This window comes from Amia ocellicauda, chromosome 22, assembly GCF_036373705.1.
Source record: "Amia ocellicauda isolate fAmiCal2 chromosome 22, fAmiCal2.hap1, whole genome shotgun sequence".
Lineage (NCBI taxonomy): Eukaryota > Metazoa > Chordata > Actinopteri > Amiiformes > Amiidae > Amia > Amia ocellicauda.
Genome location: NC_089871.1, coordinates 7,848,691 through 8,101,355, shown reverse-complemented (window position 1 = coordinate 8,101,355; position 252,665 = coordinate 7,848,691). Strand labels below are relative to the sequence as shown.

The following is a 252,665-nucleotide window of genomic DNA, read 5'->3' as shown; positions in this document are numbered from 1 at the left end:
CGCACGACATCAGGGTGAAGCACCTGTCGGCACTGGAACTGGTCCGACTGGTTTTGGGTGCTGTTACAGGTGAGTCTGTTGAGTCTGTTCGCTGCTGCAGAATCTAAGCAAGTGTGTACAAATACCCCTGTGCCTTCCATGGGAAAAATGGCACACCACATCTGCCTGAGGAGGAGTCCTGGGTTTTATCTTGCTCAATGATGTGAACATTTTTTTCTTTTCTATTTTGGTTCAGCCTCCTCCCCTATTTTCTTTTTGTTGTGGTTATTTTGTTTCTTGTTTCACTGCTTTGCTGTACTGACAGGCCTGATTAGCATATATTCAATTACGGAAGTGAAGTTCAGAGTACAGGAACTTTGAGAAACATTTGGACTTTAATTTGGATTGATGCAAGCAGCTTGGAAAGCAAACACACAAACAAAAACATGGTAAAATCACACAAGACACAGGACAATCTTTTCATATTTATAATACATTGCTGGTAATAGTGAGATATTCTCTTCTTATACAGCAAAATAAAATAAAATAAAATAAGACATGTTTGTTTGCAACTTGGGCACATGTACTCTGCCAGAGACACAATTAAAAGGCTAGTTTTTTACAGCTGAGCAAAAAGTGTCCGATCCACCATGTTTACCAGGGAGGAGTTTCAAATTTGGGTGAAGGACTGTTTCATGAATAAACATTCTATGCAGACATAAATCTTTCCAGAGGTTAATATTTAACAGTGATTGCTTAACCCTGATAGCCATTGATCCACTGACTGTAAACAAGCACATCAGGTCAAGCTTTGTCAACATGTTACTTTATAGGCAGAGTCTAAGCATTTGAATATGCCATTTCTACTAACTTGCTGGCCAGGGTAGAGTTTGTGATAAAAAAAAATATGTGTGATTTCTTCTTAATATAATCCTTTTCTTTATTTTCCTTTCTCACACCATCAGAGTAATTGTCTGCTATTTTTGGAGCTGTCTGTGTGTCCTGTGGGCGGGGGAGGCACAGTGACAAGTTAGTTTTCAAACAGGCAGAATTCAAGCTAGCCAATTAAATGGTCTGTTTATCTTCAAACCGGCTCAACCACAGTGAGAGGGATGCTTTACTGCTTGTAGGAATTGTTTGAGTTCTGGTTTAAAAGAGAAAAAAAAGACCTAATCGGTGATCTCTTACAGACTGTAAAACTAAAACAATGCCCTGTAAATCCAGGTGACCACTACAGGGAAACCCATTGTTTGACTTCCTCTTCATTGGCATTTAGTGTTTGTTCCTTTTGCAGGAACAAATAGGAACCGAAGAAGAATAAAAATGTAAAAAAGGTAAAAAAGTAAGCTACACATGACTGTCTTCTTCCCAAAATAATTGTCAAAGAGAGAACTTGTCATAACCTGATCCTTTAAAACCAGATCTTTCACAGAGAAACAGAATGAAACTACATGGCATCTAACACTAGAATTAAATTAAAATTAAATTAGTCATTTTAAAATAATTGATCTCAAAAGCATATAAACGAAAGCACAGCCGCAGTCAGGGGAACTGCGATAAAGGTAAATTAGCTTGGTATCAGACCTTTGAACCATTGAGTTTGGGTTCCGTCTACTGAACCAGAAAGTGTTGTGAAGCCCTGAGGAGGAGGAAAAATAAACTTCACGTCTGTGTAATAGTGGGCTTCGGCGTGAAGGACACGTTTCAGACGGGGACGGGCCCTTCACACCTTCAACGGCCCCCTGTTTCAGCTCTCCAGGTGACACGTCTACACAAAGGTTAATAAAGCAGCTGCTGAAAAAGTGTAACATCAGAGAAGTCGTTTAGTTGTGGACTACACATATGTCAGACAATGAGATGTAACCAGGTTGCTGTTAGGCCTGGCTATGCCTCGTTCACACCCCCACACACCCTAAAGTCTCACTCTGTGTCACTGGCCCTGCGTGACCTCAACACAGTGAGTCAGTTTCTCCCAGGACCCCCAGCAGGCTCAGAATTTGAACGGCCTGAGTTTTGCTTGCCTTCCATCCCTCTCCTCGTGCTAAAGCCAAGGCCCGGTACCTGAGAGTGGGGGTATCCGTCCTGCTCCAGCCATGGCTTCAAAAGGCAAAACTCTTCTCACATTAACTGAAAGCAATTAACATGGCAATCATTAGCCAGCTGGAAATGCGTGGTACTTCTGGGTTTTGTTTAATTTGTTTAAAACGAGCCTCTTTAGTTCACTGTTGCTATTTCTGTCACTGGTCTGTATTGTAAGGTAAACATATTCAACTAGGGTGAAAACTGTCTATCATTTAGACTGAAAAAGCAACAGGAGGCATCCTGTACTGGCTTTCAACACACAGGTTTGGTCTTAAAGTGCCCCTTCGGTGGGCATACGCAGCCCATGAGCAATCTCTCCTCCGTTCCTTTGTTTTCACCGTAAGGAATGCAAGACAAGAATGCTTTATGTAAACGATTCGGTTTCAGGAACAGAAGGGTCACCAGGTACATTTCTGAGATGCCTGCATGATTGGTGTCTTTCTTTTTGTTTTGTTTTGTGTTTCGGTTTACCATATTACTCATGTGAAGAAGGGGAGACTCTGACAACATCACACTCAAATGATGGTTGTGTCACACTTTAACAGGAAGTGAAATGAATATGGTTTAGTCATTATTTGTATTATGAGTATTTTAAATCAGCATTTTACATTGAGACATTATTGTGAGAGTGTTTATATGTTCAATTGCTTTTTCACATGTTGCTACATTTGAACAAAATGTGTTACACTAACAGCCTAAGTGCTGAATAGACGTTTTTCTGCTAGGCTTCCATTAGCAGGTTAAAGAGTCCTTGATAATAACTGAGTGTTTATTAATCATGCAGAATATGAATCATATAGTATATTAACCATATCGACCTCTTGAACATGGAGTTGTTTATAAAACTCACAGATAACTGTCTTGTTCGCATGTGAAAAAATAGTTTCAGGTGGAATATCCCCTTCCCCCATCTCCCATGTCTCTTGCCTCCTTAGTCAGACAGCTGTTGTACCTGACAATCCAGGTTCTGTCTATCGGACAACTGTCACCATAAACTTCCTGCGGACAACCACTGTGTCCTGTGTGTCTTCAAAAAGACAGTTATCTGTCGATTTCAGATCCGTATTAAACAGAGAAATAACAATTATTGTTATCATATTATTATCATAGGTGGAAGTGAGCATTGACATTCCTTGCACATTATTTGTAGGGGGTGGGGGACAACAACAAGGAAGGGCATGACAGAAAGGTGATTCATTCTAATAAAATAACTTCGCTAAAGTCTTGAACACTGGCTCGTGTTTTATCAGTTCAGTTAAAACACCAGATAGCAGACACGTTCACTGTCATATCCGCAAAACCACCTGTCAGTCTGCATCATGTTTTACAAGGAAAGCAGCTTTTGGAAGTTGTTCATCTCTACTGGGTCAATGGGTCGAATGGCCTCCTCTCGTTTGTAAACTTTCTTTCTTACTTTAAGGAGTAGAAAAGGTCAATTCTCTCCAGGTGTTAGTGTGCCACCTAGAGGTGATTATGCATTGCAAAGAAAGTCAGGGACAGTACAACCCCCCAGCGCTGGGTGTGTGACTGTGCTGTTTTCCAGCGATGGATCCAGCAGTATCTGTGCAAAGTGAAACTAATACTAGAATACACCTGCGGGCATCTCTGTTGTGCCAGCAACAAAAATAAACAGTGAGCGCACGGGGGCAGAGAGCACCTTTATTAGCTTGTGCATGTAAGAGAGTATTACATGTCATTTTTATAGTTTTTTTAGTATCATAAAAAACAGATATATCAGCTCATATGTAAACACAGGCGGAGACAGGAGATTACATCACTGCAACCTGAAACCAGGTAGTCTCATTGTCTTCCCGAGAGCCAGCTAACAGAAACTGAATTTGCATGAGTTTACTGGATGAAAGTAAGGGAGGGAAATCACCTGGGAATCCAAGTATCAGAGGCCAGAACTGGGGGCTGGAGAGCGTGTTTGATGTGTCAGAATTAAAGTATTTAAAGCCTTTGCTTGTTTGTTTGTTTTTTCTAGTACTGTACAGTCAATAAATACAGTCATTAAAAAACACAAAAGTCTATATTAATGCATGACTTCTTTACATTTAATACACAAAATTAATAAAAAATCTTTACACTTAAATAAGACTGAGGACTCCACACAAACATACACACACAAACACACACACACTCATGCACGCACATGCACACGCACACACAGACACACACTCATGCTCACACACTCTTTCACACATGCACACACAAACACAAACACACACATGTGCATACAGACACACACACCACACACTCACTCACGCACGCACACACACACACACACACACTCTCTCTCTCTCTCTCTCTCACACACACACACACACACACACACACACACACACACAGAGTGAGTGCCCAGTCACACCCTCTAATCAAAAGACAGTCAGCTGCTCCAGTTTTGACTTTTTAGCCTGAAGGCATATATAGTACTTATTTATGAGCAAACATTTCAATATTTATCTATATTTAACATTCTGCTTTCTGTGGGAGAAACTATACCAGGAGCAGGACTAACTGTCTGGAGGCGGACGGAGAGGAAGCTGTGTTTTAATTAAAATCCACAGAGATGATTCAGAGCTGATAGCAATGGAGGAAGAAAATGGCCCGGGAGTAGAGTTTCAGCCTGGCCCCTCGGTGCTTAACAGCGAATCACACGAGTCCATCAATGTTTCCCTCCACCTGGGGACTTTGATTGTAATAGTAGGGAGATCTCCGCCAAGGGAAGGTACATCAAATTAAAAATATCAGGGTCTGAAGGGATACTAAGATTACCACACAAGTTTATACCATCAACTGGCATAAACAAAATACACACATTCAATACAATCAACATAGTATTTACTATTTAAAGCTTTGAAAGACATCATTCATTCCATTGGCTGCAAACAGGTTGTTGTAATTGGGCTTCATATTATGGAATTATTAAAAACTCTTAGATTAATGAATACCTTCTGGTAGTGAATTACACGCCCCCTTGCCTGCCTTCCTACAAACCACATCTCCCCGAGTACACACTCGAGTATACTGAACCAGGCCCAGCGCTTGCTCCCCCGTTCACGGAAAGCATGCTATCTTATCAGGCCAATTCATAACTCTATGTGTAAATTATGTTAGTGCATATAGTCCATTCATTAGCATGCTTCACTGATATGAGGAGCTGCTGAGGGCAAAACAAACAGCTTGGATTGCAGTTATAAATCCCCTTTATCGCTGGAAATAGACCTGTTCAATTAAAACCTAATAATCGATCAGGCGTTTGGTGGTTGCCGATGATTATTGGTGCACAGGGGCAGAGAGATCTAATTTTAATCCGAACTTCTCTGGTTTTAAACTAGACGGGTGGGTATTGCGGGATTAATAAAAAAATAAAAACTGATAGCGATAAGATATGTTTAACACCACAGCGATTTTAAACAAACACTCAGTTATACATTGCTGTTTGTACTGTGGCACCAGCATTTTAACATTAATCATGACTGCAGAATTAGAGATCATATACAAATGATAAGAGAGTTCCAGACTTTAATTAACTGCTTTTCCAAGTTATTTATATTTTAAAAACATGTACAATTGTGTGCTTTGTTTTATTACGTGCTCACAAAGGTATGCTGTCTAAACGTTAATTTAAAGGAGGGTGAAAAAGAATGACTTTCAAACGATTGTCTCAATCAGTGTATCTTAAATTAATTAGGGCTTTACAGAATGTTATTCATTGTAACTAAACATGCATCGTTTCCAGGAAAGTTGAAGTTCTCTGTACCTTTTCGAGCACATAAGAGAAAGTAATTTTGATTTAGAAGATCGTTTAAATATGCAAAGGTTAAATGTCACCGATAAAACATTATTTTAAAACTTTTACCAGGCAACCTTCAGCAACAAAGAGCTCAATTGTTTGAAAGCCCAGTTGAAACCTCTTTAGAGAAATCCTATTGAAAGAGTGACTCTGCACTTTTCACCAAGGTTAATGGACCCGATACTGCGAGGAAGAGGTAGTGTCTTTTTTCATGAACAATAAACTTAATTAATTACTTAGTAACCTTTCAGTGATGAGATAATGATTCTCAAGGACTGTGGGGCCACATAATAACTACAGATATAAAGAAAGAAATTCAAATTCTGTGAGTCTCTTAGGTTGTACTTAATTTACAAAAAGAAAGTGTCAACTGAACTGTATCCATAGACTCTTCCATGACTAATTAACAAGCCTTCAAATACAACATGAAATTGACACATTATATTTGTGTTTTTGGCATTAGAAAAATGTCTCCCACTGCAAATTAAATTCTGACAGTAATTTTTAATTCCCTTAACATCTATATAATAGGTTATATCTTTAACTGACTTAAGAAATGTTAAGGTAAGGGAAATTATATGAATGCCGTCACTGACATTTATTGTTTTGTTTGCTTCTTTTATTATTAGTTTTTAAAAAAGCAAACGTTTCAGAGACGCCTCTCCTTAGAAAAACAGAAATGAATGCCCTCAATGGTAGAACCCAAGTCTTTAAACTGGTATATTCCTGTCAGGATTATCTTATTTCTGTGCAAACTCGATGCCATCTTAGCCTGACTCCACCTTCCACCTTCTTAGCAGTATAAAGAAGGTAGAATCAGTTTCTCTGTCCCACTCTCTCCCCTCCATCACATATTCAGCGCACGGAGAGTAAGTGAGATCCGATATCTCCTTCATCTAACCGGGAGCTCCTGAGCCAGAGAGAACACCTGATTTCTCCAAGCTATAGAGAGAGAGATTTAAGAGCAAAACACACACACACACACACACACACACACACACACACAATGTACTCAGCCGGCCTAGAGATCCTTGGTGTGACGCTGTCAGTGCTCGGGTGGCTTGGTGTCATGGTCGCCTGTTTCCTGCCGATGTGGAGAGTTACGGCTTTCGTCGGGCAGAACATCGTGATCGCCCAGGTGATCTGGGAGGGTCTGTGGATGAACTGCGTGGTGCAGAGCACGGGCCAGATGCTGTGCAAGATCTACGACTCCATGCTGGGGCTGCCCCAGGACCTGCAGGCGGCCCGTGCCCTCACCATCGTCGCCATCCTGCTGTGCGTCCTGGGTATTGTGATCTCTGTGGCCGGGGCCAAGTGCACCAACTGCACGGAGGACGAGGCCAGCAAGCCCAGGATCATCGTGAGCTCAGGGGTGACCTTCATCGTGGCGGGGCTGCTGCAGCTCACCGCCGTCTCCTGGACTGCCAACGTCATCATCGTGGACTTCTACGACCCGCTGCTGGAGGAGACGCAGAAGAGGGAGTTCGGGAACTCCCTGTACTTCGGCTGGGTTGCCTCCTGTCTCTTGGTCCTCGGGGGAGCCCTGCTCTGCTGCTCCTGTCCACCCAAGCAGCACAGATACGGCCCATCCAGAGTGGCTTACTCGGTGGCAAAGCTCACCTCGGCCACCAGCCACGACATGAAAGACTACGTGTGAGGGTTTTTCCGGCCACAGCAACATTCAGAGACCAAGCTGGTACTTTAGAGGTCTCTCAGGTGGCTACCAGGAACACTTCTGTGCCGAAAAGGCTTTTCTCCAAAAGCAAGTTCACCGTCTCATGTGACTGTGACTGTCGGGACTGTGATCTATGATCCGAATTCTTCCGAAGACCACAAGTCACGCCAGCTTCAGCTTGTATGAATACAACACCTATCACATGTCTCTCTTAAAGCATTATATGTGTGCACAAATATGTTCAATACGTCTTCAATTAGCTGGAAAAGTTTATGTTCTTATCAATCATATCTGCACATCCAGTATTAATGTACGAACAATCAATATCCATAGAGCTCCATGGAGATTGAAGATGAGGATGAGGGGATCAATGTCCAGTGAGGTGTGTCAGGAGAACAGGTATTATTTTGCTGATCAATGTCATTTGGTTCATCCATATAAGGAATACATTATAATATCTGCAGACTGTGACCGATGTACCATGAAAGATTTTTCTTCTTATTTTAGGGAGGAGCAGCAATTAAACAAATTAGGAAATTTCTCTGCATTTTTGATCAGTTGATAATAACCGTTTTGAATGATTTAATTATATCTAAGATTTCTATGAGGATGATAAAAACTAAAACATTACCTGCAGACAATATGTAACTGAAGGCAAGCTATTGAAAGAACATCAGTATTGATGCAGGAAATAAATGTAAACCTTTTTAAAGCTTGAGGCATTTTAAAGCTAAATTAACTATAATAACTATAATATCCAAATATATCATTTAGCAACAAGATTTATATTATTTCTTAATATTTTATATGTTAAATCCACTCTGTATTAGAACTGCTTTATAGATCTTATACACATTATGTCATTACGAAATACAGCACCATATACAGGTATCCGTGTAAATCCAACTCCAGTTAATCGTTTATGAAACATGTTCATGTGTTTCTCTTTCAATCCCTTCATCTCATGCTGTTGAGCTTATCTCATATTTTGTTTCAGCTGCTTTATTGTTGCTGTTTGTTTGTTTAGTTTTTTTATTGCCTTCCGGGTGTTTCCGTCAAATACCCCACAGAGGACAAGAAAGTTCAACATCATGATTCAGGATGCAATGATCATGATTTTTTTTAATGCATTTCAGAAGACAGGGTTTTATCATTTAATTGTTAAAGCAAACATATTTTAATGTGAATCTAGAATTAATAAATCACACATCTCATTTTGTATAATCTCCCTGGATTGTTACAACTATAAATCTTTGATTGTGTATAATGTATCCACACACTGCAACAAAAATAATATGTTTCCAGTATCTTTTGAATTAAAAACAACTGGAGTTTCTACAGTTTCCTACCAGTTTCAGAGAGAATATATCAGTGTTTTACAGTGTATTTTACATAACATTTATACACAAGCCCTCTAAGGCAGAAATGCCAATAAGCTTGTCATCAATAAGAGACACAAACTGTCTCTTGAAAGAGACTAAACCTTGTGCACTCAGTTCAGATTTTAACTTGTGAAGTTTTGCCCAATTGACTGAAACAAACAAATAAAAAGAAAAAAACAAATCTGTAGTTATTCATTGACCACCAGGGTCAGCCTTGTTTGAATGACTCAGTTTCAATATGTTTACAACTATTTATAGATATAATTGCACACTAATGACTAGAAACGATGAAAAAACACTGAAGGTTAAGCCTTTCCTTCTCAGTCAATGAAGTCTGATGCACTTCTACCTGTTCATAATTATGAAGGGGAAAAAAGAACGGGACAAAAACTACAGATTTCATAGTTGAAGAAATTAAAAACTCTTTTGAGAAAGACATTTAGCAAGCAAACACTAAGAGATAACAGCGGTGTGCGCAAAACCCAAGAAATCCCATCACAGCCCGGGTTGTTTGTGCAGGTGTGTTGTGTCATACGTAAACACATGATATGCAGTTCAGGGCCCTATCAGTAGAAATCGACTCAGCCTTGAAAATTCTTCGGTGTGAGAGGTGCAGGAGGGTTTCGGTTTCCTGCCCCAGTGAAGAGGCAACAATGTACGGTTTGTTAGGGCTGCACTACACTCTTGTGTGCGTTCTTTGTCTTGAGCGAGTGAGTGAAACCTCAGCTAAAGGGTCAGTTAATGTTTTTTTAGCAGCAGGATGCTCTGAGGTTTGTCGGGCGCAGAGTACTTATCTGTGAGGTTGACTCTGCGCTGCCGTAATTAACTGTAACTTGATTAGGATACCCAACCCAATCGGGAATGTACACGGCATTCACATGAAGTCCCTGCCATATTAGAAAACACACGATAATATCACTCAACAGGTTGTTTAATGGTTGGCAGACACACGATGAGAAAGAACCCTGATGAAATGTATTTGGCAGCACTGTGTGGTATTTAATCAAATCAAACTGGCCCACTAGCCCTCGTTAACACGTGTCCTGTGAATTACACTCAAACCACACGGCTAACACAAGTCATGCCAACGTCAGACAGCCATGACCGAATACGTGCAAACAAGACTCGTCTAAGTCATCTTTATAAATACTACATAAAGAGGGAGAGTTGTGAAGAGATTTCCAGATTGAGTCTGGCACCGGCCAAGCAATGCCTACTCTACTGTGTCTCCGTCACTGAGTGTCACATATCCTCATTGTTCAGCTGGGAGGAGCGCTGGGTTGACTGGCAGCTGTGATCAAGGGATGCAGTTGGATTTGGTGATGTGAGCTGGGGATGCTGAGGGCTAGGACAGCATGGCTCTAAGAGATGACATTACCTAAGCTGGTATAGCGGGAGTCCCCAACAGGAAACAAATCCAGGCCTCCCTCCTGTAACCACTCCACTCAATGTGGTTTTGCAGAATAACAGGGTCTCAAATTCTCAAGCCTGGATGATCGTGAAGCCTATGGACAGTTCTTTCTGCCCAGTAAATCTCCTATAGTGTCTCAAGTGAACACAATGCTATACATAAATGATATCCTTACATATACAGTGAGGGAAAAAAGTATTTGATCCCCTGCTGATTTTGTACGTTTGCCCACTGACAAAGAAATGATCAGTCTATAATTTTAATGGTAGGTGTATTTTAACAGTGAGAGACAGAATAACAACAAAAAAATCCAGAAAAATGCATTTCAAAAAAGTTATAAATTGATTTGCATGTTAATGAGGGAAATAAGTATTTGACCCCTTCGATTTAGTACTTGGTGGTAAAACCCTTGTTGGCAATCACAGAGGTCAGACGTTTCTTGTAGTTGGCCACCAGGTTTGCACACATCTCAGGAGGGATTTTGTCCCACTCCTCTTTGCAGATCCTCTCCAAGTCATTAAGGTTTCGAGGCTGACGTTTGGCAACTCGAACCTTCAGCTCCCTCCACAGATTTTCTATGGGATTATGGTCTGGAGACTGGCTAGGCAACTCCAGGACCTTAATGTGCTTCTTCTTGAGCCACTCCTTTGTTGCCTTGGCTGTGTGTTTTGGGTCATTGTCATGCTGGAATACCCATCCACGACCCATTTTCAATGCCCTGGCTGAGGGAAGGAGGTTCTCCGATACATGGCCCCGTCCATCGTCCCTTTGATGCGGTGCAGTTGTCCTGTCTCCTTAGCAGAAAAACACCCCCAAAGCAGAATGTTTCCACCTCCATGTTTGACGGTGGGGATGGTGTTCTTGGGGTCATTCCTCCTCCTCCAAACACGGCGAGTTGAGTTGATGCCAAAGAGCTCGATTTTGACCACATCACTTTCACCCAGTTCTCCTCTGAATCATTCAGATGTTGGCAAACTTCAGATGGGCCTGTACATGTGCTTTTTTGAGCAGGGGGACCTTGCGGGTGCTGCAGGATTTCAGTCCTTCACAGCGTAGTGTGTTACCAATTGTTATGGTCCCAGCTGCCTTGAGATCATTAACAAGATCCTCCCGTGTAGTTCTGGGTTGATTCCTCACCGTTCTCATGATCATTGAAACTCCACGAGGTGAGATCTTGCATGGAGCCCCAGACCGAGGGAGACTGACAGTTATTTTGTGTTTCTTCCATTTGCGAATAATCGCACCAACTGTTGTCACCTTCTCACCAAGCTGCTTGGCGATGGTCTTGTAGCCCATTCCAGCCTTGTGTAGGTCTACAATCTTGTCCCTGACATCCTTGGACAGCTCTTTGGTCTTGACCATGGTGGAGAGTTTGGAATCTGATTGATTGATTGCTTCTGTGGACAGGGGTCTTTTATACAGGTAACGAGCTGAGATTAGGAGCAGTCCCTTTAAGAGAGTGCTCCTAATCTCAGCTCGTTACCTGTATAAAAGACACCTGGGAGCCAGAAATCTTGCTGATTGATAGGGGATCAAATACTTATTTCCCTCATTAACATGCATATCAATTTATAACTTTTTTGAAATGTGTTTTTCTGGATTTTTTTGTTGTTATTCTGTCTCTCAGTGCTAAAATACACCTACCATTAAAATTATAGACTGATCATTTCTTTGTCACTGGGCAAATGTACAAAATCAGCAGGGGATCAAATACTTTTTTCCCTCACTGTATGTGTGATTCAGAACAATTTGTATTGTTAAGAATGTCCTGCCTTCATGAACCATTTTTTAAAAGCTTGCAGACGAACATGAAAAACAGATCAGGATAAATTCTCGGCCATCTATCTTCACAGGCAGGCTTCGAAAGGGACAGCTGACCAAACAGTAAATAATCCAGCCCTGGTTTTATCAGTGCTCTGTCAAGTTTACCCAACTGCTGTGAAAATGTAACTACAGATCGCTATTTCTCACTAAAAGAGACCTGGGTTCTCTCTTGACAAGGTACCTGGGGTCAGCTCACCTAAAATGAAATGTGTCAAACCTGGCTGAAAATTGCGATACAGATAAGTGCGAAGAGAAGCCTCTCAGTCTCTCAGCATGGTCTGCTGCTGCCAAGTAACCTCTGAGAGATTTAAACACACAGTTGCATACTTTGGCAGGTCTTCAAGGGAAAGACGTCTGCCAGGAGCTCTTGGACACTGCGTTTTGTTTCAGGGGTGCCCTTGTTACAGATGGCCACACTTACAAGGAAAGGCATTATCAGTATATACTTTGTCTTCCGGCAAAATAAAATAACACTACGGAAGGTGCACAAGCCTAAGATAAAACATAGTATGAGACCTTAAAAAATAATACCAGATCCCCTCTGAATGGGTGGAAGTGAAGCTCTTGGCGATGTTAATCGGCGAACTGCATGGTTCCTTTAATCATTACCAGACAGGCTGAATTCTTCGGTGCTGCAGAAGTTAATTTTTAACCATCTAAAAACTTCTCCTGGGTCACTTATTGACTTTTTTCTTTCCATAAAGAAGAAATTGTGACAGTTACTACAGGGAAAAGGTTAACTTATAAAACTGCGCCCTTAGGAGTAATGATAGGCAAGTTACAAAAACCTTTAACAGCTTTTTCAGCCCATCCCCGCATGACGTCAGATCTTTGCAGCTCCACCTTCTACCCCTGGGTGGTTATAAATATACCTGGGGACGGGGGCTCTTCTCCTGAGTAGAGACGTTCTGAGCTGACACAACGAAACGCTTCTCCTGTGATTTGATTCCAGCAGCTCACGAAACAGAAACCATACAGACCATCCCTGTGAGGAGTAACACTGTGGAGAATGGCTTCGTTGGGATTGGAGATCATCGGCGTGTCTCTGGCAGTTTTCGGGTGGATTGGCAGCATCTTGTCCTGCGTTCTGCCCATGTGGAGAGTGACAGCTTTCATCGGCGTCAACATCGTGACGGCACAGACAGTCTGGGAGGGCATCTGGATGAACTGCGTGGTGCAGAGCACGGGGCAGATGCAGTGCAAGATCTACGACTCCATGCTGGCGCTGCCCCAGGACCTGCAGGCGGCCCGCGCCCTCACCGTCATCTGCATCGTCCTGGGCATCTTCGGCATCCTCGTCTCCATCGCTGGGGCCAAGTGCACCAACTGCATCGAGGAGCAGTCCAACAAGTCCAAGGTGATGATCGTGTGTGGGGTGACGTTCATCGTGGCCTCCCTCATGCAGCTGGTGCCCATCTGCTGGTCTGCCAACACCATCGTCAGGGAGTTCTACAGCCCCATCATCCCCGATGCACAGAAACGGGAGATCGGCGCCTCCCTGTATGTGGGCTGGGCCGCCGCCGCCCTGCTGCTCATGGGGGGGTCCCTGCTGTGCTGCAGCTGCCCCCAAAACGAGGTCAAATACAACCCCCCCAGGATGGCCTATTCCACCAGCAGGTCCATGGCCCCCAGTGGCTATGACCGGAGAGATTACGTCTGAACTGCACAATAGTTCATTTCACTATTTATTTTAACTCTTGTTGCCTGGCTTCGCTTTCCAAAATGAGGGATGGATAAGGAAGAGGGAAAATAAATAACTAAACCTGAAGTTGGTAACAAGGACACCATGGATCGATCTCATGGAGGGGATTGTTTGGCTTTGTTTCCTAAAGAGATTCACTCGCCAACTGGGACATGAATGGTATAAACTGAATCTCCGTATCTGTCTTTTTTTATATATTATAACCGAAACTTCACTGTAATCTAGTCTTAATGATACAGAACTATATATATATATATATATATCTTGGCACAAGAAAACCTGCTTGGAAAAGCATGTTTTGTTGCCATAAATTGATCACAGAAAAGAAAAAAAGATTTTGTATCATATGGGACATGTGTTTCTGTATGTTTGCAATGTATATGAAATTCATTATGAAATGCTGCTTATTATCAGTTTTGAACAAGAACATTTCAATGTTACTTAACAGTTAAAATATGAATTAGTTCCTTAGGATAAAACACAGTATACTTAAGTTTTCTCTTGAATGGATGGTATGTGGTGCAAAACACAGCAACTGTTTGTATTAACGCAGCTTTTAAACGTAACAAATACATATAGAATAAACATTTTTAATTATTAGTAGGATTTCATCTGAATTAAATGCTCGGTAAATTATTTAGTTGCTTCAAACAAGCACGAGCATTTAACTTTTGTGAAAAGGTGCTGACCTGTGGTTTTGGAAAATGTAATATTCTACTCATATTATATGTATATACACAAACACACCTATATAAATACATAAGAACAGGGCTGTTTTTTTTGTACTTAACCACCTGTGTCTATTTATATGTGTTACATCTCCAATCGTTTGTGCACTGTAATCTCCGTTGTAAATACACGTTTTTTTGTGGTTGTTTTTACAAAAGTATCTCTGTAAAACTACATAAATTACGAATCATGCATGATAGCTAAATTATAGGAGTGTTTTTATAAATCAATCTTGTTTTTGTAAATGTCAATAAAAATTCACAAAAAGAATTCGACCCGTCACCCAGTTCTTGAGTAAGTAGCAATACCCGCAATTTGTACTCATGATTGTAGGGCGTTTTATTGTTTTGTAGAAGAGATTGACTTCCAAACCACAGTAAAGACACTTTATTGTGTTAAAAGAATATTCTGGAAAGTATCGCCTGAGGGCCAAAACAGGGCATTGCTAGAGGGTGGGTTATAGTTTGGTGGCATGAAATATAACTGCCTTTGTCTGTACTGTGCAGGGGGGCCATTTTTGGGGAAGGAAACAGATTCAGATCTAGGCACCTGGTGTCATAGTCATGTTGATACATTTAAAAGTTTCTGTTGAAGCTGTTTGAACACAGATTCCTCCAGTAAAGAGACGAAAAACGCCACAGGGGCCCTTCAAAGACGCCATACACACATATTCGCTATCCGAAGCGTCTGCCTTTGCCAAGAGGAAACATTACAGTTTGCTTTATCCGATTGATTGGTTCCACAAGTTTATAAGCAATAACTTATCGGAGGAAAGGATAAATGATAATAATAAAACCTGCTGTTTACCTGCCCCGAGAGGACAGTGATAACATATCTTATAATGTTACTATGGAGTGGAACACTTTGTCTCTGCAACAAAGATAATAAACCTCCCTCCAGCGATGTTAAAGTGAAAGCCAAAAGGCATCTACGCATTCGGCTGCCTCTGGTGTATAAACACAGCCTGGTTCCCCTGGCTGACTGACCTGGCTGAGTGGTATATTACCTGCTGTATTTGGCACCAGTGGTTAACATTCCCCTGTACAGAGTAATGCTACACGTCAAAGATTAGGGATTGGAAACCGAACGCTGTGTGGGAGAGAGGCAAACACTGTAGCAGGTACCTGTTTTCTCAGCCCGCCCTCAGCAGCTCCAGCTCAGAGATGGCAGTTGAGAAATGCTGGTGTTGCACGGGGCAGCCTTAGCACACACTCCAGGCAGGAGACCATTGGAAAGTATCATTGCAGAAATTTAACTGTTTCTACATTTTCACAAAAAGTACAGAGCACCTTTTTAAAATTCTACTTTCAATCATACAAACACCCACAACAGCAGAACCAATACAGAAATTGGGCCAGAGACGCAATCCCTAGGCAATGTGTTTGATTTTAGATTTTTAGATTTTTTTTAGCAAAGATGGCTGACGATAACATATCTTGTTAATTGCACAACCAGAGAGGAAAATTAAGCAAACACACACATAAAAAACGGCATTGGCATCTTAGAGATAGCTCAAATAATTTAATTGGCAAAGTAATAGATTTAGACACTTCAATTGTCTTCAACTGTGTCATCAGCACAAACAAACACAAATGTTATGGTTGATTGGTGTATTTTTTAACGTTGAACTCACAGTGTTTCTGGCCAAATGGTTGCAGAGCAATGGACGTTTTCTAAATCATAAAACTGTCAGCGTGATTCTCCAAAGAGGCCAAATAATAAGCTATATATGAGTGGTTTTAAATGTAACCAAATCACTCCATTTATAGTTTAAAATGTGCAGAAAGTGGAATCACACTGCATATGTCAAAGATTTGTAGCCCTTCGTCAACACATTCTCACATACACGTCCTAAATCAACGTTTTAAACTAGAAAAATATATTTGTCTTCCTGAAACTACTGATGGAAGTTCTGTAGTATATATGCCATATGGTTTTCCAGCTCCCAGGTACATATAGGACTAACATCCTCTATAACAGGAGTTGTTTTTCATGAGGTAAAATGGGACCAAGTACTGGTTGTCAACACTGGGTCATCTGGAGTCAAAGTACTGTATCATTATAGCTCTATCTTTGGAGCATATTTGGAAGCTGTCCAGACTTTGAAGAATCACAGCCCAGTAAAATGAGTGATTGAGAGACTCATTAATGGAGATCAAACACAAAGAAACAGAGCGGTTCATTCTTGAGAAAATAAGGTCACCAATCTTCTTTCAGGGGACATGAATCCTGAGACGAACTGAGAAACTCTGACAGGGAGTCTCTGCAACTTCGCCGGTGTGGAACTGCTCAACTAGCCCCATACGGGTTGAAGGTAATTTTGTCTACTTATTTAAGAGAAAGCAAACACACACACACACACACACAACACACACACACACACACATACACACAGACAGAGCCCAGTAATAGATACAATTTTGCCAATACAACATCTGGAGGAAAACTGAGTCTGTGAAATCGCTTTGACATGGCACTGGTTCATTAAATGGGACAGTTCAAATGGATATTATAGCACAACGTCATTGTGTGTCTGTAGTGTGGAAGCAGGCCTGTGTGTGTTTGCCCATTCACAAAACTACACCACTACTGACTGTATGTAAACCAGCTTGGGCATTAGTACTGATTTTATAAGGCAAAACCAATTTGCATGAAATCGTTAAATTGTGAAGGGGACCATGTTCTGGGGTAAATCCTTTTGAAGCAGCAGTTGAATTCAAACTGTAGAGCAGTTATATCAGGTACTTTCACAGACCTACAGCTGTACTATATAGTTGGGGGGGGGTTCCATTATTGAGAATTACACTTTACTTGTGCGTGTGTATATTTAAAGCATCAGTAATAAGTGATCATTCACGCTATTCTCTCTTACTAATCTCCTCATCTCAACCCTCAAGTGCAGGACGATTAATGGCGGTCGATAAATGTGGCAGCTCCTCACACAGCGCGCCAAAGCAAACAGACGAACGACAAGAGCAGGTGAAACACAGAGACATTTTGAATAGGGCTAATGCTTCGGCACGGGAGAAATACAAAGACTGGAATCCCCTGACACTTTCTCTTTATTTTTGTCAGTCTTGTTGAACCTGTCCCTTGTGCCTTTGTTGGAGAGACGTGTGGGGTTGTCTTTCAACGCCGAGGGTTGGACGACTGTATTTGAATAGGCAAATGTCAAAAGGTAAAGGGGACTGAACAGACATAGAAGAGGAGGGTGACCTCACCGGACAGGAGAGTGGGGACGTGATCTTAAAAAAGGTTTCCCTTCAAATCCGTCAAAAAAAAACCTACACGCTATCAAGTATGGACAAACTGGATCTGGATAAACGACACCATTTGTGGGACCAGTGCCCAGAGTTTTTTTTATTATAATTCCGATCCTACAAATCCTGTCGGTGTGTCACGTCCGCCGGAGGACAAATACAATCTAAATATGAAATTGTCCCAACAGATTTGCCTTGATAACATCATGTTCTGGGAATTAGAGACGAAACACAGTGTGAATCGCTCACAAGGTGTCGAACAGGAGCCCGCTGTGTGGGCCAGCGCAGTCACATCTGTGAATGTAAACACTTTGCAAGGTTCCCCTATTCACTTGAGAACATCACTTGCATTGTTTTTTCAACCATCACAAATAACATCCAACTAAAAAAACTGTCCTGTGACCTGTGTTGCAACAAATGAAACGAGAAGTATACTTTCCAACACACCGTGTAAACACAGAGAACTTGCACAATTACATGAATTTAATCTGCATTTGACAACCTTAATGCGTGATTTATTGTTTGTTTTGTACTAATCACAGTAACCCATTACCACACTGTCTGTAATGATGCAGCATTTAATTGCAATGGCATATCAATCCAAAGGTATGTTTGCTGACTTAGCGTCAAGGCACTTTGAACTTCTGAAGTCTCACCTTCACCCGGCTGGATCATTTTGCACTGACACACTAAACTGTTCGCTGGAGCTGTCCTGGAAATAACAACAAATATTAAAAGGCTGGCCTAGGAACATTTCAGTGCTTTTTTTAAAGATTCGTCACATTTAAAAATAAATACAAAAAATTTCAATATGTCAGATCCGGGTACAAAAAGTGAAACAGAAAACAAAAGCGATGTTGCGACTGTAGAAAAAGAAGGGTTTGTGAATTTCGTGTATTGCATTAGATTTAATATCCTTCAAGTGGAAGCGGACAGCGAAACTCCCACGTTAATGAACACTCCTGGAAAGTAAATAGCTAACAGCACAGACCCACTGATCTGGCCTCCCAGGTCTCTGTGCTGCTCTGCACATGGTTATTAACCTGTTATTCAATTTCTCATGTGTGCAGTGAGTAAGAAACAGTCCCCTTTCTTTCTTTGCCTCAGATGGGCTCCTTAGGAACAGAAATATCACTATTATCACAGCAGGTTATTACTGAACACAACTCTGTTTGTTATGTGTTTCGGTTCAAAGGGGAACGTGGGCAGCTGCCCTGTAGGTCACAGTAAGATGTCTCCTGTCACCTTGACTGGTTTCTGTTTGTTTTCCTAACATCCACACCTGGCCACCGTCCAGAGCAGGATGGATAAATAAGCCGCAGGAGAGCCTGGCAATGCCTTTGGTGGAGATTGATATTTCCAGTTTTTCTAGGTCTTTTCTTTCCCTACAGATTAAAAGCTACTGACACACTTTACTAGTAGTCATGAGCTGTACATACTGATACCAGAACCTTTAACTGTTGGAACCAGGCGCTCAGGGTATAAAATTCCAATATAGTGTAGGATGACTCGTCAGACCATATCACACTTGTACACTGCTCAGAAGTCCATTGCTTATGCTCCTTGCACCGGGCGCTGCTATGTATCCAGCCCTGTGAAGTTCCCTTCTGACCGGTTTCAGGACACAGGATGCTCACACCCCACACTGAGCTCTACACACCGTTTGTCCAGCATTTCTGTTCCGTTTCGCTTTGCAGGCCGGACTAACGCCCGCACATAACTGTTGAACGCTCTCTCACTCACTGTTGCTCTTAAATGATGATGTCTGTCCCTTGTAATAAACACAGGATGAACACAGAGAAGAGATTTTTATTTTTCACACGTCAGTCACATACTTTGTATACATGTTTCATTGCCTGCTTGCCCTGATGTTTCCATTTTATGTCCATTACCTGTATATTCATATAGTGACACTGTGTGGGGTTGGACGGCATCTGGGCTCTCAGGCAGGGTTTGGGAAACACGGAGGCAGGGGAGTGTGGTAAAAAACAGTGATTTGTTTGACAGTGCACAAGTGCTCAAAACAAAACATACCCTCGCTCCTTGTTGAGTCAAAACTAAACATAAATACAGGTCCCTCTCTAAACACATACTAATGTAAAAGCAGTAGTGGTTGACTCTCGCTCGCTCTCACTCTCGCCCACACAAGCTGTCCTCGCCAGGAAGCCTGGCATCGGGTCAGGTATCATCCCAACTTCTATAGAGTTCTGTCGGCCGGCGCGATTCGTACTATGTTTCTCTTCAAATTGTTGTCTCACATTCTTTAAATCATTCCACTTTTATCAAATTGATTAAGTGAGACACCTTGCTTGTTTAAACTGGAAAGCGAGGAGAGAGAGCACTGAGGGAAACTCATCTGGTGAGGGTAAACTAGAAAAGCATTCACTTGTGTGTGTAACATTTCTCACTGAAAGTGTGTGTATTATTTGCTTTAATATAATAGCATTACACTTCTCATTTTGTCACAGTAAACATTTATTTTTGTGTGTATTAAATGTCATTATTATCTCCACCGCATAGCCAGCTGTAAAACATGTATAAGACCAAGTTGACTTAATATTTTAATTACATTTATCTGGTGCTGGTATTATTATTCTGTATGCTCACTCTGTGTGTGTCGATAAGACTACAAGAACTGCAAATATAGGAGAGAAATAAGGAATTAAGTCAATACGATAAGGCAACACCCTTTATAAAGCTTTTGTTTGTTTTTATAATTCAAGATCTGACAAAAAATAAAGACCTGGAAGCAGAACAAACTTTTAGATCCACAAGAAACAAAAATAAGGCCATATCTGCATTGAATGAAACATATCTAAAGAAGCAGCTGTCCCAAGATATGGATTACCGCATTTAAAACACTGTTGTCTGAAAGCAAAAGCAGCTCCCTCACTTGTCGCTCTCACAAAGGAGAGCCGAATCATTGCCGTTTAACCACACCCTGAAAAGGCAGGGTTGTGTTGTGGGACAGCAGACCTCACTCTGAGATCCCCAGCCCTTCCTCTGCCATGATGTCAGCACCCCACAGGACTCCTCCTCTCACTTGAGCTCCTTTATAAAAGATACTTGTTTTCCAGAGCCGCCACAAGCTCACGCCAGTAGCCATGACGACCTTTATGCACTGAATCCGAGGGCTCTTCCTTGCGCACAAAACTCCACAGCCTTGCTTCCTGCGCCAGCAGTTGGACGGCCCAGGCGACACCGAGAGCCATGTCTGCGGGCTTAGAGATCTGTGGCATCGCGCTGGGTGTGCTGGGATGGATCACCGCCATCGTGACCTGCGCCCTGCCCATGTGGAGGGTGACGGCTTTCATCGGGAGCAACATAGTGACGGCGCAGATCATCTGGGAGGGTCTGTGGATGATCTGCGTGGTCCAGAGCACCGGGCAGATGCAGTGCAAGATCTACGACTCCATGCTGGCTCTTCCCCAGGACCTGCAGGCTGCCCGTGCCCTCACCGTCATCTCCGTCATCCTGGCTGTCTTGGCCCTGCTCATCTCCATCGTGGGAGCCAAGTGCACCAACTGCATCGAGGACGAGGCCTCCAAGGCGAAGGTGATGATCATCTCGGGCATCCTCTTCATCATCTCCGGCGTCATGCAGCTCATCCCCGTGTGCTGGTCGGCCAACACCATCATCAGGGACTTCTACAACCCCCTGCTGAATGACGCCCAGCGACGGGAGCTGGGCGCCTCTCTGTACATCGGCTGGGGCGCCGCCACCTTACTCCTGATCGGGGGGGCACTGCTCTGCTGCTCCTGTCCCCCCCGAGAAAAGAAGTACATGCCCTCAAGGATGGCTTACTCTGCCCCCAGGTCTGCAGGTGGGGGTTACGACAAGAAAGACTACGTCTGAACCGCTGTGAAGCCGTGCTTTTGTATTCTTTAAAACTGTGTCCTCCGTGGCATTGTTTGTGTTTGGGGAGAGAAAAGGAAAGTCTGGAGGTACTGAGTTGGCTAAGAGACTCCGAGATGAAGGGACTGTGTTGTTTCGCTGTTGTAGCTTTTGTTTCTTTGCAGTAGTATGTTCTCTCTCTCTTTCTATCACTCTGATCGTGCTGAAGTATCACATGCCACACACCCAGGTGACCTACATTTTTTGGACTTGCTCTTTATGTTACATTTTAGAAAACAAAACGGTACCTTAACCTGTTCTTGTTCCCATCGCTAGCGTTGCTGGTTTAACAAATTCAGAACCAGGCAGGGAAAAAATGTCTCACTTTGTTCTGTTTTTGTTTAGTTTTTTACCAGCTGTGGGCATTTTGCATTGTATGGAATATATTGTATTTAATACTCATGCTTGTTTTTATTTAAGTGCACTACATAAATTGATAATCTACTGAAAATATATATTTTTAAAGTTACTGTCTTTTATTGCAGTCTTGCAGTAATTGCACTGTAAACTTTTATTTCAATTTGGTCAGAAACTTCAGTGATTGATCTCTGTACATGTTGTTATAGCGTGCAGCATAAATGTGCTTCTTCAAACCGACAAATGGATCATTTTAAGAGCCCCGGGTGTCAACTATATGTGTCACAAGTTCCAGTGTGTTTAAATACATTATTTACTGTTTAAACAGGGAGTAGGAAAGGGCGAAAAGTAATGACTACAGCATGTCAATTTACATATATTTTGAATAGGAAAAGCAACGCCAGTATGTTAATTAAATAAAAAGATCAATGAATTTGCTCCACCTGCAGCATATAGTACATATATTATTTGCTTTGCTGTGTTTGTCCATCGATTTTAATATTTTATTTTATTTTATTATTAATTACGTTGTTTGTTTTCATGTGGTGTGTTTTGTAACCATGTTTATTTGCTAAAATACTGTTGGCACTGAGAATAAAAACCTTGTTTCCTATTCTACCTGTCCTGTTTGTGTAAGGAATAAGTGGATAAGCTGTATGAATCTCATACATGTCTAGAACAATGCTGAGCCCTCCTCTTGTCATTCGAGCATCTGAGCCCTTACAGATGAGAATGGGAGTTTTGTGTGTATGTTTTTTTAAGGGAAGAGGATAAAGCTGCTCTTTGTAGGAGAAACGTGAGTTGTCTGTAGGGACCTGAGTTCCTCTGTGTGCACAGGGAGTTGAGACAAACAATACACGTACACAGCCGTAGTTCGACCACAATACCTGTCTTGCATTTCACCTGAACAGAGCTAATGGTGCAGCTAGGTAATACTTTGGGAACTAGTCCTATACATCAATACATATAATTCAAACAGGAATAGAGCATTTAACATGCACAATTAATTTAATTAATATAAGTAAATGCTACAAAATATTTAAAATATGTAAATGTAATATGAATTTAGGAGTATAAAAAGATATTAACAGCTGTGAATGAAACATGATTATCAGCCACAGTTGCAAAGCACTGTAGTTTCAAAATAGAAGACAGTAAATCTGTTCTTACATCAGGAATTCCAGAATCCTATGTCATAATTTAAAAAGATAAACCAAATCATAATACTTTAAAACCTGTACACTAGTTAGAGGAACGCAATGGAAGAAATGGAAGACCTAATTTCACCTCTGATAAAAACAAGCTCAGTTGTGTGAATGTACTCAGCCTGTGTGGGCTCTAACAGGTCAGGGATTGTCCTGGTGCTGGAATATTTACAGGCTTCACAGATCAAATGTGGGAGAGTATCACCTTACTCAAAAACAGCGCTGTTCCTTTAGAGGCATTCAACATTCAACCACCAATCAAACACCACCAGCACGCCCCACGACATGGCCGTTAAACTGACCGCATGTTTCTCCTTTGCAGTGGAGTCCACGTGAAAATAAGTGATGAGGGTCTAAGCTCTGCCACATACTTCACGGGGTGGTTAGAATTGTTAGCTTATTGACAGTAAGCAGAAAGCACCTGTTTTACACACAGACATCTTTATGGCTGATAAGAGACTGGAATTTGATGTGCTCTCTACCAGCTAAAATCCCTCAAACCCACATCCCACCCCTGTATGACTCAGAGACAAATGAGTGTAAACCTGAAATTAAAAAAACATTCAGCGAAAACGGATCAATATTTTCCCACTAATTTAAAAACAGTGAAATCGCGGGAGCTTCTGTGGACCCTGGAGACCCAAGTGCATCGATTCTGCTTCATCCCAACAGCATTCCTCTACCAAATCAGGGGGAAATAACTCTATTCAATCACCTGTTGACATGGTGAAAACGCCCACGGACAAAGAAACAAGACAGCAGCTCAGAATCTAAAGCTTTTGATATTGTTGTCTTTGTAGTGTTTTCTTTGTTAAACCCCCATTGACTTGTTCGCTCCATGTTTGATCTCCGCTCTTTTCAGTACTGTACGGGGGTGGATTTCAACCCATGCCAGCGTGAACACATGTCACCCGGCGATACAACCCAGGGGACACGCAGAGACTGACACCTAAGCTGGGGTTCGAGCACAACTAACTGCCACTGAGTCAGACACCTTTCAATAGGGTGATGCAGCACTGTATGATTTCCCTGTTATCGCCTATTCAATAATTAAACACCCTGATTGTGCACGCCGAGAAACCTCGATATGACATCACCGAGCAGCGAAGAAAACCCCATTGTGCGCTGATACATACATGTATGTAATTGCTGTAGACACAGATGCATTATAAAGCAATTCCTTCACCAGATGTGCACTATTGTCCTTTTCTCTGGGCAGATATAGGATATGTTACATCACGTCATGTCTTCGTCTCAGCTGAGTAAGTCTAGCATCCAACAGTTTCGATTAAAGTGCTGAAAGCAGCTTCAAATCTAAATAATTTAACTGGCTGGTCCAACATCAGACTAAATACTAATTAATCAATCCCACTATTTCTGCATCAGAGTGTAGCCTAATCTCTCGTTTTCTCTTGTTCTCTGACATTTCTTCTCTGTCTGTTACTTGTGCAACATGCTGTGTTGCCCTGTATGGTTATTAACAATCCAGACACACGGCAATTAACTCGTAAATAGCTTGATTTTACAAGGCTTTGTTTTATGTCTTGGTGCCATTTTAATCACCTCTGTTCTGGAGTTTTAAACATACAGGATTGTCCACTGGACAAATCTCAAGTGTGAATACTATCCCACAGCAGAATATTTATATCAATATACATGTTAATTCTTGTTTCTAGTTAAATTTGGGGCCTAGCCAGCTAAATACAAAATACTAATTCCAAAGAACCCAAATACTTTCACACAATCAGGTCTCTTGTGACTGTTTAAGCAATTCTGTACATATTTATTAAATGGCAGCGAAAAAGTGATGATAATAAATTGAAACTCCGCAGCAGGAGATTGGTGCAGAAGTCGTTTCGTGTCTGGATTGGCACTTTGGTAACAGCCACAACCAGTCTTATTGTAAACTGCTCAATTCAGCAGCCTGGCGAATAATCTGAGGTCAGAGAACAATCGTAATGATTTTACAAGCAGTAGCCATCTTTACTGCACCTAAAGGTCAATGGAAAAATGTTTGTGCTGCACCTTTCGTGCAATGCTCTCCGATTTGCATATCCCCGTTTGCCTATTCATACCACAGGAGCCGAACGAGTCCCAGCTATAACATTTTTTGTTTTTGTTTTTATTGTGTTTTCATGACATTAGCAAGCAGGTGAGGGCAAAAGAGTGTTCCCGCTGCTCTGACCTCTGACTTCATGAGCAATGCTATCAGCAGTTATGGGTTTTTAATCTCTGGGGTTTCGATGAGTTCGGACATAGGGCTAGGCTAGTTTCCATAGTATCCAAATCCCAGCGAGCAGCACACCCTCATTTCCATTCAGCAGGGTGAGCTATGCTTGGCGGCTCACAGGGAGTTGCTGTTTGCTTGGTGTCGGGTTTCAAGCGTTCACGGAGAATCACTGAGGGGATTTAAATCATGAGAAATAGAAACTTCCCAGATCCTGGTGCCAGGTTTGCAGAAAACACCCGATTCATTTGTACAGCAGCACGTCGACGAAGCCTGCGCTAAATCATCAGGAACAAAACTGCGTCTCTGACAAGGACAGGGTTTGCAAAGCGGCCAAAGCTTGGCCTCAATCAGAAAAGGCGCTACATTTGTTAATTGGCAATACTGTCACACACTTGCAGCTTGTGTGCTGCCACAGAAAGCTTGCAAGAAACTCTGACGAATTATCTTAATTTGAAAAACGAATTGAATACACTTATTAAAACTGCTAGGTCTCGCTCATAAGTAGAGGTTCTGATTTTCTGAAATTGGTTGGGATTTTAAATATTTGATAACAAATGATTGGGTGGAAATCGTGTTTTAGCACCACATCCACAAAGAAAACTCAACTGCTATGTTAGGTTATTGATTTCCTTTAACAGACAAATTCTTAAGTAAAAAAAAACATATTTGGAGCTATTTTTCCAGTCCTTTATTTAATTGTTTTCCTAGGATTTGCACATTGAACCGCAGGTAGACAACACAGAAAGAGGGCAACCACACCATCTTAAAAACAGTAACATTAAGTGGGCTGCGTCTAAAACCTTCTTCTCAAACATATTCTCCAAATAAACAGAAATCCAAGAAAAACTGTTAAAGCTACAATATTATGTAGCTTTAACAATAATATTATGGACTCACCATTTCTTTTCATAAACAGTTAGGCTATCAATAAGATTAATTTAAACTAACAAAGTACCTCAAATATTGTAGTGACTTCTCACTGATTGCTAACTTGTGATAGAACATTGTGTTGCTGACCAAACACAGTACAACACCCTTCTGAAGAACCAGTTCTGGCATTTGCCTTAAGGATTTAACCCACGATAAGGTTATCAGACGTGTCCCAATATGTGTTTGCTGACTTTAGCTGAAGTTTATTCATCAAATATTTGTCGCAGGGGAGAGATAACTACACAATTGAGCCAGACAGTTGCTGAAACACAGTTTTTTACACATCTTTGCTCTCGTCTCAAATAGCATCAAACACTTTCGTCCACTTTACAGTGCAGGTCAAAGGGTGCGATGTCACTATTGGTTTTCTTTCCACAGTCACACACTGCACACAACGTTTTAGGGACACAGTTGACCTCACAGCCGGTGCCGATAAGCATAACACAGGAACTAAAATGGATTTGGGTAAGCATTCGCACAGAGCATGCAAATAGCCCTCGATCTGAAAACAAGTATTGTGTGTTTCATCTTTACATTCGATTATGTTCCAAATGTGATTATTTTAGAACAGTTTTAACTTTCTAAGCCTCAGAGAACTTAAATTGAAGATGTTCCTAAGGCCGTAAGGTTTGATTGGTTTGAAAAGTCCAGTAGGTGCTAGAAAAAATATATGTTTCACATCCAGTTTGCTTTTTTGGCAAAAGAACTAGAATGCTGAGAGTAACGCTGTGGTATTTCAATTAATAATTGGGGGAAAAAACATATTGTGCCTCGTTTGCAGATAAAGACCGCAATGGAAAGATTGAAAGTCGGGTTATCTGCAGTAATTAAGGCTGGATGTTATTTCTAAAACACTGCACTTAAAAGCTTTATGACAACTGTGTTGAAACGTCTGGCCTCTGTGGAGATTTATGAAGCTGATTTAAGCCCCTTGATAAGACGAGAGCAAAGATTATACTTTCCATTCATGCAGTTTGTCTGATCTGGTATAACAGCCCTGAGCGCAAAAACCTTCCCCCTTCACTCGCAGGTCGCACGCGGCTTCATGAGGAACCACAAACGTCGCCATGTTCTCGTTTGTTGATCTCATCTCTGGTAACTCACAAATCAAACCTAACCATTGTGGAGAAGACAAGAAAAATTAAATACAAAAATGAACCATTCCTACCACAATTTCACACCTCTATACGTCAGGACAAGTTCAGGCTGAGAACAACACTGAGATGACTTGGTTGGGAAATGAAAAAAAACAGCAGACAGATGGCTTTAGTTCACGGTTAGATTGTAGTGTTGATGCTTTATTATTAATATGATTTACTTATGAGCAAACGCCATTATCCCTGCCAATGTGCGGTTCACACAAGAAGGGATGCGTGTTTTCCTGTTGTGCACATGGTCAGTCAATGAGAGGCTTAATTAGCCTGTATGTAACTCTGGAACTGGCTGTTTGCATTAATGACTATGAGTAAGTGATTTTTTTTAAATTGGAAATATGACTCTGCAGCATATTCTCTCCAGCACTGAGAATTAAACCATAAACCCCCGAGCCTCCGTCCCTGGGCAAACAAGGGTGTTGTGAGCCGCCAAGCCACCGTAACCACAGGAACAGTTTAAGCAGACCCAAATGGCGCTGAAAGCAGGAGCCGACAAAGTAATGCGGCCCAGGCCAATTAATACGCCCCAAATACCTCCTGGTAGTGACTTCAAAACCCTCTCTCTCTTTGTGTGCTGAACCTCGGTGCGCCAGGTACAGGGGGTCAGAGGTTGCCAGCATTCACAGACCTTGGGGTGGACTGTTGTTGTTGTGTATCCTTCGTGTTTGTGCTGAACGTCTAAACTACGAATATAATAGACGGAAGTAAAGAGAGGAACCGAGAAAAGGCTTCTGAAGGAACATGAAACTAAACCGTCCAAAACTGCTGTCCGGCGGAACTGAACTGAAGGTGAACAATAACAAAAACAGAAAGATACACTACTTTTTTAAAAGAGAAGTTAAATATTTTGCAGGTAACCTTTAGGACTCATCTGTGAATTTAACAAAGCTGCAAAAAATCTGATCCAAAAGTGGTTGTATTGTATTCATCAGTGAACTAAATTCTGTGCCCATGTACAAAACACTGTTTTCACATAAAAGCAGGATTCCTTGGGAAATCCATCCCCCGTTCCTGCCGGCGCTCCGACAACTCCAGTGAAACTGCGGGGTCATGTGACCGATACTGGAACAGGTGAAGGAGAGAAGGCTGCCAGGCGACTGAGCTTATCAGAGCTAAGCCTTCCCTGTTTACACAGAGGATGCTGCCAGTGCAGACCGTCTGTACACCACCGCTGACGGCAAACACAGAGCACTCCTCCAGACTGAATCACTTTGAGGTGCTGGCCTGCCTGAAGAAAGGTTAAAACCACATTCCCCTCAACATAAAAACTAAAGAGGTTGTCTTAGGCTGTTCAGATCCCTCGGTGCAATTGCTGTCTTCCTGAAACTATGATTAAATCACCAAATCACCGGAGAGTTGTTTAGCAGTAAGCACTGTGGTTTGGGTTTGATACAATGGGTGGTTATACAGAGACAGAAGAGTAAAACAAAACAACAAAACAAAAAGTTCCCGGGAACAAAGCTGAGGTGTGTTTTTGGCTTTACGGGAACAACGGCCCTTGAGTGACAAGCTCCCATTCTTGGGAACTTCTGCTAAAGTCACAGATCAGATTCTGTTCAGGGATATCTTTAGGGATCTGATACCTTTTGTTAATTTTTTGAATTTAATTTAATTTTTCAGTTTGTTCGAAAATAATCTAGACAGCAGAAGATAGTGGGTGCTGTTTGTAAATGAAACAGATTAGCGCTGCAGTCCGACATACATCACAGCACAGCTGGAATTTCATTAGAACGTAAAGTGGAGTCCTAAACCTAAAGAGCCAAATGGGCAGAACGATCGGCTCTCGTCTGTTTCAGTTTTAAAGTTTTTACATTTCACATTTACAGTCATCACAGCTTTTTATTACTATCCGTCAGGGTTCTGCCTCCCAGCGCCCAGCAGGCCAGAGACTAAGAGCTTGCAAGCACAGCGCAAGATTAACTCCATATAGTTCAGCCAAATAAACTCAGATTGGGTTTCAAAAGTCATGTACATGTTTGACAAACACATTAATTTGTCCTAACTTTTGTTATAACTTCCAGAAAGAGAAAAGAACCAGAAGCAAATCAGCCCCTAGAGCAATTAAATCCAGTCTGAAACTCAAGAGCTGCCTCCAAATCGGAGTCAAGCCGCTTCCTCTTGGATATTTTGCCCCCGTGTGCCAAGGTTCAAGTAACCTGCCGCTGCAGAGCTGATCTAGCACTGGGATCCATTAATAGGCAACTATAAACATTGGTTAATGGATACCATAAATGCCAAATGGAAACCACCCGTTGCCAGATGCGTTGTCTATAGGAGCCACCGATAATCAGTGAGACAGCCCTGGCGCTCATTGGACTGTGGCGCTTTCGAACGCAAACACGAAAGATTCACTGAAGACCTTGGACTTTCTGTTTAAAAGGGAGTGATGAAACCACGTTTAAAAAACAACACCCAGGAGAAGCACCCTGAACACAGAACGTCTATTTTTGTTACTCTGGGAACCCAACCCAGGCTACTGCTGCGGCTAGTTTGGTTCCACTTATTTGATGTTATAATATTTGTATAAACCAGTAATATCACAGCAGCAGGAGCGAAACGTTCGATTCACAAGTGTGAAAGGAAAATATTTAAGTGGGAAAATAACATATTCCCCTCTTTCAAGAAGTGGGGGGCATGATTTGTAACATCAACAGGTTTGTTCCTGTTTATATTACAGGTGCACAATGTTCTGGAGTGTGGTGTTGCTTCCCGAATACACTTTAATGTTCACAACAGCACTTATTGATGTTCTTCAGCTAAAAAAAACCTACAAGCTACAGCCCCCTTCAAAATTTCAGATTTCAGAAAAAATGTGACACAAGGTTTCTGTAATCAAGTTTTGCATTCTTTAAACTCTATCAGTCTTTTAGACGTTTGGAACATAAGCATGTAACAGGCTAGCCTTGGAGCTGACTATATGACTTGGGTTACAAATATTTTTTGTATTGATGTTTGTCTGTCAATGATTGTTTTAAGTGGCTGGGGAGCCTTGCTATTCGAACAGTGATGTCTGGATTGTGGTGTTTGGTAGTTTGTGCTGATTTTCACATGTATCCTTGATGTAAAAGCTATGAAAATCTTAATTGGAATGGAAAAATCAAATACCAAGCATTGTTTGATTTCTTACAGTCTGATACTATAGGATATTAATGATATTAGTGGTTAAGACATTTCAATCTTTCTCCTCATTGCACATATATGCTATGTATGTGTGCACGTCTCTGTGAGTGTGAGCATGTGTGAGTACTATGGCAATTACACGGCTCCAGTACACCTGTAAACCCCTGCTCACACTCCTCCTCCCTGTCACTCACTTGTTTCAGTCCCTCGCTCCACCCAAGCTCAGCTGCGCTGCTCTTCCCTGTTGGCTGCGGGTCCCAGGCCAGCGCAGTATGTATGCATGGGCCCTCACTGACCCTACAGGGAGTCACAACATTAGGGCCAACGCAGGAAGAATTCAGAAAGAAACAGACCTACAGACAACTAAATGACTGTAAAGTGTGTTAGTGTGTGTGTGTGTGTGAAGAGACACTTTTATTTTATGATGTATTTGTTTATTGTATCACTACGACAAGCATGCAATCAGATAATCTCTCTCCTTGGCCACGATAGTTTCCAGCACTGAGGGACTCCTTCTCCCCCCCGATGGGACAGTGGACAATCTGTTGGGCACCAGTGCGGCCAGGCAGGGAGAAAGCACAACCCAGATCCATTGCTCCCCTGGGTGCCATTGCATTAACAATAGTACACTAACCGAGACAAACAACAGAGCGGCTTTATATTTGCTGATCCCTCATTGTACAGTAGACAGGAACATGTTATGAGCATTATCACACTTTTACAGCAATTGGTGGTTAATAGCAATGTAACTCATTCAATGTTTGATTAGGTTATTGTGTATATATCCAATATACTGTGTCTTACAGGTTTACAAAGTTTCCTATTTTTCTTTTCACTCAGATCCGTCGTGATCTGTCTGTGGTGCAGTGGCGCCCCCTGGCGGCTAATTGGCATAAATGCATGCAAATCCCAGTCATCCTCCAGGGAACCTCTAATTGTATTATGGTTCTCAATGCCATCCTGTTTGCGAGGGGCTGAAAACACGGTTTATAAAACATATATATTCATTTGAATATTATATAACTGTCCTGTTTCTGAAAACGGAAAATTCATTTTCCATTTTTTAGTGTGAGCATATTGTGCTCAAAAGACTAACGCTAAATGAAACAAAACGTTTATATAGAGAAAGAGAAAATTATTTTGTACAAGTTTTCACAATAACTCTTACCGCACTGTGTCCATTTCGCACCGCCAATTCAATTTTTAAAAACGCCCTGCCACCACCAGGGCCAACGTCACCACGTCGGCGCAACGTCACCCCGCCAGGGCTCTGCCCGGCTGCGGCGTGCGTGGTGACGTCGCCCCGTGCGTGCTGGCGCTGTTCACAGCCTTCTTCCTGAAGCTGACAGCTCGCCGTCGCCGCAAAATCACTTCACCCTGATCTCTCCTCTGGTGTCGAGCGCCAGAGACGCCATCTGCACGAACATGAGTCTCCTGTGTCGGCTCTGCCCCGGGGGGCCGCTGCTGGGGCGGACGCTCGGTGCTCTCGCAGCCGGGGCAGCCGTGGGGTTCCGGGGCGTCTGCACGGCGGTGTCCAGCGCCGGGTCTGCCAGGTGTGTGCTTTAAAACCAGCCGTTCTTGCGTGCATGTGTTGCAGGGGGTTGCATTGCGGGCTGCGGTGCCGCGAGTGGGCATTTGCACGGGAGGCTGAGCTTGCACGACGGGTTTTATTTCGTGTGCCATCAGCGGCTGCAGCCTGCGCCCACAGCGGGCACTTGGGCTGTTGTGTAAGTGTGCGGCCAGCCGCTCAGCACCCCCGTGCATGTTGTCATTGTTGTTTTGTGGTTTATTTTTTGCTCGGTTACTCGACAGAAACTGCTAAATCTCCCCCCCCATGTTTCTGTGTAAATCTCAGTGACAGATGAGTGTTGCACGGGTGCAGGGAAAACGTATCGTCTGCCCAGGAAGACGCACAAACACGTCCTCTAATGTCAGTCTCGTAGGACGACCAGATCAGGCCCGATTCAGTCAGGCATAAGGTTCACACAAGTAGGCCATAACAATCATCTCAGTTTTCTAATATGTATTTTTATAGTTTTTGATGATGTGTGATTGATTAATAACGGTATTTACAAATGTAGTTCTGTTGCCCAGTTTGCCCTGCCATTGTGTGTTATTATTTTTCTTTTTCTGTGGTGTAGATGTTTAGTTTTTATTGGGTATATGTGTGCCAGTCTAGGTTTTATTGATGTTTAATGTCCTTCTGCAGTGGGGGGGGTGGGATTTTAGACTGATCTGTTCTGGTCTACAACAATATCCTGTGCTGTGCGAAACTGAGGGATGGTGGGGAGGGAGTTGACCTTTAACACCAGTAAAGGACAGACGGAGACAGCAGTTCGTATTTCAGGGAGGGGATCTGCACGAGAGACACTGATTCTCCTTCCTCAGTGGCTCTGCTCTGTCTTCCAGGCCTGTGAGTTTGTCCTACGATGTTTTCGACGGCAAGACCACCGACACCCCCTTGGTGTTCCTCCACGGGCTGTTCGGCAGCAAGTCCAACTTCCACTCAATAGCCAAGTCCCTGGTGCAGCGGACTGGGAGGAAGGTAACGGTGACCTGCGGCTCCTTTAACGCTGAGACCGAGCCACTCACTACCTACCGTGTTACTGCTACTGAGGATGTTGTGTACCATCTCTTTAGTGTGTGGGGGGGTCCTCCCTCTTTTAAAAGGCATTCTAGCTGGGAACAATCTTTGAACAGGGGGTTTTAGCGTCACCCCAGTCTCACTGAAAGCGTCCGCCTGGCCCCTGGGTTGATCCGTGACTTGGCGTGCTACTGTCCCTAATTTTCCTTTGTCCAGTCAGGTGTTGACGGTGGATGCTCGAAATCATGGCAACAGCAACCACAGCCCCTTGCTGACCTACGAGGCCATGACCAACGACCTGCACCACCTGCTGAAGCAGCTGCACATCGGCAAGTGCGTCCTGATTGGCCACAGCATGGGAGGGAAGGTGGCCATGTCATCTGCTCTGCAACAGGTGAGTCTCTGTTGACACCCAGAGATGGACCGGTCTGTAGAGTCCAGTCTGCTCCAGGTTGTGTCTATAAGTCCAACATTGTGGAGCATTTACTCTTCATTAGATGCTCCACAACTGCCACATCTACACACAGGATGTCACCGTAGTCTTCCCATCTGTCTGTGGGCAGTCAGGTGCCGGCCAGTGCCAGTGTGCTTCTGTGTGGCGTCAAGCCGGCTAGTGCCAGAGTCTCGTCTCATCCCCGCTGCTCTGACTCCCACAGCCTGACCTGGTGGAGCGCCTGGTGGTGGTGGACATCAGCCCAAGGAGGACGACCATGCAGACCGACTTCCCGCACTACATCCAGGCCATGAAAGCGGTGAAGATCGAGTGCCACATCCCCAGGTCCACGGCCAGGAGGCTGGCTGAGGACCAGCTGCGCGCGCTGGTGAAGGTGCGTGTTGGGGAAAAGCCGGCGTTTGTCCGTGGTTGTGTGTTTAAGATCTAGTCCCGCCGTTATGAGCATAGAGTGCTCAGGTGTCAGATGGCCCTGATGATGAACTCGCAATTTTCTATCTAGCTCAGCCACCGAGGTATGTTTAGATCAGTCCAGGTCCTAACTTGCGTTCGTGTGGCCTTCTGTTACAGAAACGCTCCGTGAGGCAGTTTCTCCTGACCAACCTGGTCGAGCAAAACGGCCATTACACCTGGAGGGTGAACCTGGATGCCATCGCTGACCATCTGGACGACGTGCTGGACTTCCCTCACTTCGACAACAGCTATGAAGGTCCGACGCTCTTTCTGGGGGGAAGTAGCTCTCACTACATCAGGTAAGATGCCAAACGTCAAAGTGGATTTGTTAAAATTTCAATGTGTACAGCGCTTACCGACCTGAAGCCCGGTCTTTGATGACTACATCTTACATCTCGTTTAATTATGTTGAGTCTTGAGTTTCCATGGCCAACTTCCAGTTCCAAGCAGTTCCACAGATAGAGCAGCCTTTGCCGTTATTTACATAAGAAAGTGTCCAAACGAGAGGAGGCCATTCGCCCCATCGTGCTCGTTTGGTGTCCATTAATAACTGAGTGGTCCAAGGATCCTATCCAGTCTGTTTTTGAATGTTCCCAAATTGTCTCTTCAGCCACATAACTGGGGAGTTTGTTTAGATTGTGACGCCTCTCTGTGTGAATGCCCTTCATGATTTTGAAAACTTGGATCAAGTCCCCACGTAGTCTCCTCTGTTCCAGGGTGAAAATACATCTAACGAGACGATATTCACAGGAATCGCAGAGAAACCCCTTTTCTCTGGCGGAAGGGAATGGTTTTAACGTTTCTTCCGATTTCTCTGCCCCCGTTTTCCGCGCACAGCTCTGACGACTACCCCGAGATCCAGCGCTTGTTCCCCATGGCCGATATCCAGTACATCCCCGACGCCAGCCACTGGATCCATGCGGACAAACCTCTGGACTTCATCAGCTCCGTCTGCTCCTTTCTGCAGTCGTAGCGGCCCCGGGGGTGTGTGTGTGCGTGTGTCGATATGTGTGTGGACGAGGGGTGCGAGTTGCCCAGACCGACTGACCTTCCGGACCACCGACCGTAGAAAACTCGATGTGTTTTAGTTTTAGTCTTAATCCCCAGGAACATGTCTGTGTGTGTTAAATATATATATATTTTTAAGGGGGGGGGTTCTTTGGACAGGACGGCAGGAGGTTCTCGAGGACCTCTGCGCTCGTGGGGATTGGGTCCGGGGGCTCCTGGCCGTTGGCATTAACTGTGCATTCCAGGTGTGCGTCGGAGGTTGTGAACAGGCATCGCTAGCTATGCAAACGAAGGACCAGACACCTCCTAGATTCCAGCCGACTTAGATTTCTTTCTACTCTATAGGATATAGATATATATATATATATATATATATATATATATATATATATATATATATATATATATATATATATATATATTTATACTGGATCTTGAAAACGATTGCTTTCTAAAGAATACTTAGAATACAGCTCTGCTAGAATACGCTTAATAATTTGAATTGTTTTTAAAATCCACTTTTAAATTTGTCTGCTGGATGACACTCAGATTTGTGCGTTTGTTTTTGTCCACAGAGCTGCTCAGAGAGAGAATGGCCAGGCTTTATATTCTCTGCACTTTTATTTTTAGATATCGAACCCGTACTGGGGGTCTCCCACGCAGAGCTGCGTTTTCGGTGACTTAGAAATGATGCTTTTTTGGCAGCGGCGCCAAAGTACAACTAGAATGTCAGCCACCGTTTTTCCATTTCATCTCTGTCGATGTTTGTGAAATAAGTAAATCTGAGCGTACAGACACCCGTATATATAATAATAATATATATAAATCTTTTAAAGTAAACTTGAGCGAGACTTTATAACACAAGACTGACATTCGTGTGTCAGTTTTAAATGTTTAGATTTTATTTTATACGACCCTGAGGAGAGCATGCGAGATCACTGTCTGTAGTTGTTCTGATGGAAGTCAAATATCTCCCGGTCTGTTACACAATGTTTACTGTAATGTTGTTTGTTTTGTTTATCACACTACTTTGTTAAAGTCATGTTTACATGGTTATTCATGTTAATGCAGAAGTACAGTAAAGTTGATCCGTTTTTTAATTTTCACAGTGTCTTATTTTGGTTGTATCACATTAAACCCTCTTGAAAGTGAGTTTTTGCTCCTGCTTAGGGAGGCAGCATCCAAAACACTGCTAACAAAGGCAACCTGTTGTCTAATTATCTCAGTTACCATTATAACAAATTAATACACAACCTGTTCTTCACCCCCATGCACGCTTGACTTTCCTGTCATACAACACAGTTTAACAGATAAGTGCCTGTGGAGATAGGATTTATTATAAAATAGTGTTTTATAACTAGTTTTGACCTACTCTCAAGTGAGAAGTTATAAATCCTTGGCAGAAGCACAAGCGCCTGCTGCAAAAGAAAGAATTTGGTTTTGTTTTGATAGTAGAAACGGACGGCCTTCAGCATGGATGCAGAATATTTGGTTAGCCTTTGAAAACCACTGACCAGATATAAATTGTGCGTTTGTTGCGTCACCCCAGTGTTATTTCATGTAGTGCTGAAACTGAACAAACCCTCTAATAAAACCGAGGCCCTCGTCGTTCTCAGGAGCGTTCTTTTGAAGACCGCAGGAGATTATTTTTACTTAGACTTGTGTAGACGTGGGTGGAGCTAAATCACCAGTAATTATGTGATTAAACCAACAAGAGTTCAGCATTCCTGCAGTTAAACCGACTACGCCTTCAAACTGCATAAACAGTTTCGTTAAAAAAAAAAAAAAAGACTTGTATAGGGCTGCAAAATTACTTCAACGCCAACACACAGTGGAAAAGAATACACCCTTACAGTGTAATGAGATGCCAAAATATGTGGCACAATCTTGACTTCAGACCCGTACTGTCAAAAAGAATTTACTCATCTTCATTTACACAGAAAACAATGCGACTGTGTCCTTAATCTGCAGTTACAGCACGAGGAGAAGCATGTATTTTGCACATGCTTCAGCGCACTGTGCAACCTCTTACAGCGATATAGAGGTTTTTAAACGTACAAGCAAAACCATGGCTTTAAAGTCTTTCATTTTCAGGTATAGTCCTCAAAAACACCGAACTCATTTACATTTCTCATGAGAAGCTGTCACTTGTTCGTTCTCTTACAAAAGTATATTTATTGTTCAAGTGTAAATTACAAGTTGTTTTTAGACAAATGTAAGCCCCTACTTGAATAGCAGGTTATTAGGTTAGCAGGTTATCTGTCCAGGCCAGCGTTACTCAACAACAACCCCGGCCGCCAAGCTCCACAAACACCGTCCTGAAATAAACATGAATTAGTAACAAACCTTGACATGAACACTGAAATAGATGGCATTGAGCTACAGTACACTGTAACACCCTCTGCTCTTAAATAACAATCACTCTTATCATACAAAATACTTCATTTATACAGCAGATTTGGAACAAAAATAATCATCTTCAGTTGGTAGTGTTCACAGGGAGTTACTACGAAACCCCCGACGTATCCAGGATGTTTTGGTCCTTCCTTAACCGTGGTCCGTCCTTCATGTCTGTCCCGATCGCTTGTCTTCGTAAATGAGAGGTTTGCTTCATTGTAACACTTTCATTTCATGACTCCAGCGCAGTCTTCCTCACTTAAGCTCCTCCCTCTCCCACAGTGTCTCAAACTTAAATGTGCCTTTTAGTGCCTTCCATAAAAACTATAATACACAATATACATCACTTCCTCTCCGACTCGTGGAATACTTCGGCGGTGTTGCTCTCCTCTCCCCCACACTGAACAGGCATAATCGTCGAGTGCAAACTACTCGGCTTCGAAGAAAAAAAAAAAAACACAACATCCCTTTCCAAAATAAAGAGGAGAATACAGCCGATTCATGTGCTCAGATAAGTGGCAGAACTTTTCTAGTCCATCTCCCCCCCGCCCAAAAAGCCTTGTGGTCACTTAGGTGCGACTCTGTCCTGCGGAGAAAACTAAGGGCCTGTCTGGGGGGTTTCTGCAAGTCCACTTTCTGATCCAGGCATGAAACAAACAAAACGGGCGAGAATGTCTGCCGTTCACAGGAAAACCCAGGTGTCCCATCATTATCTATAAGACTTGCTTCCAGACAGTTATAAGCGTCACAATTAGTGTCAGAATCCAGAAACTGCGACTTTCGGACTGTCTTTGTTATTTTATCTACTTTCCTTCCAGATATAAACCGTGAACCTCTCCATGTCCCCATCCGAGACATAAATAAATAAATAAGCCACGCGGTTGGTGTTCCCTTGGTACCCCCTGGGCCATGCTAGTGTCCGGGCTGGCCGAGCCTCCCTCTGCGCAGCCACTCCCTCCAGGGCGCCTCGGTCCGGCCGCGCAGAGGGGACTCGGGCGCCGGACTCAGGGAGGCCACGGAGGAGACACGGCGCGGGGCGAGGGTGGGGGTGCTGGGGCGCCGCAGGAACGCCAGCCGGCCGATCCCGGTGGCAGGGGCCGGCCTCCTCTGGGCCTGGTCGCTCTGCTGCTGGCTCTTCAGCTGCTGGTTGATGATGAACTGGATGTCGTCCTGAGATACGGGGCAGAAAACGACAGACGTTACAAATCAAATTGTTATTTATTAATAAACACACACACACACACACACACCTATAATATATAATATAATTTAAGAAATTGAAATTCTAGTAATGTACTATTAATAACATTGTATAACCACTAGGGGGAGCCAGAGGCACACAGTTCTCATGGCCTACTGTTTGAAGACATGAGCAGAAAAATAATAATAATATTGAACTCACTTACAAAAGGCCATACAAGTTACCATCCTGTCTAACAGTTCCTACAGTTCACTTACTTTACAGTAGGGGTGTCAGACTCCAGTTGCGTGGGCCCGCAGTGTTGGCTGTGTTTTATTCCAACAGGAGATCCCAATTAATTAATTATTGTCATTATTTACTCAGATAGGCTTATCTAAGACTTTCATATTTTATTTTTATAGCCAATACTTTACAATATGTTGACAATTCAAAACACTGAACCCACAGAACATTGTTTTGAGTCATCCACACATTGTAAGGTAGTCCACAGTCTGGAGAGAAGGGTTCAATTCATCCAGTTAATTGTTTAATTAGACCAATTAAGGAGTCGAGAGCTGGGCTGGAACAAAACCCAGGAGACACTGCGGCCCCCCAGGACTGGAGTCTGACACCCCTGCTTTATGAATAATAATCCCCCTAATCGGTACCTGCCAGGCCTCCAGCTCCTGGGACAGCTCCAGTTTGCGGTTGATCGCCTCCAGCAGCTGGTTGTTGAGCAGCATCATGTCGTTCTTGCTCTTGATCAGCTCCGACTCCATAGCGTTCTTCCTGCACATGAGCACAGAGGGAAGAGATGGGTTTATCATGGTCTCTTATGTGAAGTTAACACTCAAATCCAATTAAAAAAGCCTAATGTGTTTTATGAAACCGCTCTGATTATAGGTGATAGATGCTGCAACTATGTTGTCGAGGTTATCCCACGCCGAACCTTCAAAACAGTCTTGAATACCGACCGGCTCCTCCTCACACGTCATTCAATGCTTCATTCATTGCTGGTTAATCTAAGGTATGCGCTGTTCGGAGACACACAGGCGGTGTGTGCATCTCTGCTCTCTGCTGTGCGATATCCCTAGTGTCACTCACTTGCTGATGGCCTCGTCGCGGTCCCGGATGGCCTGCTGCAGGACGCCCTCCCTCTCGACGTTCTCCATCCGCCGCCTCAACTCCTCATTCTCCTGCTGCAGCCGGGCAATCTGTGAAGGGGACAGGGAGGTCAGTCTCCTAGTGGTGGGATTCGGGGTCTGGGATTGGGCCTTGTGATCCACATCGCATCGATTGTGCGACTATCCTTTACTGAACCTCGTGCCCCTAGGATTGGAAACCGCTCGAACAGGTCAGAGTTTCTGTCGAGGCTGAGAGCACAGCCTGCGGTTTAAGATGCTTATCTTCCCAACAGATGACTGAAGATCATACGTGTTTCCTGCTCTACTGGCTTTGCTGCCAACACTGATGGCACTATTTTCAGGGTGGACTTCACAGAAACATACAAGGGACCAGGGGGGACAGAGATGGTTTGGATTAGTTCTCTATGGTTTGTCCCAATTTGTAAGCTCTCAGTTTGTCATTACGTATATCTCTGAATTGAAGCGGAGATTTAGAAGGCAGCCAGCTCAGACAGTTCGCAACAACCTGAGTAGACACAGAGGATTAAAGGCAAAATCCAAACCTAATTTTCTGTGTCGGATTCAGTTTCTACCTCACGGAGCAGATTAAACGCTCGACCCCTTTGCCGTGGAACTGGCCGAGATGATGAATGGATAATGCATCAAACGAAGGACAGATACCAGGTATAACCTTCGTGTTTTAGCCGAAATGATCTCTTTCAGATGCTTTCAAACACATGGCCCATTGTTACCTGATCCTGAAGCTCTCGTCTCAGATTGTCGTTCTCACAGGGATTGCTTGTCGGAGGAACACTGGCGCGATTCAGCTCCTGGGAGAGAGGATCACACAGAGATCAGGTGTCAGTTATCGGGGTCATGGAGCCCCCAGATGTCTCTTTGTGTGTCCAGAGCAGGCGTGGGGCCTCTTGGGACAGCAGGAGGATCTGGTTTCAGTGTTGGGCAGCTCCTGTTAATTTATGCTCAGGTTTACCGGTCCCTCCTCAAGGACTCATTCTGCTGAACAAACCCGTGCTATCACTCGGGTGAATAATAAGAACTCAATGATGGGAAGAAAAAACTAAAACTAAAACAAATGATAGTGCAGAAAGAACGGTCACTTCAGAATACTTTATAGAACTTATTCTAACTCAAAGAATTCTAATTCTAACTCCATGTTCCAATTAAGCAATTATAAACAATAGTGTGTGTTTTATAATGGTGGTACTGTTAGGCACTAGACAGTGACACACACACATACCCTGAGAGTACAATTGCTAGTCACACAAAAAGAAGAACATTTTTCAGAGCTATGCATTACCCACACTGTAACAAATGCACCGTCTGTCTGTACTGTCAAGTGATTGTCTTTTCAGTGGGGGAGCGACATCGTTTAGCACACCTCCTCAAATGCGTCTTTAGCTGCAAATGTGATTTTTACATCCTTCGGCTAATGACCGCCTTTCAGACAAGAGCCATGCAAGCGCTCCGAAACCCCATTACTGGGCTCTTACACCCTCTCCTCCATTGAGAGGAGAACGAGGCGAGGCCGGCGTGAGGCACTTCTCTAATGACGCCCTTTGTTGGGACTACAGATGAACGAGGCGTCTTTTGTCAGAGGCGGGTGTAATTAGATGCCGTGCCGCTGAATCACAGTCGGGCTTACCTGTGAGGACTGGCGCTGAGCCAAGCTGTGTGCCATCTCCTTGATCTGCGCCAACATCACATGCAGACTGTCCAGCTGGCGCTCTGGGTCTGAATGGTGCCGGTCCTCACTTGGATTAACCACAGAGTTCAGCAGCTCCAAAATGGACAGCACTTCTCCGGCCATCTGCAAATATCACAGTTTAGTGACGAGAGAGCTCTCAGTCACACGCAGAGCATCCCCCAACACCCTTCACTCTCCCACTGAGAAACAAGCCCACGGGCCTAATTATAGTCTATTTTTAATGTAATTGAGCTCATAAGTAGTGAAGCCAACAAACGAAGCACTTCCTGTCAGTCGCTCACCCCCCTCACAGGAAGAATTACAGCAGGACAGAAGCGAACACATGCCAGTTGTGAGAGAGCAATAAATACTACAGCAAAAACACGCAGATTATTATTATTGTGCGTTCTCAAACCGGAAATGACAATGGAAAAAGCAACAAAGCCATTAAAGGAGATGCGATGACACTGTGCTTGTTTGTGTGTGTTTTTAAGGTGAGTGGGAATAACACCTCGAGTAATAATGAAAGGGGCACACGTGGGTGTTGTTTATTAAACTAATTTTGGAGGGACAGGAAATAACACATCTCTATAAAGCGGTTTCATGTCAAAGGTTTCCTACATGACAAACAAAATGCTCGGGAAGTGGGCAAGACTAAATGTGTGAAAACAGGAGGGAGGGGAACAAAACATCTTTAAGTCTAGTTTGGAAAGTTTGACTCAACAAAGACACGGGCATTACATATAAAAAGCACATAACCAGTAGAATAAAACTGCATCTACTTTTAAACCCCACCGCGGCCGATTGAAACAAACAGCCACAAAGAGAACACAAACGTCCAATTTTCCCAGAATGCAGCACAGGAACCACAAGGCTGAGTTAGCAGACAAGAGATGCCAAATTGTGCATCCGTTACTTGTTCTTGCATCGCCTGCATAGTATCTTTACGTCAAGGCTGTTTGTTTAAACACAGCCGGGCTCTGCACACTTCACCCGAAACACGTCAATGATCTGCAATCATCAACACAACCCTTAAGAAAGCTTGTCCTCCTTTATATTTTTTTGGGGCAAGCTTGTCTGGCAATTGCAAAGGTCTTACCTAACTTTAAAAAACAAAACAAAAACAAAAAAAACTTAAAATCAGATTTACATCAAACAATCCAATTTCCGAGCACAGCAGGCGAGTATAAATTGTGAAATAAAGTAATTAAGCAGAGGGCAGCTCAGTACACAGTGATCCAGATCAGGAATGCGAGCTGTGTGGGATGGTTGCATTTATCAAGGGCTGAAACACACTGTACAGTCTGCTCAGATAAACAGTCGAGACATGTTGTCCTTTACATCAGCCGTGCCGAGACGCCTCGCTGGGTCTGCGGGGTTCAGCGTGCCGTCCCCCTCCTAATCATGGGATGTTTCCTCTGGGTCAACCACGACAATTTGCCCTAAGAGCACCGGATCCGCCAGACACAACACAATCACCGCCTCGCCTCGGTGTCAGATGGGGAGATGTGATTGTGTGCCCCCTCCCACGTGTTCCTCAGCTCACAGGAAGATAAACAGCCTTCACTATGCCTGGAGCATGCTTACGACTTCACTAGAGACTTTATCCACAGCCTAATTGTGTCTCGACCAGAGGTTAATGGCAGAATAACGTCAGAACATCGATATCTTTAGAAATGAACATATTTATTAATAATAACGTACACTAACTGATATTATTTACATTAGGGTAGGCTGTGTAGGAGTGTGTGACTCAGACAGCCAATCAGAAAGCTGTGACATCACTAAATACAGAGTGGCCACTCAGAGAAGGCAGGCTATGATGCCCACAGTCAATCAGATTGCCTTTCTACTCCATCCTGTCAGTCAGACTAAATATAAAGCTCTCCACACAAGTATGAAGTCTGTCCCTGTCTGAGTGCAAGTAGAAATGTCCAGCTGTGATGGACCAATCACAACTGGATCCTTCCCTCCAGTGAGCGACAGAACGTCAGTATGACTTTACCTGCTCCCGGTCCAGGCCCCAGCGCTCGCTGTCCAGACTGTGCTCGAGCTCCGACAGCAGGGATCCCTCTCCCGAGCCGCTGCCCCGCAGAGACGCCTCCTCTTGCAGCTCCTCCACCTGGGCCTGCAAGAGCTGGCTACGTCCCCGGGCCGCCTCCAGCTCGTGCCACGAGTCCTGCAGCTACACAACGGTCAGGGTCAGGGTCCGCCCACCACAGAGATCAGACATTATATATATATATACAGCCCAATCCATACTCTTTCCACAGTAAATACACACAGACACACACAAGATCAGGACAGCCTAAACACATGCTGGGCATATGGAACAACACAATTTAGAAAAAGTCAAAATCTGTACATTGAGTAAAACAGCTCATCTTAAAAGCTGCCCTAACTCCAACTCCAAGATAAAACAGTCTTTCCTGACGCTGAGCACCATGGATGAACACAGACGATTTCCTGTGTTGACTAGAGAACCAGGCCCTGCTGAAAAGCCGGAGACGCCACATTCCTGTCCTAAAATGTCTCGTATGTGTGGATTCCAGCAATGCCAGTTACACCAAGATCCTCATGTCAACATTAATCCCATAATCCTCTGCATCACTACCTGCGGAGGGTAGGAAACCACTGCCTGTGAAGAGCGTTGGCTTTGTGCTCAAGACGAAAGCTGCTCACAATTATTTATTTAAGGGCTGAGAACATACATTGCGCCTTTGCCCTCGTTAAACCGGAAACAATGTATGTTAGCAGTACAGGGAAGTGATTGGGAACGGGCTAAGTTTCCACTCTTCCCTTGTTCCCTTTCCTTCGAGATCACGATCCCAGGCTTCGCAGGCTGCCCCCTATGAGCCTCGCGTGAAGTCAGGCCCTGAGCGCGGTCTACAAGGTGCTGTACCTGCAGGCCCTGCTCCTGGCTCTCCTGCTCCAGCCGGGCAGCACGCTTGCGCAGAGACACCAGGCTGTCCTGCAAGGCGCTGTTCTCCTGGAACACAGCCTCCACGCGCCGCTCCAACACCAGCTTCTGCTCCGACAGAGACGCCACCTGGAGCCCGGGAGGAGAGCAAGAGGCAGAGAGGGACATGGTCATGCGCACACGTCAGATTTATTCAAAACTGTGCCTCTGCTGTGTCCAACTAGTATCACTGCGAGATGATTTTGCTGTAGGCCTTCGTTTGTATTTAATTTTCTTCATCTATAACAAGGAGGCGTTGGGTTCGACTTGGTTGAATATACCGAAGTGTGGGAAATTGGAGTTTTTGGCTGTTTTGATTTTCGGCCACTCACCTGTTCCCTCAGGGACTGCAGGACCTCCTCGTCCCTCCCACCCACGTCGCTCTTCTCCCGGAGTGTTTCCTTCACCGCCTGCAGCTCGGCCGTCAGAGCCCTCTCCACCGCCACCGCCTGCCGGGGGAGAGACACGGTCACCGATCAGCACTCAGCCTTGTCCACCCCGCCCAGGCCACAGCCCCATGAAAACAGCTCATCTGTTTGTTAAGGATTATTTCTGATAATTTCCCTTGACTGCTTTTTAAAACTGCTTTCAGAAAGTGCTTTTAAAAACTGCAAAACAGAACTCGTAATCATTTTTGGTATTATTCAGAAGTCTAACCTCAACATTAATCTCTCTTCAAAACAACACGTTCCATTAAAAATACAACAGCGGCCATGTTTGGCAAGGAAAGGGACTTGTCAGAGTGGGGGAAAAACACGCAGCTCAAAGCATTGGATGTCACTTTTCTCAGAGCTCTCGCTTGTTGTTTGAAAGCTGGCCTAGATCCAACCCTGTCTGTCCTCGGCAGAGCAGATTGTATTTATTTACAGAGTGGACTTTGCAGAACATTAAAAAATGGAAAAAAAACACACTGAGGCATTAGAGGACTGCTGCCAAAACAAAGGGTTTCCGTCCGAAGCCCTGAGTCAGCAGTTTGTCGCCGCGGTGTCGAGTCCCATCACACGGGGACAATGGCAGACGAATGCCGGAGCAGCAGATGGAGCGTGCATCTTGGTCTTGGCAGTGACATCACCACACCACATTACACAGAGCGAGAGAGAGATCGGAAAAGGTAGAAAAAGTCAGAGGAAGACAGCGAGGGTGAGAGAGAGAGAGAGACGGAGACTGAGACGCTGAGGCCCCCCCAGCATCAATCACAGCCATCCCCCACCGGCAGCCCATGACCCAACATCAACCCTCTGCACCAGAGAGGATGTCACCGAAAGTGAATGCATCGGGGGTGTGGGGACCATTTGTTCAGTCGGAATAACAAAGCCGACAACATCAGCACTCCCGCCTCAACGGGGTCCGCCAGCCCCCCACCCCCCAAGCCACGGTGGGCCAGATTAGATAGCTGACCCCCCACACAGCCACCAGCCCCATGGGGACCATGCACAAAGACGTGCCCGGGGGGGGGGGGGGTTTTGCGGGAGCACGTGGGGTCCCTGACGCACATGGAGTGAGAGGGAAGACAGAGAGGGGGTTCGTAAAGATTTATAGGCATGTGTAACGATTCTCTCTCACCTCCAGATTACTGCACCTGTCCTTCTTTTGTTTAAAGACTGAAGAGCGACCTGTGCTTTTGTCCAAAATTGTCCCGTCGTCGAAACACAGTATTGTATCAACTGACCCACAGGTTTAAAGTCTAGGCACAGCAAACCTTTTCAGGCTTGGCATCACCCCTCTGTGTTGGCCCCTGTCGCTGGGATTTAAGGCCCAACAGGATAGAAGGAAGTAGCCTGCGATCTCCGCTCCTGGATTGAAAAACTAAAACACAGGACAGACAACGGCCGAGGATCACAAGCACCTTTAAAAGCCAACGTTTCGACTACAAACTACACCTCTCTGAATGCTATCAGCATACTTGTAAGCCCGTATCGGTGTGATCCTGTGTCCTATCCACTTCGGTTGCTATACAGTATCGCAGTATCCCAAGTGTAAACACTGACTATGCCATCCCCCCCACAGAGCGTCCGCAGTCCTCACAGCTTTATGCTCTCACACTCCAGAGAGCAGGTATCTAAACTACCTCCCCGACTGACTCAATCAATAAACGGATAACATCCCACACCATATGAGTGCAGCCTTTTACAGCCTTTTCAGAGGAGCGGTTTACTCAGTCAGTAAGTCACGTATAGATCTGTGTGCTCTTGCAGTTTCAAAGTTTAGTGGTTAAACACAAGCTCTCTCCCCAAGGAAAGAGGCCGGATTATGGACTTAGGTCTAAATATTTCTCTGCTTTTCCTGCAGGAGACTCTAGCTTCTTAAGAGCTTAGGGTCTATAACAGTTCATTACAAACGCCATGTGATGCTTTTCTGTTGGGGTTTTAATAAAGCATTGAAAGCTAACAAACCTGAGGGCCCCTTTAGCAGATTATAAACACAGTACAAAATTCACAATGTTGCCCACTGTAATCTCTCCTCGGCTCCCAAGGACGAACTACATTCCAAACATTTTTCTAATGCAAAAAAGTACATTTAATAACATTGTAATACGATTCATACTGAGATGGACTTTCATTTGAGGGAAGTAAAGACATTTCTCCCATTTATTGATTGAGCCTAGGAAAGAAGCAATTCCTTTTTCAATATATATTTAAAAGCGTCTCATGTTGCCCACGCTTTATTTTTTATCCAATTGTGACGATAGTTGAGCAATCTGAAATTGGATTGTCACTTGACAGGCAATATTTCCAAAAGCAAATTCCATAAAATTTATAGCTAAATAACATTTCAGTTAGGAATAGTTTCCTGGGAGGATTCTCCAATAAAGTGTCAATGTCGTGTGATCAATTAAAAAAAAAAAAAAAACTATACATATCTAAGCACAGTTTCAATCAAGCAGAGTTTCCTATATCCTCAATTTAGCTAATGAATTTTCCTAATTAAATCTATCATTCCGCATCAGAACTATAAAACATCCTACCGTCAAATCAAAATATGTGAAGAAAGGCTTTATAAAGCCTCTTTCTAAGTTTATTTACTGGAATGTTTACCAGCGTAATACTGACTTTTATTGAGCTATCTTTTATTCTCTGAACTTTCCCTCAACCAGCTGCTAAATGTGTATTTTCTTTCATGGTCCATTAAACTGATGCTTGGAGCCACATAAAGGAAAGAAGATGTCAGGTTCATGGACTGTTTGAAGAAAAGGACAGATTTACAGCCCGTATATTGCCTGTGCAAAGATGAGCTCAGTTTGTAGGCTTATCACTTCAGTTCTGCAACGATTACCATGATTTATTCTACTGTCTGATGATGTGGTACAATGCACCAGTGATTTATTAACAGGCAGGAAAATGTTAACTAGCGACGATGGTAAAGTCCGCACACAAGACTTACCTGACCGAATGTGTTACTCTGCTTCACCGAGTTCTCGAGACCTCTCTCCTCGACTAACTTTCAGACCCAATGGGGAGAACGAAAAGTGAAGCGGCTTGTAATGTCACTCAGAAATGCAGAGCAGCCTCGAGTCTATTGTGCTGTGTGTATGAAATTGTTCTGCTGGAATCTGGGGAATGCGGTCAAACCTACCCGCTGACGACAAGAGAAATGACATGCTTATTTTAATTACTAAGAAACCACAGTCATGTCCTGATTAGCTCTGTACTAAAGGTAGATCTGTCTTAATTTAGTACAGAGACAAAACAAAGTGGTAAGAAATCAAAATGCTAAACACAGAAGACTTGCATTTATCTTCCAGTCTTATTTAACTTCACAGACTTATCCTCCTTGGCTCTGAATACAGAAAATATTTTGCACCACATTTTTTCACCCGTTTGTGTTTCAGTACACACCGTTCTGTGATCATGGTTTTGTTTAAGACTGTTTAACTAAGTTGTGGATTTGGATGTTTGAACAGGCAGGCAAACAAAGGATATTATGGTTTCAGGTGTTGTGTTCGTGTCGCTCATTGCCAACACAACTGTGTCAACAATACAGTAATAATAAATGGTGGCATAACTTTGAAAGACATGCCTGCTGGAGCACAGAGTGGACCTTTTCAATATAGAGGTCTTTTACCGACAGGACACTATGTTCACTCTGACACACTTGAATCATTAACCAACTATACTGCTTTGATCCTGAAATCAATGTACACTTTCCCACACCTAGCCCTACATTATGACCTCACTCTCCTTCCCCACCAATCCCCCAATGGGATCTCGGAGTGAAAACCAACCCGAGAGACACCAAAAGACCTGTGAGACACAAACCCTGACTCACCGTGAGGGGCACCGAAGACCTCCTGCCCAAATCCGTATCGGTCACCAGGTCTGGCAGAGACCCGTCGGCCAGGGAACTGACAGAGCGTTTCAGAGGCAGAAAACCCTTCCCGACGGGGCGACGCGTCTCTCTGGACGGCCACCTTTGCGATTCATTGACAGCGGTTGAAAGTACAGAATCAGACATGGCCTCTCACTCAGACGAAGCACTCTGAACAACTTCCTTCTCCTTAAGTGCTGAGATTCTGAGATAATTTCGTGAACACGTTTTTCCTGCCCTTTGAATTCTGTAAGACAGCTGCCATAGGCTGGAGCTCACTTCTAATTATAACCCACACACAATCAGCATTTCCACAGAGACAATGCCTTCTCTGTTGATAAGAAGTAAAAGTTTGCGACTGCAGAGACTATGCAAGAATGTAGTTCCTGAGAGTCAAAAAACGAGTTGTCCCAGTTCTCAAAAAACAATATACTGTGTCCTGGGTGGCAATCCAGTCCACTTTTGCTGTTACTTTAATCCAATTTTTATTTCAGCCTATCAAACAGATAAGGGTATTGTTTTGTACTGAAGTTCCTGCAGTCAAGAGCTTCCAGTCCAATATCTCTGTGTTACACTATGGGATGAGCTGTGGTTTCAGGAAGTACTATAAAATCTGTGTTGCACATGCCTAGCCTTCGACATGACAAACATCTCTGATAGAGACCGAGCCAAGACTATATTTCAGCTGAAAACGAACACACCTTGAAGTCCGAGAAACAGAAGGTACTGTTTATATGTACAGAAACAAAGTAAATATCCAGATCAAAGGGCGAAAGGCGCATTGTGAGGAGGCACAATAAAGCCGACTGTGCCAAACACTGACTGCTATATAAAAATAAATACTGCAGTCATGCATTGCTTTGATATGGGAGCAAATACGTACTTACATACATACATACATACATAAAACAATCCTTCACTTCAATCTCACAACTGACAGAAATATCCTCCAAAAAGACCCCCTCTATGCCACAAAGGAAAATGTTGAGATGGAAATTTCAGGTGACGTGCTCGGACTTTCCCACCAAAAAGAGGTCAGTGAGGATCACAATTAAACAAAAACCCCGCTGGCACACTATGACCCCGGTCAGGTGGTCTGTTGCACAATCTTGGAGTTCTCCAGCTCCTCGACGGTGTTATTTTGACTTGAGGGTCTGACGTCACATCAGGAGTTTCCACGCACTTCGGAGAGCAGGACAAGACTAATGTCTTCACAGGGTCTACACCCACTGGTTAATGCCTCTGAGCAACAGTGCTGCCCCAGACTGTCATGTGAACTCTTTCCTTTCTCCTCAGGTGGGCTTCTCTCGTCACGGATAATCCCCTGCTCCGGTTGACCTCTGACAGAAGGAGACTCACTTCTGTTCTTGAATGGGGGTTGAAGTGAAACAAGCCCCTTTGCCTCCTGGACAGACCCCAGCCTAAAACCGTAAAACTGTAAAACCGCCTTCACCTCGAAAGCTGGAAATTCCGTCACCAGGAAACTGGGAGGCAGGTGAAGTAATTCCAGAAAGAAGGACTCATTACAAACAAGTCATGTTTAAAATAATACTTTTCTGCCTCATTTCCTTGTATTAATCACCCTTCTTGGTTTACTTCCTACTTCTCACTAAACCTAATACAAATGAACGAACTGTCTACAAAGTGGAATCTGAAGAAATCCCCTTAACATTAGTGGATTGTTTCCAGGTATACATTCAAGTATAGATCTGAGGAAGTCTTAGTTCTTAGTGCTCTACCTGCTGTTCTAACCACAGTGAGCTTTCAAAATAATGTTTTTCGGTTTGTTGGGCAAATAACAATAGCAAAAACTTCTTATTAAAAACCCTTGTTTGACAGTGGCTGAAATAACCGGTTTCCCCCTGTTGTGTGCCCTGCGTCGCACTGACAAAGATAAACAGAGCCACGCCTTGGGCCAGTCTCAATCAAAACCCTGATCCTGCAAAATCACGTACAAAGTTGTACCCCAGTGTGTTATGATTTTTAAATACTATAAAGGGGCTTCAAACAATAAATTAAACCGCAATAATGAACATACAGTGAGGGGAAAAAGTATTTGATCCCCCGCTGATTTTGTACGTTTGCCCACTGACAAAGAAATGATCAGTCTATAATTTTAATGGTAGCTGTATTTTAACAGTGAGAGACAGAATAACAACAAAAAAATCCAGAAAAATGCATTTCAAAAAAGTTATACATTGATTTGCATGTTAATGAGGGAAATAAGTATTTGACCCCTTCGACTTAGTACTTGGTGGCAAAACCCTTGTTGGCAATCACAGAGGTCAGACGTTTCTTGTAGTTGGCCACCAGGTTTGCACACATCTCAGGAGGGATTTTGTCCCACTCCTCTTTGCAGATCCTCTCCAAGTCATTAAGGTTTCGAGGCTGACGTTTGGCAACTCGAACCTTCAGCTCCCTCCACAGATTTTCTATGGGATTAAGGTCTGGAGACTGGCTAGGCCACTCCAGGACCTTAATGTGCTTCTTCTTGAGCCACTCCTTTGTTGCCTTGGCTGTGTGTTTTGGGTCATTGTCATGCTGGAATACCCATCCACGACCCATTTTCAATGCCCTGGCTGAAGGAAGGAGGTTCTCACCCAAGATTTGACGGTACATGGCCCCGTCCATCGTCCCTTTGATGCGGTGCAGTTGTCCTGTCCCCTTAGCAGAAAAACACCCCCAAAGCATAATGTTTCCACCTCCATGTTTGACGGTGGGGATGGTGTTCTTGGGGTCATTCCTTCCACATTATGAAAGAATGTAAGTGGAATTAATCAATTTATCAATCAACTAGTACTGAGCAAACTCTTGGTATATGAAGGAAGTACTACACATGAAAACCTGTCACCAGAACATGTCTGAAGGAATACAAATATAGGAGAACTGAGCTACCAGGTGGCCAGACACTGTGGGGAAAAAATACACTGACCTAATCGAGGACACACAAGAAAACCATAGTCAGTAAATAACTTCATTGTATCTCTGTGAAACCCTGGACGCCCAAGGCTCGAGCAACCGGATCTGTAACCGTAAGGCCAAGCGGCCTCGTACCTTGTTGAGCTGCTCGATAAGGCGGCCGCAGTGCTCCCCGTGCTCTCGCTCCGCCTGGCTCTTCTCCTGCTCGGACTGGCGCAGGGCCCGGGTCAGCCGATCCACCTGCCGGCCCAGCTCCCTGGTGTCCTTCTCCAGCTCGGCCACCTGGCTCTCCCACTCCGACTGCCGGCCCTCCAGCCTCAGCCGCAGCTCGTGCTTGCCCTGCTCCAGCTCCTGGGGGGGGGAAAGACACAGACGACTGAGCCACAGAGCTATCATCATCCAAGCAGGAGGTGGAAAACAAAATCCCTTCCAGTCTTCACCGGTCCCGGCAGAACTTCCTCCCTGCTGACATGTTATTTTACTAGTTTGTTTTTCAATAACTATTTTTTTTCTGGTATTGCAGATATACCCTGTCAGGGCTTCATGGTCTTTCCTCATTACTTTTCATACAGTAAACCTGAATATAGCGACATGAGAAAGAATAAAGGAAGTTGTTTGGGCTGATTTCCAATCTCTATCTTCTTTAAATCCATGGATATTTTATATTTTTGCTACTGCATCCACTGTAGCAGTGTTTCCAATATACTTTTGAAAAGCAGACTCTGCTCAAATCCTGTGTTTGAGGTAATGCAAGTTTTAAGGCTTAATTGTTGACCAAAAAAAAAATTGGAACAATTGCAGGCTGCTGGCAATTATACTAGTACAGTATGCACTTGTTATTTGAGGCCTGTAAACTGAACTGGAGGTGAGGGAATTGAAATCTCTAGCTTACACACAAAAACAAGCGTAACAAAGCTCCAAGGACATCCAACACCCAACACAAGAATGAAATACCCTGGTGTAGAAACTGCCAAAAACATACAAGTAAATGTCCTCTGTAACAACAAACCTTATTTCATTTTAAATAGGTTCCAAAACAATTTATTTTCCAGCAATAGATCACGCTTTCATTACTTTTCACCACAGAGAAGAGATCATCAAGATCAGTATCCGGTAATGAGAAGCTGGTTTGATGCATCAAAGCAGTATAATATGTTTCTTCACCTCTGGTCCCAACAGAGCTGTTCTGTAAAGCTCCAGAACAAACACTTGAACCCTTTCCGGAGGGTTTATTATCTGACACTAATTTGACTGGTGCTAAGATACAGGAAAACGGTCTTGTTGACCACTACATGTACCTTATATTTGTGAGTTTTGTGTTATTGTATGCATCTTTTTTTTTTCGTCTTCCATCAGATAAAATTGAGAAGAGGAAAAATCAATGCACAGACATTCAAGACTGAACTAGCAAGCTGTGTCCATCAAGAAATTAACTGATAGCAATTCTGGATCAAAACACTTCTCGTAAAAGGGAGTCACATGTGCTTAATGGTCTTCTGTTTATTTTTACAATATTCAATAGTACTACCAGAAACTATCTTGATCTGGTGAACAAGAAACACTTAAACGCGTCTGACTGTTGACAACTGAAAAAAGCAATGCATTTTCTGCACATTATTTTCCATATAAGAGCACACAGTATTGTTTCTCAATAGATCTTCACTTCGGTTACAGAGCAATGTGCTTTAAAAGACCGCAAACCGCCCATATAGCGACCACATGACAGCAGATCTAGCGGGTGTGTCATGATAATGGGTTTCCACTGTGTGAGCTACACAGAAAAACACAAGAACAGCCATAACTCACTGCAGCCTGGCAACAACGTGTCACCAGCAACACGACAAACTGAAACTTAACTGTAACTGTGCACATTTTCAGCGCTCATCTTCCCCAAATCAACTGGCAATGCGTCTTATAGAAACTTAACGTCAACTTTGATGTCGTTTGCTTGGAATCTGTTAAATGTTTTGTAAAACATATGGTATGGCCATAGGCAGACCTGAGGTTAAAAAAAAAAAAGACAGGTGTGCAGCTTTCCTGACACTTTCATTAACAAGTCAGTGTTACAGAGCAGTTTTACTGATGCTCTTAAGTGGGTAAATATGGGGATCCTCATTAAAAAAAAAGTCATATCCTGTTCATGTTAGCTTAGTAGGTACTCGCAAACAATATATGCAAAAGAGATTACTAAACCCTTGCTTTTACTCTACTTAAGCACTGAAGCCTATACATGCATCCAGGTTTAAGAAAGTGTATTTATAAATGTATAAATGTGGACAATGCCTTGATTCTCACCATGAAAATGATCATATGGGCAATAAGAGAAAGTTGTGCGGAGGGACCTTGTCAAGATCCCCGTTTTGCCCACAGCATTGTCTTTTTACACTGAGAGACACAAGTGGACATGTTCCGTCTCAAAGTGTGTGCAACTACCCACACCTTTCTGTCTGCCGCTGTCACCTGCGCGCACCCAGCCCCGCACCCAGCCCCGCACCCAGCCCCGCACCCAGCCCCGTACCCAGCCCCGCACCCAGCCCCGCACCCAGCCCCGTACCCAGCCCCGCACCCAGCCCCGTACCCAGCCCCGCACCTCCAGCCTGTCCGTGAACTGCTCCTGAAGTCGCTGGTTGTCCTCTTTGAGCTGCCGGTTCTCCAGCAGCAGCGCGTTGCCCAGACTGGCGGCCAGAACCAGCTCCTCTTCCTTCTGCTTGAGAGCCGCCAGCAGCTCGCCGGGGTCCTGGTCGCTGGACAGCTCGTCCGAGTCCAGGTCAAAGCCGTAAAACTCCTCCTCGGGCTCCATGGCGTGGGACTTGAACCCCCAGGCGTCGGACACACGACTCATGACTCTTTACTTTGTTTCAATTCGGGGATAGAAACTATTGTTCTATTAGTTCCAAGTCGTCCGTTGTCATTTTGTGGCGCACCGGCTCCACACGCACCAGAAGCGTGACTTTCCGCGCAGCCGTGTGAGGGGCGCCGGCGTGCAGTGCGGTCCGCTGGGCGGGGCTTCGGTCCCACTCTCAGGTGAGGAGGAGGAGGAGGAGGAGATGAAGAGAAAGTGATTGAAAGTGCGAGATGTGCAGAGGGGAGGCTGGGGGGTTGCTTTGCGTCAGATGGGGGGCAGGTGCTACTGGGATATTGAAAGTGGAATAAATATAAATTGAATGTCAAATGCTAATCTATCCCAGCCTGTTGGTCCCTCTCTGCGGCTTCTCTGGATCTGATCCCTGTGTTCACACAATTATGACACATGCAACAAGTGTCTGTATTATAGTCTATCCGTATCCTTCATTTGAAGCACCTTTATTCACTGATTGGTTTTTGTTTTCAAACATATTGTTCATTAAACTATACTTATGTATCAATTTTCAGTTTCAGTTTGTTGCACCCGCGATTTAGGAGGAATCTAAACGATTTTTCGCATGATCTCTTTAAAGGCAGGGTATTTAAGACTGAAGCGAGGTGAGTAGGTCAAGTCCTGTGCATGTTGAGCCAGGAAACCCATGCCACGCCACTCCAGACTTCTGTAACACAAAGCACTCTAAGTGTTACAGGCTTTATGATGTTTGTATTACCCTCCCCCTCCAGACCCTGCCTGTCACTTGCGCTATATTATTCTTCACATGTATTGAGCAAATGGCACCCTATGGGCAGCAGCATTGACAGCAGCCCGTGTCCACATGGGGGACGTGTCCGCCTCCATTGTGTGGCCGCCGCTCTCGGGTCAAAGGTCAGCCAGTATGCGGCTGTAAGAGCAGGGCAGCACGGCATCCTGACGCATGTGCGCTCATTGTGTCCAGTGTGCAAGTGGCATCTGTACATATGGCTGGGGCACAAACCCATAACGAGCAACTGTATATCAAGACGCATTACTTATTGCGGATCTTTCCTTTGTTTGCACAGCAGCCGTCATTAGCGCACAGAAAGGGTCCCCGCACTGCTGCTCTAAGTGCTACATTAAACGATGGCGTTGGATGTTTCTTTGCCTTCCAGACACGATTAAACATACAGTTGTGGAGATCAAGCACTAAAAAGTATTACCCCTGGGTCATTGATGTTTTGCTGAAGGACCATGTAAACAGATGTATGCACACTTTATCATCTTGAAGTGAAAATGGTCCATCGGGGGGGTCAATAGGAAGACAGGCGTCTATGCATCGCCGGGGTATCTAATGTATCTAGCCGAGCCACTAGCTCGCATTCATTTGAAATTCAAGATCCGCAAGCTCCTTCTCAAAGATTTGTTTTAAGTAACATACGTTTTCTGAATTATGACAATGCATAACTTAAATTGATTCCTGATACTGCAGCAGAAAGATTTCAACATTTCCTGAAGCGAAACGCCGACGGACAATAGACAGGATTTGTGAAACATGAATGTGCCTAACTTTAAACTAAAGCAAATGCATGTGTGGAATAGAGTGCCCTCAGGCGGTACAGAGAGGCACAAGCGCCGTGCATTCATCCATACACACATAAATTGATATTCATACATTATCCAAAATACAATTTTCCTTTCTATATATATATATATATATATATATATATATATATATATATATATATATATATATATATATATATATATAGAGAGAGAGAGAGAGAGAGAGAATTTCAAATACAACTAGAATGTTGTATGCATTTGTCAGTACGTTTTACATCATATTTAATATGTTATTTTGTATGGTAATATGCAGTATATATTTTAAATAAATACAACAATGAATGAAAATATATCTGTAAAGTCCTAGAACCGCATCTCTGAGCACAGCCCAGCACAGAGAGTACAGTACACAGAGAGAGGCGGGTGGCGGTACAAACTCAAATTGTTGCTGTACACGCACACTTCAAATGCCAACTGATAGCGGTGTTGTAGTCGTGGAGTGCAGGTTAGTAGCAGAAGTATGTCAGTCTCAATGATAGTACGTAATTAGAAGTATGTGTATGTCTGAAGCAGAGATAATACAGAAGTATGCAACACTACAGTACAGTATATTCTACTACTACATTACACTCCACTATACTATTACACTAATTTACCATATAATACTACAAACCCGAACTGAACTGATCATACACTGGACAAGACCCCCCAAGACTAATTAATCCGTTTTTAAGTAATATAGCCATATGCAAAGAGGTTTTAGGGGAGCCAGAAATGTCTTACTATAGCCTCAAACGGTCCTGAATGTTACATGAGTGAATAAGTGCATCCAATGTAGTTACTTCAAGGAAACGTTACTGTATAGGGATCTTCTACCCGGGCTGTGATTGGCGGCTGAAACACAGGAAGTCACGGACACGTCACACGGCGGAAAGTTCCGGATTAGTATCAACACGGCGAAGGTCGAGCGCAGTCGCCACAGCGGAGAAGGACGAGGAAACACCGGCGTCGTTTCGTTTTTATTTAGTCTTTCACTCTCAAGGAAAAAATGCCCAGAGGAAGCAGAAGCAGGGTGTCCAGGGTGGCGCCTCCGGCCCGGTAAGAGCGGAGGGAGGAAAGCATGAGCACAGAATTGCAGATGTTTGTATAGGATGGTTAGTGTGGGACAGGCCTGCCACACGCCGGGCTGACGTCCCTGTCAAAGTCCAGCACTTACGAGCAGCACGTCTCCTGAGCGTGTGTCGTGATGAGAGCGCAGACTGTAGTATTTTAAAACGTGTACTTTATAAAAGCCGCAGATGCTGAGAAACGTGTGATTTACCGGCGCCTGCTTGTGTAAGGATGCAGGTTTTGAATGCAGTCAACGGCGCATGCGTTGATTTGATGTGAGTGACGTAACTGGGATGCAACAGTATGATTACAGTTAATTACCGTTAATTAAAACAAAGAATCGAGTCTGTATTCCTGTATTAACCACGCAGAAGACCTTAGGTTTGGTTAGACATGTCAGGGGTGAAACACCAAACTTTTATATAGTTACAATATAATATATCTTGTAAATAAACTAATAAAATAATAATGTAAAGAGAGGTCACTTCAATGTCCTGCAAGTTCTGGCATTGCTGTGTATTATTAGACACTAAAAAGGCCTGTCTCTCTTTCTCTCTCTTTTTTACAGCAGGGCATCACCCCCGCCGATGGCCAGGGCTGCCCCCCAGGCCCCGGTGCCCGCCCACCCACCTCCCTCGGCGATGGCCGCCCCCGCAACGGCGCCCCGGCAGCCCGGCATGTTTGCTCAGATGGCGACCACGGCAGCCGGGGTGGCGGTGGGCTCGGCCGTGGGGCACACGATCGGCCATGCCATGACGGGGGGCTTTGGGGGCGGCGGGGCGGCCGAGCCGGCACAGGCTGACGTCACATACCAGGTATGGGCCGAGTGTGTGGCTGATCCTCATTGTAGAGCGTGTGTGGCGTGTGTGTCTGTCAGAGTGTGTTTGTTGGCACACACACACACACACAATGTAAATCTGTTAGACTTAGAGGCCTTGCCGAGTGGCAGCTAATCTTGGATTTAACCCTGTTGTAACCCTGGATGAGGCGGCTTTTGTCCAGGTGGTTTACGAGGGTGAGAGAGAGTGGCTTGACCCTAACAGGTGTTGTGTCCCCGTCCCCAGGAGCCCCTGCCCGCGGCTCAGCCCATGTACCAGCAGCAGCAGCAGCAGAGGAACCCGTGCGAGTACGAGCTGAGACAGTTCATCGACTGCGCGCAGAACCAGAGCGACCTGAAGTTGTGCGAGGGCTTCAGCGAGGTGCTCAAGCAGTGCAAGTTCTCCAACGGTAAGGGACGGCGCTTGCTGTGCCGAGGGGGTGAGGGGGTGGTGGGGGGCAGGGATGAGGTTTTCATGAGAGCAGGAGATGGGGATTGACTGAGGACAGAGACGTGTGAGGCAGGGAAGTGCAGTTACAGTGTGTGAGCTCTAGAGATCAGTGCCCAGCAGAAAGAGAACAAAATGGAAAATTGACAGTAGCGTAATATAAAACTTTTTGCAGAAAGAAAAGCTGTTTTTTAACCAAATCCTTTCTTCTTCTTCCAGGAATGGCATGAACATCTGGAGCAGGAAAAGGCATCTGAAAGGGTTTAAATGATACGAAGCATGTCTGACGCGCAGTGAATAGTTAATTTAGGTGACGCTATTCTCCTGTAGGCTGCTTTCCATCGGGCATGTGATTCAACTTATTTAACTTCCTAGGTGGAAATGTGTCTGAAATGGGAGGCACTTCCTTTTAAGAATAACGGAGGGGAAATCGTTGTTTTCAGTTTTGATTTGTCTGGAGATGCAGAGATGTCATGAAGAATGTGCTTGTGGACTTTATTTTCCCGGTGAAAGCTTTTATTTTTGAATCAAAATAAAAATCTCCCATAACTTTGTCACTCTCTTGTGTCCGTTTGTGCAACATTGATGTATTGAAATTGTCATGTCATGAGATCACGGAAAGTCTGTATTTAATTCATGATGGTGTATAAATGATGTCTTGAGCGTCACTCGGATGGTCCTCTGACGCTCGCCACTGCCGGGATGCATGTTTGTCTGACACGGCCGCCAGGTGGCGCTGCAGCGGAGTGTGTGTCGGGTCAGCGGCGGGTTACCCTGTCCCACACGCCGTGCCTCGGGCAGTATGCGGGCGGGGTGCGCTTGCGTGTCTGGTTGCGGCTGCAGCGGGGGTTATTTTTGGCTCTTGTCAATCGAGGCTCGTCCCTCTCGGTGCACAAAGGGCAAATCATTCCTCCCCGACAGGAGCCCAGATCGCACAGTTTCAGGACTGTTTGTGTATGGTGTCAGATACTTACTGGTGCGGGCTGGGATGCAGGACTGAGCCGGAGAGCGGGACTGGTTTTAAGGACATGGTGAGTGAGCCGGCACTGGGAGATGAGCTGCTAAATGTTATCTGGTGTGAAGGGAGAGGCTGGGAAAGGTCAAGTGAGCGATCCTCTGCTCATGACTGCGGGAGTGATTGCTTGTGCAGTGCATGGTATAGTTACGATTTTATAGCTGCTTTTTTGTTTAGAAAATCAATAAGTGCTGGATATCTAAAACGTGCTTGACATGCGTTTTGAATCCCCTTACTATGAACCATTATTACAAAGTAACGGTGCCTGTTTTAAGATGTTTATCTGCTCACATCGTTCACCTGCAGTCCAGTGAACAGAAACTGAGCATGAAATACATGAACATGACTTGTATCACAGGAGAGACACGGTTTTTTAAATGATCCTTGTTATTGAAATAGATCACGTGTCCTTGAAAAGCAATTAACGCTGAAAACGGTTAATTGCATCTTCTGCGCAGGTCTGGGACAGTCCGCTCAGACTCACACTGTCATCGCACTAATGTCAAGTTCATAAGATATTGCACTTTCCAGTTCATCCATCGCAGTTAATGGCGACCTTTCCTGTCTGGAAATCGCATAAAAACGCCTATCAAATGTAGTCAGTAATTGTGATTGATGGATGAATAGGAAAGTGCAATTACTTTCTAATAATAAGTATGCAGCTGCAATGTCTGCATATCGACTATACTAATAAATACAAAATAAAATACCGAAAATGTCCGTGCAATGATTTGTACTTCCGTTTTAATAGGCAAGACTTCATACGAATAACACATTCAAATATTATCCTGACTGTTAATGCCTGCAGGCGGCGCTCTTTCCGCAGCGGTGACTGAATCCCACTGCTACACAAAGCTCCTACATCTTCCTATATCATCTGCTGCTTTAACCCCTATAGAACCCAATGTTTAGGTTAACTGGCTGGACAAAATGAATGTACAATGTTACCCTAGTTTCCTAAGGGTTATAATATATATTATGTATACAATTAGGGCTTTCCCTACATCAGAGACTATTAGAAGACAACAGGAATGGTTGAACTGGGGGGAAGAAAGTGTGAACTGAAGTTTTTAAACATCCAATGTAGCCTGAGTCTCCAACCCTGGTCCTGGTAAGACAACAGTGCTAGACTTAAATCACGGCCACCCCCATGCCTGCCCACCCACCCTGCTGTCTATTGCCTTGGTCTGACCCTAAGCTCTTCTCGTTCCAAACCGCAGCTGCCCGTTCGAATCCCATAACCCCGGGAACTACGTAACACAGGATGACGAAGGAGGAGGAGATCCCAGACTGGGTGGGGGCGAAGGAGTTCTATGACAAATATGACCCCAAGGAGATCCTGGGAAGGTAAGCGTGTCCGCGCTCCTCCTGTGGTCAACTTCTGCAAGGACCGCTTGTGGTGGGGCTTGGGCTGGACACACAGGTTGCAGGTTCTCAATTGGTGAAGATAAATGCGTATTTAATTCAATAATATAACCATCTCAGAGACTATGTTGCTTCTATGGTCGGTGGTCTGTGGTTCTCAAGGCTTTACAGGTAATTATAGATGATGTTACAAATATGTGGACAAGCAGAACCTGTCCAAGGACCTTTGAACTGGTGGCTGTAAAGTATATTGCATTAATGTAGCAGTATGTAAAGTATCTACATGTATGCTTTACATCCACAGCTTTGCATAGTCCAGAAAGTCAGTCTACCCCACACTGCATAACTGTGCAGTCCTGTGACACTGGACAACGCCTTCCTGTTGTTGTTATCTCAAGGCTGCCCAGTTTATGACACCAGCGCTCTGAATGAAATCGATCATTAACTATTTCTGGAAGTCGTCTGAACACAGAGATCTACTGCTGATTTACGTAACAGGGACACAGGAAAACAAGTTCCTCTGACAAACCAGAAACGCACAACTTTAACATCACATGCAAGCCAGCATCCAGATAGGCAGGGAGGTGGCGCTGGGCGATACCCTATGAGCTCACAGTGACCGCTGAGTGTGTTGTTTTTCAGAGAGCTTGCCAGGAAAACAGAACCTTCCCCGTCATCCCAAAACATTGCATTATCTGTCCATTCCTTTGTTACACAGGTTGTCTGTTATGTAATCCAGCTACTCTACATCCTCGCTCTGTCCTTGTGATGTGTAACTGTAGGACTGGTAAACATGTTTCCTCAGACCCTTTATACAATAGTGAAACAGTGACACCACCGTTCCACACACTGTGACCCGAGTGGCAATGTGGACTGTGTGCCGGAGAAGGGTAATGATTGGCCGGCCAATAACGTCATTACATAATCCCCCACCCAAGTCTGTTGTTCTTACTTTTCCTCCAAGAACATCCCGTCCTTCTCCCGAGTCCTGAGACGTCTCCCAGCGGATGTTTTTCACAATGCGTACTGAATATTCAAGAGGTGCAAAACAAAAGTGTCACAATGTGGGGTCAGCAGATTGGGCCTCTGCCTGGAAGGAACCCTCCTTGGAGAAATGGAGATGTGTGTTATTAGGTTCCCTGGCCAATCAGAGGCGTGCAGTGGCCCGGGGCGTATGAATGAGTGAGCTATTACTCTGGGGGGGGAAAGGGGGAGGCGTGTTGCTGCATGTGCTTATCAGGGGTGTTTGTTCTCTGTCAGAGTTACTAGCCCACATACATCAACAACACGGTGGCACTCGCACACAGCAGGCACAAGTCTGGCGTGCGTTTGAGGAACGGGGGGCTTTGCTAAAGAGCTTTTTGTATCAGGACTGAAAATTGCCATCCACTGCAGGTAAGTCTGAAACTCCTAATCTGTCAAAGACTCTTGAGGTCAGCTCTTCAGGACGCTCACCTCAACGCTTGTGTGTCGCCAGGGGTGTGAGCAGCGTTGTGCGCCGCTGTATACACAAGCTCAGCAGCCAGGACTACGCGGTGAAGATCATAGACATCGCATCAGAGAAGATGTCCCCCCACGAGGTCCAGGAGATCCGGGAGTCCACGGCCAAAGAGATCGAGATCCTGAAGATGGTCTACGGCCAAGATAACATCAGTAAGTGACGCGAAAAAGCTGTGCTGGTGAGAATTGTCTAGTTGAAGACCTAGATTTGTGTCTCAGAATCAGGCTTCAAATACAGGTCCTGTTTATTGGATTCCCACAAGAACAGTGGTTCAATAAGACCATTGATTGTAGGGCTGTTTCAGGTCTTTGGGTCAATAGTCAAAATCCTGGCTGTTGGGATCTTTGCCCCTACATTGTGTAACTTTGTCTAATCCTTTCACAGACCGAGATGCACTTTTCTAAAAACCTTTTTCATTCGTGCGATTGTCAGCTAAGCAAATCAACCCGTGAATGTTTCATGTTATGTAATATTCTTAACCTTTGTTTTCTACATTGTAATTATTATTCTAGTAATTCAATTATATCTTTGAGCCTTTCTGTCTACTGGAATCATTACTAGCTGACAAGAGTAAGCTCATTATTTATGGAATATAATGGTGTGCAAACAGTAACTCTGCTTGGGACATTCATTATTTCTACCCTCCTTCTTCGCAGTCCAGCTGAAAGATTGTTTTGAGTCCAAGGCCTTCTTTTTCCTGGTGTTTGACTTGTAAGTACCCCAGCCTCCTCCCCACCTCTCTCGGATCACTCCCTGTTATTTCCGTTTTACAGAACATACACAATCTGATGTTTCACAAGCCACCAGCTCTGTCAGAAACATGTCAGCCCTAATCACGATGATAAAACTCCAAGAATGGACAGAGTGTTATTATTGCACATATAATGTCTGAGGGCAATATGAATATTAATCTGTCCCAGTCAACCAGTCAAGACAAAGTTAGATTAAGGATTTAGTCTCAATTGTTGGTTCCACTGGTTCAACTAACTAAACAATATTTGAAGAAAAAAAGGAACAATAACAGCACAATCAAATCCTTTGACCTCAGACTTGATTAAGTTCCTCTAGATTGTGAACAGCTTTTGTTGAGTCATTTAAAACATAAAAAAAGCTCTTTACAACTCTTCAAACAAGGCTTGGCTCCTGACCCCAGTCCAAACGCCAGGCCCTGCCAATCCGTGTTTGCTGGGGTACGCTGGGTACAGTGTTATGAAAGGAGTGCTGACACCTTCTCAGTCCGAGAATAGCTCTCGTGCTCCCCGGGCAGTGCAGCCTTGGCATTTCTTCAGCACAAACAGATCCGGTTTCAGTTTCTCGGGATCTCCTGCTTTCACAGCCTCCCTTCTGTACAGACCCGGGTTTTAAAGGCTGTCCCTTTCAGAATATAACTGTGCTGTGTGCAATATAATATATATATATAATTTGTTTTTCACATTTTGAACACCTTTGCCGAGTTATGCGTATATGTTTTTACTTCTGTACAATGTGGATTACTATAATTATGTTATTTGTTATTTTTGTGCTGGTTCATTCCATTAACACATTAAGGGAAAAGGGATACTGATTATTGTTTTATGTAAGATAATGGTGATTTTTAACAACAATCCAGTACGCCCACCCCCAAAAAATACATACATAAATTAAACATGAATAAATAAATAGAAGTCACAGTTCCTTTTGCCTGTGGAAAAATAAAAAAGAAAGAAAAGAAGCACAAAAAAGCACGGTGTCGGGAATGTTTATTCTATAACCCATACTGTGTTTTAATCCCAACAGAATGAAGAAAGGAGAACTCTTTGATTACCTCACTGAAAAAGTAACTTTAAGCGAGAAGGAAACCAGGTCAGGTTGCATTTTGTATTGTTGTGTTCATAAGATTAATGCATAACTCATAGACCTGGTAAAGTCTAGCAGGTACAGGGCTGATAGAGTTAAAGGGATTCATAGACATCTCCTAATTAGTATTGGGACCTTTCCCTGTGCCTGTAATGTTGCCGTGCCGTCGTCAGGCAGGAAAACGCTAGAAAGGACCCGGTCAAGTGGAAAATGTAGAAATAGCCTGATTGAACGATCCTGTCAGTGTGGGCTCAGACTCATTGGCAGGCGAAGTGCGGCTTTTGCTTTCTTAAGGCAAAAACAAGACGCCAAAAACCACAGTACCTCACCTAACAGTACAGTACCTAACTCAGCGGCATCGAGGAATAACGAAAATAAATTATTCAGAAATTACCCCTCCCTCCTTAATAAACGAACAAAATGGTCTCTATACTTGTCCGTGTCCTTGTGTAGGAAGATCATGCGTGCCTTGCTGGAAGTGGTCCAGTTCCTGCATTCCAAGAACATCGTCCACCGGGACCTGAAGCCCGAGAACATCCTCCTGGACGACAACATGAACATCAAGCTGACCGACTTTGGGTTCTCCTGCCAGCTGCAGCCCGGCGAGAGGCTCAAAGGTGCGTGGGTCACGACAGGACAGAGATACGGGGCGGATCTCTGCTGACCCCGGGAGGCGCGTGCGGGTGTCGGTATTGTTTAATCCCCCGGGATTGATTGGCGATGCCGCAGTTGTTCTCCACGGAGAGGTGTTTATGAGCGGATGAGAACATTATGAAGGTTAAACCTGGTCTCGTCTGCCCAGCGCTCGGGAGTCACACTTGCATAAGGGGGTGACGGAGGAGAGTAGAAATACAGTTAACCATTGCAATTCAGATTCCCGGGGGAATGTTACCATGTGATATTGTCTTTCAGCCTTTACAGCATGTTGGATAACTACTAAAGAACAGATATGCTTGCTCACACTATAACATTTTGATGTATGGATCCAGGCTCTTGCTTCTAGGTTTACCAGGCCTACAGAGGATGCTTTTATCTCCTTCAGGGCGTTGAGATGTTCTGTGTGGATCAGCTCCATGCTGCTCTGTCTCCATCTCCGGGTCAGGCCAGCAGAGGCCAGTGTAGAACAAGCCTAGCGAGGCAGAGTTGTTCCTAAATTAATAAGAGCCAGCTGCTCAGCCCCTCGGCGCCGGGGGGCTCTCATGATAGGGTATCCTCGTTGAGCTTGGTTCATCTGACAAAGGTTAAGGCGCAAGAGGACACCGTAGCAGGGTCTTCTCTGGCACGGGGCTGGTGGAGCTATTTACTGGCTCTGGGTCAGCGGGAGGGGGTTGTGACCTTTCGAGAGAAGGACACTGTGTTTTTTCTTTGAAGAAGACGAGATCTGAGCTTCAATATGTATCTGTGTAAATACCACACAAGGTGGGTCATCAGTTGTACAGTGAATCGAGGCCCTTTACCCTTTGGTTAATGGTTAATTATAGCTTCCAGACTGCTTTATTTCATTAGAGAAATTAATAAATTATTAAACTGGGGCAGTATAGGTTAGTATATTTTTTTGAAGAGCTCAAACGAGGCACATGAATTGCATCTTCCTTCTGCAGAAATCTGTGGCACACCTGGCTACCTGGCTCCCGAAATCATACAGTGCTCCATGGACCAGGACCACCCAGGATACGGACTAGAAGTCGATCTGTGAGTCTCCACGCTGCGCAGGACAGACATTATAGTCAAGGATGGGAAATATTTTGATTCGATTCTGCAACTCACGATCTTAGGATTGATACAGCAATTTCTTCAAGTGCGTTAACAGTAGCTTGTCTAGTTATCGATGGGCACGCGGGGAAGACAATTCCGTGCAGCTCTCCCCCTGTCCTGACACGTTCCCTTTCCCGTCCTCTCCCAGCTGGAGCTCGGGGGTCATCATGTACACGCTGCTGGCAGGATCCCCCCCCTTCTGGCACCGGAAGCAGATGCTGATGCTCCGCATGATCCTGAGCGGCAGCTATGACTACAGCTCCCCGGAGTGGGAAGACCGCTCGGACACAGTCAAGGATCTGGTAGGTGTGCAGGCCCGGAGTGGGGGGCTTCCCTTCGCCCAAGCTGGAGAACATCTCAGACAGGAGAACGTTGTCTTGAAAGCGGCACGTTGTCGAAATGCTTCCACAGGCTGTTCTCAGACCCGAGGGATACAAAATGAGGGCCACACGAGTTCCTCTCGCCCAAGGATGCACCTCAATCCAAATTACCCCTAGAGCCTATATCAATGGCTTCCTGACTTGACTGATCACCAGACAAACTCTCTCCTCTTCTCTTCACAGATTTCTCGGCTGCTGGTGGTCGACCCAGAGAAGAGGTACACGGCGACCGAGGCCCTGGCGCACCCCTTCTTCCAGCAGTATGTCGTACAGGAAGTCCGTCTCCTCAGTCCTTACAGGAAGTTCAAGGTAACGTCCACATTAGAGGGCAGTAGATGTTTCGGCTGTGTGGACAGTGTCAGTTGCCATTGGTCGGAAAAGTTACCTTATTAGGCAGCAACATCTGCACAATCGAGTCCTCTGTGTTCCCGTTCTCCCTCAAAAGAGCCCCTTTATGATTTTTCTTGATAAATCTTTAATTAATCTCTGCACGATCCGGACACAAAGTCACCGTTTTGTGTTGTTTTTGCCGCAGGTCATCTGCATGACTGTGCTGGCCAGCGTCCGGATTTACTACCAGTACCGGCGCGCAAAGCCCGTCACCAAGGAGGTCGTCACCCGAGATCCCTACGCCCTCAAGCCCATCCGCAAGCTGATCGACGCCTGCGCTTTCAAGATCTACGGACACTGGGTGAAGAAGGGCCAGACTCAGAACCGGGCGGCCCTGTTCGAGAACACGCCCAAGGCTGTGCTCCTCTCGCTGGCCGCCGAGGCAGACGACACGCTGGCTTTTCAGTAAAGAAACACACAAATGATTTGAGTGGAATCGCAGTGCTTCAGCCAGTGCGTCCCCCGAAGGTCTTATTTCAGCACAAAACAGGAGGTGGAAGTCAGTGGCCGAGGGTCCGAGAGCCTAGAGAACTGTAGAAGGATGGCAGGCCATAATGTTCAGTATTGACTTCTTTGTTCAAGCGCTAGAGGTGGCCTCTTTCTGGTTTTATTTCACAACTGTTCCTCATTGAACAGTAAGGAAATTTTTTTTTGAACGAAGCACCTAACAGTTTAATATCATTTTCAATGCAGCCTGACTTTGGCAAGTAACGAATGCACCCGTGTGCGTATTCCCGTGCGTATCACTCTGCCTGTGCCCGACCTAACGCAACGTTCATAGCGGCTTCTGCTGAAAAAACTGCAATTAACCTGTATACTTGAATTAGCAAGGAGTGAAATGTTCAGTGCCTTATGTATTTTGAGACATTTTGTGTGTGGGTTTGATTTTATTATCTTCAGACTTCTTAATAGGTATGCAGAAGGAATTACAGCGAGTTTAAACATGTATTATTGTACAATAACTATTTTCTTTAGACGATAAATGTAAAAGTATAGGAAAAGCAAAAAGGGAGTTTGAATCTTACGTACTGAAATTGCATGAATAATGAGATACTCCGGTGCAACTTACTCACTGGAACATGTAAATTAACAGGACCTTAGAAAAGCCATAGGATTCAGTCAATGGACAGAATTTCCCCAACAGTGAGATTATGCTGCTTTTAAGATCATGGATCATGGAACAACTTTCCAATCTGAAGTGAAAATGTTCACCCTGTCTTATAGAGGTTCTCTCTCTGGGTTACTACTCTCTAGTTTTCACACGCTTGTGCTTTTAAATTCCCCTTCTCTTTTTGCTAGGAGGAATTACAAGGCTTAATCCCCGACTTGATTTAACTACGTCAGATCCCTACTGCTTGTCAGGCAATTGTGTTTTGTGACATCAGTTTAGTTTTCCTGCTGTAACAGAACTTGCGATAACACTTAGTCCTAAGAAAATGGTCACCCTCTTTATGGATTTTAAAAAAATCCTGTGTTCACAAATGTTCTGTACTGGTTGGCTGTCTGTGGTCTTGAGGGATAAACACGTCCAGAATAAGCAACATGCGATGTCATAGAAGTCTAATTTCTGCACAAAATGACAGGAGAGGTTTATTCTAGCACTGTTTACCTATTTAATTACACACAATAGGTGCTTCGTATGAGCAGGGTTGTCTCTACTGGTGCAAGCACTTGACAGTTTGACCAAGCTTGAAGTAATATGCTAAGACATCAGAAAGCAACTCTATTTACAATGAGGTGTCAAGGTTTTTGGAAATGGTTTAAAAAAACACGAGCAAAGCTTCACAGTTGAACTCTCTTATCGGATTTGTATATGATAGCATTCAGGTTTCAGGTAACCATTTTCGAATCGATTAAAACATTTTCAAACTTGATCGAACAGGTGGAACACACTGTGACCTGCGAGGATACAGGCGTTGCTGTTTTGTATTTTAAACAGCGTATTTAAATATGTATATTTAAGAGTATGCTTGTTGTTTTGAGAAATAAAGCTGTATTTTAATATTCGTTATGAACAAATATCATGCTTCTCTGTGCCCATGTGAGGCCGTTACAACTAATTGTCCTGTTCAGTCCTGAGTGTTTTCTGTTTCTGTGCTGAAGGGAAGGTAAACAAGGGATTCTTTATTCTTTACTGAACTGTGAATAATGCAAACGTCTTTACACTCACATTAAAGGACGCTTCTCATTGTGTTTTTCCACATGAATGCATGAATAATTATTATGACAACAATTCAGTTATGAGCCCTTTAAACCCGAGAGAAAAACACAGTACTCGTTTAATGCAGCACTGGAGAAGATCAGCCAGCTTTAATTAAAAAAGTTCACATTGGATTAGTGGAAAACTCAAATGTAGGTAAGAAAAGTCTGTTTCCAATCTCCATAGGAGAGAAATACAGATCCCCACCGGTCAGGGGTGTCGTGGTTTCCCGTGTCCGTCGCTCAAGTCGCAGCTGCTACAGCTCCGTCTTGTGCTCGGTCACGTGATCAGGGCCGGCCACACAACGGAAGCCCAGGTTGTCAGACGCGGAGTCGGGTGTGTTTCCCATTCTGCCATTCCCAAGAGAAAACAAAACCGTGGACTGGTGTGACAGGGCAGCGGGGAAATCAGCTCCAACAAAAAACAAACCTATGGAGAAATTTTGAATTTGCAGCTGTACCTGGTGGTGACTCGTGCCCTGTGATTGGCCGAGCCGTCCGCAGTGTCGATCCAGGACGCCCCCCGCAACACGTACATGGTCTGTGCCCCGGGGAAGCGTGTCGCCGTCCACTCCCACACGTTCCCCAGCATGTCGTAGAGGCCTGGCGCGGAGAGACAGCAGGTTACACACCTGAACAGCAGCGTTGACCTGAGCATGACTGCTGTCTCATACTGAGGAATGTACAGCTAACTGATAGTAGAGGAAAGTCAGGAAAGGCGCACCATAGCTGTTCTGGGGAGGGAAGGCCTTGACGGGCGAGACACCGTGGTATCCGTCCTCCGCAGCATCCTGACCTGGAAATTCCCCCTGTAGAGAGAAACACAGGGTCTGGGGGTCAATTGCCACATACTGAGATGCTCTGAACAATATATTGAGAATTCAAATAAGGATTCAAGATAGATTTAAAAAAGGGGCAGTTTATTTTTGTAAATAGCTTTTAATCATTTAAGTACTTAAATTAGTACTATTAGGACTATTAGTAAATAATACACAGATAAAGCTCAACATAGAAGCCACTCTGACCTGCCAGAGGTTGGTGCGGTTCGCTTGAAACTTGTTTCCCCACGGGTATGTCCTGCCTGCAAATAAACAGTAAATATTGATCAACAGGAGGACATATCGGCTACAACAATAACCACAGTTTCCAACTTCCAGGGCTAATCCACCACTGCTGCTGTTCAAGCCGAGCCACAACCCATGAGGATTCATGAGGAAATTAAACTCCTTCGTTTCTCAAGACCAGCACACTTTGTTCCTTCACAGTGTTCGTTTCCACTGAAGCCATCGGGATGATCTGTAGTTGGAACGAACACCCGCAGATCCCTGTGGCTCTCCAGGGGCGGGAGTGGCCCTCACACGGCCAGACCTTCTTCATACACGTCGTCACGCGTGTTCACCGCTCATTCGCTCACCGTCGAGTCCCCCCCGGGCTGCGAACTCCCACTCCTCCTCGGACGGCAGCCTCTTCCCTCTCCACCGGCAGTAGGCCTGGGCGTCGTTCCAGCTGACCTGCACCACGGGCTGGTCCAGCCTGCTCTTTATACCCGACCCAGGACCCGCCGGCTGGAGGAGGGGACAAGCAAAGTGAATTAGAACAACCTAGACAATAATTCACTTCAAGATGTCAATCAAACCACTCCACAGAAACTAACCCCCCAAAAATCAAGTCATCAGGCACATCCCCTATACAACAGTTGGTGCTGGTTTTATGTAAATATATACACAATTTCTGCTGATTTAAAAATGAATTATTCAAAGTTTATATGATTAAGTCATATTATAAGGTGGAAAATAAATCCTTACCTGTCTCCAGAACACCTTTTCAATTGGTAACCACCAAGGGGCCGACTGTGGAAAACACAGACAGCTACTTCATGGAAGAAACCTAGCTTAACCAATCAAAATATTACTTGGAAATAACCTCAATATTACAATTACACTATGAGTCACACCTCAAAGTTGGAAAGAAAGAAAGAAAGAAAATACTCGCCTCAATCTTCTGGGTGACTTTGCTCTTCAGTTCCTCTGAAACAAAATCCTGGAAAACAAAACTCCAGCCGAAATGTTCCGCCTCCGTCCTGTACTTCTGCTCCCTGACAAACTCTCTGCAGATACACACACACGACAACAATACAGTGTGGGTTCACAACGTGTACCATGACATGCATGATTTAATACTGTATGAAAGCCATGCACATGCCATGCACACGATATTCAATAGGATGCAAAGTCTAAAACAGAAAAGCAAATCATCTTTAATTCTGAATTGAAGTTGTTGCAAATTGTGTATCCCCCCCACCTGAAGTCTGCATTAGTAACGGGGTACTGATCAATGGCAAAGGGGCCGACTGCCACCTCCCTCACCGGCGACTCCCCGTCCCTGCCATCGGCCGCGCTGGTGCCCATGGAGAACTGCCCTCCGGGGAGCCGCACCATGACGGCATCTGCAAAGCAACCAGCTTCAACTTCATTCAGGGCTTTTATCCCACAGCACCCATCTGGCCATCCCCACTGCGTGCTGGTGCACAGTCAAAATAGAGGAAACAGTCAAATTACAATAAGTCTATATTTGGTGCAAAACAAAATAAGTATTTGGTGTATACGTTGCAACTCCACGCATTATATAAATGCACCAAATAAGAGCAATTAACATAAAGAAACGACTCGACAAGACAAACCTGTGGAGGTGCTGGATGCCACAAGAACTGAAGGCAGCAAGAGTGCAATGTGTAAGAGTCGCATTATCGAACTGAAATATAAACTATTTGATTGCAAAAACTATAACACAATGTCTAACGGTGGGAGAAGAAGAAATATATTGCGGGCGTAGCGGTTCTGCGGTATGAAATCGCTTCCAAATCATGGCAACACCAACATCGCTGCACGTTAGAGGAAGCTGTCAGTCTCCTCTACACTATCTACTTCCGGGTGGGAGAACACGTGATGGTGACGTAACTCCGCGCAGGGATCGCAGACCTAAAATGGCCAAACCTACTGGTGGGAGTAACGAGTATGGTTGGTGCCGATTTATTTATCTCTGATGAGCATCTCAGTACTGAAGTCAATTATGGAAACCAAATTTGTTAAGAATGTTAAAAGCTCTGATTTGTATATGCATGCATTAATACATACATAAATATGCAAGTCACCTTTTAACAAGTTTGCTGGCACAGTAGAAGCTCTGCCTCAGCCAGGACAACTTAGTTTCTCCCCTAAAGTGTGCAGAGCTGTAGAAAATCCATGGGTTTGTTACTATAAGGTGATTAAACATGTAGAAGTGGCAGATTTGTGCATTAATAAGTAATTGTGCTGTATATTATTATTATTTTTATTTCTTGGAAGACGCCCTTATCCAGGGCGACTTACAACATAAGTGCAAACAAAGTGCAAAAATACAGAGAAGGCATCAATATTAAACTGTGGACCATGCATGCCTATATGTTTAATGTGATGCCTAGTTATAAACATTGCTTAGCAAGGCAGCCAAGGTGACTAGACTAGCAAAGCAGACCAACTTTCTTTAAATCAAAAACACCTCAGAATAGGCTTCATATTTTCAGGACTATCCTATACTACCAGTCAAAGATTTTACACTTTGTGGCTTTACAGCATCAATAAGAGTCAAATGTCATGCGTTTTATTGCGAAATTAAACATAAGTAAAGCTTAATTACAGTTTAATTAAGACACTCGCACATTAAATCCATTTTCAGAGCCAAAACAAATTTTTATTGGATATAAAGAGTGGAAAACTGTTCTGTACAGCTCAGTGCCATTGACAAAACAAACTGAAAAAACAAAACAAATAAATAAACACGTCTTAATTTGGGAGGAAAGAAACGTTCCGATCGGGGCGTATGGATTCTCAGACATGTTACAGAGTATGCCTCGCGTGTCACTACGGCCAGAGATACACGGTGGATGTTGGCTTCTTCCCGCTGGAGGATGACGAAAGTGCTGCTTGCGGCGAGTGTCCACAGGTGACTGATTCTCTGTCCCCTTAGCCTTTAAGGGAAGACATTCCGGCTCTCATGATTTCGTCCACCAGGAGGATGTTGCTTGCGATGACGGTGCTGTAGAGAGAGGGGGGGGGATGGTTACACCATGCGCGCTACTTTCAGTCAACAGTTACATCTTAATGACATAATTGAGTCCGATATTGCATTGTTCAATTAAGCAATTGAAATCGGAGACCAGCAGGACTGGGCTCTAGGGAAGAGTTTGGGATTTCCTGCTCTACAGACTCAGTCTAACAAATTCAGAGAGGTTTTCATGACCAGCTCTTACCATGAATGGAGGAGCTGCTTCTTCACACTGTAGTTGTCCCAAACACCTGCCTCGGCTGCAACCATTGGTTCACCTTGAATACAGAAACATATTGGTTAATACATCTTCCAAATTAATATTAAGGATGATGTGTGTGACTGGTAGAACACCTCTGATGGCTCGTTCATTTTAAAGGAAATCTTCTAACCGATAGCTTCAAGGCATTTAAAATCTTTTAGCTTCTAATTTCTGATCATTTAAACCATACGAGATCAACTCACCTGTGTTCAGGTTGACCCCGATCAGCTGCCCAGACTCCTTGTACTCCATCTGCAGCTTCACCAAGGTCTCCTGCTGGTCATACCCAGAGTTCTTGGCCAGAACCTAGCAGGGAGAGAGGTCAACAGGGTCAGGACCGAGGCTGGCGGGAGACTGGAAGCTGGAGAGAGATGTTGGGCAATTCAACACCTACCTTTGGAATGATGAGCAGGGCGTCGGCGAAGGCCTGCACCCCCAGCTGAGCCCTGCCCTTCACGTTGGGCTTGTGTTTGACCAGAGCGTCGGCCACAGCCACTTCGAAAGCTCCAGCTCCGGCCACCACACTGCCTACAAAGAGAAGTGCAACTTTAACAGCTCTGCCACTCGAGTAATCTGGTGGCCAGCACATTTACAGTTCAAGCTTCCGTCCTACCGTCCTCGATGGCGTTCTTGACAGCGCGCAGCCCATCTCGGACCGCATCTTTGATCTGTGTCAAGGTGTGTTTGTTGGGACCTTTGATCAGGAGGGTCACTGAACGGGGGTTGCCACACTTCTCGATGAACGTGAACTTCTCTTCTCCCTGCGGTGCCACACACACACACAAACACAAAATGAGTGGATTGGAAAGCCACCACCCAACAGCCTAATGGATCAAGTGAACCGTGTCCATTCACGCCATTTTAAATAAATGTCTCCACTCAGGAAAACAATTCAACCACTGCGTGAGAAGAATCGGCTTTAACAGAGGGTGAAGTTCGCTCTTGCATGGTGTCTGACTGCTTTAACTATGTGAGGAGCTAGAGCAGAATTCGTCCGTGCTTTGTTTTGGAAAAGCTTTGCATTTTAGTGCATTTTTGTCATTATATTATTTGTTAAAACTACAATCAGTTTTACTGTAAAATGACTTAAGAAATCCCTTTTAAAATCAACTATATAATTTAAATGACTGCATTCATTTTAATTATACATTGAAAATTACTATTTTCAATCAACACAGATTCAGAAATGCTCTTGAGTGCAACAATATTAAAACCTCATGAAACAAACTTACGAGAGTGTGCTCATACACAAGACCAGCATGACCCAAGCAGTCTGGCGTGAGGTCATCCACAGAGTTCATAGCAATACCTCCGCAGGCCAGAGTAAGTCTGAAAAATTGTAAAATAAACATCAGAACAAGCAAAGGATAACCACATTTTGTGTTTTTAAACATTTCCTAGTAAGATTTCATACAAGTTGAAGAGTGGGTTCACGCATAGATAAACGAAACACACAGGACTAATACTGTAGGTTGTGTTCACTCTTATGTTAGGTGGATGAGGGTGCAGTGCTCATCTCATTGTTAAAATAAGTGTGAAACTTACTCTGGCATGGTGTCTGACTGCATGTACTACTGACAGAGTAATACAGAATTCGGCCATGCATTCTCTCACTCCTATTCACTTCAATAAACAGAGCCACAGCAGAGATGTGTGAAAAAATTCACCTTCCTACCGAAGCAGGAGTCATTCCAACATGACAAACAAAAACCCACCTCTCCATATTTCTCCGCTTGGCTCTGCGAAGGGCGACAATCCCTTCTTTTGCAAGTGCGTCTAAGGAAAATGGATCGATCCCCTGCGAAGCAAAACAATGCTTAACATCTGCTATGCAAACAAAATGTTACTAATGTAACACCATTAGCTTCAATAAACTCTTTTGTAACATGTACTGGTCCGCTGAATACATGTGGAAGAAACCAGGGCTCTTCCCATGCAGAGGTACAGACCACACTTCACTTTAGCACAGGTTAATGACCAAGAGAGCTACAGAGCAGACATGGGTGTTCCCTGTGCAACATTGTACTGACCAATGACACTAAACGTACATAACCCTTTCTATTTCTCCCCATGGCAACTTAAGTTCCTCGCAACACAACTGAGCCCATTTAAATTACCACAGAACGGGGAAAGTTCCCCTTTAATAAGGCACACTTACCTTCTGGTTAAGCACGACAAATCCTTTAGAATCATCAGTGCACACTTTGTTCTTCAGATCAATTATTTTCTTGACTCGCTCTTCGATGAACTTCCTCTCTGCTTTTACGAGCTTTTCCCTCTCGTTGGCACTCTTGTAGAAAAACCCAGAGTTCACTTCACTGAAACACAGAGGGTGGGGAGAGGATGTTAATATTAAATGTGAAAGACTAAATCATAACAGAGTGGCAGTGATTCCAGAACTTCCCGAGTATTCCAGTGCAGGTTTTTGGTGAACCCAATCAAAGGAAGAAACATTTCCTTTCCCAAAACAAAACAAAAAAAATGCTGAAAGACTCCTATTCCTGACACTTATTAATCATGTTAATTAGCGAGTATCTCCACACTCACAACTCTAGTCCCCTCCTCCCATATTTTCAGTCTACCTACGTCTTCTCATATTCCAGGGACACGTTGCACGTCAGAATGAAAGCGTCTTCAACCCTCTTCTTCATATCGGGATGTCGAGCACCATGATCCAAGACCAGTCCTCTGATCAGGCTGCAGGGGACAAGAGATACATAATGGCTGAGCTTAATGGTCTTAAAAGGACCGGCTTTAGCAGGACAGTCAGCGATAAGGTTTCTCTTGTCAGATGTTCACAACATAAGCACAATGATTCTTCACCAATATCGTCCAAGCTAAAACAGGGTAGAACTGCATTAAATATCCAAGAAACAAAAGTCAGCTTCACTCACGTTGTGTCGCTGTCTGTCTTGTGTTTCATCTCCATGATCTCCACCATGAAGAGGTCAATAGGCTCGTTAGGCTTCTGGATCGCAAGAACAGCATCAACCACGGCCTGGAGACGTGTGGAAACACTCGTTAAAAAAGAGCGAGACTCAATTGTCAGGAATCACTCTCTAATGGCCAGAAATGCTCCCACTAGATGTTATGGCTCACGATGTTGACATTTTGAATTGCCTTCCACTCAAACATCACAGAACCGAGGCACAGACTACAGCACACAAGCGATTTAGTTCAAAACGTGGTCGGCGTCTTACCTCTGTTAGAAGGTCAGCGAGCTCAACGTGGACTTTAGTGCGAAGAGAAGTCCTGGCAACATCGATGAGGATCTCTCTGTCCATCTCCTTAGTCACTTTCAGTTGCTCCAGAAGCTCAAGAGATTTTTCTTTTGCAGCTTCAAATCCTTCCGCTATTATCCTGGGATGGAGACCCTGGATATTAAAATAAATACAGCGAAACCCAATTACTTAATTGAATTCCTAACAAAAGCATTTCATCCACAGTACTTTACCGATTCAGTTACTGACCTCAGACACATAGAGGTCCGCTTGCTTCAGCAGCTCTCCGATGATGAGCACATTGGAAGTGGTGCCATCTCCCGTGATGTCATCCTGAGCCGTGGCCACCTTGGCGATCAAAGAGGCTGTCGGGTGCTGGATTTGCTTCGTAAACGCAAGAATGGACACAAAACAAATATAAGGTCTGCAAGAACCTCCTCAAATCAAAACAAGCACTTCTGAACAGCAAAACACCTGCATATTTCATGTTTTAAGCCATGCACTGTCAGTGTTTCTTGAGTGATGACACTAATTTTGTGCAGAGCTAGATTACACATGCATGCATAAGTGTAAAAGTTTTTTTGTTTTGAATGTACTGGTCCGCTGAATACATGTGGTAGAAACCAGGGCTCTTCCCATGCAGAGGTACAGACCACACTTCACTTTAGCACAGGTTAATGACCAAGAGAGCTACAGAGCAGACATGGGTGTTCCCCGTGCAACACTAAATAAACACACGCAGTTTACATTATACCACAGCTACACAATATGAAAACTATGATTGACTAGACTGATGTTTTTAACACGAAAGCTTCTACTTTGAAGCCAAGAACTTTCTCTTACCATTTCGTGCAACAGGACATTACCATCTTTGGTCAGCTTTATGTCACCCGCGCCAGACACCAGCCTGCAGGAGAAATATACGCCCTAATCAGCACCAATACACCTCTCAAAGTTTAAACATCCACCAAACCATACACTTTATCTTAAATGTATTTATAACACAATTATGACTTAAATCCGGGTGTTATTCACAAGTCTGGGCCCGATCCATCACATCCGGTTGTCAGTTAAAAGGTTTAATTAAGGGGATTCTTAGATAATACCATACATACAAATTTTATTAAAGAAAATTAAATCTTAGCGGCCCCACGTGTGTACCGTTTCCCCACCCCCACCCAGCCGCGCCTCACTCCCGCTGCCTCAACGGTATTCTGCGCCGTCACTTACGCTCCTTGCGCAGGTATGTGGAACTTACCAGATGAGCTTGAAACAATTAGCGCGAAAGATGTAAAAATGTGTTAATTATGTTAAATGGGTGTTATAGGTGACTATGTTTAAAAGCCAGACACGATATCTGGAGCACATGATCTCTCTGCGATACATACACGAATCAATGCGTTTAACTTGAATCCCGCACCGTTACGCCATTTGCGTAGCGAGGCCTCCGTCACATTTTCTGCTCCTTTGTGCAAGTTTTAATAATGATCTTTGTGGATAAAAGCGCGCAGTGAACACGGGCTGTTGTAATGGTTTATTAATGTCGAGTTTTAACACTATGGAGGTACAGGGTGGTTTTGCTCCAGTGCTGCCAACAAAGGCTGCAGACCGGCCGCCTGCGCGCTGCGGGAGCAGGAAGAAAGACTCACATTTTCATGGTGCCTTTGGGTCCCAGGTTGCTCCTCAGCACGTCCTGCAGCCCGCGGGCCGCGCTGATGTTCACGGCCAGGGCCGCCTGGGCTCGGGCCACCTCGGCCTTCGGGTTCAGCGCTTTCACGGCGGTCATGGCGGCAGACTAGAGTCGGGAACTGAGAGCACCGGAGCAACAGCAGAATGAATCAGCGGCCCGGGGAGGAGCGCTAGAGAGACGGGGGCCCTCGCCGGTTTCTAGAACAGTCTAGCGTGCTTCCTCGGTCCCTCCCCCAGGGTTGTGATTGGTGCATACCGCCATGGAACCCTCGATCCTGGTCTGTGATTGGTGGAGAGAAATATCATTCATGGATGCCTTTTTTTCTTGCGACAGACGCACGTATAACGTCCCTTGCGTCCTACGTCACGACGCAGCCGGTCTTCCTCTTGTGCTATCTGGGTCTGACCTCTCTCACTGACTGACGGGCTTTTATTTATTACGATGCTTGTGAGAGCATGCGCAGTCGTGCCCTCTTGCAAGCTATTTACATTATTATTCTTTAAAGTTCAATTTAAATTCAATTTAGTTTAATTAAAGCAACTACATCGGGGATCCCTATTTGCAGCTCTAACCCAACCTGAGGCGCTGACACTTAACTTCTGGTGACGTAATGTGTTGAAAATGTAAGTATATTATAAGACACTTTTTGGTTGTGTGTCACTTTTTGGTCGCGTATATCATGACATGGTTGGGAATGACACGTTTTGGTTCTTTTTGAATATCATGTACCACTCTGTCTTTTGCTTATTGGGGTCATATATGCATATTAAAGGGTTATTTATGGTGTAAAAACTGCTTGTCTTGGTGGTGATTTGCCCTGTGTGGTCAGTTCAGCTGTAGACAGATCACTCACAGTAAGCCCGCTGCAGTGCGTTTTATAAAGTGTAGTATACTGTAATATACTGTGGTATACTGCAGTGTAGTGGTGCATACTGCCATTCAAAAGAATACAATATGTTGTGCCAAAGATGCTGCTAGGAGCAATATATATAAAGATACTTTATAATCTAGCTAGTTCATTTATCTGTCAGTATGTTATGTCACAGTCACAGTTATTATGAAACATAAACAGCTGGATAATATTCCACTTCGTTTATAAAGGAGATGTGTTGGCTAATTTAAGACACAAACACTTGGGCATGTCTGTCAGTCCTTTTTGTTATGATGCTCCGAAAATAGCACACAGCAGTTTATTTCCCATATTAAATGAGTGTATTTTACTAAAAACACACTGCAGTCTCTATTTAGCAAGTGTCTGGGCCCTCTCTGAGAGCTCATACATCAGTATTTTATTCATTTGCTCGAGTTCCCCGGGTGCTTTCGCCTAATTGCGCTCTTTGTTCGGCGCTCAGCCGGCTCCCTGCTGGCAGGCTGCCCGGAGGAGGAGGTCTCGCAGGCGGGGATCGCTTGTGATTTGCTCAGCTGATGTGCTGGACGAGTTAAAATAGGCCAGTGAATCGTACAGTGCAACATGTCCCTTCATCAGCCCGTCTCCCCGAGAAGCGAGGCATTTCAATGAGCAGCTGCAGGACGGAGCCCCGAGCGCCGCTGGAGACCGCAGAGCACCGTGCATGTCCGGAGAAGGTACCGCACACCCGCACACTGCAACCGGCCACACCGCTGCTGCCGTGGCTCGCACACAGCGCTGACACAGCTTGCGTGTTTCGTCGACCCTGACATGTTACATGCGATGTTAGGATTGTCATGTAAAATGTGCCCGCACGTCAGAGCAGATCGTGGGCAGCTGTGTGACGTGTTTGCGCGGGTCTGAAAGTCGGGATCAGGTGGCTCCTGTGCAGCCGGAGGATGATGCAATCCGCCCGTCTGCAGTCGTCAGATCGATGCAGCCTTTCTACCCCCAGACCTTTACCTGACGTTTGAGACGGAGACACTGATTTACAGTACATCGGCATTGCAACAAAATGAATGCTTTTATTTTTGCAAGCTGTGTTTTTAATTAGATGCCCCCCCTCGCATTCCTTTCTGACAAGTGCACGGCGTGAGTGACGTGACACCAACTATTAATTCATTAATGAATTGTTCCGTATCATGCCATTATATGTTCGATGTGAATAACAGTTTTTGTACGTGCACTTTGCAGGGTTTGTTAGTAAATGAGTGTAATGAGTGGAGGCTGCTCAGAAACAGCCACCACGTGTAGCCTGCTAATTCAGTACAGTGTCCCACTGCGCTCGTTACCTTGGCGATGGGGGAACTGGGGCCAGTTTATAAGAAGTGGCCTTTTATTTAAAGGCATGCTTTTGTTAACCTTGTACAAGTTTCGCCAACAATGAAATGACAAACTAAATAAGCATGGAAATTCCCCTCATCCAAATGTTTGTGTTGGCCCCCAGTGCCTGCATTCCTAATCCGCTGGATGTGTCTGAAATCCCTCTTGTAGAATATTGTATAACATGACCACCCAGCTGGAGACGAAGGAGATATTCCGCAGCGCTGATGCTGTGTGTTTCGACGTGGACAGCACTGTGATCAAAGAAGAGGGGATCGATGAGCTGGCCAAGTTCTGCGGAGTGGGGGATGCAGTCACGGAAATGTAGGTGCCTGGCTTCAGTTAAAATTTGGGCCCGCACCCATTGCATGGTTGTACAGTTGTGTTTGCAAGTTCTCCCCAACAAGTATTATATTCTGAGATGGGTGGGTTGGTTCAAGATTTTATCTGGGCCCTATAAGGTGCAGAAACTACATTTATGAGCTGCATTTTTAACAGTAACCAGATTTTAACTTTTTCTTTTCATGATAAATTAAATGTGTACCTTGTCGTCTAATTTTGCTGGTCTCTCTCTCTGTCTGTCATACATTCCAGGACTCGCAAAGCTATGGGAGGCTCAATGACTTTTAAGACCGCGTTAACAGAACGTCTTGCCATCATCAGATGTTCCCGCGAACAAGTGAACAAGCTCATCACAGACCACCCTCCCCATTTAACTCCAGGCATTAAGTAAGTGGCTATGCGTTGCTTAACTATGTACAGGCCGTAGCAATAGGATGCAAACAGATTCTCTCTTTATTTTCTTCAAAACCTCTCAACGTCTGCTTTTCATCGTGTTATTGTATTATTGTCATCAGTCCTGAGTTTATTAATCTATTTCACGCTGTCAGTAACCCTCTCTGCTATGCATTTAACCCCAGTTGACCCCAGGGTGGTCTGCTTTGAATAGGATGAGCCTGCGATTGGTCACTTTTGTGCCAGTCGTGTTACACTTGTCGCTCTTGCAATTCAGAATGCTGGTGGGATTCTTTGGGGGGCGATAGACTCCAGACTCGCTGCGTTCAGGATTCACCCGGGAGGTCCGAGCCTCGGTGAAGTGCAGGAACGGCTTTCTGTGTCCTCTGTACAGGGAGCTGGTGGCCTGTCTCCAGCAGCGGGGTGTGAAGGTGTTCCTGATCTCCGGAGGGTTCCGCTGCATCGTGGAGCACGTGGCCACGCAGCTCAACATCCCCCTCGACCACGTGTACGCCAACCGCCTCAAGTTCTACTTCAACGGTATGTTTTTTTCTTGACAATCGCTGTGCGGCAGGTTGCGTTTCCTCCACCTTGGGGTCAGAAACCCCGGTCAACTGTCCTGTCGTCCTTCCATGCAGGCGAGTACGCCGGGTTCGACGAGTCGCAGCTGACGGCCGAGTCGGGGGGGAAAGGGAGGGTCATCAGTCACCTGAGGGAGAAGTTCGGTCTGGAGACGGTGGTGATGATCGGAGACGGAGCCACGGACCTGGAGGCCTGCCCCCCAGCGGTACGGACAACGAGCAAACATCACCCGACGAATCTTATTCCGTTAAAAGTCTGGAACAGTTCTGGATCTAGATTAGAATTGCATATATACGTTTTTTGGAGGGTTGGTCTTTATATTGTAAATTTGAGGCTCATAACAGTGAGTATTTCTTGGTGGAAATCGCACAAATTTAAAATCAGTGGTTTCTGTTCTAAGAGAGGATACAATCATGGGTTTTGCGATAATTTGCGTAATCGGAAGTGGTTTTCTTTTCATTGTCCGTCTGTGTTTTCAGAACGCCTTCATCGGGTTTGGGGGGAACGTGGTGAGGCCCCAGGTGAAGGAGAAGAGCACGTGGTACGTCACAGCTTTTGGGGAACTCCTCAAAGAACTGGAGAAGCTATAAGGACCCGGGAGGAAGACCAAGGAAAAGGACCCATTTAGGATTTAAATTTTATATCTTATATTCTTAGTTAGAAATAGATTTATACATTATACATCTTTTACTCATTTATACAGCAGTGTTTGCACATGTGACCCCGTGCCTTTATTAGGGTATTCAACGCACAATTTTACCTTGTAATCACTTTTTTTGTTGTTGTTGTTGATCCGGACATTTATTTTTAAAACAAAACAAAAACTTATACGTTTATCCGTATATGTCTTTTAATTAACAAATAATTAACAATAATTAACAAATACACAACAGAATTTGCATCCCCTTCAACCGGGATTTAATATGGCTTAAAATATGGATTGGAATTAGATAAATAATTGATACGCAACATCCTGGCCTCTGTATTCAGCTTGTTTTCTTTAAAATTAGATAAAAGGATTTGCAATTTAGTTTCAGAGCCAATAGAGCTCAAAGTCTGAGGGTTATGGGATCAAGTGAGAAGATAAATGTATGGATTGACAGTACACATTCAACAGCAGTGTACTGCCCTCATCCCAACCGCGTTCACAAGAGCCAAACTGATTAACGATTCACGATTTCAAAGTTGGGTGTAAAAGAACAAATAATTGGCGATTATCTGTAATAAGCTAAAAAGGTCTGATTGCCGGCCTTTGCCTTCTTTTGTCCGAGTTTCTGAACGTCATCTCCATGTCAGGATCGGATCGGGGGGCTGAGGGTGTTTAAATCCCTTGTGTCCCACATGTGATATCAATTAAGTATTGCATTATATCATGATGAAGGTACAACTGTAAACACTAAGGTATTTCTAAATTTGTATTATCCAGATTATAATAGCATAATATTATTAAAGATTAAGAAACTTAATAGTGTGTGCTTTCTGAATTCTTGTCTGTTACCAATAGATGTGTTTTTCTCTGAAGGTTGTATTAGTCTTACACAAATTAGTAGAAATCTATCAAATATCAGCTACATTTAAAGAATAATAACAATTGGCTATCAATAAGCAACCCTGGACAAATAGCAATTTCAATGTTCAATACAAATGCGTGTGTGTGTCCAAGAAAAGACCAATAATCACAACGACTGCAAATAAACTTTATTACGTCCTGTGAATTACACAGTGGTGTGCCTGGGTTGTAGACGTATTACAGAAACAAAACCAAGACTGCAATTATAAATCTGATTTGTCAGCATCGTCTGTGCTTTTAAACTATAAACTCTTGAAAAAAACTGTACATGATTAAGAAAACAAAACCCTCCAACAAATATATTAGGCGATAATCATAAAACGCTGTTAAGTCTGTACTAAAAAAATTAAAACTGGGCATGCCTTAACACTCCACAGAATGCAGTTTAACGACTAAGCTTTGTTTGTCCTGGCGTGAGAAAATCCCAGGTCGATTCTGTTCCTTTAGTTACAGTTTTCACAAACCACAAATGCAAGTACTTTTAAAAATCTGAGCGTGCTCCGTTCCTGTCCGTTCTGCCTCGTTAGCATAAAACCTACACTTCAAAGCTGGCAAAGTTTAAAATTGTTCTTCGTTTGCCTCTGGCTAGCATTGGTATTTTGAAAAATTATACATACAACTATATATTCAGGCCAAGAGCACCCTACCAAACTTACCAAGCAGTTCCAGTAAAAAGCAGAATAGCCCACTTCATTAAAAAACAAATCGAATCCAACCAAAGAAGCCAATAACCAAGTCCTACACACAAACATATACAGATAAAAGCAAATTGTAGGTTTTAAACGGGTGAATAATTTAATTGCCTTGTCTTTCAGATGTGAAGATGCACACACTGCTCAACACTTTTGACGATGTTGTTTAAAAGCGACACACAAAGATAATGTACAGAAAAGTGAAATATCCCCGGATCGTATCTAGTGGAGATTGTTTCCACTAGTGACTGTTGACTCCAGTCAGTGCACTCACACGAGCAAGAAACCTTCAATATCCTCGTAGAGATCTGAGCTTTGCATGGATTGTCACATTTTTCAATTCAGTTTTTCAAAATACATGACTGTTTTGAAAACGTGGTCTCGTATAAATGCATTGAATGAGGATTAAATGTCACTATTCTGTTATTATTAAAGCTATAACAAAGGTAGCAATGTTTTTATTATTCCTGAAGCAGCTTAACAATCTCACTGAAGGTGGGTAATCTTATTTTATTCCTTGCCTTTGACCAGGTACACAATCAAATCAAAGGTATGCATGCATAGAATGTGTCTGAAAACAAAATGGGCAATTAACACATTTAATGAAATAATGAAACATTGCAACTTGATAGTACAGTATTACAGCAGCTCACAATTCTAGAAGCGCGTTAAAGGAAACTAAAATTGAATGAAAATCTCCCTCCGAGATGATTTAGCATTCTTTAAACGTAGCAAATTAGACCAGTTTCCTTTCCTTAAATCATGTTTATTGGGAAAATGATAGCTTTTTCATTCTTCCACAATATTGTATATTCTATTCTTGTAATATCCTTCTTGTATAGGTTTTAAAACACATTAACATAGAACTGAATAATGTTAAAACCGAGAGCGGAGGAGTCTAGCCTGTGTGAGACGAGGCTGGTAGTGAACAATTAAGGCCAGAGTCCAAGGCCGTGTGTGGGGGATTTTAAATGAAAGCAGTCCTGGGTGCAGAACGGTCTCAGAGTTCATGGCATCGTTATTGCTGGATGTTTGAGAGGTGAAAATACGCCTTTGTTTAAACTGGAATGTGGGAGGTTATAAGCCACGGACGAGATGTAATAATGTATCGGTTACACTTCGTTCCGTTACAGTTGTGAAGCCTGACGGATTGGTTTTGGTTATAAAATTGTTAAAAGTACTAGATGTCCTATTGAGGTTTAATCTGAAGGAAATAAAATAAAATGAAATAAAATAGAGGAAAGTCCGTCGGTGTGTCCAGACATCTTTACAACAGGTTGTATAAATCACGGCAGTCTGAATTCCCACGTCGTTGTGGCGTTATTTAATTCGTACTGTGTTTTGCGGTTTGCGTGCGTTTTCGGCCTGGCGGCTGCCTCTTCGTGCGCTACTGGAGAGGGGAAACCGACAAGGGGATCATAATCCTGGATTCCATGTGTTGGATAAGAGGAACTGCAAGAGAAAAGGAAAAACACACAGTGGGTACAGACATTTTAAAATAGGATTATTATTAGCCGTTTTTTTTTTTTTTTAAAGCAGCAATATAAAGTCTTGTACAGGAATAACATTTTATCTGCTCAGGTCACAAAGGGGACACTCTCCCTCCCTCACCCGACAACTAACCCAGTTTCATTCCGAGTACATGATAAAAACAGTAACACACCCAGGCTATCTTTAAGGATAGAGCTGCGAATCATCATTCCTGCCTCAGTAAGTCATCTCGGACACGGGGAAAGTGCCTTTGTCTCGTGCTTTCGATCTGCAGAGGCCGGAGTACATGAGTGTAAACTGAGTTTCGTTCGTGTGCGACGGAGAGGACTGGGCTCACCTGTGTAATATACACACTCATCCCAGCCGTCCTGCTGCCAGGCGGCATTCCTGGTGTCCTCCCGGGACTGGAGGTCTTTGTAAGCTGAAATGAAAAAACACTGCACCTAGTAACGCATTTACAGGACGTGTGTATGCGTAAGACACACACACACACACACACACACAACTAAATGTTTATATATACAAAGTTACAGATGGCTCTAGCAAAAGCTAGAATTATAAGGTCCTATGCGGGAGTTTACCAATTTAATTGATACAAAACACTTTAAAGTTTTGTTTTGTGGAGAAAGACAATTCATATTTTGTCAAACTGGATTGATGACTGACCGCTGTACTTTACAAAATGGTCGTCAACTATAATTACAGCCTCATCGCAGTCACTCGGACAGCTCTCGGCAGAAAAGGTGTCCTAATACTGTATTTCCCCAAATTCTCGTTTCTGCCTCCAGAGACGACAGGATTGTGGTTCTCTTACCCCAGAGGTGATGCACCATGTAGAGGCTGCCGATCTGAGAGAAGAACCCGGCCACCGCCTCCTGATTGGCCTGCCGATATCGGATGGCTCGAGCCCTAGAGAGAAAATCAGAACAGCTCAGAACAAAGCAAGTAACAAAACAAGACCACAACTTACCTTTGATGTTACAGTTGAAATCAAATGAAGGGGGAGATTTAATTTCATGTCAATTGTGCTTTTTAAAAATTATTTAACGTAATTCACAAATTTAACTTGATTTTATATCATTTAGGATTATGATGATTCCAAATTATCACAAATTTCTGTCAGGCAAATACATTTGTTTGTCTTTTAATTGAAAATATATTTTTATGATTTTAAAAATGATCGTGTACTCAGTCAAGGTAAGTTCTCTGAGACATCATCCGTTATTGAACGTAAACCTTTTCCCGTGAAAACGTCCAGTCTCGGATTCGTGGTTAATACAATCTGTTGGGAGGTAATAACCAGATTTTAACTTTTTTTTTTTTTTAACTGTAAATGTACACTCTGAAGTATCCCGTTTACCAACAAGTAAAACAACTGTTCCAACAGGAAAGAAACAATTAAATCACTCCTCTGAAAAACTGTTGAATGGTTACTAATATCCAGATTCAACGGTATGAAAAACAAGCATCTCTAACACAATTCATCTTACAAGAATAAACAGTCTTACCAGTAGTTTCCCCACTCAATCATGGTTCCAGGCTGAAAAACAAGGAGAAAATGTAGACTTCAACCAAATAGAAATCAATTCCCCCTTCTCTCCCTTATTTTATCAGTATAAATAGATTTTTAAATCAAGATATCAAAGATTTAAAAATCAGTAAAAGCTGCCACCCAAACTCAGTTCGGGTGTGAACTAGATAACCACAGGGCAAGATTAAACTAAATGAAAAGGAGCAACACTGAGAATAACCAAATACACGCCAACGCCAAATACAAACTCTAACCCTTAACCGTAAAATCTATAGGTTGTTATTTACGAGTAGAAAAGGGCTTCTGACAAGACAAACGGCAAGTCGAGTATGAGCTTGTGATTGGCAATGCAGTGTAGGGCAATGCCTCTGATTAGAAAAGTCTATGGGGCTGAGTACCGGTCCTCCAATGCAGTCCTTGCTTCACACAGGTAAAAATCCCCGTAAGGATACACCACATTTAAGAGGACCCCCTCCCGTTCCGCAGAGACCCCCGACTCACTCTCAGCTGGTAGGACCGCAGCTCGTAAATGTTGGGTCCCTCTCTGGGCTTCGGCTCGTTCCAGAAGCTGAACTCCAGGAGCAGCTGGTTCCTGCGCGACAGCAGCATCTTCCCCCTCTCGTTGCGGTACTCCATGAACTCCTGGAGACGAGAGACAAGGGCTGCGCGTTACGGCCCGGACCCCCAGCGAGGAGTGACCCCCAGCAAACCCCCATCCCGAGACTCGACGCACAGTGCGGTCGTAATCGGTTACCTTATTTTTCCTCAGTTTGCTCATGACTTCAGTCAGGGCCGGGTATCCTCCCCGGTACCTCCACAGGTGAACTACGTGGAAAAGTCAACAACAACGCGAAGGTTATCAGCACCTACGCAATGGGAGACCAGTTCTGTGCCCAGATGGAGTAAAACAGACAAATACGAAGGCAGTTACACATTTGACCCCCTCCCTCCCCACCGGAGCTGTGGTTATGCGTCTGAATGACCCACATTTGTCCATGTTGCATGTCATTTGTGTGGTTGGCCTGTTCCTACTCCGGGACAGCACTAGCTCAGTAACACTGTCTAAAGCCGTGTACAAAGCGCCGCAGGTGCAAATGTGAGCGCGAGAGACATCTTTATAACAGGAGTCTCCAACTCCTGGTCTTGGAAGTTACAGGGGGCTTCTGCTTTTCACTCTGAGGGTCGTCTCAACATGTGTCACCACGCGTATTCGTATCTGGTCTAAACATGACCTAGGCGGTGCATTAGTGCGCTGGGCGCCGGTGCTGTCCCCTACCGGCCTGGTCCTGCTCCCCGTACCACGTGTTCCAGGTGCCCACCAGCTCACAGGGGTAGTGCGCGTCTGCGTGGATCGACGGCAAAACCTCCTCGCTGCGTGGAGAGGGAAAGGGTTAACCGCTTTAGCAGTCAGTATCGTGCGGGAGAGATTTCCTTCGCGAGGAACGTTGGTTCCTCTCAGACCCACATCGTCACGAAGCCTCCCATGCTGAGCCACGGTTCACGTTTTGCAGACTTATGGGGTTTTGATTTTAACCAAATGTTGTACAGACACAGACCACTTTTGTTTTCCAGTCCTGGCTCTGCAGGTATACAGATATAGGCATCTGCTAAATAGCTCAATATATCCCACACTCTCCTCCAAAATACAGTCAATTTAACCTTCCCACTTATGCAGAGACATTTATTTTTGGTGCAAAAGCCTGGAATAGACTCGTTCCTCTACCCCACACAACACTGGGCAGTTTTAAACACATGCACTGTATGAGTCAGCTCTCTTGAACATAATGAATACTTCTCTCTCATGGTAATTACACCATTATACAAGGGAGGGTATTTAAGATTTGAGGTAAATGTGTAATTGACAAATACGTCTCTCTCAATCTTTGGATTCTAAAGAGATTTTAAAATGATGCTTTAAATAGTACAGGAATATTATTGTGTAATTCATGTTCCCTATACAATATCAGCTCTGGGTCTCTTACAGTATTGCAAAGTCATACATCTCTTTACAATGAAGGGGAGAAGACATCAGTCAGCGTTTAGGTCTTAAACCTGCATGCTGTGACTCAAAACATATTTCCTTGCTGGCAATATGAACCACAAATGCATCTCTGAAAACTGAGGGGGCTGCTCACTTACTGCACTTTCTATTTTAGTACAAATGTAAACATAAATCCTACGAAGCATGCACATCATGGGTAATAACCTATCTTCAGATGCTACCCAGTGTTTTTCTTGGCACGGTCTTTCTCTTGAACAGAAAATGACGAAGGAGACTTACCACAGTTTGTTGTAAGCATCCAGGCACTCTGGCTTTACATTGTGAACTGGAAAAGAAACAAAATTTTAAAATATATTGAGGGAACCCTATCAGCTGCTTGTTTAATGTTATGCTAAGCTTTACAGTGCATTAAAACATGCATCTAAGGACGAGCCACCTACACTGGATTTTGTACAGGTTGCTTGTCTCCCCCTTGGCGAGCAGGTGAGAGTGGGCGTCCTTCCTGGGGTCCACCTTGCGCACGAAGAGAGACCTGAACCAGCTGTCCTCCCCATTCCTGTTGGTGGACGCCGACAGCCCCCTGGGAACAGCGAAGCACAGAAAAGCCAGTCAGAAACATCTCACGAGGTATTCGGGCCGGCACAGTGGCACGTTTAAACTTGGTACCAGACTGCAGCACAGCACAAGCGTGAATGAAGAGTAGCCATATTCTGCTGGTAAACAGGACAGCTTTATTGCCTACAAACATGGGGTACCGGTGTGCTTTTCTGTGAGGGAGGGACCGTGGACAGAGCTGGACTATTGACCGGGGTCTAGCAGAGGAGCTCTGACTGGGCCCTGACCTCCCCCTTGACCCCGGACTGTGGACTTGGAGGACATTAGTGCTGTTATTAATAACCAGCCCAGTTACTAAGAGATGACACCTCCAGGGAGACATTGTAGCTCTGGCACTGTTATTATAGGACACAGACACCAACCAGACGCACACGGCTGTCCAAACAAAGGCGTTTTCTGCTCATACTGCCTAGTTTCTACTCAACCCAATGTGACCTGTGGCCATCTTTCGAGAAAAAACCTCAATAAGCATCTTTATTTGATCAGCTCAAACTGCCTTTGCTTGTGTAAGTAATCCCCCCCCCCCCCATCCCACCGTGCGTTGCAGCTGTTTTCCACCGAGGCAGAGCCCCAAAACAGGCAAATATACGGATTTCAACAACTAAGACAACTATGATCAAGGTTATTCAATCGGATTCCTAAAAAAAAAAACCATGCAGAAATGTGATGAAATAAAGAAACAACAGATGCGCCGCAACTGAATATCAAGCCACAATAGCGTCGGACTTATATAACAGCCAGGCCAATACAGAAATCAGAAATAAATGGACATGACGCATGCGTGTGAATGATGTTTCTGATCACAGGCTCGGCGCTTCACTCGAGTAAACAAAGCCATTATTATCAGATGATGACCTTGAGTACAACTGGGCAACGTGTGGAGCAAGCACTGGGCAACTTCCTGCAAGATAGGGACCTGGTCCGCTGACAAAATGGACAAATAATAATAATAAAACTATGAGCAGATAAATACTGTAAATCATGCATTTAAAAAACAAAACTGCAGTCTTGTCCATAGGCAAACACTGAACACACAACCCCACAACAAGCACTGATGCCAGGGCGCTATACAGCCCAGCCCCGGTGCTGCTGCCGTAAACAGAGCCCAGTTATATAAACACATCTGCGCAGAGGCGGCCCGACCTGGAGACGAGGAGCAGCCGTGCTTGGACCCGGACCCCGGTTCTGGCCGGGCTCAGGCCGTTCCCCAACCTCTGAAGGACTCGAGTCGCCATCTTCCTCTGGCCGAGCGGTTCCTGCCAGACGGCGCTGAAGACGGAGCGGGGTGTCGGGCCGCCTCTCGCCGCTAGGGGGCAGCGAGTCACCCTGGTGGGTGTCGGAAAGGTCAGGTATTCCGTGACATCACAAATAAACACATATCAATAAATACATACATTTATAAATAAATAAATACATATCTGGAAATGCATTTATTGATTTGTTTCAACGTTTATTATATCATTTATTTCTGCAGCGTCTCTTTGCTTTTTTACATTTCCACCATAGATATCACATTTCTGCGCCACTTCCTGTTCCGCTGCCTCTGCAGGCTGTGCTACAGGGGCCCCAATTTCTGGAGGTTGCATAGGGTGGACTAAAACGAAATCGGTCCCAAATCATAACTTTTTATTTCCTACACATTTCTGTTAGGGATCACTTATGAACTTTAATTGTTGTTTTATTATTTTCCCCCTAATTGCATTTGTAATTTGTAAAATAAAATGTTCCTCAAGTGTAAAAATATAGTAAAGCTACAGAATAGGGGTGGTTGAAGGTTGGCTTTGGGGGGCCGCACTTTGGGAACCCCTGCTTAACAACTTTTAAATTTCAGTTTGCTTTAAGACATTTATCCCCCAAACCCCATTATTTACACATTGATTTTTTTGCTAGGAATATCCTGTATATTAATAGTGCACTACTCTGCACACAGTGCCTCACAGTTGTTGTTAGTGCACATTAATGAATAGATGATATATTTTTGCTGTGTTTTGTCTCAACCAGTTTACAATTAATCAGGCAAATTAAAGTTTGCTTGAAGTGTATAATGTTCAGTTTCAATAATTCAACAATAGATGGTTTAACACGGTGGTTCTCAACCCTGGTCCTGGAGGAGCCTCTACCCTGCTGTGTTTCGTTCCAACCGAGCTCTCAATTACTTAACTGAACCCTTAATTTAAGTAATTTGATTACATTTGTCTCTTTAAAATGTGTAACTGATAAAAAGTTGGTTCATTAATAATTTCCCTGTACAATTGTATACTTAAAACCCCTACCGTTTAAAATAATTAAATGACTATGATTTAGCATATTATTAGTTCAATTAAGGGTTCAATTAAGTAATTAAGAGCTCAGTTGGTAAAAAAAAAAACATCACGGTAGGGGCTCCTCCAGCACCAGGGTCGAGAACCACTGCTTGTACACGTTGGAGTTTTCCAGTTATTCATACTTTTTGTATAGGTCATTTAAAGTATTGGTTGTTTTGTTACAATTTACTCTAAAGGGTATTAAAGGTACTTTGCTACCATGTACACTTTATTCCTACTGCACACAAAGGTCCAGTTTGCACAGTCCGGGGTGATTCTGGGGCACTGGTACCCCACGGTGCACAAGGAAAACGGGTTTTACTAGAGACACGGAACGAACCAAGGTGGTGTTCTTATTCACACTGCACACACTACTAACACCGATTTCACTTTGAACAAGGAAATACAGTCACAGACACAGTTTATTAACCACAAATGTACACAGAAAAGTCAAATATTGACATCAACCCCCCCCCAAAGTTAATTTTCAATTCAGACTTCCGAGGTCTTTTCCCCAGGTGTTGGCCCTGCTGTGATGTTCAACTCCTGCAGCTTCTCGATGAGAGATTCGTCAGTAGACGTGGTACAGTCCGAGAGGGGCTCCAGATACAGGCTGCCAGCCACCTGCTTCCTGCTCAGAGGGTCCACAACGCTGCCCACCTTGTACACGATCTCCGCCAGCTCATGCTTCACGTGCTTTGAGCGCATCTCTGGGAGCGCCTTCAGGAGAACGATGTCCCCCACGGTGCACTGCTCCAGGGAGTCATGCGCAAAATAGGTCTTCCTTTTGTTATAGTACTGCGGGGGGGAAAGCACACCTTCATTAAAATTCGATCAATTTACACACACACTACTTAACGTACTCACTTGCTTTTACTGTGATCCATGGCTAACAAATAGTATCTAATTCTACAGGGTTCCAACCGAGCTCTCAATTACTTAATTGAACCGTAATTGAAGTAATCGCCTTAGATGTGATTTTTTAAATTTGTGAAACTTATAAAAAGCCGGTTCATTAATAACATAAATTTCTTATAAAATTTGAAACTTAACTTTAAACCCCTACTATTTAAAATAATTAAAAGGCTCAGATTGAGGTCATAATTAGTTAAATTAAGGTTCAATTAAGTAATTAAGAGCTTGACTGGAACAAAACTCAGCAGGGTAGGGGCTCCAGGGTTGAGAACCACTGGTCTGTAAGTCATTGGAGGCTATTTCAGCTGTTGAACGAATAGTCTTCTCAGACCCGACTGTTTGATTGGCACCATTGTGATGTACGCAAGTTGTTTACCTTCAGAAGATATCTATCCAAAACCAGCCTTGTGACGCGGACCTTGGCCGTCTTTTGCATCTTCGTCCCAATCACCTTCCCGATGACCCATTTCGCGTGGACCGAGGCGTGTTTCACAGACATCGTCGCACTTCCCAGAACCTTGGAGGACAAAAGATAAATGAATAGTACAGCTGGACTGCAAAGTGCTCCACAGCATAAAAACATGAAGCGACCACTACCAGTACCTAAGATTATTAGTCACATCAGCTCCTCTATATAGATGACACGAGTGTATATTCTTACAGCCGTACATTTATTTACCCTGTGCATTATATTATTTATACTCGGAAGCACATAACCAGTTGCATTTACTTGCATTTACATCACACGATTAACTATAGCACATTTTAAAATACATACCGTCTCACAATTATTTCAAAGAAAATGTCTGTAAAAATGTAGCGTTTAATGCATCGAGGAAAATAAAGCATTAAAACGGTAAAATCATTTAGCGCCGAAGGTCAGAAATTGAATTCATTGCCCCATGCCTTTTTTTTTTTGCCTGAACGGGCGCATTATGATGACGTCAACACTCAAACTACGGGATCTGACAAGGGGCAAGAAGGACTATGTCGTTCAATATTATTTTGTATTACAATCAATAATAATAATAATAATAATAATAACAACAAAATCACAACACAGAGCCACCAGTGAGGCTGATCAGTACTGTAATCATAAACAACTATTTCCCAAAGAGCATACGTATAGACCTATAAAAACAGGAGAGAAAAAAAGTCAAGATCTTGTAGAGATTGATCAACTATTCAGTGTACAGATTTATCGTGTTTAAGAAATACAACTTTATAATTGCAAGTTCTAACTTAAAAGCCTTCAATCAAACAAAACACAAACATAAATAAATAAAAAATACTGCGTGCTATTCAGAGTCTCACCTGTAGAGCGAAACAAAGCCACTCCGGGTGGAAGTCGCGACAACGCCGCTCGCATATTGATTTATTTATCCCCAAAAGAGGCGTCGAAATCAAACAGCCCCACAGCACGACAGCGTCACACCCACCATGGACACTGGGGGCTCTGCGGTGTCGTTGAATGTGTCTTTTCCCACGACCAGCGCATAGAAGGAGCCAGGTTGTCGTTACAGTTCAGCGAGCCGCCTTGCCGCTGCTTCCCGCGGCTCCCCGCCTCGACTTTATCCCGGTGCTTTGGCCTTCCTCGGTTCTCCTGGGTGGCGTCGTTAGGGTAATTAAAGACAACAATATTTTCCATATGCGCTCGCTTTGCTAATCTTAAATTGTTATTTCAATGCGTATGTCGTCTCTAAAGCGATTGCATGCAGATGGTACTCACCTTTAAGGTATTGTTTTATAAATATGTGTGACTCGGGAGCATCAACGACCATTATATATATATATATATATATATATATATATATATATATATATATATATATATATATATATATATATAAACAAGACCAGTGCTATTTTGGCTATGGTTGTGTGATTGTGTAACTTAATACACGTCATTAGCTTAACGTGTATAGACAGGCGCAGAAAGTATTGTTGTGTAGTTTTATCTACACAATAACAAAACGTGTTTTAATATGTCTTGGTACGTGGGTGTAACGTTTCCACAGTTTGTTTAAAAATGCTCTGAGAGACCATCTCCAAGTGTTTATCTGCCCTTTTTCGTGTTTGCCTTGCAGGTGTTAAAAGGCTACGTTTTCAAAAACAAAAATGTCCATTCTGGGCCTGAAGAAGAAACAGCCAAAGACTTTTAAAGTCAAAGTGATCACTATGGACGCAGATATGGAGTTCAGCTGCGAGGTAAATGTGCAAAAGCAAAGCAAGACTTGCACACAAACACACAATTGGTCCCTTTGCAATCCATGCAAGACGATTGTATTAATAACTTGTTGTTTGAATTCAGATCATGTCGGTTATATTGCTATAGAGCTCACTCAGAGATGGCACCCACACCCAAAATGTCCAATACAGAGTGCATTGCAGACATTGTTATTGTTGTGTGTGTGCCTGCGTTTCAAAACTGTCAATAATGAATACCACACTCCACACACTTCAGAAGACCAAGATAGTTCGTTAATCGTTGCTCCTCTAATCAGCATTGTTTGTCTTGAAGATAGTTTGTTTTCTTGGCTTTTTAGACCAGTGTCCTCTGAAAAACACACAACGTCTGACATTGGTTTCTCTCTCTCTCTCAGGTGAAGTGGAAAGGCAAGGATTTGTTTGATCTGGTGTGCCGCACTGTTGGACTAAGGGAGACCTGGTTCTTTGGGCTTCGGTACACCGTGAAGGACACGTATGCCTGGCTGAAACCAGAGAAGAAGGTGAGTGACTTTTTTATAACCAGAATAATATGCCTGTATTTGTACACGTTTAGAAATGTACCCATAAACTAGGTCAAGAGGTTTTCCCATGTGAGCACCATGAATGAATCCATCCCTGTCTTCCAGGTTCTGGACCAAGAGGTTCCGAAGGAGTATCCGATCACCTTCCACTTCCTGGCCAAGTTTTTCCCAGAGAAGGTGGAGGAGGAGCTTGTGCAGGAAATCACACAACACCTCTTCTTCCTGCAGGTCTGTCTGTCTGTCCTTTCCCAGAGACATCTAAACTAGACCTTCCCTCCCCGTTAAAGATCCCCACAGCCGTCTTTTCGTGCCATGTTCCCCAGTTCAGATCTGCACCTTCCTGCCTGCCCTTTTTATTGGACTTTTTATTGCGTGTCTCTCTCTCTCTCTCTAAAACCGCTCTGGGGAGTGAAATGCCTGTGGGTCTGGCCTTCTGTGCTGTCAAAGAACTGGACCCGTCTTTATTTCTATTTTAAATTTTCTTATTGTTTGTGTTGTTTTGTGGTGAGGACAATACTGGTCTCATACAGCGAGGCAAGTGGGAATGGGGGAAACTTGGACCGAGGCCTAGATTTGTGTTCAGCAAGACGCTTTAAGTGGATGGTCTGTAAAACCAGTCCGGCCATTTTGTGAAGTGTAGTGACGCGTACTATGTGGCTGTGTTGTGTGATTTTAGTATATTCCGAATAAGAGCCCACGCAAGTCTTGTTTTTAACTTCTCTAGGTGAAAAAGCAGATATTGGATGAGGAAATCTTCTGCTCACCCGAGGCATCTGTGCTTCTGGCGTCCTACGCGGTTCAGGCCAAGGTGAGTCACCCTACAGGCATTATTTGTTTATAGTGAAGCCAATGCCACACAAATGAGCTCTCAGGGTAGCGTGAACCTAATGTTATATACAACACTTCTTGCATCTGAAGACCAAACAAGTTATAAACCACTGAGATGTGCTGCAGTTACCTTTTCACCCAAATATATCAGTTTCTGAGCCTGTGTCCTTTGTGCTTAGTTTCTTAATCCGAATTAATGATCTTTTATTAATTCTCGATGGCAGTGAACCGAGGATCTGAGGTTTGCTCTTCTGTCCTGTAATTGCACGAGTTTTGTCATCATGCTTCCGCACTGCAAGACGTTTCTTTCTTCCCTTTCATTAGTACGGAGATTATGACCCGAATTTTCACAAGCCGGGGTTCCTGGGACAAGATGAGCTGCTGCCTAAACGAGTGAGTGAAATAGTTTAATGTTACTTGGAGCAGTTGGTGTAGTTTAAATTAAATCGGTAATCGTGTCAGTTTCTTCTCTGTGGAGGGTTATGGATGAATTTGCCCAATGTTTCCATTTACATTTATTTGAAAAAGACTGACTTTGTTGCCGAGTCTCACTGTTCTCTCGATTAGGAGGCCATGTATGTTGAGATCTCCGAGCTACTCTTCTGACTTGGTCTTGTGGTCTTCACTTACCGAAGGCGATGTATATTTTTGGGTGGATGTTCCTGTATGAGATTAGTCAGTCACGTTGTGGTCGTGTGTGCAGTTTTCCCACAGCTGGTACATGTTAGTCCCCTGACGGTTTGAAAAGCTGTGTTTTTTTGGGAACGCACAGGTTTTGATGCAGTATCAGATGACACCAGACATGTGGGAGGAGAAGATAACCGCTTGGTATGCAGAGCACAGAGGGATTGCCAGGTGAGGTGGTGGCTATATCCTCTATTTTGAAATCTCCTCTACTATTGTGTGCGTTCCATCTTCATAGACACAAACGCAGCGGATTTTCTCATTCAATTGTGTGTCTGTATACTGTGACGTGATTCAGTTTGGGATTGCGTAGTTTGTTTATGTGTGTGTGTCAATGGTAAGGAGGCAAAAGCAGGATTTTGCAGTTCAGGCTGCCTGGAAGGGCCTCTGGAATTTGAATGAAGTTTAGGTTCTTATGTTTTCCTTTTTAGGGATGAAGCTGAAATGGATTATTTAAAAATAGCACAAGATCTGGAGATGTACGGAGTCAGTTACTTCTCAATCACAGTAAGTCTCTCTCTCTCTCTCTTTCTCTCTCTGAAAGCGAGCCAAGTAGTTATCGTAGTCTGAACTATATGAGAGAAACGGAGATGTGTAACTGTTTCATTACGGTTCTGGTTTGCAGCAAAACAAGAAAGACACAGAGCTGCTGCTGGGAGTGGACGCCCAGGGCCTCCACATCTACAACCCCAACAGCAAACTGAACCCCAACAAGTCCTTCCCCTGGAGCGGCATCAGGAACATATCCTACAGTGAGAAGGAGGTACGAGGGATTGTGAGGCCCTGTCCGACCCATTCCCTGCTTCTGGGACACTGGCTTCTCGATTCTCTCTTTCTAAGCTCCCATGGCTCTCCAATTTCCCAAACTTGCCACCCCTGCTCTAGCTGGTTTTGATTTAGTTTTGTTTTTCCTCCCTACCAGTTCACGATTAAACCCCTGGACAAGAAGAAGGAGGTGTTCAAATTTTACTCCTCACAACTCCGAGTCAACAAACTGGTGGGTGTCTTCGTTAATTGGTATTGTTGCTCTGAAGTTCCCACCCTGGGTAACTTGGTCTCTTCAGCCTCTCACTCTCCACGTGTGCCCAGATCTTGCAGCTGTGCATCGGAAACCACGACTTGTTCATGAGGAGGAGGAAGGTGGACTCCATCGAGGTCCAGCAGATGAAGGCCCAGGCCAAGGAGGAGAAGGCCAGGAAGAAGGTGGGCTGGCTGGTCATGCAGGCAAAATGACGTTTCAAACCACAGATCCAACAAGGAATATTTCTCTACAAGAAAAAATATTTCAAATATGATGGAGATGCTGTCTTGTTCCCCACAGATGGAGCGACAGATCCTGGCTCGGGAGAAGCAGATGAGAGAGGAGGCGGAGAGGGCGAAGGAGGAGATGGAGAGGAGGCTCTTCCAGCTCCAGGACGAGGCACGCTTGGCCAACGAGGCGCTGGTGAGTCGGGCGGGGATACCGCAGTGCCGGGACACAGCTGAAAGGATCGTCCAGATGCTTATGCCAAGAGTGCGTCCGTACGATGTGCCCGTATGTGCGTTTGTGTATCAATATATGTGTGTGTGTGGTTGTGCTGCAGATCCGCTCGGAGGAGACGGCGGACCTCCTGGCCGAGAAGGCCCAGATTGCCGAAGAGGAGGCCAAACTGCTGGCCCACAAGGCTGCCGAGGCAGAGCAGGAGCGCCAGCGGCTGGAGGTCACGACCCTGAAGACCAAGGAGGAGAAGCGGCTGATGGAGCAGAAGATGAGGGAGGCCGAGCTGCTGGCAGTGAAGCTGGTGGAAGAGTCAGAGAGACGGTGAGCTGCTGGGTGGGGCCTCCGGAGGCGCGGGGTGGATGTGGGTTCACTTCGAGTGTGAGGACACTGGTGAGAAACGGGAGATTTGACTCAAAAGTGCTAGAACGGATGGTGCTCTTGGGTCAGACTGGCTGAGAGATCACCTGTCCTGTGTAGGGGGCAGTTGTTCCGGACTTGAGTCACCAGATGTCCCCCATAACCAAAAAGAACCACAATGAATCCTAGAGAACAAGGAAAGATGAGGATCGTTTCAGAAACACGTTAAGAGAGATGGTGGGGAGGCTTTGGCAGGGCCTAAACCTGTCATGTCTGTCCATGCCGTAGGTCGAAGGAGGCGGACCACCTCAAGCAGGACCTGAGCGAGGCCAAGGACGCCGAACGTAGAGCCAAGCAGAAGCTGCTGGAAATCACCAAAACCACCTATCCAGTAAGAGCCTTTCGTTTTATCTCTTAGCGGTCTGGGAACATGGGGCAGGACCAATCTAATCAACCGGCAATTGCATATTTTGGGGGCTTCGTTTTTCCCAGAGTTGTCAAGAATGTCCTCTAGGAATCTGCTGAAAAGGAAATGCTTTCCTGGTGATAGCACAAACCTGTGGGGGTGGATTAGATTCCCCTCACTCCTCATTAAATGCATTCGTAGCTGCCCCTTCCTCTCTGTCCCCGAAGGAACTCAATATAATGTTCCCGCTCCGTTTCCCTGCGGAGGGTTTCATAGGTTTGTGATCGAATCAGTCTTTCTTTTCTAAAACCCTGTTCCAGCACAACCCTTGACAGACTTTGTGTTAGAAGCTCCTTCAAGGTCTCCTTCTCCCTCCAGCTCATTGCCGCGTACTCCAGCCCACCTGCGCCCCCCGACGGCGGGGATCTCAATCCGGAGACGGGGTCCATGCGGAGTGATTTCAAAGACACCGACATGAAGAGACTGTCTATGGAGATCGAGAGGGAGAGGTAGGGTGATACTGTAATTGGCCCTTAGGTTTCGAGTGTCTTGCCGTGGTGTGGGCCCCGGTGCATGCTGGGAGTTCCCCCCCTCCCATGGTGCCTGAGGGCAGCTGTGTCTCTCGTCCGCAGGCTCGAGTACATGGAGAAGAGCCGACACCTGCAGGACCAGCTGAAGGAGCTGAAGTCGGAGATCGAGTCCCTGAAGCTGGAGGAGCAGCAGGGCGTGTTCCCCCTGAGAGGCGAGGCCAGGGCGTACCCCGAACCCGCCTACCTGCCCCACGCCACCGTGAGTTGCCCCCTCCCCCCAAGGGTTGACCGCTGCTTGAAAACCAAGAGAACCCGTCTGCAAACCCGTTTAAAAGGATATTGAGGATATTGGAATGTTTTAAAGACGTTAGACAATCGCTAACCTGGTTAAAAAGAATGTGTGTCGTTGAAATTGTGAGGAAATGATCTGGTGATGCCGATTCTGCATGCTTTTCACCTGTCTGTCCGATTATTGCTCAGTCGCACCACCAAGTTTATAAGGAGCCGTTCAGAAATGCTTTTCGAACGGCTCCTTATAAACTTGTAACTCATAAACTTGGCTCCTTTATCAACTTCTCCTAGTGTGTAACCTCTGTCGCTTTGACTTTAGGTCGGGCACTATGATTCGGAGGTTATCTACATTTGAGAACCCCTCCCCCAGGGAAGATAACGGAACAAAACCCTTCTTGAGGTGAAGAGCCCTGTTCTGTGTTGCAAAAACGATGGCTGCTGTGTGAATGAGTGCCCCCGTCCCCGTCCCCGCAAAATAATAAGAGCGTGAAACCTACTGTCCAAGCAGCACAGCGGTTATTGCACTACAGCCTGCTTTAGATCCAACCTTAAAATGTGTCATCACAACAAAGCAGTGATGGAATAAATTGGATCTCGTGGATGAATTGAAAGCAGGAGGGGAACACAAACTGGTGCCCAGCTCTGTATCCGATGAAGGAGTTGACCAAGAGACCATTTAAAGTCCACTCAAGGACCTTCTAGTCCATGCTTTAGAGCTACAGAGTTGACTACCTCAAAGGAAATGGTTTTGTCTGAGCTGTGGCATGTGGCCCATCCCTATCGGGGGACATCTAGAACATCCTGCCGATAACTGGGGTCAAGGGACGAGGCTGTGGTGTATTAACCGCTTGGAAAGGAGTTTGAGGAGATGTTAACTGAACGGGGGTGCTTTGCCGTGAATCTCTAGCCTTGACTCTGCTGTGCCTCCTGCTCTCTCTCCCAATCAGGGCTGTGCTGCTTCACTGACGCTCAAGATAAAACGCATTTCCAAAGAGCGTCTCAAGATTACGGAGAACGAAATCTTGCGGGGCTGGAAGAATACGTTTTATCTCCTTTCTGTGGGAAGCCAGGTTTTTTTAATCGCGCGGGTCTTTAGCCGGGCTGCTTTCGCTTTTCTCTGGGCACAGGAAGCCCGATTGGGTGTGTTTGTGTCTTCCTGATCTTCTGCATTAGTTGTATCCGGGTGTTTGTCACCCAGACAAATGTAGTGGGAGCTGGAGATGAATGGCGTTCTGTGGTTCTGTGCTAAACCAGCTGCTGCTTCTCCTTCCTGCCGGACGTCACTCTGAGAACGATGTCTTTCTTTTCCAGCGCAATTCCGCCTACATGGATCAAATGTCCTACCTGGAGGAGGTGTGATCTGCTCTTCCGGATATAAAGAGGAGGTGCAGAGACTCCAGAGAACTGTCGCCCTTTTTTATACAGTCCTTTGTATATAAACACTAATGAACGTTAGAACATCTCAATATGGTGTGTATTTCAATATCATGCTGGGAAACCTAGCTAGACTGGGTTAAAGTCACCCCGATTTCATACGGAGTGGCCAACAGATAAAATTAATTCAAATGAATCGTTAAACAAGCCTTTTTAATTAAAAAAAAAAGTGAAAACTTCTTCATTTGGTTCTTTGCATAATCAGATTTTTATATTATTTGAAGATTACAATGTAAAATTGTATAAGTGTTTTGTCCAGGTTTTGCTGTAGGTTAACAATGCTGGTTCACCTGGACATCTATAACATTTGGAAAGTTATTGGGAGAACCTTTGTTTCCCATCGGTTTACCTTCATAGCCACCATTTTGCCCAACTCCACCATTTTGGATCACTGCATCTCCTAACGCAGGCTGTTCGGCCGGGGGAATTAATTAAGCGAGGCAATGCCTATTCTCCGAGTCCCAAATGACACTGTGTAAGCAGTCTCTGTTTGTCCTCGCCTGTATTGGGGAACACTGAAGCCATTATCCTGTTTGCTAACGTGTAATCCTGTATTTATAGACGCGGAACACTTGTTCTTTAAAATGAGCACGAGGCTTTTGAGCATATTTTATATCTTTGATTTGTAAGAAACGTATTTTTCTACACTTTACACGCGGGGTGCCGAAGACTTTTTATACGGATCTTAAACCCGTGATTCAGTTTCGCCAAATCAAGCATTTTTTTTTTATGAAACCCTTTTTATTGCTTGGAATCTTTATTTTTCAAACGAAGTGCCTTACGATAGAATTGCTGTCCTTGTGACAACGGTGCGGTTTATTATTGAACTTATTTTCTACCGAGCTTTCCGTCAACCCTTTGCGAACCAGTCAACTTGCCCTCTAGGGGACCTTAGAGAGTGACGCCGACCATTCCTACACTGTCTTCTCGTAATGACAATGGAGCTTCAAACAACCAGGTTTAAAGTTTATTTTTATAACGTAAACGAATATAAACCCGTTGGGTCCGTGAGTACGTCCGTGTTCGTTGAAGCCTGTTGGCTCTGAGAAAGGGAAGGACGCCCCAATGCGAGAGGCTGTAGCTGGATAGAAATGGACAACTTGAAACGCTTGACTGTCACATGACCAGAGCGCATGGGTTCACCATGTCTGTAGGTGTCATGTAAAGCTTTGAATATAAAAGCCATGTAAATGGATAAAACTGACATGTAGCTGGAGGTTGAACCGTTCTCGATTGACTATGCTAAAGCCAGGATGTTTATCAATCTCCATTTACTCAGGATTGAGGTTTAATCTTTTACCAGATCACTGATGTATCATTAGTAAATGTGGAAACGTCACACCAAGTGTGTGTTCAATACTCATCTGCCAAACACTACAACTAGTCTAAAGCCCACAAAGCTGTCCCGTATTTATTGTATTTATTTTCAATATATTTTCAGTGAAACGTCGTAAAACGTCACTTTAATCAGTAAGGGTTAATATTCATGTTTTAATGAATGATCACAGCTAGGTTTGCATACCCTTCAAGAAAGCAATACCTCAGACTGTACTCACACTATATCTGCACTTCAGCATGTTAGTGTTAATGCTTCATTGGGGTTTACACGCATTTATGAGTAGAATAGAAGATTCCACGTGCCTACAACGTTTCACTACGTTAGAAAAGTCTTAAACACACGGACGTGTATCGATTCCTGTGTGTTGTCTTCCTGTGGAGGGTTTCTGGTGTGGGGATGGGAGGAGCTGTGCCTTGTGTCATGCTGTTAACATGTTGCACACCAATAAAAATCGCCTCTGACCAAGCACTGTTGGTTTGTGATTCTTACTGATGAACTGGTGAACTGTGAACTGTGAACTGGTTTTAAAAAGACTTCATCCTGTTGAGTCCTGCCTGTGGCAACAGGAGTTTAACAGTGAAAGTCCTGCTGCTAAACCTGTCACATTGCCCTGCTGCTTCTGCAATAGGAAACATGCATTTCACTTATTTCCGATTCCTGTCACCTTATCAATTGGAATACTGAAATTTATTCTGTAACATATAGGCTAGTATAAAGATCTAATAAAAAAAAGTAAGGGTGTTTGAAAGCAGTGTTCAGTGTCACATAGTTTTATGAAAAAGTTTTGCTGATGTGTATCTAATATATGCTATTGATCACAAAAGACTCCCATATGTTTTGGTCACGTATGATCCTTTTTCCTACACCAATCCAGTGCAGTGACACGGTACCAAACTGGATTAATATGAGTCTGAAGAGTTGGTATTAATGTTTTGTATAAACTGTATAATATTTTATATTAATGTTTGAAATACTAATATGTCAACAGAGCCAATTCTATTAATTATCAAACAAGCAAATGTTAGCAAGGCTGTTTTCACGAGTGCTGACGCTGCAGAAGTCCCTCCCACCATTTGCTTCAAGGTGTTCTGTGGCACATCATGGTTACTGATTAACAGTTGTTAAAGATGACCATGGGACCAGACCTCCCCCAGTATATGCAAGGAAGCCATCTGGTTTCCACATCCCACACCTTCCGCCAGTAAGACAACCACGAACATTACAAGGGCCAGAGACCTGACCTCAAGACTGACCCTGCCCACAGAACCACATGTCATGCATTGTATAAAAGCTGTTAACTTTTGCTGTTCAGAGAGACTCCGCTCAGGTGGAGAGCTTCCATGTCAGGGCCTCCCAGGCCTGGCATGTTAAATAAATACATTATCCTCTGTGCTTGAATACTTCAATTCCTTACCTGGGTTCTACAGTACTAACAGAAGGTGGATAAAACAGAAAAGCAGAAATCAGAGATTTTTAATTCAAAACGGGTCTTATTTACAGTGGCTCTCACCGTGCAACGATGTCATTGACCACCTTTCCGCAAGCTGCGATCTAGCATTTTAACTTGGAACACATCAAAACTTTTACCCAAATCACCAGATTGTCCCATCATGTCTTGATTTAATACTATAAAGTGGCTTCTAACATTCTATCTGTGTAAGAGATTGTAGACAGATAATTATTAATTTAAAATAGATGTATATCCTATTGCGTTGATTGTATCCAGATGTTACATATCTTTTAAAATAATTGGCTGTCTGTGATCTCTTACACATCATTTTGAAGTTAAATACAATCATCTCGATACCCAGGAGTATCGAAAGTAACACAAAAACACATGAAGGTATCGGACAAGTAATTGTCAGGTCGAGTAATTGATTCCTGCCTTGTAAATTGAATCTCAATCCATGTCCACACAGATCTAATGTTTTCTCAAGCTATAGAGGTTTACGACTATCACCCTGCTTGGCCTACACACCCTCTTGACTGACAGAAGTGTGACTTTGTGCATCAGTCAAAAGTTGGACCATCGGTGTCACAGCACTGTTATTCGTTTAGTCAAGAATTTAGGCAGTGGTTTGGGCTGAGAAAGATAATATATTTAAGCTTTAATATATTCCATACTGAAAACAAATACACCCGGCGCATACAATGCTGCGAGTATAAATGTTACTCCCTTATCTTGATTTTTATAACTTAAAATAATACATCAGTTACATTTTACTTCAAGAACCAGTATTTCATAAACAGAACTTGTAAAGATTATACTTCAGTGTTAGCACAGCAGTAAAATATGTCCATTCGTATAAAATAGATCTCTCCACGTATACATTTCAGTTTAATGGGAACACAGTTTGTGTGGTTGCTGTAGTGCCTCGAGGCCACAGGTCTGGTGGAGCCCGGTCTCCTACTCCAGCTTCTCCTCGCCTTCCTCCACGTCCTTCAGACTGAGCACCTCGACCGATCCCTTCCCCTTCGTCTCGCAGCGGATCAACTCGTCAATCTCGCGGAAGCAGCCGGGGTCAATCAGACACACCTGCAGAGCGGAGGGACGGGGACGCGGCTCAATTATGGGAACCATGGGGCGAGGTGGTGTGCCTTTAAGCATGAACAGGGCTGGCACGCAATCTATGAGCAGTAGAACAAGTAAAGAAATAATCTTCAGTCTCTCACCATTTCCAGCTGCTCGTCGAAGTCCTCGCTCTCGATCACCTTGAGAAGGGGCTTCAGCTTCTCCTTCAGCCTCTTGCCCTCCTTGGCGGGCAGGAGGAAGCGCAGCCTCATGTGGGCTCTCTGGATCTGCATGGACTCCTTGAGCTGGCGGATCACCTCCAGGGCCTGGGGCCGGGACAGAGAGAGAGAGATAGAGAGAGTCGGCCGTGAGAAAAGCTCGGCACAGAACAGCACACAACCTTGCAAATCTTGGTTTCTGTGAGGAAGATCTGCAAGGCTTTAATGGGACACGTTTAGCAGTCAGATACTAGATGTGGCCCTGGATGTCTCTGCTGTGGCCCTGGAGACATGATGCCCCACTCACCTGCTGCTTGGTGTTCTTGTTGGCCTTGACCGAGTAGTGGATGTCCTTCATTGCCCTCTCGATCAGGTTCACGGTGTACGGCCGCTTGGTCTCAGGGTTCACACACTTCTCCGCTACGATGGTGGCGATGTCTCTGAACATCTGCTCCAGCTGGCTGTGCCGCTCCTTGTCCGACACCTGCAGCTCCCCTTTGGACAAAATCTACAGAAACCAACAAACAAATGAGAAAAAAAGATTACGATACAGATAAAAAGACCAAGACTGGTCCTAAACAAACAGGTCTCAATCACGACTTTCCACTCACAGCTGTCCGGTCTGAAATGCCGTGAGATGGGATGATATGAGGTCATTTACAGTCAATAAAACGAATAAAAACAGACGACTGACTTGTTTGCAGATTTCCGTCAGGTCCTCCGTCCCAAAGGCCTTCGACAAGTCCTCCTTCTTGGCCACCTGACCCTTGGACACGTTTATGAAGACGCTGCTGGTCTGCAGAACCTCGTCCAGATCCTTCTCCCTAAACAAAATGAGACAGAAGCCCATTTTTAAAGACTGTACTGGAATAGGAGATTAAAATGAATGCCCAGAGGTAACTGTTACACTATAAACGTCACGTCCCAAAACCTGATAGTAACATTTGCATAAATACTACAATCACAGCTTGACAGCCAGATGTTAAAGCAATAGATGTATTTGAAACGGAAGCCCACTTCTCTTGCATGTGTTGAAAGTAATGCACAATACTTAGCATCCACATCCAATAATAATATGCTGACAGGGACACAGCTGGGTGTTTATACTCACGCCCCAGATCTCCAGCTCATGACTTTGTTTTTGTAGCAAGCGATCTCAAACCTCTTCCCTCCCTTTTTCATCCGGACCACCGCCACGTTGGTCAGCCGGATCTGGTTGGTCGGTGTAAAGATGGACATGGTCCTGCTGCTCTGTCAGTCTCTACAAATGAAACCCAAACTGGTCAGACGCTTTTGTAAGTGCGTGTTGAACGATATCGACCCATGCGTGTCCCTTTGCTTTGTGTCGCGTATGTTGTTTCCGCCGGAAACGCGGAACAAGAAAGGAAACGTTCCTACCGTCCCCGTTTTAAACACAAATAACTGTATTATTTAAAGAATAACACGTTTCTTCTTCAGTGGTTTATATATTAAATACTAAAAACAAAATATTGTATTTACTGACATCGGGAAAGCAACTGTTATGAAATACAACTGATATAAAACTAGTTGTTGGTTATTAATTTTCAAACAAGATGCAAAACAAGTTAAATTAGATTCTCACAAGTAAATACATTTTCAATTGATGTCTAGGTGCAGGGGTGTTAATAGTTTTCCCGAGAGTTGTTTTGTATGTTTAAATAAAGTTGTGTTTACCTATAGCCTATATCCCATAATTCATTGTGCTGTGATAAACATGGCCGCCTCCTGTCGAGGTGTGCAGGAGCTCCAGTAATCGGATTTGCTCGTTTTTTTATATTAAATATCGTTATATGTCTTTGGTTTTCTGGTAGCAGGTGTATTGGGCTTGTCAATGATGTCGCTTTGCGTTTCTGTGATTCTGCTGGATCTGACTTTAGGCACTGTGGCCGCTGAAATGGACGGTAAGTCTGCAGCAAACTGTCGCAAAAACAATGCAATTGTAAACGTTTTGCTGTAAGTGGTATATTGATGCACCTCGTACAAGTGAGGTATTTAAAATGTCCTGATAAAGCGTGCATCTGTCTTGAATTGCACTTATGGCTGCATTGTTTATGTGAATTAAGCAGGAACACAGTTCAATATCTATTACTGCAGGAGACATAAGTATAATCCTGATCTGTGAGCCCAGTAAATCAGCGGTTCCCAATCCTGGACACGCAGGACTGTCTACCCTGCTGGGTTTTGTTCCTACCGAGCTCTTAATTACTTAATTAAACCCTTAATTAAACTAATGTCCTAAATCAGAGCCTTTTAGGTATTTTAAACAGTAGAGGGTTTAAGTTAAGTATACATTTGTATAAATCACTAATTAAAAAACTACTTTTATTACACAATTTAAACTTCAACTCTTAGCAGATTGTTACTTTAATTAAGGTTCAATTAAGTAATTGAGAGCTTTGGTTGGAGCAAAAACCAGCAGGGCAGGGGCTCCCCCAGGACAATGGTTCACAACCACTGCAGTAAAGTATATCTGGTCCAACTGTGGCCAATTCTAAGATTTAAAGACAAATGCCACGCCTCCCTATAATCTAGATAATAATAATACTGGGTTATGATTCATGATCTTGTTTATTGTAATAAATGTGCCTTGAGGATAAACTAGTCAACAATACAGAGTATTTAAGTGACTTAGATGCAGGTTGTACAGTGACGCTGATGACTTTTGTATGTTTGCATGTCAGACGTGTCGGAGGATGCATGGGGTCTCTTGCACGCCTGTTTCATGTCCGCCTGGCAGAACAGACTGTACCTGTACTCTGTGGCAACTGTCTGCATTGCCACCTGGTTTATCCTTCACAACGTTGTGAAGAAAAAGGTAATTGTTTTAATTATAGGCTGTTTGATTGTGTGCACTCATTATTTGGTATTATTATGTAATGGATATTGTAAGTGGCAAAGGCAAGTTTATGTCATTAATCCCCTTTATCACATTCTTTTGAACTTATTTTAATTGCACATACTTCATACATGTTATATAGCCTACTGTTTTTATGGACACCATTATTATTATCTGTGTACATTTTGTACTCTGATTAAAGTGAGATTATTGGACATACAACGTTAGGCTGTACTGAATGAATGACTGTTGTGAATTTGTAGCCTTGCTGCCAATTAAACCATATTCAGGGTAGATTGTTACTTTAAACGACTTTGAAAAGAGGTTTCATTCTGTCTTTATTCCCCCAGAGTGGAGGATTGTCTGTTCCTGGCCCCACGGCTCTGGATGAGGAAAAAAAAACGAATGGTCGAGCGATCGAGCGGGAGGCCAAGGTTCATGTCTCGGGGGTGAAGATTTTCTACGGCTCTCAGACTGGGACAGCGAAGGTACCCGGAAACTAGAGGCATATATTTATAGAGGCATGTCAATGTTAGTAATGTATGAGTGGAGTGGAACCGTTGGAAGTAGGTCAGTGTATTAAAGCGATGTTTCTCATGTGGGACGAATGTGGGAAGTTTTAAAATGGGATGTATGGAAGAAGCTGAAGGAAGAACTTGTTTCCTGTGTGCAGGGCTTTGCTAAAGAACTGGCCGGAGAGCTGCAGTCTGTGGGCCTGGCTGTGGAGGTGATCGACATGAAGGAGTTTGACCCAGAAGACAGTTTGGCCGAGGAGGTGAGCTCTACGCCGCTGCACTGGCAAACGACACCAATGCCTATAAAAGCATATTACTAGAGTGTTGTATGACTGGTAGGGACTGGTTTAAACCAGCACTTTGTACATGAGCAAACATGGGAACCCGCAGTCTCTTCACTGCAATATCGCACTCAGAATCTGTGAGCCGGCCGCCGTGACAGATTGATTATTCTCGTCAATATCCAATCATGGGGCTGCACGCTGCGTTACAGATGAAGTGTTGATCTATTCGGGGGGGTGGAGGGGCTGCACACAATTTCAGGGACCTTGATATACGTCGAACATGGAGGATGAGAATTTACTGAAGAGCAGCGACCTGAAGTGTCTGCCTGACCTGGATTCGGGCAGATGGATGTTAATTTAATCGACCTTCAGGGGTGGCGATCTGTCACGGTGCGCTTTTTCACATCCTCTGTAATTCCCCTTGCCGGTTCAGTTGTAATGGTGTTGGCTGACCTTGCCGCGCTGCCAAGTGTGTTAAGTGTTTTTTCGGGGCCATGAGGTTGGAATTTGTGTTTCAAATCCTGTTAAAAGGTTAAAATCTGTCTTTTTGCTCAGTTAGTGCTGTCCAGAGCTTGGTTTCCTTCCCCACCATTACTCTGATGGTGGCAGTTGTGCCCTGCCCTGCCCTGTGCACTGGGTTGTCCTTGTATTCAGATTTAATTTAATTGCACACCTGAAAACAGTTTCTGATATTTTTCTATCCTCTGTCCCTCGTTTTCCTTCCAGACCACAAGCAGATCGGTGTGTGTGTTCCTGATGGCCACCTACACCGACGGGCTGCCCACAGAGAACGCCAAGTGGTTCTGCAAGTGGCTGGAGGAGGCCTCCACCGATTTCCGCTACGGCAAGACCTACCTGAAGGGCCTGAGATACGCGGTGTTCGGGCTCGGCAACTCCCTGTACGCCGAGCACTACAATAGGGTAAAGTGTGACTCGACTGGACTTCTTTGCCTTATTTGGATGTTGCCATCGGTGGCGGGCACCAGTAAATGTCTCCTCGGGCAGGGGTTCCCAAACTGGCCCTGGAGGACCCCCTGTTCTGCTGGTTTTTGTTCCAACCAATCTCTTAATTGATTCCTTAATTGAATTAGCAATGCAATATAAGGATCAATTATTCAATTAAGAGTTTGGTTGAAACAAAAACCAGCAGGGCAGGGGGTACTCCAGGGCCGGTTTGGATCTGTTTTTTGAGAGCTTTTTGGACGGGGCCTTGTGAGGGTTGTCATAAGATATAATTTAGAGGAGTGTTTGATTAACGATTAATTGGAACATAGGCCTATCCTGCTCATTTTGGTCCCTGCTTCACTGGTTCTCCCCTCCACTGCTGTCCCCCCAGGTGGGCAAGAATGTGGACAAGTGGCTGTGGATGCTGAGTGCCTCCCGGGTGCTGAGCCGGGGGGAGGGCGACAGCAACGTGGCGCAGAGCCGCAACGGCAGCCTGCAGGCCGACTTCGCCGCCTGGAGTTCTCGCCTACTGGGCCGTGTGCAGGCCCTCGCCCGGGGGGAGCGGAAGAGCTGCGGGGGGAAGTGCAAATCGGGGAAGTGCAAGAACGAGAAGAAGCACCAGCGGCAACATGCAGAGGGGTCCGATCTCAACCCCGCCTCGCCCCCAGAGCACAGCTCGGAGGTAGGCCGGAAACCACAGTGTGCGTGGGGTCTTGTGTGGTTAATTAGATGTGTTTCTTTGCCGTTTTTCTGCTGCACTTCAAGCGCTGTAGAATTGGAGAGATGTTAGTTTTACATACATTTCTTTTATCCCCCCCCATTGTGTAAAAACTTCACAAGCTATTATGTTATAAATACAGATAAGGAAAAGTGAACTGCATTCTGTGATTAATGACATGGCATTATAATTAGGCAGATGTTTTCTCCATGAAATGGTGCAGCGAATAATATAAATAGTTTTCTTTCGGCTTCTCTACTTTCTCTTTCTCTCTCTTGAGACGGGAGCTTTTTTTGGGTCTGCATTTGTCCTTTTATGCTTTGAAATGAATAAGGTATTTTCAATTATACAGATGGCAGCACTTCACTTTATTCTTTTATGGCTAAGAGGACAACCTTTTCCGTTGCTAATTCAGTAAATTGAACCATTAATCTTCAGAGGTCAGGGTTTCTTAATCTGACACTAGACGGTGCGTAACTATAGCTGTGAGATATCGAGTCTGTTGTGTTATCAGTGAAGGCAAAGTCATTTCACCAAAAAAGATGTACATGCGACTCTTGCTATTGAAAGGAAATGTAGAACAGGATTTTAGAAAAGGTTAGGGAGGGGAAAAGAAGCTGAAAGAGAGAAGACAAATGCCTTCTTCAGTACGATTACATCATTTGTGTTGAGTCTATAACATTTTTGTATAGAGATTATTAGTCCAGTAACAAAGTGCAGTGAAGAGGACAGACCAAGCCTAGTGACTCTCCGACTACTGTGAGCAGGGTTCGAGAGGGTTCGCTTTTGTGGGCCCTGCGTCTGGCCGGCAGCTGAGAGGTTGTGTGTTGTGCGTCTGCAGGAGGAACTGTTTGAGACCAGCAGTGAGGAAGACTCTGCTCCTGAGGAAGAAGCCGCCCACGGGTCAGTGATTGACGTGGAGGACCTGGGCAACGTCATGAACCACATGAAGAAAGCCAAGGTGAGAACGGCCGAAAACGAGCAGCCACGGTTTGAACGGGGAACGGTCATGTTAAAAATATGAATCGGTAAATGAATAAATACATGAGATTCAAGAATGTTCCAGCTATTGCTTGTAGTTCAGGTTGTGGTCTAGAGTTCAGGGGCAGCTATCGGTGAAGTGTAGGAGAGCTATAATGGCTTTGAAGCTGCTGATGTGAAATGTGGGTGGCTATTGCTTAATTATATACATCGTTAGAAAGAAAAAAACGTCATTAGGGCCTAATTCCTAAGTAGACATTGATTTTCAGCCAGTTCAAATGTATTGGTCATCTCTTATCTTGACCATAAGGTGTGTTTTGCTCCAAGCACGTCTGTGACCGAGGGCAGGAGATGGCCCAGGCGTGTTTACTGTGCCGCGGCTTTAAAAACGAGGCCTTAGTGAGTACGGTTAATTGAAGAAAATCGCAGATGACGCGGTAGACTACAAATCCAGATGGGTTTTCTAGGATTTGCCAAATTGTGAACTATGACTACTGAACACCCACTCGGCAGTCCGGTGTGGAGGAGTGATTCATGAATATAAGGGGAGAGAGAGAGAGAGAGAGAGAGAGAGAGAGAGAGAGAGAGAGAGAGGGAGAGACAAATATGGGAAGAAAAAAAAAAAAGCAACGTTTTCTGCCTCCCATGTTTAAATGATTGTGAAAGTGGCACTGTATGTAATTCACTGATACCGTGCCATAAAAACACACCCTTTAATATCAGTGCAAACTTTAAAATCTAAAATAACCGAAATAGTGTCTATTATAATGATTTCCTGCATTATCGAAGTTTGAATGTTATAAATGTTTAATTGTGACGCTTTAAGATGGTTCTGGGTCAGGGTTCTGTGTTTTAATTGGACAGAACCTGGTTTGCTGTACCTATTGGCTTGCTAAAGATCTCCTGTTCAAAGCCTTCTTAGTTTGGTGAAAGGTGGCATTATGGCTTTGCGTACCAGCGTTCAGAGCTGTAACAGAAATGTGAAAACATCTGCCGAGATCATTCAGCGAAGAATGGCGTATGCTAGGCTTTGTGGTGCTTAAATCCACGCTTCGTTAGCTGTGAAATTAGAAATTGCTTCATTGGGCATGGTGTATGACCGCCTCTTTCAGCTCCGTTGCATTCCTGGTGGCTGGGACGTTCTGCGACAATCGTGCAGATTTCTCCTGGTGTCTTATCACTGCCTTCAGAAATCATTTAAAGCTCAAAGTGACACCCCTGAAACTATTCTTAATTTCTTCATCAACCAAAAAAGAAAGCTCAGAATGGTTAAGTCGCCGAGGGTGCAGGTGCCCCAGAGAGCGGCGAGAAACATCTTTCCATCCCCCCCCACCCCGTGCTGGATGGAGTGATTTTTATTCCCCGCTTATTAATTACACACACTTTACCGACTGTCGGAGTGAAATATCCTCACCGGCGCCGCGTGCTCCGCTCCTTCGGTTGACCATTATTTAAAGTTGGCGAAATCAGCGAACATAAACCAGCGAGTCATTCCGGTTCTGCTGCTCAGCTGCGCTCACTCCCTCTGCAGATTAATTGCCTTAATTAAACCATTCAAGTGTGCAGGTTTGAGAAAAAGATTGAATTTTATTATTTATTAATTGGGGTTTATAACCTCTCGTATTTACTTTTCACATTATGATATCGTGTCTCAGGGTCCCGATTGAATTTTTTCACCGCCGTTTTCGGGTGCGTGTTTAATATTCTGTTTTATTATTTATTTCTCAACAGACACGTTTATTATAAAATGCTGCCAAGGCAAAACTGGTAACCTGCTGAAGTAGAAATGAGAAGAAGCTTCATAAAAATACATCTGTTTATGGTTAATCTGTTGTATATGAAGCTATTGCACTCTTATTGCACTTTATTGTCACAAAAGTGGTATGAAATGAGGTACGATCATCAGAAATATTTTCCGCCACTTGTCGTGAAAAGACACACTCCTGTTTAATTGCCCTTCTTTAAAGCGTTTGATTAGTGTGTGAGACAGCTGCTGCTATAATATAATAAGAAGCTCCTCGCTCGCTCTACTCCGTGTGTATCGATTTATTTCCCATCTGTTTTTTGATGGGCCGTGTCACTCAACACTTAGATCAACTTGCCGGAGTGTTTCCTCTAATCCAGGGCAAACATTGAAACATGCCAAAGGATTTTCGAGCTAATCAATTTCCCCATCCCCAGTCTTTGCTGAGAGAGAGATGAACGAGTTTAGCTCTGACACTGAAGTGCGTTTTGCCTTTCGACCTCCCTGGGACGTTCAGAGTTGGATAACTTTACATGTGTAGTTGATTTGTTTTCCATGTGGGATTGGGAATTTAATGAAGTGAGTGAGATTTGAAATCCAACGAGTTCTCTGCATGGTTTATCTTGCTCCTCAAGTGCCTCACAATGTGGGAGTTTTACAAGGACACAAAGCAACGTTGTTTTAACTCCAAAAACAGACTCTATCCTGCTTTGTTTGATGCAAGGAATCTGCAGTTTGGATTACCAGTTTATCTAATCAATTTCCATATATCCCTAATGATAAAAAGTCAATTTTAATTAAATTTATTTTTATATTATTCGATTTAGAAAAGAGGAAGTGGAACTAACAATGCTTACGACATAGTAAATCAAACTAGACACCTAGACATCGAGTTTTAGGGAAGAGTAATGAATGGTTAATGCAAAAAAAAAAAAAAAAAGGTTCTGAACACGGCAATTATTGTGGAGAGTGATTGTTTTGAGTCCAGCAGTACAAACAAAAATCTAGCTGTGAAATTTTTAAATAAGAATTGCTAAATTCATACACGGCGGATACAGACGTGTCAGCTGTTGTCTTTCCTCACTGGCTTTCCTCCTTGGCTACTGAGGGCACGTGGTCTATATATTGAGTCACCGGGCTGAGAAGAAATAAAACCACAAAAGGCACAGATGTTTTGTCATCAACGTCATCAACATTAACACTGATTTTGACATTGATTTTGCTCTGGTTCTGTATAGAATTCCACCACACGAGGGCAGGAGAGACTGGATTTAGATTGCACAAAAAGAAAAGCATCACTGCCAATCCCCATTAAGCTCCATTCCCTCCCCCCATGATATTTACATGCTGACATTTGGTTTTGACGCCTGGCTTTTGATTTAAACGCTGTTTCAATGCTGTTTTAGTGTAGGGTGCCTTCCGAGGACACGGGTGAAAAGACTCCTGCCTGTTCGGAGCTCAAGATTTTGCATCTGTATTAATCTGTAATGCTCGGAGGAACGCGTGCCTAAGACTCAATTTAGCAACAAGCCGTGCTCTGAAAGGTGCTTAAGCCTTTTACCAGCAGTTAATTGAATCGCTGAACTGCAAGATTTATGTCCCCACAGGGGTCTTTGTCAGACGCATCTCCAGACCCGCAGTACATTACAGACGGTACAGAGCCGAGACAATCGCATGTCTGGAGCTGTCTGAGTCCTTTTTATCAGGCGATGCAATAGGCAGGGAGACGACTTAAAGATGCAACAGGGGTGATGTTGCCGAGCATTCAGACACACCAGTCAGATCAGTGCAGTCTGGGTTTAGATCACTGTACTCGGGCCTCTCTGCCAGCTGAGGTTTCTCTGCCCAGTACATTCACTTAATTCGCCACCGCTATCGCTTGTGGTGACTGTGGCCATGCCAAGCCAGTAGATTACCGACTGGAGTGGTATGTGTGTGTGTCAATTGTGAAAAAGCTCCGGTGTGGAATAATTTGTTTGTTACATTCCCTGAGAAGATTCCTGCCCTCCTTCGCCCGTTCCTTCCACGGTTCACGGCGGCTCTGGAGCGGGGCGAACGAGGTGTGATCAGATAGGCAGGCAGAGGCAGAGCTATTGTTCATTTCCCTCCGAGATTTGAAGTAGCAGTCGTTAATCACAGGTGAGAGGTCTCTGCTGAAGTCAAGAGGAGTCACGGCAGCTGTGAGGCCATGGTAAAAATTGAATCTCCGTTTATATCCTGCTGGTCCATCAGTGTGGTGATTATACGACTCCCCCCTCGCTGTGCTGAAACTCATTTATTTCTTCCTGGCAGAGGATGGTGACACCTTTCACACACGGGTGATCTAAACTGAGATTGGGCCACTATTACAAAATGCAAAGCACAAAATGGAGCCCTCTCAAACGTATGCAGTGCACATGGTGTTCAAGCCTGAGCTACAGCATGCATACTTATCGTTTTCAAACAAGAGAAGTGTGTCTCTCTCCTTGGCCTCGCCCTCTTTGGTGGGTGGCTCTCGTGAAACTCCACGTGTTGTTGTTCCATGTGACGTGCGTCTCCCATGAGCTCTTATTTGTGCAGCGTGACAGAAAGTGCTCACTTTATCATGCAGTCGCCATATAATGAGCCTCCAAATGTCTGTGTGTCCCTTTTGGATTTTGATGCAGCTTCAGTCGCTGTAAAGCAGTCACTTCCGCTGAAGAGACGACCCTGTCCCTCTTACCTAATTAGTGACTTCTTTTTAATCCGTTACTGTTTAATGTGAGTCGTCTCTTTCTGTCTTTCTTTTTTTAAGGTTCATGTTTCCTTTTTTGTTTTCATATTTGTGTCCTTTCCCCTCGGCAGATGTCTTCCAATTTATTTTGGCTTTTAAATGTCAGTTTTAATAAATCCAGCCAGGGATGAAATCGCAAAGTATACGTTTATTTATCCGTAGCTTCAAAGGTATGGGGGGGACATCTGGGAGAGAGAAATGGGTCTGAAGATACACTTCCACTTGCAGATGAGCTGTCGTGAGACAATTGCTTGCAGCCGTCAGATTTGAAAACTTGAATTACACCGTTATTTATTTATTTGCCACATTTTTCATCTGATGCCAGACATGCGTTTTATAGACCTGGTGCTAAAATGAAGATGAATTTAAAAAGCCCCCAAATATTTATCTCGAGGTAATGGAAAAATAAAAGCAGAGCAATTAATATGTGTTCTATCATTGCCATGTTATTTTGTTTGCTCGGCATCCATCTGTTTATGACATTTTAGGAATCCTGCGCCGAGTGCGTCGAGATATAAATAATTTGGCAAATGGCATTTCGCAGGCTGGCGGTGTTGCGCATTTTCCTTTCTTTACAGGTAATCTATATTTTGAATCAATAAGAGTTATGCTTTTGTATACCGTGTCAAGAGAGTAACACAGTTAAAGGCCAATTCATTTAAGGAAACTCTTTGTTTTTCACTTGGTGCGTTTTACAGATTGAGGTTTTGCATATTTAAATGTACACGTTTTATCCTTGGATCTTTGACTTCATTTCACCGCTTAGGACGGTATACCTTCTTTTTTGATGTTTATTGTAATTTCCATGTGCATTTCTAGGCAGACGTGTCCGAGATGATCTTGATTTGTGTAGTAGTGCATCTTGCCTCCAGAAGACGAGAAAAGACGCCATTGTCACATCAGACACTGCTGAGCTGCCAAGCCATTGTCACGGCGTCTTTTCTCAGGCCGCTGACCAGACAGCTTCCTGTCACTCGCTTGGCAGATCTGATCAGGACCCTGTAACCAAACGGCAGCTGAGAAACGTCCCACTTCCTGTCCGTCAAGCGAAAGCCAGAATCCCAAACACAATGTAAAAAAAAAAAGGACCTAATTTCCGAGGATGGTGTTAAACAGCACTTCTTGTTATGAATATATGTATATATAGCTGTAGGGACAGAGATAAAATTGGCGATTGTGTAGCTGTTGCCAGGTCAGGTTCTCTCTCATGGGTTCGGCCAACATCTGCTCTTGGCCTCTTCCTGCCTCTTACCTGCAGTGATTTGGTTTGCAGAGACAGATGTGGAGTTAAATTGATATGATGTTGGCATTTTCTTGCTTCTGCATCGCACAGGGGAGTCTCGATTCAAACCAGGAGCTTTCTAGAAACGTAAAAGCCAAGAGGGAATGCGCCGAACTCGGCCGACCCCTGGCTTGTTCGGGTTTGGCCCTGGGGAGCTTCTTGCACACAGACGGGAACATTAAAAGCTATTGAAAAGGGGAGGTGTGGAGGAAACCTTCCCGGCGCTCTTCTCTCTCTGACCCTGGAAGATGGGGAGGGGGTCGACTTTTAAAGATCACACATAACGATGTTTTAAAAAAAGAAAAAAGGCACTTTGGAAACCGTCCCCCGGGTCGAGTGGAAGATGCAGACTTGAAATGGGTGAAGGACCGTTTCAGGGTAGCAGTCTGCATTTTTTCGTTTTTTTTGAGAGAGTGATCTAGTCATGTATCTGCTGGGAAATTTAAAATGTGTGTAATCAAAATTGTGCAGAGAGGAGGAAAGAAATCTGAGCACGAATTACCTTCAGGTGCGAGACACCTGTTCCCACCGATGTAAATGCACAGGCACGCATACAAAACCCTGCTTTCCATTGATTTTGTCGTTTTTTATTCTCTCCGGCCCTTCGCTGACATGTCATTTGCAATAGTTTTATTGTTGGAGTGTGCTCTCGAAGACGGAGAAACTGATTGGGTTACAGGAGGATGATGGGATGTCACCTGACCTGTGCGTTACAGTATCGGTGTCCCCAGTGCAACCCCACCCCCGCGCCCTGTGCTGGGGGTCTGTGTTCTACAGTGACTTCAGAGGCTTCAAGTTCCCCTTCTATTATCTTTGCTTTGGATGGAACGTGCAAGAAAATGAAATGGAAGATAAAAAACTGCTGTTGACTGATGAAAACGGAACATTAAACACAATATGGGCATCGACAAGAGAATAGTTAGTGACTCCAAAGGTCAACGTTGTATTTTAGAGTATCTTCATGTTTTTTATGTTCGAGTGTGTTAGTATGTGTTTATTTGCTGACATTTGCACCGTCTTGGGCTTTTGCTGTGTTTTCAGATGATAGTTTCTCTGGGAAAGGAGAGAGCGTGAAGCTGGATGGTTTGTTTCCAGTGCGAATGTGTAAACTCACCATTTATTGACCCCCACTTTGGCTCTTATTTTCTTGCATTCTTGGAATCTGCTTTTTTCCAGAATGTTCGACCGTGCTTGTTTACTGCGATGTCCATTTCTGATCAGCGCGTCCCAATAATACTTTGTGAAGGACGTTGGAGGAGGTTGTGGCTGTGTTTTGTGTGTTTTTTTTTTTTTGGAAACTCAGTGCTGCTAATCAGCCAGATAAGCTGTTCCTCATGAACCCGAAAGCGCTCTGATACTTATTCATAAATTCTCTAAACTTTCTCTGGCAGGAGTTCATTAATCACAGTTTTGACTCTTAACGGTGCATCTGGGAGCACTTCCATTACACCTTTTGTAATACCGTCACGTACGGAGACTCGTGGAGCCGACCGGCGGACGATGGGGGGAAGAGGAGAATGTTTTTCTTTAAATCAGGCTAGGGGTCGGCACACTGAATCCAAGCTGAGTCTAGTGGGCCTTTGAGGTGTGCAGCCCCCACACTTCAGACCTATTTGTCCCGGGCTGGAGAAATGCTATTCACCAAAACCCACCATTCCGTGCACTGAAGAAAATGGCGGTATATCACTCTTTGCTGTGAGTTTTGTAATAAGAATCTGAATATTTATCAGCCAACTCTAGCTGACACCGTTGGGACCCGGTGATTGATGCGCGGTTGCCGGTGTAATGTTCTAAAGTACCCGCGCTTTGCCAGCATTGTTCCCGGTTAAATTTATTGCAGTCATATTGGTGCCATTTCCTCCACAGGCTGTGATTAGCTTTTCCAAAGTCAAGGGTATCGCGGTGCAGCATTAACGCAAGGAATTACCGCAGTCTATTTAATGAAGCACATATGGCCTCTGCAAAAGTACGGCACGGACATCTCGGCCGAGGCGCTCTCTGGCTAACGCGACGCGTCTGGGGGCTGTTCTCTAACCAGCAGCCAGGTCTGCTAACCCTACGAATAGATAACCATCTGTTACTGTTTAGAATATAATACTGTATTATTCAATTGCGTGTCTGTCCCCCCCGCCAATATAAATGAATGTACATAATTGCTGTAGCCCCAAAACGAGCCCAATAGAGACTTGATGTATTCAGTTTTATGGGTGAACCCAAAGGCACTGCGTGACAGATGCATCTAGAAATAAAAATGTTTGCTCCAAAATAAAATAAGAGTCCAGCATTTTCCATAATTGAGCTGCCTTCTGCCAAGTGTTGTGCCACAGTATTCAACTGGGGGACGGTTTTCAGAGCGAGATTGTGTTTATGCCCGGGTTGCGTCAGGCCTGGCCGCAGGTTTGGACCAGCCTCGCCCCGGTGTAATGCTATTTGCGTTCACCCTCATCCAGTTCCCGATCTTATTGGTTTATTTTGTGTATGGCAGAGGAAAGAGGAGTGGGAAGAGGATCGTGGGAAGGTCAAGTCCAAACCCAGCAGTGGGGGGAGTGAATCCGAAGAACCCAGAGAGATGATTACCCCCGCCTTGAGGAGTGCCCTGACCAAACAAGGTATGTCTGTTAATCCTTCAGTCGTCGAACTGTCCCGTCTCTAGCAGTCCGACTGGCTAGGTTTGTTTGTTAACTGGGGATGAAAAATAACAGATTGAGAGAAGTCTTCAGCATCTTCATAATGGTGCTCTTCTCCTCCCGGTCCATTTCTCCAGTAACTGGTGTAGGTTTGTAGATTAAATCCCCAGTGACCGACTGGCTTTGTAGGCCGAGGATATATCCTCCAGTGCGGACTTTGAGGGTCGTGGTGCCAGCCGAGGAGGTAACCAAGTGGCGATTCCAGGTTTGTGGAAAGCAGATTGTTGATGTGAATTAAAACTTACAAATTTAAAATAGTCTGCTCTCTGAGTGGAAACTTATTTTCTCTCTTTAATTTGAGAGAGAATAAAATATACCAAAATGGGAATCTTACTTAATTAGGTAAGTTGTTTTTGTAATACTTATTTATACCTTAGAGGACCATTATATTAATATATATATTTTTACTTTGTCATCCATTTCTGTAGCTGACTTTTAAGCAGATTTTAATGAAGTAGCCGGTGTGCTGCGGATATCTTTCAGTTGTCAAGTAAAATCCCTTTCCAAAGCAGTACAGCATCCCTATTTCAAAGGCTGGTATTGTTTTATAACTCTGCCAAATAGTACTTAATGATGCAGCCACTTATCCCACTATTGTTATGGATCCTTCAGCGGATTTTAACCCTGTAACTTCTCATTTGGAGGGTCTTCAGCTCCGTTACCGATAGGCCCTGCCGACACAAACAAAGAGCGGAGAACAAACCACCGACGCCCACTGGGTCACAGACAGAGATATCGCGGTGGTTTCGCTGGATGGAGTAATTGGATTCGATATCGACTGGGCTCAGCGCAGAGCTTTTCAGGGTTGGGGGATAATTGTGTGGGTCCTTTCTTAAAGGGCACTGAATTGGCTGTTCTTCCTCAAATGTGGCTCAGTTCCCAGTTGTGATGCTTCCAAAAAGTCAATCTCTGGTGCCGAGGATAAAGAATAGAGGTGCGGTTTTTGTTGTGCCTTTACTTGTCCTCCGTGAAATAGATACCTCACCTGTCTATTATGGACTGGAGTCTTTAGTATCTACTATATACGTCTTCCAGCACTTGAAAGACTGTGGGAAATCAGTCCCCCAGAAGTGCAGTAGGCTCTGACTGGAGCTCTTTAGCTGACTTTGTCGAGCTGTGTGCGATGAGGTTCTGTTTAATTGCTGTGTGACACTTAATTATATTAGCTTGCCTGTGTTCCCCAACTGTGATGAGGAAGAGAGCTTAGAGGACAGAGCAGATTCACTACAGACTGCATTATAAAGATTACAGAAGCATTTTTAGATTCTAATAATGTGAAATGCCCGTGATTTGTATTTATTTTTTATTATTTTTAAGTTTACATCCAGTCTATTGAGTTCTACACTGAATTGTAATGGTTTTAATAAAGATAACTCTCTCCCCACACACACACACCGCAGTTGTTGTTGCCCGAGCTTCGCTGTTGTGTTACCCTTCTGTGACAGTGCTCTGATTGGAGTAGACACGGCACAATGGGGGACCACTTAGGAAGCTTTCCACATGCCTGTCTGATGCCCTAACATATGTGTACTTATGAATGTTTTATGAATGGCTTCTTCATTACAGACTTATGTAAGGTAAATGCTTTTGTTTTAAGAGCGTCTTCCCCTGTGAGCAATTCATTAGGAACCCATGCTTCTTCACTTCCCAGTCTCGAGTACATGCTAAATGTCGTGTTTTTGCTTGTTAATTTCAAATCCATTGCTCTTCCTCACATCAAACCCCTCTCCCGTCAACGTCATCTAGTAGCAGGAGCCGTGGTGCTCGGGAAGGTCAGGATTTGAAGCCGCTTCATACACTCGAGAACCGCCTGTCAAGCCTTGGGGAAATTTGACATGACTTTGGTCTTTTTTTTGTGTGAAAGCAGACATACATGTATACATGCATGTGTTCCTCAAGGCACATCGAATCCCTTGCAGCCACTAACCCTGCAGTCAGCAATTCATATTTCTCTCTCTTTGCTGTTTTGCATACCTAGATAATGACCCTGCAACGGCATTTCATAAAGATAGTGCTACCAAGCTAGATTTTTTCTCTCTTTAATCTCGAACACAAAAGATCCCTCCTGGCATAATTGAGTGTGAAAGGAGGCGCAATGAAAGTTAAAGCTGCAGTTTGGGGAGGATGGGGGGGACAACAACAACATTTTTCCTGTGTGAATGCTGTCTCTTACCTTGCGGGGGTGATGCCACTGTTTTATTGCAAATATACTTTGAAACCGAGTAATGCCTTCTATATGAAAAACAAATAATTTGCAGGCCACAAGCATTCCAAAGCAAGAGCAAATCTACAAAATACATCATTCTGTTGATATGAAGGATCACCTGGATTCCTTCAGTCAAGGAACTTCACAAGGAACTTCGTGTATTAAGCCCAGAAGTTTTCTCTGCCTTTGCGGCTGTACAGGACATGTCAATGCGCTCTGTCCTCTCGCCGCTGCCAGGAGAGCCGTGTCTCATGTTTGGCAGCCGAGCTGAGGTTCTCTTGGGACACGAGGTTTGCACAAAGCCTTCCAGAGCGCGAGCCGCTTCTGCAGACTAACCTCGCTCACCTTTAGGAATGAGACAGACGCTCATAAAGAAGTGCAGGAGACGCATCAGTGTTATTTATGGTCTGTTAGGGCCTTTCTGTGCCAGCGGTGATGCAGTGCTTCTCAGGGACTGGGCTGGCAGTTTATTTAATTTTTTTCCAGGCAGTGGATTTAATGTTCCCATCTTTGATTTTAAGTAATTCCTCCCCCATAGACATTTTTGATTTTGTGTTTATGTCTGGTCTTCCAATGTGAGATTCTTCACAGATATCACTGAGCATTCTTAAAAATACATAAAAGAAGTCTTTTTTTCCCCTTTATTTGGGTCTCGTTTCATTTCTTCGACTTTTGAGGTTAATGTACTGAGATGACTGATCTGGTGTTTCCGATTCCCGGCCAAGATAAACCGCGGCACGGACTGGCCACGGGCACGCTGTGATCTGTCCTCCTGTCGTCCCTGAAACAATAATGCGGTTTTCACTGCACTTAGAGGCAGGTACAGCGATTCTAGATGAAATATCTGTCAGCATGAATGTGTGATCTACGCCAGTAAAAAAAGATTAGTGGCTTACTTTTCTAGATGTGTGTGTGTGTGTGTGTGTGTGTGTATGTGTGTATATATATATATATATATATATATATATATATATATATATATAGTAAATCACACCGAGGATTAATCAGAATGGAAGCTTCTGCCAAACTGCTTGTTTTCTGGCTAATATTGTTACGGCCGCCAGCAGTTTGAAATCTCTGAGTTTGGCAACAGGGGCAGTAGCCTCTATGGTTATGAAGTTGTTGCTTTCAAGTCATATACAACTACACAGTCCACACACCGGTTATGGTGTGTGCTCAGCATAGTTGCTTCTACAGTCAACGGCAGTTACTGGCCTTTGTCAGGCAATTTCAAAGCTAATTGGTTACAGGTTGCCAATCAGAACATTGGAAAAATCGTCGATGTGATGTTGAACCTTGTAGTGAATTCTGCCAATACTACGATGATTTTGCCCATCTGAAAGAGGGTTCTGGTTGGGTTAAATAAAGTTACGCAAGGCTGTTATAGGATTGATACCAGTTCATTCATAATAAGCAAATTATTTGAATGTTTACACGTTAAACAGATTTACCAACCCACGAGATAATTAACTGGAGTCAAAGTTGCCGTAAAGCAATTCGATCAGAAAGGTGAGTGTTTGTCATTTCAATGCAAAAACATAAAAGCACAAAAATCCTTGTACCGATAAAGCTGGCAAGCTTATTTTAATTTAGATGTTGGCTTCTGTGTACGAGCCTGCGGTTATAAGCAAGACGTTCAACTTCCAGCCTGCCTTTTCATTTGAAATGTTTATTTAATTCTTACAGTTTGATTCTGGTGCGAGTGTAATTTTATGGATGCCCACAGGGAGAGACTGCGGGGTTTTGGTTGGCTGACCTTTGTATTGCAGAGATTTTCAAGCTTGTTCTTCCATTGTGTCATACAAGTCTTTTCTCCAGGCTTTTCCTATCATGGCAGGATGAAAGTATAGTTCTGATTTTTTATGTATTTTGTTTGCATTTGTTGACAAACCGTGTTCAGGTTTTCTCTTCACCCCCAGCACATTTCTATGCTTGTAAATTCTTATTTGACCTTGGCTATGATATCAGCCTGGGGCCCAGATCGAATCGATTCGCCTTGCAATGGCAAATCGCAAACTTGAACCCTGCCTTGGTTTATTGTATTGTTAGAGGCTATTTTCAACTACTTAAAGATAAAGAAGGCGACTGGGTTGAAGTTTGTAATTGGCAATTCATGGGAATGATACAGTTTTGTTTTGGTCAAGGAATAGTCAGTTTTATCTAAATCTGTACAAAGTCCAGAAAAGTTACAGAATGCTTTAGTTTAATGCCAATACCAGTGCATCCATTTTAAATTGTGTTTATTTGGTTCATTTATTTTTAAAAAGATGATGTGGTCTTATAAATGTATAATAAAACGATGTTATAGAGGTAGCAAAACAATGATTTTTTGGTTTAGAGAAAAGATGGATACAATTTTCCTTTGTAACATTGTGCTCTGAGCAGCTTCCAATTTTAAGATACATTCTGTTGCTTTATCGGTCAAAATAAAACATCTGCTGATTGTTGGTTGAACAAAGATTTATTTTATATAAAGATTTAAAGATTTTTATTTTATATAAAAAACAAACAAACCACTTGCGTTAAACACAAACCGGAAAATTGTCTCCTTTTCACCTTGATGGGTAGAAAATCTCATGATGGTTAAATGGCACTCAGTGTGTAGCTATGCATGTACATCTGAAAGCTCATAGGGAAATGAAAAATGGCTATTCTCCGGTCCCTTGTGTGGAGTTACCAAATGTATAAAAAGAAAAAAGAAATAAGTCTTAGATTAAAATCAGTCAGTTGCAGCTTTCAGAGCACTCTTTCTCTGTGCTGCTGAAGAACATACAGCGCCAGGGTTAGATATCTTAAATTTTTTTGAGTGAAGTGCTGAGATAAGAGCAGATGTCTTTTTTGTCCCTTTCTCTTTAGAATGATGTTCATAAAATGCTTGGCTGGCAACACACTCTTCTGTCTCCCGCTGATTGAACAGGGTTTTGTTTCGTTCGGCCCTGTAATTCACTTTGCTCTTGTTCACACAAGGGGCTGTTTATTCGCGAGGCTCGCTGCCAGGCATCGCAAGGTAGGAGTTCAGCATTCATTCCTGCACTCCAACCCCCTCTGACATGTGAAAACATCCCTGAGACAATGAAACTGGCGGACGATCGGTTGCGTCCTGGTCTTGGGGGTGAAAATGTGACCTAAATTATTGATGAGTTCATCTAAACTGCAATTTGCCCAAACCGAAAGGTGGTAATAGTCTTCCTTTTAAGGTCAAACTGTTCACTGATCTAGATTTTTCCTTGCTGGCACCGAGCGGCAATGCTGGCTGTGACACGAGATTATGGGCACCGAAGGGGGATTAAAACCTTGTAGTTAGAGAGAAATCAAAAGGCAGTAGCTGACACTTCACTGCCACCACCACTGCCACTGCACCAGAATATCCGCAATAGGCTTAAATATACGACACGGCTTCCATCTTGTCTGACAGCTCAACTGTATCGATTCTCCTCTGAGCTGCATCTCTAATGGCGTGGGGGGCCGGGGAGAGGTTTGCTTTAAAGCCATTTGTATAAGAAAATACCTTTCAGCAATAGAATATTTAACGTACGAATAACCAGGTTGTAGAATCTAATATTTCTCGAATTTCAGATGGTCATTGAAGAAAAAAATTGCAGCAAGTCCTCTGTGACGATTAAGTAGAGGGGTATAGTCGGCGGTTCCAAACCCTGCTCCTGGAGGAGCCCCTACCCCGCTGGTTTTTGTTCTACCCGAGCTCTCAATTGCTTAATTGATCTAATAATTTCCAAAATTAGAGCCTTTCAATTATTTTAAACATTAGTGTGTTTAAGTATAGAATTGTATAAATAACTTATTAAAGAAACAGCTCTTTTATTACACAATTTAAAAAGTCAAATCTAAGCAGATTGTTACTTCAATCAAGGGTTCGATTAAGTAATTGAGGGCTTGGCTGGGTTGAGGTCTTCACAGGCTGAGCTGCTCGGGAGCCGTGGCCAGTATTTAGTGTGTGACGTCTGTGATTAGTAGGAGCAGTTCCCACACCGGATAATTTATGTGCGCTGCTGATTTTGTGTGATGGCTGTGGCCCTGCGACCTTTATTTTTATTTCTTTACGGCAGAAATAATCTTGAGTCACGCTGGCCTCCCATCAGAGTTATATGGTGTTTCATCACGTAGGAATCCAAGGCCTTTCGCTTAATTTCATTGAAGGAAAGCTGAATAAAAATGCCGAGATGATGTATATCGATGCAGGGAACCCTGAGAAGCTGGGAGACGACTTCACTGTGTTGAATGGATTTATTTATTTATGTTGTTTTTTCTTTACAGGATATAGGCTGATAGGAAGCCACTCGGGAGTCAAGCTGTGCCGATGGACCAAGGTAACCAAACTCTTTTGTGTGGATGTGCAGAAGATGTGTGATTTACAGAACTGGTCCCAAATGCAGACCTTAACCTCCCACCTGCTCTTCTGTTCCTCTGTTCCAGTCCATGCTGAGAGGACGAGGGGGCTGCTACAAGCATACTTTTTATGGGATCGAGTCTCACCGCTGCATGGAGACCACGCCCAGTCTGGCTTGTGCCAACAAATGTGTCTTCTGTTGGAGGTAGGCTAACCCTGGTCCCTCTGTGTTTCTTTCTCACTGCGGGAGACAGGATTGTGTAGCGATACATTTGTGAGTTATATGGAAAGAAGCACCAGGCGGTGCCACCGAGATTTTAGGGTCTTTTGCACATTTGAATTTGGAGATGGGATATTTGGTGTAACCGGCTCTCCCCCAAACCTTTACATCAACATGTTGAAGAAAAATATTTGTTTCTTGAGTTGTGCCTCACAGTAAATACGGCAGGTATAAAGAGATTCTTGGGGGTCTTATTTGTGAAACGATGTAACTTTGAAGGGGTGTCAGCGGCCAAACAAAACTGTCAGAATCACACCGCAGGGTAAACGCAACTAGCGATAATGTGGGTTGAAATGCTCTAATAAATATTACGTTTTAATCTGTTATTTCACAGATTCTGTATAAAGTAAGATAAACCGAACTAAGCTAAAGCACAACGGTTCTTAAAAAAGCACCGACAGTCGCCATATTTAACGGCCAGATAAGTAGATCCCAGTGACCTAATTTAGGGGAAACGGAGCACATCTCTACCTGCCGTTCAGAAGAGGCTATTACTTTTAAATGGGTTCCCTGAGAAAATTGGATTTCATGGACGGCAGTGCCTGCTGTGGCTGCGGAGCCCGTTGCCTGGCAAGGTGTTTCGCAGGTTTTTATAAACCTCTCTCTCAGCACTGCAGACTTCAGCAGCTGTGGAGCGCAATTAAGAAATCCTTTAAGCTGTGAAACGGCAGCTGTGCGGATGAGAGGGCCATATGAATTATTATTATTAATATTAAAATGTATAATAATTAAGAAATTAGATGAATACAGTGCCAAAGATCGGGCTTTTTTATTATTATTATTATTATTGTAATTATTATTCATAACATTGATAATAAAGGCTTGTGCATGAAGGGAAGAACAAATATGATCTTGGCTTCTTCAGTGAATGTTAGTCCAAATATGACAGATTTAACTAGACATATATATCATTTTAAGAAGTCTTGCTCTTGCTGAGGCTAGTGGATTTGCCCATTGCCCCTCTCGCCAAAGTGTTTGCGTTGAACTTGAACGGCGAGTGACTCTACTGGTTCCCCCTGTTGGATTCACTCGTTTGCAGGCACCACACTAACCCCGTCGGCACCGAGTGGCGCTGGAAAATGGACCCGCCGGAGAAGATCCTGCAGCAGGCCTTGGAGAACCACCAGAACATGATCAGACAGTTCAGAGGTAAGATTGCCTTGTGCTTCACAAAGCTAGGCTATTCAGTCTGTGAACTCGTACCTGGCACAGTAATGGGATGAGGCCTGGTGAAACATCCCTCTGTAGTTCTAGATGTATGAAGGATTAATTCACTCTTTAAGGAATGCTTATTATTTTATCATTATAGTGCATTATATAGTTAGCACAGCCACTGCTTCACAATGACTTTATATTTTATATAGACTCACCGACATAATTACCACTTGCCCTTCTGCTCGTAGTCAGAGAGATAAACATAACAATTTAATGACTCATTGAACTGCAGAAACATTATACAATTGCTTTATATTAGCTGAGAAATTGGCAGAAGATAAAGGAGGTCGACGCTGTGTAAAATGTTGATCGCCACCAACAGGCACTCGCAGTGCTCCATTTGAAACATCTGGGCGGGTAACTAAAGGAGGCCAACAGAATCCCAGAAACGTGCACTTGCGGATCGAAACTTATAAGAAATGGCAGTTGCATCTCGGGCCCTTGGAGATGGCTGAGCTACACAGCCGAGCTAATTGGAGATGATTTTAATTAATATGGCTTCGGGACAATAAATGATTTGTTATTAATCTGGAGGTAGTTACGGTGACGAGAGACTTCCGCCTCGGCTTTAATCTCCGTGGCACAAAGCGCGCCGCACATCCGGCGCTGTTCGGTTGGCAGGTACTGATGGTGTTCGGCATGTATTTGGTTCGCACAATGCCTGATAATTACAGACGCTGACTGCTCTGAATTTCGTTATCCCCGGCCAGTGTTTATTAATGTTATCTCATTAGCAAGTGGCTTGCTGTGATAGTGTCTTTATTTTGTGTTTTTGCTGTTTTTGTCAGCATGAGGAAGATCTTCAACTCTCTCCCCCCCTCCGATCATAGGCACAGTGTGGCCTTGCTCTCGAACTCAAGAGGATAACGGAAATATTGAAGAAGTGATTAATTAATAATCAGTGAATATCACTGTGACTCACTGGCATGTAACACACCATCCTAACTGTGGGGCAGTTTTTTTTTGTGTGTGTGCTTTTTTGTCAGCGTTTCTAATAATAATCCACAGTGATCCTGTGAAAGATGAACAATTGACAGCCGTTACGCAACGAGCCTCCGGGCCTTGATCTCGAGTGAGAACTAGTGATTCTGAGTGCTTTTTTGGAGAGAGGCTGCCGACTGGATTATACAGCTCTGTTGTGATGCAAAACGTTTTTTTATCCCTCTCGACTCCAGCTCCGTGGCTCCTTGGGATTACTGAGTGGCCAGTCTGTTCATGCTAGAAATTGACATTGCGCACCGAAGGCTGAGACACTTCAGTCCAGTATATTTCAACCCATTTTATATATACACTATCATGCTCCACGGGCAGTCACTTTATCCTCCAGGGCAGCGCAGATCAATGAGAATAAGAAACCTGAACTATCGTGATGTATGGCCTGCACAAATGCCACGTTCTGAAGTTTCTGCTTGGCCCTCTTCCTCTGTCATGTCTCTACATCGCTTCAAGAACAGAAGGGACATTAAAATCAAACCCTCCTGGACCGAACGTTGGAATGGGATGTGATTGAACTTACACAATCTCTGTACACGTGGCTCTGTAATGGGGTTTGCTAGTGTTGGTTGTTCGAGCTGAATGCTTTATAGATGGGAGCTAAAGTACACGGCATGTACCCAGACAGAGCTAAACTGAGCCTAAAACTTAATTTCCTGTTGTCCCACAGTTATATTAAAGTTTAATTGTGACACTGAACAGTTAAACTGCACGGCAGACCCACAGGTACAGACTTCACACCTGCACACCTTTGTATTATCCCAGGGGTGACCAACCCTCGTCCTGGAGGGCAGAGTTCTGTATTATTGAGATTGTTAACTGCTTAAGTGAGCCAATTGTGTGTCTTCATTGGTGAAAGTGTCCCTGTGTTCAAGGTATACAGTGGTTGATGATTTAGAGAGATTTAGCCAAACCTCGAAACTCATCCTGAATCTGAGCTTTATCCGAATGTTAAATTGAACTTGTCAGAATCTTATGGTAGATGTCAAGGCTGAAATTAAGATTGCTAGCAGAAGGTAATTTAATGTTCCTTCTATTGTTCTCCTTAACCCCCTTGCCAATCTTAAATTAACTTTAGTGGCAAACAGGCAACAGAAAAGTGACTGAAAAGGCCTGGCACCACTTCCCTTATTGTTTCACGGCACTGTGAAAACAACCTTGATTTTGATCCCCCTTCGTTCGCTCCACGGGGGCAATAATACATTCATTACCAGCACTAAAAGGCGCACTGGCCAGACGACGCACGATCCGTCTTACTCCCGAAGGAAGCAGACGCTGATGAGTCTCCCGAACGCCCTCTCGACAGGTTTAGGTTCTTCCCAATAAAGCACAATAATAACCCATCTGCCTTTATAAAAGAGTATGCAATAAAATGCGACCAATTTCATCCTTTGCCCAGGAGAAGGGAGAGCGCATTGGGTCAGTTGATGGAGTGGAGGCTTTCTTCCAAGCCTCGTCCGCAGATGTCCTTCAGTCAAGGACGAATGTTATGCAAGATGACGTTGCGTTAGGAAACAGGAGACTGAACTGAATCCTTAACTACTTCACGGGAGGGAGAGAGAGGGGAAGAGAGAGAGAGATGGTATTACTAATACAACCCTGGCAAGATCATCTCCCTTCTCTGTCGTAAATGATTCATAGATGATTCTGACTGAATTGATTTGCACAAAATATAAGAGTTAAGTAGCTGTAAAAGTCTTCGTTTTTTAATTTTTTAAACTCAGAATTTTAAGATGTAAAGGAAAAGGCAGTTTTGAGTTTCTGTCTGATCCGTTTCTTTAATGGAATAATATCTTAATACCAAGATTCATGTTCCCACCATGAAGATATATAAAAACACAAATCTTACCTCTTCAAAACCACAGCCTTGTGAAGATGTGTTTGAAATGTCTGTAAGCAGCGTGGCTTCAAACACAGTTCAGTCAGAAAATAGTTTTTATCGCAGGCGTGATTTAAAGAAAGAAGAGAAAATGCAGTTTTGCACCAGGATGATGCGTTTTTACACACATTCTCATTTTGGCTGTCTGTCGGTGTCCAACTTCGTGTTATTTATTTGATTTAGTGTTATTTTTAACCCCTCCCACACACGCACGCACACAAACAAAAACACACTCACATCCTCATTCTGCCCCTGCCAAATACCGCTATTAATAAAACATTGTGGCTTTGTTCTCGTGGTGTAAATCCACAATCTGGAGGCGCATTCACCTCTGTGTAAAAAAACTACTCTGGGAAAATGGACAATCCCTGCCGCAGTGACCTCGAGTCTCTTCACTCTAATCATTTCTCAGGCCCTGTCAGCTTTGACACACACACACACACACACACGTGGGAACGATAAAAATGCTTTACTATCCATATTTTCTCCAGCCTCTGCGTTGGTGTCACCTCTGCTCGGAGTAACATGCCACAGGTGATGTGTAATTTTGTTATAAGTCTCCTCAGGTGGCAGGAGGAGTCTTTCGGGTGTTTCATTTCTTTATTTATCGTGGAGACCCTGCGACGAGTGAAGGATTGTCCCTATAAGAAGCCGCCATGTGATTTGTCCCATTTAAGTGTGTTTATTGAGTTTCAGCTGCGATTCTGCATGTTGCCGTTGATGCGAAGCTAATTTCTACTTGTTTTGTTTTTGTATTTTTATGTGCTATGTTAACAATTCTTTCTGTGCAAAACTCTAGTGCTGGGAAAGGTACGTACTCAGGCCAAGACTCTTGATCCCTCAGGTTTAGTTTTTTTTTTTTTTTTTCCCTCATTGTTAAACCGTTGGGCTGAGGGTATCATTACAGCTGAACGTCTTATTTAGTACTTGGTATTAATTCAGGTTTACAGACCGATCAGTTGTGCTGGCCTTCGTGGGAGAACAGGTTGCGCTGTATCGCTCGGGCTGCAGACACAGAGCTGTGTGTGTTAAAGAGCTCATGTATCTATAATGACTGAGGGAATGAGGAGATAAAGGACTTAATTAATAATGCAGGGTTTTACTGTGTCTGTGTTTGTGTACGGGAGGGATAATGACGGGTCTGTGGGATTCGACTGCGACCGAATGCCAGCTTCCCACCCCTCAACTCGCGGGCGGCAACCCTCATTTGTCTCCAGACGAGGAGTGTTTTACCTTGCTGGGCTGTAATCTGAGAGGCCAAACACAGTTTCTCCATAGTAGACGGCGTCTTCTATAGGTGTGTAGATTTCCGATATTCACCATTCAGCTCAATGCTCAAATACCGAGGAGGGTCTCTGTCTGATTGAAGCTCTGCCTCCTTCTGCAGCATCCACTTTGTCAAGTAAAGTCAGGCTGTACATTTGAAGAAATAAACAGCTTTTTTTTTTTTTTTTATACAAACTTGGCTTCGTACAGACATTATTTACTGTCCGTCCGTGGATGTTGAGTGTGTGGGTCTGCCCTCCTGCTGCTGAGTTTGATTTTATAGAAAAATCATCAAGGGGGACGGAAAATGAAATCGGTCAGGGCTGTGAAGACGCTTGTGTTTCTCTCAATGTGGGCTGCACCAGTTCTGGAACAATCTGCCATGTTTTAATTCCACTCCTCTTCGGTTTTACCAGGAAATGAGATCGTGTTCCAGGGATGCCATTAAAATGACATTCAGCGTGTTGTGAAATGAGAGAAACTCTCATAAACATTTCTAAGTAAGTGTTTTAATTAGATTTCAGGAGCCGCGTTCAAGGGCACGGGTAAATGAAGGCTTCAGAGGTTCATAAGTGTATAATTTATATGTACACAGAGAGCGATTAGCTGCAATAGAGATGGCGTAGTGATTTAATTTAGTGAGATGCTTGGGAGAGAAACTGGTTATGTTTTATAGTATCTATGCCAGCAACAAAGCCAAATTGTGGGGCGGGAGCTCACACAGTGCTCTGAACCCCATTGGTGCTGCTGTATGGACCACTAACCGGTTAATGGTGCTCATGAGACAGGAAATGGGAAAGGAGAAAGGAGGGACAGTAGAGGATCTTTACTGTCTTGTCAGCACTGATGGTGGTGCGCTGGTCTCACCGCCTGTGTCCTTTGCAGGGGTTCCCGGTGTGAAGCCAGAGCGATTCGAGGAAGGCCTGGAAGCCCGACACTGCGCCCTCTCCCTGGTCGGGGAGCCCATCATGTACCCTGAGATCAACCGCTTTCTGAATCTGCTCCACCACCACCGGATCTCCAGCTTTCTGGTGACCAACGCACAGTTCCCCGAGGAGATCAGGTGGGGGCAGAGTTTTACTGCACTGAGCGGCTGCTTCGCCTCTTTCTCTCTGGCTGAGAAATGTATGTATGCGTTTAGTATTATTTCTCTCTCGTGGCTCCTGGCAACTGCTTTTACAAACAGTTGCTCAGGGCAGAGAGTCAGATTAACTCTTCTCAGCTAGATTTGTGTACGTTTCCTTCTTCCAGACAGGAAATTGAGCTATTCATATGATATCTGTATCTCAGATAGGTAAAAATAGGTTCTTGACACCAATGGGCTTTGCTTCTTAAATGAATATGAATCGCTGGGATTGTGCCAATTCTTTTCACTGCAGTTCACAGATAAAGGGACACACATGCTGGATGAAAGTTTGGAAGATGTGTGCAGTTTAATTTGTACTTCTTGCAGTTGCATAAACAAGACAAGGCATTTGTTCAACGAATCCTTTATCTCAAGGAAACAAGACAATCCCACAGAGGCAGACTTCAATGGCTGCAATCAGAGAAACTCCCTGGCGAAGATCGCAAAGAGGCTCATCGTTCAGCGTATCATTTTAAGATCGTTTCCTGTCCCTCGCTGGTGCCCAAGTGATTGAACGTCTCTTCTTTGGATTACCCACAGCGGCTTTCTTTCTTAAAGACAATCTGGCATCATAGCTCAGTAGAAAATGTGTTCATATTAAAGGAAATCAACTATTTTCACAGAAGTGTCTTCAAAGTTAATGAGCAGCAGAAGTGAGGAGTCTTGTCTTTTCTTGCCTGATGGGGGGGGAGAAAGGGACAAAAAGGGCTTTTAGTTTTTAATTACCCACTGACAATGAAGGGGTGGAATATGGGGCACTAATCTATTTAAAATGCTAATGGATTCTCCGTTAGTATTGGCAATAAAGGCATATAATATGGTTTAATTAGTGGGTCAACATTTCTGCTCAGCCTGTTTCGGTCAATCTTGTCTTAATGTGATATCGCTGTGTGATTGCATATCATATTCAAGGTGGCTCTTCCGTAACCGCACGGCGTATAATTTTGTTATGAGTTGTACAATCTTGCAGAAAGACTCTTTCAACACCAGCAAAATCAAATGCAGTGGCCTCTGGAAAATATGGCGTCCTTTTCTCTTTTTCAGCTCCCTGGCAGCTTTTTCATAATGTTTTTTGGTCAAATTGTGGCCCACGTATTTCTGAAATGCAGTTTTTTTTTTTATGGTGTTTATGGAAAAAACACAGCAACAAATAAACCAAAGTAAAACACAGCAGATTGGAAGTAGTTTAGCCTGAAACGGAGGCCCGACTAAATCAATGTTTATAATGCATTAAGAGCATCGATCCTGATGCTAATCTTCTCTCTCCTCCCGATTTACACCAATTTAGCTGTAAAAAGCTGAAGAGAAGAGTGTTACCCTAAGTTAAAATCATTAGCATTAATCATTTCCTTTTCATAGACTCTAATTCATTAATGTATTTATTGTACTCTCTTTGCAAGCACTGGGTTAGTGAATGAAGGTGTCGTATAACCGTGCCACGCTCTCACCGCGGCGAATAAAGACTCGGTCTGTGGATATAGTGATTATAATGTTTCCTCTTCAGTGAAGTACAGGGTCTCTGTGCTATTATAGTGTCCTAAGCTGGGCTGATAATCATGTTTCCACTACACAGCTCTTTCCAATTTCTCAAACCTGCCCTGCCATTGCTGTTTATTCATAAACTGCCAGGCGTACGCCTCTGTTTTGCTGAAGAAGGCATTTTTCTTCCCGTCTTCTCGATCTGTTTAATGTACCACCGGTGCTGGCATACTATTAAACGTTTGCTGTATTGCTTATAAGAATCCGCAAAGTTTATTTTTAAACAGATTCCCCCTATTGGAATCCACATACAGTAGATTGTCTTGGGTTTGACTGCTTTTGAACTCTTTAGATTCACAGGTTCAGACAGCCCTGTCCTTTGGCATTGCTTGCCTATAACGAGTATTATCAATTTGAGCCTTTGAAAGACCAATGAACACTGTAACCTTTAGCTGCCCAAAACCCTCAGCGCCTCTGTGATTTACCTCCCTGTTGTCTGTTGCTGGGAGGGAACGTCTCTTTCTCCGTCTCGTGCTGACAAAAGCTGATATTGTTTTTTCTTCTCTGCTGTCAGAGGGAGGCAGGGACAGTAATCGTAGCGTTTGAACTGTAATTTTTCATCCGGGAACCCCAAGCCAAAAAATATTTTAATATAGCTCTTATTGCATGACCTCCTCAGATATAACCTTGATTTGATTGGGGAATTGCAAAAATAAATAAAGTACTGTGCAAAAGTTTTAGGCAGGTGTGAAAAAATGCTGTAAGAATGCTTTCAAAAATAGACAGGGATTTTGTGGGCATATAGTCAGGTATATGATTAAACAATTATACCAAACAGGTGCTAATGATCATTAATTCAATATGTAGGTTGAAACACAATCATTAACTGAAACAGAAACAGCTGTGTAGGAGGAATAAAGCTGGCTGAGGAACAGCCAAACTCAGCTAACAAGGTGAGGTTGCTGAAGACAGTTTACTGTCAAAAGTCATCAAAAGTCATACACCATGGCAAGACTGAGCACAGCAACAAGACACAAGGTAGTTATACTGCATCAGCAAGGTCTCTCCCAGGCAGACATTTCAAGGCAGACAGGGGTTTTGAAGAAGCACAAAGAAATGGGCAACGTTGAGGACCGTAGACGCAGTGGTCAGCCAAGGAAACTTACTGCAGCAGATGAAATGCATATCAGACTCCGAGGGGCTGGAGAGCGGTACACACATGAGTGTCTGCAGGCAACAGTGAAGCATGGTGGAAGTTCCTTGCAAGTTTGGGGCTGCATTTCTGCAAATGGAGTTGGGGATTTGGTCAGAATGAATGGTCTCAATGCTGAGAAGTACAGGCATAAACTTATCCATCATGCAATACCATCAGGGAGGCATCTGATTGGCCCCAAATTTATTCTGCAGCATGACAATGACCCCAAACATACAGCGACAGTCATTAAGAACTATCTTCAGCGTAAAGAAGAACAAGGAGTCCTGGAAGTGATGGTATGGCCCCCACAGAGCCCTGATCTCAACATCATCGAGTCTGTCTGGGATTACATGAAGAGAGAGAAGCAACTGAGGCTGCCTAAATCCACAGAAGAACTGTGGTTAGTTCTCCAAGATGTTTGGGCCAACCTACCTGCCGAGTTCCTTCAACAACTGTGTGCAAGTGTACCTAGAAGAATTTATGCTGTTTTGAAGGCAAAGGGTGGTCAAACCAAGTATTGATTTGATTTAGATTTTTCTTCTGTTCACTCACTTTACATTTAGTTAATTGATAAATATAATCTATTAACATGTCTATTTTTGAAAGCATTCTTACTTTTATAGCATTTTTTCACACCTGCCTAAAACTTTTGCACAGTACTGTGTGTGTGTGTGTGTGTGTATGTGTACAGTGAGGGAAAAAAGTATTTGATCCCCTGCTGATTTTGTACGTTTGCCCACTGACAAAGAAATGATCAGTCTATAATTTTAATGGTAGGTGTATTTTAACAGTGAGAGACAGAATAACAACAAAAAAATCCAGAAAAATGCATTTCAAAAAAGTTATAAATTGATTTGCATGTTAATGAGGGAAATAAGTATTTGATCCCCTATCAATCGGCAAGATTTCTGGCTCCCAGGTGTCTTTTATACAGGTAACGAGCTGAGATTAGGAGCACTCTCTTAAAGGGACTGCTCCTAATCTCAGCTCGTTACCTGTATAAAAGACACCAGTCCACAGAAGCAATCAATCAATCAGATTCCAAACTCTCCACCATGGCCAAGACCAAAGAACTGTCCAAGGATGTCAGGGACAAGATTGTAGACCTACACAAGGCTGGAATGGGCTACAAGACCATCGCCAAGCAGCTTGGTGAGAAGGTGACAACAGTTGGTGCGATTATTCGCAAATGGAAGAAACACAAAATAACTGTCAGTCTCCCTCGGTCTGGGGCTCCATGCAAGATCTCACCTCGTGGAGTTTCAATGATCATGAGAACGGTGAGTAATCGGCCCAGAACTACACGGGAGGATCTTGTTAATGATCTCAAGGCAGCTGGGACCATAGTCACCAAGAAAACAATTGGTAACACACTACGCCGTGAAGGACCCGCAAGGTCCTCCTGCTCAAGAAAGCACATGTACAGGCCCGTCTGAAGTTTGCCAACATCTGAATGATTCAGAGGAGAACTGGGTGAAAGTGTTGTGGTCAGATGAGACCAAAATCAAGCTCTTTGGCATCAACTCAACTCGCCGTGTTTGGAGGAGGAGGAGGAATGACCCCAAGAACACCATCCCCACCGTCAAACATGGAGGTGGAAACATTATGCTTTGGGGGTGTTTTTCTGCTAAGGGGACAGGACAACTGCACCGCATCAAAGGGACGATGGACGGGGCCATGTACCGTCAAATTTTGGGTGAGAACCTCCTTCCCTCAGCCAGGGCATTGAAAATGGGTCGTGGATGGGTATTCCAGCATGACAATGACCCAAAACACACAGTCAAGGCAATAAAGGAGTGGCTCAAGAAGAAGCACATTAAGGTCCTGGAGTGGCCTAGCTAGTCTCCAGACCTTAATCCCATAGAAAATCTGTGGAGGGAGCTGAAGGTTCGAGTTGCCAAACGTCAGCCTCGAAACCTTAATGACTTGGAGAGGATCTGCAAAGAGGAGTGGGACAAAATCCCTCCTGAGATGTGTGCAAACTTGGTGGCCAACTACAAGAAACGTCTGACCTCTGTGATTGCCGACAAGGGTTTTGCCACCAAGTACTAAGTCGAAGGGGTCAAATACTTATTTCCCTCATTAACATGCAAATCAATGTATAACTTTTTTGAAATGCGTTTTTCTGGATTTTTTTGTTGTTATTCTGTCTCTCACTGATAATTCCTTCCAGAACGAATTTGATGTTTTTCTTTAGTGGCACGCACTGGCCAGTATTAATAATTGGTTATATAAACTTTATTTTATCAAATCTCCAGGTACGCTGTAATTTTTTATTGGTTTGGCACCAAGTCCTCGGATTTAGGGTTTGTTGTCAAGCTGATGTCAGGTACTATTTGAATACCAAGGCCTGAATTCAGAGGGCAGCCAGATTCGGGCGTCTGGTGGCTGATCAGGAATTAACGTGTGCACTGGGCTACTATTTGGGGGAATCTTTTGAATTCATTATTTTACACGTCTCCTGACATATTACATGTCTCTAAATGTTATAAATATATATATTGTCCGTCTGTCTCTTGTCTGTGAGTGGCCCCAGTGCCAGTTTTTTATTTTATTTTATTTTTATCAGCCTCCCTCATTCAAACTCATTGGTAAAGAATGAACTTTCAAAAGAGGGATCTCTCGGTCTCTTGGAAACTTAGAACATGAACTATTTGGAAATGCAATTGTGTGATGGTGGATTCCCCTGTGGATTACTTACTCTGTCCCACAGGAGCCTGGAGCCCGTGACACAGCTGTACGTCAGTGTGGACGCCAGCACCAAAGACAGCCTGAAGAAGATCGACCGGCCGCTCTTCAAGGACTTCTGGCAGCGGTTTCAAGACAGCTTGAAGGCCCTCGGGGAGAAGGTAGGGAGTTTAGCGATTCGCAGGGTGGCCGAAATCCCCTGCCGTGTCGAGATCAGAGACCCCATCTGTGTTCTGTGGATAGAGGACGGTGCATTTCCATCACAGACAGCCTCTGCCCACCCCTGGAGAGCCAGAGATTGAGAGAGGGGACGATAGAGGCCAGACGTGGCGCCGGGTCCCTCCATGACAGATTGGGCAGTCAGCTTCACAGAGATCCGTGACATCTCATCTCGTCTTGGTCTCTTCCGTCCTTCCTCCCTTGTGGGCTGATTTATACCTGCAGATCAGCTGTTTATTACTTGCTGTGATTAAAAAGAAATAGTGATTTTGATGGAACATTCCTCTCTGTCATCAATGCAAAATATATAGAGCAGTAGAGACATTTCAGACCAGCAGTTAGCCACACCAAGAGAAGCACTTATTTTCTCCCTCTCTCTTGATAGATAGATTTGCATTTAACTTCAGTCTAATAATTTGTTTCGTATCGTGTTGTCTCGATGAAACGGACGCTGCGGCTTTAAACGGATTTATTAAACAACACAGACGTTTTTAAAAGATAATAAATAATAAATGTAGCAGGCAGGTTTCCGAACTTGACTCCACTAATATAATTTGGCAAATGAAAAAGCACCTCTTCCCAAAGTCTTTGGGAAACAGGCCCTTGGCTTCTCCGTCTGATTACTGGATCATCGCTATCGGGGGTTTGAAGGAGTATATCACCGCAGTGGTCAAGGGGAGTGAGGGAGTTTTAATTAATACAATCAATCTGGTTTTAATTGGCCGGGTAGTTTTGAATTAACACAATGACGAGCCCTTAAAGGTAAAGTGATTCGTGAAAAATGTATCTGCGTTAGAGATAATGGAGTGCGAGAGCAGGGTTTGTGTATCGCCGGCAGGTCAGAAGGTGTCAGAATCGGCCGATGATACGGTTGTCTCTTCGTTTTTACCGTCGTTTCATATCTTCATTGCTCACTCGTGCTCTCATTGATCATTTATTCAGCACTAAGTGTATGCACCGATATAAGGTTTCCTGTGCTGGTTGTATAATTTAAGTCCCATACTGCACTTCATATTTGCGTTTTATTGTAATTTTTTTTACTCAGGATCAAAGTGTTTATCCTGTAACTTGAGGCGGTTTACAACTATGCCTCGTTTTCATTTTACACCACTGTTGCCAATGATCTGTGTGTAGAATTCAGAGATTCAAGACGATCTCTATCTCTTTCTCCATCTCTTTCTCTCTCTCTCTCTCTGAACTGTTTTCATGCCTATATACACCAGCAAATTGTATTTTTCTCCCACAATGCAAAGGTATTATGATTACCCAGAAGGCACTGCCTGTATCCTCTCCTTTCTGTCCTGGTATCTTGTCAATAGTCTGCGATGGTCTGTGGATCACTGGGGTTTACACTTTAATCGGAGCAGATGGTAGAATTTTCTAGCGGTGATTTACAGGCTGCTGTGAGAAGCATTGGCTCATTTGTTTATTTTTTTCACATTTATTTTTCCTTATTAAGATCACATTGATTCTGTTCTGGATTCCTTTTTGGTTACTTGGGGTTGTTGGTTTTATCTTTATTTCATTTCCAATTTAAGATCATCCGTCTGCAAATCTGATCACAGGAGCCTTTATCACACATTAAAGGGCACAAAGCTGCACAAACGCAACGCTAAGTGCTCCGTATCTGTCTCTGTGTAGAGCGTTGTATCATAACGAGGCTCCCACAGAAATACGTGTGAATAATCTCGCCGCAGCGGAAAATAAAGACATTCTCTCGCCAAATGCATTGTTGTTTCGCAGGCTGTTTTCCGCACCATCTTTATATTCACTGTGGAGTGAGATCGGGGGCTATGGGGGGATGAGGATATTGACAATAAAGCATCAGAACCATCTCATTATTCAATTTGTTATTGTGTTGATCCTTTGTAGCATTCACTGTTAAGTGAATTAATCAAAAAAAGAACAACATGTAATCCCTGCTATTTTTAATGCTTTGTTTTACACACACATATATATTTTAATATTCTGCTGAACACAAATCTCTGTTTCCTGCCTCGTTTGCATGTGTGATGAGAGGTAATCCCATTTCGTGCAGCGTGGTGCCGTCACGGGCACGCATTATTTGGGTGCCGTTGCTTTGGTTTCTGAATTACACTCTGGAAAGACATTTTGTCATACTCTGTCTTGGCACCAGTTCGTCAGAGGCGAGTCCAGATTGTGGTTATCATAGACTGCCAAACATTGACTGTTTTTAGGTTTTTAGGTTGAATATCCAGGTGCATATGGCGAGCGTGTGCTAAATTGGGATGATACAAACGGGATTTTTGGAATTGGGAATTGACAATTAATCTACTTATGTTTATCAACTCATCTCACCGCCAAGACCCTTGTACCGGTACCACACCCTTTCAAGAGTATTATTGAAGCCTAGAACGAACACCTCTCTCGCAATGAAGTCCTCCGTTTAAGTTCTCCAACAGCCACAGCTGTTTCAGTCTTCGGTGTGGAAGTTCATTTTAAAAACGGCAGCGAGACAATTTCAAATGATGTAAACCCATAACATGACTCACCTGTCTGGTGCTCCGACACTGCAGGCTGTTTATTGAACCTTTTTGATTTGTTTCATTGCCGGGAAAATAAGCCAACGTGAATACATTGCATCCTTTGTGCTTCTTTAGTGTAGCGGATATACACTCACCTAAAGGATTATTAGGAACACCATACTAATACTGTGTTTGACCCCCTTTCGCCTTCAGAACTGCCTTAATTCTACGTGGCATTGATTCAACAAGGTGCTGAAAGCATTCTTTAGAAATGTTGGCCCATATTGATAGGATAGCATCTTGCAGTTGATGGAGATTTGTGGGATGCACATCCAGGGCACGAATCTCCCGTTCCACCACATCCCAAAGATGCTCTATTGGGTTGAGATCTGGTGACTGTGGGGGCCAGTTTAGTACAGTGAACTCATTGTCATGTTCAAGAAACCAATTTGAAATGATTCGACCTTTGTGACATGGTGCATTATCCTGCTGGATGTAGCCATCAGAGGATGGTTACATGGTGGTCATAAAGGGATGGACATGGTCAGAAACAATGCTCAGGTAGGCCGTGGCATTTAAACGATGCCCAATTGGCACTAAGGGGCCTAAAGTGTGCCAAGAAAACATCCCCCACACCATTACACCACCACCACCAGCCTGCACAGTGGTAACAAGGCATGATGGATCCATGTTCTCATTCTGTTTACGCCAAATTCTGACTCTACCATCTGAATGTCTCAACAGAAATCGAGACTCATCAGACCAGGCAACATTTTTCCAGTCTTCAACTGTCCAATTTTGGTGAGCTTGTGCAAATTGTAGCCTCTTTTTCCTATTTGTAGTGGAGATGAGTGGTACCCGGTGGGGTCTTCTGCTGTTGTAGCCCATCCGCCTCAAGGTTGTACGTGTTGTGGCTTCACAAATGCTTTGCTGCATACCTCGGTTGTAACGAGTGGTTATTTCAGTCAAAGTTGCTCTTCTATCAGCTTGAATCAGTCGGCCCATTCTCCTCTGACCTCTAGCATCAACCAGGCATTTTCGCCCACAGGACTGCCGCATACTGGATGTTTTTCCCTTTTCACACCATTCTTTGTAAACCCTAGAAATGGTTGTGCGTGAAAATCCCAGTAACTGAGCAGATTGTGAAATACTCAGACCGGCCCGTCTGGCACCAACAACCATGCCACGCTGAAAATTGCTTAAATCACCTTTCTTTCCCATTCAGACATTCAGTTTGGAGTTCAGGAGATTGTCTTGACCAGGACCACACCCCTAAATGCATTGAAGCAACTGCCATGTGATTGGTTGGTTAGATAATTGCATTAATGAGAAATTGAACAGGTGTTCCTAATAATCCTTTAGGTGAGTGTATTACTCACTGGGCTGGCTGAATAAAAATAAATCTGTCTACCTGTCTATATATTTTAAATATATCTATATTGATTGGTTCCTTGTCTGTGGGTCACCCCGTATATGAATTCAAACTCTAGTCGTTGGTATTCCAGCTGTATGAAGGAGATCTCCGCGTTCTCTGGTTGCTCATGGATGAACACAATTACTAGTCATCAGCCTGTAATATAGTGAAGGGTAGAAGAAAAAAGATAGCAAATTAAATGCTCTGATAGGTAACTGACTCAGCACTGTGAGATTATTAAAATGGGATAGCACAGTGCATTCTGCAAGAATGTGGTAGGCCAGGGTGCTTCATGAAATGTTTGGAGGTGGCATCTTTCCTGGCTCGTGTGGAGCTGAAATTAAGGCTGAATGTTTACTGACTTTTTAAATGCCTTTGAGGGAAACCCTGACCTGGGCTTTGGTCTCCTGAAGAGTGCGTCAATTATTGTAACAAAGACCTAATGAAGCATATGATTGTCCAATTGATAATTGACCATGCCGAGTGCTTTTCTTTTCCACAATGTTTGCTGCCATTTGTTACTATGAAGAGGAAGTCTGTCTGTATCAGTACGTTTTCCTAATGTGCCACGTAGCCTCTCGGCAGTTGGCGTTTGTCTCTCAACGGCTCGTACCTGATTAATGGCATTCAAGCTTCATCATTCGACACCACAATTAGTTAAGGAAGGCATTACGATGCTGTGATTATCTGTCATGTTAGCGTGGGTGTTATGAAGCCTTTCGACTGTCCGATGTGTCTTCGATGGGCATTTGAGTTATTCGTGTATTTTATAGTCTAGAAATGACTTCCCTCCATTTTGTAAACATTAATCCCTGATTTTTCAGCCTCCTGTTGGTTATTTTCCTTCCTTTCCTCTCTCTCGCTCTTCTGACTCGGGGTCCATCACCCTCTGTCTTTCCCTCCTTCGCCCGCCATTTCCCTTGTCTTCTGTGCAGGACAGGAACCTGTTGTCAGTCGGGCATTGGGTGGCAGGGCTGATTGTACAAGTGAGTGTGCTGCACCCTGCACTTTCATAATATAAATAAATAAGTAAATGTGAATAAATCATGGAGATGTGGAGCACTAGACAGTCGCTGCACCAAACAACGCTGAAGGTCTTCAAGTTGGGCACCTATGTTAGTTGTTGGTTTCTTTCTTTACTGCTGATGAGAACTGAAAGCTTGAGTGATTGCATGGGAATAATTCAGTCCCTTAGTGCTACAAGCTTGGCCCTGGCAGTCCTCTAATCCACTGTCTTGGCTGCCATTGACTCAGTGTGACTCGTCGACTGCTCTTATTAAAAGGGAGTGGGGCTTCATTTGACGCACCTTTACGGTCAAATGAAAGCACATCAATAAGAAGTTCCAAACATCGAAAATCCCTGTGTTCACAGAGCGGGACAATCTGAGCCGGACTGGCAGACTGAGGATGCTGTTTGTTTGTAGCTTGTCTTATGTGAAGGGGAAACCAAAAAAAAGATTAACAGTGCATTTGTGTTGGTCCCAGCAGAGCGTCTTGCCAGCGGGCATTTTCCGTTCTTCAATCCGCAGAGACGCATCTCCATCTGTAATTAAAATATTGCTCGAGCCGTTAAGTGGCGCTGGATGAATCCTGCAGTCGGAACATGATTTATTAACCTGCTGTTTGGCAAACATCAGAAGTGAGTTTTTCATTATGCATTTCTTTATGTGTTTTTGATGACCGAACTTCAGCTAAAGGGGAACAAAGCCCTGTCGAGCCGTTTTCGAGCAACACCAGAGACTCTGCCAAGCAGTTAAACAAATGTGGGAACTGCTTCTGAATAAGGGCTTAGTCTGCTGCACACAGGTTTTTTTTGTTTCCTTCTGACAAAGCATTTGTCATCTGGCTAATCAAAAACACATTTCTATTCTTCTGTTCCTCAGGGTTGCTTAGTGCATGTCTTCACTATAGCATCAGCCCTGAGGTTTGCTCTCCTGTACATGTAGCCTAGGGATTGGAATTTCGAATTTTTACTTGACGTTTATTGTACATCTCCAAATAAAACTTACGGCTTCCATGAAATAAATGTAGCTTATTAACCCTTAACCGAAGTCGAAGTAATTTTCTGAAAAAAATCCCAACCAGGGAAACTGCATAACAAACGTATGTATTATTTTACGTTAAAGAAGAAAAAAATAAATGCTGCTCATTAATGCTGTTCAAAAAATACCAAAAGTCAAAAACACACCAAGGGCAGGTGCCACCAAAACTATGTCTGTGTTTCTTATATTTGTATTCGATTTACATATTTTTATTTAAGAATATTAACGTATTTACTTGTTCAGACGAGAGACGATTGCGTAGCCTGTCCGGCAATTGAAAAAATTCCCTCTGCTGGGACCGTAGTTGTTGGAATGCACAAATATGTCTTCACTAATTCTCCCAGCCTTATGAATCGAAATGTGTTTATCCACCACCATAAAAGTGCACCCTGATCCGGTGATGCGGATTCATTTCATCCTTCGCTGAGGTTTCTTCTTGCAGGTAATTATCCTCCCCAAGAAACGTCGCCATGGCACTCTTTGCAGAAGTAGTGGTTTCTTTGCATTCAGTGCATTCAGCAGAGAGCTCGCTCACCTGACCTGGTGCTTCTGAAATGTCTCTGGTCGTTGATCGGCTGTATGTATGTCTTGGGTCCAAGACTGTTTGCAATAAAACTGTTTTTAAGCTTGACACTGCCATTCATATTTCAAGTGACTGTGTAACTGTTGTTTTGAACTGCATCAACCTTGTGGGATTCACTGGGCACACTGTGCTTGGACAGCATTGTGGTATTAATGGGGTACACAATTGAATTGAAACATCTGATTCCCTTTGCGCACGTATTTGTTTTAGCCAACAGGTGTACCTGTTTTTTTTTTTGTTTGTTATCTTTAGCTCAGGAATAACAGCTCTCTCCTCAATTTTTACCGATACCTTTACTAAACGTCATTCGCAAATGGTATATTAAATCTCAAGTTTATAAGATCTACACACGTTTTTTTTTTTTTTGTATTCGAATAGTTAACACTAACTCATCCCTATGCTAACCTGCTGTGTATCACAATCTGGGCGATTAGATACTAAAACGTTTGCCCAGGTTGGGGAAACCAAACTAAATGCACACAACCTTTGTCAAAAGCTGCGTCCTTCCATGACCTGAAACGCAATCCTCACAGAATCCATTACAGAAAGTTTGAATAAGCAGTTGCTGGTCTTTAGCTGCTCCTCAGTTGCCCGTCTCAGGAGTCATGGCCTACCTCAAGAGTAGCACCATTTCAGCGTAACACAACCGCCACAACAACAACAAAAAATAGCTGTCAGATGATGCTCTCTGCTGGGATTTTGTTTTTCTCTCTTTCTGGATTTGTTCACAGTGAAATTTATATTATTATATTAAAGCAATGAGGACCACACCATCAGCTTCATGGTACCTAAGATTTGACCTGTGGCACAAAATATCACAGTCGGTACATGTTTTTATCTCTTTGTGTGGTTCTTTCTAGACCTGCGGTGCACTGTGAACTGTGATCCATCCTGCTCAAGTGATCTCTTGCTTGTCTTGAAGCCTCTTGTAATACAGTGACTCTCGGCCGACATCTGTGCTCCTACTTGCTTGCATTTCAAAGTTAGGTTTCTTCCCCCCCCCTCTTCATTATGTGTCATTTAAATCTGCTCGAGAGGCTCCTCCACATGCTAAGTGTGCCCTTGGTTCATCTTAGGATGCTCCTGCTTTGTTGAGCTACCGTCTCGATCACAACCTGCTATAAAAGGCACAACCAGTCTCTTCATTCTGTGCTCCTCTTTTTCCCCTTTTCATTGTTCGTTCGTTCTTTGTGTGTTTTACTCACGTCTATTTATGTGGATATGTATGTTATGTGTCTATGTATAGTTATTTTTTCTTCCCCCAACCAGTTTTTTATGCATTACATATACACACCCACACATATGTATGTGTTTCTGTGCTGCCAGAAATGGAACATAGCAGTTCAGATACACCGAAGAGTATTAGGTAACACATTGTGCGTCATGCCGAGTGAATTGAGTGTGTAGAAGAAGTGTGAGTGTGCGTCTCAGACCGTCTCGCAGGCCGGCGTGGGGCGACACTAATCGTCCCGCTGTGAGCGCACACTGGCGACACAGTGGGACCCTGCGCCCGGGAATAATCTCCCTCCTGTACAACTGACATCCTCACTCTGGAGGAGAGGAAATGCATCACTCTCCCCGCAGTCACTGCCACCAGCCTTTTCAGTTATATCCTGGCCGTGAGTCACTCCGCTATGAGGGGGATAGCTGTGCCATCCCTCTGCCCGAGAGAGGTGTGGCCATCCCTCTGCCCGAGAGGGAATATTTATTTTATATACAAATATAAAACAATTTGTGTATATATATCTACACACACAAACTACTAACCATCATATAGCTGCAGTATGTGTTGCCAAGTGTAACCCATTCCTATTCCAGAACAGACACTTTAATATTCTCCCTTTGCTTTTTGTTTTGCTTCTGTGACTCGGTTATCTTAATCATTTCTATAAGGTTCACTGCCCAGGTAGCAGCCAGCAGTCCTTCAACACGCTTCTTCAAATAATCGTCTGACAGGGAGGGTTGGGAGGGAGAGGTGGGCAACAGATCGCAGGTTATCGGTGCATCTGGGTAGAACACGTCTGGTTCCACAGTAGGGTCCCTTCTTAGCTGGCAACCCAGGGAGTGCCAAAGCATGCCAGACTTGTGAGGAGCAAAGACACAGCTGACATCAGTCCTGAACTGCTGGAGACCTCAGGAGTGAACAGCAAACTGCTTTTATAGTTTGGTTTGTTTACTCATTATTGTGCCACTGTGGAGAAGGGCAGAGGCAAGTTCACAGGTTTATTTATAGTGAGGTCAAGATAAAAGCAAAACGCATCCTTTAATATTTCAGGTGATTCCATGTGGTTTGGTTTACTGCTGCAAAATGCATCTGTAATACCTGATGGTAAAGTGCTGTTCTCCACAGTGCTGCGTCAGAAAATGGCCTGATCCCTGTTTATAGTTTGATTTGTTTAAATTGAGCATCTTAGTATTGGTATCAAAGTTTCTGATTGCACCAAGGAGGGTTACATTTTACTGCTGTATCAGAGGATTATATTTTGTGCAACAGAGGATGAAGTTTGTAGAGCTGTGAAGAATAATAGAATATCTCAATTGTTTTCCATTTTCACATGAACATAAGAACATAAAGTGTCCAATCGAGAGGAGGCTATTTGACCTATCGTGCTCGTTTGGTGTCCATAAATAACTAAGTGATCCAAGGAACCGATCCATTCTATTTTTGAATGTTCCCAAATTGTCACGTCAACTACATCGCTGGGGAGTTTGTTCAGATTGTGACGCCTCTCTGTGTGAAGAAGTGTCTCCTGTTTTCCATCTTGAATGCCTTGAAGCCCAATTTCCATTTGTGTCCCCGGGTCTCTGTGTCCCTGCTGATCTGGAAAAGCTCCTCTGGTTTGATGTGGTCGATGCCTTTCATGATTTTGAAGACTTGAATCAAGTCCCCACGTAGTCTCCTCTGTTCCAGGGTGAAAAGGTTCAGTTCCTCAGTCTCTCAGTAGGACTCTGAACTGCCTCTAAAGCAGCGATATCTTTCTTGAAGTGTGGAGCCCAGAACTGTCCACAGTATCCAGATGAGCTCTAACTAGTGCATTGTACAGTCTGAATATTACTTCTCTTGTTTTAAATTCTACACTTTTGACAATATACCCTAACATTGTGTTTGCCTTTTTTATTGCTTCCCCGCACTGTTTGGATGGAGAAAGTGAGGAGTCCACATAGACTCCTAGGTCTTTCTCATGTGTTACTTCATCTAGTTCTATTCCTCCCATAGTGTAATAATAGTGGACATTTTTGTTACCTGCATATAATACCTTGCACTTGTCCACATTGAATTTCATCTGCCAGTGCCACCTATTTTAGTATCATCTGCAAATTGGACAAGTTTGCTAACTATCCCAGAGTGCAGATCCTTAATATAGATTAGAAACAGCAAAGGCCCTAGTACTGATCCCTGTGGAACTCCACTAACAACCTCACTTCAGTTAGAAGCGGTTCCTCTAATCGACACCCTCTGTTTCCTATACATCCATAATACATAATCCATCTACTTACATTACCCTGAATGCCTACAGCTTCCAATTAGAGGATCAGTCTTTGGTGTGGAACCTTATCAAAAGCTTTTTGAAAATCTAAGTATATCATATTATATTGTTTCACATGATCTACAGCTGCAGTTGCATGTTCAAAGAACTCTAATAAATTAGTAAGACATGATCTGCCTCGTCTAAACCCATGTTGACTATCTCCAAGAATATGGTTTTCATTAAGATGCTCCTCAATTTTCTGTCTAGTATTTTTTTTTTAAATAGTTTACAGTTAATACTGATAATACTGTACTATTACTACAGGTGAGACTGATTGGTCTGTAATTTCCTGGCTCAGTTTTGTCCCCTTTCTTGTGGATTGGTATGACATTTGCTGTCTTCCAGTCAGTTGGCACATCCCCTGTTCTAAGTGTCATTTGGAATAGTTTAGTTAGCGGTCTATAAATAATTTCCCTCATTTCTGTTGGAAATATCCCATCTGGCCCAGGTGATTTGTTTGTATTTAATTCTGCTAGTCCCTTTAGTACCTTCTCCTCATTTATCCTGATCTCTCTTAGGGTTTGACTGGACTGGTTGTTAACCTGTGGCATGTTTTCTGTTTTTTCTTTTGTAAAAACCTCTGTGAAATACTCATTGAGTACATTTGCCACATCTTGTTAGTTTTCCAGTATACTTCCATTTTTTACCTTTTATCTGTTTCACTTCCTCCTTTATTGACCTCTTGCCATTGTAGTATTGACAAAAGCTCTTTGCATTAGTTTTAGCTCCAAGAGCTATGTTCTTTCTATTTCCCTCTTTGCTTTCCTGATCCCTTTCTTAAGATCTCTTTGCAGTTCAACATATTCTTTGTATTTTGTTTAATCTCTATCCCTTTTGTATGCACTATACAACATTTTCTTTCTCTTGATATTTTTTTTGTATACTTCTATTAAACCATTTTGGCCAATGTTTTTTGGTCCTCAATTTGCTACGTTTTTGTACAGATTTCTCCTGAGCTTCTAGTAGTATATTCTTAAAATATAACCATCCATTTTCAACTGAATCTGTATCCAGTGTGCTCCAGTCTAACTCTTCTAATTGCCGCTTCATACCTTCAAGGTTTGCATTTCTAAAATGTCCACTTTCTTAAGTGGAACATGTCCCATTGTCAGAGCTCCCTGCCCCCCTGGTCCATAGTGGGAGTTTCAATTCAAGGAGTGGGTACGACACAATTTTCTGCGATTGTCTATTTCTGTGTCTTTCGGGGGAGAGATTGTTTCTGTAGATTAGCAATTGTCCCACTGTGGTGAATAACAAAATGATATATACAGCAATCAGCGATGCGTGCTTGTACAGAAGTCTTGTGTAATCGAGTCATACGCCCTCCTCGCAGTACATCATTCTCTAGTGTTGAGCTGGTCAACAAACCTTTTGTCGCCGTTGGTGGCTTGACCCGGGTTCCACCGGTGAAAAGACTTGGCTGTGATACATAAACTACTAAATGGAAAGGTTGCGGACCCGGTGAGAGTGAGACTCTTGGGTCAGATGCCGTTTATGCCAGGCTGACAGGGACAGGGAGGCGACTGCATGTTGATGGTGGGGAGACGTGTGTGTGTTTTAAAATGGAGGAGACTGCTGTAGACATTGGTGTCCGAGGTTCAGCAGTGGGGGGCTCGGCGAGTTATTTATCAAACGGGATGGCGTAATGAGATTTCAACGTACTTCAGTCTGTTTAAAAAGTCCGGGCCATTGGGCAGAGTGCTAAATTTAAGATATTTCAGCTTTTTGGGGTGGAAACCCATGGGGATGGAAAATCTTAAATTGTTTTCCTAAAAGAAAGTAACAACAAAAAACCCACTCTGTGTGTCGTGTGATCCTGCTCTATAGCGTAGTGTAAAAGCATTGTAAATGACTCCAGTACGTAGGTTTTAGTTACTGTCCTTAGATCTGCTGGTGTGTATTCCAAATTGCCACTATATTATACTATTTATTTTATTGACATTTTTTATGTATGTATGTATGTATGTATTTATTTATTTATTTATGTATCTATTCATGCTTTCCCTCAGCAACAACGCACCGTGTACAGACTAACTCTGGTAAAGGCGTGGAACGTGGATGAGCTCAAGGCCTACACAGAACTGGTAGCTCTTGGGAAACCAGACTTCATCGAGGTGAAGGTGAGTCAACACCAGTGAGCGAAGTGCGCGAAGTGCGCAAACATGACTACTCAGCACTTATTGGGTGTGTGTTTATTCTGCTCAGCTTTGTGTTACATTTGAAACCATTCCTTGCACTTGTTTTCCTGCAAATACAACACTGAGCCGGAACTATAGCCTTCCTCAATTTGTTTGATTCTCTTTTCTTCAGTGTGATTGCAAACACTCGGGGGAATTAGGCAAATCTGAGTCGCTTAATGAAATGACCGCAGCTCATTTGCTCAGTGCCTTAATGTATTTGTGGAGCGCAAATGAACCAAGACACTTCCAGCAGAAGATTGACTCTAAATCAAGTGGATTAAGCCTCTTTGGGAAGCTCCGTCTTGTGAAAAGGTGCCTTTGAATTTCCCAGCAGGCTCTCTGCTCTAAGACTGGAATTACACATTTCCTTATGGGATTTTCACACTTCACAGAGATTAAGAGAGCCGATCTCGAACTTGCTGATCTCCATTAAACCACTAAACTGACCTTTATCGCACCGCTATTCTGTGGGTATTATTAATATTAATATTATTATGTGCGCTTAAGAATCATTCATAAGAAAATGGTTGAATTGCCTGGTGCCCCATGCAGTACTTGGCAAGACATACTAGGAAATGTTTTCAGTCCTAACTTGCACAGATATTTCCTGTTGTTGTCATTTTTTCCAGGCATGGCATGTACAGCAAGTTCAATTGTTTGTGTTTCTGTGTTTTTATTTAAAGCTATACAGAGCAGTGTACCTTTTGTAGTTGAGGTCGGTTTAAACACTGCAGGCAGAATTAGTCACTTGCGGTTTTGTTATCGATTTGAGTAAAAGCTAAGCGTGATTTTTTTTTCTTTGGGATATATATATATTCCTCTCTGCTGGAGAACAATACTGCAGGTTTATACTGGGAATTTATTAAATATAATGCATTTTAAGATGTGTGTATTCAGCCGTGAGCTTTTCCTTAGATGCCTTTCACTTAAATTACTTTTTTCCTGACTTCTGTGTAATTCAGATGTTGCTAACGGACTGTGTGTGTGTGTGTGTGTGTGTGTGTGTGTGTGTGTGTACTTTGAAATGTAGATGCAGGTATATCCATTTGTTTAGTGAAAAAGGTGCAGTCTGTTTTGTGTGTGTGTGTCTTTTAATAATGAAGAGGATTTTCATTTCTTTCTCACATACCTTTCCCCCTTAAGCTAAGGATTAAGATTTTAATGAAACCATTGCTTATGACTGATTTAATTCTCATTCGATGGCCAGATGTGTGAATTATCATAAAGCCCGTCTGTGAGACTGTGAATCATTTTCTCCCTCCTCAGTGTACAAAAAAAGAGAAAGAAGTGGTTTGGCTCTTTTAATCAGCTTCTCAGTGAATTCTTTGGGTGGTCTGTTTCTGCGCCGTCCACCTATTATCGACAGCATTAGCATTCTGTGGCATTACAGCGCGAGCAAAGCTGTTATTTAATACAATCATGACACTTAACGTAATGACATCATTCCCGGCCACTGAGACGGCACCTGTAGATATTCTCAGCTGGGCGAAGCACATTTCATTCAAACCGAGCACTCAACGCCACACAGGCTTCAACTATGACATACTGTTACCTAGCAACAATAAACGCCCACTTTGATAAATCACAAGAGCTTCAGAAATCACTCTGATCTCTCCGGGCTAAAACAAAAGGCTGTAAAATAGCTGAGGGATTGCTGAGAAATCAAATTAGACCGCACTGGGTTGTCAAACCCGTTTGGAGCAACCAGGCCTTTCTCAGGAACTGATGTTTATTTTGTGTGTCCTTTCCCACTCGGGGGGACGAGGCTGGTATGTCCTGTGACCGTGTGTGTCCAGTGACCAGTGTATCCCATTGAGAGATGCCAGAATGGTTTAATTTTCTTCCACTGGGCAGATTTTGTCCAGCTGTGAACAAGATCCACAATTGAATTTGCCAGAGATGATTTAGAGTGATCCCTTCCCTCTCAATCTCTCCGTTAGACAATGAGATGATGTACTCTGGCCAAGAAAAGGTCACCACTATCTCAAAGCTGGGGCTCTCAGATCTGGTTGATGGAGACACTTGTGTGCAGTTTTGTTTGGCCCGTTCTGGGTTGGCAGTAGACCAGGGCTGCTCGCTCAGCGGGCAATGTCAATCTCTGAGATATAGTGTAGGGCGGCCGCTGCTTTTCAGACAGCGGGTCGATCGTGCATCACTAGGAAGCAGCTGGTACAAGTCCTGCAGACAACACTGGGTGTGAAAGTTGTGGTCTGTGATGTTGTCCATTCTGTTGACCACTAGCCAAAAACCCTAACAGTGCGCCTGCTAAAAAGCCACAGAGCTAAATGGAGAGCTGCGCAGTGAGTGTGGATCCTTTTATCTTGCCACGCTGGTGGGTGTTTTGGTTGCAGAGCACTGTTCTTTTTTACTAGCGTGTGTTTGTTTGTTTGTTTGTTTGTTTGTTTTTCAAGCTCAAATATGTAGTTGTGAGGCGTCTCGATATGAGTCATGCCAGTGGGCAGCCATTTTACTGGGCTGACATTACTGGATTGTTCTCCATTTGCAAGTCACCCATCCTATTGTTATTATTTCCTATTATGTATTTACTTAGTTTATAAATTCATCCAATGTTATTCAATTTTTTTTTAAAAGGGGAGCTTCAATTTTAATTAAAAAATGTAAGATTGAAAACAGTATACAGTAAAGCCTGCAAAAAATCGTAATACAATAAACTAAAGTTATCTGTGCAAATGTGCCTTATTTCTAACTTTTTTACTTTTTCTTGGCTGTCTGAATGCCATCTGAATGCCTATTAGGGACATTCACGTTAACAATTTTTCTCTCTGGATTTTGGGGAACACCTTGCAGGGATCTTCCACAGGGGCAAATGGTGCATCGACAGCACAAAGTGAAACAAACCACTTGACTCGCAGTAGTGCCTCAGCTTTGTGTGTCCACTAAACCGCAGGGCACAGTAGCGGTCCGCAACTTCGACAGGGGGACTCACAGTCAGGACTATAGTGAAGCCACTGCCCTTGAGGGCATCCGGGTCGTCTTGTGAACCGTTGTAGTTCAAGTGAATTAGATGTCAGCTTATCAAATAGGTTTGAAACCACAGAAATAAATAATACAAAACGAGCAAAACCCTATATTTCTGTGGGCCAGATGTATACAGTCAGAAGGGCCATGTATTATTCAGTCTGGAGCGGTCGCTCTGGTGTCAAGCCCTGAGTGATTGAGTTCGCTTGTAAAGGCACTGCAGTGAGAAGGTATGGGGAGGGGGCAGTGGCGCGGCGTTGACTCGCTGTGTAAATCCGAGTGACCCACTCTCCGGTCCGGGGATTAAATGATTAATGTTTTAAATAATGTATTTCTTTGGGAACCTTGACGTGTTTGATGGCTTGCGCCCATAAGTGACTGTTGCTCTCGGCCCCAGGCAGCTGCTACTCCTATAATTCGCACTTTCTGCAAATTACATTTGCTGCACGACATCTGCTAGTTTCTCTATAACTTCTTCAAACCTCCCCCCCCACCTGTCTGTGAAATAAACCAACCAATATCCCTGCCTGAATTCTGAGTTCACAGCCACCTGTTGTATTTTATTGGCATTATTATTATTTATTTATTGACAGATACCCTTATCCGGGGCGACTCGCATACAGGTTACATGAGCAATACAAGTGCAATTTAAAAATCACAAAAGTGCACAAGTTAAATGTAGATTCTGTACACAGTGTAAAATACAAAGCATACATCCTTTTTCAAGAGGTCACAAGTGCGGACATGATGCAGCAATATCCCAGGTATGAGCAAAAGAGAGAAATCACCGTAAATAAAGTACTGCACAGGCGCATTCAAACTCTGACTTCTCCCAAGCACAATGAGGGGAATTTTATATGTGGTTTACATTTCTATAAATTGATGGTGAACAACCTCTTGATATTTTAAAATGCAATAAAACCGTATTCCAACGACTGGGTCTGAAGTGAGAGAGTATTGACCACAGGCAGGGAGAGCTCATTATATCCCAGCTTACTTGACTTCCTGTTAGCCCTGTGAAAAGACCAGCCCATGGCCTGCAGTCTGTGAAGGAACATCTCACTGGAAAATCTGCGGTCAGATTAATTTCCGGATTTTTGTTTTGTTAGTGCCGAGGCCTTTGCCCAGAAACAGTGTTTAGAGTGAAGAAGCAAATTTTTATCTTGAAAAAGTATCATAATGTGCGACACAAGATCCGACAGTGGGTGGTTCGGGGAAACGATTATGCCGTCTCGTTGAAGGTTCCTCCCCCGTGTTCCGGATTGCTGAAATTGCCGTTTAGCTGTGGAGGACTGTGACGGGATTGCTCAGACTGTTGTCTCCTGTCTTTAATATCCTCACTGGGACCACTTACTTCAAGCCTCTGTTCGGGGACGCAAAGTCACCAGCTCAGCCTGCTGATACCAATTTGTCGGCTTTTATTGATCTGTACGTGTGATTATCGTTATTGTCGGAGGAGAAGATTCGCTGAGCTTGTGGGGGTGTTATGTGAGGATCGTTACTTGATGCTTCTGGAGCAGGGCCAGGGAGGTTCAAAGCAGGAAGCCACACTTGTGGACCTCCAACTGCAGGAAAGAAGACCGAGTCTAGTGGTTCTCCCAAACACCAAGGGGCCTTGGGGTCTTCCACAGAGGCATAGTTTGGTTTCCACTGATGGACTCGGCTCACGAATGGACCACTCACAAGCATAGCTAGTACACTGAGGAAGTAAAGCCATGGCACCATCGAGCAATCCTGGGTGCTTTAATGCTCCGGCACATACGACGTATTAACCTGCCGAGGCTGATATTGATAGAAGTTATTTTGGGTTAATTAGTATTTTACGGGTGTAATGGAGCTGACACGAAGATGGACCGCTTGACCTGTGAAGGAGCAGTTCATTAGTCACAGATGTACACGTGTTCACTGGGGGAGGGGGAGGGTGCTGTGTTAGGCTGCATCTCATCATGTCTCTGGTAAATGTAGTATTCGTTCTCAACCTTTTATGGAGAGAAACCCAGTTCAGTCCTGGCCTGCATCAAGCCTGCTCTCTGGGTGGAGTTGAGAGCTGCTGGCGCTGTGACATCGAGAGCCAGCGCTGCATGCCATCGGAGCCTCCTGCGCTCTGTTTTTCTGTGCCATTGATTTACGCGGGCAGCTTTGCAGCTAATCGTTATTCCACCCCAGCTACAGAGCAGGCTGATAAGACCCCCTTCTCATCAATCCAACACGTTCGCAGGATTATCGTGCCTGGACATCGGCCACAGCTGAAGGAGCTGCTGATGGGGAGGCACGTGCTCCCGTTTCATCACTCAGTCCTTTGTTTTCATTATCTTTCAAACCTTTGCTGACAGTAACAATTTTTCATTTTTTAAATGCGACACGTTTTCTTCTTAAATAGACAGTTGACGCTGATCGGCACTCTCTTTCTTTATTATTGTGCTTTCAGCGATAATTCCTGAAAACCCCTTTTACCACCAGTGCCAGTGTTTGTACCCGAAGAAGTGAATGAAGACTTAATAATGAAGCCGAGCCGCACCTTTGTCTTGAATAAACCATCAGGCAACTTGCTTCCTGTATTGAAATTTTCCTCTCCGGTTTTTACGAGCCATACTCTCGAGCACGTTCGTGGTCGTCCAGCCTTGTTAGCGGCGTCTTAATTATTCCTCTGTGCTCATCTACCAACCAGTAGCTGTCCTGGGTTCGGACCCACAGCTGCAATAATTCATACACAGCGGCGGCCAGTGGATGTTTTGTTTCACTCTCTCTTCCTGATCGAGCCGGTCATTATTTATTTAAAATACCAGCAGGGAACTTTGTGTTCTTAATTTCAGCAACAAGATGTTTCATTGACCTGTTGCTGAATCTCTTTTGTCGTTTTGTGTGTGGTGTGACCTAAATGAGATGCCATAACGACTTAATTTGTGTTTCCTGTGCTGTGCCAAATAAACCGAAACTGATAAGGCAGTATCGCTACCTGTGCTCTCAATTTAAAGTGTTTCTCATATTTAAAAGTGAGCTGTTCAAGGTCTGAGTGTTCGATACCAGATGTAACTGCCAGTTTCTGGCTGCCACCTCCTCTCTGGGCAGTGAAGTGTTAATGCAGGCCGGTGTGCTCAGGCTTTGATCTCAGTGAGCTGTGTGGAGATGGGCAGAATGCTGATTTCAGTCTGATTTCTAACCTGTCCCCCGGGGGCAGATGGGAGACCTGCCTGTAATTCGGTCTCTGGAGCCGTGTGTGAGAAGCCTGGGGCGATGCCAAGCGTGTTCTAGTTTAACAGCCATCCTTCGAACGGAGGCATTCGCTTGCATAGTTTGCAGTGCGAAGATGGGATGGAGAATCCTTGCTGTCTCGTTTTTGTTTGTATTTCTCTCTCGGTGTAGCGTGTGGTTATCGAACTATAAGACCACAACCTTGTGCATGTCATAGCGGCTTATAAGCAGTTGATAATTGTCCTGGCAGGAGTGATCTCAAAACAAACATTGTGTTCGCCACTGTGAATGTGTAACTCAATCGTCTCTCTTCTGCCCGTCCACCAGGGGGTGACCTACTGTGGTGAGAGCTCGGCCAGCACCCTGACCATGGCCAACGTCCCCTGGCATGAGGAAGTCATCCACTTTGTGCAGCAGCTGACGGACATGCTCCCGGAGTACGAGATCGCCTCCGAGCACGAGCACTCCAACTGCCTCCTGGTCGCCCACACCAAGGTATGCCCGGCGTCTCGCGGTGAACCCTGTCCTGGCAAAGCAATGGCAAAGTACTGTTCTCTGCTGTGCTTCTGCTTCATTTTGTGATGAAAGAACCGGGGGGGGTGGGGTGGTGCAAAGACTTCTGCCTGAACATCTATATATGGAAACACTTTTTTTCCCTTCCTTTCAACAATCAAATGCTTCTAAAGCACAGTGCCAAATTATCCCCAGGTCTCTGTGGTTAAAATGTACCTGCCCCACTGTGCATCCCTGTGTGTGAATCTCTCTCTCAGCGTTCGTCTCCCTGTGTTTGTTTCCTGCCTCCTGAATCTCTCAGACTCTGGTTCAGCCTGTGAGATCTGCTTCCTGCAGGTCCAACGAGACGCACAGCATTAATTTCAGTTCATGTCTCTTTAAGAAAAAAAAAAATTCCAACACGTTGCCGTATGTTATTCAGTCGGACACATTGTTGATGACCACATAAGCTATTTATAAGGACAATTATATGTTTTGTTCCTTTCACTTTCCAAATAAACCCCTTTAGCCCGTGGCTCTGACGGAAAGCTTCCTCATTTAGATGTTTTTCCGACGTAATGAAGTACCATTTCTAGTGCTCTTTCACAGCACTTCTCCCGAAGCTATTGTTCCCGTTTAGCTGGTTTCGTAATGAAATGACCGACAAAAATAACCATTTACACAATCTGACAGTCGCCGATACGTTCTGCCCTCTGTCCTGCCATCTTAATATGATGTGATGGAGCAACGTCTGCTTAAATTATTTAGAAATGATGATTAATTGTGTCGTAGTTTCTCGACAGCTGAAAATTCATCACTTCGGAGAGTACACAGCTCTGTTGCAAAGCTTGTGTCTCCGGCAGCTTGTTGGGGATGCAAATCTCATCTTGGCGGGAAAATGCTGAGTCTCTGCCTTCAGTCTCTGTATTTTTACTGCGTTTGAACACCAACGTCATGATTTTATTTTCCTAGTCATTTAGTTAATTCAATCAATCAATGTTTTTCCTTTCTTTTTGGAGTTTGATTTTGTTTGTCTGTTTTACCTGATGTTACAGGCCAATTGTATCCATACTATAATATAATTAATTTCAAAGATGGCATATATGTCTAATGTATTTAAACTACATTATATAATATAATATACAGTTATAAGTATACAATTACATTATATAAGTGTAATAAACTTGGTCCCGAGCTCATTAAACACAGTCAACCCAGTTATCCAAATTCTGGAAAGCGGCCGAGCACATCTGACCTCCCTCCACGTCTTCAAAACCGCCGTCTCTACCGACACGTGTCTCGGTGACCACCTTTCCGCTCTGCTTCCCGGTCCCCCCAACAGACGGACGCATCTGCCCGTTTAAGATAACCACCTTTCCTCCCCCATTAGGAGCTCGGAGATTTCCATTTGCCCAACAGAAACGCTCTCGTTCTGACCTGAACCGGCTTATCAGCCAATTACCGCGGCACACAGGACGGCAGGCGCCAAGCGGAGAGTGGCAGGGCATTGCCCGATCCCGGCAGCCAGGTAACACAGCGAGAGAGTGCTAATGAGATTTCCAGCGAATTAGAGATTGACGGATGAACCCTGCGTGGCCGGGGGGAGAGGGGCTACGGCGCAGGGAGGTGGCGAGTGAATTAGTCTGCTTTCCTCTCTGATGCAGGGAATGGCAGACGCAGGGTTGAGGCAGGATGAGAAAATGTGTGTAATCTGAGCAGGCCGATGCGTTTACAGAGAAACATGCACACATCTAGACAGATCGGTGTATGTGTGAACATTGCAAGAGAGATATGACATAGATCTGAAATGTGTGGATATAGATATATATCATGCTGGAATACCCATCCACGACCCATTTTCAATACCCTGGCTGAGGGAAGGAGGTTCTCACCCAAGATTTGACGGTACATGGCCCCGTCCATCGTCCCTTTGATGCGGTGCAGTTGTCCTGTCCCCTTAGCAGAAAAACACCCCCAAAGCATAATGTTTCCACCTCCATGTTTGACGGTGGGGATGGTGTTCTTGGGGTCATTCCTCCTCCTCCAAACACGGCGAGTTGAGTTGATGCCAAAGAGCATGATTTTGGTCTCATCTGACCACAACACTTTCACCCAGTTCTCCTCTGAAGCATTCAGATGTTCATTGGCAAACTTCAGACGGGCCTGTACATGTGCTTTCTTGAGCAGGGGGACCTTGCAGGTGCTGCAGCATTTCAGTCCTTCACGGCGTAGTGTGTTACCAATTGTTTTCTTGGTGACTATGGTCCCAGCTGCCTTGAGATCATAAACAAGATCCTCCCGTGTAGTTCTGGGCTGATTCCTCACCGTTCTCATGATCATTGAAACTCCACGAGGTGAGATCTTGCATGGAGCCACCGACCGAGGGAGACTGACAGTTATTTTGTGTTTCTTCCATTTGCGAATAATCGCACCAACTGTTGTCACCTTCTCACCAAGCTGCTTGGCGATGGTCTTGTAGCCCATTCCAGCCTTGTGTAGGTCTACAATCTTGTCCCTGACATCCTTGGACAGCTCTTTGGTCTTGGCCATGGTGGAGAGTATGGAATCTGATTGATTGATTGCTTCTTTGGACAGGTGTCTTTCATACAGATAACGAGCTGAGATTAGGAGCAGTCCCTTTAAGAGAGTGCTCCTAATCTCAGCTCGTTACCTGTATAAAAGACACCTGGGAGCCAGAAATCTTGCTGATTGATAGGGGATCAAATACTTATTTCCCTCATTAACATGCAAATCAATTTATAACTTTTTTTTAAATGCATTTTTCTAGATTTTTTTTGTTGTTATTCTGTCTCTCACTGTTAAAATACACCTACCATTAAAATTATAGACTGATCATTTCTTTGTCAGTACAAACGTACAAAATCAGTAGGGGATCAAATACTTTTTTCCCTCACTGTATATATATATATATATATATATATATATATGAGAGAGATTAATGATTGTGGGCAGTTTGAGAATGAAATAAATCGATCATGCATTTGGGAACATGCCGTTAATGTCTCCACTCATCCGTCAAAGGCAGCGAAGCATGTCGGCACTGGCTGGCCATGTTGCTCAGGCTATCCTGGGACCGTGAGCGCGGGACGGTCTGTGCCATAGCCCGTTTACGAGGCCACGCTGAGCAGACGGCTGCGGACTGGGCGCAGAGAACCCAATGTTCGGCTACCCTTGCTGTGAAGAGGAGTCTCCGGTCCCCACTGCCAGGTTTCAGATCCACGAAACACAAGAGCACAGACGAGATCGTTACCACACAGGTTTTCACAAGTGTCTTCTGCTAGTGCCACCACGGGAGCAGGAATGCGCAGGTGTGAGATACTCCTCTAACTTCAATCATGCGGCCTTCTCTCTCGACGTGTCTGTTGCCATCAGGAGTATTAAGAAGCTGTTTGTGTAATTCACCGTGGTTGGTTGTGCGCGGGCCAGTTTGTGAAGCATTGCCAATATTTCATCATATTGATTTATTTTCTTTGCTCTCTTCCGGCGCTCGGGGCTCCCTTAGGTCCTTTACACCCAATGTGCCTCCTAAGTCCCTCTTATTAATTTACACCTCCTCCTGGTCTCAATCCCTGTATACCTGCCAACTTTTTATTTTAAATTAGTGTTTTTTGGTTTCTTTTTTGTTTGACGCCCACACGGCAGATAAGAGAGAAACAACACAAAGCAGATGACTGAGAACTCAAACTCGTCGGTTGTGGATGCTTACGGGTTTCCCTGAATACTTGAACCGTTTTATAGTGCAAACACCAACTGATGCTCTGCTTTTATTTATTTATTTAGATTTTTTTTATAGCTTGTAACAAAATGAGTGGTTTAAATGGTCGGCATGCATCCGATGTACAATGTGTGTTTAGTTGTTGTTATCCAATGTATGAATGATTTAACAAGTAAAAAAAATATATCATCTTCACATATTAAACTCTCAAAACAACAGTTTGCCTTTGTTTAGGGTAGCAGCCAAACGAGTCGGGATTCATTTTGCGGGTCATTAAGAGTTATAAAATGAATGTACTGCATTTGTTTATCCCAGAGAAAACCAGATGCTGGATTTATAGAATTAGCTGCTCGACTGTGGCATTCATTATTGAACTGTTATGAAAACAACAAGAGCTGTTACTACTCAGGCTGTTACCTCGGCCTCACTGAGGTGAATTCACTTCAATTTCTGGCTTTAATAATATTCCACGAGTTTCTACTAGTGCAGTAATTAGACCATAAGTCAATTAATGACAGGATTGAATTAATCATTTTACTTGACGGTCTCAGACTACAGGAGGATTGTTTTTGTTTTAATTAAAAACAATAACAATAAATCCTAGTGCTGGTTTTTCTTTTAAAGATCCTGCAATGTGAATTAGAGTATTAAAGAGACGCGGCCTGTTAGAACTATTATCCTCTTGGTTAAATACAGTTTCCAAATGATCATTAGCCCAAAAATTGCAATGGATTTTCAGTCCCCTGCGATGCAGATTGTGGAGAGAGTGCATTATGTATCCTGCTGTGACCCGTCGACGGAGAGGGTTGTTTATTTAGTGTGGTCCGGGGAGCGTGCCGCGCAGGAGGGTGATTCACAGCAGCAAATTGCCATTTAATGAAAACACAGGGCCCTGTGGATGCACCCCCCCGCAAGTCATTTTCTTGTAAAGTGTTGCCGACAGACGTGATTGATACAACCCGAGTCATGTGCTTTAAGGCAACCTACAAATCAGGAGAACAACCGGTGTAGCTCAAAAAGAGGAAGAAGGAAAACGGAGCAGGGAAATTCTGTTATTTTATTTTTTAGACTTGTCGTTTGAATTGCGGCCAAAATTTAAAGCAAGTTTGTAACGGCCACTCTAATTAGTTGTTTTTCAGTAATTAAATAAGTCTTAGCTGTGTGATTCTGCCTACAAATCACATTTAAATAAGAAGAAAATCTGCTTAGTTAGTAGTGCCTGATGTGGGGCACAATTCTGGAGCTGTGAGACTTCAGAGAGGTCTGTCACTCAGTGCGGTGCAAACACCTGCAGTCCTTTGCTGGTTTCTTCTGCCTTAGTTCTGTCCACAACTAAAGGAGATGAAAGATGTGACCTCTCTCTCGTTCTCTCTCGTTCTCTCTCTCTCTGTAAGCTCCAGAGTGAGATTAATCCCCTTAGTGGAGAGATATGGGTTTAAACGTTGGACTGGGAGACAGTTCTCCGCTCTCTCCTCTTTGCTAATCTTTGAACAACCGAAACGGCTCCAATTATGCTCGGCTCTGTCGGTTTTCAATTTGAGGCGTATGAAAATAAAGAATGTTCTGTTTCAGTTCTAACGTCGGTGCCAGGAAATCGTGCTTTTTCTGCAGTTTTTGAGCATTCGGTGGCAGATGTTTAATAATCATAATAACAATAACAGTCCCAGGCCATAGAGGCAACAGCATAGCAAAGGAGGAATGGGAACTGGAAATAATTAGAGTGCGTCCCATTTGCAGATTAAAATAGTTCTGCCGCATTTGCAGTGCAGGGTATGCGTTTAATTGGCCAAATAGCTTTATCATTTATTTAGTTTCTCCCCTCTGTAGTGATTTGTATGCCTGTTTCTATAAGCCGCTTCTTGGCAGACGGTTAAAAGGCATAACAATCCATTGTGTAACGGCAACGGTCGCTGTGGGTGACTGCCACATTTGCACTTAAGTTTATTTACTGTTATTTTTAAAATTATGTTAAAGCCTCGTTTAATAATAAGTCAATGTTCTAAATGCAATATCGGAACCGATTTTCTAGGAAATTCAATAAGAGATCAGTCAACAGACGATAGACCAGCATTCTATCCATACATGTGATATTTTATGTGTATATATTTTGCATCTTTTTCAGGACACATCAGCTGCATAGGGTTTCGCTCTTAAATGACACAATTAGGGTGTGTGCGTGGGGGTATATAAGAACTCTAAATTATTTACACCAATCTGATAAGTGCATTGATGATTATTGTCACTGTGTAGAAGTAGCCAGGAATATTGATTTAAGAAAAATTAAACCAACTGGGCCCACTGGTAATCAAGCTCCCAAAATACTGTATGGCTCCCTTTCCCGCCGTTGTGGCCGTGAATCAGATCGTAGCATCTCTATGAGGATACATGGCGTGGTTTTGCAAAATCGGTGGTGAGTGAAATGTAATCAATAAAGCTCACGAGTTGTGCAGCGCGGCGGCAGCGGGGGAAGCGGATTAACGGAACAATACGTCTTCGCTAACAGGAGCAGCCGCGGTGATGAAAATGGATGCGGTGCATCACGGACATAAACGGCGTTCAGGTCGTGATTATGTGCCGCTGATAGATTTCCAGCTTTAGAAATAATACAATATGGTATTAAGATGTGTGTGTTTAATAAAAGCCCACAGAACTGAGAAACCAACTGTGGTGTGATTCTGTGTGCTACCTTGTCTTTGTCTGAATCATTTTCCCGTCGTTTTCATCCCTCCTGCCTTATAGTGTGAGGGGCGGCACATTCATTTCCGCACAAGGTTTGAGTACAATATTGTGTGTGTCTGTGTCAACACATTTACATCTTTCTTTAGGGGTTGTGGATGTAATTATAGCCTTCTTTGTTGTAGCTTGTGTGTGTGAGCAGAGTCTGGTAAACTGCCTTTCAATTCGAGCCTCTTTTCCCTGTAATTATGATCGCAGATGTTACTTTGACAGAACTGCTCTTGGTCTTGTGTTTTTTTTTTTGTTTGGCCCCGCCACCTCTCTGACTCTGGGACTCACAGGCGCTCCGTGCTTTGCCACAAGAGGGGAAACGTTCCTAATGATACGACACGTCTGGCTGTTTAACGGGAACTGCTGTCAAACCCTCACGGTGCGCCAGTGATTAGCGCCTCACCTTCTCAGCAAATGATTTGGGGTGTCAATGGCGCCAAGTGCTTCCCCGACTCGCACCTCAGACAGGGGTGTTGCTGGTGTGTTTTGCATCTCAAACTGGGGCTCCTTGCAAGCGCAGGTAGCAATTGGGCCTCAGGGCGAGCCAATCAAATCAACACTATTACAGCATCATATTGTCTCTCTCTTGCTGTCTCGCTCTCTCTCCCTCTCTGTGTGTCTCTCCCTCTCTTTCGCTCTTTGTCACTCTCTCTCTCCCTCTCTGTGTGTCTCTGTCTCTCTCTCTCTCTCTCTCTCTGTCTAGTGGGAAGGCCTTGATGAACTTTGGCCAGGGATCTATTGCCCTGCTCTGCTTTACACATAATTTCATTACTAATCTCAGTGTGATAATTCTTGAGTTCTCTCTCCAGCCCTCGATCTAAAGGGGTCAGCTGTCCACTCCTGTGCCCCTTGTGGCTGAAACAGAAAATGAGTTTGGCAGCCTGAGTCCCAAGTATCTTACATTCTCGAACTAGTATGGCTCATTCATCACTTAATGAGACCAGTTTAACATCATCCCTTTCAGGACCTTTCAACTGACGAGAGACATTATTATTAAACCAACACACTGCCGTAGACCTCAGAGTTGTGTGGATTGAGGTCTGTACAGCACACTGTCGGGTTATTGAGAGTTTAGTTGAGCTCGTTTTCCTCACACTGTCTTTGTGTCTAGTTCAAGGTCGACGGAGAGTGGAGGACGTGGATAGACTACGAGCGCTTCCAGGAGCTGATCGAGGAGTACCGAGAGAGTAGGGGGGGCAGGAGCTTCTCCGCCCTGGACTACATGGCCAAAACCCCCGACTGGGCCCTGTTCGGCGCCAAGGAGAGAGGCTTCGACCCGGCCGACACTCGCTTCCAGCGCAAGAACAAAACCAAAGATATCTCCGGATGCTGACGATCACCGGGGACCCGAGCCATAGAGAGATAGTTAGATGTTGTTATCGTCTTTTTTAGGATTTATGCAATACACTTCGCTTGGAAAGGGAAAGCCACGATTTGGTAGGATATTCCTGTCGAATAACGTCTGTACTCGATGGGTGAGTTGTGTATCTCAACAACATTGTTGATCAGCTGCCTTCTGGGATGTCGGAGTCCAGAGGTCCTTAAACGAGTTACCCTCCCCACCCCCAACCCGTCCTTTTTGTTCTGTTTTAATCAGTTGTCTTTGGAAGATGCCCCTCCGGTTGTTGTAACTCAGTGTGTGTTCAGAAGACTCTGTGATTGACAGATTATTATAACTGGCTCATCTGATTGGCAAACGTCAGTCATTATTCAAAGTGAAAACAAAGCCGCTCATGCAAGGAATACGTTTCTTTCTTGCCTGCCTCAGCCGAGCCACTTGTTCCTTGCATACGGCGTTTCACTAAAAGAAAAGAAGATGAGAGAGTCTGCTTTTACATAAAATCCACCACAAAATACTTTTCTACGACGACGCTTACCTGTGTCCCAGGGATGACGGCAGCAGTCTTCACCACAGATCTCTGATGAGCCTCCAGTAGGTTAATGTGTAAAGTAATTATTGTGATTGTGTTTCAGTGGTGTCTGATTCGTTTCCCAGTGTGGGGTGACATCACCTAACGGCTGAAATTAAACTCACCATCGGCGAACAGCTTCAAACCAGATCAGAAAAACCCGACAGGGACAGGATGGTGTCGTGATTGTATTTGTTTTCTTAGTTTGTTGGGTGGGGGGGGGGTGTTTTTTCTATTGCACACGAAGTAGCAGCCGCCATTGTGAACCAAGATTATATTGCAGATTCATAACTCTAACAAATTGACAATGAAATAAAATGTATATTCCATCTTGAGAAATGATAAAAGCTCGTTTTGTATTTTCACTTCCAAGTCTTGGAGTCCCTTTTAAAATAGCTGGTGGCCATACAAAAGTAAACACAAACTTAAAAGTCTTCACATTAAGACCTGTTTGTGGTATTTCCATGCTGTTTAAGGGATGGGGGGCCGTTTTCTCCTAATGTATTCCCTCATGTCCTCGGTTCCTTTGTTTCCTAGAATAATAATCCTCTTCTCTGCTGAGGTTTTAAATGTTGTTTTGATCTGCCTTTCCTTTTATTCCTATCAGGATTGCGTTCTGAGAGTTGCGTCTCCTCAAACCCCCTCGATGGAGACACACAAAGCAGGCGCTGTCAGTCAGCAAAGTAGGTCGCACTCCCTGGCTGTTGTATTTCGTTAAATTAGCTGCAAATTATTACAGACGAGTTAAAAGGACAGAGGGCAAAGGGAGGGCAGGGAGGTGGGATCATTCGTCACGATGCAGTCTCACTCGCCAGCGGGGGGACCCTCCCATAAACTCGTTACAGGTAATTGTGTTTTAATCATCTCTGTGTGTAATAGAACTAGCGTGTTACAAGTCGCACGCGGTCTCTGGTTAATAAAGCTGCCGTTTGTCTTCGGCTAATAGGACAAGGAGGTTAGAGTGAAGCCTACTCTATTATTCTTTGTGTATCAGAGACATTTCCATTACTGTGAGCGCCAACTCATTGGGACGGACGTTTCAATTAGGCTCTGCAGGACACACCTGTCTGTGTCGGCCGCTTGTTGTCTCCTAAGTAGGGCCATGATAAATCTCTCCAGTTGTCACAGGAGATGATAAAAGGCTGCCTTTTTACCTGAGTGGATAACGAAGCCAGGAGATGCTTCCTGTCTGAAATATGAAAGGCACAAGCTTAGGCTGCCTGTCAGACGTGGTCCCCCTTCTCTGTTTATCTCTCCTGGTTTTATTGTGCCTGTAAACCAAATTCTCGTTTCTCCTCAAAGGCCCTGGATGCGTTCTCATATTCGGGCAAAGTGTCAGCCCCCTCGTGCCACTGAAGTGACTGCTTTAAGATGTTAAATGTGCTTAAGGCACCCCGGCGTCAGTGGCTTTGTTTCTCCCCCTGTCTTAACAAACAAATAAGATATGAACGGCATGCCTCATGAGCAGCCATTACTCGTCGCTTGCACGCAGAAACCTATTAGCACTTCGAAGGAGAAATAATTGCCTTTTATCGATCCTCGCCGGGCGATGGGGTCTCGCAAAATGCCGGCGGCTCAGACCACAGTTAGACAGAGAGGCCGACGGGGAACGAGTCCAGAGCGGCAGAGGAGGCGAAACGGCAAGTGATTCACACCGTCGCCGTGTGGATTTACAAGGGCCTCGTTAATGGTCTCAGGGATGAAGGAAATGGAGGGAGAAAAACGGCAATGACGACGTGATTTGGTGTGAAGGTTGGCAAGAAATAGTATTGATTTCGCACTCGGACGATGCCTTTCTTGAACATTAAAAGGTGCTTATTACCCCCCACTGCCCCCCGGTGTGATGCTTTCAATTCAGATCTGGGTTAATGCGTCCGCTTCTCTTGTGCTTTATAATCAATCCCCCCCGCCGGAAGATTCACACACACAGCCAGTGATCTAGTGCTTGTCAATATTGAGACGTTTAATTGGTCTATTTTTGACAGCAAAGGGACATTACCAATGTCATTGCCTTCCAAAAACAGCGCCTTCGTTCAGTTCACCCATACACTGCTATTGTCCTTTTAATGTTGTTGTTATAATAAATAATACAAATACAAATAATGATACACAAAGCTTCAAGAGCACATATGTAGAAAAAAAGAATGAAAACCCAATGAAAAAGCTTCAGGAAAGCAGATTTATATTCAATACTATTCACACCAACCCGGATAATCTGAATTATCTGTCACTTGGTTTGGGAACAGCGGGCGCCATGTCGTTGTTATTTTTAAGAAAACAAAACTTAACATACCAAAAAAAAAAAAAAAGAACCGCGTCAGGAAAGAGTTTGACAATAAGAAGCCCAGACAGAAGTGACGGTTGCTCCTTGTTGTGGCTGCTGCTCTTTCGACGGACGCAGCCAAGTGGATCAAACCGCAATACAAACATGCTGTTCCTCGGCCAACCTGTAAATGAGAGCGATGGCGATTTCGTATAGCGGCCGCAAAGCATCAATTATTCAGCAAGTTGCACAAGACGAGGAGAAAGGTGGAGCAGAAGGGGGGGAATTAAATATGTTTGCATGTTGCCTGGAAAGCAGTTGTTCCCGAGATCACAGGCGGGGAGCAGAAAAGATGAGAGGGAGGAATTTATCAGAACTGAAAGACAAATAGACCGGACTGGGGGGATGTACCCTGTTTATCTGATGAAGGCAAACCCAAATTCTCAAGATGTGTTTCACTCAGCAGTATCTGTGTTCAAGTGGTATTGATTGTTACTGTATTATAGGTTTCATCTAGACATGCATTAACTCGTAATTTGTAAAATTGTATATATTTGTCCCTTTGTCTAGCCTAAAATGTGCACTGAAGTTCATACCTGTTAATGTAAATTAAAAATAATAACTATCCAGTAAATTATTATTGACTGCCACAGTTCATCTAACGAAATGTACAACTTTTTAATAACACATTAATCCTCATTAACGGCACGGAAGAAGTGACAAGTCGCTACTGTAATTATGTGTGTGCAGAATTCCAATTTTATATCTTATTAAACTATTGCACTCTAGATCAGAAACTAGGCTCCTTGGATTGAAATAAGACAATGAGAGTCATTTTAATTTAGATATTAAAGTCTTTGGATTTGTTGCGACACTTTCAATGTGACCGTGGTCAAAGTCACCGATTGGGATAGCAGTAATAATCAAGATTGTGCTCAGCGGGCAAAAACACGACCCTCCTCCCAACCTGAGCCACGAGCAAATTTACAACCAACATTGATCTCGACCGGAGAATTCATCCGTTTGACTTCAAAGGATGCGTTTCAGTCAGTGCCTTGACAGATCATATTCGTACCTCTTCAATGTCAGACTCGGGGGGGGGCCTGAGCGGATCAACTTATAACTTTGTTATTGTCAAATGTCAAACGTCAAATGCTACTTTTATTTCCGTCACCAAGCTATTTTGGTTGCTCTGTGACCTTTGTGACTTTCCACAGCTTCATCTTCTGATCTCCGGTCTAAACTTAGTGCGATCACATTGATTTTACCATCAGGTTAAGGTTATCAGGATATTAATAACATCAGAGGATTTCACAGTGTGGTTAATGTTTGATGTAGTTAGAAAAGGACGTTCAGGAGAAAAGACTCCCATTCTCACCTAACCAGTTTTTTTCCAGTTTAGTTGTGTTGAGATCAGTGTTCAGTACTCTGTCCCTCCACCACCCCATCATCCCCCTGTTTTCCCTCTCTTTGATCTTGCCGTTACCTCTCGGATTTCTGTAGCCGAGTTCGACGGGCCTCATCCTCGAGGTAAATTGTCTTCTGCTGTTGGGTGTCGTGTGTCCCTCCTGAGAACCAGTTATTTATTTTAAAGATGCACACATCTCTGGGAGAAGGGAACGTGTCTTTGTAGCGGGTTTGCACACGGCCCGTGATGCTGGAGTCTCTGCTCTGGTGAAGACGTTCCTCTGACGCCAGTCCACCCGTGGCGTTTTCTCTGTGCTTTGTCCATCTGTTTGTTGCCCGGGTCTTCCTGCGTGTCACACATGTATTCTGGATCCTGTTTGATATATGTATATATATCTTAGCAGCTTGCTGTGTTTAGTGAGCATATTTAGTAGGCGGAAGGGGTGCAGGAAAGCTAGTCTCTACAGGGCAGGGGGACGGTTTCTGGGCCTGGAGTCAAACGACGGGCAGATTTGGCCTGAGCCGGAGCCAGACCGAAGTGGCGATTGCCAGAGAGGAAATGGATTAAAACAACACAGACGCATCGATACAGAGCAGGCTGACTCCAGCGGAGAACCTCGGTGAACTACGAGCCAAAGAGTGTTCAGTTGACTTGGTGTGTAGTGAATTCATGTCTTTTTTTATTGTTGCCTGCCCTCTTGAAGACTAAACAGAGGCAGTGAAAGGACATTTTCACAGACCAGTTGAGGGTGTTGAGTTCAGACTGTGACCTACAGATGCTACTACTATGATGACTAACCTCCAATGTGTAGTATCACGGCTTCTGACATCCCGATGCTCATACTGACTGACACAGAATCACAGACACTAACCTCCCTGCTGTTACACTCCTGCTATACTGTCACACATACTCCTCACCTAATTATAGCTCACCTGCATACTAACATAAAGATACGATACTTTCTCTGTATAATATTTTATAGAATGCATCTTCAGATCTTCAGCACATTAAACTCATTACTACTATTATTATTACAATTCTATTATTACAAGGACGTACTCAACGCGGGAGGCAGTATCACCTGTAACTCAACGCAAGAACACCGTTGACCTTTAAATCTGCCCGAGTCATGTAAAACTTCGGCAACGGGAGAAGTCGTAATGAGAACCTCCTCTTTGGATGACCTGGACTGTTTCAGTGCCTTTTCTCTGTCCGCAATATTGATGCTTTTGTGGCTGAAGATGCTGAATTTGCATACTTTTATGCCATAACAAATGTAGAAGACAGATGACTCCTAGTGTATCTTTATAATTAGGCCGCGTGTAACTCGGGCCCAAGTGAAGTGATTGAGCATTCTTCATTTTTGCTTGTTTTTTCTTTTATGGATTGTTTTTTTGTTTTTCTTTGGTTCCTTAATCTCACTACATGTATAACCAGTTTAGAAGCTGAGACATTTAAAAATAAACGTAAACAGATGTAGAAATGAGCTCTCCTGTTCCTTTAAGAAGTGTAGTGTGGTGCACAAGCAAGGAGCTGGGCTGTGAATCTCCTTGCAGTTAAAGGCACCTAGATCACATCGAGGGCCGCAGACGCACAGCGAATGGAGGCAGACGCATGGAAAGTTAGAGCTCTGGACTCCTACGTAGAAAACCGTTGTCATAATGGGAAAAAGTGGTGCAACACGTTCTACTACTCAGTAGGCTTAACGATTCATCTACAGACAGTTTTGGCACTCTGGTTCAGTTTTTAACAAGGTGAGACTGATGTGCATACCCAATGTGTGTCGTCCTCTGAGTCCCTAAGCATTAAATGTAGCATAGAATGTTTTTTTATCTTTTATATTGGTTTTGTTTTCGGTTTATGGTGGAGCATTAAAAAGTTTGGATGTATTATCCTCTGTGCCTAACTGTGAGCTCAGCAGTACTGAGAACAAAGACTTGCCGTATATCAGAGACACTCCGGGAAGAAACTGCTGCCTGTTTTTATTTTAATCATGTCTGTGCTTTGGGCCCTCAAACCCCCCATATTGTCCTCTGGTTTCATCGTAACGTGGAGTTCATAGGATCTAAGTCGTAGTAGTTTTCCTGTTTGATTCCCCCACACACACAATTATCAACTTTTTTACATTCCTTGCCAATTCCATTTCTGTCCACCATCGCCACCATTCCCGATCGGGGGAGCGGGATGGTTTGAGATATTGATGCGTTTCCTCGTTTGATTTTGTTGCAATCGATTCGATTTGTCCTCCGTTTCCATCCGATGCATCTGAGCCCCATGCGTTACCAAGCCGCTCAACAAGGCCGGCTCCTGTGCTGAACGCTGGAAACATTGTGACCTCTCACGGCACATTGCCCTGCCTGTGTTATCCCCGCAGTTTGCCTGCCAATCCTAATCGCACAGTGCAGAATGTGTCCCTCGACAGGATTTAGGTTTGGCGGTCTTCTGAACTCACGGCCCATCTTTCACCTCACACCTCTCGAGCCGGTTTAGAATGATCCCACGTTTATGACACTGTGTCTCGACCAGAAAGCCCCACTTAATCTCCACTGTACTCCGCCGTCCTGTGCCGATCCCTCCAGTAGTAAATTGCACAGCGTTATTATTTGAACTCGGCCGTATTCTCTGAAAGACATTGATTTTGTGTCTTCTCTCTGAACTACTGGGGACTGAGAAGCTCACGCCCCCACTAAGGCCATGTCTGTGCTTTGTTGTTTTGTCTGATGGATTGTAAACCATGACCAAACTCTACACCAAGCCAACCCCACACTCACAAAACAAAACAAAATTCTGAGAAAATGCAAACATGTCATCACTTTGAACAGCCGCAGTAAAAGGCCTATTAGAAAAGGACCTTGTCTCGAGGAGTACAACTGCCTGGGCCAAATTGTTAATTGTTTTTGGTCCCCCTAAGCTTTCACAACCCTAATTATATTTACTGAAACCCATATTAATCTTTTGCTCTCAACCCGGCCACTCGCCTTTGATGCCAACTGTGTGAATTGTACAGCAGCAGTGAATGACATTCTGCTTTCCATAAGTTAATTAATGTTCAGTGCAACACATTGTATCTTCAGTTCTGGGACTTCTTGCATATTCCCTTGCATGGGCACAATAGGATAAACACATGATAGGTAGGGCAACCGTGTCCTGACTGTTTCTGCTTGATATTTTAGAGCTACTGGTCCATCATCCTCTGGCGCGGAAACGAAACTTGACTATGGGACCGCACATTCGAGAACTGCCTGAATCGCGGGTGTTGTGCGTTACATGTGCAATGCATCACCTTGGGGTGATGGTTGTGATGTATTGTGCTTTAATTATTGTAATACAATGTTGTTTCTATTTGATTTAATGCCGTGAGGATTCAAATTTTCTCACACATACTTATGATTGAAAGTGCTGGAATGCCACAGACTAATTACAATTATGTGTATCTAATGGTTCGGTCTCTTTTATTACATTTTCCCAGCGATGAGTTGTTACCCAGCAGTGTAATGTAATTAGAACAGCAAGAGAGCGCTGCTTTGCACGGGGGCCGATTCCTCACCGCCCCGCGCCGCACATGAACACTGATTGCTCGTTGGATAATGTGCTTAGCGCTCTTTCCTCTGACACTGACAATGAAGTCTCGCCGAGGATGTGCCATGACTTTGAGCAAATGGATTCATGCAATTTTATGAACCATGATTTCATGCAGCCTGAATGTAATTGTGACTGAACATGTATTCCAGCCTGGTGATGTCTTGCAGTAGAAAGAGAAGCAAATGAGAATGTGTGGCATAATTAACGGGATTGAATGTCTTTTAGCTGCTGTCTAACTATTTGATGACTTTTGATTCCAAGTTGTGGTGGTGGTGGTTGTTGATTTTTAGCAGCATGAATCCACAAGCTGAGTGATGATCCCAGAGTGTCACACACACACACACACACACACACAATGTAGGAATTAAGCAACATGAATGTAGACATGTTGTCATGTAGTTATCAAGACATCCATGAATAACAATAACACAGTGGGTTTTAATGAGGACATGTGAATGACTGCTGCAGTGATGGGATATGGCAGGAGCAGAGCAGGGACCCAACACAGCAGCATGCTGGCACTAAGTGGATGTGACAAATCCCACTTCCAAACACCCAACATTTAAACCTCATCCAGACAGAAGTGAGAACCAGATCAACAATCAAACAAACCAGCAATGGCTTAAACTTCCCAGTTCGGCAAATGAGAGGACATTCAAATCCATCTGTTAAAGTGATACAACATCCTTTAATCCTGTGGGTCTCGATCTCAGCCCTGGTCATCCTGGTCCTCATGTCTTCTGGTTTTAGCTCCAGCTCTGGGGAACTTACATCAGTCATTAAGTCAATGACTTCAACTGTTTCACACTGGTCAATCATTTAAAAAGGTCTAGGAGACAGCGTTGTCTCCAGGGCCAGGGTTTCAGAACCACTGCCTTAATCCATTGCACATTGCATCAAAGTTGGACAGTGTAACATTTTTAGGGGGTAAAAAAAAGTTGATGTCGGTCCAGCTTTGTTGCTTCTCTTTGTGGTAAAATGGAGTTAAATTTAATTTCCCTTCCTTCAGTGTTAATTTACCAATGGACCCACTGTATCCCTTTTATGCCTCTTCCTCCCTCTTTTATCAGAATGAATAAAACATCAGTGGCCGAGATCTGCAGTTTGTAGTGTATCTTTATGATCAAGCCCAACATCATCGGAGCAACGTAAAGGAAGCGTCGTGTGGAAACCATTAGACATCTGAACACAAAGTAAGTTGCCTGTTGTCATTAGCCAGGAGGACTCTCTCTGGGCTGTAAACTGAGACTCTTGTATTTTAATGTATTGCCTCTGTCCAGTCGGGTGAATATGCCAGATTGGATTCTGTGTGTCATTTCCCCTGCCTGACCCTCAGGTGGGAGAGAAATCCATATTTTAAGCAGGACGACAAGCATCCAATTCTTAGACGAAGAAATACTGCCTTCGTGACACGCCTCCATGTTGACAGCCACATAAACTTTCCAAAATAATACAGTATAGAGATCAACTCGGCCATTAGGAGCTCAGACTTGGTGGCTGGAGTTTACACCTGTTCAGCACTTAGTCTTTCTTCATGTTGACATGTTTCATTGGCAAGAGACTGCTTACCTTCAGTGCAGCAGTGGCCGGCCGATGATTGCTTTCTTGCAATGATTGTCCGTTTGTATTGAGAGATGGTCCTGCATTGTAATCATCATGACTACCTCCTTAGTTTTCCCGCTGAGTCTAATCCTAAAATCTCAGTGCTTCACGATTATAATATCAGCAAGCATGTGGAAGTGACGACACAGGCATCGCCTCTGAGCTAATATTTCCCTGGATACCGAATAAGTCATTACCAAAATGATTCTCCGGCTCAAGTGGAATTATTGGTGTTTTAGATTGATAACCAGATCGGATTCATCTATGAATTTTGCTCGGCCTTGGCAGTGTACAGAAACGCAAAGATGGAGATAAGGCAAAGCACTCCATTGTGTTTCACTGCAGGCTGTATTACCATAAGGGATATAGGCTGCAGTATGGCCTGGAAATGATGGGATTTGCTACTGCACTAGAATAGCTGTGGGCAGCGAGGGGGATCCAAAAATTCAGGACAAAATTAAGTGGCTGTCCATCAAAAACAGGGACCAATTGTGTTTATTCATGAAATCAGATCTATATCCACATATAGACTAGGTATCATTTCACTGAGTGTTGCTGGTCTGCTTGCTTTGGCACAATGCCGCTGTGTGAAGTATCCTGGTGGTGTGAGCTCAACTATCCCCAGACGCCTGAGAGATACCAGCTGGTGAGCCTCAACCAGAAGTGGCCTTTTACTCTAAACCAACATTTGCTTGCCATTCCATGATTTATGTCCCAATTTTACTATTATAGTCTTTTATTTCAGACGAGATTCGTAGGCATTTTATTGGCATCGGGTGTGGAATCTAAAATGCTACTGCATCCGAGTGCTACAAAGGCAAAGCAGCCTTTACTAATTTGTAATTGGATTACTTTTGGCAGGGGATTGAGATATCAGATGGAGTATCGGCCGTGTTTTCCTGTTTTTTCTTCCTGACAGCGCCGTTGTGTTCCAGTTGATTCACATTGCTAATCTAATTGAAGATCAAAGGCTTATTTCGCAGGGTGTTTGAAATCTGCTGATCCTATTGGCAGTCGCTAGTCAGCCCTGTCTTATACAGAGACGCCTTCCAAAAAAAGCCGTTCAGAGCCTTGAACCACAGCCAGAAAGCCTGGCCTTAACCCGCGATCCTAGCCGCGCCAGTGAGACTCTTGTCCGCTACTCTATGTAGAGGGAGACGCGTGAAACGGGACGACTTCTGTACTTTCCACTTAGACGCCATGGTAATCCTCTCAGAAACGAGACTAAAGGGTTTTCATATTCTCATTCACTCCACATGGAATCGCTTTCACTGCGGTTAATGAGCCGGTGAGTCTGTTTCGGCGCATACAAAAAAAATCCTTAACTCTATCTGGCCTAGTCCTCTAATCACCTGTGCAGTGCATTGTGCCTATTTATTACCAATTACTATTACAGATGTGAAGGGAAGCAGTGAAGCGCATAATCCGCTCACATCATTTCTTCAGTCGACACAGCAAGGGAAGATATTAAATCAAACCCACCGATCCTACCTTATCTCGTGAAGAATGATGCTGAACGGGATTGAACCACATTGTGCGGTTGTGCGCCACCCCACCTTGTTGAATACGGACACCGTCTTATTTCACCAGAGATCTGGGAAGGTACATTTGGAAAGTTACCAAGTGAAAGCAGTAAAAAAAGTGGTGAAAGTGGTGCCAGAAAAGGAAAGTAAAGTCATAAATAACAATTTGCTACTGCATCCACTCATTTTCAAACACAACAACAAAACCGCACAAGTATTGTCTAAGAATCTGTATAAATCTGTTTAGATTTATGTACAGTGCCTTCCACGTCAAAACTCACAGCTGCTCTTTACAATTTGCAACCAAACGGAAGTATGGCAGCTTTCTCACATGTATTGAGAATTTTTGATGCACCAGTGGAAATGATTTTATATATTTCTTGAACTGATAATTTAAGGAGAAAGAGAGAGAGAAAAATGCTTTTCTCCCTCCTGTATTTGATAGACTGATAGTAAGTAAGCTGAGGTGAGTGAGTAAATGACCTCGCTAAGAGAGGTGGAAGGGTCCAACAACTTAATCATTGCCTCGACTCAGATACATTGCCCTGTGCCTGTATCCGCCAGAGTAAAGACTAGTGCCCTGTCTGGAAAATAAACCTTTCCCTTCTCCTCATCACCGAAATTGGTTTAACTGTTTGTGACCAGGCTTTGAATACAGACACCCACGGCACGGCACTGCTCACTTTTGCAGTTGTGCCAGAGAAGACGAAGTGAGTGTCAAAATGCTTGGCCCAACAGGCCTTCTGGGAACTGATTGGTTGTTTTTTTCATTACCTACCTAAGTAAATCTATTTCAGACACTCTTCTGAATCATTTGATTGAAAATCATGTTTCTAAATGACGTCAAAACCAATCGCTCTACTGAATGCATCATATTTAACATTTCCCCCTTGTTAATCGAACCACAATGGAGTTATCTGCCGGATTCGTGCGGTTCTCTCACACGTGTCAGCGATTCACGCCTTATCCCACTCGATGTTAAATCAATTGGTATTCCTGGTGCATTGGTTAAGCATTCACGTCAAGTCCCAAACCAGCATGTGCTCCTATTAATCTTAAATACAGGCTTCAGGAGATGGGGAGCAGATTCTAATTGCAGATTAGAATGCATTAGGGTAAACGGCGACTTTGTAAAAACTGAACATTTCTTATAAGTGGGGGGAAGAAAGGATATCCGTAATCTGGCAAATGGTGAGATTAGCGGTGAACAGAAGACGTGAGAGGATAGGATGTAGAAGTAAAGTCCGGGCTGAGAATGTTATGTATATTTTTTAAAAGTATCCTCTGTAGTACTTAATTAGGTTGCCCTGTAAAAAACAAAAGATCTACCTTTAGAATACTAATGAGTTTTAGGACTGAATATATATTTATTAAAGTGTCTATGCAGTGTGTTTTATAGGAACACATTTAAATGAATGTCTTTGCAATGGGGAGCTCGTTGATCATTTTATTTTTCTAATTAGCAACAGCAGTGTGTTTCAGAGTTACTCGAGTGGTGGCCCACACTCGGGGGAGCCACCGAGCATTATTCGTGGGTAGACCTGGCATCAGCAGATGGCACCGTGTGGCTCCGTCAGTGTGAACCGCCCAGTCTCCGGTGCCCTGCGCTGCTTTTTTGGACACCAGGTGCCGCGGCCTGCGATCTCCGAAGGCTGTGTGGTCAACAGCTTCCACATGGTAAACAGATGGACTCTCCAGGGTCGTCACACATGAGTGCACCACTCACATGTCTGTGGCACGCTTTCATTGTGAGGTTACACACCATGGCTTAGAGTAAAGCATCGCTAAAAGGTTCTGAAGAGAGCAGCCCGACCGGTCGTTTGCTTCCTTGCCATGCCTTTTGTTTTCCACCTGCTGAAAGCTATTTTAATGGGCTGGCTTGTGGTCACCAAGGTCTTTAATTTGTGTGAATTGATGGTAATTAATGGAGTATTATATCGCAGACAATTCTCTAGGTATACGTTGAGATGTGAAGCATTTGCTAATGGCCTTGGAAATACTGTGGAAGAGACCGGTGGGTATTTGAAAGAGATCTGCATTGTGTCGAGTCACAGCTTTCTCCCATCACCATGTGAAATCACATGTCACTGCAGACCAGCCTCTTGATATGGGTGTTCATTGAAAAGAGGGAATTGCAATAGTTAGACAATGAACAAAGTGAAAGAAATGCATCCTGGGCTACAAAATCAAACCCACATTTTGGGGTAGTGTTATACAGCACCTTCTTTTAAATCAGAACTTTGTATTCATTCATTCATTCAAAAGCAGATTCCCCCCCACCTCCACAAGCTTTCAAGTTATAAGTGCAGGGCCATCGCTGTCAAGATTGCTAGTGTTCAGGCAGGGATGTGTCTGAAAAGCCACAGTCTGTCTGAGTGTCTTGCGACTACAGAAATCTATCAAATATTATAGATATTCATATAAAGCAAAAAAATGCCATTGTGTCTTTCAGATTCCCAATCTTCGTATGTTTGACTGGGAAAACCAATGTTTGTGTGACTACTAAATATACTGTATATGGTAAGTTAATCATCACTCTCAAAACACACTGTACATTTTGTTAATTAAATGAACCCCTGGCTATTTAATGTAAATGAATCCTGTTTATATAATCTTATTTAAATATAATATCATCCCAGGTGGCCATCTTTAAACTAATAAATTAACCCGACACCTGGTTCAACAATGTGACCTGATCTCCAAGTATGGGGGGAGCACTGCATTGATCTTCAAGAAAGAAAGGGAAGGGAAGTTCTCATACATGCCTCATTTGTATCACATTCACACAATGGCACACATGAGGGGAAGTTAGGGACATTTTTGGAGACCAGTGGTAAACTTCAAAACAAACCCCACGACTTATTTTCTGTTGAACCCAGATTTGATCATTATGATAATAAAATGTTTTTGAGCATTCAGAGGCTTTTTTGGGGGGTTTTGAAAGAGATTAGCCTGCACTCTCGTTAAAGGTCTCCAACCTTAACGGTCTCATAAAATGAATTGGAATCGCATTCTTCTAAAGCACTAAAAGTTCTTGTGCCTTTCTTAGCCTAACCAAAATAGTTTCGCCCAAGGACAGCCCGAAGACGGCACCAAAAATTGATATATTAAACTCTTTATTATAGTGCAGTATTATTTAAGAAATGTGTTCGATTTGATTGACACGTCGGCTGGTATTCACACAACGCACATGATAAAGTGGCCCTGCTGGAAGTTGGTTTGTAACAATTCATTAACCTTTAATGATGTGATTTGAAGTTCTCTTGTCTGATGAGTGCACCCAAAACACCACCAAACACCTTCAAATCCAAGAGTGCAATTATAGAGTGCAAGAATTCATAGGCAGCCTGCCAGAGGTAGCCATATTGCAAGCGCATAAACAAAGCTTTTGCATGCCAGAGAGTGGAAACCACAGAGGCTGACAGCCCTAACGGTCCCTTTCAGGGGCCAGACCCAAATCTGCATCACAGTCGGGTTCGGGTGCCATGCAGGAGGAGAGAGACTGGGGGAGGCCCATCACACACCAGTGGAGCTGGAAGCTGAAACAGACGTGTTGAGCAGCCCAGAGGGCTAACAACAATATATACAGTATACAATTTGTACATGACCATGGAAATAAAACTGTGGAAATGAGCATCACCTAATTTATTAGTAGTGTATCAATCCCTTTAAGCAGGGTGTGGCAAAACAAACAATGTCCCACTTATTGGCAATAATCAAAAATAGTTTAATTATTATTATTATTTTTATTTCTTGGCAGACGCCCTTATCCAGGGCAACTTACAACATAAGTGCAAACAAAGTGCAGAAATACAGTGAAGTACAAGGCATCAATCATTACAAATTCAATTTAGCTAAAACAGCAATTCAAAATACATTTTACAAATTCCAATTTACAATTTACAATTTACACAAGTACAATAAGTGACTTCCTACATCCTGGATGGTGAAAGCTAAGTGCTGTCAAGATGTAGGGTTACAGACGAGGGCTACGGGAAAGGGAGCAAGGAGGAAAACAATCAAGAATGCAAGAAGCATAATAAAAACTGTGAAGTGCTATCTAGCAGGGATAGAGGACTAATATTACAAGTACTGTCGGAAAAGATGCGTCTTGAGTAAGCGCCGGAATGAGGTCAAGGACTGTTTTGACTTCGGTGGGCAGGTCGTTCCACCATTTAGGGGCGAGGGATGAGAAGGAGCGGCTCTGGAGGAAGGAGAGTGGAGAGGAGGCAGAGTTAGTCTCCTGGCACTGGAGGAGCGCAGTGGTCTGGAGGGGATGTATGGAGAGACGAGTGTCTGAAGGTAGCTTGGTGCAGTGTGGTCGAGACAGCGGTAGGTGAGGGTCAATGTCTTGAACTGAATATCGCCGGTATCGGGAGCCAGTGGAGGGAGCGGAGCAGTGGAGTAGCGTGTGCAAATCATGGCAGAGAGAATACCAGACGAGCCGCAGAGTTCTGGATGAGCTGGAGCGGCGGGTAGTAGTTGCAGGCAGGCCGGCCAGGAGGGAGTTGCAGTATCCAGACGGGAGAGGACCAGTGGCTGGACAAGTAGCTGAGTCGAGTAGTCGGTGAGGAAGGGACGGATCCGGCGTATGTTGCTCAGGAAGAATCTACAGGTGCGTGTCAGCGTGGTGATGTGCTGGGTGTAGGAGAGCGCAGGATCGAGGGTGACTCCTAGATTTTTAGCGGAAGAAGGAGAGAGTGTGGTGGATTCCAAGGGGATCGAGATGGGGAGGTCAGCAGAGGGTGAGGAAGAGTGGGGGGAAAAAGAGGAGATTCGATTTGGAGAGGTTGAGCTTGAGGGGTGCGAGTGCATCCAGGCGGAAAAAGCAGACAAGCAGGAAGAGATGTGAGAGGGTCAGAAGAGGGAAAAGACAGGAATTGAAAATTGAAAAAAAGCAAACGGGAATTAAAAAAGAAAAACTGTCCCCCTCTCTCTCAGAGATGCTTCAGTCTACAGGCCCCTTCTCTTGCATCTGATGACACCCTGCTCCTTTTATAGCCCATTTACCCATGATTCTCTTGGTTTGTGCACCCACCCAGTTAAAAAGCAATAAGCGGCTTTCAGGCGACCAAAGGACTGTGTCATCTGTCTTTATTTCCAGTCTGATAAACAAGTCCTCTGTAGTCCTTCCACACGACTTTCTGTAGAGTTGGGAGTTGTAAATATTTGATGCATATTCCTCCCTTTGAAATCCCTCTGAGAAGGCAGCCATTTCTGACAGCAGTGTGTTTCAAATGGGGAAGCACAAGGCAGTTTTGTTTTCTGTAATAGTCTAGCGTGAAGAGGAACCAAATAAGTAGTTTTGAAAATGAGCTGCGGGATAGAAGAGAAAAATAGCCCCAACCTCTGGGTTATACTCATGTCGTAAATTTGCCCGTAAACCTCTTAGAAGACAAAGGGAGAAGAAAGAAAAAGATTCAGTGTCATGTCTCTTCAGAGCTGCTGCTAATGATGTGCAAAGTACCATATTTCTCTCGGCCTCCCTAATGCGGTCTTTGTTTTCACAGGTGATTCATTTGTTCTGTTTGTCTCTGATCCCGGCGTGTGTTGATAAACGAGCTGTGGGTGCCTACAGTCAGGGCTTTACTGCCGCCGAGGGAGTCGTTGCGAGAAAGAAGCCCGGTGGGTCTGTTCTGCAGGCAGTAGCTCAATAATCGTCACGGACAGATGCTCTACTGTCTCTCCTTCGTTTCGCAGCCGGCAATCTTCCAGTCGACCCGAGGAAGCAGGCCGCAGCAGCTGACAGTTTAGTCTGGTGTTATTTACTGGAACATGTAAAATTGTCCCATACTTCAAATGCATGGTGTCAGCTTGTGGGATTTTCTTTTCCTCACCAGATCTGGCAAATCTATGTTAATCAGGGTCACAATGCCGATCTGTACACTGTCAGTATGTCAGAAAGAAACATCACATAAAAGTCACATAAACCTGAAGCACTGAAAATAAAACCTCCTTCTATAAGCATCACAACTTTGTGGACTAACAACATATTCCAGCAGCACAATGTGTTCAGTGTCATTAGAGAATATCGTGCATCGTTACATACTCTGACTTGGATCTTTCTCTTAAGAAAGTTTCCGCCCCAGTGCTGCTTTCACTTATGCAAAGAAAATATCATTTTAAATTGGTTTATTTTGACAAATACAGTGGTTGCTGTGGTGGGGAGCGTAGAATAGACATCCAAGAAGCTCCAAACTTCAAATGTAGCGATCAAACAAACATTTGTACTCAACAAAAAGGAGAATAAAAGCGCTTTAAACTTGATAGCCTGTGATTTTTCAAATGTCCAGGTTTTAAATTTCAGTGCATTTGTGTTTTTGTATATTTATTTAGTGTATATTGTTTTATATTGGCTCTGGCTTCCCCGCGACCCTCACCAGGATAAGCGGTTTCCAAGATGGATGGATGGATGGATGTTTTATATTGGGAAAGAAGACAGGGTTATTATTATTATTATTATTATTATTATTGTGTTTATTTATTAGCAGACATCTTTAGACGCTTTACATTTCACACAAGAAACATTTTAAAGCATTACCAAAGCGCAGTAATACAAGCAGTACAAAATACAGTAAGTACACATCGTGGTACAAAGAGGTAAAAAGTACAGACATAATGCAGTTACATCCCAGGTAAGTGCTAAAGGAAGGGAGGCACAGGAGGAGATGCAGTAAAACAATAATGCGAACAATACATCAGTAAGCTGGAGCACAAGTGAGAACACTTAAATAAAGTGCATAATAGCAAGAGTGCTGAGTGGCCCGGGAGATCAGGCCGCTGTATTACAGGTACGGTCTGAACAGATTAGTCTTCGGTGATGGTGCGGTCCTGACCTCAGTGTGAAGGTCTATCCACCACTTCTGTGAAATACGAAGCTGGGGCGGCAGATTCGAGCAAAATCTAGCAAATTGTCAGTTGTCGCTTGGATGTTGTTCTGCGAGTACAAAACCTGAGATGCATTAGTCTGAGAGAGGAAGTCAGGCCACTGAATTGTGCAAATGCATTCTTCCACAGAACAAGAGATTGCAGCACATTAGAGTGAGAAATGTTGAAGAGTATAGCGCTGGAGTCCTGCCAGAACAGAGCTCAACTCAAAGGCAGTTGGCACCAGACCAGCACTGGAGAGATACCTACACAGACTCCTATACGGTACAGGTAGCCATCTCCAACTATTGATTCGAGTTTCCCAAATTAACAACGTCTGTAATCCTCCTGGTGATTGTCTCATTTGCTGCCAGTTCGGGATCTTTCTGTTTCAAGCTTTTAATCACTTGTTCCTGTGCTCTGCTTGATGCATCACAAACAAGCATAAGATATACCCAAAAATAGACCCTTTCCTATTTTGCTACGTGTTTCTGTAGCTCTTATGTGACTTGCAAATCAAGACTGAAATCCTTCCACCCTACTGTTCCTGGTGGCCTGCGTTGTGTCCCTCTGGGCTCTACCTTGGAAGCACCTTTTAATTCTAGAGACAACGAGAATTTGCATGGCTCAATTTGCAGGACATGTTTTATTAATGCCTCCACTGAATAATGATCTTTCTCACATTATTTACTATTAATGGAGGTTTAAATAATGAGACCTGGAGTTTTCCCCATGCTTGAAAATGTCAGACTGTAGAGTTAGTGTTTTTTTTTGTATGTGTGCTGCATATATTAAGATTGGTATCTCTGCTCATTTATCTAAGTAATTAATGACCAGTTGATTTGCTGAATTAGAGTTGTTTACCAGCACTGATGAGTAACCAATTATTTTCTTAGCTCTTAGGTATCTATTTATTTAGAATTTGCTAGTACCATGATCATAGCTTTTTTGATCTGTCTTTTTTTCATTTAAAGTGACACTCTTGTAGTCATGAATCCATGTCATTGCACTAAATCTAAATCTTTCTTGGCTAAAACCTGGTACATTTCCTTTCCATTTCAATTGGCTATGCATTATTGACAGTAAATAATACCTCGACAGAATTACAAGACTTGAATGGGGTTATACAGTCAGTGTCATGGGTTGATACCTCAGTGATGCCCACAGATTCAAACGTGTCTCATGACAACATTTGTGGCAGCTTATATTCTTTTAAATGACACAACTAAAAATAAAATAAAACAATTATCAAATGATCTTTTCATTACATTTTGACTGTATGTAACTGTTGTAACCTACTGTACTTACTGTAATAAACACTATTATAGCCTATACAGACACACACACACCCAATGCAAAGCTTCTAAGTGACAAATTACTCTGCTTGTCCATTAACAACTGGGAGGCCACCATTGTTGTAGTTAAGCTGTAGAAATGCAGTGACATTGTGTCCGGCTACGTATGGTGACGTAAAGGTACTTCCACCTAGAGGGGTTTGTGCACAGACATAGGTGCACCTGAGCTACAGTGGACACACCCTGGACTCAAACAGACAGGCCGAGGTGCACCTAAACATGGCCACTGGAACCTGACCATAAGAGTGGGGAATTGGGAAATGGGAATGGTGGAGCATTAGTCCCAGCTGGGTTAGTTAGGTACCTTGGTAAGAGCCGTTAACCCTGCAAGAGAAGTTTCTATCCACCATCCCCACCTCACCCCACTTTAGGGTCGGCGCTGGCATAGTTGAAGTTTTCCTAAAACAAAAAAGTTATTTATTCGCAAATGCTGTGTCAGTGCAGATGTGTCGGATGCATATATGAGTGGTACATCGACCTGAAAGGAGACCAAACTGCATTATTATTATTATTATTATTATTATTATTATTATTATACTTTTGATCATAATATATTTTCATCCAATATACAAATGTAGTTCGTTATTATTTATTCATCAAATCTTTTGCTGATGCTTTGTTGCGCAGGTACCACAGGACGGTGCTGGACCCGCAGGAGCCGCGCAGCTCCGCACCGGGGCGGCCTGTACAGGGGCAGCCGCAACTTGCATTTAAAAAAAGACTACAGTGGGCTACAACAACACAACCCAAAACTGGTTTAATCGCTCGTTTTTCCACCTAAACGCACACCGCTGTCCTTTTTAAGCCCGATAAAAGCCAGCTCGCATCAAAGGGAGCCCGTATTGAGCGGGTGTAGACTGGGATGAAAAGGAACAGGTTGTGCTCCAGGTTTTTTTTTTAATTATTTTAAACCTTTGACAGAGTACAGACCACACACTGGGGCGGAATAAGGTCGGCCATAATAACCGCAGACACAATAGCATGCGATTCTGCTTCGGGTCTGACCGTTTCCACCAGTCCAGTCGTGTAATGCGTGCTGTGCCGCAAAACATGTCCAGTGCGATGGTCTCATTGAACAGAAACCAACACACACTGTATTGTCTACACTACGGTAATAGCTCATCATAAATCCCAAATTGATTTATTAAGCGGGTTATGTTGATTCATATTATTATTTTTATTATTATTATTATTATCAGCATTAGATTATAGCTTGTTGTCGTCCCAGGAGATGGTGCAATATGTGAAAGATATTGACACGCATCTGTCCAGATGTTTAGCAAATTGGCCAGGCTGTGCACTGCTCCCACAGTCGATCAGAGTATGTCCAAGTGATCTGGGGGAGATGGGTTATTATCATGCAAAGCAGAGGCATCTCACTCCACCTGCCATTGACGGGGAACACAAACGTAACAGATTGTAGGCAGAGCCAGTTGACTCATGACCATCGTTTTAGGCGATGCGCTCCTCCGGTGTAGCGATGCACGGGTTAAACACACTGCCAGGGGATGCTCGGGCTCTGTAACTATAGCGATTATAAAGAAGAAAATGCGCATCTTTTCCCCCACTCTTTGAAAACGGCAACAGTGGGAGACAGAGCCGGTATTGCGCCGTGTGGATGTATGTACCCACAGGGTTATTAATGCGCCCCGGAGCTGCTGCTCTCCAATAGACACACCGGTGCTCTGAATTCAGAGCAGGGTGGGAGGATTTTATTCTTCCCTAGCATCTGTGACGCTGGAGTAAACTGGGGAGGAAAGAGAGGGGGGGGGAAAGAAGAAGACAAGAAAAGAAAAGGATGATCTCTGTTCAACTTCGACTATGGGGATAGAGCATAAACGGAAAGGACATTCACATTGATGGGAGTTGGGGGGTGAGGGTAACTCCATTGCTCAGGTGCGAGATGGGGCTTTAGACAGACCCGCACAATCCACATGGACTTGCCGCCGGAGACACGGAGCACTTCTTCAGCCGTGCGTAGGGATGGAGCAATAACCAGAGCCGGGCAGAGAGGAAGACTGGGATCTGACTTGCAGAGAAGTGCGCAAATCTCCCCAGCCGGGTCTATATAATCATTCTCTTGTGCGTTGGGCATCAGACTGGGAAGACTGGGATAATCGCTTTCGGGGAGACAAGATTACCTTCAAAGGTAAGTCGTTAAAGCCCCAATTCAAATGTAGATCTTGGGTATAATGGCACTCCTTCACTGCATTGCTGTGAGAGGGGATAGGATGCCCGGCAGCAGTCATGCCTTCCTCTCACACTGGTCCTCCAAGGCTGGTCTCACCTGTTGGCATTGGCCATGCAGTGGAAATGGGTCCAACACCTTAAAAAAATAAAATAAAATAAAAAGGCATGGGCGATTCGTATAAGGAAGGGGGCCGTGTTTCACTTCACTCACCTCGTTGTGATCCCCTGTGACCACTTCTGTGTTTCTGCTGATTGAAACAGATGCCCCCCCAATGCACTTGCCCCCTGTAGTTTGCAACTGTGGGTAGAAAAGCTCAAGGCCGTGGGTCGCCCCCTCCCCGCCACAGCCCGCACTTTCCCTGGTGAGTAATCAAATTGATAAATGATATATTGACGTGTCACTTTAAATACAGTATTGACACGGTGGTGCCTGACATGATTTACATATATAAAATGGGGGGGCTTGATCCTGTGGAGTGGTGCTAACTTACCGAAAACGTGCCGCTGCGTACCTCTGTCCAAATCGTTTTGTGTGCGGATCAGATTAAAGATCAGGACTGACAGATATATAATCTATTATTATAATTATTTTTCCACCACCCTCGTTTATCAGTACATTATGTGATATGTCAATGTAAAATGGGCGCTGCTATGTGCTGAAAGTAAGTCGGCATTGATTTTATTTAGCCATTCATTTATTCCTAGCCGAGAAAGAGCAGAATGGTTTGGCATTTTAAGATCCCCTCAATGCATGCTCATTATTATCATTATTGGTGATTTCTTGGCAGACTCACAAAAGTGCAGTAATCTAATTAAATCCTCTATTCAAATTAAGCATTCACACAAAGAGCAATTTGAAAATGTTAATATCAAATACAAAGCAAACATCCTAATTCAAAGTTCACATATTATTATCATTATTATGTTTTTCTGTAGCTAAAACTCTCCCAGTAAGACTGAAATGTCCTGAGTAATGTCGCCATTAAAAGCAGGGGGGTGATTCCTGGTGGGTGTATGCATTCTTCCTTTAAAATAAAACAAGAGAAAAACAATCCCTCCAGAGAGATTGAGCACCCCGCCGTCCTGGAGTAAGTGATGTGCACAGAGCCAGAGCGTGCAGCCTCCTGCGCCGCACACACACACACACCGAGCACAACTCCTGTGGGCCTCACAATCAGTCCTGGCCAGCGCCTGCCATGGGCTGCAACGTGGGCGCGAGTGAGTACCTGCTTCACACTGATGAAATATTAACGGCGGACTTCCGGTAGCAATGCTGCTTTGGGAGAAGCCCACAATTGGGAGGCAGACAGAAGGACTGAGCCGTCCAGGGACAGCCTCCCTCGCGCTCTCTGAGTTGCTGCTCCGACAGATGGAGGTCACGGGCGCGCCTAAGAGGGGAGGTTCAGAGGGAGAGGGACCATGGACCTTGTGCGATGGGATGGAGGCTCAGCAGACACAGCCAGTGGTGCTGCGGTACCCGATAGAGTATGGTCCATGTGGGTAAGCGCTGCCTGGCTTGGGGGGGGTTCTGCTGGAGATTTGGCACACCTTCCTGCATTTGAAACATGTGCCGGTTTACTGTTGTGTTTGATCTTCTGAGGGTATGTTTTGGTTTCCGGTCTAACCTTTATTTTCACAGGAAACAGTGGATTTGTTACTCTGATCCCAGGGTTGGTGTGAGCCCTTTCCTTTTATCTGACTCGTTTTTTTCCCAACCTTTTTTCTTGTCCAAATTGGAGCTACAGTCCTTTCACTCCATTCCAGCAGGCTGCTAGCTCCGGGGGCTTATTCATTTAAGACCAGCGTCTTGGAGAGCTCAGTGTGGGATTTGATTGAATCTGCAGCTTTGCCTTGCTACAGGCTGCCAATACATTTGCCACTCGCCACTCAGTAGATTGCAGTCGAGTAGGACTTGGGTGTGAGTTGGAGTCAATTACAGTTGAGCTTTTTTTTTTCTCATTGCTGTTGTTCCTGTGCCTGTTCTTTAAAGGACCATAATGTGTGCTGCTGTGACAAAGCCCTGAACCTGCCGGGAGATGGGTTTTTTTCCATGGTTTTTACTTTTCTTCTGTCCAGTGGAGGAGCTTGTAGGAGCTTGTATGAGTGGAGTTGACTTTCTCATTTGCTCAGGTCCTGGCCTGGGTCAGTACTCGGGCCTCATAGCTGCGGTGTCCAAGGTCCAATCCAACAGTAACTCAAACACCTGCTTCATAAAATCTATTGGAGCTGAGATCCATATCTCTGGGTGAAGGTCAGTTGACTTTTGCAGTTGCATGTTTATTTGTTTTTATAGATTTTAATCATTTCCATTTAAAGTATACTACAGCATGAGAGTTTATTAGTCTGCTCAATAGGGGGAATAGCTGTGTTTTTATGCATGTAAGCATTTTATTATTATTTATTTCTCTGGCTGTGGGTGTTCTCACTGTAGAACATGATTAATGGCATGGTATGAGGTACCATGCTTTATTTTTCTTACCAAAGGTTGGCAGGAGTTAGAGGGAAATATTGATAATCTGGAATAAGTGAAAAAGATAAGGTAAAGAAAATTGTTTGTCCCTTCACAGACATGGCTATAGAACATAAACTCGGAAACAATTGCACGAATCACAGTTTTCAAACTGGTCCTTAATGGCTTTCTGTGTGCCAGAGGCTTCTCGTCCTATCACGTTCAAAAGCTTCCCTTGATTATTGGGTAGATTGTCATTTTTTTCTGCTGCAATGCTAATATTAGATAACTTTTGTACATCACAGTACATTTGTATTTTTTACATATATCACATAGAGTTGATGATGGTATATTTCAGAGCAGTGACGTTTCACTTCAGGATTTTGTGCTGCTGCCTAATATTTAAAAATGTTTTGAGAGAGAGAGAGAGGAATGAGGAATGAGGTATCTATTTTGATGTGTTTTTGGAAATCTGGTGTTTTGTCCTTCAAGGATGCATAAATAACCTCATTGTGACGACAACAACAACAAAAATATATATATATATATAAAACACACATGGTGAGCCACTGGTGTTGACATTGACACTAAAGGGACATGCTTCTAAAATTCAGCCACGTATGGCTGTGCAGGTGTTGTCCACGCGATGGGCGGCTCATTTCCCTGTCAGCGCCTTTAATAAATAACATCAGCCAATCCACTGCTCGGTGGTTCTGAGGTAAGAAAACCCCCATCTGTTGTTCTCAGTGGCACATCATGTAGGAAAACGAATGCATAATGGCCCAGTCCTTGGTGAGAAGGCTGGCAAATTAGTCTGGCCCCTGCTCCCCTCTCTCCGCACAATCCAGCACTGACTCATTGCTGCTTAGTAACTGGGGCATTCTTGTACATGGCTGGTGAGGATTGGGATTTTGATTACAAACGCACAAATGCACACACACACACACACACACACAGATTCTTGAACAGAACATGTAATCCAATCCACAATTACATGTTGGTTTTCTTAGGCTAACTAAAACTGTCAAAACTGTGCATGTTAATACCCACTGGGACCACTTATATAGTTAGTACTTTCTAAGGATGGTTTAATTAGGGCTTTCCCAGCATTGATTTCGCAGTGTCCTGAGCAGGACGGTCTTGTTAATGCTTAGTGCAGTGACTTGGCTGTGTTGTCGAATATGTTTTTCGAGGCTTGGCTTGCCGTGAGGGCGTTTGATGTCAGCGGTTTCAACACTTTCCATTGAGAAGGGGCCAGGAACCGTCCGGAGTGCTGTAGGATCCCTTGAGCTCACACACAGATGAGAAGTCAGCTATGGACTGAGAAATGGGGCTTGGTTGTCAGTGTCATCGATGAACAGCAGCCAACTAAATATGGATGGTGTTCCGGAACCTTTGTTTACAAAAAGCGAATGAAAGAGGGATGTAAAAGTCAATTAACTGTCCTGTGCAATTGAGTAGTTCATCCAATCTATGCATGCTAGTCATAGCAGGAGATATTGGATTGCGATCACTTGGCATCCATGCAAGTTTCGCTGTTGCTGTTGTGTAGGTAAGCTGGTCTAGATAAAGATAACGGCAGTGGTTAGAAGACGGGGTTTTGCGAAAGTGACATTTGACAGCTGATTGGCAGTGACCAAATAAAAAGGCCAAAGAAAAGCTTATTCTCTAGCTCACTAGGACAGCGTTGGTCTCTTGTTCTGGTGTCAGCTGTCAATCTTTGTCTGGGTCTCTGCACAGACGATGGATTGTCGTCCCGCTCTCCCAGGCAGACCGCAAAGTCCTTTCTCTCGCCATGGACCTAATCATACATGCTGTGACGCAGATATTTTCATAATTGATTCTTTTATTGTTTCAACAGTTAAATTTTTTTATCTTCTTCACTTTGAAACCTGCCCGGGGGACCATACTCTGAAGAAGCATTTTTTTCCTCTTTGGGCTTGTCTTGTGCATAAATCAGCGAACTCCCCCTGCTTCTGAGCTACTGATTACATTTATATGAAGTCTTTATTTTTTCCCTTTTATTTAACTGATCCACATTTAAAAAAAAAAAAGGTAATTAGTGAAAGGATCTCTGTCTGGCAATAAACGGATGGAGGATTCACACCAGGCGGACAAAATGATGAATGATCTGCTCTGTCTATTGATTGTGAGATTGAAGGACTATGGTTAATAACATTCATATTATAATATGCTAATGTGGTTTTTGCGGTTAATGTTGTAGCGCTTGCTACCGAGTTTGTGGATGTATTACTACAGCTCCGATTGCCATCCTTCACTTCTGCAGAAAGTCAGTCTTTTCAGATATAGAAGCATTTTAAGGTGGGGGTGCCACACCAACCGAGGTGCAACACTTAGCCTGCAGATAACAAAAGGATAACAAAAGAGAACTCTTAAATAGCAAACTTAGTACGAGAAAGACATCAGAGGAAAGTGTTTGGGTTCTTCTCTAGTGGGTGGTATCAAATACTGCAGTCCTGCTGGCGATCGGTTTATAATTTGCAAGGCAGAGAGCAAGATTGTAACACAACAGTTCTCCCGCTGAGAAAAGGTCAACCAGATCCCCTTGAGAGTAAAAATTGTGGATTTGTACAGGGGATTGAGGTAAAACTATCTAATTGGGATTAACATTGTGACTAATGCGATACAGAACATTATAAAACAATGATCTAATATTGCAAGCAACCTCGATCTCCATAAGGACCGTATTCCTTCAACGTTCTTCTCAAGCGTGCAAACTTTAGGGTGTACACCTTTAACAGAGTCAGGACACACAGGGATGGGAGAAGAACTGTCAGCAAAGATTTGCCAGTTCGCCATTAATCCCTGTGAAGTTGGGAGCAATTCCCAGGACCAGATGTGTAGCCTGCTTGGCTGGCATCTGCTGGCCACAACACACTGCCTCCGAACAGGGAACTGAGGGCTGGGTTTTAGACAGTAGGCAATCACGAAACTCCACTCACATACTGTTGATATACGCCTGCTTAGAGCATGGAAAATCAGCTCCTGTGTCTAGTCTGCAACTTTCTTTTCTCTCTCTGTCTGTCTCTGTCTCTCTGTATCTGTCTCACTCTCTCTCCCTCTCCCTCTTTGCCTGTCTGTCTCTGTCTCTCTCGCCCTCTCTCTTTTCCTATCTGTTGTTTCACCCAGAAAGTTGCAGGAGTCTTACAGTCACACATAGCTGTCCCAGCATGCTTTGAGCAGAGTTATTTTTCCACGGCAGCACATCGTTGCAAACAAAACTAACCCAGCATCGGCATCAAGACTCCTTGCATTGGTTAAAATGCACTATCAAGGTGGATCTGACAGCAAACGTGTCTTAAATTCCACTTTGCATCACAAAGCGTCTTCCAACGAGAGGCCGAACACTCAGAGTTGCTTTTGACAGGTATTGCAGCCACTTAAATATTGATCAGTCCGGACACTGTGTGGCAGTCCCAGAACAAACACACTCCATTTTTTTATTTGACCAGTCACTCTTCACATCTTTACACACTCCCTGAAGCGCTAATTTAGTTTCAGGCAATCATCTGAATTTTTTATTATCCCTCAAGAACATCCAGACTACACTTCACTAAGCATGCATGGCATCAACATAAGTAGCGAGAGTGGGCTCTTAAGGAGACAGGCACCATCAAACCCAATATGATTTCTGGATTCCTGATGAAACTGGCTTGTTTTAACAGACAATTTTGTAACAAATCTTGTTCAGTCTGTGCCACGAATATGTCCGAGTCCTTTTCTGACATAACTAGACTTGGTCATGTGACTGAAACAATGGACAGTTTAAGGGCTTAATGAAAATATAACATTCACACTTGCTCATGTCACTTTCCACTATTCTCATATCTTGTGTTATTTCTGCAAAATACACGAGATTTGCAACTGGTAAAAATGACAAGCGTGTTGCTACTGAGAGATATCGGTAGATTATTTTCTGTGTATGTATGTGTCTTCCATTATAATAGAGTAAAACAGCAAAAGTACTCCCTGATGCCGTGATGTCCTTAAGGTAGTATTTAGCTTGTACTGTGCAATGTGTTTTCCACCTTTTGGGACAGTTTGCAATCCACAAAGTCTGGATTCACGTGCCTCCTTATTTAAAGTCCAACTGTGAATATTTAGTACAGGAAGATCAAGGAACAGTCCATCCTTGAGATAGGTTGTGTGATTAAGCAATGGTGTGTTTGTGTTTGTGTGGGGTGACTCTAGTGCATTAGTTGATGAAACCCAACTAGCCACTCATGAATCACTTAACCACCACCTCTAGGGATGGACTGGACTGGACTGGACATTTGGCATTTAATATTTGATGCCAAATATGCTGTCATGGATCTACAAGGTGACCCTGCCTCCCCTACCCCTAGATTTCCTCTCTTCACAGCACTCAGGGTAAAATGGAGTCTCAGCATTTGCCCGTCTCCGGACAACCCGTTCTTGGGGTCTGACAGTCTCCTGGGATGCCTTTACACAGCGAACATCTCACAGCTGCCTCTTACTGCTCTGTGTGATGCTCTCAAGCCTCGCTGTGTGGCTGTGTAGTGTGTGATTGCTGAAGTGGAGGTGTTATGCTTTACAGCAAGATAAAATAGTAAAGAGGCTTCTCCACAGCGGCCGAGAGAGCGACTGTACTCTCTGGGCAGGTGAACGGGGCACGTTTGTGTTAACCTCTGGGCTCTGCTTGTCTCCTGATGGTGTCTAGGGGGAAGATGCCATTCCACCATGTGACGGCCGGCCTGCTGTACAAAGGGAATTACCTCAGCCGCTCGCTGTCCGAGGGGAGCGACAGCGAGCGATTAGCCAGCATCTCGGTGGAGGAGCTCGATGGTGAGTAAGAGAGCAGGCAGAGACCATCTGGAGACTCGATTCCTCTTCCCCCAGTGGTCTGTTTGCTGTTTTAACTGTCAGTGTGTATCTGAAGAGAGGCGAGTGCTGGTGTAGAGTGAGAGCAAGACAAAAATGGCACCAGTTCATTTCTGAGGACAGGAACTGCGCTCCAGGTGGAAATGCCGTTACAGTCCATGAATGGTGGCATTTCTCACAAGATGCCAGTGGCTATTTAAACCTTTACACTGGTTCCCCATTAGGGAGTCCCTGCCTGCTGTAGCGATGTAAATAAAAGCGGGCACTATCAATACATTCCCCATGACTGACAATTTCAAAACCAACTGAGCATCGATCGGAGCGTGCAGCGCTTTCAGGAGGCCGGGGGGGCTCGACACAAATAAACGTATTTCACAGTTCGTGGATTAAAACGGAATACAGTTGTCCAGAGCGGAAAATGTAAAATGAAAACCTGAAAGTGTACCTGACAGTTGTATATGTTCCTAGGCCCGTTTAATTTCACAATTCTTGCTTGCTGAAGCGGGAAAATAAATTATAGGTTTTAATTGAATTGAAATATTCGGTCAGAAATACCAAACAGTATCTGAGATTATTTGTGGCGTCGAGTAGCAACAGACTGGATTCAGTGTTTGTATGTGCAGAGTGTCTCGCGCCACAGGCACTATTTGCTAGTTTTGCAGTAGGACTGGATTTGCGTCTTTGTGTTTAATTCCCTCCCTTTGTGTTTTAACAATCCCATTAATTGTGCGGAAGGTCAGTGAAGCCCAGCATTAATTAATATGACCTGAGAAATGCTATCTGAAGGAGTGTGTTGCGATAAGCTAGCTTTAATAAGAGGAGTGAGATCCCAAGACACATTGTTATCGTGCAGGAGCTAAAAATGTCTGGGCTTTTCTTCTTTTTGTAAGTAAAATTGAATTCAATTGTGATTGGCTTTCTGAATGGGGAACATATGGGATATGTTTTAATTAAAAAGCAGATTTTGTGTCTGTGGGGGGGAGCTGTTAGATGTTTTGAATGCAAGGTCAGGGCAGTAAGGGCAGGAGAAACAGAGATGCAAACTTCTTGAACTGCATTGAACTGGATACGGGGGATGTTACCGATCATGTTGCTAATACAATTAAAACAAATCCTTATTGCTTAACAACTGTACTACTACTACTAATAATAAAAAGACACATAGCACTTTGCAGCACTGCCTTCATCACAAAAGATAAAAGATCTCCTTTATTGGGTGGAGGACACTCACTCCATCCATTAATGAAGTTCTTTCCAAATATATTTAATAATAAATTAACTGATCATACAGTAGAAATAGCCCCCAAGAGTAATTAAGTTGTTTTTACATCATAACCCTTTTAATATGCAAATGCGAGGCCGTTAAGTAAAGACAGACAAAAATGTGGTACAGGGCAGTCAAACACGGTAACAGAACATGTCATACACGACCAAAACAGTGTAATTTGCAACCAAAAAAAGCCATACAGGACTTAAAAGTGTCATACAAGACCAAAAAAGAAAGACATACAGGCCAAAAACATATCCATACAATCATACAAAGTCATACTGGAGCAAAAATTACATATGGGACTAAAAAGTCTCATATGCAACCATAGTTATTTTATACAGGAGCAAAAAGTGTGATATAGAATGAAAACATGTGCTAGGTAGCAGCCTAGATGTACAAGCTATTATTGTACAGCTAGTTTCCCCAAAATGCTTGTTCTATATCATTATTATTGACATACAGCAGTCATTATTTACTGTCTAGTCTATTGCCTTAGAGAAGCCTATGGATGTTGCCCCAATACTCTGTACTGTAACACACTGCATTTTACTATAATACTGCAATGTGATACATTTTAATACTCTATATGGTATTGTACTGTGTATATACAGTGAGGGAAAAAAGTATTTGATCCCCTGCTGATTTTGTATGTTTGCCCACTGACAAAGAAATGATCAGTCTATAATTTTAATGGTAGGTGTATTTTAACAACGAGAGACAGAATAACAACAAAAAAATCCAGAAAAACACATTTCAAAAAAGTTATAAATTGATTTGCATGTTAATCCCCTATCAGTCAGCAGGATTTCTGGCTCCCAGGTGTCTTTTATACAGGTAACGAGCTGAGATTAGGAGCACTCTCTTAAAGGGAGTGCTCCTAATCTCAGCTCGTTACCTGTATAAAAGACACCTGTCCACAGAAGCAATCAATCAATCAGATTCCAAACTCTCCACCATGGCCAAGACCAAAGAGCTGTCCAAGGATGTCAGGGACAAGATTGTAGACCTACACAAGGCTGGAATGGGCTACAAGACCTTCGCCAAGCAGCTTGGTGGGAAGGTGACAACAGTTGGTGCGATTATTCGCAAATGGAAGAAACACAAAATAACTGTCAGTCTCCCTCGGTCTGGGGCTCCATACAAGATCTCACCTCGTGGAGTTTCAATGATCATGAGAACGGTGAGGAATCAGCCCAGAACTACACGGGAGGATCTTGTTAATGATCTCAAGGCAGCTGGGACCATAGTCACCAAGAAAACAATTGGTAACACACTACGCCGTGAAGGACTGAAATGCTGCAACACCATCCCCACCGTCAAACATGGAGGTGGAAACATTATGCTTTGGGGGTGTTTTTCTGCTAAGGGGACAGGACAACTGCACCGCATCAAAGGGACGATGGACGGGGCCATGTACCGTCAAATCTTGGGTGAGAACCTCCTTCCCTCAGCCAGGGCATTGAAAATGGGTCGTGGATGGGTATTCCAGCATGACAATGACCCAAAACACACAGCCAAGGCAACAAAGGAGTGGCTCAAGAAGAAGCACATTAAGGACCTGGAGTGGCCTAGCCAGTCTCCTGACCTTAATCCCATAGAAAATCTGTGGAGGGAGCTGAAGGTTCGAGTTGCCAAACGTCAGCCTCGAAACCTTAATGACTTGGAGAGGATCTGCAAAGAGGAGTGGGACAAAATCCCTCCTGAGATGTGTGCAAACCTGGTGGCCAACTACAAGAAACGTCTGACCTCTGTGATTGCCAACAAGGGTTTTGCCACCAAGTAAGTCGAAGGGGTCAAATACTTAATTCCCTCATTAACATGCAAATCAATGTATAACTTTTTTGAAAGGATTTTTTTTGTTGTTATTCGGTCTCTCACTGTTAAAATACACCTACCATTAAAATTATAGACTGATCATTTCTTTGTCAGTGGGCAAACGTACAAAATCAGGAGCGGATCAAATACTTTTTTCCCTCACTGTACTATAGAATAAAGTCCTGTATTGCCCTGTACTGCATTACACTGTTACGCCAATTGATTTAGCACACAAACTGTCACTTTACCTTTGGCTGAGGTTTTGCTTGAGACTACTAATAATTGCAGACTGAGGACAAAGATCCTTCGAAATCAGTACTAACAGTAATTACACAATGTGGTCGCCTGTAGGCAACGGAAATCAACTTCACAGTCGCCCAAACACAAAAATGGGTCACCATGGTGACTAAAACGATGGCTCCTTTCAGCACTTAGGTGCCGTAACCACATTTAACATAATACCAAGCAGAAGGTGCTCATCTGATTCCCATAACTCGGTGCAAATGCTCCACAGATCGAATATCAGTGACTTTCCGATTCCCTGTTGAGATTTACAGTGCGAGAGGCTGAAGGTTAGGAATAGACGGTTCTGGTTATACATTGAGAATCTCTGCCGGTACAGGAGTGTGCTGTACCGCCACCCGGCCATTATTTACTGATGTATTTATGTATGAGCTGCTCTTTCCGAATACATAAATAAATATCGCTTTTATGTGCGAGTACGCCTAGAGAAAGGAAAGCTCCAAGAACATGTGTACTGCGGGATAAATCGATAACGCATGAATTTATAAGTGTGCGCCAGCTGGGAGGACCATAACGGGCGACTGTAAATCACATCTGAAGTGGCTGCAACAAGGCACCATGAACACGGCATTAAAAATACCTGGGATGTGTCTTTAATGTGACGAGATGAGAGAGAATACATTAGTTTGTTTTTTCTCCTTTCCTTTTCAAGTGCCTTTAATATTTAATGGTGGAGTGTGTTCCTCCGCAGTAAATGAGTAATGTGTTTCACGCTTGATTTGATTCGCAACCTTATCAGATATGATTGACACGTTAAGCCGGCTCCAATGTGTCATTTCCGACTGGAGGGCCGCTTGTGGCTTTGGTCTCCTGCATGGCTGCCATAACCTCTCGCTCTGCTAATCACGGGCTAGCAAGAGCTGGGGTGAGGAGGATTTGCTGCCATTTCCAAGCAAAACTGCATTTCTCTCTCTGTTTGTTTGAAGGAGAAAGATACAAAGACGATTGGTGGGGATATTTAATTTGCTAAGGCAAAAAAAAAGGTTAGAATAAATTAGTATGTAGACTGACAAAGAAAGTAATTACCATTTCAAAGGCAGACAATTAAAATGCGTCCACTTGATTTCAATTCACTCATTAATGAATGAAGAGAGAAAGTACATTGTTGTTTTATTGCCTTGATCTGTGCACGTTCATATTGACAAACTTGATATTAACGCATGATGTTGACATGTTTTTTAAATAGACACATTGTCTGCAATAGTAGGCCTAATAGTTTTTGGTGGCATTGATTTCCAAAATGTTCAGTGTTGTATTAAACCTGTATTGTATATTGTAACCTGAGGGTAACAAACCAGTTTTTAATACACAATACACATAAACTTGCTTCAGTTCTGTAGTTGCAGGCTGTTACTCTGAGGTAACGGTCTAATACACCAATGGCAGGCAGCTGCCATTTGGTCGTAAGTTTATTTAATTTTTTCGGTGGGAAGTCGTGCGAGTCGGAGGACCCTGGAAGCCCTGAGACCAAATAAAACTGGAAGTAGTTTTTCATGTATAGTGGCTTGGCTCAAAAGTGTTCAGATGACTGGAAATTGTGATAGTTGTGTTTGCAAAGATAATACTTAATATGTAATGTGAAATGTCTAATATTAGAATCTAGAACATAAGTTTCCAAAATATTGGTGGGAAAAATATGTGTCTTACTTTTGCAATGTTTAAATAATCTCAGAAACCAGTGTCTTTCATGGTGTATTTATAATGTGTGTAATAACAGTGTTAAAGCAACGGTGATCACAGTTTCGAGGTTTAGAGCTCCAATTAAACTCCCTGTCCGGTTACTGCTTTGTGTTTCACCGTCGTAAATGTTATGGCTGCTCTTCCCGAAGGTCCCTCTCATCTCATTACCTCATGAGAATCTCCCTTTTTCTTCCTTACACCAAAACAATTTGATAGACCTTTCATTATCTGCTCATTGACCCAGTGGCCCTTAACGACTTTCTGTTTGGCTATTAAATCTTAGTGTCAGGTAAAGTGACCCAGGTGGAACCTTTAATACCTTCAATACTAAATCATCTGTTCATTATTAGTAGATATAATGCAGGTGTTGGCTCACCTGTAAAGCTCTGTTAAAGCTCAGACTTCTTCGTTTTGTGTTCTTCAGAGGGGTAATCTTTCTTTATCATGTTTATATATATGTTTTTTCTCTTTAGTCTTCCTTTAGAGCAGATTGAATGTGTGGATTTATGGATGAACTCATAAACAGCACAAGGCTTAGGAGAAGACGCTCTGAAAAGTCAGACGACAGCAGAAAAAAGAGACAAATTATATTGTTAACGTTGCTCAGTCAAGGACAGCCAATCTGACCAGGGAATTGCAGTTCACTGGGTGTGGAGAGAGATTGGTGACCGTTGCTCTTGTTTCTCATGGCAGAGATCCGGGAGGCCTTCCGGGTGCTGGACCGCGATGGCAACGGGTTCATTTCCAAGCAGGAGCTGGGCATGGCCATGCGGTCGCTGGGGTACATGCCCAGCGAGGTGGAACTGGCCATAATCATGCAGCGGCTGGACATGGATGGTGAGTCCCGAGGCCCATCTCAGACAAGGTTCACTGCATCGAGACTCATCCTTTTAACGATCACTCCTTCTCTCCTGTCTTTGTGGTGGCCTCTCCCTCACGTAGCTCCTGAATAGAAACCAGAGCTTCGATATTAATGCTTACCTGTGATTTTTCTGGGAGTTTTAGGTCTCCAATCGCTTATTAAAACTGTACCAGTGCTGCAATATGGATGGGATTTGATCAATATGTACATATTTTACAGTAACTCTGTCTAGAGGACTTCAGTCGTTGTGACTCAGAGATGGCAGCCGATGCCCAGTGTCACGTCTCCTCTGGCTCCTCTGACCCATCACTGGAGCTGAATACGCTGTAGGTGCTCAGGTCACGCCCTCTGGGTCTCCGTGAAAACTTATTTTCATTACCTTTAACAGTTAACCAAGTAGAACGGCAAACTCCATCATTTATACAGATTTAAAAGTTAGTTGCTGCCTCATCAAAATTCCTGGCTCTTCCCAGTGCTGTGAATCTTCTGAGACATTGATGATTTCAAGGTGCAGAGTGAGTGAAGAATTACCAGCACTTACCGGCAAGGGACCTGTTTAACTTAGATTTGACGCGACTGACCGAGCTTTCCGTGCATTTTTATGCGGGACAGAGTCCAACCACTACACACCTCACTGGGATTATCCTCACAGCGCACTCTGTAAACAGTCAAGATGAATAATTATAGCTGAGAACCTTTGGGAGGCCAGAATCATAGACTTCTACGCACTTGGGATCCTCAGGGCGTTCCTCTTTTTATTTATTTTTTGCTTCGACCTGAGCTGAAGATTTTAAACAGACAGGGTTCCGTGGTCTGCTTCTCCACGGCCAGGGACTGTTTTACTCTCAGTGGCGAACCAGGAGACGCCGTGGGGTCTCGGCCAGCTCGTCTGCTCCGCGTTCAGACTGTGGAGGTCAATGAAGAGACATGGACGACCCGTCTATCATGCACTGTGTCTCTTCATTGACCTACAAAGTTTTCAGATCATTTGTTTACCAGGCAACTTTTTCCAAATCGCTTTTGGGGTCAGCAGCCAGCATTGTTTACAGCTGTAAGAAATATTGATGGTTTATTGTTAAAGAAATTAAGTATCTTATTTATGGAAGCTACAGTACATAAGAACATAAGAAAATAAGAAAGTTTACAAACGAGAGGAGGCCATCGTGCTCGTTTGGTGTCCATTAATAACTAAGTTATCCAAGGATCCTATCCAGTCAATTTTTAAATGTTCCCAAATTGTCTCTTCAGCCACATTGCTGGGGAGTTTGTTCAGATTGTGACGCCTCTCTGTGTGAAGAAGTGTCTCCTGTTTTCTGTCTTGAATGCCTTGAAGCCCAATTTCCATTTGTGTCCCCGGGTGCGTGTGTCCCTGCTGATCTGGAAAAGCTCCACTGGTTTGATGTGGTCGATGCCTTTCATGATTTTGAAGACTTGGATCAAGTCCCCACGTAGTCTCCTCTGTTCCAGGGTGAAAAGGTTCAGGTCCTCAGTCTCTCAGTAGGACATTCCCTTCAGACCTGGAATAAGTCTGGTTGCTCTCCTCTGAACTGCCTCTAGAGCAGCGATATCTTTCTTGAAGTGTGGAGCCCAGAACTGTCCACAGTATCCAGATGAGCTACAGTACTGTACTGTACAGTACTGCTGCTTCCCTGTGTATTCTGATGTTCTTTCAAACTAAACTCTGTATTACTTTTCCTAATTGAACCTTTTAATTGAATAATTTGGCTGATTGGGTCCTTTTTTTTAACTGTTCTTGGCTCTTTCCAATTTGCACCGGATTACAAATTCACAATAACTCTGAACTCCCCATGTTTAGATTAGTTTGAGGTTTTGGGAAGTTGATTCGTTTGATCCATGCAGGTCGTAAAGCTCTTCTGACGCAAGTGTTGGGTTGGATGTTTGGTGTTGGTTGTGTTCAATTTCCAGCCTGTCGCCCCACATCATCAATCGGGAGCCTTAAGACCGTAGGAAGAATAAAGAAAACAAAATGTAAACAATTTAAGAAAACAGGGCAGTTGTGGTTTCAGAAAGCCTAAATAATTAGGATCTCAGCTGGAACAAAAAGCAGACGGGGGGACAAACATTGCATTGTTATATATTTGAAAATGTAGCTTTTTAAATTTGAATTTTCTTCATGTATTAAACACTGGATTTGGGAGCAGAGAACCACCCCTAAGACATCACCGTTCAACTAACTAATTTAATCTCTATAAAACCATTAAAGGACATCTAATACTAATATCTAATATATGTGTGTGTGTTTATGTATTTATATTGTTCTTTTCCAAACCCAACCAGCATTGTCTTGTCATAGAAATACAGTCGTCACTTCTTTTTGTTGGTCTCTGCCACTGCTGGGTCCAAATGAAACAAGCCAAGGAAGCCTGTACATTGTTCTCTCTCTCAAGTGCAAGATGTTAAAACTAGAAAGTCTTTTGTATGTATTGCTCAGAGTCCCAGAAGTGTGACGAGAATATATTTTATAGTACATTTCTTATCCATGAAGGGGTGGAAAAGCATAATTTTACTACAGATGTGTTCTTTAGTCAGTTGGACCATCTTGTGGATATAGTGATTTAAATTGAGATATTTGTGTGTGTGTAAGAGAGAGAGAGGGAGAGAGAGATGACAAGGATTCAATTGTAGTTCTTGAATCCTGGTGCGATTTCTGTATCCTGAGATCGTTTTCCAAGAAGCATCTGAATATAGCTGACAGAAAAAACAATTCTGTGACCATGTAGGACTAAGATTGTCCTCCTTCAGAGAAGCCTAAAGACCCACCAAGACCTGGAGATCGGCTGTGGTTTGACCTCTGAAACACACAACATCGGCTTTTGCTCTGTGCTGTTGCAGGCCTACAGTTTTTTCAGGTCCTTAATAGTTCTACAGGACCTGACCAAGATTAATTCAATTCGGCAACTTGGTGAACTGGTGCTGAAATATCCCGACACTCGACAGCCCCCTCTCGTTAACCCTGTTCTGCTGCGGTTTTGTTCTGCTAATTACTTCCGATTGGTAAGGCATGAAACATGCTCTCAGCGATAAGTGGTTGTGTTTTCCTCTGCCTGGTAATTTCGTTTTTTGACAAAAACATAGAGACGCTTAACCTTTATTTAGTATTTGCCTATTTCACCCTGACCACTGCTGTTTCTTTTTCCTCTTTTGAAAAGTTGAGAGAGCATGATGTCTTTTTAATGGATTAACCATAAGGACCAAAAATATAGTTCTCACAGTTTAGATCTTTCCGCAAGACGGTATCAGTAACGCACAACCCTGACCCCCAGTGTCTGCCCCGGGTTCCCGGATCTTCATCGGTCTGTGCCGTGTAACTGCCATTGCGATGAGTTGTGCGTTGTTTACGCGCTGACAGATCCATGTCATGTTGACGTGTCAGTGCCGCAGCACCGAGGTTACTTTCAGAGCGAAATGAAGTCTAATTAGTAAGATAGAGTCATCTTGCATGGACAGCAGTTTCTTGGGAAGGTTGTGAAGAGGTTGCTGTTTAGACGGCGCATTGGTCTGGGCTGCATGACGCAACGGGAGAGATTGGCGTGGCTGGGAGTGGGTGTCTCCACAGTGCCATAAACACCAATGTTATATTTTTAACTTTCCAAAAGTATAACATGATGACACTCCAGCTTGGATTATCCTCATGTGTGTATAAGTATATTTGTTTTCTGCACGATATTTCATCATTGATCTCTCTTGAGCAGCCCTCAACACTCGGCACGAACAAAAGCCCGTCGTGTGCAGCCGTGCGATCAAATCCCCCTCCGCACTTGTGCAAATGTGTTCATCCGGTGTTCATGCATCAGTTGTGCATTTTTGTAGACTTGTTAATTACAGGCGGCACAGGTGCGTGAAAGTCACACACAGGACTCGTCTTGCCTCTCGATATCAGGCCCAGTGGAAAACATCGCTGAAGTCAACAGCTTCAAAGAGACGCAGTCCCAGGCATTCGTGTCTGAATGTAACTCAGATAAAATAATCCTTCTTTTTGATGTTGAAGAAAACTGCTTGTGTGGTGAAGGACTTTTTTGTTTGTTTTTTAGCAAAAACGGGGTCATATTCTGCTTGAAGGGGAACAGAGGCAAGTAGCTTTAGAAATCCAACATAATAGAAGTGTTTGAAATGATATCTTTCAACGTTTAGACCCTATAATATACAGAGTCCCTTTGCTGAGTTATTGTGTATTGAAAGTGAAGCATTTAAAAAGTGTTTCACCCGTGTCTTATTATTATAAATGATGTGCTCAGTTTCATGCCAGTGTTTGAAACATAACGCCGCTTTTTCCACCACACTGTCAAAAGTCAATGACACAATAAATACAGAGGAGTTGTTCTGATCATTCATTTCTGTCCAACCTCGCACTGCGGGTGATTTTTCTGACACGTCAACGTGAAATGACAGCTTCATCCTTGCCTGTTTTGTTTATTTTTTCCGCCAGGAGACGGCCAGGTGGACTTCGACGAATTCATGACGATACTGGGCCCCAAACTTCTGTCTTCCGAAACGAGAGAAGGGTTCCTCGGCAACACGATAGACAGCATATTCTGGCAGGTAGGCGCGGGGCGGGAACGGACTCTGTCAGCCTCAGTGGCGGTTACTGAAAGTGTGATGTGGGGGAATTAGATGCTAACCAATAAGGCAGAAGGGCACAGATCGCACTGGAGATCAGGAGAGTAATCGGTTCCGTGATCTATATGCGATATCAGGGAGATATGAGCCTCATGTCTCCTGGTCTTTTTGCTCAGCTCACACCTGCAGTTTTGTTTTTGCGCTTGAGCACCCAAGTGGCAAACAGGCAGCTTTTCAACCATCCCTAATTGTAATGGCCATTTTAAATATGTGCTCTCTGAAGGCATCGTTCAAGATTCGCTCAGCTCCAATCGGGTTAGACAGGTGAGTTTGGCCATGTTTGGCCTCTGGACTCTTGCTGTCTGGGATTGTCTTACCTGATCTCACATTAAATGGTTACAAAAGGGAACATCAGGACTCGTTTGCTCTTCTGTTGGAGGAAAACCGCTGAGCAAAGCTACGATACTGAACAGTCTTTGCAGACATGAAAAGCAACAATAAAATGCGATTTTGCCTTTGTTCTTGACTATTGCTTAAGAAGGAAACTGCTGCGATGTGTGTAACAGGGGATGTGTTGGAGTTGGAAGCATTTTGCATCTTGTTTTAAAATTGTGCTCGTTATGATAATGCACCGATCTTCAAGGCAGCCAGTTCTTTAAGAGAAGTTAGGATTTTTTGAGGAAATAAAACAACGCCGCTGGTGGTGTTGTCGGTTTGGCATGTGAGGGAGTTGGATAGGTTGTGTTAACAGTGAAAGCAGCCCACCACACTGATATCTTCTGGGTGGGTTGCGATGTGCTATTCGTAGAGGTTGGTGCGCTGCTGTGAAGGGTAATGCCTTTTTAATCAGGTGCCATCTTTTATGAGTACAGAATAGCGATACAGAGACACACATCCCGATTGTCTCTGATGTACAATATCCGAATTTGACATTAGCTCCTCCCCCTGCCTTTTTTGTGATTGGCCATTGGGCACACACCTCAGAAACAATGTATCCAACAACCTGATTAACTGTTAATTGATTTTTTTAAACTCCTCCTCATATATTTATATATTATATATCATATAATCTTATATGTTTTACCTCTTGGGTGTTAAAATGCCAAAGCAGCCATCTTAAATCTACCAGTATTTTAAAAAAGGAATAATAATCTTCTCTTCCTAATACAAAGATGGACTATTGATTTTAAAACATTCCCGGTGCAGTGACAGATAAAACATATTCTTTTAAATCACAGCTGGTAATCTTGTTGTATTGTCTCCACAAGAGGTAATTGGATGTCTTGAAATGGTAAAAGAAGTTGTCTTTGAATGTGTTCAGGCCCTGTATGGAGAAAATACAGTTTATTACTGGACTCAGATGGCGATGTATTGACATATTCAAGTTTTTTTCCCTTGTGCACACAAATAGGCTTTTCTTCTTCCTCTTCCTCTTCTTCTTCTACTACTACTTCCTCAGAAATTCACCTTAATTCCGCTGGTGTCAAAGACAGTCCTGATGAGGTAAAGACACTATAGCGCAAAATTAAAACACCCAGTTATTGCAGTAACACAATCCAATATCACGGCAACCAATGTGAGTTTCTTACGTTACAAGAACATGGGAGGTTTTTTTTTGCAGGGGGTTGGGTTTCTTTTTATTTTTCTTAACAAATCAGGGTGACTAATGCAATGTGATGTGAATCTCATCCGGATTCATTTAAATATCCGTTGCAACGCCAAATAAACTTGGAGTTGAACACGATACTGGGATACACAGTCACAGATACTGGTCTTTATTTTAAGGAGGGGCATATCAGTCCTAATGATGAGCAAGCGATGAGGGTTCAGTTTCTTTCAAAGGTCAACTAGGAGAAAAATGAGGAGTAACACTCCCTCTTAATATATTTTATTTCGATTACATTCCTCTGCTTCCTCAAAGAAAGAAGTGAGCAGACGTGGTAAGCAGTTGAAGATGAACCTGTGAGTGACTCATACCAGACGTGCATTTTTAAATTATTTTTTTACATTTAATTTGAGTTTAGGCAGCCTCGATTAATTTGCAAGGTAATTATGATATTGATGTAACAGCATCTCGCGCTAAATGGCCGAGGGTAATCTTTGCTAAACGGTTGTTTTTCATCACAAATGGCTTTTGTGTAGTTTTCACCTGTATGAAAACAATGTCGCTTGGATTCAAATCAAATGTGAAACGTGTTGCGTGCCAAACAGAATGCTAACTATTTCATGCATTTCAAGCACAGGCAACTCTTGAATAATATAATAAAACATATCCCCATGAGTGGCAGCAGTTTTTTTGTTTTTAGTATCTGGCCTGCTTAGCTGGAGGCTGAAATCTTGAGACTTTACATTTTTGAAAACCATCTAGGAAGACAGAGGAGGAGGGGAGGCACACACCTGTATCCACAGTGGTGCAAAACTATATATTTTTAGTTTTTCTGATCCCGAATTCTTGCTGTTTAACTCGGCTTCAAAGCCAGCAGCTCCGCACACTTCATTTCAGCAGAGAAAGTATTAAGCACATTGTATTAGAAATAAACACATGTATACAAACGGGAGTGAAACACAAATACTCACCAGAGCATTGCCGGAGACCAACATGGGAATTGAAACCGGGAGAAGGTAAGTTGTCTCTGGAGATGCATCTTAAACAGTTTTAACAGGAGTGAACTATTACTTAGGAATGTATCTGTAAGAAAACAGACTCGCTCAGGCTAATTGTGATGCTAATGCATGCCGAGGCTGAATCACTATTCCAGGGGGGGGAATAATACAGATTTCAGTCTCCTACACAAAACATCTTCAGACTTGTAAAGCATTAATGTCACCATAAACTCTGCAGAAACCGGTGCAGTATTAATCCAGTCCCTGTTTACAAAGGCCTTCCTGCTGTACTCTCTGTGTCTCGGTGGAACATTGCATATTAGGATTATATACATACCGCAAATCCTTAATGTTGTTCAGTATCACTTTAGGTATCTGAATACATGGTGCTGCTGCTGATTGAGATTAAAATGAAGCTGTTTTGGTGCAGGAAATTAAACACTGGCAGACACTGATTGGTGTTGGATTCCCGAGGAGATTCATGTGCTTGCCAGTCCTAATGTAAACGTTTAAAGACAAAAGACCTGCTTTGCCATCGCCTTAAATCTCATTCTAGCCCATATTCAGCCCGGTATTTGGGTTGAGATCTATTGTTACTCTTCTTATGCCATTCAGGATTATGAAAAGAAAATCCTTTCACTTTTCAGTTTTTGTTTCCAAAGCCAATGCACAAATGTCTTGGAAAGTATCGCCACTGTCAAGAAACAAAACTAACATCTGCTCTGTACACTATTGGTCACAGAACAGGCACCCCCTACTCTGTGATAATAAAATAAGACGTAAATAGAGTTTATCTTGGCCTAAACTCGTGTGGCAAAGGGAGAGATGACCTGGCCATGAGGATGAGGCCGTCTGAAATCCCCACCGGTAGGTGCAATGAGCCAAGAAACTAGTCCAAAGGCACTGAATTGGACTGGGGAGTGATACAAAGCAAAGCATGCTGGGAAAGTGTGTGTGTGATGGATACTTCTTGTGGAGATGTAAGTCAGACTCCTAGATGGGTGTTGTCCATGAAGAAAAGGTTTTTTGAGGTATTAGAAGAACAGATGATGTCTTGATTTAATGCACAGGGATTCCTCAACACTTTAAACGCCCCTAACACAATCTGGTAGCATTTAAGCAAACTGTGAACCTAATTAGATTATTTAGCCTAATCCAAGTTATAAAAATTGAAATAGTATTCCCACTTCCCTGATCCCCCCATCCTGTCCTCTTCACCCCACAGTTTTTAATGAATGTGTTTCCTGTCATTGTTGCCGTTTCACCTCCATGCCTGCAAATATCGTTCCGAAAGCATGTAAATGGGCAAGGTGTCCATTTCATGTGTTTTGAATTACTGCTCCGTGTCATTTTTATTAATTAGTCCCAAAGTGGGAGGCCAGACCGTGTTTATGTAATCAACTCGTTACTTTCTCCGAGAGATGTTGCAGCAATGATGACAGAAAAACAAATAGCTGAGATCAAAACAAATTATAATACTTAAAACTGAAAATATAGTCCCATCTAAGGCCACTCTTTTAGTATTAAACAAATAATTAAACACCTCCCCCTCTTGCTAAACCTTGATGTGGTGATTTTGTTATATTGCCGTTGAAACTAATAGTAAGAAGTATGGTAATGTGTGTAGATAGATGACATGTACTTAAAATGCTTAAAATATGCAAATAAATACATATATATAGCTGTAATATTGTTATACGTGCAGGACATGGATTTTTTTATGAGTAACGTCTAATGTTTATTTTATTGTATTTATAAATTATATGTACAGGTCCCCGTCTGGTTCTCAGAGCTTAACAACAGCGAATTTTAGCTGCAAAAGGCATAAATCTTTGATACATTTTCTGGATACTCATTCCATTTTATTTATTTATTTATTTGTTTTCCGTGTAGTTCACGAGTTATTAAGAGTCGCACTACATCCTTCCCACTGGGTGATTGATGGGCTGCAAATCAAAAGCAGGCATTTTGTTTAAACTTTATTTTTTTCCTATGCAAAATAGCCAGGCAGTCTTAGTTGGACATTTGTTCCTGAGATGATTAATATGGTAAATCATCACTAATAATTTATGCATGGAAATTTCCTAGACTATTATGCAGCCTTAAATATTAAAATAAACGATCATAATTTAACACCTTTAGGCATTTTTTTATTGAGAATTGGGTTTCATGGAAGAGAAATGCCTCTGACAGAAATAAAACATTTTGAAGACCAAGGCTGTTGCACAGCAAAACATTAGGTAGGTTAAGATTTTCCATTATTAAAAATTGAAAAACATTGCCCCGCTCAGCATCAACTCCCCGGTGGATTTTTTTTTTTTCTTCTCTACTTTAATTTTCCGTGAGATTGCATGTGAGCTGTTGTGCATCGAGAGAAGGGAAAAAAGAAAGAAATGCGACGAATGTAAGGTCACCGAGTTCTGGTTTCTCAATACAGACGAGACGGGTGTTGATCTATCGCTGTTTTGATGGGGCAGTTAGGCGTGGAGACAATATATTTTTTAAGGACTTTCTCGGGCACCTCTCTGAGTAAACCTGTCAACACATGAATATACTGTCAGTTCACCATCATGAGGTAGGGTCACACGACAGGCTCCCTGGAGGATGCAGAAATACAGGAGCCCGCACACAATTGTTGTGAAGAACAATCGTGGAATCAGTTTCTGTAGGGAAATGCGTGACTTTAAGGCCAGGGAATGCCGGCCTTATCCTGGGGATCTGCCTGATCTACTGGGTTTTATTTGAACCACATTACATTACATTACATTACATTATTTGTCATTTAGCAGACGCTCTTATCCAGGGCGACTTGTACCCATTTATACAGCTGGGCATTTTACTGGAGCAATCCAAGTGAAGTACCTTGCTCAAGGGTACAACAGCACTGCCCCACCCGGGATTTGAACCCACTACTCCACAGTGCTGCCTCATTCTCGAGGGCTTCATTTACTTTCAAGTTGAATGTTTTGTCACATATCGAAGACTGCTGTAAAGGTAAAGCACCAGAGCTGGAGACCTAAAGCATTAGTGAAGATAAATATCACCCAACCAGGATGGCGATGTAGAGAGTGCTAGATCTTCTCCATGACCAAACCAAGACTCTGTATCCTTTAGTGATGTCTTTGTAGAGGCACTGTTGTCCACATCAAAATGGTTACCAATCATGGCGCAGATTACCCCTGGTGTGTAGGTTTGGCTCCTTCACAGGCCTTTACAGACCGTTTGGTTGAAGCTTTGACGAGCACAAGGCCTGAACGCAGTCACATCTTGTACCACAGCTTTTAGTTGATTTGCTGCAGTGTATAATCCATTATAAACTCACTCTGTTATTATCTGAAGTATTGCACGCATGATAATTTTCATATTAGCCAGCAAGAAAAAAAATATATCAAGCTAAAGCCATTCCAGGATAAAATAGGAAGAAGCAGGTACTTTGCGAAGAATGTGACATTTTTTGGCAGCCATATTTCAAACAGGAAAACGGGGGCCTTTGCGTACTTTTTCAGAGGGTTGACAGCTTCTAAAATATGAACAGGAATTGCAGGCCTGCTAGCTATTTGAGAAAAGCCAGATTCAATGTGATTTGTATAAAGTGCACAATGTTTACATTTAAACCCTCTTTTTTTGTTGAAAGTATCATTTTATATTTAATCTTCAATTTGTCAGCGCTGATGATAAAAAAACAAAAGACAAAACCGAATTTCTCTGTTGCTCAAATTAGTTTAGCCATGTTCTGTTCTCCATGGCTTCATTCTCAGTGAAATGCTTCTGTATTTGGTCCCAGGAGAAGCATCATCATGAATTTTAAACCTTTTTGTTGGGAATGTGAATGATAGCTGTACACTCACCTAAAGGATTATTAGGAACACCTGTTCAATTTCTCATTAATGCAATTATCTAACCAACCAATCACATGGCAGTTGCTTCAATGCATTTAGGGGTGTGGTCCTGGTCAAGACAATCTCCTGAACTCCAAACTGAATGTCTGAATGGGAAAGAAAGGTGATTTAAGCAATTTTGAGCGTGGCATGGTTGTTGGTGCCAGACGGGCCGGTCTGAGTATTTCACAATCTGCTCGGTTACTGGGATTTTCACGCACAACCATTTCTAGGGTTTACAAAGAATGGTGTGAAAAGGGAAAAACATCCAGTATGCGGCAGTCCTGTGGGCGAAAATGCCTTGTTGATGCTAGAGGTCAGAGGAGAATGGGCCGACTGATTCAAGCTGATAGAAGAGCAACTTTGACTGAAATAACCACTTGTTACAACCGAGGTATGCAGCAAAGCATTTGTGAAGCCACAACACGTACAACCTTGAGGCGGATGGGCTACAACAGCAGAAGACCCCACCGGGTACCACTCATCTCCACTACAAATAGGAAAAAGAGGCTACAATTTGCACAAGCTCACCAAAATTGGACAGTTGAAGACTGGAAAAATGTTGCCTGGTCTGATGAGTCTCGATTTCTGTTGAGACATTCAGATGGTAGAGTCAGAATTTGGCGTAAACAGAATGAGAACATGGATCCATCATGCCTTGTTACCACTGTGCAGGCTGGTGGTGGTGGTGTAATGGTGTGGGGGATGTTTTCTTGGCACACTTTAGGCCCCTTAGTGCCAATTGGGCATCGTTTAAATGCCACGGCCTACCTGAGCATTGTTTCTGACCATGTCCATCCCTTTATGACCACCATGTACCCATCCTCTGATGGCTACTTCCAGCAGGATAATGCACCATGTCACAAAGGTCGAATCATTTCAAATTGGTTTCTTGAACATGACAATGAGTTCACTGTACTAAACTGGCCCCCACAGTCACCAGATCTCAACCCAATAGAGCATCTTTGGGATGTGGTGGAACGGGAGCTTCGTGCCCTGTATGTGCATCCCACAAATCTCCATCAACTGCAAGATGCTATCCTATCAATATGGGCCAACATTTCTAAAGAATGCTTTCAGCACCTTGTTGAATCAATGCCACGTAGAATTAAGGCAGTTCTGAAGGCGAAAGGGGGTCAAACACAGTATTAGTATGGTGTTCCTAATAATCCTTTAGGTGAGTGTATATAGTCAGCTATCTATGAATGCATTGTTCCTGGAATCATTTATGGTTTAGCTTCTGCTTATAAAAGGAGAGATTCTGTCTGAGTGTTTTGAAATAATTTATTTGTTTTCATGAATGAATGAGAAAGTGCCATCTGTAAACATGGCAGTTTATGATGTGAATTATTTTATGGACAGAATGGCAGTTGGAGATCCGCTGATCCATGCGGTGAAGAAATGGTAACACTCCCAGTTCTGTAGTTAAAAAGATATCACCACAGATGTTACATTAGAAAACTATTTTTTAGTTATGAATAGACATTTAGGGGTCACCAATCAATTATGTCTCTCATGAAATATCCCGTGAAACGGCAGTGACTGTTCAAAGAGTTGTCTGACAAGTGAAGCTGGTGTTTCAAAGGTAAAAATTTAAAATATATACTTTGATGCCTTGCACCTTGCGGCTTCTCCATGACATGAAAAGACGAATACGTATTTGAAGAGGACCCTGTTTTCAGAGAGTAATGAGCAAAAGATCAAACGGTACGGAAGTGTTAAAGCACCGAAAGGTTGCAGTCTTTGTGTGTGTGTGTGTGTGTCGGGGGAGAGCTTAAAGCATGAAACTCTGATGTTGCCTTCATTAGGCGATGAGAAGTAACATGAAAAGGAATCAACCTGTATGCCAGAAGAAACAACAGATATTACAGATTGGTATATTCAGTCTTCTGAGACGCTGTTATCCAAAGCGCAGTACAGACATGAGGTCAATTCACACAACGACAACTGCTCCTGCAGAATCACTTACAACAACATCTTGGTTTCCGGTTGGCCCGAGCACAGGGAGGATTCAAACCTCACTTCTCAGAGTAAAGCCACAAAAGTTGAATCTCAAACCTGCTGGAAACAAGGCCTCATCTCCAACCATCCTGCCCACGTCAGCAAACCATTTAACATCGTAGGTGTAAATCACATTCTTCCACAAATAAATCAACTTCTAGTTTTAATATTAAAACAACACATGACCATCCATGAAATTAGCATCGGTGTTAAAGCTTGGTGAACATGAGGCGTCATAAATCAGGTCCTCAGAGGAAACACATTCATCTCTCATTCGTCTTTTCGGAGTTGTGCTGGGTGCTATTGAATTCTGCAAAAATATAAAAAATAAAATGAATTATAAATGAGTGGCGCTGATGTTAAGAGACGAGAAGGAAATATATTCCGAGGCAGCTGATGAAGTCCTCACTTCCATTATGCGAGTTAATTAACTCCCGTTTCAAAGCTATCGGCTTTGATAAACATGTACACAGACATTGCGAAAGGTTTCATTTGGACGCTCTTGCATTAGGCCTGACGATGTATAACATGCATGACAGATCGTGTTGGCGGTTACCGGAGAAAGAATTATGGCTTTATTTTATTAGGAGACGTCAGGTTTTTACCATTAGAATATTCCTGTGTTTGCACAGCGTTTCCATTATGCCTTTTAATGTCTGGAAACGAGAAATCACACAAAAACAAAGTGCCCCAGGCAGAACTACAGAAATTGATTCTGTAGCCTAAGTTCTCCTCTGCGTTGTTTAAACACACAACCACAAACATTGGCTCACATTCATGAAGCACCTTTTGAAGTGGTGATATCTCAAAGCACACTTATATTTCAGTGGGCATTTGGGTCTTATCAGATACACTCTTGCTTTAAGATTAATCTTGTGTTGTTTGATATGTCAATCCGGAGGAAAATGACTCCCTTCTCTAATGCCACAGAAAAATGCTTAAATTTGCTGTCAGGGAGCAGCTACCTTCCTAAGGATACAACTTTATCTACACACTCACACACACACGTGCACACACACACACATAATTTGAACTGCACTCTCAATTACTGAATTTATGACTCTACAAAGATTAATGTTTTGTCACTGATTGAAGACAACCAGAGCTGGAGACCAAAGTAATACAGTGAAGACTTATAAATATCAACCAACTGGGATTTTGCTGGTGATCTTGCTTTTTGACACCAAACCTTTGTGTCCTTTAATGCTAAAACAATGGAATTAATGTTATGTGTGTACAATGCACTAGTTAGAGCTCATCTGGATACTGTGTGCAGTTCTGGGCTCCACACTTCAAGAAAGATATTGTTGCTCTAGAGGCAGTTCAGAGGAGAGCAACCAGACTTATTCCAGGTCTGAAGGGAAAGTCCTACTGAGAGACTGAGGAACTGAACCTTTTCACCCTGGAACAGAGGAGACTACGTGGGGACTTGATTCAAGTCTTCAAAATCATGAAAGGCATCGATCACATCAAACCAGAGGAGCTTTTCCAGATCAGCAGGGACACACGCACCCGGGGACACACATGGAAATTGGGCTTCAAGACATTCAAGACAGAAAACAGGAGACACTTCTTCACACAGAGAGGCGTCACAATCTGAACAAACCCCCCAGCGATGTGGCTGAAGAGACAATTTGGGAACATTCAAAAATAGACTGGATAGGATCCTTGGATCACTGAGTTATTAATGGACACCAAACGAGCACGATGGGGCGAATGGCCTCCTCTCATTTGCACACTTTCTTATGTTCTTCTCATTTTTAAAATGTATTTGTCTCAATTTGATTCACAAGCGCCGTGTTATCCAGTTATCCGTGTTATGAGTGATGCGTGTTCTTCTTTTTGTATCTGTGTGGGCCAACAACAACACCGACTCCATAAGGAATTGAGTAGAGGAATATGTGCCCTTCCTAGATATTATATATCATCATTTTAATATGTTGATGTGTTGAATGTGGCCTCCTGAACTGTAGCTGGCAGACAGAGATGGCCAAGTCAAGCAGACCGCTCACTGTGCCTTGGTAATCCATTTTAAACAGCCTGCCCCTGCTAGCTCAGTGTTTCAGGATGTAATTCGTCTCCACACCTTCTTCGCATGGTCCGTCTGCCGGGGTTTGAAAAGCAGAGCTGGAACACGTTGCTAACGGCACCCCTGGAGTAGCTTGGCTTTTGGGTTAGATGACAATTAATGACACACACCTTGGTATTTGTCTGAGCGGTGGCAGCCGTGGATAGTTTAATTGTGCTGTGGGGGAGGCTCTCGGTTTTCTTTGCTGAAACGTGTGTTGGATGTGAATAAAAAAACTCAGCAGCTTCTCACACCATCACCCCACTGCCTCCTCCCCCTCCCCATCCATTCTCCTTGAAACAGTCTAATCCACTTAAGGCGATATTTGTTTAATGCGATCATTCACATATCACAGTCGGAACGCTGGGAGCCGGATTATGTGTGGTTATTGCCGTGGAAATGATTCCCTTTATCTTAATTGTTCTGGGTGATGATTTTGGTTGTCAGAGGCTTTGTCTGATGAAGAGAAGGTGTTTTAGGGTTTTCCAAAGCTATTAAGTTCCGGTGCAATTTGCATAGCGGCTCTTCTGCACAACGGCCTTATTGTCATCTGCATTCGGGCCCGCAAGTTAACGATTAGGATCTTTACGTGTCATTCATCTAATGTGTCTTCAGCCACCATGCTGTGTCTGCTACCCAGCGTAGGAGCAGATCAGACTTTAAGGGTGTTGACGCACAACAAAAATATATCGTCCACGTTTTAACTTGTGTAACCGCTGGAATAATTCACTAGAATACGCTTAATGATGTGTTAATGGCACGTCGTGAATCATGCTTTTATTTTTGTTTCACTTTATGTGATGTTTATCTCTGTGTTTGTGATCTTTTAAACAATAACCAACTCTTCGAGGATTAAAAGGGTGTCATTTATTTATTTTAATGAACCATATCGTGGCTTATGAATAAGTCATTTTATGGAAAGTGGATGTATTTTGCTCAGTATAGCGTTATATAACTTTCTTCCAGCTCTCTGCATGAGAGAGATGCTGCATCACATAATACTCAATTTAACAAGACCCATGAAGTGCGTAGCCGTCAGTCCATGTTCACATACGTCACAAACATGCCAAGGCCTTTTCTTCACACCCTGCTGGGACTAAATGGCAGGCATGGCGAAAAATCATATTAATTGATTTCAATCTGACTGACAAGAAAGAAAATGAAGCTTAGATGTTGATAAGATGTTTTGAAATCGGATAAAACAATAATCAAACGCAGAAAAGCAGTGTAAACTTTTCAAACCTTGCTTGGTCTCAGAAGGATGATGCTTAGACCACCTTACTTTGAAACCACAAAACCCCCACATTGTGTGTTACTCCGCTGAACCAAAATGATCGTTATGTGTTCGTGTCATAGCCATTTTGTTTTGGTCCGATAGCCTGAGACCTGTGTTTCTTTGACAGACTTGACAGACTCAAATTGTTCTTTATTTTTAGGATGGGTGCTATTTTTTCCTCCCTGCCGTGTTTCTGGCGAGCTGAGTTCAGTCCAGTGAAGCAGTATTGGAGAGTGTAAATATTGTATGAACCTGGATCCCTTTGCTCGGGAATATCACCAGCCTGGCCAAGCACAAAATTCGATGACTCCCGTGTATTTATGGACTGACGAAGCCCCACCCAGACAACTCAGCTCTGTACCTGTAGGCCATTCTGTCAATCGGACCGGGCCCTGTCTGTCTCCAGCCTTTGTTTCGAGCATGACACCTTCTCACTCCAGACAATCACGTCGGGCCTCTGTGAAAGTCTTCGGATGCTCGGAGTGATTCTCATCATCGGTGCTGTCAAGAGGATCTCTGCTGGGAACGGCGCCGAGGGATTTTTGAAGAACACTGATGCGAGAACGAACGTCTAAAACCTCTACTGGGAAGGGGGGGAGGAGAAAGACAAGATTCCTTCTTCTAAGCGAGCTTGAGGATCGGTATACCATGAGGGGTGCTTGCATCACTCCTGAGATAACTGCAGTCAATTTTCTATGACTCAGAGATGGATGCGTTACTTGTCTTATGTAATGTGACGGCAGCAATATAACCTCAGTCCTCGTCTGCATTGTGTGTTTGGGTTTATTTCATACTGTTGGATTTATACAGCTAGAAACCTTGAATCTTTATAGCGCTCCTGTCCCTCAGGATGGTGTAGAGAAGTGGTCCATCCCCCCAAACACACTGGTTCATCTCCAGGGGTTTGTTGACTAGGCACTTCAGAAAGCTTGACGGATTGGAACAAATATATCTTATTTTTTATGGTTTGTATTTTATTGCAGGAAAGTTATTGAACCTGTATGTAGCTGTGAGTGGTGTTTGGATATCGCGGACTGTACTGTATAGTTTAAAGTCTACAGTAAAGGCAAAATGAAAGGATATTTTAAAGAAAGGCTGTCAAGATATGATGAACGATTCTAGATCTGTGTGTTCAAACTGCAGAAATATAGTCGACACTTGGATCCCTGGAGTACAATGGGTTTTTATTATACATTAAACCGAGTGGTATGTTTCGAACCTGAATAAATATTATGATTAGAAAAAACTGCTGAGTGAATTGCACAGTGCGGCCAAGTCACATTGCAATGATTAGATTCCAGGTTTGTAACATGATAAAAAAAGAAAAGAAAAAAAGGTGGTTGGGGAGGGGCAGGGGGGGCCAATTATGTTATACTTCTCGCATAAAAAATACATTAATAAGACACTGACTGAAGTGCAATGCTTAATGTTATTTTTTAATGATGTATCTTCCTTGCGGGAGGTCTAACGTAATTCCACACGTTCCCCTGCTTCCCAAAACAAGCGAGAGTCCGTAGGGAAGCAGAGCAGATTGTGAGACAGAGAGAGTCAATCCCTCCTGCTTTACTCTGTCTCTTCTCTAATCTCAATCCAAAAGGAGGCGCTTAAAGAGAGAGAGCCGAAGCCGCCCCCCCGGGCCTCTCCTCAGTCACCTGGCTCTGCGAAGCTTGCATAACATACAAGTCACCTTGACTACCTCTCAGCATTTCATTAAATTACTCAGAATTGCCTCTTGACCCTGAATCGAGTCCTCTGGAAAGTGCTGCATGTGAGACTCACATGGCATCGCCTGCTTTCACTCTCTTCATTATGCTGCCGTCATCGAGGCAGAATACTAATACAGCGCACGGGCAGGGAGGTGCACACACCGGCTCCGCGTGCCTCTCCGCTCGATCTGGGGGGCTTGTGTGAGCCCAGCCAACCCTCCCCCTCACGGTTTACGATCTGTCTGCCATCCAGATTGCCTAATTGAAGTAATAAATTGACTAATTTGGCCAATTCAAACACATTCCAACAGAACCTGGTGAACTGTAACCTCCCCCATTAAGACTGCAGCTGTCAGGCGCGTGTCTGTTGCCACATCTACTTTACAAATGTATAACGCGGCCTCTCGGAATTAGGGTTTAAATGCAGCATATAAAAAATAAATTACATTTAAATTTGTTTTATTTTTTTTGCCTGTGCAAATTTCTGAACACATCCTCACTATCACTCCCTCTGAGACAAACGTGCTTCTCCATACCTTCAATACGAGTGCTTGTATCTGCCATTTCTACACAATGTGTCAAACAGAGCAGCCTGGATGACACGTTCACAACCCAAGAGAACCACGGAGCGAAAATCCTGTATGTTTTCCTGCAGAGCAGCGACAAACACACGATGCCACATTTTTCTGAACCCAACAAATTTCTTCTTCGACTGGGACCTCGTTCTAGAGCACCTTGGCATCGCAGACGCAAGGCGCTGTACAGAGGTAGATTGATTCACTTCTGCTGGGGGAACCAGTACCTGCTTTGCCCTGGGACGGCAGCCGGTGCATGCAAAGCAGGCCCGTGAATACCCGAGGGACTGTATACGGCAACGTCTTTGTGGGACTGATTTTAATTTCAGTTATGTAAATAAAGATGAGTGTCTGTTGACAAACACTTTCCCTCTCCCCCTCGTCCCTCCTCCACCTCTGTGTGGACGTTTTTTGCGTGATCCAAGGATCCTATCCAGTCTGTTTTTGAGTGTTCCCATGTTTTCAGCTTCAGCCACATCGCTGGGGAGTTTGTTCAGATTGTGACGCCTCTCTGTGTGAAGAAGTGTCTCCTGTTTTATGTCTTGAATGCCTTGAAGCACAATTTCCGTTTGTGTCTTCGGGTGCATGTGTCCCTGCTGATCTGGAAAAGCTCCTCTGGTTGATGTGGTCGATGCCTGACCTTCGTGGACCCTTACTTGAATGAGATGCATTCATGCCCGTTTTTGCCCCACATTTTCTTTTTCTGTTTTGTCCCGCCTTCCGAATCCTGTTTCCTCTACAATGAAATGCAGGGAATCCAGACACAGCCTTTTCAGCACAGCCCCCTTAAAGGATCACTTTCCCACAATCCGCTTTCTCTCTCTGACATAATATTATTTCTGCCATCTGCCCGCCGCACAACGTCTTTATTCCACCTCGTGGAGTAAGAAAATGAGCAGAAATAAAATCTTTGTTGAATTGTTTGGCAAATATAGAGTGCTGTACTGTGGGGGTGGGTGTCGTGCTGCTCACTTTTTCTCTCTCGCTCACATCTGAGTTTCTAAAAATTCAATCGAGGCCTAAACAGTCTATTCTTTCGACAGTGGAAAAATTGAAAAATACGGTAACGGCATCAATTTAGGAATATTTTGATACCTAAACATGTTATCTCTTTCTTTTTTGAAGGAACAGATTTTTATTTCGTCCCCCACATAATCCCTGCAAAATATCGAGTCTGCTGCTGTCGAGGATGTATGAGATATTATACTGCAGTCTATCCTAAAATTGTACGAGTAAAACGGATGCGCAAAATCACTAACTACCCGTAAACTGTGAATATTCATGACATTTACAAACTCCTCCTATAGCCGAGTATTCACCTGCAATTTCAGAAATGGCTGTATAATTATATGGTATAACTATATGTTACGAATATGAAAGGAATTGATTACGATAATTCACTCACTGAGAGTTGGTGTGACTTTCAGATGAGAGATATTTTCAGTTTTTATGAGTTCAAAATTGATTTCCACCTGTTTGAGGCTGTGAAGTTGTTTTTTCTTCCCTGCCTGCGATCGGCAGACAACTCAAAAGCTTTGAAAGGAGGGACATGACGTTCCCCGTGCGTTTCTTGCTTGATGAATTAAAGTCACCTAATCATTTTGCGGGTGAGATTACAGCTGAACGCGGCATTTGTGACAGATAGAAATAATATTTTACTACAGGTAATTATTTTTTAAATGTGCTCTCGTGCAGAAAGTGGTACAAAGGTTATTCTGATCGGTAGCTTGGTCAACATTGATTTAATGGATTGCTGAGAGAAGAGACAGCTGAATGGCTAATCTTTTTTTTTTTTTTAAGAAAAGAGCAATACGAGGAAGTGAGACACTAAACCCTGGCTCAGTCTGTCCCGATTAACACATCTGGACACCTTTAATATGACATCCCCTGTCATCAGAAGCCACGCTGACACAAGCCATCTGTCCGGCCAATTTCCTGGACTCATCTCTCACAAGGAGAAACAGAAAAGGTCCTTTGGTTTTTCATTGAAAGGTGACATGGCCCACCCTGGATTCATCACAATGTTTAATATTTTACATCGCAGGCATGGCAGAGGTCTCGGCAAATGCCTCGTTATAGATTACCTCGTCCACAGATCATTACTGCGCCTGTAATACATCACTGCTCGGCGTGTCCTAGCTTACACCCAGCAGGGCAGTTGGCCAGCGTTGTTTATTGTCAACACGTGGTGTCGGTTTGTTGTCGGCAGCAATGGTTTTATGGTTCTGCCTATTTAGTTCTTGTAAATTTCTCATTGTTTTATTAATCCGTCACCTAATGATGGGTGAGTGAGCTTCAGTAATTGAAACATATATTATCCTGGCAACTTCATAATTTGAGGCAAATTGGTGAGCCATTATGAGGCTGAGAATCAATACAATTTCATACAGATTCATAGTTTCACTGTGTGTGTGTGCGTGCGTGCGTGTGTGCGCTTCCGTTTCAGTGCTTTTGAACAAAGATAATCTTCAGTAATAGTGTTTGTGTTTTCCAACATTAGTCACATCAGATGTATTATTTTCTCTTTAGGTGCAGTTCTGATCTCAGGCTTTCTTTTTGTTCTTGAGTTTCAAATGAATAGTCAGTCCTAATTATTGTACAAACGTATTGACGGTGACCTATATATTGCTACCGTATGCTGGTAATTATGCTTACAGTGCAATAAGCTTTGTAAGGAACATAAAATGCAAATAATACATAACTGTAAGTCGATGTACAAGAATGAAAGCGTCGTGAAAAAAACCTTTAACAAGCGTTCTCGTTTAATTTCCAATTAAAATCTCGTGGGTATCTTGGTTCCCGAGCGAGAAATGGAGTTGAAACTGAGGGACGCATTAATGACAAGATTGGCAGAGCCGCAATGCCCTGCTGAGCTCAAATTAGGATGAAACTGACTTGGCATGGCTGATGTTTTGACGTCCTGTTTGATTTTCGAAGACAAAGGCATGGCTTTGATTCTCTTTTGTTATATCTATATTTTGATTAATAGTTTTTACCCAAAAGAAAAATTCACAGCCTGTCCTATGAAACAAAGACATGAAAAATGAAAGCAGAAATGGCACCGATTGATTAAACCATCAATGATTAAACCGCAGATAAAAGAGTATTTCAAAGTCATTGGTGAGAGAGAAAAAAGCATCATGTTCATACATATTAAATATGGCACATCCTGTGAGACAACGGTCTCGTAACCGGATTGTGCCCTCAGAAAGTGACAAACACAAACCTACGAAGGGACACAGAACAACACAAAAGTGTTGGCAAAACATTTTATTCCCGTCTCGGCATGTACTACATCTTTTATAGTTCCTCCTTACTGTGAAACATAGAAAGCGAGGGGGACACACTATAAAGAGTCTGTTCCTCTAGACTTTATTTTTTTATTGTTTGGATCCTTTCCAGCTCAATTTTTCTCTTATACCGGTACGTTTAAGTACATATAAAAAATATAGCATTTGACTGAACGTTTTGCCGGCTTTTTTTTCTACCTGGCATCATAAAAAGACTATAAATTGGCAGAGGGAGCAGTTCCTGTTTAATTTGTGTTCTGGTTGGTTACCCATTACAATAATTCAACTATAATGGAGACCGGCTTTAGCTAATAGGTTTTGGAAGTGGGAAACAATGTGCCTCTCTAGACTATACATTCGATTCAGTGGAATGTCAACGTGGACTTAAAAAATGCGATCATTTTGTTTTTTGTTGTGGTTATTTCTCGTTGACTCAGCAAAGCACCGGTCCACGCCCGCTCGTCTCTGCAACAGCGGAGAGGAGAATCTGGTTGTCATAGTGACAGCCTGCGTGGCCTTGCAGTTTTGTTCACAGAAACTAAAGCAGACTTGACAGTATTATTTTACCCACGTTAGCCGAAGTGCAACTAAACTCAGCCGTGTTGCCTCGGCCTTGCTCTGCTTCAGACTCATTCCCGGCTACCTGTCATTTCCGACTCTTGTCTTTTCCCACTGATCTCTCCATCCCTTCATTCCTTCTTGCCTCCAGTCCCTTGTCTGTTAGAACACACTGATAAAGTGTCCGGTTTGAGGATCAGGGACACGCTATGCTGTCACATGTGGTTTGGGATTGACACCATATGTGGCAGTCAGTGCACTGGATTGAAACCCAACCATTTCAGTGGCAGGGAGATGCACTGAACTCACTCACACTAAAATGCCAATGGAACCATTTCTGGTATACAAGCGGTTGTCCGGCGCTGATGTTGGCTCCTGTAATACAGGCTTGTTACTGTATTTAAGTACATTTGCTCAGACAGGGCAATTTGTACCAACGCCGGCACTTCACACCACTGTGCAATGGGCCTGAGATGGATGTCTCCGTGTTTTCATGTTAATGTTGTTCATTGATTAATATTGTGTCACTGTGTTTCAACACTAGTTACTGGCTTTCTCAGTGCATGAAGACATTTTTAAAGCGGCTGAGATGAGTAACAGTGCTGTGCTGCCTAACATTGGTCAGGGAATTTGTTGTCCTTTTGGTGTCTATCTGCTATTGTCTTGTGGCTCTGCTACCAACAGTACATGCAACAATTTATTGTCCTTAAGACTAACGAGCCTAGCCTAGACCTAGCCTAGAGCCCAAGCTCGGATGCTGTTCCCCGTTTATTGGGATCAATTAAAACAACCAATTAAGGCAACTTGACAGCAGAGGAAATGGATTTGGACTGGTCAGGAGATAAAGGAGTAAAATAGCAAAAACTGACAAATCAAACAATCCCCCCCAAAAACAAATGTGTGTGTAGACAGCCTTTATCTCTCTGTCCAGTATATCTATCTGGGTTTGACAACATGAGAACTGTTTGTGGTTTAATTTCTGTAATTAAAATATTCAATTAATCTGCTCAAGCCCTTCTGGACAAACTACACCAACAATGATAGAAACTGACTATATTCAGTTCATATATTACATTATCTGGTCACAGATAAAGGACAGGAACCAACACTGACATCGATGGTTTGCCGAGACAGAACCTCGCATGATGGAGTAGGATTGAAACTGAGGCGCCATATTAAAAATAATTTCTGGTAACATACAAAAGCAAAGATCTGCCAATACTGTCAATCAGTGCCTTGGGGAAAACGCACACAGACGCACACAGACACACACAGAAATCGGTTTAGTTGTGTCTCATTAGTAAAATACTGTAAGCTTAAGATTTGTATTTCCAGTAAGATCCAGCTCAAGCCTGGTATTTTCTGGATGTGTGTTTTCTGACAGACACACGCACGCACGCACACACCACGCACACACACACACACACACACACACACACACTGCTTCTTTGTGCTATTTGTAACTGAATGCTAAAACCCAGTTTACATTACTGTCATGGAATGCAAATCGCATGATCAATACCTGACCTTCCTTATCCAATAAAGCTGAAAGCACACGAGCTAATGAAGATACCGTTTCAGAGTTCCATCTCTTTTCCATCACTTCCATTTTGTCAGACATTTGATTTCACATTTTTGAAATTGCAGCTGCCTGTGTGCTTTTCTTTCTTGGCTTCTTCTTTTATGAAGAAATCCTTTATTATTCCCCTGGTCTTCAGTTCGGCACAGGCACTAGTGTGAATGTATTCTGCATGTTAATGAGCATAATACTGTATGTATGTCTTGGTATATGAATATGATAATACAAGTGTTGGTAGGAAACTAAATATATGCATTTACAGTATATATTTTCATGCATAGAAAAGATTAAAGACATTGAGCTCTTTTGGGCTTTTTGGCTTCAGAGGATTATGTAAATTGATGCACTTGATGCATCTTTTTGGGGTCACGGGCCGCCTCTCTTCCACAAAGCGGTTAGATCATCGCATCAGAGAAAGGTCTTCCCGAACACTCGACCTGTGTCTTGTAACAGCCCTCTCCCTTTGCCCAAGTGGAACGGAGAGCAGACACAGTTCACAGTGTGTTTGCTTTGTTCTCCGCTCACCCTTGAAGGTGACTTTGAATGGCGATCAAATACATATAAATCAATAAATACATACACACCAATGTTCCTGTACTATCAGCTGCTCGACAGGGGCGGCTTCCGTGAATTAAAACTGTTCACTCATTGAGGCTCCCCCATTTTCTGTTAAATAATAAAATCCCACTGGGAAAAAAACTCTATTTAGTGGATGTAGGTTGTCAGAAGGTCAGAGGATTACAGTGGGGGCTTCGTTATCTTTTCTGTGTAAACAAACAAACAACAAACAACAACAGAAACCTCTTATCTATCACCGCCGAGTCCAAGGGAAATTAGAAGCAAATGTGTTGCCAGATGCAGACAACCCCTAGTGAACCAGCCTATTAGTAAGATTTAGTAAGACTAAACGCTGTTCATCACAGCAGGTAAAACACCCCTTCGGAGAGCAAAATGCTTGGATGCCCAGAGAAGGAAGTGAGGAATATAAACAGAGGGATGTTGAAATGACTCTGTGCAAAAGGTGGTGGCCTTCGAAAGAGGAGCGAGAATAATGTCTCGCCTCAAAGCAGTGCGACACGCTGGCAGCATCGAGGGACCCGGGTCTTGTTAGTCTCGAACAGATGAGATTATAAGTCGCAAATTGAAGTATTCAAGTATTCAAAATCCTTTAAGACGCGGATGAGCCCCAAAGACTGCTTTCACGGCTGCAAATTGATGTACCGAGAGAGAGAGAGTGAAATGTGTGTTTAAAAATTACAGGAACTTCAAGTGGACTAACATCTTAAGAACAGAGGTCTTAGACAGGGGTTTAAAGATATCAGTCCTTAATTGTGCTCGTGGCCAGCAGATATGTTTGCTGGTGTTATTGAAACATTAGTAGTTTAGTGAGTCAGAGCTGGAATTAACCACCACGAAGAAGGTAAGAATATAAAATCAAAACATGGCCACAATTTATATTAATCTGTCTTCCTGCTTAGCATCTCTTGATTAGATCTCCTTTCTGGTTTAAAGGTATTTATAAATATATATATATCATCATCATCAGCCTATATCGATCCACTGCTGGATGAAGGCCTCTCCACTAACTTCGATCTATAGCTTCCCTTTTCCATATCTTGCCTGCGAAGTTAATGATCTCATCTTCCCACCTTTTATGTGTTCATCCTTGATAGTATGGCATTCATTCGATAGCCTCCTTCATCCATCTTTGATCTGTTGTCCTTGCAGCGCGTCCGGTCTGTAGCCATGTTAACATCTTCACTCTTTTGGTGACGGCACGTAAACCAGCGCGGGGACATCTGCACTGATCAAACACTTTAATTTCTAGATTTATATTAACTGTTGAATTCAAAGTTAATGATTTAAATATTCCAGGAAGAATTTGTAAAGTAAAGTATAATTAATCCTGTCTTGTGTATTTTATGTGAGGTGTATTAATAAAATGTACTGCCTGGGGCATATTATACTGGAGTGACAATGTCAGGGAGCGGTCTTTTTAAAATGAAATAAGAAAAGGTAATGAGTAATTTATACCGCAAATCATATTTAAAGGTTTTGTTTGTCCAGTTCTTGCTTAAACTTGAAACCAGCAATAATCATCAAATATCTGCATAGTGAGTAGATCGGCATATTTGGCCTGAATCTGGAGTAGATTTTCTTCAATTCAAGGACTTTCTTCTGAAATGATCACAATGTATAATTTCTGATGTTGTTGCTGCCGGTGCTAATACACATCTTTCACAGTGTAATTCGGCGTGATTTTGAACCAAATCACTGACTCTTCAATTCCATTGACGTCTTTGGTAACAACGGGTGACACTTCTGTGTTATTGCTTCAACATATTCAGATGATAACTTCATATAATGCTTAGGCATGGAAAAATATGCTCTGTAATGCTTTTTAACCTTCAGATATTGTCTCTACAGTAAAGGATAGTGGAAGCAAATTGTATATTTATAGGATGTCTATAGTACATTTATTTATTTATTTATTTTTATTAAGGGACTCGCATTGGAATAATTTTGTTCTTATATTTTTTTCCTAATTCAAATCTGCAATGATTTGTCAGAGTTCGAGTTCAACATCACTTGGTTAAATTTCTTGTTTGGTTTGTGGTAGACTTTATTCCTTTAGGATTAGGTGGTTCTAGTAAGTGTGCAGTTTAAAGCATTCAATATTTATTTGTGGTTGAAGCTCAGATGGCATACAAGTGATGCCTAACATTCCTTTATTTTCCCTCTTTTTATTGTGAATCATGTGGACGTGTCTGCTTCGCTCTCCTCATTAGTGTCAGCTCGGCGGCAGGAGGCTGAAAATATGTAATGGATCGTTGAGAAAATGGAGATTTAGAAAATCGAAGGCCCGGCATCTTCCGGTTCATTTACTCAGTGATCATTATTTTATTTTCGATTCCGTTTTTTAAAATGTTGCCTCAGATGCTACCGGAGTCGGACTGATTGTATATCAAGAACTCTTTGGAAATCTCTCTGCTTTTGAAGAGACCAAAACAGACTGCACGTGGAGAAGGGTGGAGTTGACCTTTGCTTGTCTGCTTGTTTGGATTCAGGGATTGGGAATGGTGTTGTTGTTCACCTGCTCATGATAAACAAAAAGAAAATAAAGTAAATCAGGTCTACCTAAGTAGCTCTAGACCAGACAGAAGCTTTCACACTCCCTGTAAATTGTTCAATTTACACTCTCCGATACGTAATTTGTAGTCTGTCATCTTTGAAAATGTTGTAGGTCACTTTTGTATCATTTCTGTGCTTAACCAGTCTTTCTAAAAGAATTCTAGCTACATCAATAGGCATCATTCATGCCCAGCTCCTCCGCAATAACTAGACATATATTGCCTTTGTTCTCGATGTCCTTGTAGTCTTTATTTGCTTTGTTGTGTAGTTTCTCATGGTTGAACACGCAAATGAAAAGCCTTTCCATCAATCCACGTCTTCCTGTTGTTTTTCATTGGTCAATGTCATTTTTAACGCACGTAAAATTGGATCAAATTGAACCCATTGAAGGTGAGATAGGGATGCACAAAAGTTTTTTTCTCTACATGCACATGTGTAAAGGCCTTTACTGTAACTATTTTTGCTATATTGTATAGAAGAACTATGGATGGCTGTGTTTTCCACCACAAAAGAAAGAAAGAAATTAAATGTCTGGCAGAAGGTTTGATTGGGTAAACAGTGCTAGGACTGAAATGGGATTCAGCAAGTAAAATAATTTTATGATGTTTGCTTTGGTGTATCTTAAGCACCGACCTGCTCGTTTCTCAGGCGTTGTTTATGTTAAAAGATTAGTCCGGGGCATCCTTCACAGAGAGGCTGTTCGGTCTTTGACAATTTTATCTGTGGTGATATACACTTCAGAGGAAAACTCATTGCCAAAGAATCCCAGAGTTCAAAATGTAATTCCGCAAGGGAGATGGCAGGCCACAGAAAATGAATACTTTGTAATTTTATTATAGGACCACAGAAAAAATAAAATAAAAACGTCCGACCGTAACTCCTTGGTTGGCATTGAGTGGGCATTGTCCTTAAAATGAGGTTAACTTTTTCTACAATGTAATCCCTTCTGCTAGCTGTAATAAATCTAATTCTGAAGCTGGCACATAGACAACTTTTGCTGCTTTTATGTCCTCATATTTATCCTACTAAACTCTGGTTCGTTTTAGAAGATTTGCATCCCCTTGTCCTTTTAAGAAACAAATACCGGATGAAACTGAATTACCTTCACCAGTGTATTTCCCTCATACTCAAATCGTTTTTTTCTTTGCTGTGGAGCGAATGTTGTGATGTCTTTTTGAACAATCACCCCCGGAATATCACCGTACTTTATGGGACTATCGGCTTGACTGAATCCAGTGGTGTTCTCTGTAAAGATCGATAGGCTACGAGACATAACTAATTTGTAAAAGCTCCCCTTGATCCTGATGGCCTCCAAATAAGCAGGAACAATGCAAGAATTATGGAGTAATTATAAATGTACTGTTGACGCCAAGAGGGAATTTACTTTGGTTGATTTGTGTTTATTTGTATACTTTTCAACTTGGCTGTAGAACAACTGGTGAGAGAGACATTATATGGGAAGGACAACCGACGTAAAGGATTGCATCTGTGTGCTGGACACCCAGGAGGGGTTTTTGTCTCTGTGGCCACAAACTGCAGAAGTGTCTGGAATGTGTTAGGAATGTCAGTTATTGCAAGAAATAAAGCTATGTTGTGTCATTATTATTATTTTCCCTCTCTTTCAGTTCGATATGCAGCGGATAACGTTGGAGGAGCTCAAGCACATCCTGTTTCATGCTTTCCGGGACCACCTCACTATGAAAGACATTGAAAACATCATCATTAATGAAGAGGAGAGTCTGAACGAGAACTCGGGGAACTGCCAGACGGAGTTTGAAGGAGGTGAGCAACTAACACCTGGCTATTTGTGCCCCGGTAAATGAGAAGGGCTTGACGCACTCATCATTTAAGCCTGACACCCCATCAGTAAGTGTGTTACTTGCTTTCTGCTTCAGTTACCAATGAAAGGGGCATCTCTTAATGATGATGCATCGACCATAATTCAATCTGGTTTATTCCCATCAGATAAGTCTGATATTTTCAATTCCAGAATCCAAAATTGGATCGGAAATAAGCAGTCCACTCCAAATGAATCTGGAATTGACCCACACTCTGCTCTGGTATGCAGTTAGTAATATGTCAATTTAAATATCTAGTACCACAATTCATTAGGTTCAAATATGTTTACCTATTTTCCCCTATGTACATCTGAAAAAAACATAAAGGAAGGAATATATCTCACCAAGGAACCTGTGAAATCAGTAACAAATAACGTCATTGATTAAATATTTAACTGATTTGACTAAAAATTATGATTCGACTTAGCAGCACCAATCTATAAAGTGTGCCATAAATCCTCATAAAGTTTTGGCTGCAGGTAAAGCGTTTCACTCAGTCTGTCTGCTTCTGCACAAAGGAAATCAAACAAAATTAATATTACATAAACGTGAGGTATTATAAGGACTGAGGTCATCGTTCCTCCTGCGAGCGGCCAAGTAAAATGGCCGTCTCTGATGGCTGCCGTTATTTATGAACACTTCTCTCCTCGCTAATCAGATAATGGCTTTCTGCTATTTAATGAGAATTGTGGTGGATTAATGAAATTGCAGGCTAATGCACCGTATGAACTTTTAAATTAAAAGCAGCAGCTCGACACATCCATCTCGGCGAGTGTGTGGGGGGGTGCTGACTCAGCTCACACCGGCGGCACTGTGGGGATGTGGGACGCCGATCGTTACAATGTTTTATTGGGTTCCAAAATATCGAAGATCATGAAAAGAATCTCCCAAGTTTCTTCCAAATTGTCAGAGTTTAATTTCCATTTAATTGATGTTTTCGTAATTTCCATTTTTTTTGGTTCATCTTAATCACAACAGACTCCCAACCCACGTATTTATTTATACTCCACATGTGCCATTTTTAGGTACAACGGTGGCCTTTTTTATGTCTCCCTGTAGTGTAGGCTGTAACTAATTACTTAATTGGTGATTTTGAAACCTTCAATTTCCTTTTCCTGTTAGTAATTTAGTGTCATTTACAAACTGAGATGTGGTTTTATAGGTAGAACTGAGAATGTATGTAGGAAAAGGTTATGGGAATGGAGAGGTTATCTCTATAGTATGCCTAATCTTTAAACCTTAATCAATTAAGCAACAAACTTCCAATAAAACAGGGAAAACGGGGAATTTGAGTTGGAGTTCCTGTAGGGGTCGAGCATTAAAAAGTCCTAATAAACTGTGGAGGGAGGTTTACTTTACCATCAACGGGATGTGAATTCAGACCTTCCTCTGAAAAGCCTGTCTGGAAAATGCAAGAAGCACCATGAATGAGGTCAAGTCACAAAGGGATCTTCAGAGATAACATTTCATTTCGACTCTGCAGGGTATAGAGGCCTTGAACCGTATCTGCGGAGCGGTGTGGTGAGAGAGCATGCATTAGGAGCCGGGAAATGCAGAAGACCGATTGCTATAGTAACGTGCCGATGCCGAATGTCGCTCCTCGAGCTCAGATCAGCTGAGGCATGTCAGGCGCTGGTATGTGACAGCGTGGCATGGTGTTGGTGCCAGGACCATTAGGCTGAATGACACTGAAGCCCTGCTGGAATACGAGGAGGGCGGTTTATGGCTGAATTAAAATCATATTGGCAATAGTTACAGAATCATTCAAAATTCAAAATTGCAACCGATCTAGATTTCTGCTGTCTGCATATCTACATCTTTAATAGCTGTAGATGTATACTTAACTGTCACAAGAATGTATGTGTACTATTATCTGAAAAATCATAATTTACATCACAATTCTTTTCAGTCCTGCTGCCAAAATCACAGTGTTTTCATTTCACAAACCGCTGAAGGAAAAAACGGGTTTTCTTATTTTAACAAATCCCATTAAACTGACTCAGCGGAGTACAGGACGTTACAGTTCATTTTAAGTTTGTCCTTGTTTTTTTTGTGCATGTGTGTGCATGGTTCCTAAGATAACGTGGAGATGGAACAAGATAAAACTCAACACTGGCTGCGAAATTAATTAAAATCAGATTGTAATTGTGCTCATTAGCTTTCTGCTTTGTTTTTTCCTGGATTGAAAAAGAAAGAAAGATGCTTTAAGTAATTTTCTAGGACAACTCAGTCTTATTCATGTTGTTATATGTGTTGATAAAATGGTTCCAATCTTTCATGTGACTTTTTTGATAACATAGTACATACAGCTATTTAGGTGGAGTGCGCTCATCTTCTGAAAAAACAAACAAACAAAACGTTTTAACCCCTTATGGGAGACTCTTAAAACCCAAAAATAATAAGACACAATGTGTGATTACCATGGTGGTGTTTGCTTGCATTATTTTAGTCATCATCCAATGTTAGAGATAACAATTTGAATCACTAACAGCAGCGTGGAAACACAAATATAAAACGGTTAGTCTCTTTAGAACTGGTTGAGTTGTGCTCATCCTCAGGCTGTTAGTGACGTTGTGTAGCACATTATTCCCCAACAAACTGAACGAATCCTGCCTGCGTTTCATGCTTTTGAGGCTGGTGGCGACCGCTTTATTACTACGCTTCTACAACCGGCCTCCAAACAATATTGAGAGTGCCGAGCGCCTTGAGCAACACAGAGCTGCCGAGTGGTAAGCTGCACCGGAGGCCGATGGAAATGAAAAACAGTATCATGGAGTGGAACTAGTTTCTAATTTCTGTCTTCTCTGTTTCTCAGCCACCTTAATCTCATGACTCGGTTTCTGTTCCAGTTTGAGCTACATTTGCCAGGGCTGACAGGCTTCTGAAATACAGGGCCAATACTCACTTGCTTTGATACAAAAGGCAATCATGCCTCTATTCAAGTCTGCTGGCTTCCCACCAGAAAACCCAAGATAACTTACCCACCCCACCCCTACAATGTAGTGTAGTGTACCATTTGATCAAATCTTCCTGGGGATTAATAGGTTTTTTACACTGACAATTCTAAATATGCCTCTACAGTTAGTCAGAAATGCGTTCCAGATTCATAAGTGAAAGCAGTTAATATGATCTAGTTATTATAAGAATCCAGGGTTCCAGGAAATGCTTCTCACTGTGTTGTTTAAGTAACATACCTGTTGTTTTATTTTTATGTTTGTTTTTCTGGCAAACAACTGTGGGAGTTCATTAATATTGCCCACATGCCTTAACTTGTAACACAGCAATAAAGGTGCATAACATCTTGCTTTAATCTCCTTCTGGAAAGGGTCATTGAACATTACACTGTACTGCAAATAAGGTACGTGAAGGAAGTCATCTCAATGAGATTTTCTGTTAGGACTGTAGTGGGAGGCGTAGAGCCATATTTATTGAGCGAACCTCCTCCTGGCCCTTTTTAGGACCAACGATTGTATTTAAAGGTCCAGCTTGGGATCATAAACACGTCTTCATCAGAGTAGGGTTCCTCCCTCATTGCTTCCACAACCCTTGACCTCTTCCTCGCCTCTCTCTTGCAGTCCACTCCAAAAAGAAGAACCGGCAGACGTGCGTCCGGAAGAGCCTTATCTGTGCGTTTGCCATGGCCTTTATCATCAGCGTGATGCTCATCGCCGCCAATCAGATGCTGAGGAACGGCATGGAATAGCCGCGCCACTGTGAACAGGGACTAACCATGCATGCGCATGCCAGTGGGTGAATTTATTTCCTTTTATAAAAAGAAAAGAACTCAAAAAAACAAAAACCTCTGTTTGTAAGAAAACAAAAAAGGAAAAAAAAACATTTTTTGTGAAGGTGGGTGACACAAGAATCACAAGTCCAGTGAGAATGATGCCAGCAGTGTTACTTGTCTTGGGATTCAACTACATCTTTCTGGCAGGGACATAAAAGGGCTGTCTAACGCTTTTATGGTATTTTGTTTCCTAATGCAATAAAGTACAGGAGTTCTGAATTATCGCTCCACTCGAGCTGTTGTGTCGTTAAACGCCTGGAGTCGGATTTCAACAGGGAGTCGCTTTAAGCTGCCCACAGTCACCCCGGTGCTCCGTCACTGGTCTGCGTTAGTCGAGGGGACAACATGTCAAACTCAGTAGTCTCCTATACAATATTTGTGGAATAGGAATAATATTTCTCAACATATCGTTACTTGGGGGTGGGTTGAGTGTCTCATTGACACGCCTGTTGCATAACATTGTGATTGATGACTATGTTTTCTTAACACTATTATTACTGGTATTGTTATTATCACCAATATTATTCCTTTAAACTATGCTCTTAGTGCTAGTTAGTGGAATAAATCATATGTCTCGCTTTCAGAGATCTGAGACGCTCCACAAAAAGACCCCTGGAACCTCAAAGACTGTCTGTCTTCGTAAAAAAAGAATAAAAACAGCAAAATTGGCTCCCAGTTTGGGGTGTCGTGCGCACAAGTCACACAGGGTATTTCTTCATATTTGTTTATGCATGTAATTGAGTGTGACAGACAGCTAAACAGTGTGCTTTTGGTGGTTATGTTTAATGCATTTCACGGCCTGGTGTTTATAGTCGTGTAAACCCATCTGCTGGGGGGCCTGTGTTTTATCTGACCTGGCGCAGAACATCAAAAACCGCCAGCTTGGTCTTCACAGTATCTGAGGCCAATGCCAACACTGGCCGCCATGAGCCGATTTAACGGGATACCGACTGAGCAATTTCTCATTCTGCTGCAGATTCAATTGACAACCTATATCTCTAAAAGTGTCGTCCCCACGTGAACTAAAGCCCCACCCGTGGGTGCAGGCTGCTGTAAATAAAATAGAAGTGTACTGTGTTATTCTATCCATCATTAGTGTAGAGGCATCTGATGTGTGTGTTTCCCCTTTAATGAAAAATAAACAAACTATTAAGGATTATAAAACCTACTTTAACTGACTAATATTCAATATTTCAACAAGTACTTATAAACAGCAGAGTTTTAATGGGTGAGGATTCAACAGGAAATGTCAGAGAACTTGTTGATGTGGAATTTGAACCCAATAAACATAAAATTATTGGTCTTCAGACATTAGTTCCACTTACAAATAACACTTAAACCTTATGAGAAATGTAATCATATGCTTTACACCTGCTCGTTGAAATTCAGCTCTCTCCTGCGGACGCACTGCGGCCAAATCGCCCATCGATTGAGTTCACCACCATTCTACGTCATATCGAAAAAGATCATAACAGCAGAATTGTGTTATTGGTATTGGTATGAGTAGATTTTGTACATACTGTGTGCGTATATGAATATATATACACACACACACAGGGAAATATTTGTGCGCGGCGGCAGCTTAAAGAAAAAGACCTTTGAAGTTATTTTTTTATTCAAAGGCTCAGTCACAGGGGAGAGAAAGCAAGCAGAGCCCAGGAGAAGAATGAAATAACGATGTAGAAGAGAGCGAGATGGACAGATGGCACACAGAAACGAGTAGGAACAGTGAGGCGCTGTAGTGCAGACCTCTGCTCGGTGCTGGGGCTGGCTTTGTCTGTCGGTGTGCGGCGGCGTGCGTCACCGAGCCGTGACGTGCCGCCTCCCTGAGCCTTCACAGAGGGTACTTCTGAACTCCTGCTTAAACCTTCTTGGTAATGTACAAATTTTAACCACCTTAAGTTTTCTGAGGACTGCTTATATCTAATGCATGCGAGCCGTGGAATTCTGTATATAAACCCCATGACTATAGTGTATGACCTGTATCCGGTGTATTTCACGATAATGTTTGTGCATGAAGAAGACGTTTTTGTAAAGTTCTTAATACGTTCTGCTCCCGAGATCGAAGGGTTTAGAGCATCGATGCTGATGGCAGACACAAGGATCGAACCCGTTATCAGTGTGTCAGTCCCAATTCCACCTTTGAGCCATAGCATACAACAGAGATATCTTTAAAACAACCAATGTATATATCTTATTATACTTGCTAATCGAGTTGTTTATTTTTTGGGCCTCTTCCCTTTTTTCATTCTGTTGTTTTTTTCCACTTTTGCTCATGCAGAATGGAAAGAGAGTGCTGTGTGTTGGGCAGTGTAGTACGATGGTGCCATCTCATGGTTGTACCACAACTTTACACTCCACGTTGCTTTTGCACAGTGGCCAAATGTTTTGCATCACCCCAGAATATTCCCTCGTTTGTATTTCACGGGAAAGAGCCGAAAATACTCCAGAAGGGAATTCACACATGGCTTGGGCCTCCTATTGTGAGATGATACGAAAATAAATTCTGATTTCTAAAGCTGTTTAGAGAGCAATTTGAATTGTTTGGATCATTGGCAGTGATGCAAATGCAATCCACCTCTTATAATCTCTTACATGATTGTGTTGGTTCCATATTTCTGTTATATTTTTCTTACTCTTTTTCTGTTTTGTTTAATCTGAGGCAATATTTAATGAACGGGGCCAAAAATATAATTGATACCTATTTAAAATGAATGTCTATTTACTGTTTTCCTTAGTGGTTTTAGTGTCGCTTCAGTCGGCGACACGGTTAAGATGCCAATCAAATGGCTGTTGTGTTGTATATGGTGTTTTAGTGTGTTTAAAGGGAATAGTGGTTGTGATTCATGGTGTGGTTGGTTCTTTCAATTCAGACACTGGTTAAGTCTGACAGGTACCAGTGCGGGAAATCACAAAGCTACTAAAGGTACTACAGCATCCCTCGAATTTGGTACAGCTGTAATTAAAAAATAGTCCAACCCTAATCAATATCAGGCAAATCTAATTATTATTATTAGTAGTAGTATTAGCGTTATTATTTTTCGGGAGGGAATTTGTTCCAGAAAACTAAGCAGTCTGACTTAAACTTCTGTAGCATGGTGGTTAAATTACTAACTATTGTATAAAAATATGTACATAGTCAATATATATATATATATGTGTATATAAAGCAATTACACACACGCACACACATATATATGCATAGATATATATGTGTGTGTGTTTAAACTTGGCATGCAGATTATTATATATGTAGACAATAGACAAGAAGGTATGATATTGTTCTAATACAAATGGTAGAGGAAAAAAAAACTAAAGAGCAATTGTAAATATTAAAATCTGTATAAAAAATAAATGGACAGCATTTATGCAATAAAAGCAACCTTTTTTGTAATGCCTCGGTGTGTTCTTTTCATTTGTGGTATTTTATTGAAGCCAGTTCATTTTTCACTAATGTTTAATCGCAAAGTATTATACATGAATATTGTACATTATTAATAATATCTTGAAAGACTTATTCCACTGTCAGATGACTTGAAATCTTTGTTTAATATCAGAATATGTTTCTTATTTCAGAATTCTTTTGTTTTTAATACATTGGAGGGTGTTGAGTTGATATTTTTGCAGTTGCAGAAATATGTGCCTTTATATGATCTCTAAAATCCCAGGGTCGACAAGCAGGCTGAAGTGTTTGAAACAGGAAATGGCAGCATGAATTATAAATGTGCATCTCGCATTAGAGCTGTTAAACTTCACAGCGCTGTTAGTTTAGACAGAAGTAGCCATTACTTATTCATGTATTCATCTGGCTGGTGCATTTATTTGAGGCGACATACAGTTAACAATGCAATTACATAATACATGTAATGCTTTACACTTCCACATCCAATAAACTATGGCCAAATATCGATTGTCTATATATCTTCAGACGCTCCCGTGTATCCGAGCACTGCCCGACTGCGGAGAGTTTCCAGAAAAACCCATCCATTCCCCTTTCAAGCTTGCAGACCTCCAAACCAGCTGATGGGCTGAAGGAGGGGTTTGGTGGGACTGTAGGAGACGTTCTTCTCTCTGGCCGTGTGTGAACTGGACAGACTGATTTCAGTTGTTGGCGTCCTTCTAACCCCAATACCCTGAATAACTTCAACATCTGGCTTCTCTCAGTCTGGACTCTGACAGAGTTGTCCCTCGCTTCCCCACCTTATCTGCTGTGTTGGGAGATCCAGGTGCAACATTGCTACTATGTGGCCCTGTGAGCAATCTGTGCTCCCGAGGGGCGTGATGTCAGTCCTGTTATAGCTCTCAAGTGCTTTGGGATCCTTGGGGATAAATAGAGCCAAAGAAACATATGGTTTGGTGATGATGATGATGATGATGATGATGATGATGATGAAGATGAAGTCAGCCTGCAGTTAAACGTATGAAAAACACAACAGAAGAGTTTGTCTTTTCAGGGATACATGCATTTGTCAGCGCTGTGTGTTTGTGTGTGTGTGTGTGTGTGTGTGTGTGTGTGTGCACATATATATGAGAATAAGGTTTGCATCAGCCGTATAATGGAATTTGAGATGATGTTGACTGACTACAGCTTATTTCCTTAACAGATGGAGCATGACATCAAACTATTACATTTTCCTCTTCGGAGACGCGCTGTTCAGCCTGACACTATTTATTTTAAAAATAAGGAAAAGACGACCTTGGAGAAAAACAAGCAAACAAATAAACAACAATTCAATGACTGTTTTTCCCCCCTATACATTTAAATGCAGGAAGCATTTCCAGTCAGGCTGTGCAGACAGATTATTTTTTTAATAAATACATACATTGTTTATCTGCATTGGTCTTGTAACTGAAACATTTTTTAAATCAGTGTTCAGTTAATTGGATTTATTTTGTTCTTCATCATTTGGAGTCGGCATCACCTGCTTCTTGTCAATCACACAAACTTCATATGACTCATAGAACACCAACAGCAGCAGCAGCCCCTCAGTGTGCCAATTAAGATGTGATTTTACAAGTATTTTACATTCATTCAGTCCATCAACTAATTTAATACATTGAGTGACTGGCAACATGGCTTGGCATAAAACCCAGAAGACACTTCAGGCTTTCCAGGAATCAAGTTTGAGACTCAAAACTTCAAAATGCTCTGAACAATGAGCAGCAAACACATGGTTTTACTACACGGCTGCTTCTGTTGTTATGTTACAGTGAGGGAAAAAAGTATTTTGTACGTTTGCCCACTGACAAAAAAATGATCAGTCTATAATTTTAATGGTAGGTGTATTTTAATAGTGAGAGACAGAATAACAACAAAAAAATCCAGAAAAATGCATTTCAAAAAAGTTATACATTGATTTGCATGTTAATGAGGGAAATAAGTATTTGACCCCTTCGACTTAGTACTTGGTGGCAAAACCCTTGTTGGCAATCACAGAGGTCAGACGTTTCTTGTAGTTGGCCACCAGGTTTGCACACATCTCAGGAGGGATTTTGTCCCACTCCTCTTTGCAGATCCTCTCCAAGTCATTAAGGTTTCGAGGCTGACGTTTGGCAACTCGAACCTTCAGCTCCCTCCACAGATTTTCTATGGGATTAAGGTCTGGAGACTGGCTAGGCCACTCCAGGACATTAATGTGCTTCTTCTTGAGCCACTCCTTTGTTGCCTTGGCTGTGTGTTTTGGGTCATTGTCATGCTGGAATACCCATCCACGACCCATTTTCAATGCCCTGGCTGAGGGAAGGAGGTTCTCACCCAAGATTTGACGGTACATGGCCCCGTCCATCGTCCCTTTGATGCGGTGCAGTTGTCCTGTCCCCTTAGCAGAAAAACACCCCCAAAGCATAATGTTTCCACCTCCATGTTTGACGGTGGGGATGGTGTTCTTGGGGTCATTCCTCCTCCTCCAAACACGGCGAGTTGAGTTGATGCCAAAGAGCTCGATTTTGGTCTCATCTGACCACAACACTTTCACCCAGTTCTCCTCTGAATCATTCAGATGTTCATTGGCAAACTTCAGACGGGCCTGTACATGTGCTTTCTTGAGCAGGGGGACCTTGCGGGCACTGCAGGATTTCAGTCCTTCACGGCGTAGTGTGTTACCAATTGTTTTCTTGGTGACTATGGTCCCAGCTGCCTTGAGATCATAAACAAGATCCTCCCGTGTAGTTCTGGGCTGATTCCTCACCGTTCTCATGATCATTGAAACTCCACGAGGTGAGATCTTGCATGGAGCCCCAGACCGAGGGAGACTGACAGTTATTTTGTGTTTCTTCCATTTGCGAATAATCGCACCACCTGTTGTCACCTTCTCACCAAGCTGCTTGGTGATGGTCTTGTAGCCCATTCCAGCCTTGTGTAGGTCTACAATCTTGTCCCTGACATCCTTGGACAGCTCTTTGGTCTAGGCCATGGTGGACAGTTTGGAATCTGATTGATTGATTGCTTCTTTGGACAGGTGTCTTTTATACAGGTAACGAGCTGAGATTAGGAGCGCTCCCTTTAAGAGAGTGCTCCTAATCTCAGCTCGTTATCTGTATAAAAGACCCTGGGAGCCAGAAATCTTGCTGATTGATAGAGGATCAAATACTTATTTCCCTCATTAACATGCAAATCAATTTATAACTTTTTTGAAATGCGTTTTTCTGGATTTTTTTGCTGTTATTCTGTCTCTCACTGTTAAAATACACCTACCATTAAAATTATAGACTGATCATTTCTTTGTCAGTGGGCAAACGTACAAAATCAGCAGGGGATCAAATACTTTTTTCCCTCACTGTATATCCGTGGTTTGAATAAGAACCACAGCAGGTGTCACTGTGCTTATTATAATCTCTTCAAACAACAGGTTGAGAGATCAGAATAACAAAATCCCCAAATACGAAGCCTTGGTCCCAGAAGGCTTTACAACAGCTGCTTGTTGCACAGGTAAATACTGTAGTATTTATAAGGCCTACTGTCCAATCCTGTCGCTGTCCACAAGAGGGAAGCAACACACAGCTTATTCTAGAATCAATGGGGCTGTAGCTATTGTTTTTGCAGATGCACCACAAATCAGATTTTCTTTCCAGACGTTCACTCTCAGTTACTCGACCGCCCGATCAAGTGAAAGCGTTTAAGATTGTTTCTCCCCCAGGTCTGTGTGTAACTGATGATTAATAACCGCCTCCATCTCAATTATCCTGGCTTTTGTTCCACCCAGCTTCCAGTTCATAAATTGACCTAATTAACTGATTATGTTGATTAATTTAGGACCCAACTCTAGGCTTTAAAATGTTTTATAGGTACTGTATCCTGAATCCACAGCATAATTAAACCTGTTAAAAAGAACTTGAGAAAATATCCTTAAGTATATTAAAGTGAGAAGCCGTTACATTAACTAGAATTGAAAGTGTCTGATGATACTTTCTCTGCATGTGAGAGTACTTATTTTGGCATGATATTATTGGATATGTATTATTTTATTATGGTAGTATGCAGGTTAATATCAGTTATAGTTTTCATGCTTCAGTAATAGTATATGTAAAGGTAGGCAGATTAACTATAATAATACAGTAGGTATGTTAATGTTCTTAATAGTATGTAAATATAAGTATAATTATTATTATATTAACAGCATGCATAGGGCACAGGGGTGGGAGGTGTAAGTCGCCCTTGATAAGGGCGTCTGCTAATACATAAATAATAATAATAAATAGGGAACAAGAGTGCAGTATTTGGCACATATGGTCTATGTGTGTTTTCATGTGTATATTGTACTTTACCATGTTTTTAGCATGCTATACCACACTACACTTGATCTTATTTGACCATGTTTTTACCACAGTACACTGGATTTTACCATGACGTCATCTTGCAAGACAACAAGACTGCGTGCTCTCACATGCAGACTAGAACTCCAAGTTGGAAGGAAAACAATTATTTTGGTCCAGGAATGGCCTTTGAGTGCCCTTACTCAAGCATTTCATATTTTGTGTCATGTAAGTACCCCTTGTCCCAGCCCCTGCAAAGATTTTAAATGTATTACTAAATGCCATCTTTTACGGATCGAAGCGGGGAATGTTTGGACCGAATGGCTTGCCATACACGTTGGATCGCCGCACGCATGCGCAATGTTCGGGGACGGCTACGCGGGTGTGACGTAGGGAACACGATCTCGGTGAGAAAACAGTTTTCCTTGCTTATTTATTTAGTGTGGCTAGCTGTGTTTGCCGTTTAATATTAAACGGTGAGATTAATAGCATCCTAAAGTGAATAATACAACAAACAACTTAAAAACAAACACACAAACCAGCCTGATCGTGTATGACAATGATCCATTACGTGAACAAACAGCGTGGCGAACATGTCGCATTGGAGCTGGTGGCCGTATAGCAGCCGAGCCTTAATTTATGCATGTATCATTTCATTGATTTTTAACACGAGGCACACGGTATTAAAAATACAATAATAATTATATAAAACTATCAAAAAACACAACCCAATTGCGATTGAAACAGAAACAACGAAGCAAGATGTTCAGCGATACACTGTTGCTATTATTAGTTTCAAGAAATCGGCTCTTGCTGCGAGCCAGAAATATGCAAATCTGACCTTAGATATCTGAAATAACACAACCTTTTCCACTGTGAGCGCCAGATACTTCACAAATCCAGTGTTTTTATTATCTGCCTTCCCAACTACACTTTCAACCAGTGACTCTTGCTAATTGATGAATTGAGTGATTGATGAATTGATTGGCAGGTTGTGTCTCATAGATACAGTATGGGTTTAAGTTAAGTGTAGAATTGTATAAAGAAATTAATGAAACAACTATTTTATTACACAATATAAAAAGGCAAATCTAAGCAGATTGTTACTTTAATTAAGGTTCAATTAAGTAATTAAGACCGATTGGAACAACAACCAGCAGGGCAGGGGGTCCTCCAGAACCAGAGTTGGGAACGATAGTCCTTGATAATCAAACACACACACACATATGAAATGATAAAGGTTTGGTAATAATTGTCGAGGTTATCAGACTACTGCACTGTTTTGAAACTATTATAACAGTTTCATAAGCTACATCAATATTTAGTGTCAATAGCAGTGTTCATGTTAGGCATCTACTGTACTGCGGTATTTCACTGAACATCAGAGTGACTTTCCCACCGTTCAGTATTGTGTAAATGCGTCTGAAGCACAAATACATACACAGGCACACAGTCTGGGTTTTTGCTGCCGCAGATTCAGTTGCTGCAATAACAGTGCCGAGCTTGTGAACCGCTTGTTTTTGCAGACAGTCAGTTTCATTAGGAGGAATATCGGTTTGCAGCAGTATGTTAATTAAGTCTTGATTTGCATTTCGCAACACAAAATAATTAGTCAACACTTATTCCCTTGTAAACGATTTAGCAAATTAGAGCAGAGTCACTAACTTCAGTTCAGATAACACAAGACGGATTAATCTCAGTGATTGCCAATGTTTTTAATTTAAGTCTATCTGGCACCAGATCAGTGTACTCCGTTTCTTTTCATTTAATCAATGTCAGGGCATTGGGGGTACATCATTACAGTTTTTACATCAATATTCGGGATGTTGTGAGCAATATTGCACAACATGGGGTTGCTTGTAGTTTGTATGCCAAGTCATAAGCTTTACATAACTAGTGTATGTCATTGACTCCCAGCATTTGAAATTGACTGAGATTATAGGAGCAGTTTGCGTGTTTGTGTATGTATGCACACAATACATTAAAATTAAAAAAAAACTAGAAAACAATCGCTCTCCTTGTAATTTCCATTGTATAGCTCAGTGTTGTTTTGTGTTGTGTATTTTAATGTATTGTGTGTATACATACACATTGTGCATCGCTGCCTTCGTAGACAAGCCTGTTGCTCGTAATCATGCAACCTAATAGGCTTACAAATCCTGCTGCAAGGGAGCCCCCTGCTGGAAAGAGATGATAATGCCGTCTGTGCTTGTGCATAAAAATCGCGGACTGTGTTACCTGATAACAAGGCCCTTGCTTGGTGTCAGAAGCTGAGCACTTCTACCTTTTGATCAGGAGATTGAGCCAGATTGACTCCCAGCAGGGACGGCATAATTAGCTTCTCCGACTGGTGCCCAGCTTGACGCTCATCTTCTCCTATGATGTAGTCTTGCCAGCAGGACCTTTGTGGGTCTATAAACTGAGCGCTTTATACACTGGTACATGTGTGCCAGTGCGCACTGCTGACACAGTTTCTCTTCAGGGAATTGCGTTACAATTGTTTCAATCCCAATAAGCCCCGGTTCTGTGTTTCCCGGTCATTTGCAAACCCACTGCAGTTTACAGAGGAGGGAGACGGCCGCTCTCCGATGGCTTTTTATTGAGTTAGCTGTTTAGTATGCATTGCTGATCATTTTTAATGTGTGTAGCTCTTTGCTATGGTGATAAAAAGGCATCTTGCTGGTCTGATTTCTGCAGCTGAATTGTTCAAATTGGGGCTCTTACAGCACACTTTACCCTTTCCAGAGATGTATTTTTTAAAGGATTAATACAGAAATGTATCAAAAGCTTTTCCTCATTAAAAAGATGAGGGATGTTCCCTTGCAGACTGTAGCGAGAGGCTTTATCAGTTAAATTGACTGAATTGCTAGACATATTAAGAATGTTAGGAACAGTACTAAAAGCTTACCAGTAGAATCCTATTTGGAGTCAGTTCACTATTATGAAAGCAACTTTGGCTTTATAGTTTTTACAGACAGAATACTTAACTCACTCATTTTGTAAAAGGACATAAGCTTAGGAGTCATATGGTCAGTGCAAAAATAATAATATACAGTAGTGACATGATAATTTATAAATGACAACATATTTTGTCTTCTCCACTTGGTTATTTCTTTCAGCCCTTGATGGGTTTTTCCTTGAACAGTGCTCAGTTATTCTCACTCTTGCTAAGCGTTTGTGACTACTGGTATGCGCTGCTCCACTGCTGTGCCTATTCAATATTCATGCCAGCTGTGTGACTTTACATCATGATGGATGGGGTCTTTATGATTCCCATAATTGCCAGAGATGTATGTTGCCCTCGCTAACCTCAGTTCACTTATTAACTCTCTGCAAACTTGGAAGGGTTTTTACATCGTTGCACAAGCGTGTCTTTGCCAGCGAAGTGGTAGTCTGTCAAACTGTCAAGGGACATGTAGTTACTCTGAAGAGGAGCTTTAAAGCTACTTAAAAATCAATCCAGTAAGATCAGAAGAAATATGTAGAGAATCCAAAGAGAACGATCACAAGATGAAAAGCCCTTAACAGTAACCTGTTCTTAAAAAGTAGCTCAATAACATTTTGAATAAACACAAACACAGGAAAAGACACTTAACAATTTGAGGCCTTTTTGTAACTTTTATTGATTGGAAGACAAAAGTTGACGGTTTTAAAAGCCATTGTACGCTTTCATTTATACTAGATTGACATGAACACCACCACCACCAGAAATTATATACAACGAAACGGGACTCGACTGTAATAAATGATGTATGACCAGTAAGTCAGAAAAAACACCTCACAAGACTGCGGTCCATGTCTTTCTTGGTGAACAGTGGCACACTGTGGAATAACACATTAATAAAGAATAAACAGCAGTATTTTCCCAATTTGCAATTCAACAGCTCATGCTACAGTGGTATATGTGGTTTAATAACACAAAGGTACAATGTAAAAATAAACACTTTCAAGATGTTTCTTTGTGTCATTTGGTGTACGTTCAAAATATCTTATTTTCATCCAGATGATAGAGAAGAAAAAAATACAAAATTGAGACTCATTCAGACTTGATCAACAACCTCCCTGTTGAGGCAACATTTACAGCATCAAATATATTTGTCTAACACTAGCAAAAACATTAGAAATATTAAAGTTAACCAAACCTTTTTTATATACATCCTTAGGAAACATAGTTTACAAGATTGTAGATATATACAGGTACAATATTTAAAAATATATTGTTTATTAATGTCCTCAATTACAACCTATCGTACGCACCTGACAGCAAACTCAAATATCCGTCGTTTGAATGTATAAGCATTCAAACTGCTTCACTTGGTGACCTTTATTAACCTTTTCATAGTCAATGCAATAAAAAAAAATCTGAAACCATCATATTACCGTTCTAAAACCAGTACGCAAGCTTTATATTCTCCCTGAGACTTTGTCTAATATTACTATTGTTAGTATTGTAGCTATGTTTTAATAGTCACAAATATTCTCTTTTTCCCCATTAATAAATGGTAACCTTTGCTAAATAAAATTAATAATCCAAATATAATGTGGATAGCTCTGTGATCTTCCAGACTGTCAATCTAAATTTTTTCCATGATTACATCTTTTTTAGATAATATAGTTCAAACGTGATTGCCTATAGACTGCCAGGTTCATCTGAAAAACAAAACAATAAATAAATAATTCAGCTTGAATTCCAGTGCAGGAGATCGCAGCCAGACCATCACCAACTTTGAAGAAAAACACAACAGAAACGCACACAGATCAGAAACTGTCACACCAAAGACCATTCGGATATTAGTTTAAAATGTACCCAATTTGATCTGTCTCAGGGTGTTTTCTTGTTTGCTTGTTTTTGGTTTAAATCCTATAAATATGCTATTAAGTTCAACAGTGTTCTATGAAATAATAATAAACAAATCTAGGCAAAAGTAACAGTGTAATTTTAAAGAACATAATATTCTAGGAATTAATTATATCCAAGATAAACGTACACAATAAGAAATGAAAAATAAATTACCAGTATGTACTTACCATTCTGCAGCGCAATTATTTTACAAAGCAAGTTCAACAAAAAAGGGCTATAGGCAGAACATTAATATGCACAGGTGTAATTTAAAATGTGTATTATTTGCAAATAAGCAGACATAATATAGAACATAACTCCTAAACTTATTTATAAACGTACATGTCCCTGTGAAGTCGATGGGTGAATTACAATACTCTGTACAATAATAATAATACAATAATTCCTCTTAATTTACTTATTACACTATTGATTTGCTTTTGTGTTTGTAGATTTCAGTCGTAGTTACGTCAAGACAATGAACAGATGCTCTAAAATGAACTGTCCTGTCAATACTTTTAAGAGTTCGTACGAATGACAATAGCTGGTAAGTCCTGTCACATCTTCTGAGCTGGGAGGTGACTGGTATCGACGAATCTATAAATGTTTTGAGTTGACTATCAGGAACTACATCTTCGTCAACTTTTATTGCTTTTAAACGTGTAACCAGTATTTGGCTCTCACACATACATACAATATACACACATGTGCACAGCGTATAAAATAGGTTCTTGGTAGAATTGAATACATTCCGTTCTGCTCGAGAATTCTGGAACCTACAGATTCCCAGCTGGGGATGTTGGGAACCCCTGGTAAACGCAATCCAAGATTTTGCGCCTATGTTCTTGTTTCAAATATCTCCACAGTTCCTATTCCACAGCGTAGTCGTCGCAGCCCTGAAGTGGTCTCCACATGCAGACTGATTTTGGGGGCCACTTTCATTAGGGTTGGTTGTGGAACCCTGCAGTGAACACAAATCAGTGGTTTGGTCTCGGTAAAACCTTTGACTTCCTTGATTGCATCGTGCTGGGGATGCAGTCTTTCCACTTATTGTGCCTGGAATAAAAAATTAATAAGAGTTTGCAAAATGTACGTCTTTAAATGTGTTTTTTTGGATGAACTGCCACTGAATGACCTTGTGAGGAACTAAACTGAATCCCCCAGGTTTTAGTCAGCTTGAAACGTACTATCTTCTACACCCGTAGGATTTCAGTTTCAAATCCTCTTTTGCGTTAAAAATAAAAGCAATTTCCCATGTGTGTAACTAGGTCTCAGGTACCTTGGTCTCACAGCCAAATCCAGAACAGGCTATTGGAAGCAACTGCCCACACTGTGTTCCAGATTAAAAAAAGCTTTCATTGCAGTAATTTCTCTTTGAGGTTGTTTTCTCACTATCAGGTGTTTGTGTGTTGTGCTCCTACAGAATCCACACAAACCATTATCTAGTGTTTTTTTTGCTTGTTTGGTTGCTTTCCATCAGCAGTTCATGCAGGACAGTGTTTAGAAGTTTTTAATCCTGATGCAAGGTTTATGTGAGTTGTCTGTCGTGGAGACATAACAAATTGGTTAACGAATCAGAACCATGTGTGTCACGTCAGGGTTGGTTTCTGAATCTGAAACCAGTAATGAACCTCATTCAGTGAGGGGGTAAACATGGAGTATCTCTTTCAAACCGAACCGTGGTGAGAATCCTCTGTCACTGCCGCTTCATGGTGTTTTTGATGTTCCACTTCTGGCCGGTGCACGAATGTAGAACCAGCAAGTAGCCGAATAACTCATTGGTAGGCACTACTTCCAAACACCGGCCCGTGTCCCTGTTGATAATCGCGTCATTCTGCAGTCGAGGAAGAAGGAAAAGGAAAAAAAGGAGAATAAACTAAATACTAACAGGTTTTAAATCTTAAAACTAATTAATTCCCATCTGTAAGTGGGAGAAAGATACTTGGAAATTACATGAATCCCTGATTATTGCTAGTGATGGCAGACCTAGAATGTGGTCAATATGTTGCTGAAAGGTTGTGGCATGTTTGTTCGTTGGTCTCCGTATTTGACAAACCTGGGAGAAGTGCCATGTTTTCTGTCGCACGTTAAGGATTTTCTCACAGTCCGCGAGCTGAGGAGATTTGCTGACCCTGTCATCCACCAGGCAGCGGGTTTCTTCCCCTGTGCTCCCCAGCGGTCCCAGGTACAGCATCCCCTCCTTGGTGTATCTTCCATGCTGAGAAACAAGAATCTAGTTCAGCTCACGGTTTTCGATATCACTGCATTTTGGTTGTTTCGATAGATCTGCTTTCAAAATCAGACTCCTGTATGTGTATCTACCTGGCAGGTTACAAGCTCTTAAATGTCTTGATTAACACTCCCAACACAATAGTTTAATTTCAATGGATCTTTATGAAAATATTTAGCAAGTGAACGAGAGCGATTCCCTTGCGCCACGGTTTCAAACCTTTTATGCTTGGAACAACGTAATCTCGGCAAAGGGTGCTTTTCCATTACAGCACAGTGCTGAAATGTCATGCTTAAGAGCTGCCTTTAATTTTTTCAAAGGACAGTTTGTTTGACAGGATTAATTATGGGCTACCTTCAATTTATATCCTATCTTGTTAGCTCATAATTACTCTTATTGACGGGATTAAGGTTATTCAAAGCACCTGGAGAGAATTGATTCATAGGGGCCTCCAGTCAGTCGCTGCCTGCAGCCAATGACTCGGCCAGCTGTGATTGGAATCTTAATTGGCTGGGAATGTAAACATTCGGTCCTGAATGTAAAGCTTGAAGTTTCTGCATTCCTCGCGCTCCTTGCTTATTTAAAATGTCAGTCCTGTGTAATTAAACTGCCTGAACAGGAATGAAAACATTGGGAAGGCTAAGTGCATTTAATTTTCTTATATGTCTAGTCCTGGGGTGTGTAGCCCTCATAGAAAACAATGTCTTGTTGATGTGAAAATTTTAGTAGGTTCCAGATTTCAGCCCATTTATAATCATGCTGTCCTTATTTTCATCAGATTATCATATTATGTGAACAATTCATGTTTTTAAACTGATTTGTGAATATATTTATGATTAAATAAACTCACAAAAGTGTCCCCCCAGGGTGATTAACTGTGCACAAACTCAACTTACTTTTAACCCTCATAATTGGTGGTAAACTGGTAATATAGGAATCCATTCTCCAGCATATCGTATCATATTCATTCATTTGTACCGTTTGTATGAACAAGGTTACCGTGTCCTGTGAAAATCACTCTCTGTCTCTCATACATATGCATATATGTGATATTCGTTTTTTGCACCGTCTCTGAGGGGATGAACTTAATCTCAGTCAAACACTCCTAGAAGCCGAGTGGATGCACACAGAATTACACGGCTGTATGTTTTCCTGGCTCTCTTCAGCTTCCAAAACATCTCCCGCTTCTTGCTGGCCTTGTTGGGGAGGAAGGTGCAGTGTACAAACAGAGTCACACAACAGTAACAGTGGGGGTTTGGAAACTTCACAGCATAAGTGTAGACAACCTGCTACACCCCTACAACACACACATCCCCAGCCATTGATGTGTGGCCAGGTACAGAGAAAGATCTGGTATAGCACATCAAATAAACAGCCATATCCCCACGAGAATCTGAAGTAAACTAAACTAAACGCAAGTGCTCCTCAAGGGACCTATATCTAGCCATTGCTGAACAATTGGGCCTTAAACTGGTCTGTAGAACCTAGCCCCTGTCAAGTATTGTTTAAAACATGACCAAAAACACTCACCTGCGCCCCCCAGCCGTGACATGGGTGCAGAATCGACGTGTGATTCTCCTTGCGCCCCTGATCGACACACAGGTGTGTAGCTTTGGAGTTACGGATCTGTGACAAGCAGAAGAAAACACGGTAGTTGAAAATGAGAGTCCCATGCCCTGGTTGAAAGCTAGTCAATTAATCTAGAGCAATTTGTTTAATGTGTACAACTGGGTGCAATATTTGAAAATTTTCCATAAATAACTCTAGTGTTATTCTTTGTGCCTGGCAGAGCTTAAAAGCTGTGAATCCTTTGTTGACTCAACATGTTGCTGTTTGTACTGCACTTGCACTGCAAACTGCCATTGTTTCACAGTAGCTCCCATGAGGCCTTGCTGCAGTTCTTTCATTTATTCTCTTCTGTGGATGATGGCTTGCATACAGAAAACAGTTTTTTTTAAATCCCCTGGTTCAAACTGGTCAATTTTTAAGTTTTAGTTAATGTTTTATAGTCTCTCAAGTACATACATTCACTTTTCAAATGACATGAATTAGGCAACTATGTCTGGTTTCTTAAATTTAGCCGAGCTTGTACAAACCTACGTCTGATTCATAACTTTATTATTTGCTTTTTATTATAATTTGTGTTTACGGGTGTGCACTGTGTTACTTACCTCCCCGTAATAAATAGTGTTGTTGTATCTTTTCATGTCTGGATACACATTGTCCAGGTACCATTGAAAGTTTTTACATTTTAGTCTCTTCCTCAGAGCCACTCTTTCTGAGATGTCCCCGTAATCTATCCCATGATTCTGAAAAATAAAAATGGCAACCGCTCAACATTTTATTTATCTTTTCAGTCAGTGTTCGATTTCAGATTCAAGGAGCACATGGCAGTAAAAGGGGAAAGCTAGAATCACTATCTCGGGTAACGGCAACATCTCTGGTAAAGTAAATTTGCGATTGTCAATCTTTTGATGCGATACCGGCCTCACACACTCACTACAACATCTAAAAGCCTCACCTCCATAGGCAGGTTCCATGCCAGGTACACATTCGACTTGTACTCGTCCATCCAGACTTCAGCAACGCGAAGAGCATTCCTGCGCGCATAGTACACAATATTGTTATTGTATGGCTTCTTTATCCTGGTAATGTGAGCCACCCTGGAGCAGGGCAACACCTCCATGCTTCCTCCACACAGCCACACCTGAGGAGACATACAGGAATGATGTTAACACTTAATAATCTTTTTCATATTGCGCCTTTTATACATATCACAAAGACTAAAGCCTGACTGTATTGGTTTGTACAGTTAATGTACCAGAAGATGGTTGTTTAATTGTTGTGCTACAACACATTCCAGAACTTTAAAGATGGAAAAGGGAGATCTGAAACAGTCTATTAGCTGCCCAGGTTGTCAGTGGGAAGATGAGAGTTGTTTTCGATATTGGTGTGACTGCTGCAGTTTCAGAAGCGGAGGGCACAACTCCAGAACTGAAGACTCGTTAACGATTGTCGTCAGAAATGGACCGAGAATCTGCAAACATTTCTCACACTGACATCATTTCATAAGTGTAAGAACAGATTTAGATTTTTTTATTTATTTAATGAAATTAACACCTTATCATTCCAATTTAAAAAAAGTGTGGTACAAAGGAGAAGAAATCAAGAATAATTGGCGTTCATTCTTAACTTGAGTGTTTCTGTGGCAGATCGTTACCAGGCAATCTTTGTATCTTAAGCCCTCCTAGGACTGTAATAAAACCACAGATTTACCAACAGATATCACTTTTGTTTCCCGTGGCAGACAAAGTCAAGAACTTTATAGCTTTTTCTTCTCTCACAAACGCGTGCACAGCTTTGGTACATCCCATGCAATTGTACACTTTGTGCTGAAATAAATCTTGCGTAATGAATTGGATTTTGGCTCAAAAGATGAAGAGTTACTAACCCTTATTCCCAGTTCTATGTTCTCTCCTCCGTACACGTCCATGCCCGGGTCGAGTAATCCCAGCTCCCCGAAGTAACTGCGGTTCACCACAAAAGAGCAGCCGATCATCGCAGGGGTCCTGAAATATGGAGAGACAAACAGAGCATCTGGTGTCTAAATTAATTTTCATTAAAATAATCGCCAAAAAAAACATCACTCCGCAATTTTATTTGTTCATGTAAATCACTGTTCCATGAGAGAAACACGTGCCCCTCAGAGAGACAGACACAGACCCCATTGCCCCTATATAACCTGTATAATATACACTTCATATTGTTTATTTTCTGCTCTAATGAATAACTGGGAGATATAAGTTTTTCATGTGTGGTGATAAGAGAGACTATATATCTGAACTGTCAAAAATCAAATGGTGATGATTTGGCGATGCACAATAGTTTGGTGGCGAATGTTGTTGCAAATTAAGGAGAGCTATCTTTGGTACAAATCCAATCCAGATCACAGTTTTTTTTCCACGACAACACCTGCTTTGGCAGATGCCCACGCTGCTCTGAGCTAATGAACCCCGGCGCATTCAGGACTGGGCAGCTCAACATGATGGCAGACGTCCCATAGGAGGAGCACAATACAGACTTCTCAAAGAATCTCTTTCCTAACTTAACAGGACTTCCTCCCCTGCTTCAATCTCTTTCATAAACTTGGATTCAAACGCACAAGGACAGCTAGTTGTTGACTGAATGAAATGTAGGTGTTTATATGAATATGTATGGATTATTCATTTGTTTATTCATTCATCTTTA

The 252,665-nt window shown here is 43.1% G+C and overlaps 17 protein-coding genes, 1 long non-coding RNA gene and 3 other non-coding genes across 29 annotated transcripts in view; 11 read left to right on the top strand and 10 right to left on the bottom strand.

Annotated features, from left to right (window-relative positions):
- The first annotated feature begins 6,863 nt into the window (after positions 1–6,863).
- Positions 6,864–7,514, top strand: LOC136717842 (claudin-4-like). The gene has a single exon (XM_066695381.1). The coding sequence runs from the start codon at positions 6,864–6,866 to the stop codon at positions 7,512–7,514; it is 651 nt and encodes a 216-aa protein (XP_066551478.1).
- A 5,515-nt stretch (positions 7,515–13,029) lies between these two features.
- Positions 13,030–14,850, top strand: LOC136717841 (claudin-4-like). The gene has a single exon (XM_066695380.1). It carries the CDS (start codon positions 13,159–13,161, stop codon positions 13,807–13,809), a length of 651 nt encoding a protein of 216 aa, XP_066551477.1. The 5' UTR covers positions 13,030–13,158; the 3' UTR covers positions 13,810–14,850.
- A 6,066-nt stretch (positions 14,851–20,916) lies between these two features.
- Positions 20,917–22,704, top strand: cldn3c (claudin 3c). The gene has a single exon (XM_066695614.1). It carries the CDS (start codon positions 21,051–21,053, stop codon positions 21,693–21,695), a length of 645 nt encoding a protein of 214 aa, XP_066551711.1. The 5' UTR covers positions 20,917–21,050; the 3' UTR covers positions 21,696–22,704.
- A 9,326-nt stretch (positions 22,705–32,030) lies between these two features.
- abhd11 (abhydrolase domain containing 11) lies at positions 32,031–36,326 on the top strand. Its single transcript, XM_066696241.1, has 6 exons — positions 32,031–32,283; positions 33,140–33,275; positions 33,535–33,708; positions 33,971–34,141; positions 34,336–34,517; positions 35,056–36,326. Exons 1-6 carry the CDS (start codon positions 32,156–32,158, stop codon positions 35,189–35,191), a joined length of 927 nt encoding a protein of 308 aa, XP_066552338.1. The 5' UTR covers positions 32,031–32,155; the 3' UTR covers positions 35,192–36,326.
- A 1,055-nt stretch (positions 36,327–37,381) lies between these two features.
- bicdl2l (bicaudal-D-related protein 2-like) lies at positions 37,382–54,811 on the bottom strand. Of its 2 annotated transcripts, XM_066696239.1 has the most exons (10): positions 54,406–54,811; positions 51,951–52,166; positions 44,924–45,040; positions 44,535–44,681; positions 43,638–43,817; positions 41,591–41,755; positions 40,680–40,757; positions 39,908–40,017; positions 39,472–39,592; positions 37,382–38,793 (listed from the first exon to the last, which is right to left on the bottom strand). In XM_066696239.1, exons 1-10 carry the CDS (start codon positions 54,655–54,657, stop codon positions 38,536–38,538), a joined length of 1,644 nt encoding a protein of 547 aa, XP_066552336.1. In that variant the 5' UTR covers positions 54,658–54,811; the 3' UTR covers positions 37,382–38,535. The 2 variants fall into 2 exon arrangements, with proteins under 2 accessions (XP_066552336.1, XP_066552337.1); XM_066696240.1 differs by lacking the exons at positions 51,951–52,166; positions 54,406–54,811 and adding an exon at positions 48,858–49,452.
- Positions 54,812–57,134: 2,323 nt separating this feature from the next.
- chchd2 (coiled-coil-helix-coiled-coil-helix domain containing 2) lies at positions 57,135–59,128 on the top strand. Of its 2 annotated transcripts, none has more exons than XM_066696243.1 (4): positions 57,135–57,297; positions 57,881–58,124; positions 58,374–58,536; positions 58,794–59,128. In XM_066696243.1, the coding sequence occupies exons 1-4, from the start codon at positions 57,248–57,250 to the stop codon at positions 58,802–58,804; spliced, it is 468 nt and encodes a 155-aa protein (XP_066552340.1). In that variant the 5' UTR covers positions 57,135–57,247; the 3' UTR covers positions 58,805–59,128. The 2 variants fall into 2 exon arrangements, with proteins under 2 accessions (XP_066552340.1, XP_066552339.1); XM_066696242.1 differs by having other exon boundaries at positions 57,878–58,124.
- Positions 59,129–59,404: 276 nt separating this feature from the next.
- Positions 59,405–68,823, top strand: phkg1b (phosphorylase kinase, gamma 1b (muscle)). 2 transcript variants are annotated; one of them, XM_066695201.1, is made up of 10 exons: positions 59,405–59,605; positions 60,810–60,936; positions 62,432–62,607; positions 63,112–63,166; positions 64,232–64,297; positions 64,745–64,908; positions 65,893–65,983; positions 66,195–66,348; positions 66,610–66,735; positions 66,962–68,823. In XM_066695201.1, exons 2-10 carry the CDS (start codon positions 60,854–60,856, stop codon positions 67,223–67,225), a joined length of 1,179 nt encoding a protein of 392 aa, XP_066551298.1. In that variant the 5' UTR covers positions 59,405–59,605; positions 60,810–60,853; the 3' UTR covers positions 67,226–68,823. The 2 variants fall into 2 exon arrangements, with proteins under 2 accessions (XP_066551298.1, XP_066551299.1); XM_066695202.1 differs by lacking the exons at positions 59,405–59,605; positions 60,810–60,936 and adding an exon at positions 62,204–62,349.
- Positions 68,824–69,094: 271 nt separating this feature from the next.
- Positions 69,095–71,943, bottom strand: sumf2 (sulfatase modifying factor 2). 3 transcript variants are annotated; one of them, XM_066695204.1, is made up of 9 exons: positions 71,696–71,943; positions 71,317–71,535; positions 71,008–71,122; positions 70,821–70,865; positions 70,430–70,580; positions 70,041–70,096; positions 69,740–69,824; positions 69,477–69,618; positions 69,095–69,366 (listed from the first exon to the last, which is right to left on the bottom strand). In XM_066695204.1, the coding sequence occupies exons 2-9, from the start codon at positions 71,451–71,453 to the stop codon at positions 69,273–69,275; spliced, it is 825 nt and encodes a 274-aa protein (XP_066551301.1). In that variant the 5' UTR covers positions 71,454–71,535; positions 71,696–71,943; the 3' UTR covers positions 69,095–69,272. The 3 variants fall into 3 exon arrangements, with proteins under 3 accessions (XP_066551301.1, XP_066551300.1, XP_066551302.1); XM_066695203.1 differs by having other exon boundaries at positions 71,317–71,461; XM_066695205.1 differs by lacking the exon at positions 71,696–71,943 and having other exon boundaries at positions 71,382–71,458.
- A 775-nt stretch (positions 71,944–72,718) lies between these two features.
- Positions 72,719–78,456, bottom strand: cct6a (chaperonin containing TCP1, subunit 6A (zeta 1)). Its single transcript, XM_066696204.1, has 14 exons — positions 78,231–78,456; positions 77,425–77,488; positions 76,831–76,965; positions 76,561–76,734; positions 76,255–76,358; positions 75,947–76,057; positions 75,519–75,678; positions 75,076–75,158; positions 74,593–74,689; positions 73,974–74,121; positions 73,755–73,888; positions 73,564–73,666; positions 73,304–73,376; positions 72,719–73,089 (listed from the first exon to the last, which is right to left on the bottom strand). Exons 1-14 carry the CDS (start codon positions 78,365–78,367, stop codon positions 73,017–73,019), a joined length of 1,596 nt encoding a protein of 531 aa, XP_066552301.1. The 5' UTR covers positions 78,368–78,456; the 3' UTR covers positions 72,719–73,016.
- On the bottom strand, positions 74,833–74,964 carry LOC136718624 (small nucleolar RNA SNORA15). Its single transcript, XR_010805296.1, has one exon. It is a non-coding gene; the product is annotated as a small nucleolar RNA SNORA15 (small nucleolar RNA).
- Positions 75,245–75,378, bottom strand: LOC136718628 (small nucleolar RNA SNORA22). Its single transcript, XR_010805300.1, has one exon. It is a non-coding gene; the product is annotated as a small nucleolar RNA SNORA22 (small nucleolar RNA).
- Positions 77,170–77,303, bottom strand: LOC136718629 (small nucleolar RNA SNORA22). The gene has a single exon (XR_010805301.1). It is a non-coding gene; the product is annotated as a small nucleolar RNA SNORA22 (small nucleolar RNA).
- A 176-nt stretch (positions 78,457–78,632) lies between the features above and the next one.
- psph (phosphoserine phosphatase) lies at positions 78,633–83,284 on the top strand. Of its 2 annotated transcripts, XM_066696206.1 has the most exons (7): positions 78,634–78,894; positions 79,624–79,855; positions 80,673–80,825; positions 81,096–81,230; positions 81,631–81,776; positions 81,875–82,023; positions 82,298–83,284. In XM_066696206.1, the coding sequence occupies exons 3-7, from the start codon at positions 80,686–80,688 to the stop codon at positions 82,406–82,408; spliced, it is 681 nt and encodes a 226-aa protein (XP_066552303.1). In that variant the 5' UTR covers positions 78,634–78,894; positions 79,624–79,855; positions 80,673–80,685; the 3' UTR covers positions 82,409–83,284. The 2 variants fall into 2 exon arrangements, with proteins under 2 accessions (XP_066552304.1, XP_066552303.1); XM_066696207.1 differs by lacking the exon at positions 79,624–79,855 and having other exon boundaries at positions 78,633–78,894.
- Positions 83,285–83,501: 217 nt separating this feature from the next.
- Positions 83,502–91,018, bottom strand: nipsnap2 (nipsnap homolog 2). The gene is made up of 10 exons (XM_066696205.1): positions 90,863–91,018; positions 89,545–89,684; positions 89,384–89,429; positions 88,379–88,473; positions 87,857–87,927; positions 87,604–87,744; positions 87,080–87,111; positions 86,386–86,480; positions 85,909–85,992; positions 83,502–85,532 (listed from the first exon to the last, which is right to left on the bottom strand). Exons 1-10 carry the CDS (start codon positions 90,952–90,954, stop codon positions 85,468–85,470), a joined length of 861 nt encoding a protein of 286 aa, XP_066552302.1. The 5' UTR covers positions 90,955–91,018; the 3' UTR covers positions 83,502–85,467.
- Positions 91,019–92,426: 1,408 nt separating this feature from the next.
- Positions 92,427–94,320, bottom strand: mrps17 (mitochondrial ribosomal protein S17). Of its 2 annotated transcripts, none has more exons than XM_066696209.1 (3): positions 94,252–94,320; positions 93,314–93,454; positions 92,427–92,820 (listed from the first exon to the last, which is right to left on the bottom strand). In XM_066696209.1, exons 2-3 carry the CDS (start codon positions 93,434–93,436, stop codon positions 92,515–92,517), a joined length of 429 nt encoding a protein of 142 aa, XP_066552306.1. In that variant the 5' UTR covers positions 93,437–93,454; positions 94,252–94,320; the 3' UTR covers positions 92,427–92,514. The 2 variants fall into 2 exon arrangements, with proteins under 2 accessions (XP_066552306.1, XP_066552305.1); XM_066696208.1 differs by lacking the exon at positions 94,252–94,320 and adding an exon at positions 93,716–93,872.
- A 100-nt stretch (positions 94,321–94,420) lies between these two features.
- On the top strand, positions 94,421–103,501 carry nf2b (NF2, moesin-ezrin-radixin like (MERLIN) tumor suppressor b). Of its 2 annotated transcripts, XM_066696203.1 has the most exons (18): positions 94,421–94,558; positions 95,025–95,145; positions 95,541–95,666; positions 95,793–95,915; positions 96,412–96,495; positions 96,840–96,908; positions 97,288–97,370; positions 97,631–97,706; positions 97,825–97,962; positions 98,122–98,196; positions 98,289–98,402; positions 98,521–98,643; positions 98,783–99,000; positions 99,325–99,427; positions 99,821–99,951; positions 100,075–100,231; positions 100,583–100,663; positions 101,575–103,501. In XM_066696203.1, exons 2-17 carry the CDS (start codon positions 95,056–95,058, stop codon positions 100,616–100,618), a joined length of 1,746 nt encoding a protein of 581 aa, XP_066552300.1. In that variant the 5' UTR covers positions 94,421–94,558; positions 95,025–95,055; the 3' UTR covers positions 100,619–100,663; positions 101,575–103,501. The 2 variants fall into 2 exon arrangements, with proteins under 2 accessions (XP_066552300.1, XP_066552299.1); XM_066696202.1 differs by lacking the exon at positions 100,583–100,663.
- A 992-nt stretch (positions 103,502–104,493) lies between these two features.
- On the bottom strand, positions 104,494–107,127 carry sbds (SBDS ribosome maturation factor). Its single transcript, XM_066695756.1, has 5 exons — positions 106,878–107,127; positions 106,461–106,590; positions 106,074–106,274; positions 105,710–105,874; positions 104,494–105,572 (listed from the first exon to the last, which is right to left on the bottom strand). The coding sequence occupies exons 1-5, from the start codon at positions 107,003–107,005 to the stop codon at positions 105,444–105,446; spliced, it is 753 nt and encodes a 250-aa protein (XP_066551853.1). The 5' UTR covers positions 107,006–107,127; the 3' UTR covers positions 104,494–105,443.
- A 363-nt stretch (positions 107,128–107,490) lies between these two features.
- On the top strand, positions 107,491–169,007 carry tyw1 (tRNA-yW synthesizing protein 1 homolog (S. cerevisiae)). The gene is made up of 16 exons (XM_066695358.1): positions 107,491–107,688; positions 108,469–108,602; positions 108,974–109,111; positions 109,297–109,398; positions 110,149–110,343; positions 110,759–111,049; positions 111,927–112,046; positions 120,330–120,453; positions 127,010–127,062; positions 127,169–127,287; positions 128,402–128,511; positions 133,601–133,778; positions 139,229–139,364; positions 151,487–151,597; positions 158,156–158,323; positions 165,895–169,007. The coding sequence occupies exons 1-16, from the start codon at positions 107,619–107,621 to the stop codon at positions 166,114–166,116; spliced, it is 2,271 nt and encodes a 756-aa protein (XP_066551455.1). The 5' UTR covers positions 107,491–107,618; the 3' UTR covers positions 166,117–169,007.
- Positions 169,008–179,503: 10,496 nt separating this feature from the next.
- On the top strand, positions 179,504–183,336 carry LOC136718012 (uncharacterized). The gene is made up of 2 exons (XR_010805253.1): positions 179,504–179,591; positions 182,582–183,336. It is a non-coding gene; the product is annotated as an uncharacterized LOC136718012 (long non-coding RNA).
- A 3,747-nt stretch (positions 183,337–187,083) lies between these two features.
- LOC136718291 (calcium-binding protein 8) lies at positions 187,084–234,598 on the top strand. The gene is made up of 6 exons (XM_066695976.1): positions 187,084–187,442; positions 194,635–194,759; positions 200,557–200,700; positions 205,173–205,285; positions 229,596–229,752; positions 233,384–234,598. The coding sequence occupies exons 2-6, from the start codon at positions 194,642–194,644 to the stop codon at positions 233,509–233,511; spliced, it is 660 nt and encodes a 219-aa protein (XP_066552073.1). The 5' UTR covers positions 187,084–187,442; positions 194,635–194,641; the 3' UTR covers positions 233,512–234,598.
- A 10,353-nt stretch (positions 234,599–244,951) lies between these two features.
- The window catches only part of galnt17 (polypeptide N-acetylgalactosaminyltransferase 17), a 13,596-nt gene continuing 5,882 nt past the window's right edge, over positions 244,952–252,665 (bottom strand). The window contains exons 6-11 of the mRNA XM_066695951.1: positions 251,869–251,986; positions 250,939–251,124; positions 250,589–250,726; positions 249,948–250,043; positions 248,244–248,405; positions 244,952–248,021 (exon numbers count right to left, since the gene is read on the bottom strand). Coding sequence (XP_066552048.1) covers positions 247,884–248,021; positions 248,244–248,405; positions 249,948–250,043; positions 250,589–250,726; positions 250,939–251,124; positions 251,869–251,986 — 838 coding nt within the window. The 3' untranslated portion in view covers positions 244,952–247,883. The remainder of the gene's footprint in view (positions 248,022–248,243; positions 248,406–249,947; positions 250,044–250,588; positions 250,727–250,938; positions 251,125–251,868; positions 251,987–252,665) is intronic.

What these genes read in the sequence shown, in the direction of transcription:
- abhd11 (XM_066696241.1), top strand. Translation starts at nt 32,156, where the DNA reads ATGAGTCTCCTGTGTCGGCTCTGCCCCGGGGGGCCGCTGCTGGGGCGG. An exon ending in TCCAGCGCCGGGTCTGCCAG is followed by an intron (nt 32,284 to 33,139) that starts GTGTGTGCTTTA and finishes TCTGTCTTCCAG; the next exon opens with GCCTGTGAGTTTGTCCTACG. An exon ending in TGCAGCGGACTGGGAGGAAG is followed by an intron (nt 33,276 to 33,534) that starts GTAACGGTGACC and finishes TTGTCCAGTCAG; the next exon opens with GTGTTGACGGTGGATGCTCG.
- sbds (XM_066695756.1), bottom strand. Translation starts at nt 107,005, where the DNA reads ATGTCCATCTTTACACCGACCAACCAGATCCGGCTGACCAACGTGGCG. An exon ending in TGACGGAAATCTGCAAACAA is followed by an intron (nt 106,275 to 106,460) that starts GTCAGTCGTCTG and finishes TGGTTTCTGTAG; the next exon opens with ATTTTGTCCAAAGGGGAGCT. An exon ending in TCGACGAGCAGCTGGAAATG is followed by an intron (nt 105,573 to 105,709) that starts GTGAGAGACTGA and finishes TCCGCTCTGCAG; the next exon opens with GTGTGTCTGATTGACCCCGG.
- phkg1b (XM_066695201.1), top strand. Translation starts at nt 60,854, where the DNA reads ATGACGAAGGAGGAGGAGATCCCAGACTGGGTGGGGGCGAAGGAGTTC. An exon ending in TACGGACTAGAAGTCGATCT is followed by an intron (nt 65,984 to 66,194) that starts GTGAGTCTCCAC and finishes GTCCTCTCCCAG; the next exon opens with CTGGAGCTCGGGGGTCATCA. An exon ending in CGGACACAGTCAAGGATCTG is followed by an intron (nt 66,349 to 66,609) that starts GTAGGTGTGCAG and finishes TTCTCTTCACAG; the next exon opens with ATTTCTCGGCTGCTGGTGGT.
- nipsnap2 (XM_066696205.1), bottom strand. Translation starts at nt 90,954, where the DNA reads ATGGCGACTCGAGTCCTTCAGAGGTTGGGGAACGGCCTGAGCCCGGCC. An exon ending in CAACCTGTACAAAATCCAGT is followed by an intron (nt 89,430 to 89,544) that starts GTAGGTGGCTCG and finishes TTTCTTTTCCAG; the next exon opens with TTCACAATGTAAAGCCAGAG. An exon ending in ATTGAGTGGGGAAACTACTG is followed by an intron (nt 86,481 to 87,079) that starts GTAAGACTGTTT and finishes TTTTCTCTCTAG; the next exon opens with GGCTCGAGCCATCCGATATC.
- LOC136717842 (XM_066695381.1), top strand. Translation starts at nt 6,864, where the DNA reads ATGTACTCAGCCGGCCTAGAGATCCTTGGTGTGACGCTGTCAGTGCTC.
- chchd2 (XM_066696242.1), top strand. Translation starts at nt 57,248, where the DNA reads ATGCCCAGAGGAAGCAGAAGCAGGGTGTCCAGGGTGGCGCCTCCGGCC. An exon ending in AGGGTGGCGCCTCCGGCCCG is followed by an intron (nt 57,298 to 57,877) that starts GTAAGAGCGGAG and finishes TCTTTTTTACAG; the next exon opens with CAGGGCATCACCCCCGCCGA. An exon ending in AGGCTGACGTCACATACCAG is followed by an intron (nt 58,125 to 58,373) that starts GTATGGGCCGAG and finishes CCCCGTCCCCAG; the next exon opens with GAGCCCCTGCCCGCGGCTCA.
- tyw1 (XM_066695358.1), top strand. Translation starts at nt 107,619, where the DNA reads ATGATGTCGCTTTGCGTTTCTGTGATTCTGCTGGATCTGACTTTAGGC. An exon ending in AAGACAGTTTGGCCGAGGAG is followed by an intron (nt 109,399 to 110,148) that starts GTGAGCTCTACG and finishes TTTTCCTTCCAG; the next exon opens with ACCACAAGCAGATCGGTGTG. An exon ending in CAGTTCCCCGAGGAGATCAG is followed by an intron (nt 133,779 to 139,228) that starts GTGGGGGCAGAG and finishes TCTGTCCCACAG; the next exon opens with GAGCCTGGAGCCCGTGACAC.
- cldn3c (XM_066695614.1), top strand. Translation starts at nt 21,051, where the DNA reads ATGTCTGCGGGCTTAGAGATCTGTGGCATCGCGCTGGGTGTGCTGGGA.
- LOC136717841 (XM_066695380.1), top strand. Translation starts at nt 13,159, where the DNA reads ATGGCTTCGTTGGGATTGGAGATCATCGGCGTGTCTCTGGCAGTTTTC.
- bicdl2l (XM_066696239.1), bottom strand. Translation starts at nt 54,657, where the DNA reads ATGAGTCGTGTGTCCGACGCCTGGGGGTTCAAGTCCCACGCCATGGAG. An exon ending in AGTTCACGGACAGGCTGGAG is followed by an intron (nt 52,167 to 54,405) that starts GTGCGGGGCTGG and finishes TCCCCCCCCCAG; the next exon opens with GAGCTGGAGCAGGGCAAGCA. An exon ending in GCCAGGAGCAGGGCCTGCAG is followed by an intron (nt 43,818 to 44,534) that starts GTACAGCACCTT and finishes ACCGTTGTGTAG; the next exon opens with CTGCAGGACTCGTGGCACGA.
- cct6a (XM_066696204.1), bottom strand. Translation starts at nt 78,367, where the DNA reads ATGACCGCCGTGAAAGCGCTGAACCCGAAGGCCGAGGTGGCCCGAGCC. An exon ending in CAAGAACGCCATCGAGGACG is followed by an intron (nt 73,889 to 73,973) that starts GTAGGACGGAAG and finishes TTCTCTTTGTAG; the next exon opens with GCAGTGTGGTGGCCGGAGCT. An exon ending in CCCTGCTCATCATTCCAAAG is followed by an intron (nt 73,667 to 73,754) that starts GTAGGTGTTGAA and finishes TCTCCCTGCTAG; the next exon opens with GTTCTGGCCAAGAACTCTGG.
- mrps17 (XM_066696209.1), bottom strand. Translation starts at nt 93,436, where the DNA reads ATGTCTGTGAAACACGCCTCGGTCCACGCGAAATGGGTCATCGGGAAG. An exon ending in TGGATAGATATCTTCTGAAG is followed by an intron (nt 92,821 to 93,313) that starts GTAAACAACTTG and finishes TCCCCCCCGCAG; the next exon opens with TACTATAACAAAAGGAAGAC.
- sumf2 (XM_066695203.1), bottom strand. Translation starts at nt 71,759, where the DNA reads ATGCGACTCTTACACATTGCACTCTTGCTGCCTTCAGTTCTTGTGGCA. An exon ending in GGCATCCAGCACCTCCACAG is followed by an intron (nt 71,462 to 71,695) that starts GTTTGTCTTGTC and finishes GTTGCTTTGCAG; the next exon opens with ATGCCGTCATGGTGCGGCTC. An exon ending in AAAAGGTGTTCTGGAGACAG is followed by an intron (nt 70,581 to 70,820) that starts GTAAGGATTTAT and finishes CCCCTCCTCCAG; the next exon opens with CCGGCGGGTCCTGGGTCGGG.
- psph (XM_066696207.1), top strand. Translation starts at nt 80,686, where the DNA reads ATGACCACCCAGCTGGAGACGAAGGAGATATTCCGCAGCGCTGATGCT. An exon ending in CCTCAAGTTCTACTTCAACG is followed by an intron (nt 81,777 to 81,874) that starts GTATGTTTTTTT and finishes CCTTCCATGCAG; the next exon opens with GCGAGTACGCCGGGTTCGAC. An exon ending in TGGAGGCCTGCCCCCCAGCG is followed by an intron (nt 82,024 to 82,297) that starts GTACGGACAACG and finishes CTGTGTTTTCAG; the next exon opens with AACGCCTTCATCGGGTTTGG.
- nf2b (XM_066696202.1), top strand. Translation starts at nt 95,056, where the DNA reads ATGTCCATTCTGGGCCTGAAGAAGAAACAGCCAAAGACTTTTAAAGTC. An exon ending in ATGAGCTGCTGCCTAAACGA is followed by an intron (nt 96,909 to 97,287) that starts GTGAGTGAAATA and finishes GGGAACGCACAG; the next exon opens with GTTTTGATGCAGTATCAGAT. An exon ending in GTGGAAGAGTCAGAGAGACG is followed by an intron (nt 99,001 to 99,324) that starts GTGAGCTGCTGG and finishes TCCATGCCGTAG; the next exon opens with GTCGAAGGAGGCGGACCACC.
- LOC136718291 (XM_066695976.1), top strand. Translation starts at nt 194,642, where the DNA reads ATGCCATTCCACCATGTGACGGCCGGCCTGCTGTACAAAGGGAATTAC. An exon ending in CTCGGTGGAGGAGCTCGATG is followed by an intron (nt 194,760 to 200,556) that starts GTGAGTAAGAGA and finishes TTCTCATGGCAG; the next exon opens with AGATCCGGGAGGCCTTCCGG. An exon ending in TAGACAGCATATTCTGGCAG is followed by an intron (nt 205,286 to 229,595) that starts GTAGGCGCGGGG and finishes CCTCTCTTTCAG; the next exon opens with TTCGATATGCAGCGGATAAC.